We start from the raw sequence: 288,358 nt of genomic DNA on the forward strand, positions 1-288,358 counted from the left end.
CATGGGGTTCAGAATCTTCACAACAGTGGGACAATTTCTTTAGTGTTATTGTTCTCCAATCTGTGGGTCTCCAGTCTGTGGGTCACCCACCGGGTGGGTATGGGATTTGATTTTATCATGATTGCGCCCCACTTACCATCTCACTGTGGCTTCTTCTTTGTTTTCAGACATAGGGTATTTTTTTTTGTGGGTTCCAGCATCCTCCTGTCGATGGTTGTTCAATAGCTAGTTACAATTTTGGTGCTCTTGCAGGAGGAGATGAGCACATGTCCTTCTACTCCACCATCTTGAACTGGAAGCCAAAATGGGTCTTCTTGTAGCTCCATGTTTAGGCTATACTTAATAAGAAAGCTCCCAAAGCAGGGCTACACCATGTTTTAAAATCTTCTGTTTTTGGCAAAAGAGCTATCACTGGTTTTCATCTCATCACACACTTTTTAAAACTCAGGCTTGAGTGTCCCAAGACCTGGGACAAAGAGCAAACTAAGTGGTAGACACTGCAACTAATGTTCTATTCACTTTTACCTTTATCATGCTATCCATCCAACCTTGTCACCTTCCATTCTGTTTTTCCTTAGGCTGAATTATTTCCCACAGGTCTCAAACCCTCATCTAAATAGATCACTAAACACCCTAATCCACCACTCCTCTAGACATGTCTGAATTCTATGCTAAAGAGTAAGTGCTTAAATTGAGACCCTCTGTTCCATTCCATAACTGACACAACTTCCATTCAGTAATTCATACCTTATTTACTAAGCTCCTCTTATGTGTCAGGCTCTACTCTAGATACTAAGGATATAGAGGCGAACACAGTGTAATCTTTGCCAACATAGAGTGTCTGTCTTGAGAGGGACAGACAACAAATAAGACAGAATTTGTTATTTAATTGCAAGTATGTTCTATAGGAAAAGCATAGGCTGTAGTAACAAGATTTGATAGGGTGATACAACCAACATTAAGGCAGCAGGAAATCTTACTTGAGGAAGTGATACTTCTGCTGCATTCAGAGGTTGTGGAGGAGGTTGAGACATATAGATGAGATTTTTCATACAGAGGGAGCAACAGTCATCATTCAATCATTCATTCATCCCTTCCTTTGTTCAATAAATAATTATTGCAGACTCACAGACATAGAGAACAGACCTGTGGTTGCCAAAGCGGGTGGGGGAAGGGTGGATTGGGAGTTTGGGGTTAGAAGATACAAACTATTATTCACAAGATGGATAAACAAGGTCCTACTGTATAGCAGAGGGAACTATATTCAATATCCTATGATAAGCCATAATGGAGAAGAATGTATACATAAACTGAACCGCTTTGCTATACAGCATAAACTAACACAGCATTATAAATCAACTATGTGTCAATAAAAAATAAATAAGTAAAGGTAACCATCATACACAAAAAATAGTTATTGAACACCTATATATATCAGGCAAGATGTTCCAGGCTCTGGGATACAACAGTGAAATCAAACAAACAAACTTCATTATCATGTTGCTTACATTCTAAAGAGAGAGGGACCAAAAAACCCCATAAATATGTAAAACAACAATTAGTATTAGTAAGTGCTATGGAAGTAAAAAAACAACAAGGCATGATAAGGAGTGCTCATGATAGGTATTGGGGTGGAGGGTAGAGTACAGCTTACAAAGATCAAAGGTAGGGAAGCCCCTACAGAAACTGAAAGTAAGCAAGAGTGGCTGTGGGGCCAAGAGTTGATGCTTCTACTGCTTTTACTACTAATACTATCTTCTATTTATATATCACTTTGTTTTCATGTACATCATTTCACACACTGCCCAGTCTTGCCCAGTCCTAGGCAACACAGCACAGTTGACCCTTCTTCACCAAGAGCTTTGATTCAGTGTGTTATGAGGACAGTTTCCATGGAAACATGCTGTTAACTTTATAATGGAAGTCAATAGAGAATTAGAATTTTCTTTACATAAATGTTTCTACCAACTTCGCTGGGTTATAAGTGTGTTTGTGGAAATTAATATTTTAGAGCTTTAGATTCTGGCTGATTAGGTCAGACAAAAGTGAAAGCAAGTTGGCAGGATGACCAAACGTACAAAGAAAGAGAATTCTGATTTCTGGAGGAAGACAATATTCAACAACTTCTGCAGAGCAGTAAGTGGTAGATCTAGCTTTCATAGAAGGTGATAGATATGTAGGTGAATGTTCAGAAGTCATGTCTCTTCTAACAAGTAGGCTCAAAGCCCATCAGCATGTCTGTAGAGAATGAATCTATACTGCATTTCCAGAATGAGTTTCTGGCACACCTGAAACATTGTATGGCATTCAATGAAAAGCACTGAGAAACAGTGTAGGTATTAGGGTTTAAAGTGGAGGAGAAGAGGGACACATTAAAGCTACTAAGAAAACACCTTTTAGTCTAGGCTCTGTCATTTACTACCTATAGGAGTCTGAAGAAGCCTGAGCCTCAGTTTTCTTAACTGTAAAATGAGAATGGAATACATGTTTCACAGGATGCTGTGAGAAATAAATGATATGGTAAGTGCATAAAGTATTTTAGGATAACAATAGGTAACTTTTTTTGAGATCTTAGTATCTACCAGAAACAATTTTAAGCATCTAACATAAATTAACTCAATTAATCCTCACAACAACCCTAGGAAATTGGTACTATTTTTATTCCTCCCACTTTTGAAATGGGGAAAGTAGGGCTCTGAAATGTTAGGTTACACAATAAACCAGGTTTAAAACTCCAGAGACCATGCTTCTGTCTCTTATATTGTACCTCGTAGGTAGCAATTCAAAGGGTGACAGAGTTAATTCTCAGAAGGAGGATGTGAAATCCAGCTGGTAATGGCAGAAATAGGATTCAAACCTTGATCTGTCTCTGAAGTCTGTGTTTTTTCACTATGCAGCCTCCTGAAAGCACATAATAATAGTAGCTATCATTTGTTGACCTCCTATTTACCAAGCACTTCATGTATAGTACCACTAATCTTTGTAAGGTAGATAATCTTTCAAAGTAGATATTATTCCCATCTTAAATATGAGGAAAAGGAGCCTCAGAGAGTTGTTCTATGCCCAAAGTCACACAGCTCAGGGCTTGAATATAGATCTGCCTCACACCAAGAGCCTATGTCAACTGTACCTTGCTACTATTCTTGCAAAGTGTAAAGGGCACAGGTGTTCATTGTTAGTCAGAGTGCATGACTAGAATTCAATGGGTATTATTTTACATGAGGATGGCACAATTAGCTAATACCTAAAACATCCATCATCTGATTTAAGGTGGCGCATCTGCTTATTTCTGTTACCCCTCCTTCCTAGCTCTTTCTACCCCCACCCCATCTTTCCCTCCTTGTCTCCTTTCTCTTTCCTTCCCTATTGTCCTTTTTGCTCTTCCTACTTCCTCTTCTAAACTCCCCTCCCTCTGTATTGCCATTTGACTTCAGGCAAGGAGACATGAGGGCATCTTCTATGGGATGGGTTATCTTTAGGGTCACACCAACCCTGGAATTGAACCTCTTGTAGAGACAGTGGTCCTGGTCAGGGTGACCTCATGTTGAATGAGGAGCCGGCAATTAGCTCAGTCTCATCTGGTTGTTGATACACATGTTGACCAAACTAGGCTCAAAAGAGAATCAACTGTTCTTTGGAAGAATCCATTAGGAGCACTCATCTGTGTGGCCATGGTTGGTATAAAAGTATTCATAAAGTCTTCAGCTCATTCACTTATTTAAGTATTTTATTCCACAAATATATGCCTGAAGAATGGGAAGACAAAGAGAAGGAAGCAAGTTTCCTGCCCTTTAGGAGATAGGAATTCTCAGTTCAGTGTGAGAGTGGACACATGCCAAAATATTTGTAATACACATTTTTCATGGGAGCAAGGTAATGCTCCAAATCCTTCAAGCTAGGCTTCAACAGTACATGAACTGAGAACTTCCAGATGTACAAGCTGGATTTACAAAAGGCAGAGAAACCAGAGATCAAATTGCCAACATCTGTTGTATCATAGAAAAAGCAGGGAAATTCCAGAAAAATATCTACTTCTGCTTCATTGACTACACTTAAGCCGTTGACTGTGTGGATCACAACAAACCGTGAAAAATTCTTAAAGAGATGGGAATACCAAACCACCTTACCTGTCTCCTGAGAAACGCATATGCAGGCCAAGAAGCAACAGTTAGAACTGGACATGGGACAATGAATTGGCTCACAGTCAGGAAAGGTGTATGTCAAGGCTGTATATTGTCACCCTGGTAATTTAATGTATATGCAGAGTACATCATGCTGAATGCCAGGCTGGATGAATCGCAAGCTGGAATCAAGATTGCTGGGAGAAACATCAACAATCTCAGATATGCAGATGACACCACCCTAATGGTAGAAAGCAAAGAGGAACTAAAGAGACTCTTGATAAGGGTGAAAGAGAAGAGTGAAAAAGCTGGCTTGAAACTCAACATTCAAAAAATGAAGCTATGGCATCCAGTCCCATCAACTCATGGAAAACAGATGGGAGAAAAGTGGAAACAGTGACAGATTTTATTTTCTTGGAATTCAAAATCACTGCAGATGGTGACTGCAGTCATGAAATTAAAAAATACTTGCTCCTTGGAAGAAAAGCTATGACAAACCTAGACAGCATATTAAAAAGCAGAGACATCACTTTGCTACAAAGATCCATATAGTCAAAGCTATGGTTTTTTCCAGTAGTCTTGTACAGGTGTGAGACTTGGGTCATAAAGACCACTGAGATCCAAAGAATTGATGCCTTCAAACTGTGGTGTTAGAGAAGACTCTTGAGAGTACCTTGGACAGCAAGGAGGTCAAACCAGTCAATCCTAAAGAAAATTGACCCTGAATATTCACTGGAAGGACTGATGCTGAAGCTCCAATACTTTGGCCATCTGATGCAAAGAGCCAACTTGCTGGAAAAGGCCCTGATGCTGGGAAAGATTGAGGGCATGGGGAGAACAGAGAGACAGTGAGATGGCTGGATGGCATCACTAACTTCAGTTCAGTTCAGGTCAGTCGCTCAGCTGTGTCCGACCATTTGTGATCCCATGAACATGCCAGGCCTCCCTGTCTATCACCAACTCCAAGAGTCCACCCAAACCCATGTCCATTGAGTCAGTGATGCCATCCAACCATCTCATCCTCTGTTGTCCCCTTCTCCTCCTGCCCTCAATCTTTCCCAGCATCAGGGTCTTTTCCAATGACTCAGCTCTTTGCATTAGGTGGCCAAAGTATTGGAGTTTCAGCTTCAGCATCAGTCCTTCCAATGAACACCCAGGAACACTCAAGAGTCTTCTCCAACACCACAGTTCAAAAGCATCAATTCTTTGGCACTCAGTTTTCTTTATAGTCCAACTCTCACATCCACACATGACCACTGGAAAAACCATAGCCTTGACTAGATGGACCTTTGTTGGCAAAGTAATGTCTCTGCTTTTTAATATGCTGTCTTGGTTGGTCATAACTTTCCTACCAAGGAGTAAGCATCTTTTAATTTCATGGCTGCAATCACCATCTGCAGTGAATTTGGAGCCCAGAAAAATAAAGTCAGCCACTGTTTCCCCATCTATTTCCCATGAAGTGATGAGACCAGATGCCATGATCTTAGTTTTCTGAAAGTTGAGCTTTAAGCCAACTTTTTCATTCTCCTCTTTCATTTTCATGAAGAGGCTCTTTAGTTCTTCTTCACTTTCTGCCATAAGGGTGGTGTCATCTGCATATCTGAAGTTATTGATATTTCTCCCAGCTTGTGCTTCTGATTCCAGCTTGTGCTTCTTCCAGCCCAGGGTTTCTCATGATGTACTCTGTATATAAGTTAAATAAGCAGGGTTGCAATATACAGCCTTGATGTACTCCTTTTCCTATTTGGAATCAGTCTGTTGTTCCATGTCCAGTTCTAACTGTTGCTTCCTGACCTACATACAGGTTTCTCAAGAGGCAGGTCAGGTGGTCTGGTATTCCCATCTCTTTCAGAATTTTCCACAGTTGATTGTGATCCACACAGTCAAAGGCTTTGGCATAGTCAATAAAGCAGAAATAGATGTTTTTTCTTGCTTTTAATGGACATGAATTTGAGCAAACTCCGGGAGATAGTGAAGGACAGGGAAACCTGGTGTGCTGTAGTCCATGAGGGTGCAGGGAGTTGGATACAACTGAGCAACTGAACAACAACAACAAAATGACTCTCTCACTTATCTTTGGCAGTAGTCCCTCAGTCACACCTATCTGCAGGTGCTTGTATCTGACCTCATAAATGTCATATGTGTATATGTTTCCTTTCTGTATAGACACTAAGCTCATAAAGGGAAATATCTATATCTTGTGGATTTATGTATCTCTGTGTCATGCCTAGCATAACATTTGGCACATAGTCAGTTAAATATGCTAAAGGAGAAAGTATAGTTTGAATTGGTAATTCTAAAGAAATTCTTGCTGCTTGAATTATAATACTGCAAGGAGTAACAAATGCTTCCTGGACATGGGGGGGAGCCAATACTTTTCTAGAGGCACTTACTCTACATCATAACTCTGATAAATAGTACTTTATTGCTCCAGCCTGCCTTCCATAGCTGCTTCCCTCAATTCCAGAAGTAAAATGTTGACCATTTAAAAATGTTGACAATAACCAATTGAACATCAACTATATATCAGGCATTGGGATAAGTAATGACTTACACAGAGATGAATAAGACATAGTCACTGGAATTGCAGAATTTGCCCCCAGGTCAGACAGAATTGTATTCACAAACCTCTAATATATATTACAGAATATGCTGTATAAGGTCAAAAGAAAGGGATGTTGATTTAGTCTTGGAGGATGTAGTTGGTTGAATGGTAACCTCCTAAAAAAGACATACCCAAGTCATAACCCCCTCAAACCCATAGATGTGAATTTATGTGGAAAAGGGTCTTAATTAAGTGATGACATATCTCTCAATGACATCATCCTGGATTGACTAGATAAGATCTAAATCCAATGACAGGTGTCTATATAAGAAGATGAGCAATACAGAGATACAGGCAAGAAGGTCACATGAAGATGAAGGCAGAAATTATGGTCATGCTGCCACAAAGTAAGGAATACCAGGAATGCCAGAAATTGGAAGAAGCAAGAAAAGATACTCCCTTAGACCTTTGGAGGGAGCATGGCCCTGCTGACAACTTGATTTTGGAATTCTGGCCTCTACTGTGAAACAATGAATTTATGTCATTTTAAACCACCAAGTTTGTGGTAATGTGTTGCAGCAGTCCCAGGAAAATAACACAAGGGGATTTAAGAAAGACATTAGATAGGACATGACACTTCAAGGACCCTAAAGGAAAAGAAGGATTTTGATGTACAGAAGTGCAGAAAGGGCATTCCAGGCTGAGAGAAAAGCACGAACAAAGATATGGACATATTAAATGGAGGATGTTCTTGTAATTGCAGCACCAGCTACATAGAACTAGAAAGATATTGGAACTGTTTCATGGTTATCAGCCTAGGGATTTTGACATTTTATTATTCAAACTTTGGGAAGAAATTGAAGATTTTGAAGGTTTAAAGTAACAAGAGAGAATACCCTGTTTTTTTTAACAAAGGTGAAGACACTCACTGATTGCTCTGGGTGCGTACTGACTCCACATTTCCTAGATGCCAATAGATTGGTTTGTATTTAGCCAAAGAGAGTGCTCAGGGAGCATTTGTGTTAGATGGGTGGGAACATCTCTTTTCTTGCATTATTCTGCACTTACTCTTTTGAAACACATCTTCCATTCTGGGCAGGATCTACTTAGACCACACATTTTGCTGCATAATCCCCAGTGCAATGTCCTTGGGGATTTGACATGATTGCTTATATGGATGGACCTGGATAGGTTAGTTCAGGGAAGGTCAGGATTCAATCTCAACCAGAGCTAGTTTCCTTCCTGGCTTCTCTCACTCTCCCTTTATCTGTATTATTTGTCCCATGATCTGAGACAGTCATTATTTACCACATTGTCCTATCACCATCATCATCTCACCATCATCACCACCATTATCAACATCAACAACAAGAGTATCAGCTAATAACAGAGTAAAAGGAAGATATAATAGGAACTACTAGTGTAGACAGAAGGAAACTCATAATTTCATCAATGACTTAGGAAAGATTTACTGCAGAAAGGGAGATTTCAGGAACTTCTAGATTACAAGCACAAGCAGACACATTTATTTTATTCTTGTATGTGCCAAGCCTTACTCATAAACTTCTTTCTGTGAGGTAGAGATTATAATTGTTATCTCCTTTTTACAAATGAAGAGACTGTGGCTTTGAGAAGATTCTGTAAACTGTCCAGGATTATATTAGTAAGGGTCAGAACTCGAGGTCATTTGTTTCAAGTTTAGTGTTTTTCTACTACAACACAGCTTACCTTGCTTTCTTCTGCCTGGGTTGGTGGCAGTTGGGGAATGAGGCAAACTCTGGAGTACTGGATATTATATGAAGAGGAGTTCTTCAGGGTCCTTTCTTTAAAGGAGAAAAGGGAACCATGTCCAAGAAGCCCTGAATCAGATGTTTCTAGGGTTTGTTGAGCTCAGTCTGGCTCGTCTCCTTACTCTAAGACTACTGTTCAAAACACAAGACTACACTGAAGTTTCCGACAGTGTACAATTGACACTACTAATACCTCCCACACTAAATAAGGCCTGTGAGCCTATCCTGAGGGGGAAATCACACTGTACAGGGCACTCTGATGGTGCCCAACCCAAGGAAGCCCAAAACCCACATCACACATTCCATATATTATCCACAGAACACAGAATGTACAGCCACATGATGGAGGGCTGCATTTCACTATGGGATCTGGTTAAAGATGCCTGCTGATCTCTGTCCATGGTCCTGTTCTAAGTCTGGACACTTCCTCACCACCCACCCATACTCCTGTGCTGTGCTGTGCTGTGCTGTGCTAAGTCGTTTCAGTCGTGTCTGACTCTTTGTGACCCTATGGACAGTAGCCCGCCAGGCTCCTCTGTCTGTGAGATTCTCCAGGTGAGAATACTGGAGTGGGTTGCCATGCCCTCCTCCAGGAGATCTTCCCAACCGAGAGATCAGACCCGTCTCTTTCGTCTCCTGCATTGACAGGCAGGTTCTTTACCACTAGCATCATCTGGGAAGCCCCCACCTTACTTAGGGCCTATGGCTTCATCTAGGGCTTCTCCAATGGCCCATGGCAACTGAAGATGGAAATGGTTTTCTACAAACCTCTGCAAATGGTTTTCTCTAACTTTAAGTCACTCAGCCTGTCTTAGAATATTTCAGAGGCTTATCCTGAGAAAGTGCTCAGTGGGAGAAGTTGTCACTGCTTAGGCTGGCTTTGAATACAACAGCCAAGGCACCTGAGCATGCTTGGAAAATGGGGGCAGGACACCCTAGATACACTTGATTGGAATCAGTACTTCTCTCATTTGGCTTTGATTTGTGAGCCCAGATGTTACAACCCAGCTCTACCTTTGAAGAACCATGAACTCAATCAACAGGTTTTGTTTGTTCATTTTAAGGCTTCAAAGAGGGGAATGTCCACAGTGGGGCACTGTTTTTTTAATAGAGTGTCATGAAAGAATGACATGATATATGTCATTTTGATGAAAGTCCATCATAAATCACAAATGTTTACCATTGCTATAATCTGAACACTAAGGTTCAGTGCCTCATCTAGATAACTAATGTGTGACCATGATCTTTATTTTCCACATTTATTCAGTATAAAGTAGAGAACAAGAATTCAAGGGTAAAATGCTGTACAATTCCAAAGCCTCCCCAATTTGGACCCATTCAACACATCCAAATTTGGCTTCCTCCTTAGGGCAATCCCTGTCCATGATGGACATGTCACTGGCTCCCAAATATGCTGTTGACCATTCCTCCTTGGCACTTCCTCATGCTCTTCTCCTCACTGCCTAGCACAGTCCTTCTTCTCTCTCAGGGTCACCCCTACCTGGCACATGCCCAGGGACCTTCAAACCCCTTTGGTCTCCTGATCAAAAAGGCCCTGACTTATTCTCATCTCTCTCTCTCTCAACCCTCATTCTGCATTGTCTGGGCTGGATGAAGGACAAGCTGGAATCAAGATTGCCCAGAGAGATAACAACCTCAGATATGTAGATGATACCACTCTAATGGCAGAAAGTGAAGAGGAGTTAAAGATGAAGGTGAAAGAGGAGAGTGAAAGAGCTGGCTTGAAAGTCAACATTAAAAAAAACTAAGATCATGGGATTTAATCCCATCACTTCATGGCAAACAGAAGGGGACAAAGTGGCAACAGTGGTGGATTTTATTTCCTTGGGCTCCAAAATCACTGCAGACAGTGACTGCAGCCATGAAACTAAAAGATGCTTGCTCTTTGGAAGCAAAGTTATGACAAACCTTTGTTGTTCAGCCGCTCAGTAGTGTCCGGATCTTTGCAACCCCATGGACTGTAGCATGCCAGGCTTCCTTGTCCTTCACCATTTCCCGGAGCTTGCTCAAACTCATGTCCATTGAGTCAGTGATGCCATCTAACCATCTTGTCCTCTGATGTTTCTTTCTCCTCCTGCCTTCAATCTCTCCCAGCATCATGGCAATGAGTCAGTTCTTTGCATCAGGTGGCCAAAGTATTGGAGCTTCAGCTTCAGCATCAGTCTTTCTAATGAATATTCATGATTGATTTCCTTTAGGATTGACTGGTTTGATCTCCTTGCAGTCCAAGGGACTCTGAAGAACCCTTCTAGGGAAAGGAAAAAAAGGGACACATTTGTCTATTGTCAGGATGGAGAAAGCTATAGTTTCCTAATGCTGTTTAGGACAAAGGAATGAAGTACTGAGGAAATTTGTCAGTTCCATTATATTTAATGGGAGCCCTAAATGTGCTGGGTGTTGCCCCTCAAACAAGAGGAATAGCTAATGTTGGTTTCAACTCACTGCCCTCTCAAATTTGGACCCCCTGAGTTCCTTTGGGCCATTATTTGGAATTCGCCAGGGAAAGGTGCCATAAAGTCCCAGCCAGAGGCTGTTATTATGATTGTTACATAGTCTCTGGGCACAATGGTGATACATTATATGAAAAGTAATATGGTAGTTTCCACCCTTGTATATGCATGTAATACTATGATAATGTTATTCTGTCATTCACCTTATTTTATCCCTATGGCTAAGGTAGAACACAAATTTGAGTTGAAAAACATCCTATGTCTTTCCTCAGCATGATGGAAAGAAACTTTCTGGGTCCAACTCCAGCATAGAAACCCCTCTTATGTCTCCAAAGTTTCCAGGCACCATAGTTCCCTTCACTGCTTCACTGGGAATAGGCTGAATTGTGGAACTTTTAGGGAGTATGGCAGGCTGAAAAACCTTAACACTCATGGCACTTGCTTGGCATTGGAAGGGCTGTGGCCATTTTGAAACACCAGTTCCAGAGGTTAAGAGTCATCCAAGCATGCAACATGGAAATATTGGAAGAAGTAAATATTTTTCCCAAAGAGAAACTCCAGTAAATACTCTTTAATTTTTGTTATCAAGCTCTATTAGCTGGCGAATAAAGAGATTATGCTCTATATATTTCCCCCATGGAGATATTGAAGGTCAGAGAGGTTCAGTGATTTGCTGAATACCACGGTCTGTCAACAGCAAAATTAAAGTCAAAACCCAAGGTCTAGATCCTAGTCTCCTTCATTACTCCACTTTGTCCCAATGGACATGTTACAGTTGACTGTTAAATAGCAGGGGCTAGTTGTTCCCAAATGGCACCTTCCTGCATTGAAGTCTTATGGTGATTCTCTCTTTTAGATCTACCATACAGGGAGAACACTATGTAAGAAATCTTTTGTTACTTTTTCAGTCAATAAAACCCCAGAGAAAGGGGCAATGTGAGCTAAGACAAGATACCTACTTTGACCTGAGTTCCACTTCAGACAAAGCAAAGAATGGACTGAAAATCCAATGAATGCCTTTATATGCAGAACCTCTATTGCGCTGGGCACTGTGATAAGACATGGGCACCAAAGTTACAAGTATCTGATTTCAAGTGAAATTAGTATCTTGAAGATATCCATGTTCATTTCAAAGAAACAGCCTAAATATTTGCCGATGGATGATTGGCTAAATAAAAGATTACACACACACACCCATTCACAATGGAATATTATTTAACCTTACAAAAGAAAGAAATCCTGGCACTTGTAACAACATGGATAAATCTAAAGGACATTATCCTAAGTGAAATAAGCCAGAAACTGAAAGACAAATACTCCATGATCTCACTTATATGTGGAATCTAAAAACACTGAACTCAAAAATGTGTTTGGTAGGGGCTGAGTATGGTGGAAATAGGGAGCTGTTGATCAAAGGGTATAAAGTTTCAGTTATGCAGGATGAATAAGTTCTTAAAATTTAATGTACAGCACAGTAACTGTAGTTAATAATACTGTATTTTATACTTGAACTTTGCTAAGAGATTTGATATTGTGTTCTCACCATATAAAAAAAATCATAACTATGTGAGGTAATGGATGTGTTCACTCAGTTTAGTCGCTCAGTCATGTCTGACTCTTTGCAACCCCATGGACTGCAGCATGCCAGGCTTCCCTGTCCATCACCAACTCCCAGAGCGTGCTCAAACTCATGTCCATCAAGTAGGTGATGCCATCCAACCATCTCATCCTCTGTCGTCCCCTTCTGCTCCTGCCCTCAATCTTTCCAAGCATCAGGCTCTTTTCCAGTGAGTCAGTTCTTCGCATGAGGTGGCCAAAGTATTGGAGTTTCAGCTTTAGCATCAGTCCTTCCAATGAATATTCAGGACTGATTTCCTTTAGGATTGACTGGTATGATCATTGGTCAATGGATGTATTAATTAGCTTGATTGTGGTAATCACTTCAAAATTTATACATGTATCAAAATATCACATTGTACACTTAAATATATAGAATTTTTATTTGTAAATTTTTAAAAGTACCTACTCTCCCCTTTACAAGTGAACAGTATAGGAAGGGAAGAAGACACATAAGCAGATAGCATCAGTATCGTACTTTGAGTATAGTGATTAAGGTAAACATGGGTGCTGTAGGAGCATAGAGGAGGACACCCAGGCTAGACTACAGGTAAGAATGGGGCCTCTGAAGTTTTCTTGGAGTAACTACAGCTAACAATAGTGCCTGGCCCACTGAAAGCACACAATGAAAGTTATCTGTTATTACTACGGCAATAGACAGTATCCCTGTCCTCAGGGAAGTTATAGTCCAGTAAGAGAGAGTGTATCAACACATAATTACATGTAATTCATGCTAAATGGTATGTTGGAGAAGAGATAAATAGATAATAGCCCATATTCAATGAATGCTGCCTGTGTTGCAAGCCCTGTTCTAAGGACATTATGTATATTCCTCTGTTTATAGTTCCCACACTATTAGATGTTTAATTTCCCTCAAGTATAGGTAAGGCAACTGAGGCACAGAGAAGTAACTTGCCTAAGGCCAAGTTAGTTGCAACTAATGAATGGTGTTAAGTAGTTACATATGAGAAAGGAACAAAAGCAGCTCTTGACATCTGAAAGCTGGCCTAGCACTCACAGGTAGGCACAGGTAGGCCATGTTGTTCTCCTGCTGGATGTAATCTCACAAAATACCCACATCAGACAGTGTTAAGAACATGATATGGTGAGAGAAAGCAAAGCTGCTTCATAATTTAGTCTAAGCACAGACAAAGACAAGGTCACTGTGCCACCCACAAAAGATTAATTCTCATTTTAATCTCACTTTAATCACCTTCCCTATAGATAAGATACATTAAGATGTGCAATCATAGAATTGCCCTTGCTTTCCGATAGCATTCAATATAGAATGAACCCCTACTTTCTTAGACACTCTCCCAAATCACCCAGCCAAAGCCAAAATCCTATAATAAAACCTTTCTACCACTCTTTTACTAAGACATCTTGTAGTTTCATATTGTATTAGTCTGCTAGGTCAGTCATAACAAAATACCATAGACAGAGTGGTTTAAAATTTTTATCACAGTTCTATGGTGGCTAGAAGTCCAAGATCAAGGTGCTGGCATATTTGTTTTTTTCTGAGACTTCTCTCTTTGCCTTGCAGATGGCTGCCTTCTTCTTGTGTCTGCACATGATCTTTTCTCTGTACTCATGTGCTCCTAGTGTCTCTTTGTATGTCCAAATTTTCTCCTCTTATAAGTGCACCAGTCATATTGGATTTGGGCTCACCCTAGCCACTTCATTTTAACTTAATCACCTCTTTGAAGATCCAACTCCAAATACATTCTGAGGTATTTAGGAGTTAGGGCTCAACATATGAATTTGGAAGGGGGAACACTTCAGCCCATAACATCTATGGTGTGCATTCTCCTTCACCATAACAAGTAATAAACCTAACTTGTTCAACTTTGGGTGTGTTCCTGGTACTCTCTAGGTGAAGGTCACTGACACAAATTAGAACTGGTAACTAAAAAGTGACTGATTCTAAAAGGAAAACTAGCATATATGGTTAATATAGGTGAAAACAATGTGCTTTCCAACAATGGAAAAATAGCAATCCATTGTGGCCACTGAGATCCAGCCAATAGAGAGGTGGCATTTCACATGTTTAACCTTTTTGTTTGTTTTTGAGGGAATCTTATTTTTCTTCACATTTACCCCAGTGCCTGAAAGACACAAATATATTCTCACAGTGCCTGACAAATGCAAGATAAAGAAGATATTCTTTTTATTCTCAAGATACATATATGTACCTTCTTTGTGACTCAATTTTCTCATCTGTAAAATGGGAATAATAAAATTGTGTTTATTGTGAGGCTTAAATAAAATAATTCATGTAAATTGCTTAGCATAGAATCTGGCACATATTAGGGGCTCAATAATTATCAATTACTTGTAGATGAGCTATTATTTATGGATGAGTTTAACAGATATAAAATGATAGGCAGAAAGGACAAGAGTGTTCCAAGCAGGTGGAATGGCAGAACCCAAGGCATGGAGATGAGGAATTGTAAAAGGACTCCCTGTGCCCAGATTCTTTACTTCTCAGTGAAGAAAGACTCATGGAGAATGCCCCAGACTAGAAAAGGTAACCCAGACCTTGTTGGCAATGGGATATCTAGAACATTTGTCTTTCCTGCTTTGCCAGAAAAGGGAAACAGACCCTCCCAGTCTGTGCTTTTCTCAGGAAGCGTTGTGTGACAGGTCATAGAGGTTCTGCTGAGGGTGATGGTGATAGTTGCATATATAAGGTCTCAAAGTCTGAACCCTGGCAGCAAAATGACGTTGCAGCTGTGGCAGCAAATATATCTGAAATTGGGCCCTGCCAGATAGGAGAAACTGTGCTTTGGTAAAGGCTTGCTAGAACAAGTGCACAGAAAGTAGCTTAGTTTTGTACCTTCTGTTCTAGCACTTAACCTTTCCATCATTTGCCCTGGTTCTTAGTGGTGATGACTCAGGGGCTTAGGCCCCAACCTTACACTCAGGGTTCCAGGAGCGCTGAATGGTCCCTTCTAAGTTGCTCTCGAATCGCTCGCTTTTCCTGTAGGGTTCCCATGTATTCTGATAGTAAATGACCACCTAAGGGATTTCTCTAGGACAAGCAGTCAGGTACATCCCATTTCCTTCCAGGCATATTCATGTTCCCTCCTTCTCTTCTTCTTTATTACAAAAAACAAAAACAAAAACACCCAGCCATCTCCAGTTCTCTGGAAAATGGCCCTCCATCCAGCCCTTCCAACACAACCCACCCTCCTGAGGGCCTAGACTCTGAAGTTAAGGGTAGGTAGAGGTTGAATGGTTATTCGCTTGGTGGGAGAAGCGTCTCCTTTGAACATTGAAATATTCTTCCCCAAACTTCAGAGCGCCCTCTCTGTACACATAACTACCCTAAAAGGCGTGGGAGAGTGATGTCCAGCTGCGTGTCTGCCAGGGAAGAACGCGCCACTGGCGCGGTGGACTGGACTGGCTGCGAGAATGAAAGTGGGGGGCGGGGTGGGGGTGGGGAAGGGGGTGCGCGCCCTTTATGACAGGTGGCCGCGCAGTGCGCGCTCCCGGGCGCCTGAGGGGAGGGAGGGACAGACGGACAAAGTGGGAGGGGGCACATGGGAAGGGACTGTAGAGAGGGTAAAGAGCGCGGGAGGAAAAAGGAGGGCTGTGGTAGGGAAGGGAGGTAGAGGGGGGAACGGGTCCAGCAAGAACAGCCGTGTTGGAGGAAACAATGGCAGGGGCAATAGCGATGGTGGCAGCCGAGGCAATCCCACTCTGGGCACCTTTCTGAATGGGCAGAGGCAGCTCACGGAGAAGAGGAGACCAGGCAGCGCCCGCAGAGGCTCTGAGAAAAGCGGCGAGGGAGGAGAAGGGGGAGGAGGAGGAGGTGGAGAAAGTGAAGGGGGGGGTGGGAGGAGGAGTGGGGAAGAGGCAGGGGGAGAACCCGGGAAGGAAAACCAGTAGCATCAGCAGCAGCAGCAGCAGCAGCCGCCGCCACAGCAGTGGCAGTAGCGACAGTAGCAGCATTTAGCAATAGCTTTAACAGCGATAGCGGCAGTAGCAGCCGCCCTCCTCTCTCCCTCCTGCGGACGGCCGCAGCCACGGCGCTCAGCGGGCTCCAGCGCCGTGCGCGCAGCCCACTGGTGAGATAGCCCCGGCCGGAGCAGTCGGCGGTGCACTAGAAGAGCGGACCCCAGGAGCAGCCGGCGGCCACTGAGGCGCTGAGTTTTAGGGCCATAACCAGACAGCTCTGAAGCCATCCAGCACCGCCGCGGCGGCGGCGCCTGAGGGAGAGAGGCGCGTCCACCTGGCGGGCCCGGCGCATGGAGCTGAGGCAGAGGCGGCGGCGGCGGCGGCAGCACTAGCAACAGCGGCGGCGGGGACAGCTTGAGCAGCTGCGGCGACCGCAGCAGCCCAGCCCTGACTGCGGCCGCGCTAGCCCCAGCGCCAGCTGCCTGAGTCCGCCGGCGACGCGTGTCTCCGGAGTCGGCCTGGGAGGTGAGTACAAGCGCTGCCATCCAGCCCCCGGCCTTCTCGCCGGCTTCCCGGTTGACGCGGGGTGGCGGCGGCAGGGGGTGGAACGCGTTGGGGGAAGCCGAGCGAGAAGAGGAAGACGGGGAAACAGAAGGGAGGACGTCTGTGTGAGAATGGCGTGCGTGTGTCTGTCTGTATATGAGGGAGTGAGGCCGCGAGGGCGAGAGATCCCGGTTAGCCCCGACAGGCACTGTAATCTAGGAAAGGCCTGTGTGCTTGCGCCGGGGGAGGGGGTGGCGGCGAGGGGGAGGGGAAGCGAGCGGGCCGGAGCCACAGCGCTCAGAGCTGGGCGGCGGGGACCAGCTGAGTGCCGCCTCCTTGCGGGCCGGCGCCGGGGAGATCCTGGCTGGGGAACGGGCACTAACACTGCACTCTCCGGTGTCAGTGGGCAAACCCACGAGGCGGCTGCGAGCAGGAGTCAGGGCCAAAGGTGCGAAGCCCGGTCGCCGACACCTTCCGTGCCCGCTGGGCTGCACTGGCGACCACAGAGCACCACTGAACACTCACCACCGAACCAGGGCCGTGGGCAGGTCTAAGTTGGGAGCCCTATAGAGCCCCACGCGGCATGTCACCTTTGCGTAATTGGCCCATTGCCCCTTCCCGCTCTCGGTGGCAGTCGAATTGACGCTTTCCTGCGTGGCTTCTGGCGCTTCACTCTGCCGCGCCCGGCAGCACACGGCCGCTCCGCTCTCTCACACCCGGTGGGGCCGGGAGGCCTCGAGCCCACACGGGGAGCCGGGCCAGGCTCTGGGAAAGTGTGGAAAACGCGCCGCTGAGTTGGCGCCGTTCTGCTGAGGAATCCAATGGTTTCAGCATGACTGCTTCTGTCTGATCCATGAGGGACCGAATAACCCACCCAAGGTTTTCTGTCTTTTTTCTAAGTGAAAAAAAAAAAAAAAAATGGCATCCCCGTTTCGACACCAACACATTTGATTTTCTTCGAGCTCCTGTTTGCAGTTTGGAATAAGTGGGTTTGGTATTTTGCTTCTGGGTTTCGGCTCCCAGCATATTGTTGAATTCCGTGCACAGCAATATACTTAGCTCTGTGGCCTTTTCCTAGCGTTCCATTTTCTACACGGTTATCTGCAAAGACATGATTTGTGTGTAGGCCTCCCAGGGCTGTTTTTAAAAAGCATCTAAAACACTTTACCCTGGGATTTGAATATCTCTTCTGTTGTTTTTGATCGTGGAGAAGAGTGTGCTGATAGTTGCTGAGATATTTTGCTTGGTGAGAAAATGTGCTCCAATGGTCTTCTCTGAACTATAGAGACAATTTGGGTTTCAAGGGATGAATCTCTCTTACATCTTTTACACATAGGTTAACATGACCAAACGTTTTACTTACAGCCATGAAATTCTCATGGCTGAGGGGAATTTATACTTATTTAAAATATATTTTTAGAAGGTAACAAAAAAGCCCTATGTAACTGTCATTTTACATATTAACTGGGAAACCGGCTAATCAAATAAAACTGGCTGAGTGTCTGAAACTCTATCCCAGTGAAATATGTGGCTGTGAATATAATTAACCATCTGTCTAGTGAGCAATTTAAATTTGGGCTGGTACATTTTTATTACAGTGTCTAATTTCTGGAAGACTTGTACATTTTACCCAACAGTAACAACACAAACGTATTTGCTTACTAGGTCAGAGATTCACTTGTGTGATGGTGGGATTTCCCTTCCTCACTCCCACACCTCATCTTTACTAGTCCCCACACTTCTTGACCTGGGAGGTCAAAACAAGCCTCTTGCCTTTGCATTTGGCGTATTTATAGTAGAGGAACTCAAACTAGGCATGGCAGATAGTGATTAAACGTTTTTGTTTCTTGGAAATACCTTCTAATATTTTACCTCCCACAGAACCTAGATAAACTGAATGCATTTGAGTTGAAAAAATATAATTCTTTCTGCACGTGTATTCAGATGGAGAAGGGTGATTCAACAAAATTTGTTCTGAAATTTGATTCCATTTACTTTCTCTTATTCTAATTATCCACCTAGCTCTCCCATTGCTGTTCCAACTGCTTTTCCACACCCCACAGACACACACCCTCAACACACACACAATCATACTTTTGTCCTTATAGCCAGTTTTTTAGGTTATTAATATTCAGATCTGTGATTTTAGCAGGATGTTGAGAAACTGCATTTTTTCTGGAAATCAAAAGTGTAAAAGAGCATAACACGAAAAAGCATTATACATATTTTTAAAATGTTCCCTATGATGTGATTTTAACCAGAAATTTATTACAAAGGGAAAAAGAAATAAATTTAGGGTGGAGATGAAATGGCCCTGGAAGATGAGATTTCAGAGACTTCCACCAAATAGCTGTTGTTAACATAATATAGCATAACATTACATAATTAAAATGAACCATAGATTGATTGTGCAGTGGGCTAGAGAAAGTCATTTAAAGGAAAATGCTTTTAAAACAAATATTTGGCTAAATAACAGCTCTGATAAATGTGTAACAATTATGTAAGCACATGGTAGAATCTGACATATGTCAAGTCTGTTAAATAAATCAACCTGTTCAGTGAATAAATATTCGATGCATCAATGCTTTTTGAAACACACACACACACAAGCAAACCTATTACACCCTGTTGCCAAAGTCAAACAAGTACAGCACACTGCTGCTTTCTCTCCATTTTATTCAGTCTGACTCTCTTCCCTTTTTCTTCTTTTCACAATTGTATGATTACCTGTAAACTACTCAGTGAACAGAGACAGCTAAAGATGTGGCAGTGTTGCCTGTGTTTAGGAAGTGAGAGAAGAGAGATGAAAAAAGTGGTAAGGGCTGGATTTTAAACATACATGCTCATGACTTTCTGACACAATCACTGGTAGAGATCCCAGTTGCACAGAAGAATTTGCTTAGGAGAGGTACCAGCCTAACCAAAGAACCATTGATTTCAGTTTCTGTGTTCCTAAGTCCAGTTCTAGTGAATACTTTGTTTTTCTCCAAACCCTTAGTAAAGGGATAAAAGGAGATTCTAATTGGCCTTTGATTCTGTTATATTATCTTTAAACTTATTTATCTGGTGACACATATATGGTTTAGGTGTTCCTTCTTGCAGTAAGCAAAAGGAGAGAAGAACCAAAGTAGATGATAGGGAAGAGAAATGATATACTAAGGAATAGGTCATCTGGCTTTCCTACTTTTCCTATCATAAAAACTTCAGAGTTGGACATTTTCTTTTTTTCCCCCATTGCCTCCTCTGAAAAGTTGCCCATCAGCTAGCTCCCTAATTGACAGTTTCTCAACCAGAAAACCTTTTCAAACCCAATGTCATATGGTTAGACACAAAGAACTTGGTTGGGCTCTTCATGCCACTTCTCCAGGGCTGCTTGGAAACAAAACAAAGGGGACTGGACAAAACGGTATCACTCGAGGCTACCTTTAACCTCAGACCTTTTCTCTCTCCCAGAAAATTTCATTTTAGACAGAGGTGAGCTTTCCTCTCTTCTCAAACAACATTGTCCTTGTGCCACAGTAGCACATTATACATTGGGGAATGTGGTCTGGGGTGGGGTCAACCAGGAAAGTGGAGTGTGGGAGGAAGCTGCCTTTTACTGATGGTAAGGCCTTTTCTGGGCCAGCTACAGATGAGGGTGAGGCCAGTCCCTCATGGGACTGCCTACTGTGGTTTGCAGGCCTCTGCTAAGGAATGTGTTCCTTTTGGTCTCATTTTCTATAGATAAGCACTGTGGCTCAATGTCTTTCCCTCTCTTGTTCTCCAGTAGAAAAAGGACTGATGTCTTCAGGATCAGCTACTATGAACATAATTTTAATTTTTCTAAAAGGAACTTCAATAAGTCATTTCTCCATCTTCAGTAGGGTGATTTTGATATAGTTAATTATTTATGATTTTCTCAAACACCCCAAAATCCCATTTAAAATTTATACCTCTCTCCCTCAATAGCCCATCTTAAGTTTTATGTGGCTAGCCTAAGCAAGAGGTTGCTCCTAATGTTTAACCTGGGGAGGTTTAGAGGTTAGAGAACAAAATTATACTGTGGGCATGACTACTGGAGTGGTGTTAAGCCATCCTCCATTGACAACAAGGAATAGAGATTCATTTTGTTGAGGGTAAGTTAAAGCATTTCTTCTATGGAAGACTGTAAGTAGGGTGGCCATATGTTGTGGATTATACCTGGTTGTCCCAGCATACTTATTTTACTCTCAAGTGTCCCATTTTTGATAAAAAGTTTCTATGGTCACCCTAACTGTAGGTCACTTTTAAAGCAAATGTGTTTCTTGATTTGGGGAGGTGGCTTTATTTGTAAAATCTGAATGAGCTTTGAAATGTCATAATCCCTTAACTAGTTCAGTCTGTCTTTTTCCTAGCTAAGAAGTCTTTCTGGAGGATAAGAATACAAGAAATAATTCAAGCTTTGGGCTTGATGGAATTAGATTATTGGGTCTAAAGATATCCCTCCAAAATGCATTTGCGCGTGTACATACACACACCTGCACACACAAACAGGTGTTGTCTGCTCGCTAGAGAGTGGCTGTTCTTTCATGAAAGACTGGTAATAGTTTGTAGGCTTAAAGCATATCAGAAGGCATTCAGGTTTAGAAAGATCATCCTGACCATAGTATGAATAGTTGTAAGACAAAAAAGGGTGGTAGCAACTGAGGTGTGAATTCTTCTTTTCTAAATATTTATTTAGCCCTCCCTGTAGCATGTATCATCTTAGTTCCCTGACCAGGGGTTGAATCCAAGGCCCTACAGTGAAATCATGAAATTCCCTGAATTCTTCTTTTAAAAAAAATTTTTTTTAAATTGGAGTATAGTTGATTTACAGTGTTGTGTTAGTTTGTTTTTAGAACATGTTTTGAGAAGTTCACAGGTACTTCTGTGTCCAGAATAGTTTGCCAAATATTGGTCTTGCCAAATATACAAATATATGAATTATATATACATATATATATATATATAACCTATATTATGTATATTTCTATTTGTTTTTTCTGTAATGGACAAGATGACTTTTTAAACTGCCTTCCAGTCTTAAGTATCTGTGATTGGTTTTCATTGATCTAGGGCCAGAGTCAAAAGAGACTATAGCCCACAGGCCAAATCTGGCTTGCTATGGAAAAAGAAATAATGTAGACAAGAAGAAAATGTGAAGCCATTTAGAGTTGCTTTTGTAAATGTTTCCAAGCTTCCCCTTCATAATTGAGCTTTACTTAGGCCACTGTGAAAATGAGTCCACATTTCCTGAACATATACATGTCAGCTGATATCTAGGGCTTGGGAGACAGTCCAGAACCTGGTGAGGTGGCAGGAGGATGATCCCAAAGGTGAAATCCACATGTGAATTTGAGTTGAAATATCAATAATGATCTTTTCTTTCCTGCCTATTGCAGTAACTTAAATTTTGTGGTGCTAATGAATTCTTCCCATCTTCCTTTCCAATATTTGCCATGTCATTCTAGGCATCCATGTGATTTATTAACCCAGAGACCAGGTCTCTGCAACTTGCTTGAACAGAGACCCTCTGTCTCTTTATTTACTAAGTCACTAGAACGTATTCTAAAGAAGAGTTTTACTAAGTAAGGAATAGAAAAAATGGGCCATCACTGTCTAGCTCAGTGGTTCCTAACCTTTTATTAGCATGAACCCTTTTGAAAATTTGATGAATGCCAAGGATACCCTCTTCAGAATTGTGCTAATTTAAAGATATGACACTTTCATGCATTTTCAGGGAGTTCAACCATACATTGTGAGTTAAAAACCTCTACACTAGCCTTTGCCCAGTTGTTACAAGAATTCCTGTTGCATGACTGTCATCGTCAAGGTAACTTGAAAGGGGAGACATGAAGACGACTTTTTCAAAAAAGCCTGTTATTAGTATACTTGTGGTTCACAACTCTCAGCTACCGTTATAAGCATTTTTCTGATTAGCCTTCACAGGCATTCTTTTTATTATGAAAAAGAATCACTTATTACTCATTCTGCCATTACTGTTTTCACCAAAGCCAAGTCAGGGCTAGTTCCTCCAAATCTTTGACTTGTTAACTTTCAGATTTTGTTCAACATTCAACCTCTGCAAGTTCATTATTAATATATAAAATACATTACATAAAAGCTCACTCACACCTGCCTCCATTGCTCTCTCTTCAGTTCTCTCTCTATATATATGTATTTCTCTTGGCCAAAGAGAAATTTTGTCTTGACAAAAATAGGAAACTCTTGCTAGCACTGATTGTTAAGTATGTTGATGGAGCCAGAGAGGGAGGTGGTGTCCAGATATCTTCATAAGGACCCTTGGGACTCATGGGCCTTTTGCAATGTTAGCCATCCTGGAAATCTAACACTATATATTAAAGGCAATGCTCCTTAACCTCTGCAAGCATGCCACATATATGCTATGCAATTGCAATGGTAAGAATACGTGGTATTCCTATCTATGAATAAATGTTTCTTGCCTGTCCCTTTGTTTCTATTCTTAGCAGTTTGGAGTATGGCAGAGTATGAGGACTACTGGAATTCTAAATCTGAAAGGCTCCATTAATGATCATTTCTAATTCGATTCAGCAAACATTTATTGAGCATCTACTACATGCTAAGCACTAGGATACTGAAGAAGAGAAAAGAATGAAACAGATTCTCCTGTCATAAAAAATTAACTTTGTTTATGCTGAGATTTTTTTTTACCAACTTTATTAACCCCATTCTTTTTCTAATGTAATGCATTTTTTCTATGATTTCTACATTCGCCCTGTTAGAAAATAAGTATAAATGCCCTCTTTACTAACACAGGAGAAAATTCTCTGACAAATAGTTAATCTCTAGCTAAACTGAAACAAGATTTCCAGCCTCCATGGCACAAATGCTTCTATTCTTATGTTTGCATTGGCTTAGCATGCCCCACTTAATAAGGAGTAACATGTTTCTTTTCCCTGCAATTCTGAGACAAGATTTCTATTATTGATATCATTGGTGATGTGGAATTGCAGATTGCATTAGCCATAGTATATAGCCATGGTCAATATATATAATATATACAACTCAAGATTACAATATATATAACTCAAGATTACAGTCCTTAGTTATTGACTTCTGACTAATGAATTGAATGTACTCTGCAAAAAGCCATCTTTGAGTGGGTTAGTTTTTAACTCCTAGTTGGTGATTGTATTAGTTTTCTGTAGCTACTGTAACAAATTACCAAAAGCTCAGTGGTTTAGAACAACATAAATTTATTATCTTACAATTCTAGAGCTCAGGAATCTGAAATAGGTCTCACTGGGCTAAAATTAAGGTATGAGCAGGGCTGTATTCCTTTCTGGAGGCTGTAAGGGAGACTCCATTTCCTTGTCTTTTCCAGCTTCTAGATTTTGCCTACATTTCTTGGTTCATGGCTTCCCTACATTCTCAAAGTCAGCAATAATGGATTGATTCCTTACATTGCATCACTTCAATCTTGCTTCCATTGTCACGTCTCCTTCTCTGACAGCTCACTCTCCTGCCTCCCTCTTCTACTTTTTTTTTCTTTTTTTTATTTTTTATTATTATTATTTTTTTTTCCAGTGGGTTTTGTCATACATTGATATGAATCAGCCATGGATTTACATGTATTCCCAATCCCGATCCCCCCTCCCACCTCCCTCTCCACCCGATTCCTCTGGGTCTTCCCAGTGCACCAGGCCGTAGCACTTGTCTCATGCATCCCACCTGGGCTGGTGATCTGTTTCACCATAGATAGTATACATGCTGTTCTTTTGAAATATCCCACCCTCACATTCTCCCACAAAGTTCAAAAGTCTGTTCTGTATTTCTGTGTCTCTTTTTCTGTTTTGCATATAGGGTTATCGTTACCATCTTTCTAAATTCCATATATATGTGTTAGTATGCTGTAATGTTCTTTATCTTTCTGGCTTACTTCACTCTGTATAATGGGCTCCAGCTTCATCCATCTCATTAGGACTGGTTCAAATGAATTCTTTTTAATGGCTGGGTAATATTCCATGGTGTATATGTACCACAGCTTCCTTATCCATTCATCTGCTGATGGGCATCTAGGTTGCTTCCATGTCCTGGCTATTATAAACAGTGCTGCGATGAACATTGGGGTGCACGTGTCTCTTTCAGATCTGGTTTCCTCAGTGTGTATGCCCAGAAGTGGGATTGCTGGGTCATATGGCAGTTCTATTTCCAGTTTTTTAAGAAATCTCCACACTGTTTTCCATAGCGGCTGTACCCTCTTCTACTTTTAAAGACCTTGGTAATTACACTAAGTCTACTTGGATGAATGCTGCTGCTGCTGCTGCTAAGTCGCTTCAGTTGTGTCCAACTCTGTGCGACCCCATAGATGGCAGCCCACCAGGCTTCCCCGTCCCTGGGATTCTCCAGGCAAGAATACTGGAGTGGGTTGCCATTTCCTTCTCCAATGCATGAAAGTGAAAAGTGAAAGTGATGTCGCTCAGTCATGTCTGACTCCTAGCGACCCCCGGGACTGCAGCCTACCAGGCTCCTCCATCCATGGGATTTTCCAGGCAAGAGTACTGGAGTGGGGTGCCATTGCCTTCTCCGACTTGGATGAATAGTACAGGATTATTTCCCCATCTCAAGGTTAGTTGATTTGCAAACTTAATTCCATCTGCAACCTTAATTCCCCTGTGCCATATAACCTGACATATTCACAGGTTATAGTAGTGACAGTGACTTGATTGTTTTTCTTTCCATTTTGAAATAATAGATTCACAGGAAGTTTCAAGGACAGAGAGGTCCTATATACCTTTCACCTAGTTCTGCCAATAGTTAAATCTTACCTAACTATAGTATAAGACCAAAACCTTGAACTTGATGTTAGAACAGCAGGTTTGTTTAGTTCTATGTCATTTAATCACATGTGTAGATTTGTGTACCAGTAACACAATCAAGATAAAGTACTATTCTGTCACCAAAAAAGATCTGTCTTGTGCTACCTATTTTTTTTTTTTTTACAGTCACATTCACCCCATCACGCCCTCTATCTCCAAACCCTGGCAGTCACTAATATTTTTTAAAAAATGAATCTATAGTTTTGTCATTTCAAAAATTATCGATAGAGTCATGGAGTATGTGACCTTTTCAGGTTCACTTTTTTCACTCAGTATAATGCCCTTGAGATCTAATTTGTCTTGCATATAAATGGTACATTTCTTTATACTGCTGAGTAGTATTCCATGGTATGTATATATTGCTGTTTGTTTAACCATTTACCTGGTAGGCACATTTTGGTTGTGTCCAGTTTTTGGCTATTTCAAAGAAAGCTGTACAGGTTGCATGTGTGTGTACGCAGTCACTCAGTTGTGTCCAACTCTTTGTGACCCCATAGACTACAGCCCACCAGTCTCTCTGTCCATGGGATTCTTCATGCATAAATACTGGTAAATACTGGAATGGGTTGCCATTTCCTTCTCCAAGGGATCTTCCTGACCCAGGGATCAAATCTGGGTCTCCCTTGTTTCCTGCATCGGCAGGTGGATTCTTTACCACTGAGCTACCTTGAAACCTGTTTGTTTAACCATTTACCTGAGGAACATTTTGGTTGTGTCCAGTTTTTGGCTATTACAAAGAAAGCTGTACAGGTTAGTGTAAAGTTTTTTGTATGAACATGTTTTCATTTCTCTGGGGAAAATGCCCAAGTGTGTGATTACTAGGTCATATGGTAAGTGTATGTTTAGTTTTTTAAGAAACTTCAAAACTGTTTTCCAGAATTCCTGTACATAACTTATCACGGTCTGCTAGTATCAACATTTTACCTGCTTAAATAAACCTTACCTCTCTTTAAGTCCTTGTATCCTCCCTCATTGATAATATTATAGTCCTAGATATTTCCTTTATATATATTTAGAACTACACTAAACAGTATTGTGATTTTTGCTTCAACTGTCAAACATAATTGTGAGAACTCAACAGGAGATGCAAAGTCAATTGTATTTACTTCTTACTTTTACTCTTTCTGTTGTCCTATCTTCCTTCTTGAGGTTTCAAGATTCCTTCTTTTATATTTTTCTTTCTGTTTAGAGACATTCCTTTAGTCATTCTTTTAGTGCAGGTTTGTTAGCAACACATTCTCTTGGTTTTCCTTCATCTTAGATTTCTTGATTTCCCCTGTGTTCCTGAAGGATATTTCCCCTGCATATACTCTTAGCTTCCTGAATCTGTAGGTTTATGTCTTTTGCCAAGTTTGGGAAGTTTTCAGCCATTATTTCTTTGAACACTTTTTTCTGTCCTGCCTTCTTTATCCTATAGTTCCAGGCCTCCTCTAATGACAGGAAAGTTAGATATTTCTTTATAGCCTCACAGAGACCCTGTTCATTATTTTTCAATTTGAGTTTCTTTATTGTTCAGATTACATAATTTATATCATTTGGTCTTCAAGTTAGCTAATTCTTTCCTTAGTCCTCTTCATTATATTTTAGAGCCCATATATTGATATTTTTTAGAATTTTAGTTATTATATTTTTAATTTCTAAAAATTCTAATTGGTCCTTAAACATGTATCTTATATCTCTTTGCTGAGACTTTGTATTTTTCATTTGTTTTAAGAGCATTTGTAATTTATTACCAAAGCATTTTTATCATGGCTGTTTTAAAATCATTGCTAGTTAATTCTAATACCTCTTTCATCTTAGCTCTGACATCTATTTATTTCCTGTTTTCATTCACCTTGAAATATTTCTGGTTCTTGGTATGACGAGTGATTTTTAATAGAAACCTGGACATTTTTGTATTACATTATGAGACTCAGGATCTTATTCAAACCTTCTGTTTTACCTAGCTCTTTTCTACATTGCTTCAGCAGGGGAAGGGAGTGTGATGACTTTGTTACTGCCAGGTGGAAGTGGAAGTTCAGGTTCCCCCCTCAGCCTCTATTGACACTTGGAGGCAGGGCTTCTCATTACTTCTGGCGAGGGGTTGGAATTCAGTCACAGTTCAAGTGCTTAATAAGCATATGTGATTAGTGGCTACCAACCATAATGAACAATACCTACATAGATGGCTGTCATAGGAAGACCAGAGGTGAGGAAGGAAGGTTGGTCCTATAAAAATTGAGGTTTGGTGTGAGATACTGTGGAATAAGTAAAATACAAGGATCTAGTTATTGGATTTGAGGTCTGTGGCTGGGGTTTGTTTCCAAAGCATGTGGTACTATGAATACTACAAAGGTATGTGTACAAGGAACTCAGCTGGACATTATCAACATAGTAGAGTTGATAGATGGGGAAACAGTGGCTGACTTTATTTCTTGGGACTCCAAAATCCCTGCAGATGGTGACTGCAGCCATGAAATTAAAAGACGCTTACTCCTTGGAAGGAAAGTTATGACCAACCTAGATAGCATATTAAAAAGCAGAGACATTACTTTGTCAACAAAGGTCCATCTAGTCAAGGCTATGGTTTTTCCAGTAGTCATGTATGGATGTGAGAGTTGGACTATAAAGAAAGCTAAGCGCAGAAGAATCGATGCTTTTGAACTGTGGTGTTGGAGAAGACTCTTGAGAGTCCCTTGGACTGCAAGGAGATCCAACCAGTCCATCCTAAAGGAGATCAGTCCTGGGTGTTCATTGCAAGGACTGATGCTGAAGCTGAAACTCCAATACTTTGGTTACCTCATGCGAAGAACTGACTCATTTGAAAAGACCCTGATGCTGGGAAGGATTGAGGGCAGGAGAAGAAGGGGACAACAGAGGATGAGATGGTTGGATGGCATCACCGACTCAATGGACATGAGTTTGGGTAAACTCTGGGAGTTGGTGCTGGACAGGGATGCCTGGCGTGCTGTGGTTCATGGGGTCACAAAGAGTTGGACACGACTGAGCGACTGAACTGAACTGAGAGCTGATAGAAACTATACCAAGTATTAAATATGTTTCTTCCTCTCAATCTTTGTAAGAGAGGTGGAGTAACATGTTGCAGATTCCTGTCACACTTCATTTTGTTAAAGGGAAATTCTCTCCTATTGGGGAGAAGTTTGTTTATTCATAACAACAAACTCACCTCTATGACTGAAGTAACAGTTGATTGAGGAAACATTAACAGAAAAGAGTAGGTCATGAAGAGGGCAGTCTATTGATTTGTAGAATCTAGGGTTTATTTGGCATCTTGGTGGCCCCCTGTTATGTCATTTATCTCCAGCATGCTTAGCCAGTTTGCGTGGTGGCAGCATTTGTGAAAGAGCTCTGTCCTTTACAGAGCTGTGTTGACTTGTTGGCACTTCTTTGACCAAGGCCCAGAGAGTCAGTAGACCCTGTTACACAGCTTCTTTGTACACTGGCATAACTGTTGCCTTCTCAAATCTCTCTTTGCTTAGATTTGTAGGAGTTTCCTTAAAGTAGAGTCAGTATTCTCAATTTCCTCTTGGGGTAGTTCAGTAACATTTTCCCTTCTTGGATCTCTATATTTGTGAGTACATCTTCAGGTGTTTGCGTAGGGCTGCCTATGTACTTTACATCTCAGTAAGAGAAGAGGTTTACTCATTTTCTATTTAATGTATGTCATATGTATAGTCTATAAGTCACATTGCATTTTCCCATAACAAATCCTATATGTGTAAAGCTGTGGCCTTGGTATGTTAAGATGTTTCATAAATGACATAGTCAAATTCATTTGGCTAAATAAGTGAAAGAAAAGGGAATTATGCAGTGCTACCATGAGTTTTTTCAGATTTATGTGGCTTGACTTAAAGCTAAACAAAAAGACAGTCATCTGAGGAAGAAACAGTTTGAAAATTACACTGTGAAGACAGAGAGGTAGGCATACTTGATAACACAAGATCAAGTGTAGGTTGTAAATCCAAGCCCTTGGCTCACCTAGATCCTTCCATATGTGCATTTGTGGGGAAGAGGTAAGTATTCCTGGTCTGTTACTCAGACATATGGAAATAATACAGTAGGAGCAACCAGAATCCAAATTTGTCACTTTGTCTCTCAAGGAGGCTGCAAATACACCAGTTAATTTTGAAGACAGTGGTCACTGGTTAAGCAGAGGGGCCAGGATCAGAATATTGCTATATAGATCTGGGAAGAGAACCTAGATTTAGCCTTCCTTGTCATTTATCTCACCCTTTCCTATAAGCCACTGTTTTTTTTTTTTTTCTCTATTTCAATAGTGCTTTGGTTGCTACATGTACATATATTTAGCACTTGAATAAATGGAAAAAACCCATTTGTTTATTGACCAGATAAGGTGGTAATGTCATGATATTGCTGACCCTGAAAACTCATGATTCATAAGGCACAAGTCACTTTTAGCCAACTACTGAAAGATGCTGAAAAGCAGGTAGGTGGACTAATCTCTCCTTTTTGATTCTCACCTCTGACATTTGACTGTCAGATATGACTTTTATATCTTCCAGTACTGAGCACCATTGGTTAATTGAGGCCTAAAGTGGATGCAGCTAATGCCAGGAATGGGGTTCTTTTATTTTCTGAAAAATAAGCTTATTAGACTTAAGAATACAGAATTCTGAGTCACACAGCCAGGCCACATACTAGAGAGGAACACCCTCAAGTTACTCTTTTAGATGAAGAGCCATTTTGGCATAGTATGCACTGTAAAAGTGTGATCCTACGTATGCTTTTTATTTTGCCCTCTGTCCTTTTAGTTTTCTTCAGCCTTTCTCTGATTTGCATGGCTCTGTTCTCACTCCCAAGATCCCTCTAGCAGTCCCTTTATAATGAGCTTCTCCCTTCTTCATGTGTCCTTCTTATGGCACGGAAATGCTGGATGTCACACGATGTAAGTCAGTATTGGCTACAGTGAGTTCAGAGGAGGACTCTGGGGCTACCAGTTGTTTCCAGACTGTCAGATAGAAGGAATGCTCAAGCAGCTGGGATAGTTTGAGGTGGGAGAAGCAGCAGTGGATAATAGGGCAGAGAGCTGTTGTTTGCACTTGTTGCTGAGATGGCCAGCTGAGAGAGACAGCCATGTGTTCAGTGGTCCTGAGAAAGTTAAAACTAAGATTGGTGTGTCTTCATTCAGGAGACAGTTATGTTAAGGGAACAAAGGCACTAAGGCTGCCAAAAATAACACCTTAGAATTCTATAGCCCTTCTCTTCTAGAGGATTAAAAGGGCTCCTATGTTTTATTTCATGTGATCTCACAAACAACCTCATGGAGTTAAGAAAGGTAAATATTGAAGACCACACAGGACAAGTTGCTTCCCTTTCCTGGGCCTGAGTTTTCAAACCATGAAATGAGGGCTTGGTCTAGATCTAATCTATAAGGTCTTTTCCCACAGCAACAATTTCCATGATGGTAACATTTTCCAGATGGGGGAATTGAGTCTCTGGTACTTTAAAGTGAATTTCACAAAGCCATACTGTAAATCAGGGACAAAGTGATTACTATAGACCAAGCCCTGATCCCTTCCCTTAGATTGCTCTGTCAGTGGTCTCTGAATTGTGAGGTAAGAGGGACTATCACTTCTGAACACATGAAGCCTGTGTTCATCCATTTCATTTAACTCTTCCTCGCCTTCACAGCCTACCCTCTTCACTTATCAGCAGGGCCTTCAACCTTCCACTTGATGTTGCCCATGATCCATATCTCCTTTGACTATAGCTGCTTTCCTGGCATATTGTGTGGCTGGATGCAAGGTCACTGCTACCCTTAGAGAGTTACGTCTGGAACCAGCACTTCAGTTACATCAACTAAGAGCTATGGCTCCTACGTGTGGCAGAAGGTCAGGGTAGGAAGAGCCATTCAAAAATATCATACTGTGAGGTGCCCACAGAAAGCAAGGAGGCCTAGGGGAAAAGAGCTGACAAAGGAGCCATGGGAGAAATCAAGAGACAGTGAATTGATAAAGCAAATGGATCAAATTGTCAACCAGTATGCAGCAAAGAACCAAGATGACTGAAATTTCTTGAGTTGTAGGATAAAATGGCATTTCTGACTATGAGGGGGATTTAGCTTGGGAAGGACAATAGAGGAAAAAGGAAAAGCTTTTATCTTCAGCAGGTTCAACTTTTACAGTAAGACATTTAGTTTAAAAAATATTGTGAGCTGAGTACTGTGAGGGAATAAATTTAGAAAGTCATATTCCCCATATGATTTCTGGAAATCAGTAGGAGTTTGGCTCAAGAAAGGATGGCAGAAGGTGATTTGTGGTGTTGTAGCAGCCGCCTTGGAAGGCAAGATGGAAAATTTGTCCCTGAAAGGCTAGGTAATTGGAGGAGACTCACTGGAAGTTTCTGTCTGCAGAAAATCAATGAGACAGAGTGGGGTTTTAAATATGTATGGTAAAGGATGGGGGATGGAACACCCAAAAGCCCCCATCTTGCAATAGGTCCATTCGTTAAATCTTTGGCTTATGGAGTTTGTTGGTTACTTTTGGGCCAAAAGTTCTTGAGGCTCCCAGGGCTTCTCTGTATCTCATTCTGTGACCCCTTCTTTCATTTTTCTTTGTCCCACTACTTTTTTCTCTTTTCCATTTCCCTAGTTTTGAGATTAAATTCATTTACCATGTATCAAAATAATCCATGAACATTTAACAGATTTTGAAAAATACAGAAAAGAAATAATCAACCTTTTGCTTTTAAAAATGGCATGTTTTATTGTGATTAGAAAAATACTGAAAAGCATTGAGAATCAATAATATATCAAACACACCTGGATCTTGACTCAGAGTTGACAAACTTAATATTTTTTTGATTGTGGTAAGAACACTTAACATGTCTACCCACTTAACAAATCTTTAAGTGTACAGTATTGTTAACTCTAAGCACTATGTTGTATAGCTGATCTCCAGACCTTATTCATGTTGCACAACAACTGTTAGCATTTTCAACGTAAAGTTTGCTTTAGATCTTTTCCCAGTGGGAGAAATAACACCTTATAGACAAGTCAAATTCAATCCCTTATTCCTCTCCATTCATTCCCAGAGGCAAAGATTAATTTGGTATGTATTCTTCCGTATAATTTATATATCCATATGGACTTCCCTGGTAGCTCAGATGATAAAGAATCTGCCTGCAGTGCAAGAGACCCAGGTTCGATCCCTGAGTTGGGAAAATCATCTGGGAGAAGGGAATGGCTACCTACTCCAGTATTCTTGCCTGGAGAATTCCATGGACAAGGGAGCCTGGTGGGCTACAGTTCATGGGGTGACAAGGAGTCAGACATGACTGAGGGACTAAAAAGAGAGTGAGAAGCAATATATAGAATTGTCCTGTGTGTCTTTCTTAATTTACATAAATAACAATATCCTAATGAATGTGTTATTTTGCAGCTAGCTTTCTTTTCCTTCATTCAACATCTTGTTTAGGGATGTATTCCATTTTCTTTTTTACATTTCTTTTTCTTATTCTAGCTGTATTGTAGAGTCAATTACATGTACCTTATTTTTTCATGATATTTTTCATTATAAAGTAATACCTAATTACATTACAGGAAAATTGGAGAATCCAACTAATTGATAGCTTTTAGGACCAGAGAACAATTTGCAAAGGCTTTAGGCAGCTCAGCCAGCTCAGTGATTTTGGCTATAAAACATTGAAGAGCAAAATTGGAAGGGTCTCTAGGCATACTGCCTTGTCAGTCTCCTACCTCATTTTTTGAAGGAGTAATAGAAGCCCAGAGAAGGAAAATTACTTAACAAGGCCATATGTCCATCTAATTTATTTGAGACCCCTGACTCCATATCCTGTACATGAAACCTTTCCATGGTGAAAAAAGAGAAAAGGGAAACCTAAAACTGAAATCATTTGTTATAAAAATTCCATTTTAATAAAGTATGGGAAATATGGAAGAGTTTAAAAATGAAGAAATCAAGGACTGCCCACTTTAATATTTTTATCTTCTGAACTTTTTTCCTGTATGTTTTTAATGTTTCTGTGGTTGTACCTTGCTTTTTTCCCCACTTAACATTATAATGTCATAATGCACAATTTTCAAAAGACAGGTTTGTATATTGAAATCTTGCCAATGAATAATTTTTAAGGCACACTTTTGCTATATAACCATTAAAATATTGATATCTTAGGCTGGGACTTATGCAGAGAAGAAACAAGGACCATGCTATATTCCCCAGCAAGATGGTTCCTGTCCTTTGACTAGATCTTGTTCTTCTACACAACAACAACAACAAAGTCTAGATTGACATTTTCAGGGCTCCTGCTCCTGAATTATTCATATATAACAGTTGGATTGTGGTCAGAAATTTGGAGTGTGACCAAGAGATTCCCTGACACACCCCTCCACCTCCAAGGGTAGCAGTGCCCCTCAGGCCCACGAGGAGTGAATTCTCAGGCTTCCAGGCTCAGAGAAGCCACCTCAAGGAAGAGACAGTGATTGTTTTCCCTGTTCTATGAGGGTGAGGTCAGGTGTTCAATTTTTCCAAGCTGCAACCCAGACAGGACAATAGTGTTTAAAACTTCCTCAGCAATTATGTGAGAGGGGGCTCCATCCCTGACTAAGCCACATCACTTCTACGCACATGCACATACATGATTAGAGTTGTTGAGTACAATTTTGGTTGCACTCATTGTTGTACATGCCAAACTACATTCAACTATCAAGACCTGCAGGAAGAGAGGTGATGGTTTGTCACTCTAGACAGTTCAGTGTGTTTGAAACAATGAAGAACCGAAAGATTAAGCTACTCACTCAAGGTTACACAGCAAAAAAAAAAAAAAAAAAAAAAAGCAGAATGCTGAGATTACAAAATAAAATAAAGTTAAATGGAAGCACAGTTATTCCTGGTCGTCTTGGGTCTTAGAAAGTCAGACCTTAGCTCATTGAAGCTCACCATGCTTCTGCTTTAATCAGTTTAGTTCATTGCTAACTTGCCCTTGCTGCCTGTGATTTTCTTTAGGTGGGCCAAATGTCAATTCACAGTAGTTGTTCAGAAGCACTTGACAGGTTCAATTTTTCAGTTCCAGGCTCTATTCTTTCACACAGGGCTGGAAAGGCAGGAGTCATGCTAGTGGCTAACTGCATTTCTGCCTCAAGCTCACGCAGGGCTGGTGTGTGTGTGTGTAAGTGTCTGTGTGTGTTCATGAGTGAGTGTATGCTTGCAAATTAGTGAGGACTGTGGGATTAAAAATGTTCAAGATTTTAAATTGAAATAATTAATCAAATTCCTATAAAGAGAGCCCTTTCCCCTGCCAAAAGATTTTCTTTTTAAAGATACTTATTTCTGCAGTTGATTGAGGTTTAGAAATAGGCAGGACGAGACTCAGCAAATGTGTATTTTGCTAGGACATAGGGTACTCTTGTTTCCAGGTTATAGAAGCCAGTGTTGGACCAAATCCCAGCTGTGTTTACCCCCAGATTCAAGTTTCAATTCAAGGGAGCTTCTTTCCACACCTCTTTCCCCTCCCTCCAGCAAAAGCTGCAGAGCTAAAGCTGCCTTTATAACAAGGAGTGGCTTTAGGCACTGAGGAGCTTTTCTCCTTCAAACTGGGCAGACAACTTCTCTGTGGGAGTCTGAACCTGCTACACCTATCAAAAGCTTTGGGAAATGTGAAGTGGCACTTACAGCATTTAAACTGCAGCGAACTTGCCTGTGTGCTGGCCAGCTTGGCTATGGGAAATCTTGCCTTTTATTGCCCATGTAAAGCCCCCCACTTAACCAGTCATGTCTGAATGTGTGGGTGTAAGGGACATAGGAGGTTGCAGAAATGTCACAGCTGTCCTCAGACCCAAAGAGGGTCGCAGACCAAGAAGTCCATTATTAGTATGTTTCCAGTGTCTCAGTTAAGTGAAGACTGCAGTCTTCACTAGGAAAGACAAGAGAGGCAAGTAGATATGGGACCTGGAAGAGTTGAAAGGGACCTCAGCCACAAATCAGTGAGATCAGTACTTCCCAATATTTTCAAGCCCTCCCAAACCCTTTTCTGATAATTTTTCATAAGGCCTAGTGCTCCAAAGAGGTTATTTCTTCTGAAAAAGTTACATTTATTAAATAATAGTTTTCTGTGTTCATATACAACACATATGTGTATCTCAGAGCTTCTAATCAGCATAAATAAGCAATATTATTGTGCTTGGTTGCTATAATTCCAGGGAAAAGCAAAGAAATTTGGCATTTAGATAACTGGGGCAGCTGTATGACAGTTAAGTACTCTGTTTTCTTTAAAGGTTTGAAATATTAAAAATGACTTGAGGATCCTGATGATTACTGTTGTGGTCTGATTACCAGGGACCTCAGGTTGGGAACCACTGATCTAGTTAATTGCTACCTTCCCATTTTTGAGTTAGCAAGTAAGGCTCTGGCCAAATAGAAAGTTAATCTTTGACCTGAAATTAAAACTCACCCAATTGGGGATAGGTTTGTATCTGTATACTTGGCTTCCCTTATGAGTCTTCTGGCCTGTAACTTTGAATCATTATGATCAAATATTTTAAATGTCATGAAGGGGACTTTTGGTCAAAATCTGTATTAGTCAGGATTCTCCAGAGAGAAAGAATCAATAGTGTGTGCGTGTGTGTGTGTGTAATACACACACAAAATAAGTAATTGGCTCATGTGATTATAGAGGCTGAGAAGTCCCACAAAATTCTGTCTGCAAACTGGAGACCCAGTAAAGCCAACAGTGTACTTCCAGTCTAAATTCAAAGGCCTAAGAACCGAGAAAGCCAATTGTGTAAGTTCCAGTCTTAGGACTTGAGAAGACTAATATCCAAACTCACCAGTCAGGCAGAGAGAGACCTTAATATACATTAAAGGCACTTATGGTGGTTTGGAACTGCCTTGATATTTGAGACAGGCCCTTAACTTCTGGAAGGGTTATTAAAGGGGTTTCTCACTCCATTTATCTGAAGTTCAAAGTCATTCATAGATATTATGTACTTAAAGAATACCTACTACGTATAGGATACTATAACTGGGACAAGGGAGGTGGTAGGAGTAATAATGGAGTGGTAGGTGAGTAAAATATCCCCACATTTCAGGGAAATTGTGTTTTACTAGGGGAGAGCTATGTGTACAGGACTATTTCTAAGACTGGGTGTAAAATAGTTATGCTCTGGGGGTTATAAATTGCATATATAACATGTTCTTCAGCAGGATTCCCTGGGACTGAAAGGTGTATAATGGAATCAGGTAAACCAACAATTGCATACTTTCTAACTGCCTGCTAACAGAAGACAAGTATAAGTTGTGCCTCACTGGTGCTTTGTGCAGCAAATTATATTTAGAAGCACTACCACCCTGGACATTTGTATGTTTACTCATTAAACCTTACATTGACATCTTGGCCACAAATGTTTTTTGCCTCTTGGAGGTAACTAGGAAGTCATCTAAATAATTTTTACTTGCTACATTAATTATTTTTTCTAGATTACCTTGCCTAGATGTATCCACAGGCAGGTAACTGCTCCCAAAGGCAGTCCATTCCAGATGCTCATTCTTTTTATTTTATTATTTTTAATTGTGGCAAAATACACATTACAAAAATGTGCCATCTTAACCATTTTAAAGTGTACAGTTCTGTGGAGTTAAGTACATTCACATTGTTACACAACCATCACCACCATCCATCTCTAGACCTCTTTTCATCTTGTAAAACTAAAACTCTGTATCCATTAAATAATAACTCTCCATTTCTACCCTCTCCCCAGACCCTGGAAATCACCATTATACTTTTTGTCTCTATGAATTAGACTATTCAAAGTTTCTCACGAAAGTGGAGTCCTGTAGTATTCATTTATCCTTTTGTAACTGGCTTATTTCACTTAGCATGAAGTCCTCGAGATTCATCCATGTTGTACTATGTGTCAGAATTTACTTCCTTTTAAACGTTGAATAATATTCCATTGTATGTTTATATCACATTTTGTTTATCCATTTATCTGTCAATGGACATTTGACTTGCTTCACTTTTTGGCTATTTTGAATAATGTTGCTGTGAATAACTACTCCTTTGAGACCCTGCTTTCAATTTTCTTCAGTATATACCCAGAAATGAACTTGCTAGATTATATGGTAATTCTATTTTTAATTTTTTTAAAAACTGCAATACTGTTTTCCATAGCAGCTGAATCATTTTATATTCCCACAAACAGTAAGAGTTCCAAATTTTCTATATCTTTGTCAGCATTTATTATTCTCTATTTTTTTATAATAGCCATCTTAATGTTTGTGAGGTGGTATCTTGTAGTTTTAATGAGCATTTTTCTGATGATTAGTTACATTGAACATCTTTTCATGGGCTTATTGGCTAAATTGTAAGGGTTCTTAATTTATTCTGGATATGAATACTTCTTCACATTATATGATTAGCAAATATATGATTAGCAAAAAATTTTTACATTGTTGGTAGTTTCCTTTGATCCACAAAAGTTTTTAATTTTAATAGTCTAATTTTTTTCTTTTCTTACCTGCTTTTGATATCATATCCAAGAAATCATTGCCCAATCAAACATTATGACGCTTTCCTCCTGTGTCTTCTTCTAAATATTTTATAGTTTTAGCTCTTACAATGATTCATTTTGAGTTAATTTTTGTATATGGTATAAGGTAAGGGTGCAACTTCCTTTCTACGTGGATATCCAGTTTTCCCAACACGATCTGTTGTAAAGTCTGCCCTTTTCCCATTGAATGGTCTTGGAACCCTTCTTGAAAATCTTTTAACCATATAGTGACAGCTTATTTCTGGGCTCTCTGTTCTATTCCGTTGGTCTATATGTCTGTCCTCATCCCAGTACCATGTTTTTTTCAGTTACTATAGCTTCGTAGTAAGTTTTGAAACCAGTAAGTGTGATGCTGCCAGCTTTGTTATTCTTTTCGAGATTATTTTGGCTATCTGAAATTCCACATGAATTCTAGGATGAATTTTTCTGTTTCTGCAAAAGATGTTATTGGGTTTTTAAAAAATATAGATTGTATTGAGTCTATAGATTGCTTTGGGTGGCTTTGATATCTTAACAATATTAAGTCTTATAAGCCTTGAACATGAATGTCTTCTGTTTATCAGTGTCTTTAGTTTCCTTCAGCAACATTTTGTTCTTTTCAGTATGCAAGTTTTTCACCTCCTTGTTTAAGTTTATTCATAAACATTTTATTCTTCTTGATGCTAGTATAAATGGGATAATTTTCTTAATTTGTTTTTTGGCTTGTTCATTTTTAGTATATAGAAATGCAACTGAGTTTTGCATGTTGGTTTTGTGTCTTGAAACTTTGCTGAACTTGTTTATTAGTTCCAGCAGGTTTTTTGTGGAATCTTTAGGTTTTTCTATATATATAATCACATCATCCGTGTATGGAGATAAATTTATTTCTTCCTTTCCAATTTGGATGCCTTTTTTTTTTTTAGAAAGCCTATTCTTAAATTGAACTGAAATGTTTTCTTGTAGCTTTCCCTGTTTTTCTTCACAACAGTTTTAGAGCTACAGAATAATTGTGATGAGAGTAGAGAGTTCCCATATAGTGAACACCCAGTTTCACCTATTATTAATATCTTCCATGATTATGGCTCATTTGTCATAATTAACAAACTAATGTTCAGTTCAGTTCAGTTCAGTCGCTCAGTCGTGTCCGACTCTTTGCAACCCCATGAATCGCAGCACGCCAGGCCTCCCTGTCCATCACCAGCTCCCGGAGTTTACTCAAACTCATGCCCATTGAGTCGGTGATGCCATCCAGCCATCTTATCCTCTGTCGTCACCTTCTCCTCCTGCCCCCAATCCCTCCCAGCATCAGGGTCTTTTCCAATAAGTCAACTCTTCGCATGAGGTGGCCAAAGTACTGGAGTTTCAGCTTCAGTATCAGTCCTTCCAATGAACACCCAGAACTGATCTCCTTTAGGATGGACTTTACAAACCAATGTTACTACATTATTATTAACTAAAGTCTATGTTTGTATTTTCTTAGTATCCTCATATTATCCTTTTTCTGTTCCAGTATCCCATTCAGGATACCACATTACATTTAGTCATCATGTCTCCTTTGTTCCTCTTGACTGTGACAACTTCTCACACTTTCCCTTAACAGTTTTTAAAAAATTATTTATTTTAGTTGGAGGATAATTATAATACTGTGATGGTTTTTGCCATGCATCAATATGAATCTGCCATAGGTATACATTGTCCCCTCCATCCTGAACCCCCCTCACACCTCCCCCCCCCACCCCTTTTGGACTCAGTAAGAAAAGGAAAGCGTGGGATTATTTGAGAGAATAGCACTAAAACATATATATTGCCATATGTAAAATAGATGAACAGTGCGAGTTTGATGTATGATGCAGGGAACCCAAAGCTGGTGCTCCCTTAACAGTTTTGAGGATTCGTGGTTATGTATTCTATAGAATGTCCCTCAGTTGGGATTTGTCTGATGTTTTTATCATGGTTATATTGGGATACTGTGTTTTTGAGAGGAAGACCACAAAGGTAAAATAGTATTCTCATCACATCATATCAACATACTATCAACATGATTTATCACTGCTGATGCTGACCATGAGCACCTGACCAAGGCAGTGTTTGTTAGGTTTCTCCAGAGTTAATTTATTTTTTCCTTATTTCCATTATGTACTGTTTAGAAGGAATTACTTTGGGCTGTCTATACTTTAAGACTGGGGCATTATGCACCACTTCCATGAGGATGGAATGTCTACATAAATGATCTGGAATTTTTATGCACTGGAGATGTGCTATTCTCTCTCATTTATTTATTAATTTATTTATTCAGTCACTTATATGTACCAGTATTGGCTCATGAATATTTATTTTAAACTTTGGGTTATGATCCAATACTACCTTATTTGTTTCTCAAATTGTTCCAACTTTGGCCGTTGGGAGCTTTTTCAGTTGACTCCTGTGCCCTTTTGACATATTTCCATCATATGGGTTAATTTTTTAAATTTTGAGCCTGGTTGATTTTTGGTCTGCCTTCTGCCATGAAAAAACTTAATCTCTCTTGTGTGTGATAGGCCTTTAGATTTTTTTTAAAACAGTCATCATTAGCTCCTGTAGTCTGCTCCAGACTAAACATTTCCCACGCATTCCTTCAGACATTCTTCATGTGACAGATTTATTGACTCCTTTCTCTCCTAGTTGCTTTCTTCTGGAAACATTCCATTTTGTCAGTTACTTGAACTACCTCCTCCCACTCTTCTTACCCTTCAAAACTTTGCATTATAAAATTTGAGAGAGGGAGTTCCCTGGAGGTCCAGTGGTTAGGACTCGATGCTTTCACTTCCATGGCCACAGGTTCAATCCCTTGTCAGGAAACTGAGATTTCAGCTTGGCAAAAAATATTTGTATAAGAGAAAAAAAACCTTTTAGAGAAATCGAAAGTAGTTCCACTTCTGGAATCTATTTGTGATACTATATAGTACACAGACTTTATCACTGAATGAATAAATGACTCTGTATAAGAATGAAGACCCTTAGGGGAAATATAATGCTTCTGCTTTGAGCACAGCTTAATGTTTTTCAAAGTCATTTAGAAAGTAGTTTCTTTGACCCTTCTAATCCCTTTGTGAAGCAGGTAGGGCATGTAGTGGTATACCCAGAAAAGAAAGTCTCAAAGAGAGGGAGCCTTGTCCAAAGTTGCCATATGAGTTAGACCCAGTTCTCTTGACTCATACTCCAGTAACCTTTATGTTTTGTTTACATTTTGACTGTGTAGGCTAACATTTGTTTGTCAGATCTTCGTCCTTAATTGGAATTGTCTGTACATTTGCATATGGGCTGAACTTAGCTTCTTGATATAAAATGAAATACGAAAACTAAGTTGGAAAGGTGAACGTTTATGAAATACTTTTTTAAAAAATCATTTTTGTATGCTAGTACATGTCAATTAGGTGGTCAAGCCAAAACCTAGAAAGCATATGGTTGGTTTGGGAATAGAAGTGTGAACAGAGCAAAAATGAATGTTTTATAATTGTCCTTGCTTGCTGCAGATATTAGGCAGCTAGCTTTGTCTCTTTTTCACCAACTATCAAATTCTAATGGAAAGGTGCTGAAGTGCAGCTAATCCCAAATAGTATATAACCCCAAATAATTTATACAGCAATATTTTGTCACACATGCACACTCCAGTGCCCAGTTTCTGTTCTATTTTGGGGATTTCAGAGATTGTACCGGGAGACTTGGCAAAAGGCGCCAACTTTTATTCCTAGGATATCTGTTCATTCATGAACAAGGCAAGAAGATATTAATAGTAAGTCTTGTCATGCAGGCTAGAACTGATGTGGAGAAAAAAGAAAGCAAGAACACTTTTCTATGTTTCTACCTGATCACTCCCTTAATCTTAAAACCATTTGTACAAATCAGAAATTGTGCTTTTTACGGAGTATTTCAGATCACAACTCTCCAGAATCAACGGTTGCCATACCCAAAGAGCCTGCTGCCAAGGAGTTGAAAGAGTGAGCTAACTGTCTGCAGCGCCACCTAATGGCCATGATGGGCTGAAGAAAGTTGTTCAGTCACTAAGTTGTGTCAAACTGCTATCCTGTGAAATGTAGCACACCAGGCTCCTGTGTCCTCCGCTATCTCCCACAGTTCGCTCAAATTCATGTCCACTGAGTCAGTGATGCTATCTAACCATTTTATCCTCTGCCACCCCTTCTTTTGCCTTCAGTCTTTCCCAGCATCAGGGTCTTTTCCAGTGAGTCAGTTCTTCACATCAGATGGCCAAAGTATTGGATCTTCAGCTTCAGCATCAGTCCTTCTCATGCTGAAATCAATTCAGGGTTAGGATTGACTGGTTTGATCTCCTTGCAATCCAGGGGACTCTCAAGAGTTCTCCAGCACCACAATTTGAAAGCGTCATTTCTTTGGCACTCAGCCTTCTTTATGGTCCAACTCTCATATCCGTACATGAATACTGGAAAAACCATAGCTTTGACTATATGGACATTTGTCAGCAAAGTGATGTCTTGACTTTTTAAGACACTATTTAGCTTTGTCATAGCTTTCCTTCCAAGGAGCAAGTGTCTTTTAATTTCATGGCTGCAGTCACCATCCTCAGTTATTTTGGAGCCCAAGGAAAGAAAATCTGTCACTGCTTCCACTTTTTCCCCTTCTATTTGTCATGAAATGATGGGATCGGATGCCATCATCCTAGGTTTTTGAATGTTGAATTTCAAGCCTCCTCTTTCACTCTCTTTTACCTTCAACAAGAGACTCTTCAGTTTCTCTTCACTTTCTGCCATTAAAGTGGTATCTAATATCTGAGGTTGTTGATATTTCTCCCGGCAATATTGTTTCCAGCTTGTGATTGATCCAGCCCAGCATTTCACATGATGTATTCTGTGTAGAAGTTAAATAAACAGGGTGACAATATACAGCCTTGATGTACTCCCTTCTCAATTTTGAACCAGTCAGTTGTTCCATGTCCAGTTCTAACTGTTGCTTTTTGAGTTACATATAGGTTTTTTTCAGGAGACAGGTAAGGTGATCTGGTTTTCCCATCTCTTTAAGAATTTTCCACAGTTTGTTGTGATCCACACAGTCCAAGGCTTTAGTGTAGTCAATGAAGCAGAAGTAGATGATTTTCTAGAACTCCCTTGCTTTCTACATGATCCAACGAATGCTGGCAACTTGGTCTCTGGTTCCTCTGCCTTTTATAAACCCAGCTTGTACATCTGGTTCTTGGTTCACATACTGCTGAAGCCTAGCTTGAAGGATTTTAAGCATAACCTTGCTAGCATGTGAAATGAGCACAATTGTGCGGTGGTTTGAACATCCTTTGGCACTGCCCTTCTTTGGGATTGGAATTAAAATTGATCTTTCCAGTCCTGTGGCCACTGCTGAGTTTTCCAAATTGGCTGGCATATTGAGTGAAGCACTTTAACAGCATCATCTTTCAGGATTTGAAATAGCTCAGCTGGGATTCTATCACCTCCACTCGCTTTTTTCATAGTAATGCTTCCTAAGGGCTTCCCTGATAGCTCAGTTGGTAAAGAATCTGCCTGCAATGCCAGAGATCCCAGTTCAATTTCTGGTTTGGGAAGATCTGCTGGAGAAGGGATAGGCTACCCACTCCAGTAATATTGGGCTTACCTTGTGGCTCAGCTGGTAAAGAATCCACCTGCAATACAGGAGACCTGGGTTCGATCCCTGGGTTGGGAAGATCCCCTGGAAAAGGGAAAGGCTACCCACTCCAGTATTCTGGCCTGGAGAATTCCATAGTCCATGGTGTCACAAAGAGTCAGACATGACTGAGTGACTTTCACTTTCACTTTCAAGGCCCACTTGACTTCACACTCCAAGATGTTTGGCTGTAGGTGACATCATAGTTATCCAAGTCATTAAGACATTTCTTGTATAGTTCTGTGTATTCTTGCCACTTCTTCTTAATCTTTTCTGCTTCTGTTAGGTCCTTACTGTTTCTGTCCCTTATCATGACCATCCTTGCATGAAATATTCCCTTGGTATCTCCAATTTTATTGAAGAGATCTCTAGTCTTTTCCTTCTGTTGTTTTCCTCTACTTGTTTGCATTGTTCATTTAAGGTCTTCTTTTCTCTCCCTGCTATTCTCTGGAACTGTGCAGTCAGTTGTGTGTATCTTTCCCCTTCTCCCTTGCTTTTTGCTTCTCTTCTTTCCTCAACTATTTGTGAAGCCTCCTCAGAAAACCTTCTTGCCTTCTTGCTTTTCTTTTTCTTTGAGATGGTTTTGGTCACTGCCTCCTGTACAATGTTATGAACCTCTATCCATAGTTTTTCAGGCACTCTGTCTACCAGATCTAATCCATTGAATCTATTCATCACCTCCACTGTATAATCATAAAGGATTTGATTTGGGCTTCCCAAGTGGTGGTAGTTGTAAAGAACCTGCCTGCCAATGCAGGAGACGTAGGGGACGTGGTTTCGATCCTTGGGTCAGGAAGATCCCCTGCAGAAGGAAACGGCAACCCGCTCCAGTATTCTTGCCTGGACAGAGGGGCCTGGCAGGCTAAAGTCTATGGGGTTGCAAAGAGTAGGACACGACTTAGCACCTAAACATACCCGAATGCTCTAGTGGTTTTCCCTACTTTCTTAATTTAAGCCTGAATTTTGCAGTAAGGAGTATTTGGAAGGAAGTGGTTTTATGTTTGGCTGGCAAATGGGAAAGGCTGAGTTTCAGGACTGAGGGAGGGTGAGTACCCAGAGAAGGAGGAGGGTAGCAAAGGGACTGAGAACTAGACTTTTCAACTCTGGTGATAAAGGATGGGGCAGGGAGTAAGTGGACTTAGACACAAATACCTACTCCAAGTGTAGAGAGGTTGGTGAAAAAATTCTCTTAGCTTTAATATTTTATGGATCTTTGAGATGGATCTCTGAGGAGGGATGATGGAGGAACCTGGAAGCATGACTGAGTAGTTGAATCTGCTATAGTAAAAGGGGAGATGGGACTGGCTTTTAATTATTTGAACCTATGAACTTTACTTCTTTGCTATCTGCAAGAGGTTCTGAGGTGAATTGAGTGAGGATTATGAATTCTGCTGATTCTTTTTACTTAAAGAAAAGCTAAGTCTTTTGGAAACTTGAACTTTTTAATTCTCCTTTTCCACTCAAAGTATTAGTCAATGTAAATTTATTCAATATGCTCCTTCCCTAGATAAGGGTATCTAAGTTAATGACAGAGCCAGGTAATGACTCCAGGTCCACATGGCCCTGACTGACCCTGGTGGCTGGGCAACTTTGAATAAATGTAGGGGATAAGGATTTTTGCAAAGGGTCTGATGAGCCTAAGTTAAGACTTCGAGGAAAAGCTTCCACACCATCCATAGATGTTATCTGATTATGTGCTGGATAAATTTAAAATCTCCAACTTATCTGAACCCAGTGTTCCCACTTCCATCTTGGGTGCCATATCTCCTCATTCTCTCATTTCTTCTCTCTCCCACGTTTGTTGAATGTACAAGATTAAGTGTAATAATTTTGCTGCATAGAACAAAATGGCTTGCTTAGCTGTGACTTTAAGGCCACACATAAGATAGTCTGTGTAAGTCTTAGCTCCCTCATTACATGAGTGCTTTAAGTCTTTTAAAAAATGTGAGGGTGAGAAACAAGAAAACTTTTAGATTATTATTCTTTCATTTGTTTTGCAGCCTGAGGATTTAGAACTTAATGGCAAAGATAGATACTAAACTTCTAAAAAAAACCAAGTCCTTTTATTTGGACTCTTGTTTCTTCATCCTTCAACTGTTCACTGTCACTTCTCCCAAAATATACATACATGTGTATTAATGTTGCTGTTAGTCACTCAGTCATGTCTGACTCTTTGCGACCCCATGAACTATATAGCCTGCAGGGCTCCTCTGTCCATGTAATTTTCCAGGCAAGAATACTGGAGTGGGTTGACATTCCTTTCTCCAGGAGATCTTCCCAACCCAGGGATTGAACCTGGGTCACCTGCACTGCAGGCAGATTCTTTACCAGCTGAGCCACCGGGGAAGCTGTATATTAATAAATATATATGTGTGTGTATATATATATATATTTCTGATTCCAACAGAAGAGCAGTGCCAGGCTTAGACATGTAGGGGAAAAACAAAAATGTAGGGGCAAAAATCAGTCCACTTTCTAATACTTCCTTGACACCTAAATCACCATATATAAAAAATTATTTTATAATAAAATAATATATATATATATATATATTCTCTCCTTTTCCCTCTCCTCTTCTACCCTCCCTCCTCAGCAAATCTGGTGGACAGAATAGTCTGACACCTCAAAAATACTCTAATTCTAAAAAAGAAACTAAATTCTGTCTCTGAAATTCCATTTCCCCTATGATTTTAATTAGGTATAAATTCTCCTATGCTTGCTTTGAAACATGCCTCAGGATCTTAGTGAGATGGCAGGCAGATGGGGTATTAATTCAGGGTGATGTTTCTCACTTCATGGTGCCCATGCAACATTTATTGTCATTAAAGTAGTGCCATTCAAATGAGGTGGCTGATGTTGGAAAATATATGCAAAGTTGATCATTGTTCTGTGGATTTAAGCTTTGATGAAGCTGAATTAGAGGCAGCACTTCAATTCTGCTTATGCAGTATGCATCTGTATCACTCAGCAGTAAAACTCTGGAGACTCTGACAGGAGGACAAAGCCTCTAAGGTATATTAGTGTGGTGGAGAATACCTGCTTCTCCTATTTTACTAGGCTGTGAAGAGGATGAAGAATATACTATGTGCACAGTAACCTGAGTGCCTAGAAAGAAAAATGTAGATGTTTTAGATGTTTTGTTAGTCCTGTGTAAGATCTTTGGTTAATTCCGCAGAGCCCTGTAGAATCCTGAAAGCCGTGTAACCAATTTCTCTTTTCCCTCCTCAGGATTTTGTTTTCCCTTGGTGCCCAAGTTAAAAGAAAAATTGATTCCTTTCTATCTTGTGTTTCGCTTTTGTCCCTCTGCATTGAGGCTTTGAATTCTGAAAACCTCTTTGGTATGGCTGTCCACTGATAGTCAGGCTTAAACATTAAACAACCTTACAGAACTAATTAGGTTTTATGGCCTATGGCCCAGTCAACTAATTTTGCTTCATAGAATTTCTGAGAGAAAAAAAAATACATATTTAGGACTTAGTAAAACTTCCCTCAAAATAGCTCCTTGTACATGCAAGTGTTTCTGACCCTGGGGAAATGTTTTGTACTAGCCCAGCTTGTGAACATGCAGGTTTCTGTGCTATTCTTCACCATGTCACTCCAGTTTGGGCTTTGGAAGGTGAGGGGAACAGCAGCCATATTTGAGAATTAGAATAAATTAATCAAATTTCTAAAGAACACAGCTTGATAAATTCAAAATGGAAGCCCTAGACTCCCCAGTCTTATGCGTCACATTGATAATTTCTCTTTGGCCAGAGACCTAAGCATCTGTGTCTAAATCTCATACTCTTTCCTGGACAGATTCATCAAGTGAAACTTCGAATCGCTTGTTTTTTTGCCTGCATCATCCCCTATTTAAGTTAAGCTTAAGCTTTAAAATGAGAGCTATTAAATAGTAAAAACAAACAATCACACAACAATAACAGAACATTATGTCCTGGCCCTCAGAGGTCAATTTAATGTGATTAATGGCATAAAACTTCACAAAGGCTTTTGCTGTATGATTACCAGAAACAGCATCATTCAGTATGTGACCACACACTGCCATTCTTCCACTTTGGCATTATTTACTGATGTAGAAGAAGTACAATATTTGTACCTAATAAACCTTTTAGTTTCCTTTCAGCTTTTTCTGAGTAAAAGTGGAAATGCACCATTATTGTTAAAACCCTTCTAAAGGCCAAAAAACCTCCTGAATATTGTTTACATTCCTGGTTTCAGAGGCAAGTACTGAGGCAGAGCTGCTCTGTCTGCTTTGATTCATATCAAGGGCAACACTGTGTGTGCGTGTATGTGTGTGTGTGTGTGTATGTGTGTGTGTGTGTTCATGAAGGAGTGGGTAGTGAATGGAGCAAGAGTTTTAAGGAAGGAGGAGGAGGGGGCTGGAAGGAAAAAAACTCAATGAGTCGAAGCTGCATAATGAAAAGATTCTGAAATTTAATTTACAAAAATGGCTGTGTTTTTTCTCTCACCTCCTCCTCTCTCTCCTTTCTTCCTCCCCACTCTGCCCAAAAGCACTGAAGTAAAATGAGACTGTCGGATTGAAGCCACACACCCACTCTAGGTCTGTTTTGAGAAAGGGATTTTTTTCTCTCTCCTTATTTACTTTGTGGCTCTGGCAGAAAGGATACTGCAAGATTCAGTTTCGGTGTGTAGATTTGCCACTATTTGGCTTGTTCCCCTACCCTGTGCTGCTCTCTGGTCTGGCAAGCAGGGTCAAAGCTTAAAAAGCTGGCTGTGGCCATGTTTCTCACCATCTCTTGTGGTTTCACAGTTAGCCACTGAGTATTCAGTCACTGTCCCTCTGCCATATGGCTTGAAAGAGTTGAACATTTAGTTTCCAAATTTGGAAATCCTCAAATGTTGCAAAGGAGGATGAGTTTGTCCTTGTGGCTGGAGGTTCTGTTGAGAATTTTTGGAAAAGGAATAAAATGTCTTTCTAACCTAGTAATCAAGAATAAGTTTGCGAACATGTACATAATTCAAATGATGTGTTTTCAGGCACAGCCACATTATTTAATATTGGGGTTTCCCTTTTTAATTTTTGTCTGAGACTCTTTAGAGTTCCTGTATTTGACTCCACTCATGTTTTTCAGGCTAGTTGCCAATTTCCAACTGCTGTAAAATGTAGATTCTGGATTTTCTTGGTCTTGCTTGGCTTCTATTCTTCTGTAGTTTGTATTATTTCCTCAAAATAAAGTTGCACCTAATTAAAAAGGTAGATGGGTATTCACTTTTAATACTGTCCATGAAATCCTATATCCTACACCCACTCTGTTAGGAGTATCTTCCTCACATGCAACATATACCTCTCCTGTGAAGTACAGGAGAGACACATCGGTCTAGGATCTAATACCTAGGATTGGATCAAGTCATCTGGCATGCAACCAAAATGGGGGTAGGAAGCTATGGGACAAGAACTGGAATGTGTAGTATAGTGAGCTGAGGAGCAGAGGAGGAAACTGAGTATATCTTTGGTAGAAGAAGAGAAAAATTGAGTCAGAAAGGACCTGCAGCAAGCAGACAGTGAGAAGGAAACTAAAGCAGACTCAAGAGCAGTGTGTCTTTGGTTATAGCTGTGCATTGAACACTCCTTGTTGCTCCCTCGTTTCTTATTAAGTTATCCTTCTGCTGTCTCTAATTTGTACATAACATAGATCTTTCAACTCATTATTTTAATGAATTTTACCACTTTTATAGTCTTTTTTAGCTCTGTCTTTTTCATGGCCTTTGGGAGCTCAGAACTAGATATGCTACCTTAGGAAAAATTTGATCAGTGCTCTGGGAAGACGGATTCATCATTCTGGCTTGTATTTTTAAACATGCTATCACATGTATGCTCAGCAATCACCTTACTGACTCATTTTCTTTCTAGTCCATTTTGATTCTGAAATCCTTTGAGTGTTACATTTCTCAGTCTGATCTTGACAAAGAAACAGAAAGAAAGATAGATTTAGAGATAGGGTTCTCAGGTCAAATATGTTAAGGGATATAATGGGTTAGACAAAATAGAACAATTTCCCTACTACATATATTCCCAGTATTTCTGTTTATGTATTTTGTGACTCTATAGTTGAAACTTCTCCTAAACTCATTTGCTGAAAACATCTATTAGTATTCATGTTTTGAGAAATACTTGTGTTTCAAGGCACGCAGTTTGAGAGAGAATGTTTTTTGAAATTTAGAGGAAATTTACTTAAAGTTTTAAGTAAAATGATGTTTCCTTTATAATTTTGCTTCCCATGCCCATTTGATATTTAACATTTCTGTGCCCTAACTACAGGAAATCTTTTACCATCTGATGTTAGTACTTGGCATCCATCCATCTCACTGTGGATTTCATTTTCGAAGTCCAATAAGTTGTTTTCCCATCCCATTCTTTTCTACCCTTCCACTATGGCCCTGGGAATTAGAATATCCAATCCTGCCTCATGAGAGCTTATTTCTTCCTCTCAGTTTTGCAAACCTGGAAATTAGTGGAAATAATAAACATAATTGTATGGGGCTTGGTGGCTCAGAGGTTAAAGCATCTGCTTGCAACGCGGGAGACCCAGGTTTGATTCCTGGGTCAGGAAGATCCCCTGGAGACGGAAATGGCAACCCATTCCAGTATTCTTGCCTGGAGAATTCCATGGAGGGAGGAGCCTGGTAGGCTACAGTCCACGGGGTTGCAAAGAGTCGGACTGAGATACTTCACTTTCACTTTGTATTTTCAAGGTACTTTCACACTCATTATCTGATTTGATCCTCTTCACACCTCAGTAGATAAGCAGAGCATGGATTATTAGCCCATTCTAGTTCATGACCGAACAGATAGCTGAAGATAGAGCCAGTAAGGTTTTTTGGATATAAATGAGCTCCACTATACTTAACCCATCATCAGTTCTTTTTTTAAAAGGCTTCATTTAGATATAAAACACATACCATACCAGCCAGTCATTTAAAGTATACAGTGGCTTTCAGTATATTTACAGAGAAGTGCAACTATCAGCTCAGTCCATTTTAATAGTTAGAAATTTCTTATTAATAATCTTTTTTTGTGAAATTTGAACAAAACCTGTACTTTAGTTAATAATACTGTATCACGTGTTAATTTCCTAGTTTTTTAAAGCATAGTATTTCTTTATATTCTCAGAATTAGAAGTTTCAAGTCTCATTCAATTTTTTTAAATCACTAAGATGAAATTTTCTAGACTTTAGCAGTAATACTAAATGCCAAAATACATAGAACTATATCAAACTTTTGAGTGAATATAAATTAGAAATCTAGCATTCTATTCATTCTAAGTCAAACAAGTGGAATCAAAATGTCATGAATTTTATTGCTAGGCAAAAACTCATAACTTTCTAAAATACACATATTATATTATACATAATACATATGTGTATGCAAAAGCTTTTCTATTATGCTTGATAAAGGCTTGAGAAAGAACAAAAACAACAAAAAAGATAAATTGGAAAACATAAACTAGATGAAATGGGAGCACTGAATATGAAATAGAAAAAGTGAAACAAACCAGATGAAAGTAAAACATCATCATATAGTCCAATTGTTTTAAAACATGATTGCTCATTAGAAACACATCTGGAGCTTTGGAGAAAAAAAGCAATACTTGGGTATTTATTTGCATTATTCAAAAAATTCCAAGATAATTCTCTTATGCATCTGGATTTTAAAAAGTGATTACAAATTTTTCTATTAAATAATTGTTTTTTTAGTGATATAGAATTATATTATCTTCTGTTGACCAATCATGATACAATGGTATTAAGTGCATAAGAGTTAAATAATCACAATAGTAAGAGATGTTTATCAGTTTTCACAATCAATAGCTAGACCAAAAAAAAAATAGATAATTATAATTGCAAGCCATAATGGAAACATGTTAATTTGGGGGGTTAAGTAGAGTGATGTGGTAAGTGGAAGTGCATACATACAACCATTCTCATCCACCCAGCCAATTTATGTCTTTTGGTTGGTGCATTTAATGCATTTACAGTTAAGGTAATTATCCATATATATGATCCTATTGCCATCTTCTTAATTGTTTGGGGTTTATTTTGTGTAAGATCATTTCCTTGTCTTGATTCCTGCCTAGAGAAGTTCTTTTAGCATTTGTTGTAAAGCTGGTTTAGTGGTGCTGAATTCTCTTAACTTTTTATTGTCTGGAAAGCTTTTGGCTTCTCTGTCAAATCTGAACAAGAGTTTTGCTGGGTAGAGTATTCTTGGTTGTAGGTTTTTCCCTTTCATCACTTTAAATATAGCATGCCATTCATTCCCTTTGGCTTGTAGAGTTTCTGTTGAAAAATCAGCTGATAACATTATGGGAGTTCACTTGTATGTTATTTGTCATTTTTCCCTTGTTGCTTTTAGTATTTTATCTCTGTCTTTAATTTTTGTCAGTTTGATTACTATGTGTCCTTGGTGTGTTCCTGCCTGGGACTCTCTGTGCTTCCTGGATTTGGATGACTATTTCTTTTCCCATGTTAGGTAAGTTTTCAGCTATTATCTCTTCAAACATTTTCTCAGATCCTTTTTCTCTCTATTCTCCTTCTGGGACCCCTATAATGTGAATGTTGGTGCATTTAATGTTGTCCTAGAGGTCTCTCAGACTGTCTTAATTTTTTTTTCATTCTTTTGTCTATATTCTATTTTGTGGCAGTGATTTCCACCATTCTCTCCTCCCAGGTACTTGTTGATTCTTCTGCCTCAATTATTCTGCTATTGATTCCTTCTAGTGTATTGTTCATCTCTGTTTGTTTGTTCTTTAGTTCCTCTAGGTCTTTGGCAAACATTTCTTGCATCTTCTCAATGTTTGCCTCCATTCTTTTTCTGAGACCCTGGATCATCTTCATTATCATTATTATGAATTCTTTTTCTGGAAGGTTGCTTATCTCCACTTCACTTGGTTGTTTTTCTGGGGTTTTATCTTGTCCTTTCATCTGGATATAACTCTCTGCTTTTTCATTCTGATTAACTTTCTGTGATGTGGTTTTCATTCTAGCTGCTGTTGGGCTGTGTTTCTTCTTGCTTCTGTCTGCCTTCTGGTGGATGAAGCTAAGAGCCTTCTGTAAGCTTTCTGATGGGAGGGACTGATGGTGGGAAAAACTGGGTCTTGATGTCGTGGGCAGGGCTCAATAAAGCTCTAATCCAATTATCTGCTGATGGGTGGGGTTGTGCTCCCTCCCTGTTAGTTGTTTGACCTGAGGTAACCCAACCCTGGAGTCTACCAGCTCTATAGAAAGGTTAATGGTGACCTGCAAGAGGACTTACACCAAGGGGCCCCTTCCAGGACTGCTGATGCCAGTTCCTCCATCCCGTGGGGAGCCACTGCCGACCCATGCCTCCACAAGAGACCCTTCAAAACTATCAGGTAGGTCTGGTTCAGTGTCCTGTGGGTCACTGCTTCTTTCTCCTGGTCTTGGTCCACTCATGATTTTGTTTGTGCCTCCTAGAGTGGAGTTTCTTTTCCCCCCAGTCCTGTAGAAGTCCTGAAATCAAATCCCACTGGCCTGCAAAGTCAGATTCCCTGGGGGGTTCTCAGTCCCTTTGCTGGTTCCCCAGGCTGGGAAGCCTGATGTGGGGCTCAGAACCTTCACAATAGTGGGAGAACTTTCTTGATATTATTGTTCTCTAGCTTGTGCATCACCCACCTGGTGTGTATGGGATGTGATTTAATTATGATTGCACCCCTCATACCATCTCGTTGTAGCTTCTTTGTCTTTGGACGTGGGATATATTTTTTTGGTGGGTTCCAGTGTCCTCCTGTTTATGGTTATTCAATAGCTAGTTGTGATTTTGGTTGCTCTCACAGGAGGAGCATGTCCTTCTACTCCACCATCTTGAACCAGAAGCCCATCAGTTCTCTAGTCTAATTCCTTTCCTGTTATTTTTGGAAATGGAAAAATATATATATTCACATCTATATGAATTTGCTTGACAAATATGAAAATTTGCTGACAGAGCTATTGTGGAAAACTATTTGGCAGGAAATCACATGTGGAGAGGCCCACTGGGTCACTTGGTGCTTGAACACTATGTGGGAAGTTGTCAGAAGAAAGTCAAGACAATCTTAGAATAGGCTGTCATAGAGGAGGCTCATTACTAGGTGGCAGGGATACTTTCTTTTTGTTGAAAGGGACTTCTGGTTATGAAAATCCCTGACTCTCTGCTAAAAGGATTGACTAGTTAATCTTGCATATATTTTTGTAATGTGGCAATTTGTGCACTGGTTGGAGCCATGCTGGGCAGACCCTTTTGGTCTAAGTTGGTGATCTTCAAGGGGAAAGAGGAAAAATTTGCCATTTCGGACATTTAGCAATGTCTCAAGACATTTCTGGTCATAACTAGGTGGAGGCGTTGCTACTGGCATCTAATGGGAACAGGGCAGGGATGCTTCTAAACCTTATACAATTGACGGGAGAGCCTTGCCACTGCCACCCACTCCTCCTGCCCATGACAAAAGATTATCTGGCTCATGATATTAGCAGTGGCCATCTTGAGAAACTCTAATCTAGGTGGAGAGCCTGGGTCTGATAGAAGTTGTTTTGATTTGGTCTCTGCTTTTTTCCACCATACTTGCTGTTTTTCTTTCTCTTTGTGTATGTGCATGCAGACACACATGTACTATACATGTGTGTATGTTGGGGATTAACCATGGAAGTAAATATAGGAAAGACTCTCAAAGCACCTGAATAGTATTACTATACTGTGAAGAAATGAGTGTGCATCATGTTGAACTTAAAGGGATATTCACTCGAGGTACTGGGTTCCTCTGGATTTGTAGATACAGTGCACACCTGAGGACCAGAATTACCTGCCAGCGCTTGCCTGGGTATGTCTCTTTGTCTCTGTATCACTTCTGACTCTAGTGATTCCCAGACTTCATATGCCTCAATTCCTACTTGTAGAGCAGGCATCAGGGGCTGCTGTCAGTTTTAGGATACAAATCTGGCTGGAAGTGCCTAGAAGCTGTCTTAAGAGGTGCTCCTGGGATTTTAGGACAGATTGGGTTCTTTCTCTTAGATTGAACTGAGAGGAAAAGTGGGGGGTGGCACTTGTGATGATTGCCTAGGCTTTCCCCCAACAATCTTACACATAAAAAGATACTGTGATGAACCCAGGCACTGCAGTTGTGCACATGCAGGATCCAAGGAGAGAGCAGTGCACATTGGAGGAAGGAATGCAGCCGTTTGGTGTACAGAAGGGATGCCAGAGCATCTGGGTATATGTTTGTCATTTTGTATGTGGGCTTCAATTCAGAGCCCTTTCATTTGTGTGATAGATAAGTTCCTATATGCTCCTTATTTCCATGGACTAATGGTGATTAACCTTTTCGATTTTGACATTATAGGTAATGAATGAAGCTCATTCTTTTAGGCTTTACCACAGTGCTGGTGTTTGAGTAGAAACAAAGACTGGAGTAAGAATTCCTTTGGTGTAGCCCTGAAGGAATTGCAAACTCTTGTAAAACCTCCACCTACAGTGTGCAAAAGGCTAAAGTTTGTAACACAGTGGTGGGGCTCTGTGAATGACCAAATATTGTACCAATAGCTAGTGTTGGTAAAGTCCTGGAAACTTGGCCCTTTTCAGAGTCCCTCCTTTCCTCTTCTCTTAGGCCATCCTCATTATGTCAGATGAGATTCATGGATGGCACAATGCTGAATTCTGAGTTCTGCTGATGGAAGAGGGAGTTTAGTCTGTGGACTTCCTTGGGAGGTTATGTTTGATTTCCATTCCTCCTCCTTTGCTGCCCCTCTGAGTTTGTGTGGGGTTTCTGCATTGGGAGGGCACTTAAGTTCCTGAAGGTCAGGAGTTGTAGTTGAGCCTTCAGCCATTAACATATATGATACAGTTCAACGGTGATGCATAATGTTGAAGATATTTCCTTGGTTTGATAAAAGAGAGTCCATTTGAATATCAATATATGATTGTTTCTCTATTATCTATGACAAAGGAGAAAAGTGATGGTACAAGTAATCCCAAGTATCACATGATTTACATGTTTTTTCTGTTGAGTTTTATAGTATATTATTGTGATTTTTTAAAAATAAGCTTCACCTACATGTTATTAGATTATGAGAAGTCAGAGTGGGATTAAAAAGAAGATGAAATATCCAATAATTGTGCAAGGGAAACAACTATGGACGACCCATATTTCAATTATGTAGTTTATAGATATTATGGCCAATGTTCAGCAATGGCTCAATATCAGACCACTGTTCTAAATGCCACTACATTCTTGAAATGGGAGTGTTCTTTACTGTATATTCTTTATATGGCTTTCCTGAAATTTACTTCCCTGATTTTTTCACATACTAAATACTACAGCCCTGATCTTTGAGTGATAAACAATCATCTAAAATTCTAACTTTTTTCCCCTGGATTTTCTCTTCCTTTTCTTCTCACTGGCCTTTTCCCTCCCATTTCTATACCAACATCTAAATAAAATAATCCTGATGAACTTATCATAGGTGTATAATATGTCTAGATGCAGAGCTCTTTGAATCTATCCTACTTGGAATTTGTGAGCTTTTTGGATGTGTTGATTAATGTTTCTCTTCAAATTTGGAAAGATTTTGGCCAGTATTTCTTCAAATATTCTCTCTGCCCTCTTTGTACTGTCTTCTCTTCTGGGGCTCCCGTCATGTGTATGTTGGTGTCTCTCAGGTCTGTAAGGCTCTGTTCATTTTTCTTCATTTTTTGATCTTTCTTTTCCTTAGATTTGTTAATCAAAAAATAACCTATTTTCAAATTCATTGTGGAGAAGGCAATGGCACCCCACTCCAGTACTCTTGCCTGGAAAATCCCAGGTACGGGGGAGCCTGGTGGGTTGCCATCTATGGGGTTGCACAGAGTCATACACGACTGAAGTGACTTAGCAGCAGCAGCAGCAGTAAGTTCATTGATTCTTTCTTCTGCTTGCTCAAATGTGCAATCTTGCTCTTCTAGTGAACTTTACACTTCATTTTTAGTTTTCAGTTTCAGAATTTCTGTTTGGTTCATTTCATAATTTTTATGTCTATAGTAACATTCTCTATTTGGTGAGATATTGTTCTCATACTTTCCTTTAGTTGTTTAGATATTATTTACTTTAGTTCATGAAAAATACTTTTAATAACCAATTTAAAGTCTAGTAAATTCAACATTTGAGCTGCCTCAGGAACAGTTTCTATTGATTGCTCTACTTTTTATCCCCTGTATGGGTCATACTTTCTTGGCTTTTGGTAATGATTTTGTTGTTGTTGTTGTTGTTGTTGTTGTTGAAACTGAATGTTTTAAGTTATACAGTGGTGTATCTGGAAATCAGATCCTCTACTACCATCTCAGGGTTTTTTGTAGTTGCTTATTTTCTGAATTAATCTGTAGAGTCTGTATTCTTTTTCATACTTGGCCACTTAAGTCTCTGATTGGCTAGCTTAATGCTGAGCTAATGATTGGACTGAGATTTCCTTTTTAAAAAATTTTTATTGGAATAAAATTGCTTTACAATGTTGTGTTAATTTCTGCTGTACAACAGTGTGAACCAGCCATATGTATACACACATCCTCTCTATCTTGAGTCTCCCTCCCATCCCTGCCATTCCATCCCTCTAGGTCATCACAGGGCCCTGAGCTGAGCTCCCTGTGCTTTCCAGCAGCTTCCCACTAGCTATCTATTTTATACATTGTAGTATAATATGTCAGTGCTGCTTTTTCAGTTTGTCCCACCCTCTTTTTACCCCAATATGTCCACAAGTTCATTCTCTGTATCTGTGTCTCTATTATTCCCTTGCAAATAGGTTCATCAGTACCATTTTTCTAGATTTTATATATATGCATTAATATACGACATTTGTTTTTCTCTTTCTGACATACTTCACTCTGTATGACAGGCTCTAGGTTCATCCACATCACTATAACTGACTCCATTTCATTCCTTTTTATGACTGAGTAATATTCCATTGTATATATGTACCACCACTTCTTTATCCATTCATTTGTTGATGGATGTCTAGGTTGCTACTTGGAACCAGTAAATCTCCCAGTCTTTGCTAAGGGGCTCTTTGTGTATGTTGGGGGCATGTCTTCAACACTTAAGCAGGTAGTTGACATCTTTACTTTAGCTCTCACTCCCTGCTTGTATAGAGGCTCAAGGTCAGCCAGATGTGAGAGTTGAGACCCTTCTCAGGTATTCCTGAGCATGCACATAGCCCTGGGCATGATCACAGCTCTACACATGAACATGGCCATTGAGATTCCAAGGAATATGTCAGAGTTGTTCAACCCCCCATAGATATTTCCCCAGCTTTTCCTTTTAAGCTTTTTCATTAGCCTGTCTGCCCCATCTGTTATCCACTGCCTTAGACAACTATGATGTTAAACAACTGCCACAGATTGTTTTCAACAAATGCCCCTGGGGAAAAGAATGTTTGTACTTGGAGAGATCTCAGTCAGCTTAAATAAAAACAAGGCTTGTGAGTGGGATATTCCAGGGAACCAATAAGTCAAATAATGGCAATTATCTGAAAATGGAGTTTGAGAAAGCTCCAGTCCCATTCTACATTCTCCTGTGTCTGCTGGTTTTCAGGGTAATGGTGGGCTCTTAGTTTTTAAAACTGGAGAAGGCAGTGGCAACCCACTCCAATACTCTTGCCTGGAAAATCCCATGGACAGAGGAGCCTGGTAGGCTGAGGTCCATGGGGTCGCTAAGAGTCAGACACGACTGAGCAATGTCACTTTCACTTTTCACTTTCCTGCATTGGAGAAGGAAATGGCAACCTGCTCCAGTGTTCTTGCCTGGAGAATCCCAGGGACGGGGGAGCCTGGTGGGCTGCCGTCTATGGGGTCGCACAGAGTTGGACACGACTGAAGCGACTCAGCAGCAGCAGCAGTTTTTAAGACTAGTTTGGAGTTGGGGATGGGGATGGGAATAGGGAAAATTTAAAAACTACCAAATCTCAGTCTTACTGAGATACAACCATTTTTCTTGAATAAATGTTTGCTGGATTTTCATTTCTACCTCTTTTTTAAAAAAATTGAAGTATAGTTGATTTACAATGTTATGTTAGTTTCAGGTATACAGCACAGTGATATATATATATATAATTATTTTTCAGATTATTTTCCCTTATAGGTTATTACAAAGTATTAAGTATGGTTCCCTGTCCTTGTTGCTTATCTATTTTATATATAGTACTATGTATATGTTATTCCCAACCTCCTAATTTATCCCTTCCCCCTTTCCCCTTTGGTAGCCAGAAGATTGTTTTCTGTGCCTGTGTGTCTATTTCTGTTTTGTAAATAAGTTCATTTGTATCTTTTTCTTAGGTTCCACATATAAGCAATATCATATTTGTCTCCCTTTGCTGTCCACGTGAAACTATCACAACACTGTTAATCAGCTATATTCCAACACAAAATGAAAAATGTAATTAAAAAAAGATATTTGTCTTTCTATGTATGGCTTACTTCACTTAGTATGATAATCTCTAGATCATCCATGTTACTGCAAATGACGTTATTTCATTCTTTTTTATGGCTGAGTAATATTCCATTATATATATATGTGTGTGTATGTATATGTATGTGTGTATATATATATATATATATACCACATTTTTGCCCATTCATCTTTTGATGAACGTTTAGTTTGCTTCCATGTCTTGGCTATTGTAAATAGTGCTGCAGTGAACACTGGGGTGCATGTTTCTTTTCAAATTATAGTTTTCTCTGGATATATACCCAGGAGTGGGATTTAAGGATCGCATGGTAACTCTATTTTTAGTTTTTAAAATAACACTTCCTGGATTGCTGCAAGCCTTTGGTTAATTTTCCAAGTTCCAAAAATCTTAATTAATAACAGTGTTTGCCAGTGATCTCATTGGTTGAATGAAGGAAGGGATTTTTCTGAGATCTTTATCATTCCTGCTGATGTCACTCTGAATTCCTAAATATATATGACTTTTCTGTTGTTGATGGAAAAGTGAATAGTCCTTTTAAACAATTTCAAATTTATAGAAATTTTGCAAAAAATAATACAAAGAATACCTGTATACCCTTTATCCAGATTTGCCTATTGTTAATATTTAGCCTCACTTTATTTATCACTTTTTCTTGTGTATGTGCATAATCTTTTTCCATTTTAGAATAACTTGCATACATCATGTCTCCTTATCCTAGCTACTTTAGTGTATGTTTCCAAAGAATAAGAAAATTCTCTTAAATGATCACAGTTCAGTAAACTTAACATTGAGATAATTACTTTATCTTCTGTATTCCTATTTTGTCAATTGACCCAATAATATCCATTATATTTTTTTTTCTAATTCAGGATCCATTCTAGGTTCATGTACTACATTCAGTTGTGATATCTCTTTTGTCTCTTAAATGGATCCCCCTATTTGCTTGTAAGTTCATAAGAAAGAAGAGCCATAGTAATTTTTCTAGGAATAATATTTCAAAAGATCGACTTAAATGGTAGCCTAGAAAACTCTCTATTTCTTCATTCTGAAACCTCCCACCCCAGATCCAAAAGAGTCATCAGGTTAGCAAAAAGAGAGATATGTAGCCATCAGGATTCAGGTATATTCAGAGAATCCTCCTAGTCAATGGCATTGTCCTGTTTCTCTCTTTAGTTTAATATCTCAAACCTATCTCCTTCCTCTTCTGACTGCTATCCCTTTGGTACAAAACACATGACAGAAACCATTTGCTCAGGTTTAATTTGTCACAGCATACCTGAGAGAGGAGCTTCACAAAATAGCTGGGGACCACAGTGAGCTTTCCTTCTAAGAGATGTTAATTAAATTTTGTATGAAGGAGCCCAGGTGCACTAGCAAATATCTTTTCTTTCCAAGCCAAAATGTAGCAGACATTTCCCAAACAGACCTCATCTATGTACTTGTTTGTGAAAATCAATTAGTGTTATGAGTATCTGATAACTTCCCTAAAACAAAAATCTGTCTTGATGGCAAGGTCTATGAGAGAATTCTTTCTACTTTCATTCCTTTGGCCCTCAGTTATCTTCTTGAATATTCCACTCCCCAAACATTAATTTGAAGTGATTACTTTCTAGCACATTAGACCCTTTGCCAGTGCTGTAATCTAGCCCTCCCAATGTTTTTTCCACCCTTCATTGTCTTACCTGCCTCCCCCAAGTATGCACACACATTTATGGCCTGAAGCTTATGACTGCCTTGGGTATGGAGTCTTCCATAATCTACTTACCTATGGTACCATAACCTACCTGTCCCTTCGTAAATTATCTTAACCCAGTAAAAATCTGGTTATAATTGGTCCATTTTTTATTTGTGTAAAAATGCCTTTTAAAACTAATTTTAATCCTTATCTAATTTTAGTTTATTCAGTACATATTTGCTATCTTACAGAATTCTGTAGCTTTTTTTTCTTTAGCTTTAACTTAGTGTTTTTCAGCACTATAGCCATTGTACTTTAGAGATCTAACAGATTAGGTGTTTCAGTTTGAAGCCTTTCCATTTTATAACACTTCTAAATGGTCAAATGTCACATATCCTGCTTTTGGATGACTTGTTCTTCATTTGTTATGTTCTTGCCTTTTTCTGCCTCTTCCCCTCCCCCCAGGTCCATACTATTCTATCCACCTGTGAACTGCTCATCTTTCACCTCTGACTAATGAAATCTTTACCATTCTTATCCTCCTTAACCAAATTATACATGCTGAGAAGATAGAGACTTTGTTTTGTTTCTTTTGAAACCTTACATGGCACTAAGCAATGGTACCTTGATACTTACTGTAGGTGCTAAATGATACATGCCTAGATATTAACTGAATTGTATTGAAAAACTGAACTATACTTCCATGAAGCTTTCCTTGGTAATGTGAGCAATGATGTCCTTGTTTGTCTAAATGTCTAGTTCTCTTTTACCTCTCAAGGTACTATATCACAAGCTATTTTGAACTATATGTATACATGTATATACTTGAATTTTTTCCCTGAAACCCTAAATCCATAAGGTTAAAAGTCATCTGGAATGAATCTTCATTAAAATTATAAAACTTTTATAACAAATATATATAAATGAAATGGATAGTACCTTTTTAATTAGTTGACATGCCTATAGATAGGTATTAATTATTGCCAGAGTATGACAGGCTTAGCATCAGTTTTTCTTTCTTTCTTTCTTTTTCACACAGAAAAAGAAACTTTTATTATCTTGAATGCTGGTGCATAACCAAAAAACAAACTTAATTAGAGTAGGAGACAGAGGGAAACTTCACATACTGAGGTGGACTTCTGGGCAGATTAAAAACTTTTAAGGGTTGTTCATAGTGTCTTTTTTAGATGTAGGGCTTTCCTTTTACTGGAAAGTTTTCACTTAACAGTTTTTACATTATGAAGTTCAACCAGAGTCTTTTGCCTGTAAAGTTAAATGAAAAAAAAGAGCAAGTGAAACAGAAAATTCTCTAGTGTATACTGATGTTTGAAATAGTTTGTGTTCTTTGTACTTTCATGTACATTTTACTGTCTAAATTTGAAACTTTATTAATGGCATCTTAAGTTTTGACTTATAAAAATGTTCAAGGCAATGATTTTTCTTGAATTAAAGATTACAGTAACTTTAAAAATGATCAAGATACATGTACAAACAAAATCTCAGTTGTTCTTGGAAACATTTTAAGATATAGCACACATGACACACACTTCTTTTGGGACTTGATTATCCTTTGGGATACTGAAGAATACTCAGTAGAAGATTTATTTTACACTAAAAATTTACCCTTTGATAACCACAACTTGGATAGATCACAAAGTTGAATCTTTAAAGTTTTCTCAATATTCTTTCAGTCCAAATAACTCAAAGACATCTCATGTCCTAAGGTGGATAAATCAGTTACTTTTTCTTATATAATTAATATCAGTGGACTCTTGTACTGGAAGTCTGTCTTGGTCATAACTTATTCTTGCAAAGCCATTCCTTACAGTGAAACATAAAATATATTTTCCCCAATGCAAAGAAATTAATCTGAATAAACAACAACGTCAAAGCCATAAGTGTCTCAGGACATTCTTCAAAACAGGACTCAACAGAACTAAGATACTTTTCTTTAACAATTTTCTTCCTTTTTCTTAACTGTGCAGTCACTACCTTATTCTACTCTGCAAAATAAATAAATAAATAAATAAAATTCAAGGTTTTCATTGTCACAGAACTACTTGGAATGAACCCAAAAGACAGTGAAATGCTGAGTCTCTCCTCAAGCAGTGTCCTCCTCTCTTGACAGCATTTAACTATTCTCTCTCAATCAATAATCTCACTACAGCCGAGTTCTTTGGTCAGACGATTGACAACCGTAGGTGAAAGAAGCTCTTTGATAAAAACCAATTGATCAAACGGGGTCTTCTCATTATGCATCTGAAACCCGCCATCCAGAGCTGCTTCTATGGCTGTGGAGGTTCTCAGAAACATCTTGTTGGCTTCTTCAAGGGCCGCCGATACTTGATAGCCCGCACCACTGAGAGGCTTCTCTTCCTGATAGTCATCGCTCTCGAAATCAGAGCCCGCGATCTCGCCTGGCTGCTCCCCAGGGCTAGGCCGGCAAGCTAGGCCTCGGGGCCCCTGTGGCTCCCCCATTTGCTGGGCTGCCTCCTCTTGCATTGGGCCTTCCTCCATCTGGGCCCCGGCGTGGGAAGGGTTCGGGGATAGCTTCCGGCCCCCGCCGCCTGCCTCCATATGCGGAAGGTCCCTCTCGCCAGGCATCACATCCATCTGCAGGTCGTTGCTCTCCTCATAGAGCTCGGACAGCTTGTTCATTTCAGACATAGTGCAAGCAGCTCAACCTCCCCGCAAGGAGTTCCTTTTCCACCTCTTTATGTTTTTTTTTTTTTTTTTAAATATAAATGAGCATAATCTTGCTCGTGTAATGGAATGGGAATGGAAATTTTATCATTGTTACCCAATTCTTTAATCTCCTTTCAAGTTATTTGCCACAAATTGCAATGGTCTATTATAAAAAAGTATTTTAATGATTTATAAGCTGAACATCCTCCTTTAATTTTGATAAAAGAATTAGATGCTATCTCCCTTGCAAAACGATGTTTTGCCCAGTTAATAGAATAATTGACTTTTTTAGCATCTACACCAATATTTGGAATTATTCCTTTATTTAGTGCCTTGGAGATTTTTATACCATGGGACTCTGTGCACAGGTAAGAAGTATGCATTTCTTTAGTAAAGATGGGGAAGGAGACCTTTAGTAAAGACCTTTAGTAAAGATGGGGAAAGATAGTTCAAGGAGACCTTTTTTTTTTCAGATTCTCAGGCAGTTCAGATTTATGAAAGAATACAGATGGATGTTTAAGATCTTCCAGTGGATTCCCTTGAAACTATCATTGCTTCCTTATTCACTGAAAAATCTTCATGATACAGGCCACAGTTTTAAGACCACTGCTCTATAGCATTTAGCACATTCCTGTGTTTCCTGAATATTCAAAAAAAAGTAAATGAGTGCCAACACTGATTAGAACTATGGAATGGAAGTATTAGTACTAGTGAGTCATAATCATCAAGGTGGGTCAAAGGTACCCCACCTTAATCCCAAGTGAATGAGAGTATCACATGTTTTTAAAGATATCTCTGGATCAAAAATGGCTTGCCTTCTTCCTGTTTTCCATACTTATGCCTAGCATCTTTTATTCTCAAGATAATATCTCATTGAAAGTCTATAGTTTTATAGGCTTATCTTTATTGTTTTGAAATGGTGACACTCCTAGTTGTACTATCTTTATAGGCAGATGTAACTGAAGATACAATTTGTGCCTATTTGTATGTTCAACTAGTATCTCCATTGTCTTGGTAAGCATATTAACAACCACTACTATTTTTTACATATTCAGTTTTTCTAACAAAATCTTCCTTATTAGTTTTTTAGCTATTTTGAACTTTTAATGAGATGTTAATAAGTGTCTTTATTTTTTAATTATTGATCATTATAGTGGGTAAAATGGTAGCCCTCAAGAAGATAATTTATTAATAATACCCTAATCCCCAGAACCTGTTAAAGTTACCTTATTTGAAAAAAAGAGTCTTTGTAGATGTAATTAAGTTAAGGATCTCAAAATGAGGCAATCACCCTGGATTATCTGGGTGGGCCCTAAAGGCCGTTACATGTGTCCTTACAAGAAAGACGCAAGGGAAGATAGCACAAGCACACAGAAGAAAAGAGACACGTGGAGAAGTTAATGTGAAGATGGAGCAGAGAAAGATGCAGCCATAAGCCAAGGAATGGCATCAGCCTCCAGAAGCTGCAAGGAATGGACTCTCCCCTGGAGCCTCCAAAGGAGAGTGTGCCTTGGTGACACCTTGATTTTAGACTTCTTGAACTGTGAGGGAATGAATTGCTGTTGTTTTATGCCACTCCTTTTGTGGTAATTTGTTATAGCAGCTACATTAAACTAGTACAATTATTAATGTGGTTCAAGTCCATGGTACTTTGAGGACATGGGACCGATATTAAACATCTGACTTCTTTGCTGACTTGGATTTGGTTTGTTTATCATGGGGGAGTAGGTCATTTGTATTAATTACATTCCAAACCAGTAGTTTCCCTAAAGGTAATTATCAATTTTTAGATAAATAATGACACTTTTTTTTTTACCACAGGAGAAAAATAAGACATAGAGACTAATCATAACCTTTGAATGTTATTCAGAAGTAAGGGCTTCTGTCTATGGGAATGCAGAGTAACATTGGTAAATAAGCAGTCCAGACTTGACATGAGCTGTTATCATTGACTAAAGGCAAAGAAATCATTCAGCCTTAAAACCGAGCAGTTCAGGTAGAGGAATGGGGAGGTGTTAGTTAAGTCTCTGAGTTGCCTGACCATTCAGTTCACTAAAGAGGCATTTAATGCATAGGATGAATATATATGCTCAGCAAGTGTCTTATACAAAATATGTACTCTAATTTTAATTTTATATTGTGTTATTTATTACTATTATTATTGTTACTATTACTATTTAACTCATAAACTGCAGTTCACATGGATGTCTTTTAAGATCTATGAAGAAGGTGTGCACGCTGCCACCTTGAAAAGTGTCCTTGCCAAGAAGCACTTGTAATTGAGGTCAAGAGACAAGATATATGGGCTGTGATTATAAAGTAATCAAGGGGCTTCCTTGGTGATCCAGTGGTTAAGAATCTGCCTTGTGGAGTAGGAGGATGTGCACTCATCTTCTCCTGCAAGAGCACCAAAATCACAACTAGCTGTGAAACAACCATCGACAGGAGGATGCAGGAATCCACCAAAAAAAGATACCCCATGTCCAAAGACAAAGAAGAATCTGCAGCAATATGGCTGGAGAGGTGCAAAGACGATAAAATCAAATCCCATACCCACCAAGTGAGTGACCCACAATCTAGAGAACAATAATACCAAAGAAGTTCCCCCACTCCCCCACTGTTGTGAAGATTCTGGGCCTCACATCAGGCTTCCCAGCCTGAGGATCTGGCAAAGGTACTGGGAATTCCCAGAGAATCTGACTTTGCAGGCCAGTGGGATTTGATTTCAGGACTTCCACAGGACTGGGGGAAACAGAGATTCCACTCTAGGAGGACACAAACAAAACCTTGTGTGCACCAATATGTAGGGGAAAGGAGCAGTGACCCCATAGGAGACTGAATGAGACATACCTGCTAGTTTTGGAGGGTCTCCTATGGAGGTGTGGGTTGGCAGTGGCTCCCCACAGGGATGGAGGCCCTGGCAGCAGCAATCCTGGAAGGGGCCCCTGGCACAAGTCCCCTTGGAGGTCTACTGTACAGCCTGTAGACCCCAGGGTGGGGACACCTCAGACCAAACAACTAACAGGGAGAGAGCACAACCCCATCATCAGCAAATAATTGGATTAAAGTTTTATTGAACAGGGTCTTGCCCACCAGAGCAAGACCCAGTTTTCCCCACTATCAGTCCCTCCAATTAGGAAGCTTATAGAAGCCCTTTAGCCTCATGAACTAGAGATCAGACAGAAGAAGCAAGAAGAAACACAATCCAACAGCAGCTAGAAGGAAAACCACATCACAGAAAGTTAATCAGAATGAAAAAGCAGAGGGTTTTGTCCCAGATGAAGGGACAAGATAAAACTCTAGAAAAAGAACCAAATGAAATGGAGATAAGCAACCTTCCAGAAAAAGAATTCATAATAATGATAGTGAAGATGATCCAGGGTCTCAGAAAAAGAATGGAGGCAAACATTGAGAAGATGCAAGAAATGTTTGCCAAAAGACCTAGAGGAACTAAAGGACAAACAAACAGAGATGAGCAATACACTAGAAGGAATCAATAGCAGAATAATTGAGGCAGAAGAATGGACAAGTAACTGGGAGGACAGAATGGTGGAAATCACTGCCGCAGAACAGAATATAGATAAAAGAATTTAAAAAAATGAAGACAGCCTGAGAGACCTCTAGGACAACATTAAATGCACCAACATTCACATTATAGGGGTCCCAGAAGAAGAAGAGAGAGAGAAAGGACCCAAGAAAATGTTTGAAGAGGTAATAGCTGAAAACTTCCCTAACATGGGAAAGGAAATAGTCAACTAAGTGCAGAAAGTGCAGAGAGTCCCAGGCAGGATAAACCCAAGGAGGAACATACCGAGACACATAGTAATCAAAATGACAAAAGTTAAAAACCAACATAAAATATTAAAAGCAACAAAGAAAAATGACAAATAACATACAAGAGAACTCCCATAATGTTATCAGCTGATTTCTACAAGAAACACTACAAGCCAGAAGGGAATGGCAGGATATATTTAAAGAGATGAAAGGGAAGAACTTACAAGCAAGAATACTATTCTCAGCAAGACTCTCATTCAGATTTGACAGAGAAATCAAAAGCTTTAATAGACAAGCAAAAGTTAACAGAATTCAGCACCACCAAACCAGCTTTACAACATGTACTCAAGAAACTTCTCCAGGCAGGAAACACAAGAGAAAGAAAAGACCTACACAAAATAAACCCAAAAGAACTAAGAAAATGGTAACAGGAACATATATATGAATAATTACCTTAACTGTAGATGGATTAAATGCACCAACCAAAAGACATAGACTGGCTGGATGAACAGATGTATGTGCATGTATGCCCATCCACTTACCACATCACTCTACTTAACCCCCCAAATTGTATGTAAGTATTCTATATTGTTAGGTTAAACATATTTCCATTATTGCTTGCAATTGTAATTATCTTTTTTTCTTGGTCTGGCTATTGATTGTGAAAACTGATAAACGTATTTTACTATTGTGATTATGTGATTTTACATATTTTATGTGATTTTACTATTGTGATTATGTAGTTATTAATCACCATTAATTAAGTGAATACACTTAATACCACTGTATCATGATTGGTCAACAGAGGATAATAGAATTCTATATCACTAAAATTACCATTTAATAGAAAAACTTGTAATCACTTTTTAAAATCCAGATGCATAAGAGAATTTTTATGCATCTTGGAATTTTTTGAAAAATGCAAATAAATGCCCAAGTATTGCTTTCTTCTTCCAAAGCTCCAGATGTGTTTCTAATCATGTTTAAAAACAACTATGCTATATGATGATGTTTTACTTTTATCTAGCTTGTTTCACTTTTTCTATTTCATATTTAGTGCTCCCATTTCATTTAATTTATGTTTTCCAATTTCTCTGTTTTTGTTGTTGTTTTTTCTCAAGCCTTTATCGAGCAGAGTAGAAAAGCTTTTGTGTGTATATGTATGTGTGTATATATATATATATATATATATGGGTATATATATATATATAATGTATATTATATTTTAGAAAATCTATGAATCTTTCTCTAGTGAAAAATTTTATGACATTTTGATTCCATTTGTTTGACTTAGTATGAAAAGAATGTTAGATTTCTAATTTATATTCACTCAACTTTGATATAGTTCCATGTATTTGGGCACCTTGTATTACTGATAAAAGTCTAGGAAATTGGGCTTCCCTGGTGGCTTAGTGGAGAGGAGTCTGCCTGCCAATGCAGGAGACACAGGTTCGATCCCTGATCTGGGAGGATCCCATGTGCCCTGGAGTGACTGAGCCCATGGGCCACAACAATTGAGCCTATATTCTAGATCCCACAAGCCACAACTACTGAGCCCACTGGCCACAACAATTGAGCCTATATTCTAGAGCCCACAAGCCACAACTACTGAGCCCACTGGCCACAACTACTGAAGCCCATGAACTTAGAGCCTGTGCTCCACAACAAGAGAAGCCACAGTGCTGAGAAGCCTTCACACCTCAGCTAGAGAGTAGCTCCTACACAGAAAGAACTACAGAAAGCCCATGCACAGCAATGAAGACCCAGAGCAGCCAATTAATTAATTAAAATTGTATAAAAATAAATTAAAAATAACAAAGTATCAGATTGTCATTAAAATATTTTAAAAATAATCAATATTTTCTGTTTTGCATATAGGGTTATCATTACCATCTTTCTAAATTCCATATATATGTATTAGTGTACTGTAATGGTCTTTATCTTTCTGGCTTACTTCACTCTGTATAATGGGCTCCAGTTTCATCCATCTCATTACAACTGATTCAAATGAATTCTTTTTAATGGCTGAGTAATATTCCATAGTGTATATGTACCACAGCTTCCTTATCCATTCATCTGCTGATGGGCATCTAGGTTACTTCCATGTCCTGGCTATTATAAACATTGCTTCGATGAACACTGGGGTGCATGTGTCTCTTTCAGATCTGGTTTCCTCAGTGTGTATGCCCAGAAGTGGTATTGCTGGGTCATATGGCAGTTCTATTTCCAGTTTTTTTAAGGAATCTCCACACTGTTCTCCATAGCGGCTGTGCTAGTTTGCATTCCCACCAACAGTGTAAGAGGGTTCCCTTTTCTCCACACCCTCTCCAGCATTTATTGCTTGTAGACTTTGGCTGATTCATGTCAATGTATGACAAAAACCACTACAATATTGTAAAATAATTAGCCTCCAACTAATAAAAATAAATGAAAAAAAAACAGCAATAATAATAATAATAATATTTTCTTTAAAAAGTCAACAGTTACATGTGTAAATACATATTTCCACTTTCAAATTGGTCACTTTAGGAAACATTATTCTCAAAAAACTGCCATTACTTAAGTGTTTTGGGCACTTCTCCCTAGAGATTGTCTCCAGAGCCTGCAGCATGTTGCTTAGAATCTACCCTAAGGTGACAGGCCCTCATCCTTTGACAGTGGAGCAGCTTCATCATTTGGAACCAAGTTCAAGTTTTCTAGGGTGATTTATTTGAAAGTCATGGTGACTACAGCCATGAAATTAAAAGATGCTTGCTCCTTGGAAGGAAAGCTATGACAAATCTAGAAAGTACACTAAAAAGCAAAGACTTCTCTTTGCCAACCAAGGTCTGTGTTGTCAAAGCTATGGTTTTTCCAGTAGTCATGTATAGATGTGAGAGTTGTACCATAAAGAAAGCTGAGTGCTGAAGAATTGATGCTTTCAAATTGTAGTGCTGGAGGACTTTTGAGAGTCCCCTGGACTGCAAGGAGATCAAACCAGTCAATTCTACAGGAAGTCAACCCTGAATATTCATTGGAAGGACTGATGCTGAAGGTGAAGCTCCAATGCTTTGGCCACCTGATGCAAAGAGCTAACTCTTTAGAAACAACCCTGATGCTGGGCAAGATTGAAGACAAAAGGAGACGGGAATGACAGAGGATGAGATGGTTGAATGGTATCATTGACACAATTCACATGAATTTGAGCAAACTTCTGGGGATAGTGAAGGACAGGGAAGACTGGCATGCTATAATCTGTGGGTTTGCAAAGGGTTGGACATGATTTAGCGACTGAACAACAATGACAATCATGCTATACACATGAAACCAAGTATATCAACTTGTCTTCCATTAAAAAAAAGAAAAAATGAAGATGGTTTTCCCCTATAAAGCTAGGAGCATAAAGCTAGCAGTTGAAGCAATTGAGGGTGGCTGGGAAAATCTATGGTTTTGGTAAAGTAGAGCCTTTAGCTTTGGGAAAGAAGATGCTAATTACAATGGGTGCTAATTGTTTCTATTTGAAAATTCTCAAAGCAGGATTTCTGAAAACACATTAAGTAAGCCTTAGGTGGATAACTAAATTGCTGTCAGGAAAGAATCTTCTCTACAACTTGTGCAGAAAGATTCAGTTGTGAAATGAAATAAGCTTGATGCCTCCTCTTCTGTTACACTGTTCTTGTTTGTTTAGTCGCTAAGTTGTGTCTGATCCTTTTTGCGACACCTTGGACTATAGCCCGCCAGGATCCTCTGTCCATGGAATTTTCCATGCAAGTATACTGGAGTGGGTTGCCATTTCCTTCTCCAGGGAATCTTCCTGTCCTAGGAATTGTACCCCTGTCTCCTGCACTGGCAGGCAGATTCTTTACCACTGAGCCACGTGGGAAGCCCTGTACTGTTCTTGGGAGCTGCTAATTGAAAATGTTTTGAGAAAGAAGGGTTTAGGGGATTTTGTATATAGGTTTTTTTCCCCTTTGAATTGTTATTGTTTATTTTTAAAGCATATTATGAGTCAGGTTTAAGTAGAAACTCAGTTTTTGTCAGTGGTCAAATATATTGTCCACTTGAATTCAAGAATTTAAATTGTTGAATTACATCACAAGTGAGTTTGTATAATGTTGGAATGGCTCTGTGTATATTGGAAACAGTAGAACTTGATTCATTTGTTAGCTAGCTAGCCATGTAGTCCCATATGCTTAGCATCTTCACTTTCCTTCCTCTCTTGCTGACTATCTCCTTCATTCCTCCACTCCTTCAATATACCTTGAGCTCTTGATCTATATTTGTTGTATACTATAATGTTTGAATCTTTATTGGGGTTTCTAGCACTTACCCCAAACAAGGGGGAGAATGTGAATTATTTGAACAGTGTCTCAATTGAGAATTTGCCTTTTTTTGGGGGGGGGATGCAGCAATTTTATTTTTTACTTTGATCCTTGTGTATCCTCACAGAGATTCCTGAAGGAGGGAAAAAAGGCATAGTATATTCATGGTAGAGCAAGGGGGTATGGCCTCTATTTTATAGCATAGGGAAAATTATGATTGGGTCATCCTTATTTATCATGGCATCTACCTCTCTTAGTAATTCCTCCCCTTCAGCACCAATTACCAAGTCATGCACATAGGAGATATTAATAAGTTAATAAATAAGATCTAATTAAGATCTGATTCAGAGATTCTATTTCCTGTAGTCAGGGGGCACTTAATTACTTGATAGTTAACAATAGTTAATAATAGATTATCATTAATTATCTTTACAAATAATTACCCTGCTGGGGTTTATTTATTTATTTAGCTACCCCAGTTGTTATATCTGTAAATCTCTAACCAATCAGGGCAACCCCTGGCCCATTTAAAGCATTCATATCCAACTGTTTTTTTCTGAAAAAATGCTGCAGGATGTAATACTAGATACAGTTAAGATGGTATCCTAGTCTATTGTATTTGTATTCCTTCTTATCTCACCTTGTACATAGAAGGCATTCTGAAAATGCTTGTTGACTTATTGAGTTGAATCACAGATCTAATAACTCTCAAATTATTCTCTTCCAAAATATTTTGGAACTTTGATATAGTTACAGCCAGAAGTATAGAGAAGCTATTTTGGTTTAGATGAGTAACCAAGCTTTGTTAGTTCACTTAAAGAGAGATCAGGCAATCATCTGTGAATGAGAAATTTCCTCAGTCTCTCCTCTCTAGCCCCCCTGTATTAGGTGTTCATGAGGCTCGCCAGGGGAGTTGAGGAGGTTTACTGCAAGCCACTATTCTTTGTTCTCTTGAGGTAAGTGGTGTAGGGAGGAAGGAGACTTAGGAGATGGGGGAAAGTATTGAAAACCCAAAACAGGACCCATAAGTTTTGAGAGCTTTCATTAATACTGATGATTTAAAATCCTAGATAGAGCAATTAAAAATGCTAGAGTTACAGTTAGAACTGTACTCTGTGGTACTGCCTCAATGGTACTGCCCAAAGAAGAGTCTGGGACTCGGACTGTTCTCACAGATGCCTAGGAGAAGACCCAAAGGGTTATTCTTAACTGGCATTGAATACTTAGTATGTGAAAAGCTCTGTGGGGAATGCAAGATAAATTGCCACCAGGTTGCATCTTGCCACCACCTAGTTTTTAGTCGAATTAGGTTAAGAGAAATAAAGAACAATGCGAGGTAAATTATGTTAACAGTTTTAATGGCACAAAGTGCTGAGAAGAGATGAATGATCTATAATAACTCAGTGAGTGAGATTATCACAGGGTGGGGAATATGTATTTACTTTTCCCAGATAATTATTTTTAATGACAACTGGACTAGGGGGAGAGTGAAAAAGTTGGCTTAAAGCTCAACATTCAGAAAACTAAATCATGGCATCTGGTCGCATCACTTCATGGAAAATAGATGGGGAAACAGTGGAAACAGTGTCAGATTTTATTTTGGGGGGCTCCAAAATCACTGCAGATGGTGATTGCAGCCATGAAATTAAAAGACACTTGCTCTTTGGAAGGAAAGTTATGACAAACCTGGATAGCATATTTAAAAGCAGAGACATTACTTTGCCAGCAAAGGTCCGTCTAGTCAAGGCTATGGTTTTTCCAGTAGTCATGTATGGATGTGAGAGTTGGACTGTGAAGAAAGCTGAGCGCTGAAGAATTGATGCTTTTGAACTGTGGTGTTGGAGGAGACTCTTGAGAGTCCCTCAGACTGCAAGGAGATCCAACGAGTCCATCCTAAAGGAGATCAGTCCTGGGTGTTCATTGAAAGGACTGATGCTGAAGCTGAAACTCCAGTACTTTGGCCACCTCATGCAAAGAGTAGACTCATTGGAAAAGACCCTGATGCTGGGAGGGACTGGGGGCAGGAGGAGAGGGGATGACAGAGGATGAGATGGCTGGATGGCATCACTGACTCAATGGACATGAGTTTGAGTGAACTCCGGAAGTTGGTGATGGACAGGGAGGCCTGGCGTGCTGCGATTCATGGGGTCGCAAAGAGTCGGACACGACTGAGTGACTGAACTGAACTGATCTGAAGTGATGGTAGGTCAGCTGGTAAAGAATCCACCTGCAATGCCAGAGACCCTGGTTCGATACCTGGGTTGGGAAGATCCCCTGGAGAAGGGGATAGGCAACCCACTCCAATATTCTTGGGCTTCCCTGGTGGCTTAGACAGTAAAGAATCTGCCTGCAGTGTGGGAGACCTGGGTTTGATCCCTGGGTTGGGAAGATCCCCTGGAGGAGGACATGGCAACCCACTCCAGTATTCTTGCCTAGAGAATCCCCATGGACAGAGGAGCCTGACGGGCTACAGTCCATGGGATCTCAGAGAGTCAGACATGACTGAGCGACTGAGCACAGCCCAGCACAGCATGGTAGGATGCAGTTTATTGGTGAGAACTCTTCAATTTCAGCACAACTGAGAGCTTAAGGCAGAGCTTAAAAATCCAACAATTTAAAGAAAACAGTTTAAAGGATCCTGAAGCAGAACAAAAGTTGTGCACACTGTCTAGAGCATTCAAAGTACACCCACGCATTGTTGCCATGTGTGGTTAATAGCACCTATCCAAGAAACAGCCTATTGACAAATTGGCTGTTGGGCATGACCATTTCAGATATAGAGAAAGCATCATTGGGAGCATAGTAATATGTTAATCAAAAGATATTATTACATGTTTTCAAAACATACTTTGGAAAACAAATTTAAGGTAAAATTACTCCACTTTGATTCTGTTGTTTTAAACAAATTTTATATTTAAATTAATATATCTAGTGTCATAAGGGTTTCCTTTATAAAATTGCTTTTAAATTAAAAAATTATTGATTAATTAATTAATTTAATTATTTATTTCTTTGCTTTTCCCATGTCTAATCTGGTTAGTTATCACTCAGTTTGTAGGGACTGTGTTCCTCCATATACAGGTTTTAACACATTGTGCATACACATGCATCTATATCAAAACATCAGGGCTTTCTGGCTTCCACTTTTCATTATTTTTAATTAAAATTTATACTTACTCATATTCCAGTTTATTCTGGACTGAAACTAGTTTTTTATAGGGCCGAGGCTTGTAAGTCCATGGTATTTGCTACTTGGGATCTGCTTTGATTACTTCTTCCATCTACAGTGATTACTACTCTCTTCTTTTTCACCAGTTATTTGGAAACACACACACATATACATATACATACACATACATATTTATAGACTATATCTGTGTGCTATGCCATTTAAATAAGAAATCATTGTGGCTTTCCATAAGCTCAGAATTTATTTTTTCCTTTCAGTGTCTCACTTAAGCGTTTTATTATGTTCCCAATGAAGATTTCCCTTCCACTTATAAAATATTAAGTGGATAGTCACATATAATCCTTGTCCTCATGGATGACTACTCTGGTAACCTGACCCTTTCATTTTCAGACCTGCACTGTTACTCTTGGTTTGTTTTCTTCACAGTGGTTCACAGCCCTTCTCTGGTGTTTGCATTTTTACCTTTATAGATGGAAGAGTACTTTTTAAAAAAATGCACAGGTGGTATGAAGAAAGAGGGCAGGAAAAGACAGTGAAGAAATTCTTCTTCTGTTCATTATCTTTCTGATGCATTGGCTGAACTGTGCAATGTGAGAAAAGCAGGAAACAGAACAATTATAATTATATAGTCTGTTTGTGTAAGGATGTAATTAATATGTATTAATACTTCCCTCTTAGGTAGCCAAAATGAGAATCTGGTTAGTGTAAGGGAGATTAAAAAGACAGTTCTTGTGTTTGCTGGCATATAGGACTATTGGAATGTGTAGAAGATTGGGCAGAAATTAATTTCTGTCCTGTCTAAAACTATCATGTGTGCCTTTTCTAGATAATTGTGCAAGGTGGATTCTCAGTATGTGTAGGTGTGGTAAATCATGAGCTGTTTTAATTTTAGATACATGGGAGAAATCATGGCCCCTAATGGGGATTGTTGGCTATTAACTCCATTAGCACTGATAAGAAAAGAGAAGATTAGAAGGGGGAAAATTTCAGGGGCTGTGGTAAAGATGAGATTTTCCACTTCTTTGTAAGGCTAAGATGACAAGAACCTTAATGTAACACTGTTTTCCTACAGTGGTTTGTTGCCCTAAGTGACTTCAGCTTAATTTATCATGTCTTGCCTGGTAGGCAAGAAAATCACTAAAATCAGGAGTAATAATAACCCATTTTATCTGTGAGATGGAGGGTATTACTATAATTTAAAGTCTGCTCTTTTGGAGAAGAAATCAGATGTCAATAAATGAGAAACTGACCTGAAATTGCACAGCAAGTTAGTAGCATTAATTTTATAATAATACCAATCTAGACTTCCATTTCCTTTCCTACTCTTTCTTTAAGCATATTTTTTTGGCTATGCTATGCTGCTTATGGGATCTTAGTTCCCCAACCAGGGATTGAATCTGGGCCATTGGAGTGAAAGTATGGAGTCCTAACCCCTTGAGTGCCAGGGAATTGCCTCCTGTCCTACTCTTGAAAGCCTAGAGTAGGTTAGTTACATGATCAATTATGTGGTTATCAGCATAACTGCTTTAACTTCTACTGGATACCTGGAGCACAGCAACAGAATAGGAGTCTTTGAAATGATGTAGTACTTGGAAATTTACATGGTGCATACTGTATTCCTACAATTCTGTCGTCTCTTTCAACATAGTACCTCAAATACCTTCCACTGCAGTTTAAGCTCCATTTTCTTTTTCTGCCATCATTGGAGATTACTAGATAGTCACACTTCTCCTCCTCCTTTTATCTCCTCCAAAACAGATTAAAAACCTTTTCTATTAAAGAATGATTTTCCTTTCTACAAACACACCCCCCTTCTTTCTCTACTCTACAACATTCTCTTTTGCAAGCTGAAAGATGCAAGTAATTTAAACCTGTCTCCAACCCTTGTTTTCATCATTTTCTTTGTGTTTTTTTTTTTTTCTGTAATCTTGTCTTCTCACTAAAAATGTAGTAGGGGACATACTATTTTCATCCCTATGTAATTAAGAAACTACATGCATCAATTGTATGGGATATCTCTTTGTTTTAATCTGCCTTTTGTGTTGTCTACCTATGAAGGAAACAAGACAAAATGTCTTGGGAATGATTTTCTTTCCCTTGGGGGTGGAGTGGGGTGGAGAGGAATCTGTTTTAATTTATTTCAAGCCAGTATCCAGTGGTGTGTTGCAACTGGCTTGAATCAGCTCTTGACAACCAGTTGTGCACATTGCTTCCTAGTTCCAAGCTTATGTTCAGTGACAAGTTCTTGTATAGTGATTGGTAGCTTGAAATTAGCTAGAGTGGAGGTTTTTGTCCCATGGAAATCAGCAAAGGCAACAAATTAGTCCTCCTCACACCTAAAAATGGTAGTTAAACATTTACCAGTGTATGACTACCTGTTTCATAATCATTCTTTTTTTTTTAATTTTTAAAATTTTTTGGAGGCTAATTACTTTACAATATTGTATTGGTTTTGCCATACATTGACATGAATCCACCACGGGTGTACATGTGTTCCCCATCCTGAACCCCCCTCCCACCTCCCTCCCCATCCCATCCCTCTGGGTCATCCCAGTGCACCAGCCCGGAGCACCCTGTCTCATGCATCGAACCTAGACTGGCGATCCATTTCACATATGATAATATACATGTTTCAATGCCATTCTCCCAAACCATCCCATCCTCACCCTCTCCCACAGAGTCCAAAAGACTGTTCTATACATCTGTGTTCCTTTTGCTGTCTCGCATACAGGGTTATTGTTACCATCTTTCTAAATTCCATATATATGCATTAGTATACTGTATTGATGTTTTCCTTTCTGGCTTACTTCACTCTGTATAATGGGCTCCAGTTTCATCCACCTCATTAGAACTGATTCAAATGAATTCTTTTTAATGGCTGGGTAATATTCCATTGTGTATATGTACCACCACTTTCTTATCCATTCGTCTGCTGATGGGTATCTAGGTTGCTTCCATGTCCTGGCTATTATAAACAGTGCTGTGATGAACATTGGTGTACACATGTCTCTTTCAATTCTGGTTTCCTCGGTGTGTATGCCCAGCAGTGGGATTGCTGGGTCATATGGCTGTTCTATTTCCAGTTTTTTAAGGAATCACCACATTGTGCTCCATAGTGGCTGTACTGGTTTGCATACCCACCAACAGTGTAAGAGGGTTCCCTTTTCTCCATACCCTCTCCAGCATTTATTGCTTATAGACTTTGGATAGCAGCCATTCTGACTGGTGTCAAATGGTACCTCATTGTGGTTTTGATTTGCATTTCTCTAATAATGAGTGCTGTTGAGCATCTTTTCATGTGTTTGTTAACCATCTGTATGTCTTCTTTGAAGAAATGTCTGTTTAATTCTTTGGCTCATTTTTTGGTTGGGTGGTTTATTTTTCTGGAATTGAGCTGCAGGAGTTGCATGTGTATTTTTGAGTTAATTCTTTGTCAGTTGCTGCATTTGCTATTATTTTCTCCCATTCTGAAGGCTGTCTTTTCACCTTGCTTATAGTTTCCTTTGTTGTGCAAAAGCTTTTAATTTTAGTTATCTCCCATTTATTTTTGTTTTTATTTCCAATATTCTGGGAGGTGGGTCATAGAGGATCCTGCTGTGATTTATGTTGGAGAGTGTTTTGCCTATGTTTTCCTCTAGGAGTTTTATAGTTTCTGGCCTTACATTTAGATCTTTAATCCATTTTGAGTTTATTTTTGTGTATGGTGTTACAAAGTGTTCTAGTTTCATTTTTTACAAGTGGTTGACCAGTTTTCCCAGCACCACTTGTTAAAGAGATTGTCTTTTTTCCATTGTATATTCTTGCTTCCTTTGTCAAAGATAAGGTGACCATGGATGTGTGGATTTATCTGTGGGCTTTCTATTTTGTTCCATTGATCTATACTTCTGTCTTTGTGCCAGTACCATACTGTCTTGATGACTGTGGCTTTGTAGTAGAGCCTGAAGTCAGGCAGGTTGATTCCTCCAGTTCCATTCTTCTTTCTCAAGATTGCTTTGTCTATTCAAGGTTTTCTGTATTTCCATACAAATTGTAAAATTATTTGTTCTAGTTCTGTGAAAAATACCATTGGTAGCTTGATAGGGATTGCATTGAATCTATAGATTGCTTTGGATAGTATACTCATTTTCACTATATTGATTCTTTCAATCCATGAACACGGTATATTCCTCCATCTATTTGTGTCCTCTTTGATTTCTTTCACCAGTGTTTTATAGTTTTCTATATATAGGTCTTTTGTTTCTTTAGGTAGATATATTCCTAAGCATTTTATTCTTTTCATTGCAATGGTGAATGGAATTGTTTGCTTAATTTCTCTTTCTGTTTTCTCATTGTTAGTGTATTGGAATGCAAGGGATTTCTGTGTGTTTATTTCATATCCTGCAACTTCACTATTTTCATTAATTAGCTCTAGTAATTTTCCAGTGGAGTCTTTAGGGTTTTCTATGTAGAGGATCATGTCATCTGTGAACAATAAGAGTTTTACTTCTTCTTTCCCAATCTGGATTCCTTTTATTTCTTTTTCTGCTCTGATTGCTCTGGCCAAAACTTCCAAAACTATGTTGAATAGTAGTGGTGAGAGTGTGCACTCTTGTCTTGTTCCTAACTTTAGGTGAAATGCTTTCAATTTTTCACCACTGAGGATAATGTTTGCTGTGGGTTTGTTGTATTTAGCTTTCATTATGTTGAGGTATGTTCCTTCTATTCCTGCTTTCTGGAGGGTTTTTATCATAAATGAATGTTGAATTTTGTCAAAAGCTTTCTCTGGATCTATTGAGATAATTATATGGTTTTTATTTTTCAATTTTTTAATGTTGTGTATTACATTGATTGATTTGTGGATATTAAAGAATCCTTGCATCCCTGGGATAAAGCCCACTTGGTCATGATGTATGATTTTTTAATATGTTGTTGGATTCTGTTTGCTAGAATTTTGTTAAGGATTTTTGCATCTATGTTCATCAGTGATATTGGCCTGTAGTTTTCTTTTTTTGTGGCACCTTTTCAGGTTTTGGTATTAGGGTGATGGTGGCCTCATAGAATGAGTTTGAAAGTTTACCTTCCTCTGCAATTCCTGGAAGAGTTTGAGTAGGATAGGTGTTAACTCTTCTCTAAATTTTTGGCAGAATTCAGCTGTGAAGCCGTCTGGTCCTGGGCTTTTGTTTGCTGGAAGATTTCTGATTACAGTTTCAATTTCCATGCTTGTGATGGGTCTGTTAAGATTTTCCATTTCTTCCTGGTTCAGTTTTGGAAAGTTGTATTTTTATAAGACTTTGTCCATTTCTTCCAAGTTGTCCATTATTGGCATATAGTTGCTGATAGTAGTCTCTTATGAGCCTTTGTATTTCTGTGTTGTCTGTTGTGATCTCTCCATTTTCATTTCTAATTTTGTTGGTTTGATTTTTCTCCCTTTGTTTCTTAATGAGTCTGACTAATGGTTTGTCAATTTTATTTAACTTCTCAAAGAACCAGCTTTTGGCTTTGTTGATTTTTGCTATGGTCTCTTTAGTTTCTTTTGCATTTATTTCTGCCCTGATTTTTAAGATTTCTTTCCTTCTACTAACCCTGGGGTTCTTCATTTATTCCTTTTCTAGTTGCTTTAGGTGTAGAGTTAGGTTATTTATTTGATTTTTTTTCTTGTTTCTTGAGGTAAGCCTGTATTGCTATGAACGTTCCCCTTAGCACTGCTTTTACAGTTTCCCATAGGTTTTGGGTTGTTGTCTTTTCGTTTTCATTCATTTCTATGCATATTTTGATTTCTTTTTTGATTTCTTCTGTGACTTGTTGGTTATTCAGCAGCGTGTTGTTCAGCCTCCATATGTTGGAATTTTTAGTAGTTTTTCTCCTGTAATTGACATCTAATCTTATTGCATTGTGGTCAGAAAAAATGCTTGGAATGATTTTTAAAATTTACCAAGGCTAGATTTATGGCCCAGGATGTGCTCTATCCTGGAGAAGGTTCCATGTGCACTTGAGAAAAAGGTGAAATTCATTGTTCTGGGCTGAAATGTCCTATAGATATCAATTAGGTCTAAGCTGGTCTATTGTATCATTTAAAGTTTATGTTTCCTTGTTAATTCTCTGCTTGGTTGATCTATCCATAGGTGTGAGTGGGGTATTAAAGTCTCTCATTGTTATTGTGTTATTATTAATTTCCTCTTTCATACTCATTAGTGTTTGCCGTACATATTGCGGTGCTCCTATGTTGGGCGCATATATATTTATAATTGCTATATCTTCTTCTTGGATTGATCCTTTGATCATTATGTAGTGTCCTTCTTTGTGTCTTTTCACAGCCTTTATTTCAAAGTCTATTTTATCTGATATGAGCATTGTGACTCCTGCTTTGTTTTGGTCTCTATTTGTGTGGAATATGTTTTTCCAGCCCTTCACTTTCAGTCTGTATGTGTCCTTTGTTTCAAGGTGGGTCTCTTGTAGACAACATATATAGGGGTCTTATTTTTTTATCCATTCAGCCAGTCTTTGTCTTTTGGTTGTGGCATTCAACCCATTTACATTTGAGGTAATTATTGATAAGTATGATCCCATTGCCATTTACTTTATTGCTTTGGGTTTGAGTTCATACAACCTTTCTGTGTTTCCTGTCTAGAGAAGATCCTTTAGTATTTGTTGGAGAGCTGGTTTGGTGGTGCTGAATTCTCTCAGCTTTTGCTTGTCTGTAAAGCTTTTGATTTCTCCTTCATATCTGAGTGAGATCCTTGCTGGGTACAGTAATCTGGGCTGTAGGTTATTTTATTTCATCACTTTAAGTATGTCTTGCCATTCCCTTCTGGCCTGAAGAGTTTCTATTGAAAGATCAGCTGTTATCCTTGTGGAAATCCCCTTGTGTATTATTTGCTGTTTTTCCCTTGCTGCTTTTAATATTTGTTCTTTGTGCTTGATCTTTTAATTTGATTAATATATGTCTTGGGGTGTTTCGCCTTGGGTTTATCCTGTTTGGGACTCTCTGGGTATCTTGGACTTGAGTGACTATTTCCTTCCCCATTTTAGGAACGTTTTCAGCTATTATCTCCTTGAGTATTTTCTCATGGCCTTTCTTTTTGTCTTCTTCTTCTGGGACTCCTAAGATTCGAATGTTAGGAAGTTTAACATTGTCCGAGAGGTCTCTGCGGTTGTCCTCACTTCTTTTACGTCTTCATTTTTCCTCTGTGCTTCATTTATTTCCACCATTCTATCTTCTACCTCACTTATCCTATCTTCTGCCTCCATTATTCTACTGTTGGTTCTCTCCAGAGTGTTTTTGATCTCATTTATTTCATTATTCATTATATATTGACTCTTTTTTATTTCTTCTAGGTCCTTGTTAAACATTTCTTGCATCTTCTCGATCTTTGTCTCCAGGCTATTTATCTGTAACTCTATTTTGTTTTCAAGATTTTGGATCATTTTCACTACCAATATTCTGAATTCTTTATCAGGTAGATTCCCTATCTCTTCCTCTTTGGTTTGGTTTGGTGGGCATTTATCCTGTTCCTTTACCTGCTGAGTATTTCTCTGCCTTCTCACCTTGTTTATATTGCTGTGTTTGGGGTGGCCTTTTCATGTTCTGGCAGTTTGTGGTTCTGCTTTATTGTGGAGGTTCCTCAGTGTGGGTGGGGTTGGACGGGTAGCTTGTCGAGGTTTCCTGGTTAGGGGAACTTGTGTCAGTGTTCTGGTGGATGGAGCTGGATTTCCTTTCTCTGGAGTGCACTGAAGTGTCCAGTCATGAGTTTTGAGATGTCAGTGGGTTTAGTGTGACTTTGGGCAGCCTGTGGATTGAAGCTCAGGGCTGTGTTCCTGTGTTACTGGAGAATTTGCACGGTATGTCTTTCTCTGGAACTTGTTGGCCCTTAGGTGGTGCTTTGTTTCAGTGTAGGTATGGAGGCGTTTGATGAGCTCCTATCAATTAATGTTCCCTGGAGTCAGGAGTTCTCTGGTGTTCTCAGGATTTGGATTTAAGCCTCTTGCCTCTGGTTTTGAGTCTTATTTTTACAGTAGCCTCAAGACTTCTCCATCTATGCAGCACTGATGATAAAGCATCTAGGTTAATAATGTATAGTTTCTCCACAGTGAGGGACACCCAGAGAGGTATACAGAATTACATGGAGAAGAGAAGAGGAAGGAGGGAGATAGAGGTGATCAGGAGGAGAAGAGGGGGAATCAAAAGGGGAGAGAGCAATCTAGCCAGTAATCACTTCCCTATGTGCTCTCCACAGTCTGGATCCCTCAGAGATGTTCACAGAGTTACACAGAGAAGAGAAGAGGGAGGAAAGAGACAGAGGTGGCCAGGAGGATAAAAGGGGAAATCAAAAGGAGAGAGACTGATCCAGCCAATAATCAGTTCCCTAAGTGTTCTCCACAGCCCAGAACACACAAAGAGATTTACAGAGTTGGGTAGAAAAGAGAAGGGGGAGGGAGGAGATAGAGGCGACCTAGTGGATAAAAAGGAGATTCCAAAGGGGGAGAGAGCAATCCAGCCAGTAATCTCACTCCCAGGTAAAAATGGGTACTGAAGATTGGGTTCTTAAAGGTACAAAATTGATAAAAAATATCAAAAATCAAAGATTAAAAATCTAGAGTAGAGGTTAGATTCTCAAAAATACAATATTAAAGAAAAAAAACAGAGTCACGAAAAAAAATATATATGAAGTTTGCTTTAAAAATAGGGTCTTTTTGTGAAGTAATAGGTTATAAAAATGAAAATTAAAGGAGTAATAGAGGACTTAAAAATTAAGAAAAAATTAAAAAATGATAATAGTAAAAATGTATCTAGGACTTTTTCTGGTTTTATTGTGAACAGTGTGGGGTCAGTTCATTTTCAGATAATAACTTGATCCAGCTTACACTTCTCGGGATCTATAGGCCCATTCCTATGTAGTTGATGCTAACTGCAGGGTTTTAATCTATTGCACCTGTCACTTCCAAAGCTGTTGCTTCTGTTTATTTTAGCTTCTGTTTGCTGGCTTCTTCGGTGTCTAATTTCCGCCCTGACACAAGGGGGCGGTGGTGGTCACTTTTTTTTAGGCTCACTTGTTCAGCCGTGCTGTGGGGAGGGAGGAACACTGCAAACAAATATCACTGGCGTCTGTGGGTAGTGCTCCCAGTGTCTCCACCACACTGGGTTTGCCCCTGCTCATGGCGTGTGTGCTTTCCCAGTCTACACTGCTCTGGCTCTAGGTTGCTCTGCCGGGAACTGTTTGAGTCGGGCTCTGGATTGAGTGCACTTCCCAGGTCTAAGCCACTCAGGTTCAGGTTCTCGGGTACTCCACAAAGGCACAGACTTGATTGGGTCTGCGTTTTGTGCCCTTCCCGGGTCCGAGAAGCTCAGGTAACCAGGTGCTTGGTGAGCATAGTCTCCCCCAGTTGGGGCTGCGACTTATCACCTCCCCCATCCCTGCTGCTTGGTTTTCTGGGTGTACAACAAGCACGCCTTCTCAGGTGTGCCGTATGTCTCCTCTGGGGAGCTGATCTCTGGCTGTGACCCTCCCAGCAGATGTCGACCATCCAGAATCCCAGGGAGTCTTGGTTAGCAATGAAGCCTGCTTGCGGTTTGGTAGATGATGCCTCTCTGGGGCCGCGGTTGCCCACTTCTGGCTCTGGCTGCCCTTGCCTACCTGTCTCTGGTGGGGGATGGGCCGGTCCACAGCTGGCTAGCTCTGATCAGTCCTTTGTTCTGTGAGCGGGCCTGGCAGTGTCTTGAAAGTTAAAGTGAAGTTGCTCAGTCATGTCTGACTCTTTGCCACCCCATGGACTGTAGCATACCAGGCTCCTCTGTCCATGGGATTTTCCAGGCAAGGGTACTGTAGTGGGTTGCCATTTCCTTCTCCAGAGGATCTTCCCAACCCAGGGATCGAACCGGGGTCTCCCACATTGCAGGGAGACACTTTACTGTCTGAGCCACCAGGGAAGGGCTTTTCACAGGATAGCAAACTGACAGTCTGGGTTGCTATCTCTAGTTAGTTCCCTCAGATTGCCCTCGGGGCATTCAGGCCCGGTCCTTACCCTAAGCAATGCAGCCCACGCCTCCCTGTCCAGTCCCCTCTTGCTAGTGGTGGATCCAAGCGCCTGTGCTGCTTCTCCGCTGGGAGTTGCCTTTAAGCAAGTAATCTGTGGGTTTTAATTATTATTTCTTTTTCTTCCCAGTTATGTTGCCCTCTGAGGTTCCAAGGCTCACCACAGATTCGTTGGTGAGAGTGTTTCCTGATGTTTGGAAACCTCTCTCTTTTTTAAGACTCCTTTCCTGGGACAGATCTCCATCCCTCCCTCTTTTGTCACTCTTTTTATATTTTATATTTTTCCTGCCTCCTTTTGAAGACAATGGGCTACTTTTCTGGGTGCCTGATGTCCTCTGCCAGCATTCAGAAGTTGTTTTGTGGAATTTGCTCAGCGTTCAGATGTTCTTGCGATGAATTTGTGGGGGAGAAAGTGGTCTCCCCATCCTATTCCTCCGCCATCTTAGGACCGCCCCCTCATAATCATTCTTGATTAAAAAGTTTATCAAAGTACCTGTCTGCCTCTAGTACTTTGTGAACATGGTTAAAAAAAGTAGTTACTGGAAGCCACATATCATTATCTGCATATCTGCCTATCTATTTGCATATTTGAGTCTGGAAGATATAAAACCAGGCCTAAGAAATCAGGCACGTAAGAATTATAATGTGAGTGGGAAAGATCATCTACAACTCTGACACTATATCTTTAAAACTACATTAGTAGTTTCGGTGGACCTAGGATAGCTACTGTTTAATTGAGCAGATAGGTATTAGATACTAAGAATGAGTTAGATGTTTATAAGAGCCTTTTTAAGGTAAATGATCCATTTGAGGTGCTCCATATTTGGATACAAAAGATAATATTGGAAAGAATGAAACTGATTCTATTTTGACAGCATTTGTCTTCAAATTACAAATTATATATGACAGGCAAACATGTCCAGAACACATTCTTATTCTGATGTTTGTATTATTGTGTCTCTAACATAAACAGCTCCTCTGCAAGCAATTTCAGGTTGCAACAGTATTCTTCAGAACAAATATATTTTTCTTCCAGTTTTATTGAGATATAATTGACATTTAACTCAACATTCAAAAAACTAAGAACATGGCATGCAATCCCATCACTTCATGGCAACTAGATGGGAAAACAATGGAAACAGTGTGAGGCTTTATTTTCTTGGGTTCCAAAATCACTTCAGATGGTGACTGCAGCCATGAAATTAAAAGACGCTTACTCCTTGGAAGAAAAGCTATGACCAACCTAGGCAGCATATTAAAAAGAAGAGACATTACTTTGCCAACAAAGGTGTGTCCAGTCAAAACTGTGGTTTTTCCAGTGGTCATGTATGGATGTGAGAGTTGGACTATAAAGAAAGCTGAGTGCTGAAAAATTGATGCTTTTGAACTGTGGTGTTGGAGAAGACTCTTGAGAGTCCCTTGGACAGCAAGGAGATCCAACCAGTCCATCCTAAAGGAAATCAGTCCTGAATATTCATTGGAAGGACTTATGCTGAAGCTGAAACTCCAATACTTTGGCCACCTGATGTAAAGAGCTGACTCATTGGAAAAGACCCTGATGCTGGGAAAGATTGAAGGCAGGAGGAGAGGGGATAACAGAGAATGAGATGGTTGGATGGCATCACTGATTCGATGGACATGAGTTTGAGCAATCTCCAGGAGTTGGTGAGGGACAGGGAAGCCAAGCCTGGCATGCTGCAGTCCATGGGATTGCAAGGAGTCAGACACGACTGAGCGACTGATCTGCACTGAATGTTATATAAGTTTGAGGTGTACCATGTGATGATTTGATAGATAGATGTATATATTGCAAAATGATTGCTGCCATAAGGTTAATTAACACATCCATCACCTCACATAATTATCATTTCTTTTATGTGATGAGAACATTTAAGATCTGCTTTTTTAGCAACTTTCAAGTGTATAATACAGTATCATTAACTATAATCACTATGCTGTACATTAGATCTTTAGAAGTTTTCATCTTATAACATTAAGTTTGTAACTTTGATCAACATCTCCCCGTTTTCTCTACCCAGATTCCTGACAACCATCATTCTACTCTCTAATTCTATGAGTTTGACTTTTTCAGTTTCCAGATATAAGTGCCTCATGAAACCTACAAAAGGACAAACTCAGTTTAAAATTTAGAACCAGTCAAGGTAAATATCACAAATAATTTAAATGTTCTTCATGTTGCATGATGGCCAGTTAAAAAATAAAGAAGAAAGGAGAGGGAGAGAAAGAAGATAATGTTGGATAAGGAATGATGGAAGTATTTGAAGAAAAAGCAGAATAGGGTTCTTAAAAGAAGCTGTTGTTTTCTACCAAAGCATAGAGATTAAAGTTGCCTTTTCAACTGTATACTGGACTTCCCTAGTGGCTCAGACGGTAAAGTGTCTGTCTACAATGTGGGAGACCTGGGTTTGATCCCTGGGTCAGGAAGATTCCCTGGAGAAGGAAACGGCAACCCACTCCAGTACCCTTGCCTAGAAAATCCCATGGATGAAGGAGCCTGGTGCCCATGGGGTTGCAAAGAATCAGACACGACTGAGCGACTAACATACATACATTTCTACTGTGTAACATCACCTAAGACTAAAGAAATCAGGGCTATTATTATTAAGAAAGTGGAGTTATAGAAAAGACTAAAGGAGTAAGGTTGTTTACCTTAAAAAAAGAGAAGACTGGGAAGAGGTGGCATGATTTCTGTATTTATATATATCAAAGGCTTGGAAGACAGAGAAATTAGATGTCTATGATATGGCCGAAGCTATGGGAAAAGAAAGTTTATCTCAACATACATGAGCATGGAATTTGATAACTACTTTCAGAAGATAGTGAGCATACTCTTCAATGGAAGTACTTGAGCATCAGATAGGGCTGTAAGTCAGGTAGACTTTTAAGGTTTACCTGACCAGCAGTATGTGGACTGTTAAAGCAATCTGGTGTATTTTCTTTCACTATTCATAAAAGATGGTGTGGGAAGTTTTTTATTGTCTTGCTTTAGTCTTCTGGAATGTGGACCATGATATATAAACTGTGTGATGAGTAGTGTAATGTGGGGCTTCTTTAGTAGGAACTGATAGTTTAAGACCAACCATAGCCTTGATGGCACATTAATCTTCCATTCTTTTGAGTCCGTTTGTAATGGCTAAAGACTAAGAATAAAAATATCAAATTGATGTATTGAATTACTGTTTAGCTTTATATTCCAAACAGCAATTATTTGTTTCACTGAGGGCTTTGCCTAGATTAGAAACCTAACTAAAGAAAATGTCTCTGAATCTCTCAAGTTCTTTTATTTCACAACAGTGAATAAAATATACTTTCATATTCTAATGGTACAAGTGAAGACAGAATAGGGTGAATAAGAATAATTTAGGTGGATAAATCAGATTTCAAATTGGGCTCTAAAGTGTATTAAAATGCATCGTGTAAGAGGTCTACATACAAAAATATATTTTAATATCTTAATGCTTACAGATTTAATTATATTATCATTTAAGTTGTTGGGAGAGTTTAATAGGTCACAGCAGATGCTATGCTATGTCAAATTCATTTTCTTATCAAGTCCTCAACTGCTGGAGAAAAGGAGTTACTTGGATATTTTGCTGTCACCCCTTCATATAAAAGTAAGCAATTTCAGGGTTAGGGATTTATGTTTACTGATGAGGTTTTAAAGAAAGTCATACCAAGTGGAGAGGAGCACACTTAAAGCAGGAGGAGTATCAAAAGCCATTAAAATGTTAATCTAGCTTTTAAAAATAGTGCTTTTATCTTTAAGTGTAGAGTGTTTGCTTATTCATTATATATTAATTATAAATGGAATAAATCATTTGGGAATTAAAAAGCAGGAATTCATATTTTCCAATCTATAAAGGAAGAGGCTGAAGAATTAGCTACAAAAGCCAATATTTTAATTTCCTCTAATATTGATGGTACTTGAATTTCTTAAAAAAAACCTTACCTTAGATTATTAAGATTCAAAAATATGTTCACTTAATTTAGCACATAGATAACTTTACTCTAAGTAAAGATAGCATAAATGCTTATTGTTTTGGTGAGAAACAACAAAATGAAAAGGCAACCTATAGAAGGAGAGAAGATATTTGCAAATCATATATCTGATAAGGGGTTAATCCCCAAAATATACAATGTACTGACAGAACTCAATAGTAAAAAAATAAAATCCAATTTAAAAATGAGCAAAAAAACCTGACTAGATATTTTCCCAGAGATGTTCAAATGACCAATAGATACATGAAAATACGCTCAACATAATTAATCATCAGGGACATGCAAATCAAAGCCACAGTGAGATGCCACCCAACACCCGTTAGAATCAGTTCAGTTTAGTTCAGTCACTCAGTCGTGTCTGACTCTTTGTGACTCCATGAACTGTGGCACGCTAGGCCTCCCTTTCCATCACCAACTCCCGGAGCCTACCCAAACTCATGTCCATTGAGTCAGTGATGCCATCCAACCATCTCATCCTCTTTCATCCCCTTCTCCTCCTGCCCTCAACCCTTCCCAGCATCAGGGTCTTTTCCAGTGAGTCAGCTCTTCACATCAGGTGGCCAAAGTATTGGAGTTTCAGCTTCAGCATCAGTCCTTCCAATGAACACTCAGGACTGATCTCCTTTAGGATGTACTGGTTGGATCTCCTTGTGGCCCAAGGGACTCTCAAGAGTCTCCTCCAACACCACAGTTCAAAAGCATCAATTCTTCTGCGCTCAGCTTTCTTTATAGTCCAACTCTCACATCCATACATGACCACTGGAAAAACCATAGCCTTGACTAGATGAACCTTTGTTGGCAAAGTAATGTCTCTCTTTTTTTAATATGCTGCCTAGGTTGGTCATAACTTTCCTTCCAAAGAGTAAGTGTCTTTTAATTTCATGGCTGCAGCCACAATCTGCAGTGATTTTGGAGCCCCCCAAAATGTAAAAAACACAAGAAGTAACAATTCTTGGTGAAGCTGTGGAAGTAAGGGAACCAGTGTGCACTGTTGGTGGGAGAGTAAATTCGTTCAACCACTATGAAAAACAGTATGGAAGTTCCTAAAAGAATTAAAAATATAACTACCCTTTGATCCAGCAGTCACACTTCTGGGTATATAGCCAAAGGAAATAAAATCAGATAAAATCTGAAGTGAAATCAGAGTCTTGAAGAGGTATCTATCTGCATTCCAATGGTCATTGAAGCATTATTCACAATAGCCAAGATATGGGAACAATGTGTGTCTGTTAACACTGATAGATAAAGATGTTATGTGTGTGTATGTGTGTATGTGTGTGTGTGTGTGTGTGTGTGTGTGTGTGCTGTGACCAGCTGTGACTGACTCTTTGTGACACTATGGACTGTAGCCCACCAGGCTTCTCTGTCCATGGGATTCTCCAGGCAAGGATATTGGAGTAGGTTGCCATTCCCTCCTCCAGGGAGTTTCCCCAACCCAGGGATCAAACCCATGTCCCCTATATCTCCTGCATTGCAGGTAGATTATTTACCCACTGAGCCATGTGGGATTCCTGCCATTTGGAACAACATGGGTAGACTTGAGGGTGTTATGCTAAGTGAAGTAAGTCACACAAAGGCAAATATTGTATGATCTCACTTATATGTAGAATTTGAACAAGATAAACTCATAAAACAGAGAATAGGATGGTGGTTTTGAGGGGCTGGGTTGGGGACAAGGGGTGGGGAGAATGGAAGATGTTGGTCAAAGAATAAAAAAATTCCAGTTATAAGATGAATAAGCTCTGGAGATCTAATGTAAAGCACGGTGATTATAGTTAATGATATTGTATTATACACTTGAACTTTGCTAGGAAAGTAGATCTTTAATGTTCTCACTACAAAAAGAAATGGTAGGATGGCAGAGTAGAAGGATGTGTGCTCACCTCCTCCTGCAAGAGCAGTAAAACCGCAAGTAAGCTATTGAACAACCATCGACAGGAGGACACTGGAACCCACCAAGAAAAGATACCCCACGTCCAAAGACAAAGGAGAAGCCACAGTGAGACAAGTAGGAGGGGTGCAATCATGATAAAATCAAATCCCATACCTGTTGCATTGGTGGCCCACAAACTGGAGAACAATAATACCAAAGAAGTTCTTCCATGCTTGTGAAAGTTCTGAGCCCCACATCAGGCTTCCCAGCCTGGGGATCCAGCCAAGGGACTAGGAATCCCCAAGCAATCTGACTATGAAAGACAGTGGAATTTGATTACAGGACTTCCATAGGACTGGGGGAAACAGAGGCTCCAGTCTTGGAGGGCATAAACAAAACCTTGTGCACACCAAGACATAAGGTAAAGAATCCGTGACCCCACAGGAGACTGAACCAGACCTACCTGCTAGTGTCAGAGGGTCCCCTGTGGAGGCATGGAGCAGCAGTGGCTTGTCATGGGGATGGGGATGGGGACCCTGGCAGCAGCAGTCCTGGAAGGTCTCCCTTGGTGTAAACCCTCTTGGAGGTCATAATTAACTCTACCATAGAGCCTGTAGACTCCAGAGCTGGGTTGTTTCAGCCCAACAAACTAAAACGGAGGGAGCACAACCACACCCATCAGCAGAGATTAAAGTTTTACTGAGCATGGCCCTGCCCTCCAGAGCAAGACCCAGTTTTTCCCACTGCCAGTCCCTCCCATCAGGAAGCTTACCCACAAGAGGGCAGACAGAAGGAAGCAAGATGAACTACAGTCTCACAGGGGCCAGAACAAAAACCACATTACAGAAAGTTAATCAAAATAAAAAGGCAGAGGATTATTTCCCAGATAAAGGGACAAGATAAAGCACCAGAAAAACAACTAAATGAAGTGAAGATAGGCAATTTTTCAGGAAAAGAATTCAAATAATGGTAGTGAATATAATCTAGGATCTTGGAAAAAGAATGGAGGAAATGCAAGAAATGTTTACCAAAGACCTAGAAGAACTAAAGAACAAACAGAAATGAACAATATACTAGAAGGAATCAATAGCAGAATAACCTAGGCAGAAGAATGGATAACTGACCTGGTAAACAGAATGTTGGAAATCACTGCCGCAAACCAGAACATAGTAAAAAGAATGAAAAAAATTAAGACAACCTAAGAGACCTCTGGGACAACATTAAACACACCAATAGTCACATTATAGGAGTCCCAGAAGGACAAGAAAGGAAGGACCCTAGAAAACATTTGAAGAGATAATAGGTGAAAACGTGCCTAACATGGGAAAGGAAATAGTCAACCAAGTCCAGGAAGCGCAGAGTCCCAGGCAGGATAAACCCAAGGAGAAACACACTGAGACACATAGTAATCAAACTGGCAAAATTTAAAGACAGATAAAATATTAATAGCAGCAAGGGAAAAATGACAAATAATATACAAGACAACTCCCATAAGATTATCAGCTGATTTCTCACAGAAACTAAAAGCCAAAAGGGAATGGCATGACATATTTAAAGTGATGAAAGGGAAGAACCTACAACCAAGAATACTCTACCCAGGAAGACTCTCATTCAAATTTGACAGAGAAATCAAAAGCTTTTCAGACAAGCAAAAGTTAAGAGAATTCAGCACCACCAAACCAGCTTTACAACAGATACTCAAGGAACTTCTCTAGGCAGGAAACACAAGAGAAGGAAAAGACCTAACCAAAATAGACCCAAAACAATGAAGAAAATGGTAATAGGATCATAATAGTTAAAGCGTTAGTCCCTCAGTCATGTCCGACACTTTGCGACCCCATGGACTGTAGCCTGCCTGGCTCCTCCTTCCATGGAATTCTCCAGGCAAGAATACTGGAGTGGGTTGCCATTATCTTCTCCAGGGGATCTTCCTGACCCAGGGATCAATCTCCTGTCTCCCGCATTGCAGGCAAATTATTTACTGTCTGAGCCACCAGGGAAGCCCAAAGTGTTAGTCGCTCAGTTGTGTCCAACTCTTTGTGACCCCATGGACTGTAGCCTGCCAGGATCCTCTGTCCATGCCTCAGGCAAGAATACTGGAGTGGATTACCGTTTCCTTCTCCAGGGGATCTTCCTGACCCAGGGATCAAACACCTGTCTCCTGCACTGTGACCAATTCTTTACCATCTGATATATATGAATAATTCCCTTAACTGTAAATGGATTAAATGCACCTACCAAAAGACACAAACTGACAGTGAATGACAGTATCTATATGTATCCACCTACTATATCACTCTATTTAACCCCCCAAATTGTATGTAGTTACTTTATCAGTTCAGTTCAGTCGCTCAGTCATGTCCGACTCTTTGTGACCCCATGAATTGCAGCACAAGACTTCCCTGTCCATCACCAACTCCCAGAGGTTACTCAAACTCATGTCCATTGAGTTGGTGATGCCATACAACTGTCTCATCCTTTGTTGTCCACTTCTCCTCCTGCCTTCAATCTTTGCCAGCATCAGGGTCGAAGAATCAGTTCTTCGCATCAGGTGGTCAAAATATTGGAGTTTCAGCTTCAGCATCAGTCCTTCCAATGAATATTCAGAACTGATTTCCTTTAGGATGGACTGGTTGGATCTCCAAAATAAAAATTGCTTTATACTGTTAGGTTAAACATATTTCCATTATGGCTTGCAGTTGTAATTATCTTTTATTTTCTGTCTGGCTATTGATTGTGAAAACTGATAAACATCTTTTACTGCTGTGATTATGTAACTATTATTTGCTTAATACTGTTGTATCATGATTGGTCAACAGAAGATAATAGAATTCTATAACACTAAAACTATCATTTAATAGAAAAACCTGTAATCACTTTTCAAAATCCAGATGTGCGTTAGAATTTTCTTGGAGTTTTTTTGAAAAATAAAAATGCCCAGGTATTGTTTTTTTCTCCAAAGCTGCAGATGTGATTCTAATGAGCAGCCATGTATAAAAAAACTGCACTCTATGATATCTTTTACATTTATCTAGTTTGTTTCACCTTTTCTATTTCATATTAGGTGCTCCCATCTGATTTACTTTATGTTTTCCAATTTCTCCATCCTTTTTTGTTGTTGTTCTTTCTCAAGTGTTTATCTATAGAAAAGCTTTTATATACATACATACATATATAGTATGTATAATATCATATATGCATTTAGAAAACATGAATTTTTGGTTAGCCAAAAAATTTATGGCATTGTGGTTCCACTTGTTTTACTAAGTATGAATAGAATGCTAGATTTATAATTTATATTCACTCAAACCTTTGATATAGTTCCATTTATTCTGGCACCTACTATTACTGCTAAAAGTCTAGAAAGCTGGTTATATAACTGATTTTTCAAAAAAGTTTGAATGAGACTTGAAACTTTTAATAAAATTCTGAGAATATAAAGAAATACTATGCTATAAATAGTATTTACAGGGTGGTAAATCATAGCAAACACCCTCTTCCAACAAAACAAGAGATGACTCTACACATTGACATCACCAGATGGTCAATACCAAAATCAGATTGATTATATTCTTTGCAGCTGAAGATGGAGAAGCTCTATACAGTCAACAAAAACAAGACTGGGAGCTGACTGTGGCTCAGAGCATGAACTCCTTATTGCCAAATTCAGACTGAAATTGAAGAAAGTAGCGAAAATCACTAGGCCATTCAGGTATGACCTAAATCAAATCCCTTACGACTGTACATTGGAAGTGACAAATAGACTCATGGGATTAGATCTGATAGACTGAGTGCCTGAAGACCTATGGATGGAGGTTCATTACATTGTATAGGAGGCTGTGATCAAAACCATCCCAAAGAAAAAGAAATGCAAAAAGGCAAAATGATTGTCTCAGGAGGCCTTACAAAAGACTGAAAGAGAAGGGAAAGGCAAAGGAGAAAAGGAAAGATAAATCCATCTGAATGCAGAGTTCCAAAGAATAGCAAGGAGAGATAAGAAAGCCTTCCTAAGTGGTCAATGCAAAGAAATAGAGGAAAACAATAGAATGGGAAAGACAAGAGATCTCATCAAGAAAATTAGAGACACCAAGGGAACACTTCATGCAAAGATGGGCACAATAAAGGACAGAAACAGTATGGACCCAGCAGAAACAGAAGATATTAAGAAGAGGTGGCAAGAATACACAGAAGATCTATACAAAAAAGATCTTCATCCCCCATATAATCATGATGGTGTGATCACTCACCTAGAGCCAGACATCCTGGAATATGAAGTCAAGTGGGCTTTAGGAAGCATCACTATGAACAAAGCTAGTGGAGGTGATGGAACTCCAGCTGAGCTATTTCAAATCCTAAAAGACGGTGCTGTGAAAGTGCTGCACTCAATATGCTAGCAAATTTGGAAAACTCAGCAGTGGCCACAGGACTGGAGAAGGTCGGTTTTTATTCCAATCCCAAAGAAAGGCAATGCCAAAGAATGTTCAGACTACTGCACAGTTGCACTCATCTCAGATGCTAGCAAAGTAATGCTCAAAATTCTCCAAGCTAGGCTTCAACAGTACATAAACCGAGAACTCTCAGATGTTCAAGCTGCCAACATCAGTTGGATCATCAAAGCAAGAGAGTTACATAAAAACATCTATTTCTGCTTCATTGACTACACCAAAGCCTTTGACTGTGTGGATCACAACAGACTGGAAAAATCTTAAAGAGATGGGAATACCAGACCACCTTACCTGCCTCCTGAGGAATCTGTATGTAGGTCAAGAAGCAACAGTTAGAACCAGGCATAGAACAATGGACTGGTTCAAAATTGAGAAGGGAGCACGTGAAGGCTGTATATTGTCACCCTGCTTATTTAACTTATATGCAGAGTACATCATGTGAAATGCCAGGCTGAATGAAGTACAAGCTGGAATCAAGATTGCCAGGAGAAATATCAATAACCTCAGATATGCAGATGACACCACCCTTATGGCAGAAAGCAAAGAGGAATTGCAGAGCCTCTTGATGAAAGTGAAAAGGAGAGGGAAAAAGTTGGCTTAAAGCTCAGCATTTAAAAAACTTAGATCATGGCATCTGGTCCCATCACTTCATGGCAAATAGATGGAGAAACAATGGAAACAGTGACAGACTTTATTTTTGGGGGGCTCCAAAATCACTGCAGATGGTGACTGCAGCTATGAAATTAAAAGAGCTTGCTCCTTGGAAGAAAAGCTATGACCAACCTAGACAGCATATTAAAAAGCATAGACATTACTTTCCTGACAAAGGTCCGTCTAGTCAAAGCTATGATTTTTCCAGTAGTCATGTATGGATGTGAGAGTTGGACCATAAAGAAAGCTGAATGCCAAATAATTGATGCTTTTTGAACTGTGGTGTTGGAGAAGACTCTTGAGAGTCCCTTGGACTGCAAGGAGATCCAACCAGTCCATCTTAAAGGAAATCAGTCCTGAATATTCATTGGAAGGACTGATGCTAAAACTGAAGCTCCAATACTTTGGCCACCTGATGTGAAGAGCCGACTCATTGGAAAAGACCCTAATGCTGGAAAAGATTGAAAGCAGGAGGAGAGGTGGACAACAGAGGATGAGATGGTTGGATGGCATCACCGACTCAATGGACATGAGTTTGAGCAAGCTCTGGGAGTTGGTGATGGACAGGGAAGCCTGGCGTGCTGCAGTCCATGGGTTCACAAAGAGTTGGACATCTGAGTGGCTGAGCTGAACCAATGTTGTAAATAAATAGGAAATTAACAAATGTTGTAGTATTACTAACTAAAACACAGGTTTTGTTCATTTTTCACAAAATTTTATGCATATATATATTGTTTGTTTTTATGCCTTATTCAAGATTCCACATTGTATTTAGTTGCATTGAGCAGCTTCAGCTGCGTGCAACAAACTCTGATAAATTCTCTTTTCATTTTATTCTGATACAAATAGTTTCTAATTTTCCTTGTTATGGCTTCTTAGATACACCCATCATTTTAATTACCAAATACATTGATTTTTTAATGTATCCTTAATATTAATTTCTCATTAATGTGCTTTCTTCTCTGCAGTCACCCTCTGTGTTTTTTCAGTCTTTTAATTTTATTGAGGCTTTCAATGGCTAAGTCAAATATCGCTCTTGATAAATGTCACATTGCATTTGAAAATATATGGGTTATTTTCAAATGTCTTTTGATGCTGATTCATAACATAATTCCACAGTGATAAGAGAATAGATTCTGTATTATTTCAGTGGCTTTAGACCATGAAATTTTTGCACCTTGTTTTATGTCCCAGGATATGTTCCAGTGTCTCCTAGTTTATAGGCTATGGGAACTGGAATAGAATTTGTATCCTGCTGTTGAGTGAAAAATGTAATTTTTTGTGTGTGTAATGTAATTTTTCAACATAATTCTTAATTATGTTGAATTGGTCCTTAGTGCTTTTCATGTATAGTATATCTGTCTACTTTTCTGTCTATTCATACTATTCATTATTGAGAGTTTGATATTGAAACTACAACTGAAAATCTTAATTTATCTACTTAAAAGTAACTAATTTGTAGTAGAACTATATGTAACTTTCTCCTGTATGTTTCAAGTCTCCTATAAATGTGTTATCATACTTTCATAATTAAAGAAACAAACAAAAAAAGAATGGTAGTTATGTGAGGTTTTCAAAGTGTTAACTAATGCTACTATGGTAATCATTTCAAAATATATTATAAATTAAGTGAATTAAATCAACACATTGAACACCTCAAACTTCCACAATGGTATATGTCAGTTATGTCTCAATAAATCTGGGGGAAAGTTTTAAATAGATAAATTTTAAAAGTAAGAAAAATGTAATTGTGAGCTAAAGTATTGAAGAAAACTTTTTGAAAAAGACAAGACTTGAACATGATGGGCTTTCTGGGTGGCGCTAGTGGTAAATATCCTGCCTGCCAATGCAGGAGACATAAGAGATGCGGGTTCAATTCCTCGATCAGGAAGATTCCATAGAGGAGGGCATGGCAATCCACTCCACTATTCTTGCCTTGAAAATCCTATGGACAGTGGAGCCTCGTGGGCTACAGTCTGTAGGGTCACAAAGAGTCAGACACAACTGAAGCGACTCAGCAAGCACACACAAGACTTGAACATGATAGTGAAGGACATCTGGAATTCAAGGAAAAGAATGGAATTCTCTGTATTGTCAATGAATAAGTGTTAAGGTGCAGAGACAGAAATGGAAATACTGTCACATGGGGGGAGGTAGTAAGTGCGATGATTGTTTTGGGGGTGAGAATTTCATATTAGGGTGTAGTGGTTGAGGATGTTGAAATACACTAGGATCATAAAGCTCCTTAATACCAAGCTAATGTCACAGTGAGAACTGGGGAACCATTAACTGTTTTTGAGTGGGGAGATGAGGACATGTGCAAAGGGATATTTTTCAAGAAAATGTTTTGCTAGCAGTGTAGAAAATGTTTTAAAGGCAAAGAGGGCATCTAGAAAGCTGTTGCCTTAACCCAACTTTGAGGAAACAAGGTCTTACTATTGGGCACTATTAGCACTGATAAAGCATGATAGAGATTAGATTTGGTGACTCTGATAGATTTTAGGGCATAGGAATGGCTCCAAGTCCCTCAGATTTGAAACCCTGAGAGGATCATGCCTTCGACACTAATAAGATAGTGACCTTCAGTTCAGTTCAGTCGCTCAGTTGTGTCTGACTCTTTGCGACCCCATGAATCACAGCACGCCAGGCCTCCCTGTCCATCACCAATTCCTGAAGTCCACCCAAACCCATGCCCATTGAGTCAGTGATGCCATCCAACCATCTCATCCTCTGTCGTCCCCTCTCCTCCTGCCCTCAATCTTTCCCAGCATCAGGGTCTTTTCCAATGAGTCAGCTCTTCATATCAGGTGGCCAAAGTATTGGAGTTTCAGCTTCAACATCAGTCTCTCCAATGAACACCCAGGACTGATCTCCTTTAGGATGGACTGGTTGGATCTCCTTGCAGTCCAAGGAACTCTCAAGAGTCTCCTCCAACACCACAGTTCAAAAGCATCAATTCTTCAGTGCTCAGCTTTCTTCACTGTCCAACTCTCACATCCATACATGACCACTGGAAAAACCATAGCCTTGACTAGATGAACCTTTGTTGGCAAAGTAATATCTCTGCTTTTTAATATGCTATCTAGGTTGGTTATAGCTCCTTCCAAGGAGTAAGCATCTTTGAATTTCATGGCTGCAATCACCATCTGCAGTAATTTTGGAGCCCTCAAAAAATAAAGTCAGCCACTCTTTCCATTATTTCCCCATCTATTTGCCATGAAGTGATGGGACTGGATGCCATGATCTTAGTTTTCTGAATGTTGAGCTTTCAGCCAACTTTTTCAGTCTCCTCTTTCACTTTCATCAAGAGGCTCTTTAGTTCTTCTTCACTTTCTGCCATAAGGGTAGTGTCATCTGCATATCTGAGGTTATTTCTCCCGGCAATCTTGATTCCAGCTTACGCTTCCTTCAGCCCAGCAATTCTCATGATGTACTCTGCATGTAAGTTAAATAAGCAGGGTAATAACATACAGCCTTGATGTACTCCTTTTCCTATTTGGAACCAGTCTGTTGTTCCATGTCCAGTTCTAGCTGTTGCTTCCTGATCATGGCCTTAATTTCAGGTATTTCCAAATGATCATGAAAGAATTTATGTCGGTTACCTTTGATGCATAAAATAAAAAGTTCATCATTTAGTTTCATGATGAAGCTGAAAATTAATCTTAAAAATATAACATATAAATCACTGCTTTAATTGTATACCTACATATCTTCTGAAAATAAATCCTGCATCTGAATTGTAAAGAAATATGTATTAGGATTAAAGAAGTATGCATTCTTTATAGAAATATTGATTAAACTGACTCTTCCTGATTAGTGATTTAAATTGACACAATTCATACCATTGATCTAAAGATTCTGTGCCCTCTAGGGGCCTCTCTGGAAATGTGAAGAAACTCACTAACAGTAGGAACTGGAACATTGCCAAACCAGTCCCAGAGCTCAGCCCATTTTATCTAGAAACTAAAGCAAATAGAAAGTTTCCTTAGGTTCCATTAGAACACGAAAATGTATGGGGTGTCATTTATGAACCAACATAGAGCTAAAAGCAGGAAGTTAATTATATATTTAGTCTTAATGTTCTGTAATTGTCTCATGCCAGTTATATATTCAGTCATGTAATGTTGGCTTTGTGTCAGTTATACAGTCTACCTTGTATTGTTGTCAAATCATTTGTTTCACGTGCATCAGACACAGCCTTCCTAGATAAATTAGAGGCTCCCCAGGGACAGGGACTATGCTTCTCTTTTGTCTGTTCCCAAACTCCAACCCACTCTTATTCTTATCCATTAGAGGGCAGACAGAATGAAAACCACAATCACAGAAAACTAATCAAATTGATCACATGGACCACAACCTTGTTTAATTCAATGAAACTATAAGCCATGCTATGTAGGGCCACCCAAGACAGATGGGTCATGGTGGATAGTTCTGACAAAACGTGGTCCACTGGAGAAAGGAATGATAAACCACTTCAGTATTCTTGCCTTGAGAACCCTATGAACAGTATGAAAAGGCAAAAAGATAAGACACTGAAAGATGAACTCCCCAGGTCAGTAGGTGCCCAATATGCTACTGGAAAACACTGGAGAAATAACTCCAGAAGAATGAAAAGACAGAGCCAAAGCAAAAACAACACCCAGTTGTGGATATAACTGGTGATGGAAGTGAAGTTCGATGCTGTAAAGAATAATATTGAATAGGAACCTGGAATGTTATGTCTATGAATCAAGGTAAATTGGAAGTGGTCAAACAGGAGAAAGCAAGAGTGAACATTGACATTTTAGGAATTAGTGAACTAAAATGGATTGGAATGGTGAATTTAATTCAGATGACCATTATATCTACTACTGTGGGCAAGAATCCCTTTAAAGAAATGGAGTAGCCCTCACTGTCAACAAGAGTCCGAAATGTAGTACTTGGGTGTCTCAAAAATGACAGAATGATCTCTATTCATTTCCAAGGCAAACCATTCAATATCACAGTAATCCAAGTCTATGCCCCAACCAGTAATGCTGAAAAAGCTGAAGTTGAACAGTCCTATGAAGACATACAAGCTCTTCTAGAACTAACACCTAAAAAAGATGTCCTTTTCATTATAGGGAACTGAAATGCAAAAGCAGGAAGTCAAGAGATACCTGGAGTACCAGGCAAACTTGGACTTGGAGTACAAAATAAAGCAGGGCAAAGGCTAACAGAGTTTTGCCAAGAGAAAACACTAGTCATAGAAAACACCCTCTTCCAACAACACAAGAGAAGACTACACATGGACATCACCAGATGGTCAATACCAAAATCAGATTGATTATATTCTTTGCAGCCAAAGATGGAGAAGCTCTATACAGTCAGCAAAAAACAAGACCAGGAGCTGATTGTGGCTCAGATCATGAACTCCTTATTGCCAAATTCAGACTGAAATTGAAGAAAGTAGGGGAAACCACTAGACCATTCGGGCATGACCTAAATCAAATCCCTTACAATTATACAGTGGAAGTGACAAACAGATTCAAGGGATTAGATCTGATAGACATCATGCCTGAAGAACTATGATTAGAGGTTCATGCCATTGTACAGGAAGCAGTGATCAAGACCATCCCCAAGAAAAAGAAATGCAAAAAGGCAAAATGCTTGTCTGAGAAAGCCTTACAAATAGATGAGAGAAGAGAAGCTAAAGGCAAAGGAGAAAAGGAAAGAAATGCCCATTTTAATGCTGAGTTCCAAAGAACAGCAAGGAGAGATAAGAAAGCCTTCCTAAGTGATCAATGCAAAGAAATAGAGGAAAACAATAGAATGAGAAAGACTAGAGATCTGTTTAAGAAAATTAGAGACACCAAGGGAATATTTCATGCAAAGATGGGCACAATAAAGGACAGAAACAGTGTAGACCTAACAGAAGCAGAAGACATTAGGAAGGGGTGGCAAGAATACATAGAACAACTATACAAAAAAAAAAAAATCTTCATGACCCAGATAACCACGATTGTGTGATCACTAGCCTAGAGCCAGACATCCTGGAATGCGAAGTCAAGTGGGCCTTAGGAAGCATCACTATGAACAAAGCTAGTGGAGGTGATGGAAAACCCTAAAAGATGATGCTGTGAAAGTGTTGCACTCAATATTCCAGCAAATTTGGTAAACTCAGCAGTGGGCACAGAACTGGAAAAGGTCAGTTTTCATTCCAATCCCAAAGAAAGTCAATGCCAAAGAATGTTCAAAGTACCACACAATTGCACTCATCTCACATGCTAGCAAAGTAATGAAAGAAGTTCTCCAAGCCAGGCTTCAACAGTACATGAACTATGAAATTCCAGATGTTCAAGCTGGATTTAGAAAAGGCAGAGGAACCAGAGATCAAATTGTTGGATCATAGAAAAAGCAAGAGAGTCCCAGAAAAACATCTATTTCTGCTTTATTGACTGTGCCAAAGCCTTTGACTATGTGGATCACAAGAAACTGTGGAAAATTCTTAAAGAGAAGGGAATACCAGGACACCTTACCTGCCTCCTGAGAAATCTATATGCAAGTCAAGAAGCAATAGTTGGAACTTGAGATGGAACAACAGACTGGTTCCAAATCGGGAAAGGAGTACTTTAAGGCTGTATATCATCACCCTGCTTATTTAACTTATATGCAGATTACATCATGCGAAATGTCTGGCTGGAGGAAGCACAAGCTGGAATCAACATTGCTGGGGGAAATATCATTAACCTCAGATATGCAGATGACACCATCGTTATGGTAGAAAGTGAAGAATGGAAGAGACTCTTGATGAAAGTGAAAGAAGAGAGTGAAAAGGTTGGCTTAAAACTCAACATTCAGTAAACTAACATCATGGCAACTGGTCCCATCACTTCATGGCAAATACATGGGGAAACAATGGAAACAGTGACAGACTTTATTTTGGGGGGGCTCCAAAATCACTGCAGATGGTGACTAAATCCATGAAATTAAAAGATGCTTTCTTCTTGGAAGAAAAGCTATGACTAACCTAGGCAGTATATTAAAAAGCAGAGACATTACTTTGCTGACAAAGGTCCATCCAGTCAAAGCTATGGTTTTTCCAGTAGTAATGTATGGATGTGAGAGTTGGACTATAAAGAAAGCTGAGTGCTGAAGAATTGATGCTTTTGAACTGTGGTGTTGGAGAAGACTCTTGAGAGTCCCTTGGACTGCAAGGAGATCCAACCAGTCCAGCCTAAAGGAAATCAGTCCTGAGTATTCATTGGAAGGACTGATGATGAAGCTGAAACTCCAATACTTTAGCCACCTGATGCAAAGAACTGACTCATTGGAAAAGACCCTGATGCTGGGAAAGATTAAAGGCAATAAGAGAAGGGGATGACAGAGGATAAGATGGTTGGATGGTATCACCGACTTGATGGACCTGTGTTTGAGTAAGCTCTGGGAGTTGGTGATGGACAGAGAAAACTGGCATGCTGCCGTCTATGGGGTCACAAAGAGTCAGACACAACTGAGCGACCGAACTGAAGTGAACTCCCACGCAGTAACTAACATGAGACCTGCCACATGGCTGAGTTGAAGTGTAATAAGTGTTTCAGAATATTTAATCCTGGATCTGTATACTACTGTGAGCCTCTATAATTTTTTGGATTCCACAACAGTACTGTGAATGTAGACTTAACACCAGCAAGATGACTATATGCCTTTTAGAGTTGTTCCCAGAGCTACTGTTCATGTGCATGCAGGATACAAAGTACAAAGTTGAAATGCATACTTATCTGTAAAATGAAGGGATCTGACTGATTAATGGTTGGTTCTTGGCTTTTCCCTTTGGGTCTACCAATTAAACTTGCTGAGCTCGGAGTTTTCCTACCTGCAAAATAGGACAATAATTTCTGCCTTGGCAACTGGTTGTGATGATTAAACACAATAATATATCAATATCCTGGCAGCACCATTTCTTTGGAGTATGAATGGGCAGCCCATTGTCCATCTTGTTGAGATGTGCTACAGGGATGACAATAAATCTCTCTTTATAACAAATCAACTCAGAAATTCTGATTCTGAGTAGCAGTGTCCACGACCAATGCTACTGTTAAGCTCTGAAATGCTGTGATTATAATAATCCCAGTTCTGATATAGCTTCTAATTCTGATGTAGCTACTAGCTATGTGAAAAAAATACATATGTATATTTATATTCATGTATGTACATATTCTTACCTAGATGCTTTCACAAGAACCTATTTTCTTGAACAGAATACTGGTTTAATCTCACCCATTGTCAGAATTCACAGAACTCGCTTTTAGATTGCATAGAGTTTCTCTAGTCTCTGGTGGCATCTGTGGACAGTACTTGGTTAAAAAGTGCTTTGTCTCAAGGAGGGACCTTGGAACAGTTATTTACAGTATGAGTTTTTTCAGCATGTTATTTTAGCCATCTACCTTTCATTTTGCTTTCTGTTTTGTTTTAATTTTGGATTTAATGCAGAGTAATGTGTAGACTGAATTGTCTGCTTTATGTCTCTAATTATTGAAGCTCCTTAAAGAATCTCAATTGAATGAAATAATTCTTTCCTAAGTGCTTTCACACTTCTATTCTTTAGCCTCACATCCTCCATGAGAATTTTGGGCCTGTTGTTATGATTGCTGTTTGACAGTAGGAGGAACTAAAGTATAAAGAACATAAATAGGTAGACCAGTATTCTCTGGGAGTAAAAAACAGTGTTACTCTTAGACTTGTGTCTGTTCGTTAGAGTAGATTCTCCTAACTCAGCTTCCAGAGATCAGCCACACCAGCAGAGAAATCTACAGTTGTGATGCACCTGGAGTCAAAATACTTGGCCTCTGGTCCTAGTTTTGCCTCTTTTATGACCTTGGGCAAGCAGTTAAACTCTCTGTGTTTCTGAAAAAAGGAAGGAAATAATGATAGGCTTTTCTTGAATCTTTACCTTTAGATATCTTTCTCTAATCTTATCTTCTTTCCTTTGATTTTCTTTTACTCTCAACTTTTTGTAATTCTATTTCTTGTCCTCCTGAGAGTTGTTCTGTCTCTTGTAGCCCTGACTCTGATCTTTAGCCTTCCTCTCCTCCTCTTAGTGTCATATTGCCCTATTTAATGTTTAGCTGATCAATTTCTTTAATGAAGAGAAAATGAGCTTAATTTGGCATCTTTATGAAGGATATGATATATTAACTCATTACTTGTCAAAAGAATATGAAATATTAAACACAGTGAAGATTAAAGATTCTAAATAATTTGATAAATATCTGTTTTAAGAAGTTAACAAAGAAGTTTGTTTAAATATATTTTTAAAAAGAAGCTATTGAGCTAGTGAAACTATATATTAATTTGGTGTGAGGGGATGCATGTATATGGTGCACAATTTTACTTAAGTTTGGAAGTTGTTTGGAGCCTATGTGTCAATTATATGTACCAAATGAATTATTGTTAGTGATTATTAATAATAGTGAGTAGAATAGCTTCTGAGATATGTTAGTCACTATTTATTGAGGCAGAATGCTAGAAATACTGACAGCATGAAATTCTACCTCCTAATTATTTCCCAGGTCCAATTCTGAACTCTAATCTTCACTAAATCATTGCAGCATGGTTTTCAGCAAATTATGATTAGTTATATAGTTGAAAGGGGAGGGATTAATTGAATCACATAAATATTTTCTTTGAAGCTAAAATTTTCCTTCTCTTATGTTCAGATGAGTATTTATCATACCAACCCAACCCCCTTACTTACAGATTTTTCTTAATTCCTGGAAAGCAAGGGCAAGCAACACAGAGGCTTTATTCCTACATAACTCAAGAGTTTGGTATCCTGGAACCCTATGAGGAAACTGATAATCCTGTTACTGTGCTGTGGGTAGCCAACAAAGTGGGAAACTTTATGATACTGCTCATTCCCCCTCCAAGTTTGTGGAGGGGGGCAGAGGTGGGTTCAAAGACTCTAACTAGCTTACAGGCTCAGAGTGATGGCTAGGTGACTCTAACTACCTTGCTGAGAGAAGTAGATGACTTTTGCTGACAGCATGTAATTGCAAACATTCTTACCTCTGACTGCTTGTCTCCTCAATCTAGGCTATGTTAAAACTGCTACTAGCTAAGGAACAGAGCTGTAAGTGAATATATGAAACCGGTGGAGTGTTTGGATTTGTCTATAAGTTTACTATGCTAAATATGTAAATTTCAGTTTTTAATACTAGACATAGGAGAATGTTATTAACGATGAGAACCTGACATGAAGACAACTTCTATTTCAAGTAGAATACTGTTTTATGCACTAATGGGAAGGAACCCATCCCATGGCACATGAACTACCTGTGATATATGGAAGGAAAGAGAAAATGAAAGGGGAAGTCATATTGGGAGATGACACTGGAAAGGTAAACTGTGTAAGCCATATCTTGGAAGACCATGGGGGCCAGGGTGAGGGATCTTAAATGTACTGTTTATATATACAATTATAGCAAGCCTTTTTGTGGTCTGGACTATATGGAGGTAGGAGAGTATATACTAAGCTTTTGAACATAAGTTGCTTTGAATTCCTCTTTGTTACACTTACTATGGGACCATAGCTATGTTGCTGCCTCTTTAATGTGCCTCACTATTTTGCTTTGTAAAATATGGATAATGGTAATTTCTCTTGCAGAGTTGATTATATTTTTATTCCTAATACACTTTATTTATAAGAAAATGCAATATAGAATTGTTGGCTTCAATTTGTATATGTATCAATTTTTATGCATATTTAATTTATATTTGTTACTTCTACATGACATTTGGAACTTTTTTTTTTTGCACTTTGTTTTATGGTTTTTTTTTATTTTATTTATTGATTTATTTTTATTAGTTGGAGGCTAATTACTTCACAACATTTCAGTGGGTTTTGTCATACATTGATATGAATCAGCCATAGATTTACACGTATTCCCCATCCCGATCCCCCCCCCACATCCCTCTCCACCCGATTCCTCTGGGTCGTCCCAGTGCACCAGGCCCGAGCACTTGTCTCATGCATCCCACCTGGGCTGGTGATCTGTTTCACCATAGATAGTATACATGCTGTTCTTTTGAAACATCCCACCCTCACTTTTTCCGACAGAGTTCAAAAGTCTGTTCTGTATGTCTGTGTCTCTTTTTCTGTTTTGCATATAGGGTTATCGTTACCCTCTTTCTATATTCCATATATATGTGTTAGTATGCTGTAATGTTCTTTATCTTTCTGGCTTACTTCACTCTGTATAATGGGCTCCAGTTTCATCCATCTCATTAGGACTGGTTCAAATGAATTCTTTTTAACCGCTGAGTAATATTCCATGGTGTATATGTACCACAGCTTCTTTATCCATTCATCTGCTGATGGGCATCTAGGTTGCTTCCATGTCCTGGCTATTATAAACAGTGCTGTGATGAACATTGGGGTGCACGTGTCTCTTTCAGATCTGGTTTCCTCAGTGTGTATGCCCAGAAGTGGGATTGCTGGGTCATATGGCAGTTCTAATTCCAGTTTTTTAAGAAATCTCCACACTGTTTTCCATAGTGGCTGTATTAGTTTGCATTCCCACCAACAGTGTAAGAGGGTTCCCTTTTCTCCACACCCTCTCCAGCATTTATTGCTTGTAGACTTTTGGATAGCAGCCATCCTGACTGGCGTGTAATGGTACTTCATTGTGGTTTTGATTTGCATTTCTCTGATAATGAGTGATGTTGAGCATGTTTTCATGTGTTTGTTAGCCATCTGTATGTCTTCTTTGGAGAAATGTCTGTTTAGTTCTTTGTCCCATTTTTTGATTGGGTCATTTATTTTTCTGGAATTGAGCTGCAGGAGTTGCTTGTATATTTTTGAGATTAATCCTTTGTCTGTTGCTTCATTTGCTATTATTTTCTCCCAATCTGAGGGCTGTCTTTTCACCTTACTTATAGTTTCCTTTGTAGTGCAAAAGCTTTTAAGTTTCATTAGGTCCCATTTGTTTAGTTTTGCTTTTACTTCCAATATTCTGGGAGGTGGGTGATAGAGGATCTTGCTGTGATTTATGTCGGAGAGTGTTTTCCCTATGTTCTCCTCTAGGAGTTTTATAGTTTCTGGTCTTACATTTAGATCTTTAATCCATTTTGAGTTTATTTTTGTGTATGGTGTTAGAAAGTGTTCTAGTTTCATTCTTTTACAAGTGGTTGACCAGCTTTCCCAGCACCACTTGTTAAAGAGGTTGTCTTTTTTCCATTGTATATCCTTGCCTCCTTTGTCAAAGATAAGGTGTCCATAGGTTCGTGGATTTATCTCTGGGCTTTCTGTTCTGTTCCATTGATCTATATTTCTGTCTTTGTGCCAGTACCATACTGTCTTGATGACTGTGGCTTTGTAGTAGAGTCTGAAGTCAGGCAGGTTGATTCCTCCAGTTCCATTCTTCTTTCTCAAGATTGCTTTGGCTATTCGAGGTCTTTTGTATTTCCATACAAATTGTGAAATTATTTGTTCTAGTTCAGTGAAGAATATCATTGGTAGCTTGATAGGGATTGCATTGAATGTATAGATTGCTTTGGGTCATATACTCATTTTGACAATATTGATTCTTCCAATCCATGAACACGGTATGTTTCTCCATCTGTTTGTGTCCTCTTTGATTCCTTTCATCAGTGTTTTATAGTTTTCTATGTGTAGGTCTTTTGTTTCTTTAGGTAGATATACTCCTAAGTATTTTATTCTTTTTGTTGCAATGGTGAATGGTATTGTTTCCTTAATTTCTCTTTCTGTTTTCTCATTGTTAGTGTATAGCAATGCAAGGGATTTCTGGGTGTTAATTTTATATCCTGCAACTTTACTATATACATTGATTAGCTCTAGTAATTTTCTGGAAGAGTCTTTAGGGTTTTCTATGTAGAGGATCATGTCATCTGCAAAGAGTGAGAGTTTCACTTCTTCTTTTCCTATCTGGATTCCTTTTACTTCTTTTTCTGCTCTGATTGCTGTGGCCAAAACTTCCAACACTATGTTGAATAGTAGTGGTGAGAGTGGGCACCCTTGTCTTGTTCCTGATTTCAGCGGAAATGCTTTCAATTTTTCACCATTGAGGGTGATGCTTGCTGTGGGTTTGTCATATATAGCTTTTATTATGTTGAGGCATGTTCCTTCTATTCCTGCTTTCTGGAGAGTTTTAATCATAAATGAGTGTTGAATTTTGTCAAAGGCTTTCTCTGCATCTATTGAGATAATCGTATGGTTTTTATCTTTCAACTTGTTAATGTGGTGTATTACATTGATTGATTTGTGGATATTAAAGAATCATTGCATTCCTGGGATAAAGCCCACTTGGTCATGGTGTATGATTTTTTTAATATGTTGTTGGATTCTGTTTGCTAGAATTTTGTTAAGAATTTTTGCATCTATGTTCATCAGTGATATTGACCTGTAGTTTTCTTTTTTTGTGGCACCTTTGTCTGGTTTTGGAATTAGGGTGATGGTGGCCTCATAGAATGAGTTTGGAAGCTTACCTTCATCTGCAATTTTCTGGAAGAGTTTGAGTAAGATAGGTGTTAGCTCTTCTCTAAATTTTTGGTAGAATTCAGCTGTGAAGCCATCTGGTCCTGGCCTTTTGTTTGCTGGAAGATTTTTGATTACAGTTTCGATTTCCTTGCCTGTGATGGGTCTGTTAAGATCTTCTATTTCTTCCTGGTTCAGTTTTGGAAAGTTATACTTTTCTAAGAATTTGTCGATTTCTTCCAAGTTGTCCATTTTAGTGGCATAGAGCTGCTGGTAGTAGTCTCTTATGATCCTTTGTATTTCAGTGTTGTCTGTTGTGATCTCTCCATTTTCATTTCTAATTTTGTTAATTTGGTTCTTCTCCCTTTGTTTCTTAATGAGTCCTGCTAATGGTTTGTCAATTTTGTTTATTTTTTTAAAAAACCAGCTTTTAGCTTTGTTGATTTTTGCTATGGTCTCTTTAGTTTCTATTGCATTTATTTCTGCCCTGATTTTTAACATTTCTTTCCTTCTGCTAACCCTGGGGTTCTTCATTTCTTCCTTCTCTAGTTGCTTTAGGTGTAGAGTTAGGTTATTTATTTGGCTTTTTTCTTGTTTCTTGATGTAAGCCTGTAATGCTATGAACCTTCCCCTTACCACTACTTTTACAGTGTCCCATAGGTTTTGGGTTGTTGTGTTTTCATTTTCATTCATTTCTATACATATTTTGATTTCTTTTTTGATTTCTTCTATGATTTGTTGGTTATTCAGAAGCGTGTTATTTAGCCTCCATATGTTTGAATTTTTAACAATTTTTTTCCTGTAATTGAGATCTAATCTTACTGCACTGTGGTCAGAAAAGATGACTGGAATGATTTCAATTTTTTTGAATTTTCCAAGGCCAGATTTATGGCCCAGGATGTGATCTATTCTGGAGAAGGTTCCGTGTGCACTTGAGAAAAAGGTGAAGTTGATTGTTTTGGGGTGAAATGTCCTATAGATATCAATTAGGTCTAGCTGGTCCATTGTGTCATTTAAGATTTGTGTTTCCTTGTTAATTTTCTGTTTAGTTGATCTATCCATAGTTGTGAGTGGGGTATTAAAGTCTCCCACTATTATTGTGTTACTATTAATTTCCTCTTTCATACTCGTTAGTGTTTACCGTACATATTGCGGTGCTTCTATGTTGGGTGCATATATATTTATAATTGTTAAATCTTCTTCTTGGATTGATCCTTTGATCATTATGTAGTGTCCTTCTTTGTCTCTTTTCACAGCTTTTATTTGAAAGTCTATTTTATCTGATATGAGTATTGCAACTCCTGCTTTCTTTTGGTCTCTGTTTGCGTGAAATATGTTTTTCCAGCCCTTCACTTTTAGTCTGTATGTGTCTCTTGTTTTGAGGTGGGTCTCTTGTAGACAGCATATATAGGGGTCTTGTTTTTGTATCCATTCAGCCAATCTTTGTCTTTTGGTTGGGGCATTCAACCCATTTACATTTAAGGTAATTATTGATAGGTGTGGTCCCATTGCCATTTACTTTGTTGTTTTGGGTTCACGTTTATACAACCTTTCTGCATTTCCTGTCTAGAGAAGATCCTTTAGCATTTGTTGAAGAGCTGGTTTGGTGGTGCTGAATTCTCTCAGCTTTTGCTTGTCTGTAAAGCTTTTGAATTCTCCTTCATATCTGAATGAGATCCTTGCTGGGTACAGTAATCTAGGTTGTAGGTTATTCTCTTTCATTACTTTAAGTATGTCCTGCTATTCCCTTCTGGCCTGAAGGGTTTCTATTGATAGATCAGCTGTTATCCTTATGGGAATCCCTTTGTGTGTTATTTGTTGTTTCTCCCTTGCTGCTTTTAATATTTGTTCTTTGTGTTTGATCTTTGTTAATTTGGTTAATATGTGTCTTGGGGTGTTTCGCCTTAGGTTTATGCTGTTTGGGACTCTCTGGGTTTATTGGACTTGGGTGGCTATTTCCTTCCCCATTTTAGGGAAGTTTTCAGCTATTATCTCCTCGAGTATTTTCTCATGGCCTTTCTTTTTGTCTTCTTCTTCTGGGACTCCTATGATTCGAATGTTGGGGCATTTCACATTGTCCCAGAGGTCCCTGAGGTTGTCCTCATTTCTTTTGATCCTTTTTTCTTTTTTCCTCTGTGCTTCATTTATTTCCACCATTCTATCTTCTACCTCACTTATCCTATCTTCTGCCTCCGTTATTCTACTGTTGGTTCTCTCCAGAGGGTTTGTGATCTCATTTATTGCATTATTCACTTTTAATTGACTCTTTTTTATTTCTTCTAGGTCTTTATTAAACATTTCTTGCATCTTTTCAATCTTTGTCTCCAGGCTATTTATCTGTAACTCCATTTTGTTTTCAAGATTTTGGGTCATTTCTATTATCATTATTCTAACTTCTTTTTCAGGTAGATTCCCTATCTCCTCCTCTTTTGTTTGACTTGGTGGGCATTTTTCATGTTCCTTTACCTGTTGGGTATTTCTTTGCCTTTTCATCTTGTTTAGATTGCTGTGTCTGGAGTGGGATTTCTGTATTCTGGAGGTCTGTGGTTCCTTTTTATTGTGGAGGATTTACCCAGTGGGTGGGGTTAGACGATTGGCTTGTCAAGGTTTCCTGGTTAGGGAAGCTTGCATCAGTGTTCTGGTGCATGGAACTTGATTTCTTCTCTTTGGAGAGCAATGGAGTGCCCAGTAATGAGTTTTGTGATGGGTCTATGTGTTAGGTGTTACCTTGGGCAGCCTGTATGTTGACGTTCAGGGCTATGTTCCTGCATTGCTGGAGAATTTGCGTGGTATGTCTTGCTCTAAAACTTACTGGCTCTTGGGTGGTGGTTGGTTTCAGTGTAGGTATGGAGGCTTTTGGACGGTCACTTATTACTTAAAGTTCCATGTAGTCAGGAGTTTTCTGGTATTCTCAGGTTTTGGGCTTAAGTCTCCTGCCTCTGGATTTCAGTTTTATTCTTCCTGTAGTCTCAGGACTTCTCCAACTATACAGCACTGATAATAAAACTTCTAGGTTAATGACGAAAAGATTCTCCCCCGTTAGGGACACCCAGAGAGGTTCACAGAGTTACATGAAGAAGAGGAGAGAGAGGAGGGAGATAGAGATGAGCAGGAGGAGAAAAAGGGGGACTCAAGAGGAGAGAGACAGATCTACGCAGTTGTCTGTTCCCAGAGTGTTCTCCGTAGCCCAGACACCTACAAAGATTCACAGAATTGGATTGGGAAGAGAAGGGGAAAGGAGGAAATAGAGGTGTTCTGAGGTAGAAAACAGAGAGTCAAGATTGGGAGAGAATAATCAACACACTCCTGAATAAAAATGGGAACTGAATTTCGGTTTAAAAATAGGGCTTCTCTTCTTTTCTTTTTTTTGTAAGGTTATAGTGTATTGCAAATGAAAATTAAGGAGTAGTAGAGGAGTACTAGAGGACTTTAAAAGAAATAAGAGAAAAAGAAAAGTAGAAAATAGAATAGAAAAAGGAAAGAAAAAAAAAGAAAAAAGAAAGAAAAAAAATTTTTTTTCCTAATTAAAAAAATCGTAAAAACCTATGAAAATGAAAGTTAAGGAGTAATGGGGGAGTAATAGGGAATTTTAAAGGAAAATAAAAGAGAAAAAATAAAAAAATAAAAAAAATTTTTTTTTTTCTTACTTAAAAAAAAAAAAAAAGTAAAAATATATCTAGGAATTTCTCTGGAGCTGTTGTGGTCAGTGTGGGTTCGGCTCAGTTTCAGATAGCTCCTCGTTCCAGCTTACACTTCTCGATATCTACAGGCCCCTTCCAGTGTAGTCCGTGTTTTCTACAGGGATTTTAATCTGTTGCACCGGTCCCTTCTGAAGCGGTTCCCTTTGTTTATTTGGCTTCTGTTTGCCGGTCTCTTCAGAGCCTCATTTCCGCCCTGACACAGGCGGGCGGAGGTGGACTCTTATTCAGGTAACTATTTCCGTCGCTCTGCGGGGAGGGGCTGGCACTGCGGGGAGGGGCTGGCGCTGCTTTCTCCGTCTGCGCTGCTCAGGCTCCTGGCTGCTCCATATGGAGCGCCCCCGCGCTGCGCTAGGTTCCAGCCCTCGGCTGTTCCACAAAAGCGCGGAGCAAAAAGCTGCGCCTGCTCTCTGTGCCTTCCCTGTCAGAGCGGTCCAGGCAGCCAGGGGCTTGATGGGCGCACTCTCCCCAGGTGTGGCGTGCCCACTCCCTTCCGCCGACCCAGTCTCAGTTTCCGCTGGCGCCAGTTGGGTGTGTGCGCCTTCTGCCCTCCGCGTCCCCAGCCCCAGTCCCCGCCGGCACCGGTCGGGTGCCTGCGCCCTGTGTCTCGCCGTGACCTTCCCCTCCCCCCTGCCTCCTGCCTCTGGCGAGGCTGAGCCGGTCCGCAGCCTGCGAGCTCTTCTCTGGACTTTCTCGGTCCCTTTGTTCTGCGAACGGCCGGCAGTGTGTTCGGGCCGGTTAATTTTCTCTCTCTCTCTTTTGCTCTCCCACAGTTCAAGTTGGCAACTCACAGAAGCTCCCTCCGATTGTCCTCAGGGCACTCACGCCCGGACCCTACCCCAAGCAATGCTGCCTAAGACTCCCGTCCCGGGACGGATCTCCATCCTTAGCTCTTTTGTCTCACTTTTTATCTTTTATATTTTGTCCTACCTCCTTTCGAAGACAATGGGCTGCTTTTCTGGGCGCCTGATGACCTCAGCTAGCAATCAGTTGTTTTGTGAAGTTTGCTCTGCGTTCAGTTATTCTTTTGATGAATTTGTAGGAGAGAATGTGGTCTCCCCGTCCTACTCCTCTGCCATCTTGGCTCCCATTTGGAACTTTTGACAATGTATTTCTTTTGAAAATTCCCCTCTCCTTTCTTTTACATGAATTTGTTTTCCTTTCCTAGGCTCTTTTCTTCTGGAGCATTATCTTTTATAAAGTTTATTTATGTTAATTGGAGGATAATTGTTTTACAATATTGTGTTGGTTTCTGCCATACATCAACATGAATCAGCCATAGGTATATATATGTCCCCTCCCTCCTGAATCTCTCTCCCACCTGCTGCCCAAAGCCATCCCTCTAGGCTGTCACAAAGCACTGGGTGTGGGTTCCCTGTGTCATACAGGAAATTTCCACTGGCTAACTATTTTACATATGGTAATGTATATGATTCAGTGCTACTCTCTCAATTAGTCCCACACTCTCCTTCCCTGACCATGTCCAAAAATCTGTTTTCTATGTCAGTGTCTCCATTGCTGCCCAGCAAATAGTTTCATTCGTGCCATTTTCTAGATTCTGTATATATGTGTTAATACATGATGTTTATTTTTCTCATTCTGACTTAGGTTCATTCACCTCATTAGAGCTTACTCAAGTGTATTCCCTTTTATGGTTGAGTATTATTCCATTGTATATATGTATCACAACTTCTTTATCCATTCATCTGTCGGTGGACACCTAGGTTGCTTCCATGTCCTAGCTATTGTAAATAATGCTGCAGTGAACATTGGGGTACACATGCTTTTTCAATTATGGTTTCCTCAGCATATACCTAGAGCCAGACATCCTGGAATGTGAAGTCAAGTGGGCCTTAGAAAGCATCACTACAAACAAAGCTAGTGGAGGTGATGGAATTACAGTTGAGCTATTTCAAATCCTGAAAGATGATGCTGTGAAAGCGCTGCACTCAATATGCCAGCAAGTTTGGAAAATCAGCAGTGGCCACAGGACTGGAAAAGGTCAGTTTTCATTCAAATCCCAAAGAAAGTCTATCCCAAAAAATGCTCAAACTACTACACAACTGCATTCATCTCACATGCTAGTAAGTAATGCTCAAAATTCTCCAAGCCTGGCTTCAGCAATACCTGAACCATGAACTTCCAGATGTTCGAGCTGGTTTTAGAAAAGGCAGAGGAACCAGAGATCAAATTACCAACATCTGCTGAATCATTGAAAAAGCAAGAGAGTTCCAGAAAAACATCTATTTCTGCTTTATTGACTATGCCAAAGTCTTTGACTGTGTGGATCACAATAAACTGAGGAAAATTCTTCAAGAGATGGGAATAGCAGACCACCTGACCTGCTTCTTGAGAAACCTGTATGCAGGTCAAGAAGCAACACTTGGAACTGGACATGGAACAACAGACTGGTTCCAAATAGGAAAAGGTGTACATCAAGGTTGTATATTGTCACCCTGCTTATTTAACTTATATGCAGAGTACATCATGAGAAACGCTGGGCTGGAGGAAGCACAAGGTGGATCAAGATTGCCGGGAGAAATATCAATAACCTCAGATATGCAGATGACACCAACCTTATGGCAGAAAGTGAAGAGGAACTAAAAAGCCTCTTGATGAAAGTGAAAGACGAGAGTGAAAAAGTTGGCTTAACGCTCAACATTCAGGAGAGTAGCTAAGATGACGGAGGAATAGGATGGGGAGACCACTTTCTCCCCTACAAATTCATCAAAAGAACATTTGAACGCTGAGCAAACTGCACAAAACAACATCTGATCACTAACAGAGGACATCAGGCACCCAGAAAAGCAGCCCATTGTCTTCAAAAGGAGTGCTGTATAGTTGGAGAAGCCTTGAGGCTACTGGAAGATTTAGACTGAAAGCCAGAGGCACGAGACTTAAGCCCAAAACCTGAGAACACCAGAGAACTCCTGATTACAGGGAACATTAAGTAATAAGAGATCATCCAAAAGCCTCCATACCTGCATTGAAACCAACCACCACCCAAGAGCCAATAAGTTCCAGAGCAAGACATACCACGCAAATTCTCCAGAAACGCAGGAACATAGCCCTGAGCGTCAACATACAGGCTGCCCAAAGTCACACCAAACACATAGACCCATCTCAAAACTCACTACTGGACACTCCATTGCACTCCAGAGAGAAGAAATCCAGTTCCACGCACCAGAACACTGATGCAAGCTTCCCTAACCAAGAAAGCTTGACAAGCCAATTGTCCAACACCACCTACTGGGAGAAAGCTCCACAGTAAAAAGGAACCACAGACCACCAGAATACAGAAAGGCCACTCCAAACACAGCAATCTAAACAAGATGAAAAGGCAGAGAAATACCCAGCAGGTAAAGGAACATGAAAAATGCCCACCAAGCCAAAGAAAAGAGAAGGAGATAGGGAATCTACCTGAAAAAGAAGTTAGAATAATGATAATAAAAATGATCCAAAATCTTGAAAACAAAATGGAGTTACAGATAAATAGCCTGGAGACAAGGATTGAGAAAATGCAAGAAATGTTTAACAAGGACCTAGAAGAAATAAAAAACAGTCAATTAAAAATGAACAATGCAATAAATGAGATCAAAAACACTCTGGAGAGAACCAACAGTAGAATAACTGAGGCAGAAGATAGGATAAGAGAGGTAGAAGATAGAATGGTAGAAATAAATGAAGCACAGAGGAAAAAAGAAAAAAGGATCAAAAGAAATGAGGACAACCTCAGGGACCTCTGGGACAATGTGAAATGCCCCAACATTCGAATCATAGGAGTCCCAGAAGAAGAAGACAAAAAGAAAGGCCATGAGAAAATACTCAAGGAGATAATAGCTGAAAACTTCCCTAAAATGGGGAAGGAAATAGTTACACAGGTCCAAGAAACCCAGAGAGTCCCAAACAGGATAAACCCAAGGCGAAACACCCCAAGACACATATTAACCAAATTAACAAAGATCAAACACAAAGAACAAATATTAAAAGCAGCAAGGGAGAAACAACAAATAACACACAAAGGGATTCCCATAAGGATAACAGCTGATCTATCAATAGAAACCCTTCAGGCCAGAAGGGAATAGCAGGACATACTTAAAGTAATGAAACAGAGTAATCTACAACCCAGATTATTGTACCCAGCAAGGATCTCATTCAGATATGAAGGAGAATTTAAAAGCTTTACAGACAAGCAAAAGCTGAGAGAATTCAGCACCACCAAACCAGCTCTTCAACAAATGCTAAAGGATCTTCTCTAGACAGGAAACACGGAAAGGTTGTATAAACACAAACCCAAAACAACCAAGTAAATGGCAATGGGACCATACCTATCAATAATTACCTTAAATGTAAATGGGTTGAATGCCCCAACCAAAAGACAAAGACTGGCTGAATGGATACAAAACCAGACCCCTATATATGCTATCTACAAGAGACCCACCTCAAAACAAGGGACACATACAGACTAAAAGTGAAGGACTGGAAAAACATATTCCACGCAAATAGAGACCAAAAGAAAGCAGGAGTCACAATACTCATATCAGATAAAATAGACTTTAAAATAAAGGCTGTGAAAAGACACAAAGAAGGACACTACATAATGATCAAAGGATCAATCCAAGAAGAAGATATAGCAATTATAAATATATATGCGCCCAACATATGTACGGCATATGCAAGGCATATGCTGGTATGCCAACATACATACGGCAATATGTAAGGCAAATGCTAACGAGTATGAAAGGGGAAATTAAAATAACACAATAATAGTGGGAGACTTTAATACCCCACTCACAACTATGGATAGATCAACTAAACAGAAAATTAACAAGGAAACACAAACCTTAAATGACACAATAGACCAGCTAGACCTAATTGATATCTATAGGACATTTCACCCCAAAACAATCAATTTCACCTTTTTCTCAAGTGCACACGGAACTTTCTCCAGAATAGATTACATCCTGGGCCATAAATCTAGCCTTGGTAAATTCAAAAAAATTGAAATCATTCCAGTCATCTTTTCTGACCACAATGCAGTAAGACTAGATCTCAAATGCAGGAAAAAATAAAACTATTAAAAACTCAAACATATGGAGGCTAAATAACACACTTCTGAATAACCAAGAAATCATAGAAGAAATAAAAAAAGAAATTAAAATATGCATAGAAACGAATAAAAATGAAAACACAACAACCCAAAACCTATGGGACACTGTGAAAGCAGTGCTAAGGGCAAGGTTCATAGTGTTACAGGCTTACCTCAAGAAACAGGAAAAAAGTCAAATAAATAACCTAACTCTACACCTAAAGCAACTAGAGAAGGAAGAAATGAAGAAGCCTAGGGTTAGTAGAAGGAAAGAAATCTTAAAAACTAGGGCAGAAATGAATGCAAAAGAAACTAAAGAGACCACAGCAAAAATCAACAAAGCTAAAAGCTGGTTTTTTGAAAAGATAAACAAAATTGACGAACCATTAGCCAGACTCATTAAGAAACAAAGAGAGAAGAGCCAAATCAACAAAATTAGAAATGAAAACGGAGAGATCACAACAGACAACACTGAAATACAAAGGATCATAAGAGACTACTACCAGCAGCTCTATGCCACTAAAATGGACAACTTGGAAAAAATGGACAACTTCCTAGAAAAGTATAACTTTCCAAAACTGAACCAGGAAGAAATAGAAGATCTTAACAGACCCATCACAAGCACAGAAATCGAAACTGTAATCAGAAATCTTCCAGCAAACAGAAGCCCAGGACCAGATGGCTTCACAGCTGAATTCTACCAAAAATTTAGAGAAGAGCTAACACCTATCTCACTCAAAATCTTCCAGAAAATTCCAGAAGAAGGTAAACCTCCAAACTCATTCTATGAGGCCACCATCACCCTAATTCCAAAACCAGACAAAGGTGCCACAAAAAAAGAAAATTACAGGCCAATATCACTGATGAACATAGATGCAAAAATCCTTAACAAAATTCTAGCAAACAGAATCCAACAACATATTAAAAAATCATACATCCTGACCAAGTGGGCTTTATCCCAGGAATGGGAGGATTGTTTAATATCCGCAAATCAATCAATGTAATACACAACATTAACAAATTGAAAGATAAAAACCATATGATTATCTCAATAGATGCAGAAAAAGCCTTTTACAAAATTCAACATCCATTTATGATAAAAAAAAAAAAAAACTCTCCAGAAAGCAGGAATAGAAGGAACATACCTCAAGATAATGAAAGCTAAATACAACAAACCCACAGCAAGCATTATCCTCAATGGTGAAAAATTGAAAGCATTTCCCCTAAAATCAGGAACAAGACAAGGGTGCCCATTCTCACCACTACTATTCAACATAGTTTTGGAAGTGTTGGCCACAGCATTCAGAGCAGAAAAAGAAATAAAAGGAATCCAGATAGGAAAAGAAGTGAAACTCGCACTGCTTGCAGATGACATGATCCTCTATAAAGAAAACCCTAAAGACTTTACCAGAAAATTACTAGAGCTAGTCAATGAATATAGTAAAGTTGCAGGATATAAAATTAACACCCAGAAATCCCTTGCATTGCTATACACTAACAATGAGAAAACAGAAAGAGAAATTAAGGAAACAATACCATTCACCATTGCAACAAAAAGAATAAAATACTTAGGTGTATATCTACCTAAAGAAACAAAAGACCTACACATAGAAAACTATAAAACACTGATGAAATAAATCAAAGAGGACACAAATAGATGGAGGAATATACCGTGTTCATGGATTGGAAGAATCAATATTGTCAAAATGAGTATATGACCTAAAGCAATCTATACATTCAATGCAATCCCTATCAAGCTGCTGACGGTATTCTTCACGGAACTAGAACAAATAATTTCACAACTTGTATGGAAATACAAAAAACCTCGAATAGCCAAAGTAATCTTGAGAAAGAAGAATGGAACTGGAGGAATCAACCTGCCTGACTTCAGGCTCTACTACAAAGCCACAGTCATCAAGACAGTATGGTACTGGCACAAAGACAGAAATATAGATCAATGGAACAAAATAGAAAGCCCAGAGATAAATCCACATACCTATGGACACCTTATCTTCAACAAAGGAGGCAAGAATATACAATGGAAAAAAGACAACCTCTTTAACAAGTGGTGCTGGGAAAACTGGTCAACCACTTGTAAAAGAATGAAACTAGAACACTTCTAACACCATACACAAAAATAAACTCTAAATGGATTAAAGATCTAAATGTAAGACCAGAAACTATAAAACTCCTAGAGGAGAACATAGGCAAAACACTCTCTGACATAAATCACATCAAGATCCTCTATGACCCACCTCCCAGAATATTGGAAATAAAAGCAAAAATAAACAAATGGGATCTAATGAAACTTGAAAGCTTTTGCACAGCAAAGGAAACTAACAGCAAGGTGAAAAGGCAGCCTTCAGAATGGGAGAAAATAAAAGCAAATGAAGCAACAGACAAAGGATTAATCTGAAAAATATACAAGCAAATCCTGCAGCTGAATTCCAGAGAAATAAATGACCCAATCAAAAAATGGGCCAAAGAACTAAACAGACATTTCTCCAAAGAGAACATACAGATGGCTAACAAACACATGAAAACATGCTCAACATCACTCATTATCAGAGAAATGCAAATCAAAACCTCAATGAGGTACCATTACACGCCAGTCAGAATGGCTGCTATCCAAAAGTCTACAAGCAATAAATGCTGGAGAGGGTGTGGAGAAAAGGGAACCCTCTTACACTGTTGGTGGGAATGCAAACTAATACAGCCACTATGGGGAACAGTGTGGAGATTCCTTAAAAAACTGGAAATAGAACTGCCATATGACCCAGCAATCCCACTTCTGGGCATACACACTGAGGAAACCAGATCTGAAAGAGACACGTGCACCCCAATGTTCATCACAGCACTGTTTATAATAGCCGGGGCATGGAAGCAACCTAGATACCCATCAGCAGACGAATGGATAAGGAAGCGGTGGTACATATACACAATGGAATATTACCCAGCCATTAAAAAGAATTCATTTGAACCTGTCCTAATGAGATGGATGAAACTGGAGCCCATTATCCAGAGTGAAGTAAGCCAGAAAGATAAAGACCAATACAGTATACTAATGCATATATATGGAATTTAAAAAAATGGTAATGATAACCCCATATGCAAAACAGAAAAAGCGACACAGATGTACAGAACAGACTTTTAGACTCTGTGGGAGAAGGCGAGAGTGGGATGTCCTGAGAGAATAAGATTGAAACAAGTATACTATAAAGGGTGAAACAGATCAGCAGCCTAGGTTGGATGCATGAGACAAGTGCTCAGGGCTGGTGCACTGGGAAGACCCAGAGGGATTGGATAGGGAGAGAGCTGGGAGGGGGGATCGGGATGGGGAACACATGTAAATCCATGGGTGATTCATGTCAATGTATGGCAAAAATCACTACAATATTGTAAAGTAATTAGCCTCCAACTAATAAAAATAAATGGAAAAAATAAAAAAAATAAAAAAATAAAGCTCAATATTCAGAAACCTAAGATCATGGCATCTGGTCCCATCACTTCATGGGAAATAGATGGGGAGACAGTGGAAACACTGTCAGACGTTATTTTGGGGGGCTCCAAAATCACTGCAGATGGTGATTGCAGCCATGAAATTAAAAGACACTTACTCCTTGGAAGGAACGTTAATGACCAACCTAGATAGAATATTAAAAAATAGAGACATTAGTTTGCTAACAAAGGTCATTCTAGTCAAGTCTATGGTTTTTCCAGTGGTCATGTATGGTGTGTGGATGTGAGTGTTGGACTGTGAAGAAAGCTGAGTGCCGAAGAGTTGATGCTTTTGAACTGTGGTGTTGGAGAAGACTCTTGAGAGTCCCTTGGACTGCAAGGAGATCCAACCAGTCCATCCTGAAGGAGATCAGTCCTGGGTGTTCATTGGAAGGACTGATGCTGAAGCTGAAACTCCAGTACTTTGGCCACCTCATGCGAAGAGTTGACTCATTGGAAAATACCCTGCTGCTGGGAGGGATTGGGGGCAGGAAGACAAGGGGACGACAGAGGATGAGATGGCTGGATGGCATCACTGACTCAATGGACATGAGTTTGAGTAAATTCTGGGAGTTGTTGATGGACAGGGAGGCCCAGCGTGCTGCGATTCATGGGGTCGCAAGGAGTTGGACACAACTGAGCGACTGAACTGAACTGAAAGGAACGTCATATATGCCCAATAGTGTGATTGTTGGGTTATGTAGTAGTTTGATTTCTAGTTTTTAAGGAATCTCCATTCTGTCCTCCACAGTGACTGTACCAATGTACATTCCTACCAACAGTGCAAGAGGGTTCCCTTTTCTCCACACCCTTTTCAGCACTTATTATTTCTAGATTTTTTGATGATGGCCATTTTGATCAGTGTGAAGTGACGCTTCATTGTAGTTTTGGTCCACATTTCTCTACTAATGAGTGATACTGAGCATGTTTTCATGTGTTTATTAGCCGTCTGTATGTCTTAGAACAATATCTGTTTAGATCTTCTTCCCATTTTTTTTTTCTAAGCCCAATTTTTGATTGGGTTGTTTGTTTTTCTGATATTGAGCTGGTTGTATATTTTGGAGATTAAGCCTTTGTCACTTGTTTCATTTCCTATAATATTCTCCCATTCTGAGGGTTGTCTTTTCACCTTTTCTATAGTTTCCTTTGCTGTGCAAAAGCTTATAAGTTTCATTAAGTCCCATTTGTTTATTTTTGTTTTTACTTCTATTACTCTAGGAGATGGATCATAGAGGATCTTGCTGTGATTTATGTCAAGGAGTGTACTGACTATGTTTTCCTCTAAGAGGTTTATTATTTCAAAAAGGCTTACATTTAAAATTTAATCCATTTTGAATTTATTTTTGTGTATGCTGTTTGAAGGTGTTCTAGTTTCATTCTTTTACCAGTAGCTGTCCACTTTCCCCAGCACCGTTTATTGAAGAGACAGTCTTTTCTCCATTGTTTATTCTTGCCTCCTTTGTGAAAGATAAGGTGCCCATAGGTGCCTGGGTTTATCTCTGGGCTTTCTATGTTGTTCCATTGATCAATATTTCTATTTTTATGCCAGTACCAACCTGTCTTGATGACTGTAACTTTGTAGTATAATCTGAAGTCATGAAAGTTGATTCGTTCAGCTCTGTTTTTCTTTTTCTTTCTCAAGATTGCTTTGGCTCTTTGAGGTCTTTTGTGTTTTCATACAAATTGTGAAACTTTTTGTTTTAGTTTTGTGAAAAATACCATTGGCAGTTTCATAGAGATTGCATTGAACCTGTAGATTGCTTTCGGTACCATAGTCATTTTCACAATATTGATTCTTCCAATCCACAAACATGGTATATCTCTTCAACTGTTTATGTCGTCTCTGATTTCCTTCATCAGTGTCTTATACTCTTCTGCCTACAGGTTTTTTTGTCTCTAGGTAGGTTTATTCTTAGGTATTTTGTTCTTTTTATTGCAACAGTGAATGTTTCCTTAATTTCTCTTTCCAATTTTTCATTATTAGTGTATAAGCATGAAGGATTTCTCTGTATTGATTTTATATGCTGCGACTTTCCTATATTCATTGATTAGTTCTAGTAATTTTCTGGTGGCATCTTTAGGGTTTTCTATGTCATGTCATCTGCAAACAGTGAGTTTTACTTCTTTTCCAATGTGGATTCCTTTCATTTTTCTTTTCTGATTGCTATGACTAGGACTTCCAAAACTATGTTGAGTAATAGTGGTGAGAGTGGGCACCCTTGTCTTTTTCCTGATCTTAGAAGAAATACTTTCAGTTTTTCACTGTTGAGAATAATGTTTGCAGTAGTTTTGTCATATGTGGCCTTTAATATGTGGAGGCATATTCCTCTATGCCTACCTTCTGGAGAATTTTTATCATAAATGGATGTTAAATTTTGTCAAAGCTTTCTCTACATCTGTTGGTTTTTATTTTATAAAAACCATCATATGGTTTTATTTTTCATTTTGTTAATATGGTGAATCACATTGATGGATTTGTGTATAGTGAAGAATGCTTGCATCCCTGAGATAAAGCCTACTTGATCATGATGTGTGATCTTTTTAATGTGTTGTTGGATTCTGTTTGCTAGAATTTATTGAGAATTTTTGCATGCATTGGCATCAGTGATATTGGCCTGTAATTTTCTTTTTTGTGGCATCTTTGTCTGTTTTTGGTATCAGGGTGATGGTGGTCTTATACAAGGAGTTTGGGTTTTTTTTCTTCCTCTGAAATTTTCTGGAAGAGTTTTACCAGGATAGGTGTTAGTTCTTCTCTAAACTTGTCATAAAATTCAATTGTGAAGCCATCTGGCCTTGAGCATTTGTTTGTTGGGAGATTCTTTATTACATTTTCAGATTCTCTGCTTGTGATTAGACTGTTCATATTTTCTGTTTCTTGAGGTGGCCAAAGTACTGGAGTTTCAGCTTCAGCATCAGTCCTTCCAATGAACACCCAGGACTGATCTCCTTCAGGATGGACTGGTTGGATCTCCTTGCAGTCCAAGGGACTCTCAAGAGTCTTCTCCAACACCACAGTTCAAAAGCATCAATTCTTCGGCACTCAGCTTTCTTCACAGTCCAACACTCACATCCATACATGACCACTGGAAAAACCATAGACTTGACTAGAATGACCTTTGTTAGCAAACTAATGTCTCTATTTTTTAATATTCTATCTAGGTTGGTCATTAACGTTCCTTCCAAGGAGTAAGTGTCTTTTAATTTCATGGCTGCAATCACCATCTGCAGTGATTTTGGAGCCCCCCAAAATAACGTCTGACAGTGTTTCCACTGTCTCCCCATCTATTTCCCATGAAGTGATGGGACCAGATGCCATGATCTTAGTTTTCTGAATGTTGAGCTTTAAGCCAATTTTTTCACTCTCCTCTTTCACTTTCATCAAGAGGCTCTTTAGTTCCTCTTCACTTTCTACCATAAGGGTGGTGTCATCTGCATATCTGAGGTTATTGATATTTCACCCGGCAATCTTGATTCCAGCTTGTGCTTCTTCCAGACCAGCGTTTCTCATGATGTACCCTGCACATAAGTTAAATAAGCAGGGTGGCAATGTACAGCCTTGACATACTCCTTTTCCTATTTGGAACCAGTCTGTTGTTCCATGCCCAGTTCTAACTGTTGCTTCCTGACCTGCATATAGATTTCTCAAGAGGCAGGTCAGGTGGTGTGGTATGCCCATCTCTTTCAGAATTTCCCAGTTTCTTGTGATCCACACAGTCAAAGGCTTTGGCATAGTCAATAAAGCATAAATAGATGTTTTCTGAATTTCTCTTGCTTTTTTGATGATCCAGCAGATGTTGGCAATTTGATCTCTGGTTCCTCTGCCTTTTCTAAAACCAGCTTGAACATCTGGAATTTCACGGTTCACGTTTTGCCAAAGCCTGGCTTGGAGAATTTTGAGCATTACTTTACTAGCGTGTGAGATGATTGCAATTGTTTGGTATTTTGAGCATTCTTTGGGATTGCTTTTCCTTGGGATTGGATTCTTTGCAGCCACATATGGAGAAGCTCTATACAGTCAGCAAAAACAAGACCATGAGCTGACTGTGGCTCAAATCATGAACTCATTGCCAAATTCAGACTTAAATTGAAGAAAGTGGGGAAAACCACTAGACCATTCAGGTATGACCTAAATCAAATCCCTTATGATTATACAGTGGAAGTGAGAAATAGATTCAAGGGATTAGATCTGGTAGACAGAGTGCCTGATGAGCTATGGACGGAAGTTCATGACATTGTAAAGGAGACAGGGCTCAAGACCATCCCCATGGAAAAGAAATGCAAGAAAGCAAAATAGCTGTGTAAAGAAGAGAAGCGAAAAGCAAAGGAGAAAAGGAAAGATATTCCCATTTGAATGCAGAGTTCCAAAGAATAGCAAGGAGAGATAAGAAAACCTTCTTCAGCAATCATTGCAAAGAAATAGAGGAGAACAATAGAATGGGAAAGACTAGAGATCTCTTCAAGAAATTTAGAGATACCAAGGGAACATTTCATACAAAGATGGGCTCAATAAAGGACAGAGATGGTATGGACCTAACAGAAACAGAAAATATTAAGAAGAGTTGGCAAGAATACACAGAAGAACTGTACAAAAAGATCATGACCCAGATAATCATGATGGTGTGATCACTCACGTAGAGCCAGATATCCTGGAATGTGAAGTCAAGTGGGCTTTAGAAAGCATCACTACAAACAAAGCTAGTGGAGGTGATGGAATTCCAGTTGAGGCATTTCAAATCCTGAAAGATAATGCTGTGAAAGTGCTGCACTCAATATGTCAGCAAATTTGGAAAACTCAGCAGTAGCCACAGGACTGGAAAAGTTGCAGGTAGTAGTCTCTTATGATTCTATTTCTTTGTTGTCTTTTGTGACTTTTCCTTTTTCATTTTCAATTTTATTGATTTGAGTCTTTTCCCTTTTGCTTTCTTGATGAGTCTAGCTAATGATTTGTCTATTTTGTTTATCTTCTGAAAGAACCAGCTTTTAGATTTATTGATCATTGGTATTGTCTCCTTCATTTCTTTTTCATTTCTTTCTGCTCTGGTCTTTATGATATCTTAAAAACATCTACTTTTGCCTCATTGACTATGCTAAAGTCTTCGTTTGTGTGGATCACAGCAAACTGTGGAAATTTTTTAAAGAGATGGGAATACCAGACCACCTTACCTGTCTCCTGAGAAACCTGTATGCAGGTCAAAAAGCAACAGTTGGAACCAAACGTGGAACAATAGACTGCTTCAAAATTGGGAAAGGAGTACAATAAGGCTGTATATAGTTACTCTGCTTATTTAACTAACATGCAGAGTACATCATGCAAAATGCTAGGCTGGATGAATCACAAGCTGGAATCAAGATTGCTGGGCAAAATATCAACAACCTTAGATATGCAGATGACACCACTCTAATAGCAAAAAGTGAAGAGGAACTAAAGAGCCTTTTGACAAGGGTGAAATAGAGTGAAAAAGCAGGCTTGAAACTCAACATTCAAAAAATTAAGATCACAACATCTGGTTCTATCACTTCATGGCAAATAGATGGAGAAACAGTGGCAGATTTTCTTTTCTTGGGCTCCAGAATAACTGCAGATGGTGACTGCAGCCATGAAATTAAAAGATGCTTGCTCCTTGGAAGAAAAGCTTTGACAAACCTAGACAGCATACTAAAAAACCGAGATATCACTTTGCCAACAAACGTCCGTGTAGTCAAAGCTATAGTTTTCCCAGTAGTCATGTATGGATGTGAGAGTTGGACCACAGAGCAGGCCGAGCACCAAAGAATTGATACTTTTGAACTGTGGTGCTGGAGAAGACTCTTGAGAGTTCCTTGAACAGACAGCAAGGAGATCAAACCAGTCAATCCTAAAGGAAATCAACTGTGAGTATTCATTGGAATGAGTGATGCTGAAGGTGAGGCTTCAATATTTTGGCCACCTGATGTGAGGAGCTCACTCATTGGAAAAGACCCTGATGCTGGGAAAGATTGAAGGCAGGAGGAGAAGGTGGTGACAGAGGATAAGGTGATTTGATGGCATCACCAACTCAATTGACATGAGTTTGGGCAAACTCCGGGTGATGGTGAAGAACAGGGAAGCCTTGGCGTGCTGCAGTCCATGGCGTCGCAAATAGTCAGACACAACTTAGCAACTGAACAACAGCTAACTTTGGGGTTTTTGGCTCTTCTTTTTCTAGGTGCTTTAGGTGTGGGGTTAGGTTGCTTATTTGATGTTTCTCTTGTTTCTTGAGGTAGGCTTGTATTGTTATATACTTCCCTCTTAGCACTGCTTTTACAGCACCCCATAGGTTTTGAGTAGTCATATTTTCATTCTCATTTGTTTCTAGGTATTTTTTTTTAATTTCTTCTTTGATTTCTTCGTTGACCTTTTGGTTATTCAGAAGCATATTGTTTAGCCTCCATGTGTTTGTGGGCTTTTTTTTTTAATATAGTTTGTTTCCTATAGCTGGTATCTAATCTTATATTGTTGTGGTCAGAAAAGATCCTTGAAATGATTTCAATTTTTCTGAATTTACCAAGGCTTAATTTGTGGCTCAAGATATGATCTATCCTGGAGAATGTTCCTGTGCACTGGAGAAAAAAGTGAAATCTACTGTTTTGGGTTGAAATATGCTCTAGATGTCAATTAGGTCCAAGTGGTCCAATGTATCATTTAAAGCTTGTGTTTCCTTATTAACTTTCTGTCTGAATGATTTGTCCATTGGTGTGAGTGGGGTGTTAAAGTTTCCCTCTATTATTGTGTTACTGTCAATTTCCCCTTTCATAGTTGTTAGCCTTAGGTACTGAGGTGCTCCTATGTTGGGTGCATATATATTTATAGTTGTTATATCTTCTTGGATTGATCTTTTTATCATTATATAGTGTCCTTCCTTGTCTCTTGTAATGTTCTTTATTTTAAGGTCTATTTTATTTGATATAAGCATTTGTTCCTCTGACTTTTTTTGATTTCTGTTTGCATGGAATATCTTTTCCCGCCCTTCACTTTCAGTCTTTGTATGTCCCTACATCTGAGAGTCTCTTGTAGGCAACAATATAGGGGTCTTGTTTATATATCCACTCTCTAGTGTTTCCTGTCTAAAGCAATTCCTTTAGCATTTGCTGTAAAGCTAGTTTGGTACAGCTGAATTGTCTTAGCTTTTGCTTGTCTGTAAAACCTTTGTTTTCTCCTTCAAATCTGAATGAGATCCTTGTTGAATAGAGTAATCTTGATTGTACCTTCTTTCCTTTCATTATTTTAAGTATACAATACCACTCCCTTCTGGCCTGCAAATCTTCTGTTGAAAGATCAACTGTTTGCCTTATGGGGATCCTCTTGTATGTTATTTGTTGCTTTTCCCTCACTGCTTTTAATGTTTTTCACTGTGTTTAATTTGCATTAGTTTGAATAATATCTGTCTTGGCATGTTTCTCCTTGGATTTATCCTTTGTGAGACTCTATGGGCTTCCTGGACTTGGGTGGTTATTTCTTTTTCCATGTTAGGGAAGTTTTTGACTGTAATTACCTCAAATATTTTCTCATACCCTTTCTTTTGTTCTTCTCTTGAACCCCTATAATTCAATTGTTGGGTGCTTTATGTTGTCCCAGGAGTCTCTGAGACTGTCCCTTTTTCTTTTTATTCTTTTTCCTTTATTCTTCTCTGCTTCAGTTATTTTCACCATTCTATCTTCCAGCTCACTTATTGATTCTTCTGCCCCAGTTATTGTGCTATTGATTCCCTGTAGTATATTTTTAATCTCAGTTACTGTGTTGATCATCAGTGATTTTCTATTCTTTATTTCTTCTAGGTCCTTATTAAACATTTCTTGTATCCTCTTTATCTGTGGCTCCAGTCTATTTACCTGTGTCTCCATGTTATTTACAAGATTTTGAATCATCTTTACTATCATTATTCTGAATTCTTTTTCAGTTATACTACCTATTTGCTCTTCATTTATTTGGTCTTGTGGGTGTTTACCATGTTCCTTCATCTGATGCATGTTTCTCTGTCTTTTCATTTTGTTTAATTTTCTGTGTTTGGGTGTTCCTTTCTGTAGACGTGAAGGTCATAGTTCCTCTTATTTGTGGAGTCTGCCCCCCATGGGTGGGGTTAGATCAGTGCCTTGTGATGGTTTCCTGGTTGGGAGGACTTGTGCTTGTGTTTTGGTGGATGGAGCTGGATCTTGTATCTTTAAATGGCAGTTCTGTGTCCAATACTGTGTTTTGTGGTTTTTATGGGCTTGATATGGCTTTGGGCAGCCTGTCTGCTAATGGGAAAGTTTGTGTTCCTGCTTTACTGAAGGCTTCATATGAGGCATCTGGCATTGGAGCTTGCTGGCCTTTGGGTGGGGCTTGGTTTTAATGTTGAGATGGGAGCGTTTGGGAGAGCTCTCTCTGATTAATGTTCCGTGGGTTTGGGAGATCTCTGGTGGTTCAAAGTCCTGAATTCAGGTCTCCCACCTCAGGAGTTCAAGCTTTACCCCTGACTGTAGCACTGAGACTTCACAGGCACAGAAGACAAAACCCCAAGACTAATGGTGAAAGTAATGCTCAACAGCCCAGAACAGCCAAATAAACTCACCCACTTATAAGGAGAAAAGAAGAGATAAAAAAGAGGAAAAAAGATAAAAACAGGAATGAAAAGAGAAGAGAGAAATCAAACCAATGAACAAACTCAAAAGTGAAAATGAATACTAAAAACTAAACTAGCAAGAAAACAATATCAAAAACATGAGAAAAAATACACTATAACTAAAGAGTACTATAAAAATAGGAAACAAAATGAATTTATTTAAAAATAAGATATTTTTTAAAAGGGAAAAAATTATAAAAATTAAAGTAAAAATACAAAAAGAACAACATTAGAATAATGTGAAAAAGAAAAAAAAAAAACAGAGCCATAGTAAGACAGTGTCCTTACTACAGCTTGCTCCAGTCAATCTGCCTACACAGCAAGTTCTCCAGTTATTTCTACGAAGGTCTCTGGACCTGTTGTGGGCAGTGTGGTGTCAGCTCAGTCTCAGATCTTGCCTTACTCCAGCTTGTACTTGCTCCCAAAGTCCACAATTGCCCCAAAGCCCATAGTCTCAGGCTAATTGTGGGGATTTAATCCACTGTACCTGCAATTGCCATCTCTTCTTTGCTCACACAGCCTCCCTGTTGGTCCACTTTGGTTTTGGCCCTGCCTCTGCTTGTAGGCCACCCTCCTGTGTCTGTTGCCTGCCCAGGCAGGAGGGGGTGAAAGTAGCAGCTTATTGGGGTTCACTTACTTAGTTGAGTTGGGGAGAGGGAAAGGCACAGCAGACACAGTTGGGATATGTGGGGAATGCCTGCCACAGCCGAGACCTGCAGGAAGTCACCACAGTCTGAGGCAGGTTGTGTGTTTCCCCAGGGGTTGTTGACCTTGGGTTGTGGGTTCCTTGGCAGAACTAAGCTGCTCAGGCTCCCAGGAAGGTATGGACAGTGACCCATGCCTCTCATAGGTTGGTGGCAGCTGAGACCCCTGGGGTTGGGACCATAGCGGCCTCCTGTCCTCCACCCCTGGCACCCATGCCAGCTCTGGCACTCAAGCAGCTTGTGTTTCCCTCTCTGGTATCGCAAACTGCAGTTGTGCTAGCTTTTCTACCTCTGGAGTCGCAGACCACAACCAGGTCATCCCACCTTTGGCACTCAGGAAGGCGGGGTCCTGCCATCTGTGAGTGTGGAAAGTTAGAGGGTCCCCATGACAATGATCTCTTGCTTCTCAGGTGGGCCCAGGCTTTTCTCTGGACTCCCTCAGCTGTGTTGTACTAGCCCCCTGAGAATATCTTCACAGTAGTCAACTCTGGTTCTATCCCGGGGGTCTAACCCCCCACCTCAATGCTTGAACCTCAGTGCCTAGCCCCCACTGGCTGCAGTGGGCACATAACTGCTTATTGGCTGAGAGGTGCTGTTAACTTCTCTGTGATGAGTTATCTCCATTTTGCCTTCCAAGCACCTGTTGTTGCATTCCCCTCTGTGGTTCTGAAACTCTCCCCATCCTTGCCTGTGAGCGGTTTTCTGAGTGTGTGGAAACTTTTCCTCCTTCATGACTCCCTCCCTGAGGCATAGGTCCCCATACCAAATCGTTCGTCTCTTATTTTATCTTTATCTTTTCCCCTACCTCATTCTGAGGAGATTGGCTTGCCTTTTTAGAAGTCTGGGGTCTTCTGCCAGTGTCCAGAAGTTGTTCTGTAAGAGTTGTTCCACTTGCAGATGAATTTTCGATGTATTTGTGCAAGGAAGGGGGGGAGGTGCTCTCCCTGTCTTATTCCTCCACCATCTTGAATGTCTCAGTTGTTAATATTAAATGTTGTAAATAGTATGTGAGATAATGTATATAAAGTTCAGTGCTTGGCATAAGTACTTAATAAATATTAGCTGTTATGAGTAATCCTTGGACTTTGTATTACAGTCCTTTGATTCCAGTTTGATCATTGGAAGAACAATCCATTTTGAGTTTTGGAAGAAGTAAATGAGGTTGCTCTGCTGAGCCATTATGTCACTTCTGATTCGTAGAGCAGTTGATAAATTTTATTTGTGTTATTTCATTTGATCCTTACATTGACCCTTAGAAGTTGTTAGGACCATTTTACACATGAGAAAACTAAGGCCTAGAGGAGAAATGAATTGCCTAAGGTGACATAATAATGTCCTAGATAGGACTACAACCCAGAGCTGCTAATGCTCAATTTAGTGCTCTTTTATTGTGCCATACTCCACCAAACTAGAGCTTAGGTTACTTTTACTTTGATCTGTTTCTGCCCAGGCTATGGTAGACCATATTGCGTAGGTTTTAAAGTTAGAGCTGTATGATTGGCACAAGATTAAGCAAGAACAGTAATTTACATACTAATGTATGGTATTTAATGTAAACCCACTAGAAAGCCTCCACCCCCACATCTCTCCCCATTTTATCCTTGAAGTCTAGCATTTATTAAAAATTAAAATAAATTAAAAGGACTCTTATCCTTGAGACAAGCTTTCTGTAATTGTAATTTTCTTTAAAATCCTAATTACAAAGGAATGCAGTTTTCAAGTAGTACAAGGATGATTCAGTTTATAAATTGCTCTCATTATCTTTCTCTGTCTAGAGAAGAAAGCACACTGAAATTTTCTTCTTTTCAAAATACCAAAGTGATGTCGATATGTTTTCTTTCTTCCCCTTGAGAGAGCCTCCTCTCGTAGAATTATTTTGTAATCCTGTTTAGAAACCAATTCCCCCAAACTGGCTTTGATTTTCCTGGGTTCCACTCTGATTTCTGCTCCTTCAGTAGTAAATTGAACACCCTCATCATTCAGCCAAACAGTGAGTACCTACTGTGTGATAAACTCTGCATGAGATGCAAGTGTGATTGGAAAGTCTTGAAACTTAGGCACTGTGGGTATGGATATTGAGGAGGGCTGCAAAAGCAGTGTGTATTATACTACAGTAGAAAGAACAATGGATTTGGCATCAGGAAACCTGAGTTCAAGCTCCAGCATGTTATATGAATCATCTGCTAAATGAGGCCACTGAACTAAGGTCTCTGCTTAGTGTTCAATGTTGACCCAAAATTTCTGGTTGGATATTTTAGGCTGTTGAACTATTAAGCTGGGAGTGACTAGCTCCTCTGACGTTTCCACAAATAAAGAAAAAACAATGTAAATTCAGTTATGTGACTTTTCTGGTGATTTTGTTCAGATTTCTCATGTAACAGAGTTCCATGTTTCATAGGTTCCAAATCATACACCCTGAAGTGAACAGTTGCCTTTGCCCCATCTGAGCACAGGAAAGGTCCTACAATTTTAATTATATTATGACTTTTATTTTTGCTTTTTATTCCTACTAGAAATAATGTTACAGATGTGACAGAAAAGTGTTAGAACTTTTTTTAGAAGGCAGAAATGTACTCCCTCCTCCAACAACAAGAAAGCTCCTTTCCATTTCATTTGAAGGGGTCATCTTTGTTTAGAGATTAGAGAGCCAGGGAATGCCATATGTAAAAGGTAATAGAGCCCATATAGCTATTGAAGAAATAGAAGCAGTAATTTACCTTCCTAAACAGAAAGCACCAGGACCATATTGGTTCACTGGTGAATATAACCAAGCATTTAAGGAAGAAACTGTACAATCTCTTCCAGAAAATTGAAGTAGGAGGAACACTTCCTAAGCCATTTTATAAGGCCAGCATTATCCTAATACCAAAACCAGACAAAGACCAAGAAAGGAAAGCTATATACAAGTATGTCTCATGGACATAGATGCAGAAATCCTCAAAAATATTAGCAAATCAATCCAATAATGTATACAAAGAATTATACAACACAGCCAAGTAGGTTTTATTCCAAGTATACAAGGCTTTTTCAACATTTGAAATACAATTAATGTACTCCACCACAGGCTAGAACATCTATGAACAGGCTAGAGAAGAGAAATCATATGATCACACCAATAGGTGATGAAAAAGCATTTAGCAAAATCTAACACTGTTTTTTGATTTAAAAAAACTTTTAGTAAATTAAGAATAGAGGGGAATTCCTTAATTTGATAAACAGCAACTACTGAAAATCTACAGCTAACATCACTGCTAATGGTGACAAACTAGATGTTTTCCTGCTAAAATGGAGAACAAGAGAAGCCACAGGTCCCTCTCACTGGTTCTATTAAACTTTTTACCGAAAAGTTCTAGATAATACAGTAAGACAAGAAAAGGAAACAAAAGGCATTAGGTAGGAAGAAATAAAACTATCTTTGTTCACAGATGACTTGATTGTTTATGTAGAAACCCCCAAAGAATCAACAATGACAAAAAACCTCCTTGGAAATAATGAGTGGTTATAGCATGGCTATAGTATACAAGGCTAATATACAAAAGTTAACTGCTTCCTTATATACCAGCAATAAAAAAACTAGAACTTGAAATTTAAAATACAATTTAAATTAGCACCAAAAAATGAAATACTTATGTATAAACCTAACAAAATATGTACAATATATAAAAATATGATCTATATGAAGTGAAGTGAAAGTCACTCAGTCGTGTCCCACTCTTTGTGACCCATGGACTGTACAGTCCATGGAATTCTCCATGGCAGAATACTGAAGTGTGTAACCGTTCTCTTCTCCAGGGGATCTTCCCAACCCAGGGATGGAACCCAGGTCTCCTGCATTGCAGGCGGATTCTTTACCAGGTGAACTATTAGGGAACCCTGATCTATATGAGGAAAATAACAAAGATACAATGAAAGAAATCAAATATCTAAATAAATGGAGAGATATTCCATGTGTATGGACAGAAAGCCTCAATAATATCAAAAGGTTGATTCTTCCTAACTTATGTATAGAGTTAACCCAATCTCAGTCAAATCTCAGTAAGTTATTTGGTGATATCAACAAACACTCTAAAGTTTATATGGGAAGGTAAAAGACATACCAAAAGAATACACAAATAGATGAGTAGAACAGAATACACACACACAAATACAGATCTTTTACAAAGGAGCAAAGGCAATTCAATGGAGAAAGGATAGTCTTTTCAACAACTGCTGGTGGAACAATTGGACATCCATGTGCAAAAAAGTAAATCTAGACACAGACATTAACTCTTTTTCAAAAATTAACTCAAAATGCATCATAGACCAAATTGTAAAATGCAAACTATTAAACTTCTAGATGATGACAAAGGAGAAAATCTAGGTGACATTGTGTTTGGTGATGACTTTTTAGATACAACATCAAAAGCATGAACCATTAAAGAAAAGTTAGTAAGTTGGGCTTTATTAAAACTTAGAACTTCTGCTTTGTGGAAGACACTATTAAGAAAATAAAAAGACAAACCATGGACTGGGAAGAAATGTTCTCTTTTAAAGGACCAGTGTCCAAAATATATAAAGAACTTTAAAAACTAAACAATAAGAAAGCAAACAACTTAATTTAAAAAACAGGTAAAAGATCTGAAAAGAATATATACCAATGGCAGGTAAGCATATAAAAAGATGCCAAATATCTATATCATGAAGGAATTGCAAAATAAAACATCAGTGTGCACATCCATGTTCAGAACAGTACTATTCACAATAGCCAAGAGGTAGAAGCAACCCAAATGTCCATCGATGGATGAATGAATAAGCAAAATCTGGTATATACATGCAATGTAATACTATGCATCATATATAAAGGAAGGAAATTCCATCACATGCTACAACATTGATGAATCTTGACAGCAAAGTGAAATAAGCCAGTCACAAAAAGACAATACTGTATAAGTACAATTATACAAAATATCCACAGTAGTCAAATTCATAGATATAGAAAATAGAATGATAGTTGCCAGGGGCTGGAGGAACGGAGCAAAGAAGAGTTGTTGTTTAATGAGTATAGTTTCAGTTCTGCAAGGGTCTGGAGATCAGTTTCACAGCAGTGTAAATATACTTGACACTATTGAAATGCACTTAAAATGGTTTATATGGTAACTTTTTGGGTATGTGTTTCTTACTACAAAAAAAGATCAGCTTTTAAAAAACAACAATGAAATAGCAGTATATAATATAATAGATACACCTATTGGAATGGCAAAAATCCAAAACACTAACAACACCAAATGCTGGATAGGATGTGGAGCAACAGGAGTTCATTGCTTATCGGATTGAAAAATAGCACAACCACTTTGGAAGACAGTTTGACAGTTTAAACTAAACATATTCTTACCGTATGATCCAGTAATTATGCTACTTTGTATTTATCAAAGTGAGCTGAAAACTTGTGTTCATACAAAAACTTGCACACAAGTGTTTATAGCAGATTTATTTATAATTGCCAAAACTTAGAAGCAACCAAGGTGTCCCTCAATAGGTGAAGAATAAACACACCATGGTACATCCACACAATAAAATATTGTTCGGCAATAAAAATAAATGAGCTATCAAGTCATGAAAATTGATGAATACCAAATTAAAAAATAAAAGGAACTCCTATGGAAAATACTAGAGGGAGGAAAGTAAGACATTATTTGAAGATTTGGTGCTCTCAAAAGAAGAAACCTTTTATATGACACTTATGCAAGCCAGTTGCTTGAGATTTGCACATCGGTCTATGAGGAAGACTCATAAATGCCTCAGAAACCCATTAAATGTCTATTTCTAGGTGAAAGAAGTCAACTTGAGAAGAATATGTGCTCTAGTATTCTAAATATATGACATTCTGGAAAAGTAAAAACTATGGAAATAGTAAAAAAGGTCAGTGATTGCCAGAAATTTGAGGTGAGGGAGGGAAGAATGAACAGGTGGAGCACAGGGAATTTTTAGGGCAGTGAAACTATTCTGTATGATACTGTAATGGTGGATCCATATTGTTATACATTTGCCAAAACCCATAGAATGTACAACAAAGAGTGAACCCTAATGTAAACTATAAACTTCAGTTAATAATGTATCAACACTGATTCATAAAAAAGAAGATAATCTATGTTAAAATATTATTTGTCTTCAAAGAATGATAGTACTGGCCTTATTTATGTGTCAGAATGTGGGGAGGTACTAATGAGATTGAGGAGAGTGTCTTATATTTGAGTTTGAACTCTTCCTTTGCTGTGATAATTATTGTGCTGTGTCTCAGTTGCTTCGGTCATGTCCAACTCTTTAAGACCCTATGGACTGTAGTCTGCCAGGCTATTCTGTCCATGGGATACTCCAGGCAAGAATACTGGTCAGTAATTTTCATGACTTGATAGCTTATTTATTTTTATTGCTGAATAATATTCTATGTTGAAGCTGAAACTCCAATACTTTGGCCACCTGATGTGAAGAGCTGACTCATTTGAAAAGACCCTGATGCTGGGAAAGATTGAGGGCAGGAGGAGAAGGGGATGACAGAGGATGAGATGGTTGGATGGCATCACCGACTCAATGGACATGGGTTTGGGTGGACTCCGGGAGTTGGTGAGGCCTGGTGTGCTGTGGTTCATGGGGTCACAAAGAGTCGGACACGACTGAGTGACTGAACTGAACTGAACTGAATATTCTATTGTGTAGATGTACCATGGTGTGTTTATTCTTCACCTATTGAGGGACATCTTGGTTGCTTCTAAGTTTTGGCAATTATAAATAAACCTGCTATAAACACTTGTGTGCAAGTTTTGTATGCACATAAGTTTTCAGCTCACTTTGATAAATGCAAAGTAGCATAATTACTGGATCATATGGTAAGAATATGTTCAATTTAAACTGTCTTCCAAAGTGGTTTGATCTTCCTGACCCAGGGATCAAACCCAGGTCTCCTGTGTCTTCTGCATTGTAGATGGATTCTTTACTACTGAGCCACTGGGCAAGCCCATAATAATTATTGGCTGTGTGATTTGGACAAGTTATTTAACTTCTGGTTAGATGGGTTTGTGTTTTTTGGTTGTTTGTTTTAGAAAAGCAGAGTTAATTCTGGGTACCTTGCAACATTATGGGGATGATTATAAACAAATGGATAAAGGAAATATATTTATAGCATGGGGCGTGGCACAGAATAAGTGCTCAATATCTGAAAGCCTTTGAAGCAAAATATTGGAAACAATTGAAATGTCCGTTAGCAGAGGATCAGCTAAATAAATTCTACTATATGATCTATTTTTGCAATAAGTATTTTGTAACTGTAAAAAGGATAAGACATTCTGAAAAAGACAAATCCATAGGGACAGAAAACAGATCTGTTGTTACCAGGGATTAGGGAAGGATTGCCTCCAAAGGGAGAGCACAAGGCAATTTCTTGGGTGATGGAACTGTTCAGTATCTTAATTGTTGTGGTAGTGGGTATATCACTGTGTGTGTTTATCAAAACTCATTGAACTGTAGAAGAAAAGTGATTTTCACTGTTTATAATTTTTAATTAATTAATTTTAATCAACATACATCAACATGAATCAACCACAGCTATACATGTGTCCCCCCCATCCTGAATCCCCCTCCCATCTCCCTCCCCATCATATCCCTGTGGGTTGTCCCAGAGTACCGGCTGCTTCATGTATCAAACTTGCAATGGCTATCTGTTTTACATATGGTAATATACATGTTTCAGTGCTATTCTCTCAAATCATCCCACCCTGGCATTTTCCCCACTGAGTCCAATTTTAAAAAGTAAATAGGAACAGGATGAGGAATTTTTTTTCAAGTTTTTAGAAAAGCTAATAGTAGCTTTACAATTGTGAAAGTTCTCAGAGCACTGATGGTATTGCTTTCAGTGAACCAATATTTCACTTACGATCAAATTTTCCATGATAAAAGGGTCCTTAAAGAATTAAGCGACCCCTCTCCACATACGCTGTTATTTTACAGAAGAAACTGGGGGCCAGAAAGATGGGATTTTATCAAGGTCACCTGCAAATTAGTGGCAAGCTAGGTTGAGAACTAGGTTGAGTCCCAATTCAGGACTTTTTCTCCTACATTTTTATCTGTAACAGTTTGCCTAATTGGTTTTGAGTCTGTTAAGCAATGTAAGCAGGGGGAGTTTCATCCCAAACTCTTTCCTGAAATTCAGTAAGCTGTGAAAATTTTAAAAGCTGAATTTTTCACTGTTTTAAAAAATTGAGGTAAAATTAATAAAGCATAAAATTCACCATTTTATTTTTTTTTCACTTATTTTTATTAGTTGGAGGCTAATTACTTTACAATATTGTAGTGGTTTTTGCCATACACTGACATGAATCAGCCATGGATTTACATGTATTCCCCATCCTGATCCCCCCTCCCACCTCCCTCTCCACCCGATCCCTCTGGGTCTTCCCAGTGCACCAGCCCTGAGCACTTGTCTCATGCATCCAACCTGGGCTGGTGATCTGTTTCACCCTTGATAATATACATGTTTCGATGCTGTTCTCTAAAAATTCACCATTTTAAAGTATATGGTTCAGTGGTATTTAATATGAACATTCACAGTGTTGTGCAACCTTCACCACTTTCTAGTTCTAGACATTTTTATCACCCCAGAATGAAACATCATATCCATTAAGCAGTCACTCCTTATTTCCCCTTCTCCTCAGCCCCTGGTAACCACTAATCTGCTTTCTGTCTCTGTGGATTTCCCTATTCTGGATATTTTATGTTGGTAGAATCATACAACAAATGGCCTTTTGTGGCTGACCTCTTTCACTTAGGGGCTTCCCTAGTGGCACCGTGATAAAGAATCTGTCTGCCAGTGCAAGAGACACATGTTCACCCTGGGTCAGGAAGATTCCTTGGAGTAGGAAATGACAACCCACTCCAGTATTCTTGCCTGGGAAACCCCTTGGACAGAGGATCCTGGTGGGCTACAGTCCACAGTGCTGCAAAGAGTTGGACACAACTTAATGACTAAACAACAACAAATCTTTCACTTAGAATATTTTCAGGGTTTATTCATGTTAAAGCTTGTATGAGTACTTCATCCCTTTTTGTGGTTAAATGATATCCCACTGAATGGATAAACCACACAGTGTATTCATTCATTCATTGATTACATTGGGGTTATTTTCACCTTTTGGCTACTGTGAATAGTGCTGCTATGAATATTCCTGTACACATTTTTATTTGAACACTGCTTTTGATTCTTTTGGGAATTACAGGATTGTTTGGTAATTCTATGTCTAACTTTTTGAGGAACTGCCAAACTGTTTTCTATAGAGACTGCAGTGTTTTACATTCCCACCAGCACTGTGTCAGTATTCCAATTTCTCTATCCTCAACAACACTTGTTATTTTCCTTTTAAAAATTATAGCCATCCTAGTGGGTGTGAAGTGGTATCTCATTGTAGTTTCATTTGCATTCCTCTGATGACTAATGACATAGAGCATCTTTTCATTTGCTTGTTGACCATTTGTAGCTCTTCTTTGGAAAAATATCTGTTTGGGTCCTTCGGCCAAGATTGTTTGTCTTTTTGTTGTTTAGTTGTAAGAGTTCTTTATATATTCTGGATACTAGACTTGATACATGATTTTCATATATTTCTTTCCATTTTTTGGATTGTATTTTCACTTTCTTGATAGTGCCCATTGAGGCACAAAAGTCTTTAATTTTGATGAAATCCAATTCATGTATTTTTTTCTTCTGTTACTTATACTTTTGGTGTTATCTAAGAAACCAGTGTCAAACCCAAGGTCATGAAGATTTATGCCTTTGGTTTTCATCTAAGAGTTTTATAGATTTGGCTCTTACATTTAGGTTTTTGATTGATTTTCATTACAATTTTTATATGGTGTGGAGGTAAGGGTACATCTTCATTCTTTTGCATGTGACTCTCCAGTTGCCCCAGCAGCATTTGTTGAAGAGACTATTTCCTCATTGAATGGCCTCAACACCCCTGTTGAGCTCTAATCATACATCTATGGGCTTATTTCTGAAAACTAAATTATATTCCTTTAATCTATATTTCTTTCCCCATGCCAGCATCACATTTTTTCATTTACTGTTGCTTTGCAGTAAGTTTAGAAATTGCAAAGTGTGAGTCCTCCAAATTTGTCATTCTTTTAAAATATTATTTTGGCTATTCTGAGTCCCTTACTATTACATATGAATTTTAAAATTAACCTCTATTTCTGCAAAAAGGTCACTGGGATTTTTACGAAGGTTGCGCTGATTCTTTAGATCCTTTCAATATTGCTATTTTAACAATATTAAGTCTTCCCATACAGGAACACAGGATGTCTTTCTATTTACTTAGTTCTTATTTCTTTCAATGTTGTTTTGTAGTTTTCAGTGTACAATTCTTGCACTTCCTTAGTTAAATTCATTCATAAGTATTTTATTCTTCTTGATATTATTGTAAATGAAATTGTTTCTTTTTTGTTCATCACAGTATCCTGATTTTTAAAATTGGCAAGTTAACTTATGTTATAAAGAAACATGTATATTATCTAGGGTGAAACAGATCACCAGCCCAGGTTGGATGCATGAGACAAGTGCTCGGGCCTGGTGCACTGGGAAGACCCAAAGGGATCAGGTAGAGAGGGAGGTGGGAGGGGGGATCGGGATGGGAAATACATGTAAATCCATGGCTAATTCATGTCAATGTATGACAAAAACCACTACAATATTGTAAAGTAATTAGCCTCCAACTAATAAAAATAAATGAAAAAAAAAAAGATAGCATTAAAACAATGACCAAAGTTAAAAAAAAAAAAAGAAAGAAAGAAACATGCCATAGTCTATTCAAAGGATATAATTTTTTCTATGTAACAATGACAGGAGAAAAATCTCTTGAAACATTAATAAGTTCAAAATGTTAGGTACACTAAAATAATTTTACGATGCATGTGTGCATTCAAAAATACAATTAATTAACATGAAAATTTTTTTAATTTCCTTTTAGAATTGCTCATTAAGAACATAGCTGGAAGGGAGGTTCAGGAAGGAGGGGACATAGGTGTACCTATGGCTGATTCTTACTGATGTATGACAGAAAACTACAAAATTCTGTAAAACAAATATCCTTCAATTAAAAAAATAAAGTGGAAAAAAGAATACAGCTGATTTTTGTGTGTTTATTTTATATCCTGCAACTTTCCTGAATTTGCTTATTAACTCTAATGGTGTTTTGGAAGATTTTTTAGGATTTTCTATATAAACGGTCTTGTCTTCTATCAATGGAGATAGTTTCCTCCTTTGCAACTTGGCCGCCTTTTTTTATTTTTCCTTACCTAATTTTTCAGGCTAATGCTTTTAGTACAATGTTGAATAGAAGCTGTGAAAGTGAACATTCTCATCTTATTCCTAATCTTAGGGGGACAGCTTTTTGTCTCTCACCATTGAGTTTGGTACTCTATGGATTTTTCATAAAAGTCCTTTACTATAGAAGAAATTCTCTGCTGTTCCTAGTTTGTTGAGTGTCTTTTTTTTTTAATCACAAAACTTGTTGGATTTTGCCAAATAATTTTTGGCATCCATTGAAATGATGTTTTTTCCTTCATTCTATTAATGTGGTATATTGATGAATTTTTGTATATTGAACCACACTTTCATTCCTGGGATAAATCCCACTTGGTCATGATGTTTAATCCTTTTAATATGCAGCTGGATTCTGTTTGCTTGAAGATTTTTGCAGCTATATTTCTAAGCAATATTGTTCTGCAGTTTTCCTGTCATACCTTTGGCTTTTGTATCAGAGTAATGCTGACCTCATAGAATGAGTTGGGAAATGTTCCCTCCTCTTCCACTTTTGGAAGAGTTTGAGGATCAGTTCAGTTCAGTCGCTCAGTCGTGTCTGACTCTTTGCGACCCCATGAATTGCAGCATGCCAGGCCTCCCTGTCCATCACAAACTCCCGGAGTTTAATTGAACTCATTTCCATTGAGTCGGTGATGCCATCAAGCCATCTCATCCTCTGTCATCCCCTTGTCCTCCTGCCCCCAATCCCTCCCATCATCAGGGTCTTTTCCAATGAGTCAACTCTTCGCATGAGGTGGCCAAAGTATTGGAGTTTCAGCTTCATCATCAGTCCTTCCAATGAACACCCAGGACTTATCTCCTTTAGGATGGACTGGTTGGATCTCCTTGCAGTCCAAGGGACTCTCAAGAGTCTTCTCCAACACCACAGTTCAAAAGCATCAATTCTTCAATGCTCAGCTTTCTTCACAGTCCAACTCTCACATCCATACATGACCACTGGAAAAACCATAGATTTGACTAGACGGACCTTTGTTGGCAAAGTAATGTCTCTGCTTTTTAATATGCTATCTAGGTTGGTCATAACTTTCCTTCCAAGGAGTAAGCATCTTTTAATTTCATGGCTGCAGTCACCATCTGCAGTGATTTTGGAGCCCCGCAAAATAAAGTCTGGCACTGTTTCCCCATCTATTTCCCATGAAGTGAAGTTTGAGGATAATTGGTGTTAAATAACTCTTCTCTAAATGTTTGCTAGAATTCAGCAGTGAAGCTGAATTCTCTTTTAGGAGTGTTTTGATTAATGATCCATTCTCTTTACTTATGAAATTAAAAGATGCTTGCTCCTTGGAAAAAAAGCAGTGACAAACCTAGACAGCATATTAAAAAGCAGAGACATTACTTTGCCTACAAAGATCCATGTAGTCAAAGCTATGGTTTTTCCAGTAGTCATGTACGGACATGAGAGATGGACAATGAAAAAGGCTGAGCGCTGAAGAATTGATGCCTTCAAACTGTGGTGCTTGAGAAGACTCTTGAACAGCAAGGAGATCAAACCAGCCCGTTCTAAAGGTAATCAACCCTGAATATTCATTGGAAGGACTAACGCTGAAGCTGAAGCTCCAATACTTTCGCCACCTGATGCAAAGGGCAGATTGATTAGAAAAGACCCTGATGCTGGGAAAGATTGAAGGCAGGAGGAGAAGGGGATGACAGAGGATGAGATGGTTGGATGGCATCACCGACTTGATGGACATGAGTTTGAGCAAACTCCGGGAGTTGGTGAAGGACAGGGAAACCTGGCATACAGCAGTCCATGGGGTTGCAGAGTTGGACATGACTGAGCAACTGAACAACAATTTTGGTAGTTTTGTATGTTTCTAGGAATTTGTCCTTTTTATATAGCTTATCTACTCTGTTGGGATACAATTATTCATAATATTTCTTATGATGATTTTCATTTCTGTTAAGGCTGGTAGTAATGTCTCTACTCTCATTTCTGATTTTAGTAATTTGAGTCTTATCTTCTTTTTTTCCTTATCAGTCTAGCTAATGATCTGTAAATATAGTTGATCTTTTCAAAGAACCAACTTACAATTTTGTTGATTCTCCTTCTCTATTCTCTCTTTAACTTACTTGTACTCTAATGTTTATTATTTCTTTCACTCTACTCTCTTTGGGCTCAGTTTGCTATTCTTTTTCTAGCTCTTTAAGTTATTGATTTTAGATCTTTCTCCTTTTTACATATAAGCATATATAGCTATAAACTACCCTGTAAGCATTGTTTTCACCGCATCACATAATTTTTGGTATGTTATGTATTTTTTTATCTTAATTTCTAATTTTTTTGGTGATTTCTTTTTGTCTTGTTTGTTTTTAAAGCATGTGTTGTTTAATATCTACTTTTGTGAATTTCTTGTTTTCTATTTTTGATTTCTATTTCAGAAAAGATACTTTGTATGATTTTAATCTTTTTGAGTTTATCAAGACTTGTTTTATGGCATGACATATAGCCTAGTTGGAGAGTGTTCCATGTGCACTTGAGAAAAATGTGTTCTGCTGTCGTTGGGTCTAGTGTTCTTTATATTTCTGTTAGGCCTTAAGGGTTTATGGCTTTGTTCAAGTTTTCTATATCTTCATTGATCTTCTATTTAGTTGCTATATCTGTTATTGAAAGTGGGATACTGAATTCTCCAAATATTATTATAGAAATGTGTAGTTCTCCCTTCAATTGTCTAGTTTTGCTTCATATATTTTGGGATTCTGATGTTATGTGTGTACATATTTATAATTAGTATATTTTCTTGGTAGATTCTTTTATCAATATATAATGTTCTTTTATGGGTTTTATGAGTTCATTATTGTTTTGGGCCCCCTAAATCCCCAAATGTAAGGAAGTGTGTGTGTGTGTGTGTGTGTGTGTGTGTGTGTGTGTGTGTGTGTGCGCGCGCATGCACGTGTGCTACTGGCCAGTGGGGTAAATAGCAGTGGGGAGAGGGGGCCACTTGACCTTTAATTCTGTGAGAGATAGAAAGCATTCTCTTTTGGGAGTTATGAAACCAGCTTGAATTTGTATCATTAACTACCTGCTCTGATAAAATCCTATAGCTGGGTTGAAAATGAGTCAGTGGACTTATTGTGAAGGAGAGCCAGGCCTTCATCTGGCCTTTGTGAAAATCTCCCTCTGTGCAAAAATAGCAGTTGGAATCCAATCTGTCTCACACCCAGCAACAAACATTCTTAGGTCTACAGTATAACTACTCAATAAAATTAAAAAGCAGTGGCAAGTTGAGGCTTTTCTTCATTGCTCTATTATCTCACTATCATCTTTTCCCTTTACTTCTTTTTTCTTCTGTTTTTCTTCAACTATTTTATTTCCCTTTTTTCTTTCCATCTTTCTTTGTTTTTCTTCTCCACTTTCCCTTTTCTTTGCCCTTCTCTCCCATGTAACTTTCTCTCTGATTTCTCCTTTTCTCTATTATTCAATTTATCCTGAGAATGTTCCATTATTGAACACTGGCCATGAGACTATGTATTTTAAGTTAGCTTCAATAGGGATATGTTAATAGAAGAAATAACCATAATTTTGTTTCTTTGTGGGGAAAATTGTAGAAATTAAGATTAAAAAACCTGTACTCTATTGTCATCTAACTGGAGCTTCTGTGTTGGCAGCAAATGTACTGGGGTAAAAAGGGTTTAAAAAGTTTTTTTACCTGGTAAGAAAATTATAGTAACTGGGCCCAAATATTCCCCTTGCTCTTTATAGAAATTCTCTAAATACAAAGAAGGAAGCAAGATGCTACTCTAAGAACACCTGCAGAAAGCCCTTTTCACTTCAAATCCATGAATTTCAGACAAAACCCAGTGTTTCTCAGGTTGTCTGTCAGACTGGCTATTGGGCTTCTTGAAAGTGCTGATTAAGGGGAGAATGAAATATAAAAGCAGCTATTATGTTTGAGCACAGCTGAATGTGGTGGTGGCAGAATAACCTTGTGTTCCTTTCCAACTGAGGCACTCCTTACTTCTCTTGCAGGTTGATAAGATTTGGATATCTACATTGAATTTTAGGTTTATTTTCCACCTCTAATATTTTTAATCTTCCCTCAGGCTGTAGTCGGTCTAGCATGGGCTAGGAAGACTTTTGGCAGTTTAAATCTTTTATAAGATGGTGATATGGCCCTTTAGTTTTGAGGTTGGTGTACTCTGTGTGAATATATATGTGTATATATTCATATTTACTTATATATATGGCATAAAAATATGACATAAAAAGAGACAAAGGATTTCAGGATGGGAACTTGTGCCTCAAATGAGGGAGGGAGTTGTGAAGGAGTTGTGAAGGTGTACAGTATGTGAATATATATATATATGAAAATATATATATATATGAAAATATATATATTTATCACACAGAGTCACTATCTTTGAAAGTCACTATCTTTGCACCCTCAGGTGCACAGCTTTTTCAGCCATCTCTTTCCTAAGGTATGAAGCTAGCACATTCTGGTTCTTGGGAATTAACTGTTATTTCCATGAAGAGTCAAGCCTGACAAATGGCCTTCAAGAGCAGGGATAATAGTTTTATGATTGCCCTGAGTGACTCCAACTCTCCTTGGGAGGTAGACATTACTCGCTTTCAAATATTACCTCTCCATATCTAGTGAGCAGGAAGAGTGATATTTTGAAGGCACTTTGGTTTGCTGGCAACGTGTTCTTCTTAGCCAGTGCGATTGAGTGGCTATGGCTTAACAAGAAGCAACATGTATTTTAACCATAGAAATATAAGTTTTGGTTCATTCTCCCTTTTTAAAAACACTACATATAGATGGATTTCACACTACTTTCATTTCTTGTAGAACATAGAACTCTACCCAGGAAGGAGGCTTATGCGGTTTCATCCTGCTTCTTACTGAACCCATCTCTCTGGGATTTCTGGTGATTGGAACTCACATGGAACATTTTGCTTTGAGCTTGTGTTTGGTAAAACAGCTGGTATTGTAAAGCAAACCCAAGAGAAGCTCTTAGGCTCTGTTCCTGCCTTTCATGCAACTAAAAAGGAGCTCAGAATGGGTAGATCTGAAAGGACATTTGGAGACCATCTTGTTCAACCCTTCATGGTACAGATGGCAAATTCAAGCCCCGAGTTGAAGAAAGGAACTTCCTTAAGGTCACACAGTAAGATAATGGTGGACCTCTGCCTTCAGAAGGCTGTTATTCCTCCCTAGTCGTATGTTAAGGAGGAATCTGACTGGTATATCTACTTAAACTAATTCTCTGTGTGAGAACATTTTCACATACTCTATGTGGCTTAACTTTAAAATTTTTATTTTAAATTAAATTTATATTTGCAGAAAAGTTGCAATAATAGTACAGGGAGTTTCCATACACTCACTGTTTCTGATAATGTTATTATCTTATATTACTATGGTATATTTACCAAAACTTACATTGACGAGGTGGAAGAAGATGGCACAGGAGTAAGTTGGGGATATCACCTGCCTCCTACAAGTATATCAAAAATTCATCAGAACTTGGAACAACTCCTACAGAACAACTTCTGAACAACAGCAGAACACCTGAAACCTCCAAAAAGGCAAGTCAGTGCCTTAGAACAAGATAGGACAAAGGATAAAGACATAAAAAGAGACAAAGGATTTCAGGATGGGAACTTGTGCCTCAACTGGGGGAGGGAGTTGTGAAGGAGGAAAAGTTTCCATGCATTAGGAAACCCCTTCACAGGTGGGGCCAAGGGGGAGCTACCAAACCTCAGAGTGCCATGCAGCCTTGCCAGCTCAGAGGGCAAAACACAGAGAAAATTCACAGAAATCACTGCTGCTGCCAAACACCTTTTCTCAGCTGATAAGCAGCTCACAAGACTCAGCCCGGACCAGAGGCTGAGGGCAAGAAGCCAACAGAAGTGGCTAGCAAGACTCAGCCTGCATCAGAGGGTGGGGGCAGGGGGCAGAGGATCCAGCAAAGGTTCCAGAGAGAGGTCGGGGGCTGGTGGCCATGAGGATATTCTGAGAAGACTACTTCCACACAGTTGGGGAATTAGATGTGACTGCCAATGCCAAAGCCTGAGGCAGAAAGTAAAACATTGCTGACGCAGTCCTGACCCCAAAGTTGTCAGCTACCACCAGGCTGTGAGCAGGCACAGGTTATTGCCTGCACCTTAATGGGAGTTTAAACAGCTGAGCTCTTTCTAGGGACCACCAGCCTGGGCCCTTTTCCTCTGGGGAACTCACAACCTGCCTCATACTGTAATAGCATCCAACAGGTCTCTATGACCCCAGGCACTCCCCAGTACATTCCAGTTGTGGCTGCTATATCCTCCCTTCTCCCCAGCCCCAGAAAGCAAGAGCCCTGATGAGCCTCAGCTTTCACCCCCTCATGCCCAGGAGGAAACAGACTGTGGACTTTAGGGGCAACTGTGAACTTTAAGAGCAAGTACAAGCTGGAATAAGGCCAGATCTGAGACTGAACTAACACCATGGTGCCCACAACAGGTCCAGAGACCTTCTTAGAAATATTAGAGGATTTTGATGTAAGTCTTGCTGGATGTTCTTGGCTGCTGAATGTTGGGGACTTGTCTTCTGTGCTGTGTGGCTTGTGAGATATTGGACTACAGAGGGGGTAGAGCCTAAAACCCTGAGGTGGGAGACCCAAGCCCAAGACTTTGCTCCCCCAGATAAATGATAACACCAGGGAACATTAATAGGTGATAGCCTTCCCAAAGGCCCCCATCTCCACACCATAACCAAGCCCACCACCCAAGGACCAGCAAGCTCAGTGCCTGGATGCCCCACAACAGTGCTTCAACAAAACAGAAACACAATGCTGCACATTAGCAGACAGGCTGCCAAAGCCATACCAAGCATACCAAACACATAGACACCCTAAAACTCATTACAGGACATGCCACTGCCTTTCAGAGAGACAAGATCCAGCTCCATCCACCAGAACACAAGCACAAGCCTCCCCCAACCAGGAAACCATCACTACACACTGGTCCAACCCCACCCATGGGGGGCAGACTTCACAATTAATAGGAACTATGACCTCCCAGCCTGCAGAAAGGAGACCCCCAAGCACAGTAAACTAAACAAAATGAAAAGACAGAGAAATATGCAGCAAGTGAAGGAACAAGGTAAAAACCCACCAGACCAAACAAGTGAGGAGGAAATAAGGGGTCTACCTGAAAGAGAATTCAGAATAATGATAGTAAAGATGATCCAAAACCTTGAAAACCAAGTGGAAGCACGGTTAAATAGACTGGAGGCATGGATCAAGAAGATGCAAGAAATGTTTAGCAAAGACCTAGAGGAATTAAATAATAATCAACAACAAAAAATGCAATAACTGAGATTAGAAATACACTAGAGGGAAACAACAGTGGAGTAACTGAGGCAGAAGAATGGATAAATGAGCTGGAAGACAGAGTGGTGGAAATAAATGAAGCAGAGCAGAATAAAGAGAAAAGAATAAAAAGAAATGAGGACAGCCTCAGAGACTCCTGGGACAACATTAAGTGTCCCAACATTTGAATCATAGGTGTCCCAGAAGAAGACAGAAGGAAAGGGCATGAGAAAATATTTGAGGAGATTATAGTTGAAAACTTCCCTAATGTGGGGAAGGAAATTGCCACCCAAGTCCAGGAAGCCCAGAGAGTCCAATACAAGATAAACCCAAGAAGAAACATGCTAAGACACATATTAATCAAACTAACAAATATTAAACACAAAGGACAAATATTAAAAGCAGCAAGGGAAAAGCAACAAATAATATACAAAGGGATCCCCATAAGCATAACAGCTTATCTTTCAACAGAAACTCTGCAGGACAGAAGGGAAAGGCAGATATATTTAAAGTAATGAGAAGGGAAAACCTACAACCAAGATTACGCTATGCAGCAAGGATCTTATTCAGATTCTAAGGAGAATTCAAAAGCTTTACAGACAAGCAACAGCTAAGAAAATCCAGAATCACCAAACAAGCTCTTCAACAAATGTTAAGGGAACTTCTCTAGATAGGAAACACAGAAAAGGCCTATAAAAACAGACCCAAAACAATAAAGTAAATGGTAACAGGATCATACATATCAATAATTACCTTAAATGTAAGTGGGCTAAATGCTCCAACCAGAAGACATAGACTGGGTGAATGGATACAAAAACAAGACCCCTACATATGCTGTCTACAAGAGACCCACCTCAAACCTAAGGACACATACAGACTGAAAGTGAGGGGCTAGAAAAATATATTCCATGCAAATAGATATCAGAAGAAAATGGGAGTAACAATACTCATATCAGATAAAATAGACTTTAAATAAAAACCACTACAAGAGACAAAGAACGACACTACATAATGATTAATCCGAGAAGACATAACAATTATAAATATATATGCACCCAACATAGGACCAGCTCAATACATAAGGCAAATGCTAACAACTAATAGAAGGGAAATTGATAGGAACACAATAATATTGAGGGACTTTCATACCCCACTCACACAATGGACAGATCATTCAGACAGAAAATTGATAAGGAAACACGAACTTCAAACAACACAATGGACCAGTTGAATCTAATTGATATTTATAGGGCACTTTACCAAAAAAACAATAGACTTCAATTTTTTCTCAACTGCACATGGAACATTCTCCAGGATAGATCATATCCTGGGCCACAAATCTAGCCTTGGTAATTTTAAAAAATTGAAATCATTTCAAGCATCTTTTCTGATCAAAACGCTGTAAGATTAGATATTAACTACAGGGGAAAAAACTATAAAAAACATAAACACATGAAGGTTAAACAATACATTTCTGAATAACCAACAGATCACTGATGAAATCAAAAGGGAAGTCAAAATATGCCTAGAAACAACTGACTGAAAACATGACAAGTCAGAACCTATGGGATGCAGTAAAAGCAGTGCTAAGAGGGAAAGTTATTGCAATATAAACCTACCTCAAGAAACAAGAGAGATGTCAAATAAATAACCTAACCTTACACATAAAGCAACTAGAAAAAGAAGAACAAACAAACAAACAGGAAAACCCAGAGCTAGTAGAAAGAAATAAATCATAAAGATCAGAGCAGAAATAAATGAAAAAGAAATGGAGACTATAGCACTGATCAATAAAACTAAAAGCTGGTTCTTTGAGAAGATAAACAAAATTGACAAACCATTAGGCAGAATCATCAAGAAATCAAGGGAGAAGACTCAAATCAATAAAATTAGAAATGAAAAAGGAGAAGTTACAACAGACAACAAATAAATACAAAGGATCATAAGAGACTACTATGAGCAACCATATGCCAATAAAATGGACAACTTGGAAGAAACTGACAAATTTCTAGAAAAGTAAAACCTTTTAAAACTGAACCAGTAAGAAATAGAAAATATGAACAGACTAATCACAAGAACAGAAATTCAAACTGTAATAAAAAATCTTCCAACAAACAAAATCCCAGGGCCAGATGGCTTCACAGGCAAATTATATCAGAAGTTTAGAGAAGACCTGACATCTATCTTGCTCAAACTCCTCCAGAATATTGCAGAGGAAGGAAAAATCCAAAACTCATTCTACAAGGCCACCATAACTATGATACCAAAAGCAGACAAAGATGCCACACACAAAAAAGAAAGAAAATTACAGGCCAATATCACTGATGAACATACATGCAAAAATTCTCAATAAATTCTACCAAACAGAACCCAACAACACATTAAAAAGGTCATACATCATGATCAAGTAGGCTTTATCCCAGGGATGCGAGTATTTTTCAGTATACACAAATCCATCAATATGATTCACCATATTAACAAACTAAAAGACAAAAACCACATGATCATCTCAATAGATGGAGAGAAAGCCTTTGATAAAATTCAGCACCCATTTATGATAAAAACTCTCCAGAAAGTAGGCACAGAAGAAACATACCTCAATATAATAAAGGCCACATACAAAGAACCCACAGCAAACCTTATCCTCAATGGTGAAAGAGTGAAAGCATTTCCTCTAAATTCAGGAATAAGTCAGGGGTGCCCACTTTCACCACTGTTATTCAACATAGTTTTGGAAGTCCTAGTGACAGCAATCATAGGAGAAAAAGAAACAAAAGGAATCCAGATTGGAAAAGAAAAACAAAAACTCTCACTGTTTGCAAATAATGTGATTATCTACATAGAAAATCCTAAAGATACCATCAGAAAATTACTAGTGCTAATCAATGAATATAGGAAAGTTGTGGTATATGAAATGAATACATAGAACTCCCTTGCATTTCTATACACTAACAATGAAAAATCGAAAGAGAAATTAAGGAAGCAATCTTATTCACCATTGTGACAAAAATAATAAAATACTTAGGAATAAATTTATCTAAAGAGACAAAAGACCTATATGCAGATACTTATATATATGCAGACACTGATGAAAGAAATAAAAGATGACACAAAAAGATGGAGAGATATACCATGTTCATGGATAGGAAGAATCAATATAGTGAAAATGACTATACTACTCAAAGCAATATATAGATTCAATGCAATCCTTATCAAACTACCAACAGTACTTTTCACAGAACTCAGTTCAGTTCATTCACTCAGTCGTGTTTGACTCTTTGTGACCCCATGGACTGCAGCACACCAGGCTTCCCTGTCCATCACCAACTCCCGGAGCTTGCTCAAACTCATGTCCACCAAGTCAGTGATGCCATCCAACTATCTTATCCTCTGTCATCCCTTTCGCCTCCTGTCTTCAATCTTTCCCAGCATCAGGGTCTTTGCCATTGAGTCAGTTCTTCACATCAGGTGGCCAAAGTCTTGGAGTTTCAGCTTCATCATCAGTCCTTCCAATGAATATTCAGGACTGATTTCCTTTTGAATTGACTGGTTTGATCTCATTGCAGTCCAAGGGACTCTCAAGAGCCTTCTCCAACACCACAGTTTAAAAGCATTAACTCTTTGTCATTCAGCTTTCTTTATAGTCCAACTCTCACATCCATACATTACTACTGGAAAAACCATAGCTTTGACTAGATGGACCTTTGTCAACAAAGTAATGTCTCTGCTTTTTAATATGCTGTCTAGGTTGGTCATAGCTTTTCTTCCAAGAAGCAAGCATCTTGTAATTTTGTGGCTGCAGTCACCATCTTCAGTGATTTTGGAGCCCAGGAAAATAAAGTCTGTCACTGTTTCCATTGTTTCCCCATCTATTTGCCGTGAAGTGATGGGGCCAGATGCCATGATCTTCATTTTCTGAATGTTGAGTTTTAAGCCAGCTTTTTCACTTTCCTCTTTCACTTTCATCAAGAGGCTCTTTAGTTCTTTGTTTTCTGCTATAAGGGTGGCATCACCTATGTATCTGAGGTTATTGAAATTTCTCCTAGAAATCTTGATTCCAGCTTGTGCTTCATCCAGCCCAGCATTTTGCATGATGTACTCTGCATATAAATTAAATAAGCAGGATGACAATATAAAGCCTTGACATACTCCTTTCCCAATTTGGAACCAGTCTGTTGTTCCACATGTGGTTCTAACTGTTGCTTCTTGACCTGCATACAGAACTAGAACAAATAACTTCACAATTTGTAGGGAAACACAAATGACCCTGAATAGCCAAAGCAATCTTGAGAAAGTAGAATGGATCTGGAGGAGTTAACCTTCCTGACCTCAGACTATACTACAAAGCTACAGTTATCATGACAGTGTGGTAAAAGAACAAAAACAGAAGTATAGACCAGTGGAACAAGATTGAAAGCCCAGAGATAAATCCATGCAGCTATGGATCCAAAAGTCTACAAGCAATAAATGCTGGAGAGGGTGTGGAGAAAAGGGAACCCTCTTACACTGTTGGTGGGAATGCAAACTAGCACAGCCATTATGGAGAACAGTGTGGAGATTCCTTAAAAAACTGGAAATAGAACTGCCATATGACCCAGCAATCCCATTCCTGGGCATACACACCGAGGAAACCAGATCTGAAAGAGACACGTGTACCCCAATGTTCATCACAGCACTGTTTATAATAGCCAGGACATGGAAGCAACCTAGATGCCCATCAGCAGAAGAATGGATAAGAAAGCAATGGTACATATATGCAATGGAATATTATTCAGCCATTAAAAAGAATACATTTGAATCAGTTCTAATGAGGTAGATGAAACTGGAGCCCATTATACAGAGTGAAGTAAGCCAGAAAGAAAAACACCAATACAGTATACTAACGCATATATATTGAATTTAGAAAGATGATAATGATAACCCTATATACAAGACAGAAAAAGAGTCACAGATGTATAGAACAGACTTTTGGACTCTATGGGAGAAGTCAAGGGTGGGATGACCTGAAAGAATATCATTGAAACATGTATATTATCAATTGTGAAACAGATTGCCAGTCCAGGTTTGATGCATGAGACAAGTGCTCAGGGCTGGTGCACTAGGATGACCCAGAGGGATGGGATAGGGAAGGAGGTGGGAGGGGGGTTCAGGATGGGGAACACATGTAAATCCATGGCTGATTCATATCAATGAATCAATGTATGGCATCATCAATGTATACATCAATCAATGTATGGTATCAATGTATGGCAAAAACCACTACAATATTGTAAAGTAATTAGCCTCCAACTAATATAAATAAATGGGGGAAAAAATCCATGCAGCTATGGGCACAATATCTTTGATAAAGGAGGCAAAAATATACAATGGAGAAAAGACAATTTCTTCAACAAGTGGTGGTAGGAAAACTGGTCAACTATGTGGAAAAGAATGAAGTTAGAACACCTCCTAACACCATACACAAAAATAAACTCAAAATGGATTAAATTTTAAATGTAAGGCCAGAAACAATAAAGCTCTTAGAGGAAAACATAGGCAGAACACTCTCTTACATAAACCACAGCAAGATCCTCTGTAACCCACATCCTAGAATAATGGAAATAACAAGAATAAGAAAATGGGACCTAATTAAACTCCAAGGCTTTTGTGAAACAAAGGAAACTATAAGCAAGGTGAAAAGACAACCCTAAGAGTGGTAGAAATTAACAGCAAATGAAACAACTGACAAAGAATTAATCACCAAAATATACAAGCAGGTCATATAGCTCAATACCATTTAAACAAACAACCCTATCAAAAACTGCCAGAAGACCTAAACATACATTTCTCCAAAGAATTCATACAGATGCTTAATAAACACATGAAAAGATGCTCAACACCACTCATTATTCAGTTCAGTCACTCAGTCTTGTCTGACTCTTTGTAACCCCATGGACTGCAGCATGCCAGGCTTCCCTGTCCATCACCAGCTCCTGGAGCTTGCTCAAACTCATGTCCATCGAGTTGGTGATGCCATCCAACCATCTCATTCTCTGTTGTCCCCTCTCCTCCTGCCTTCAATCTTTCCCAACATCAGCATCTTTTCCAATGAGCCAGTTCTTCACATCACTCGGTATTAGAAAAATGCAAATCAAAACCACAGTGAGGTATTATCTCACACTGGTCAGAATGGCCATCATCAAAAAATATACAAACAGTAAATGCTGGAGAGTGTGGAGAAAAGGGAACCCTCTTACACTTTTAGTGGGAATGCAAATTGATACAGCTACTATGGAGAACAGAACTTTTAAAAAACCTAGGAATAAAGATACTATACAACCCAGCAATCCCACTACTGGGCATATACCCTGAGAAAACCATAATTGAAAAAGACCCATGTACTCCAATGTTCATTGCAGCAGTATTTACAATAGCTAAGACATAGAAGCAGCCTAGATATCCATTGTCAGATGAATGAATAAGGAGGTTGTGGTACATATACACAACGGAATATTACTCAACTATAGAAAGGAATGCATTTGAGTCAGTTCTAGTGAGGTGGATAAACCTAGAACCTATTATACAAAGTGAAGTAAATCAGAAAGTCAAATACTGTACATGAATGCAGATATATAGAATCTAGAAAGATAGTACTGATGATACTATTTTCAGGGCAGCAAAGGAGACACAAACATTTTGGATACAGTTAGGGAAGGAGAGGGTGGGATGAGATGAGAGAGTAGCATTGAAACATACACATTACCATACGTAAAATAGATATCCTTTGGGAGTTAGATGTATGACAGAGGGAACCCAAAGCCACATAGAGGGGTGACCACCTAGAGTTGTGGGATGGGGAGGGAGTGGGATGGGAGTTCAAGAGGGAGGGGGCATGTGTATACCTAATGATGATTCGTGTTGATGTATGGCAAAACCATCACAGTATTTAATGTAATTATCCTCTAATTTAAAAAAAACTTACATTGGTATATTACTACTAACTAAACTCCAGACTTCATTCAGATATCACCAGTTTTCCTATTAATGTCCTTTTTTTAAAGTACTAGAATCCAGTCCAAGGTTTAATCAGTCCATTGTATTTAATCATCATGTGTCGTTACTCATCTCTGATCTCTGGCAGTTTCTCAGTTTTTCCTTTTTTTTTTCATAACTAACATTTTTATAGAATACTAGTTAGAATTTTTGTAGAAGGCCTCTCAATTTCTGTTAGTCTGGTGTTTTTTTCATGAGCACACTGGGATTATTGGTTTTGGAGAGGACTATTGTTATCGTTGTTTAGTCACTAAGTCATGTCCAACCCTTTTGTGACCCCATGGACTATAGCCCAACAGGCTGCTCTGTCCATGGTATTTCCTAGGCAAAAATACTGTAGTGGGTTGCCATTTCCTTCTCCAGGAGATGTTCCTGACCCAGGGATGAACCTGTGTTGCCTGCATTGGCAGGCAGAGTCTTTACCAGCAAGCCCCCAAGGAAGACCTTTTGAAGAAGACTACCACAGAAGTAAAGTGCCATTTTCATCACATTATATCAAGGAGGGTACGTTATATGCCCTTCATGGATCACAGCCTTGTTGTGACTAAGAGGCTTGTGTAACTCAATGAACCTATGAGCAATGCCACGCAGGGCCATCCAAGACAGATGGGTCATAATGAAGAGTTCTGACAAAACGTGGTCCACTGGAGGATAAAATGGCAAACCACTCCAGTATTCTTGCTGTGAGAATCCCATGAGCAATATGAAAAGGCAGAAAGATTTGACATTGGAAGATGAGCCTCCCAGGTCAGAAGGTATTCAAATGCTACTGGGGAAGAGTTCAGGCAATTACTAATAGCTCCAAAAAGAATGAAGCAACTAGGCCAAAACAAAAATGATGCTCAGTTGTGGATGTGTCTGGTGGTGAAAGTAAAGTCCAGTGCTGTAAAAAACAACATTGGATAGGAACCTGGAATTAGGTCCACCGACCAAGGAAAATTGAACATCATCAAGCAGGAGATGTTAAGATTGAACATCAACATCTTAGGAATCAGTGAACTAAAATGGATGGGAATGGGCAAATTTAATTCAGATGACCATTATGTCTAATATTGTGGGCAAGAATCCCTTCAAAGAATGAAGTAGCCCTCATATTCAACAAAGGAGTCTGAAATGCAGTGTTTGGGTGCAGTCTCAAAACACGACAGAATGATCTCAGTTCATTTCCAAGGCAAACCATTCAACATCACAGTAATCCAAGTCTATGCCCCGATCAGTAATGCCAAAGAAGCTGAAGTTGACAGGTTCTATGAAGACCTATAAGAACTTCTAGAACTAACACCCCCCCCCCCCCGCAAATGTCCATTTCATCACAGGGGATTGGAATGCAAAGGTAGGAAGTCAAGAGATACCTGAAGTAACAGACAAGTTTGGCCTTGAAGTACAAAATGAAGTAGGGCAAAGGTTAACAGAGTTTTGTCAAGAGAACACACTGATCATAGCAAACACCCTTTTCCAACAACACAATAGAAGATTCTACACACGGACATCACCAAATGATCAACACAGAAATTAGATTGCTTATATTCTTTGCTGCTAAAAATGGAGAAGCTCTATACAGTCAGCAAAAACAATACCTGGAGCTGACTGTAGTGCAGATCACCAATTTTCTATTGCAAAATTCAGGCTTAAATAGAAGTATGTAGGAAAAATCACCAGATGATTTAGGTATGACCTCAATCAAATCCCTTACACTTATACAGTGGAGGTGATGAATAGAATAAAGGGATTAGATCTGGTTAACAGAGTGCCTGAAGAACTATGGACAGAGGTTCCTAATATTGTGCAGGAGGCAGTAACCAAAATCATCTCAAGCAAAAAGAAATGCAAGAGACAAAATGGTTGTCTGAGGAGGCTTTACAAATAGCTGAGGAAAGAAGAGAAGTAAAAGACAAGGGAGAAAGGGACAGATATACCTAACTGAATGCAGAGTTCCAGAGAATAGCAAGGAAAGATAAGAAAGCCTTCTTATATGAACAATGCAAAGAAATAGAGGAAAACAATACAATGGGAAAGACTAGAGATCTCTTTTTAAAAAGTTGGAGATATCAAGGGAATATTTCATGCAGAGATGGGCACAATAAGGTACAGAAATGGTAAGGACTTAACAGAAGCAAAAGAGACTAGGAAGAGGGGGCAAGAATACAGAGATGAACTACAGAAAAACAATCTTAATGACCCAGATTACCACAATGGTGTGGTCACTCACCTAGAGCTGGACATCCTGGAATGGGAAGTCAGGTGGGCTTTAGGAGGCATTGCTACAAACAAAGGTAGCAGAGGTAATGGAATTCCAGCTGAGCTGTTTCAAATCCTAAAAGATGCTGTTGTTAAAGTGCTGCACTCAATATGTCATCAAACTTGGAAAACTTAACAGTGGCCACGGGATTGGAAAGGTCAATTTTCATTCCAATCCCAAAGAAAGGCAATGCCAAAGAATGCTCAAACTACCATATAATTGCACTCATTTCACATGCTAGTAAGATTATGTCAAAAGGCTTCAAGCTCGGCTTCATCAGTACGTGAACCAAGAACATCCAGATGTACAAGCTAGATTTTGAAAAGGCAGAAGAACTAGAGATCAAGTTTCTAACACTCATTGAATCATGGAGAAAGCAAAGGAGTTCCAGAAAGACATCTACTTCTTTTCCATTGATTACACTATTCATTGACTGTTTCAATGGCTATGCTGTTGACTACACTTTTCATACACTGCTTCATTGACTACATTAAAGCCTTTGACCATGTGGATCAAAACAAACTGGAAAATTCTTAAAGTGATGGGAATGCCAGACCACCGTACCTGTCTCCTGAGAAACCTGTATGCTGGTTAAGAAGCAACAGTTAGAACTGGACATGGAACAACTGACTGGTTCAAAATTTGGAAAGGAGTAGGATAAGGCTGTATATTGTCACCATCCGTATTTAACTTCTGTGCAGAGTACATCATGTGAAACACTGAGCTGGATGAATCACAAGCTGGAATCAAGATTGCCAGGAGAAATATCATCAACCTCAGGTATGCAGATGATACCACTTTAATGGCAGAAAGTGAAAAGGAACTAAAGAGCCTCTTGTTGAGGGTGAAAGAGGAGAGTGAAAAAGCTGGCTTAAAACTCAACATTCAGAAAACGAAGATCATGGTATCTGGTCCCATCACTTCATGGCAAACAGAAGGGGAAAAATTGAAAGTCACTGTGGATGGTGACTGCAGCAATGGAATTAAGACACTTGCTCCTTAGAAGGAAAGCTATGACAAACCTAGACATTGTATTAAAAAGCAAAGACATCACTTTGCTGACAAAGTTCCATCTAGTCAAACCTATGGTTTTTCTAGTAGTCATATATGGATGTGACATTTGGACCATAAAGAAGGCTGAGTGCTGAAGAAGTGATGCTTTCAAGTTGTGGTGCTGGAGAAGACTATTTAGAGTCCCTTGGACTGCAAGGAGATCAAACCGGTCAATCCTAAAGAAAATCAACCCTGAATATTCATTGGAAGGACTGATCTGTAGCTCCAGGACTTTGGCCACATAATGTGAAGAACTGACTCATTGGAAAAGACCCTGATGCTGGGAAGGATTGAAGGCAAAACGAGAAGGGGGCAGAAGAGAATGAGATGTTAGATAGCATCACAGACTTAATGGAGATGAATTCGAGCAAACTCCAGGGGATAGTGAAGGACAGGGAAGCCTGAAATGCTACAGTCCATGAGTGCACAAAGAATCAGACACAACTTAGTGACTGAACAACAGCAATAACATAATAACAAGATGTATCACTAATATCACTACTTAACTTTGATCACTTTGTTAATCTAATATTTGCCATTTTTATCCAAAGTAAAGTTTCTTTTTTTGCCTTTCCATTCTCTATTCTTTGGAAGTAGCTCACTAAGTGTAGGCCCCACTGAAGCTTGTCCTTCAGGAAGGGAGAGTATCTACACATATTATTTGGAATCATCCATAAGGAATATCTGTATCTTTTATACCTTAATTTATTCTTACATTTATATGTGTATGAACTCACATATATTTGTTTTATACTTTGAGCATTAATCCAATACTACCTCATTTATTTATTTTGTTGCTCAAAGTTCTCACAGCTTTGTCCATCAGGAATTCTTTGAGTTTGGCTCCTGCGGCCCGTTGAAATGCCCCCTTCATGTTATCTTTTCAGTACTGCCTTATTTTCTAGTACTACAAGATACTTCAGGCTTATTTGATTTTCCTTTCCCTAGTCCTAGAATTTACCAATTCTCCAAAGAACCCTAGTTCCTTTTACTGGAAAATTGTATTTAAAAATGAAGGTATGGGAGCCAAAGAAATCTTAAGAAAGAACAAAGCTGAAAGTGTTATGACCTCTGACTTTATACTGCAAATCTACAGGAATCAAAAAAGAATGTTACTCATACAAAAACAGATACATAAATCAATGGAATAGAATAGAGAAGGCAGCAATAAACTCAAGCTTAAATGGTCAACTAATATACAATGAAAGAGGCAAGAATATATAATTATATACAGATATGTGTATATATGATACAATTATATTCAATAAATGGTATTGGGAAAACCTGACAGCTATATTAAAAAGAATCAAAGTGGACTACTTTCTCACATTACACAAAATAAATTCAAAATGGATTGAAGACGTAAATGTAAGGCTTGAAACCATAAATCTACAAGAAATATAGACAGTACATTTTTTAACATTAATCTTAGTGATTTTTTTTTTTAATCTGTCTCCTCAGGCAAAGGCAACAAAAGCAAACCTAAATAAATGGGACTACATCAAACTAAAAATCTTTTGTACAGTGAAGGAGACAATCAACAAAATGGAACAGCAGCCTACTGAATGGGAGAAGATAGTTGCAAATTATATATCTCATAAAGGGTTAATATCTAGACTATACAAGGAACTCATTCAACTCAGCCAAAAATAAAACAAACCACTTAATGTAAAAAATGAGCAGAGGTCCTTAACAGACATTTTTCCAAAGAAGACATACAGATGGCCAAGAGTCATAAGAAAAAATGTTCAACATGACTAAACATAAGGGAAATGTACATCAAAACCACAATGAAATATCACTGCACACCTGTTAGATTGGCTACTATCAAAAACACAATAAATAACAAATATTTTTCAGAATATGGAGAAAATACTACCCTTTGTGCACTATTCACAGGATTGTAAATTGTTGCACCCATGTTGGAAAACAGTATGGGAGTTCCTCAAAACATAGAAAATAGAACAGTCATAGATCCAGGGATTTCACTTCTGGGTATTTACCTCAAGAAAAAAAAAAAAAACACAAATTAAGAAAACTACAAGTACACCAGTGTTCATGGCAGCATTACTTACAATAGCCAGAGTATGGAAGCAACCCAAGTATTAATCAATAGATGAATGAATGAAGAATGTGTAACATGTATATCTATTGTTATTGTTGTTCAGTTGCTAAGTCATGTCCAACTCTTTGCAATCCCATGAACTTCAGCACGCTAAGCTTCCCTGTCCTTCACCATCTCCTGGAGCTTACTCAAACTCATGTCCACTGAGTCGATGATGCCACACAACCATCTCATCCTCTGTTGTCCCCTCATCCTCCAGTCTTCAAGCTTTCCCAGCATCAGGGTCTTTTCCAATGAGTTAGTTCTTCCCGTCAGGTAGCCAAAGTACTGGAGCTTCAGCACCAGTCCTTCCAATGAATATTCAGGACTGATTTCCTTTAGGATTGACTGGTTTGATCTCTTTGCAGTCCAAGGGACTCACAAGAGTCTTCTCCAGCACCACAGTTCGAAAGCATCAATTCTTTGTCACTCAGCCTTCTTTATGGTCCATCTCTCACATCTGTACATGACTACTGGATAAACTATAGCTTTGACTATACGGATCTTTATCAGAAAAGTGATGTCTCTGCTTTTTAATATACTGTCTAGGTTTGTCATAGCTTTTCTTCCAAAAAGCAAGCATCTTTTACATGGCTGCAGTCACACTCCACAGTGATTTTGGAACCCAAGAAAATAAAATAGGTCACTGTTTCCACTTTTTCCCCATCTGTCTGCCATGAAGTGATGGGACCAGATGCCATGATCTTCATTTTTTGAATGTTGACTTTTAAACCCGCTTTATCACTCACCTCTTTCACCTTTATCAAGAGGTGATTTAGTTCCTCTTTGTTTTCTGCCATTAGAGTGGTATCATTTGCTTATCTGAGATTATTGATATTTCTCCTGGCAGTCTTGATTCCAGCTTGAGATTCATCCTGCCTGGCATTTTGTATGATGTACTCTGCATAGAAGTTAAATAGGCAGTGTGACAATATACAACATTGATGTATACCTTTCCCAATTTTGAACCAGTCAGTTGTTCCATGTCCGATTCTAACTGTTGATTCTCGTCCTGCATACAGGTTTCTCAGGAGACAGGTAAGGTGGTCTGATATTCCCATCTCTAAGAATTTTCCACAGTCTGTTGTTATCCACGTGGTCAAAGACCTTAGCGTAGGCAATGAAGCAGAAGCAGATGTTTTTCTGGAATTCCCTTGCTTTTTATGTGATCCAGCAGATATTGACAGTTTGATCTCTGGATTCTCTGCTTTTTCTTAATCCAGCTTGTACATCTGGAATCTCTTGGTTCGTATACTGCTGAAGCCTAGCTTGAATGATTTTGAGCATAATCTTGCTAGCATGGCGACTGAACTGAACTGAACTTGCTAGCATGTGAAATGAGCACAATTGTATGGCAACTTGAACATTTTTGGCATTGCCTTTCTTTGGGATTGGAATGGAAACTGACTTTTTCAGTTCTATGACCACATGGGAATGCCAGACCACCTGACCTGCCTCTTGAGAAACCTGTATGCAGGTCAGTTAGTCAGTTCAGTCGCTCAGTCGTGTCCGACTCTGTGACCCATGAACCGCAGCACGCCAGGCCTCCCTATCCATCACCAACTCCCAGAGCCTACCCAAACTCATGTCCACTGAGTCGGTGATGCCATCCAACCATCTTGTCCTCTGTCATCCCTTCTCCTCCTGCCTGCAATCTTTCCCAGCATCAGGGTCTTTTCCAGTGAGTCAGCTCTTCGCTTCAGGTGGCCAAAGTATTGGAGTTTCGACTTCAACATCAGTCCCTCCAATGAACACCCAGGACTGATCTCCTTTAGGATGGACTGGTTGGATCTCCTTGCAGTCCAAGGGACTCTCAAGAGTCTTCTCCAACACCACAGTTCAAAAGCATCAATTCTTCGGCGCTCAGCTTTCTTCACAGTCCAGCTCTCACATCCATACATGACTACTGGAAAAACCATAGCCTTGGCTATATGGACCTTTGTTGACAAAGTAATGTCTCTGCTTTTTAATATGCTATCTATGTTGATCATAACTTTCCTTCCAAGGAGTAAGCATCTTTTAATTTCATGCCTGCAATCACCATCTACAGTGATTTTGGAGCCCAAAAAAATAAAGTCAGCCACTGTTTCCACTGTTTCCCCATCTATTTGCCATGAAGTGATGGGACTGGATGCCATGATCTTAGTTTTCTGAGTGTTGGGTTTAAGCCAACTTTTCACTCTCCTCTTTCACGTTCATCAAGAGGCTCTTTCATTCTTCTTCACTTTCTGCCATAAGGGTGGTATCATCTGCATATCTGAGGTTATTGATATTTCTCCCAGAAATCTTGATTCCACCTTGTACTTCTTCCAGCCCAGCGTTTCTCATGATGTACTCTGCATATAAGTTAAATAAGCAGGGTGACAATATACAGACTTTATGTACTCCTTTACCTATTTGGAACCAGACTGTTCTTCCATGTCCAGTGCTAACTGTTGCTTCTTGACCTGCATACAAGTTTCTTAAGAGGCAGGTCAGGTGGTCTGGTATTCCCATCTGTTTCAGAATTTTCTACACTTTATTGTGATCCACACAGTCGAAGGCTTTGGCGTAGTCAATAAAGCAGAAATAGATGTTTTTCTGGAACTCTCTTGCTTTTTTGATGATCCGGCAGGTGTTGGCAATTTGATCTCTGGTTCCTCTGCCTTTTCTAAAACCAGCTTGAACATCTGGAATTTCATGGTTCATGTATTGCTGAAGCCAGGCTTGGAGAATTTTGAGCATTACTTTACTAACATGTGAGTTGAGTGCAATTGTGTGATATATTGAGCATTCTTTGGCATTGCCTTTCTTTGGGATTAGAATGAAAACGGGCCTTTTCCAGTCCTGTGGCCACTGCTGAGTTTTCCAAATTTGCTAGCATATTGAGTGCAGTACTTACACAGCAACATCTTTCAGAATTTGAAATAGCTCAGCTGGAATTCCATCACCTCCACTAGCTTTGTTCCTAGTGATGCTTCCTAAGGCCCACCTGACTTCCCATTCCAGGATGTCCGGCTCTAGGTGAGTGTGAGTGATCACAGCATCATGATTATCTGGGTCGTGAAGATCTTTTTTGTACTGTTATTCTGTGTATTCTTGCCACCTCTTCTTAATATTTTCTGTTTCTGTTAGGTCCATACCATCTCTGTCCTTTATTGAGCCCATCTTTGCATGAAATGTGCCCTTGGTATCTCTAATTTTCTTGAAGAGATCTCTAGTCTTTCCCATTCTATTGTTTTCCTCTATTTCTTTGCATTGATTGCTGAGGAAGGCTTTCCTATCTCTCCTTGCTATTCTTTGGAACTCTGCATTCAAATGGGTATATCTTTCCTTTTCTCCTTTGCTTTTCACTTCTCTTCTTTTCATAGCTATTTGTAAGGCTTCCTCAGACAGCCATTTTGCTTTTTTGCATTTCTTTTTCTTGGGGATGGTCTTGATTCCTGTCTCCTGTACAATGTTAGGAAGCAATAGTTAGCACTGGACATGGAACAACAGACTGGTTCCAAATAGGAAAAGGAGTACATAAAGGCTGTATATTGTCACCCTGCTTATTTAACTTATATGCAGAGTACATCATGAAAAATGCTGGACTGGATGAAGCACAAGCTGGAATCAAGATTGCCAGGAGAAATATCAATAACCTCAGATATGCAGATGATACCACCCTTATGGCAGAAAGTGAAGAAGAATGAAAGAGCCTCTTGATGAACGTGAAAGAGGAGAGTGAAAAAGTTGGCTTAAACTCAACGTTCAGAAAACTAAGATCATGGCATCCAGTCTCATCACTTCTCGGCACATAGATGGGGAAACAGTGGCTGGCTTTATTTTCTGGGCTCCAAAGCCACTGCAGATGGTGATTGCAGCCATGAAATTAAAAGATTCCTACTCCTTGGAAGGAAAGTTACGACCAACTTAGACAGCATACTAAAAAGCAGAGACATTACTGTGCCAACAAAGTCCGTATAGCCAAGGCTATGGTTTTTCCGGTAGTCATGTATGGATGTGAGATTTGGACTATAAAGAAAGCTGAGCACTGAAGAATTAATGCTTTTGAACTGTGGTGTTGGAGAAGACTCTTGAGAGTTCCTTGGACTGCAAGGAGATCCAACCCGTCCATCCTAAAGATCAGTCCTGGGTGTTCATTGGATAGACTGATATTGAAGCTGAAACTCCAATACTTTGGCCACCTGATGTGAAGAACTGACTCATTTGAAAAGACCATGATTCTGGGAAATATTGAGAGCAGGAGGAGAAGGGGACGCCAGAGGACTAGATGGTTGAATGGCATCACTGATTCAATGCACATGAGTTTGGGTAGGCTCTGGGAGTTGGTGATGGAGAGGGAGGCCTGGGGTGCTGCACTTCATGGGGTCGCAAAGAGTTGGACACGACTGAGCGACTGAACGAAACTGAACTGACCACTGCTGAGTTTTCCAAATTTGCTGGCATATTGAGTGCAGTATATATATACACACTATATACACATATACAATGGAACTTTACTCAGCTGTAACAAAGAATGAAAGCTAAGCATCCCATAGTTAAAGCAGCCTATCATGCATTGAAACCAATGTGAGTTAAAATGAATTTTTAAAAAGCTCTAAAGAACACCTTTTCCCTTATATTATTGATGCCACAAATTGCATATTTTAAATCTTGTAGATAATATTAATAAAAAGTAGAGTTAGAAATAAAAATTTCAAAAATACTGGCTTATACATTTGCTCACTAGTTTAACTTTGCTAAAGGTCTTTATGTCTTCATATGGCTCTGAGTTACTTTGAGTTTTGGCCTTTATTTTCAACCTGAGAAACTCCCCTTGGGATTTCCTGTAGGGTAGGTTTAGTGGTAATGAATGTCCTCAGCTTTTGTCTTCCTGCTCTTGTAGTTTCCAGTCAAAACACGATTTTCCAAAGTTAAGTCACATATCCTCACCTAGTGCAGTTATTTAGCACATTTGTAACACAGATTCCTTTGTCACAGTCTTCATTCCATCCTTTATCTCTTGACATCATGGTTGATCTTTTAATGTGCATACCCTAAGGCTCATTATCTATGAATTATGGTTTTATAGATTTTGAAAAATGCATGGTATCATGTATTCATCACCCCAGAACCACTAAGAAGAGTTTTGTCATTCTCAAAATTCTTCTGTGTATCCCCTTTGTTATCAACTACCCTCCTTTTTCCCAACACCCAGAATCTACTGATGAGAATCCCCTCCCCAAAGTGTCATATGAATATAATTATACAATATGTAGCCTTTATGTGTGCTTTCTGTCTCTTAGCAAAATGCATTTAAGGGTTATCCATGTTGTTGCACATGACAGTAGTTCTTTCAAATAGTTCTTTTAAATAGTTCCTCTTTATCATTAAATAATATTCCATTGTAAAGATGTTTATCCATTATCTTATTGAAAGAAATCTTGATTGTTTATAGGTTTTAGAAATTATGAATAAAGTTTCTATAAACATCACATGCAGGTTTTTTTGTGGACAGAAGTTCACTTGGGTATATACCTTGGAGTGCATTTGCTGCTGTGATTAAACTATATTTAATTCAATCTCTTCCCAAGAAGTCTGACTGGAGAATGTGTGTATGGTGCAGTAGGGTATCTGCTGCTGAGCTTGACTGGAATAGTGATCACTTTCATACCATATTCCCTATGGAAGGAAAATGGAATATCCAAAGGATGTTCTGTTCCTCTCACGGGCACCAGAAAGATGAAATTTCTATAAATGACCACTAGATGGCAGGGTACTTGCTAGCCCCATGGGAGTCAGAAATCTTTGGAAGTTTCTGGGAGACTGTTAAAATTGTATCATCTTCTCCTCTTTTCTTAGTAAAGGGATATTTGAGTCAAAATCAGGAAATATAATCAATATTTATGTGTCATAGTATGTACCTCACTACTAATTCAGGAAACTAGGCTTGGGTTTCATGTTGGCTAGTATTTCCAACATAAATCACAGCAAGATCCTCTATGACCCACCTCCCAGAATATTGGAAATAAAAACAAAAATAAACAAATGGGACCTAATTAAACTTAAAAGCTTTTGCACAACAAAGGAAACTATAAGCAAAGTGAAAAGACAACCTTCAGAATGGAAGAAAATAATAGCAAATGATGAAACAGAAAAAGGATTAATCTCAAAAATATACAAGCAACTCCTGCAGCTCAATTCCAGAAAAATAAAAGACCCAATCAAAAAATGGGCCAAAGATCTAAACAGACATTTCTCCAAAGAATACATACAGATGGCTAACAAACACATGAAAAGATGCTCAACATCACTCATTATCAGAGAAATGCAAATCAAAACCACAATGAGGTACCACTACACGCCAGTCAGAATGGCTGCTATCCAAAAGTCTACAAGCAATAAATGTTGGAGAGGGTGTGGAGAAAAGGGAACCCTCTTACACTGTTGGTGGGAATGCAAACTAGTACAGCCACTATGGATAACAGTGTGGAGATTCCTTAAAAAACTGGAAATAGAACTGCCATATGACCCAGCAATCCCACTTCTGGGCATACACACCGAGGAAATCAGATCTGAAAGAGACACATGTACCCCAATGTTCATCACAGCACTGTTTACAATAGCCAGGACATGGAAGCAACCTAGATGCCCATCAGCAGAAGAATGACTATGAAAGCTGTGGTGCATATACACAATGGAATATTACTCAGCCATTAAAAAGAATACATATGAATCAGTTCTAATGAGGTGGATGAAACTGGAGCCCATTATACAGAGTGAAGTAAGCCAGGAAAAAAAAAAACACCAATACAGTGTACTAACGCATATATATGGAATTTAAAAAGATGGTAATTATAACCCTATATGCAAGGCAGAAAAAAAGACACAGATGTATAGAACAGACTTTTGGACTCTATGGGAGAAGGCGAGGGTGGGATGATCTGAGAGAATAGCACTGAAACATGTATATTATCAAGTGTGAAACAGATCACCAGCCCAGGTTGGATGCATGAGACAAGTGCTCAGGGCTGGTGCACTGGGAAGACCCAGAGGGATGGGATGGGGAGGGAGGTGGGAGGGGGGTTCAGGATGGGGAACACAAGTAAATCCATGGCTGGTTTATGTCAATGTATGGCAAAAAACCACTACAATATTGTAAAGTAATTAGCCTCCAACTAATAAAAATAAATGAAAAAAATTTTTTAATCAAAATTTAAAAAATACCCAAAAAACAAATAAACTTGTGTAATTATAAACTTTGGGTTAGATAATGAGTTTTGACCTGGAATGGGGTATGCAGCATCTCATCATGTTTGTGTCCCTTGCTGTATGTGTGTGAGCTCAGTCGTCTGACTCTGCGAACCTGTGGACTGTAGCCCACCAGGCTCTTCTGTCCATGGAATTTACCAAGCAAGAATACTGGAGTGGGTTGTTATTTCCTACTCCAGAGGATCTTCCTGATCCAGGGATCAAAGCCATGTCTTTTGTGTCTGCTGAATTAGCAAGCAGATTCTTTACCACTAGTGCCACTGGCCTATCTACAAAGCAGAGGAAGCTTGGAACATTGATACCGGTATTCTAATGCCAGCTATCTAGTGCTTAGCCTCTCCTAGCCTTCTATCCATGATATCTGTATAGTGAGGATAACACCTACCCATTCACATGTAGGATTATTGCTAGGGATCAACATAAGGTGAAAAATATGAAATATATAAGTACATTATGAATGTATCACACAAATGTGAATTATTAAATTTTAATAATATTAGACAGAATATAAAAAGATACATATATTAGGTGGTATCATACATTTAAAAATTAGTCTTGGGGACTTCCCTGGTGGTCCAGTGGCTAGGGCTTCACGCTCCCAATGCAGGGACCTGGGTTCAATCTCTGGTCAGGAAACTAGATCCCATATGCTGTAACTGAGTTCACATGCTGCAACTAAATATCAGGTGCAATCAAACAAATAAATAGGAGACTTCCCTGGTGGTCCAGTGGTTAAGAGTCTGCCTTGCAATGCAAGGGACATGGGATTGATCCCTGGTCAGGGAACTAAGATCCCACATGCTACAGAGCAACTAAACCCGCACACTGCAACTGGAGAGACAGTGTGCTGCAACTACTGAGCCTGCATGCCACAACTAGAGAGTCATGTACTCTGGAACAAAAGATCCCACATGATGCAATGAAGATTTCGTGTACTGCAACTAAAACCAAAACATCCAAATAAATAACAAATGAATAAAATACAAAAATAAGTAAATATTCTTAAAAAGAAAACAAAGTAAAACTCAGTCTTGAAGACATGATCCATTTTTCCTGCATCAGGACAGGTAGATATTTAGTTATTAAAGTGACCCAGTATTTTAAAATTTTTCTTTTTGCTTTAGCAGTTGTTGAAAATACATCAACTTGAAAAAAAAGAAAGAAAAGAAACTACATCAGCTTCATTCCAAATGGAGCTAATTTTATAGCTTCCTTACCCTCACAAAATCAATACTACTTCAGTTTACGAAGTAAACATTGGCATATTCAGTAGATATCACTGTTTGGGGTTTCATATGGAATTCTTGATTGACTTTGATACTCTGGGCTAGGTTGTTCCCTTATAACCTGGAGTATCAGTATTGGCCTTGGAGTACAAAATGAAGCAGGGCAAAGACTAACAGAGTTTTACTAAGAGAACATACTGGTCATAGCAAAGACCCTCTTCTAACAACACAAGAAACGATTCTACACATGCACATCACCAGATGGTCAATGCCAAAATCAGATTGATTATATTCGTTGCAGCCAAAGATGGAGAAGTGCTATACAGTCAGCAAAAACAATACTGAGAGCTGACTGTGGCTCATAGCATCAACTATTGCCAAATTCAGACTGAAATTGAAGAAAGTAGGGAAAAACCACTCGACCATGCAGGTATGACCTAAATAAAATCCCTTATGATTATACAGTGGAAGTGACAAATAGATTCATGGGATTAGATCTGATAGAGTGACTGAAGAACTATGGACAGAGGTTCATGACATTGTATGGGAAGCTGTGATCAAAACCATCCCAGAGAAAAAGAAATGCAAAAAGGCAAAATGGTTGTCTGAGGAGGCCTTACAAATAGATGAGAGAAGAAGAGAAGCAAAAAGCAAAGGAGAAAAGGAAAGGTATATCCATCTGAATGCAGAGTTCCAAAGAATAGCAAGGAGAGATTTTAAAAAAAGCCTTCCTCAGTGATCAATGCAAAGAAATAGAGGAAAACAATATGTGGGAAAAACTAGAGATCTCTTCAAGAAAATTATACATACCAAGGGAACACTTCATGCAAAGATGGGCACAATAAAGGACAGAAACAGTATGGACCTAAAATAAGCAGAAAATGTTAAGACGAGGTGGTGAGAATACATAGAAGAACTATAGAAAAAAGATCTTTATGACCCAGATAGCCAGGATGGTGTGATCACTCACATAGAGCCAGAAATCCTGGAGTGCAAGGTCAAGTGGGCCTTACAAAGCATCACTACAAACAAGGCTAGTAGAGCTGATGGAATTCCAGCTAAGCTATTTCAAATCCTAAAAGATGATGCTGTGAAACTGCTGCACTCAATATGCCAGCGAATTTGGAAAACAGCAGTGGCCACGGGACTGGAAAAGGTCAGTTTTCATTCCAATCCCAAAGAAGGCAGTGCCAAAGAATGATCAAACTACTGCACAATTGTACTCATTTCACACACTAGCAAGGTAATGCTCCAAATTCTTTGAGCTTGGCTTCAACAGTACCTGAACCAAAAACTTCCAGATGTTCAAGGTGGATTTAGAAAAAGCAGAGGAACAAGAGATCAAATTGCCAACATCTGTTGGATCATAGAAAAAGCATGAGAATTCCAGGAAAACATCTACTTCTTCTTCATTGACTATGCTATAAGCCTTTGACTGTTTGGATCACAACAAACTGTGGAAAATTCTTAAAGATATGGGAAAACTAGACCACCTTACCTGCCTCCTGAGAAACCTGTATGCAGGTCAAGAAGCAACAGTTAGAACCGGACATGGGACAATGGACTGGCTCAAAGTTAGGAAAGGAGGTTCCCTGCTTATTTAACTTATATGGAGAGTACCTCATGAGAAATGCCAGGCTGGATGAAGCACAAGCTCGAATCAAGATTGCTAGGAGAAATATCAATAACCTCAGATATGCAGATGACACCACCCTTATGACAGAAAGTGAAAAAGAACTAAAGAGCCTCTTGAGGAAAGTGAAACAGGAGAGTGAAAAAGTTGGCTTGATGGACATGAGTTTGAGTAAACTCTCGGAGTTGGTGATGTACAGGGGAGCCTGGTGGGCTGCAGTCACATGGGGTCACAAAGAGTTGGACACGACTGAGTGACTGAACTGAACTGATGCAGATGATGCCACCTTTATGGCAGAAAGCAAGGAGGAACTAAAGAGCCTCTTGATGAAGGTAAAAGAGGAGAGTGAAAAAAAGCTGGCTTAAAATTCAACATTCAAAAAATGTAGATAATGGCATCTGGTCCCATCACTTCTTGGCAAATAGATGCGGAAATAATGGAAACTGTGACAGACTTTATTTTCTTGGGCTCAAAATCACTGCAGATGGTGACTGCAGCTGTGAAATGGAAAGACACTTGCTCCTTGGAAGAAAAGCTATGACCAAACTAGACAGCATATTAAAAAGCAGAGACATTACTTTGCCAATGAAAGTCCATGTAGTCAAAGTTATGGTTTTACCTGTAGTTGTGTATGGATGTGAAAGTTGGACCATAACGAAGGCTGAGTGCTGAAGAATTGATGCTTTTGAACTGTGCTGTTGGAGAAGGCTCTTGAGAGTCCCTTGGACTGGAAGGAGATCAAACAAGTCAATCCTAAAGGAAATCAACCCTGAGTATTCATTGGAAGGACTGATGCTGAAGCTGAAGCTCCAATACTTTGGCCACCTGATGCGAAGAGCCAACTCTTTGGAAAAGACCCTGATGCTGGGAAAGATTGAAGGCAGGAGGAGAAGGGGACGACAGAGGGTGAGATGGTTGGGTAGCATCACCAATTCAATGGACATGAGTTTGAGCAAGCTCCAGGAATTGGTGGTGGACAGGGAAGCCTGGCGTGCTGCAGTTCATGGGTCACAGAGTCAATCTGGGAAAATTTAAATTACATAGAGTCAATTAGTTATTACTCAGCTGTGGGATATTACTCAGCTATTAAAAAGAATGCATTTGATTTACACGTATTCCCCATCCCGATCCCCCCTCCCACCTCCCTCTCCACCCGATTCCTCTGGGTCTTCACAGTGCACCAGGCCCGAGCACTTGTCTCATGCATCCCACCTGGGCTGGTGATCTGTTTCACCATAGATAGTATACATGGGGATTCATATCAATGTATGACAAAACCCACTGAAATGTTGTGAAGTAATTAGCCTCCAACTAAAAAAAAAAAAAAAAAAGAAGTCTATTAGCAGATAATAAAAAAGAAATAATATAAAATAAACTCATTCAATAAAAAAAAAGAATGCATTTGAATCAATTCTAATGAGGTGGATTAAACTGGAGCCCATTATACAGAATGAAGTAAGTCAGAAAGAAAAACACCAATACAGTATATTAACACATACATATGGAATTTAGAAAGATGGTAACGATGACCCTATATGTGAGACAGCGAAAGAGACACAGATATAAAGAACAGGCTTTTGGACTCTGTGGGAGAAAGCAAGCGTGGGATGTTTTGAGAGAATAGCATTGAAACATGTATATTACCATATGTGAAATAGATGACCAGTTTGATGCATGAAACAGGGCACTCAAAGCTGGTGCACTGGGACAATTCTGAAGGATGGGATGGGGAGGGAGCTTCAGGATGGGAGACACATGTACACCCATGGCTGATTCATATCAATGTATGGCAAAACCCACCACAATATTGTAATTATCCTCCAATTAAAATAAATTAATTAATTTTTTTAAAGTTGTACTTCGTTTTTTATGTAGGCTTCTGGATATACAGTTATGGTCTGTCAGAGCTGAAAAATACCTGATACCATTTTATCTACTCCTTCAAGCTCAACAAAATTTACTTAGGGAAGAGTTTAATGTCATAGGAAAAGAATGAGATTTGGAGAGAATTGTTTTCTAGTTTCAGCTCATGCACTAACTCCACTCTTGAAGTCTTTTGATTTCTCTGAAACTCAGTTTCCTTACATGTAAAATGGAAGTGATAATCCTCATGACATTGTAAGATTGTATTGTTGAATCCCAAGTTCACCCCTAGATTCGCTGGTGTGAGTGATAGAAGGATTTGCAGGACTCAGAAGTCATTATAGTCAGGCTACAGTTCCTTTCAGCAAAGGGATTAAAAGAAGGATCAGTAAAGGAAAATGGTAGACCAGACACAAGTTGGAGCATACCAGGTAGAAGCTTCCAAGAGTCCTCTCCTAGTGGAGTCACACAGGACATACTAAATCCCCCAGCAATGAACTTCAGAAACACATGCAAAATGTTTTCTGCCAGGGAAGTTTTATTTTGCCTAATAGTCCAGGGTTTTTATTTGGGTAACTCTAGTGCTGACTGTAGTTACCAAAACTTCAGAACAACCTCCCCCGCCCCCACTCCAAAGAAAGAAAACAGATGTTCAGCATAAATTACATTTTTTACACAAACTATCCACACAAGTTGGTATAATGTGGTTCAAGACTTCAGGCATGCACAGTGCCCTAATCAGTAGCATAGGGAACATTCTAAGACCTCAGTTCCTAGGAGCCAGCCAAAGTCTAGTCATACAAGTAGGCCCTTCTGAGAATGTATACAATTTGAGTAATGCAGGCCTGCTGGGTTAATTCTTTACTTCACAGATAGGTATTAAATTATTGTGAATGTAATGTACTGTGTATACATGTATGATAAAGCAGTATGTTATAAAATACATACATTAAATTATAATTAAATATAAATAAATATATCATATAAGGGCTTCCTTTGTGCTCAGATGGTAAAGAATCTGCCTACAATGAAGGCAGACCTGGGTTCGATCCCTGGGTCAGGAAGATCCCATGGAGACGGGAATGGCACCCATTCCAGTATTTTTGCCTGGAGAGTTCCATGGACAGAGGAGCCTGATGGGCTACAGTCCATTGGATTGCAAAGAGTCAGACATGACTGTGTAACTGATTTCACTTCACATATGTTATATGATACACATGATAGGCAGTACCTTAAATGCAAGGTATTATTACTACAAATAAGTAATGAAGGCTAGAGCTGTCCCTAGGGTATGTCTGAGGAGAGTAATAATGGACATTTGCAAGGTAATTCCTCAGAGCAGTGAATGGGAGGCTGTGAAAAAAATTCCAAATCGAGGAGTTTTTGTCTGTAATAGAGATAATTTTGTCACCAGAACCATTTTGTCCCTCTTCAGTTTGACACCGTATGTTCTCATCATTAGCTATATATTTCTTGAGGAGGGGTGCACAAGCCAAATTGTTCCACCCATGAAGGAGTTTTGGCAAGTATCTAACCCTTCCAAGGAAGATACAGAATCGAACATTTGAAAAAAGGCATAGGCAGGTGCTTCCTATGAGCACAGCCCAGTAAAAAACTATAATTAATAATAAAACTAATACCAGTGGTGAATTTGTGTCTGAATTGAATTTAATTTAGATGAGTTTATATGAACCTGGATACTGTTGGAATATCATTTTGAGCTAAATATTGGACTAGATGGCCAGCCAAACCTTGTTCCCCCCCGCCCAAAATGTCCTCTAAGGTTGAAGAAAAAGACTATGGAAATGAAATTTAGCATTGTACATTAGAATGATTTCTTTGTGTAGAGGGGGAGAAGGAGGGTCATCCTGAGGAGGCACACACATACTCATACCTAAAACTGCTGAAAGCATTTACCAAAGGATGGTCTGTGTTATCTGAACCCAGCTGGTGGTTGCAATGAGTAGATTGGAGAACCTCTTGGAGGAGGGAGGATCTTACCGATGGACAACAAGCCTCTTGCTGGAACTTTGGTGAGAGAGTACATGTTATATTTCAGCTGCTGTCAGATTCCTCCTCTGCTTTATACCTATGTAGCTGCTGTAGTGCCCCACCACCACCACCACCAACTGCTTAACAGTGGGACCTGAGACAGTTGCCCTTATCCTGAATATAAGATAAAAACCAGCTCATTCATATTGCTGGTATGTTCTTTTACCCTTTGTCTTGGAAGTATGTGAGACATAGCAGTGCTTCTCAAATTGGCCGTCTGCTGCCAGAGTTACTGAGCATTATTTGAGGCTCTTTCTGAGTCCCCTGCTGCAAGTGGCTCTGGAAAGTTTTCATGGAGTTCAATGTAATGTAGGCTCTTTTGTGTGCTGGCAGAAAAGGGCAACTCTGACATCAAGGGAGCCCATTGCTTCTTCTGAAGAAAAGTATTTGGCAGGTTGTAATTAGGGACTGAAGCACTCATTGCTCCACTTTATCATTCCTTGGAACAACTTCTCCTACCACTCACCCCAGTTAAAATACTACTGGCCCTTGCATTTGTATGGCATTTTCCTATGTATTGTTTCCTAACACTTCCCTATATATTTTTTGATCCATAGAATACTTTTGTTCATGCTCCAAGGGCAAGTTCCAATGCTATTTTCTACATAGGGAAATGCAAACTTCCTCTAACCTCTTGAGGAACTTTCTATGATGCTCTCTTAACATTTAACCATTTTTCCTATTTTTACTTCTAATTGTTTATATATACATCTCATTTAGTAGACTGTAAAATCCTTAATGGAAAGACTTAGATAGGATTCAACACTAAGCATAGGGTAGACAAGTAATGAATAATGGAGTAGAAATATAATAAAACACAAATAATTGAAGTTTAGATAACATTGCCAAAGTCATTTACTCTATTTACTGGCAGACCTGGAACTTGAATTCAAAATTTCTCCTAATCTTCTAGTACTATTTTAAATTCTCCACCACACTGCTTCCATTATCCTTACTACAGATCACATTTACTCTTCAGATATGAGGGAGATCAGCGAAATATCTAATAGTCAGGAAAGACTTTAAGGAGGAGATGGACTTTGACATATGGGTATAATTTCACTGGGTGAGATGCAGAGGAGAGGGTGTTCCAGATAGAGCTATCAATGACAGCACATAGGAAGATAGAAGGAAGAGCATGTCTGTTGAGTAATAAAGCCAAGCCTAATAACCAGGGTAGCAGGAGTTGTTTGGAGGTAGGTCTTGAAAGCCATGTAGAAATGCTGGGACGTGAAATGGTAGGAAATAAGGCCCATGTAGGTGGCCTCATACTGGGGAATGGTCTATAGTAGGGGGACTTAGGGTTTTCTGGTTTCTGTAGACACTTTTGGATTTAGAAATGATGGCCCCTTCTGCCTCCTGGCTTGTTCAACTCTGAATATGAAATTTATTTTATTAAAATATTCTAAATTACTAAGTAGTATAATATGTTAGCTGCCAAATTTCCAAACCTAAGCTCAGAAGGAGTCCTCTTGCTAGTTTGAAAGAGTTTCAGAATTCTTTGTCATGGTAATAAGGATTTTGCCTTCCTAGGAGATGCTGCCAGCTCCTAGAGACCTCTCTCTGGCATAGTAAATTAGAAGAATTTAAAGTAAATGAAGCTACTGAGGGAGAGATGCATCCTTAAGCCACTTTCCCTTCCCTTGACCTTTTTAATCTCTGGATTTAGCAGAGAATGGGGTTCCCTGGTGGCTAAATAGTAAAAAATCCACCTGCCAATGCAGGAGATGCAGGTTTGATCCCTGAGTCAAGAAGATACCCCAGAGAAGGAAAAGGCAACCCACTCCAGTGTTCTTGCCTGAGAATCCCATGGACAGAGTGGTGTGGTAGGCTATAGTCCTTAGGGCCGCAAAAGAGTTGGACATGACTTAGCAACTAAACAATAGCAGCACTGTCATTTAGCCACCATTTTGATTCAGAGCACTCAAGTTCTTACCTACTGTTACACTTTACAGACTTTCAGATATTCATGTCATTTGGTTGGTTCCCTATATTGCAAAGACTTACCAAATTCTAAATTAGTCCATCCCTGCCTTGTCCTCAAGGACAAGCATCAATAAACCACTGGCCTCCATTAACAGAGCTGTACTATATCCTGGTAAGAGAGTAGATCTTTGTATAAATTTCATATACACCAAACCTAAGATTTCTCTCTTGTTCTCTTTCCCTCTTTTCCTCCTCTACCTCTTTCTCCATGTACTCTTCCTTTGACTCTGTCTTCCAAACATACTTCTTATAGTTTGTTATTTGGTAATTTGGTAATGGACCAAAATACAAAGTTCCTGCTCTCATATGTTCACACCACTAACTTCCTGATTTGGTTGTCTCTGCATGAGACCCTAGCATCCTCTCCCAATATTCCTTTCCAACTAATGTGCTCTTATTCTTTCTCTGGAGCCATAGGGCTTCAGCAGAGTCTCTTTTGTAGCTATTTCAGAAGGTGGCCTCTGAGCACCAAAAAGAGAAGAGACAGAAGGTGGTAAGTGGGAACTGGATCCTTGCAACAGAATTGTAGGAAAAGGAACATTAGGTGTGAAGACATTGGGACTTAGTTTTCTTTTAACTAACAGTTGTCTAGCCTTTATATATATATATTTCTCACACATTTATGTGCCTGTAGGGTAGGACTATGGTTCATATTTGTGTCATCTGACAGTACCTAGCACACAGTTGATGTTTGGCTAAGTTACCAGGCCCCTTTTGTGCTTTACTGTCCCTTCCCCACCCAATTTCTCTGTACCTAGGTTTAGGCCTTGTTTCTTTCTTCTCCTGGCTCGAGGCTTTGGGTATGTTTCTTAACTTTTCTGACTCTGAATTTGTTTCACCTTACACAAAAGAGAGATAATATCTGTTTTATAGTTTTATTACAGAGATCAAACAAAATAACAGATATGAAATATTTTATAACCTATAAACTACTGTGGAAATGTAAGACAGTTTTATCAGATTGGTCAAGAAATGTTGAAAGCACACAATTTTATCACATATGTGAAATCATTCTTCCAACTACATTATGTTATAGAATGCCAGGCCTCATTGTATACCCAGGTTTGCTTAGGTTTAGCTCATTTGTACACTTTGATTAAAGTTAACATTAAGAAAGAAAGAAATTCAACCTTTATCTGTGTTTGATACAACGGCCAATGGCAATTACATCATTTAAATGTAGTTAGATTTCATTTTCCTTTGGTATCTTGGTGGAATTCCCTAAAGAATGCTCAGGAATAATTAAAGGAGACTGACTCTGGTGGAGGAAGTACATTAAAGGCAATTAGTAAAATGTAACAAGCAGATCAAAACTGAGTCTATCTTCTCCCAGACATTTCCAAGTATAAACTATATAAATCTGTGTTCTGAATTCATGCATGAGACAAGTGCTCAGGGCTGGTGCACTGGGAAGACCCAGAGGGATGGGATGGGGAGGGAGGCAGGAGGGGATCGGGATGGGGAACACATGTAAATCCATGGCTGATTCATGTCAATATATGGCAAAAACCACTACAATATTGTAAAGTAATTAGCCTCCAACTAATAAAAATAAATGAAAAAAAAAATTTCCCAAAGGAAGTATTTTTTTGGAATCAAGCAGCAAGGATCTAGTGATTCCTTGTTGCATACCCAGAACTGTGTACAGGTATGGTACGGCAGTAGATGTAAAATCCTGAAAGCCTGCTTTCAGGAGCACAAATTCTGGTTGGGTCCACAAAACATAAGGGGAAAAAAAGGTTTTATTGTTAGTGGTCTGGGCCTTGGAAGGTTGAATTTAGAGAGGCAGAAAGGAAAAATGCAAGGAAATCTTGTGTATATTGGGACAGTAAGCATGTCAAGAGAAGGCAATGGCACCCCACTCCAGTACTCTTGCCTGGAAAATCCCATGGACAGAGGATCCTGGTAGGCTGCAGTCCATGGGGTCGCTAAGAGTCGGACACTACTGACCGACTTCACTTTCACTTTTCACTTTCATGCACTGTAGAAGGAAATGGCAACCCACCGCACTGTTCTTGCCTGGAGAATCCCAGGGACGGGGGAGCCTGGTGGGCTGCCGTCTATGGGGTCGCACAGAGTCAGACACGACTGAAGTGACTTAGCAGCAGCAGCAGCATATCGAGTGCTGTGCATAGTGCTAGGTGTGGCTGCTGAGGTATGGTGGAGCCAGATTATGGAAATCCTTGAAAGCCTTGTAGAGGAGACTGGATTTGATATGATAAGAGGTGATGATTCATTTTGAGTAATTGAGCCAGGATATTGATGTATAGTGTGATTGGAAACAATGTGCAGGGTGAATTAAAGTAGAGATAGGCACCTACTATCAAAAACCCATTTGTTAGTTCCCCTTGTAGGATGATGATGATAGACATGAAGAATGACTATTGAAAACAAGATATTGGCTAAAAAAGAAAATAACAAGAACAAGAACAATGGGTCATAAAAAAAAGTCAGGTTGTGTCTCAGTTAACAGAACTCTGACATCATAGGTGACTTTTGTGGGGAAAAAAGTGTCTGTTCCTTTATAAATACATTTTAACAATAAATGGTTATTTCACCTATAGGCTGAAACTATAGTGCATTCCCAGAGTTGAATCAATGAGTGGTTTCTGCAACTGACCTGTTTCCAGCAGCAAGCGTGGGCAAGAATCTTTTCTAGGCTTTCTTAGAGCTGGAAGACTCTGCATTTATGTTTGTGTGCCTGGATTAAAATGAAGGACTCTTTCATCTCTGAAAAGAAATTAGGAAAGTTCCAAAGACAGACTGAACACAGGCACAAAAAGACTGCAAATGGAGGGGAAATTACATGAAGATAAGAGAAAAATATTGAAGTAGCAATGTTCTTAGTTACTTAGGAAAGTACTGTTCACTTTTACACACACACACACACACACACACACACACACACACATCTCTCCCTGCTATTAAAATTTCTGTATGTGGCCTGAACATATTATCTTAGCACCATGGTAATAGGCTGTGTGCATTTGAGCAAATTACCTTAAACTCTCTTAGAAGCTTCAGTTTTCTAATTTATAAAATAACAATGTTAATACCTTCTTACTTCACAGGGCTTTTGTAAGAGTTAAATGCAAATAATATCAACCTTCTAGTATACAGTAAGTGATGGATAAATGTTAATACCCTTATCATTAGACATCATGAGGTGATAAGTCATCTTAGGTTTTTGGACTCACTTGCATTCATCTGAAGGCAGTCAAAGTATTCTCCAGCTTGCTTTTTAAGCAGTTGCAAATATGTGGAATTTAACTCAGTCCTATCAGCAGCTGCTTACATAGCAGCCTGGGTTTCAGTTCATATAATTTCCTGCAGTTGGGTTGGGATTATGTTGGGGGAGTGGTCAGCAGCTAATAAATCTGATGTATAACTTGTCCAGGGTAAATACTATATTTTTAACCTTAAAAAGTTGACTTGTTCATCATATATAAGTTAATCTTGAAGAAAAAAAGTGTTAGTTGCTCAGTTGTATCTGACTCTTTGTGATCCCATGAACTGTAGCCCATCAGACTCCTCTGTCCATGGGATTCTCCAGGTAAGAATACTGGATTGGGTTGCCATTTCCTTCTCCGGGGGATCTTCCTGACCCAGGGATGGAACCTGGGTCTCCCACATTGCAGGCAGACTCTTTACCGTATGAGCCACCAAGGAAGCTGGGTTCACAAGGAAGAGTAAGTTAATCATACTCCCTATGAATAAAGTGAGGCCACTCCTAAGGGTAATGTGATTCCAGTTTAACTGGTTCAAAATCTACATCCCTGTATTTCCTCATGAACCTTGACTGTGGTGTAGCCTCACTTGGAAGAGCTCAAGAAAAAAATGAAAGATAGCATATGAGAGATGTTGGCAGCAAGAGCTGCTTGTTGCCATTTACCTGTGAGTGCTGTCTGTACCACCCAGTCAGGCATACTAGAATAAGAACACCCTCTATTTATCTGCAGTACATGTTGAAATTTTTTGCATGTTCATATTTTTGGAGAAATTCCCCTTCTATTTGAATGGGTTTCCTTCTCTGTTCAAGAGGGCCAGGATTTTATCTAAGATAGTACAAATGCTTCCAGGCCATTTCCAGGTAAAGTACCCTGTACATCTTGTCCCCTGGTCCTTGATCACTTTTATGGTTAAATAAATAAATAAGCCAAATAAGTGCATGCAAGCATGCTGAGTTGCTTCAGTCATGTCTGACTCTGCAGTGCTATGGACCATAGCCCATCAAGCTCCTCTGTCCATGGGATTCTTCAGGCAAGAATACTGGAGTGAGGAAAAAAAAAAGAATACTGGAGTGGAAGCAACCTAGATGCCCATCAGCAGACGAATGGATAAGAAAGCTGTGGTACATATACACAATGGAATATTACCCAGCCATTAAAAAGAATACATTTGAATCAGTTCTAATGAGGTGAATGAAACTGGAGTCCATTATACAGAGTGAAGTAAGCCAGAAAGATAAACACCAATACAGTATACTAATGCATATATATGGAATTTAAAAAGATGGTAACAATAACCCTATATGCAAGACAGAAAAAGAGACACAGATGTATAGAACAGACTTTTGGACTCTATGGTAGAAGGCGAGGGTGGGATGATCTGAGAGAATGGCATTGAAACATATATATTATCAAGTGTGAAACAGATCACCAGTCCAGGTTAGATGCATGAGACATGTGCTCAGGTCTGGTACACTGGGATGACCCAGAGGGATGGGATGGGGAGAGAGGTGGGAGGGGGGTTCAGGATGGGGAACACATGTAAATCCATGGCTGATTCATGTCAATGTATGGCAAAAACCACTACAATTGTAAAGTAATTAGTCTCCAACTAATAAAAATAAATGAAAAAAAAAAAAGAATACTGGAATGGGTTGCTATCCTCTCCTCCAGGGGTCTTCCTGACCTAGGGATGGAAGTCGCATCTCTTAACGTCTTCTGAATTGACAGATGTGTTCTTTACCATTAGCACCACCTGTAAGTAAATAAATATTTAAAGTATGTTTTCAGTATAAATCTACAGAAAAATACCAAAGAAATCACTTAGCTGTAATTAAATATTTGGAAATCATCGGCTCTAAAGTATTACATAATTCTCCATAGTAATTTAGCAGATATTGCAATTCTGAGGCCACTGTGGCTTCTCAATCGAAATAGAATAAAATCACAAATTGCCTTATCACTCCAAAGCTTCTTGATGACAAATGGATTACAGCAGAGGTTTAGATAGTATCAGCAGCTAGATCTGCCACCATGAGGTAACAGGATTGAGCCCTAGTATATTCAAGCTGGGGGCAGAGGTAAGAAGTAGCAACAGACTTTGTCATGTTAACCTACTGAAAAAATTTTCAACTCTCCATACCCATTGAATGGAAAACTCCAACTCCTTGTCTCAATTCTTTATATTTCAAGAACCCAAGCATACCTCTCTGGCAGAGCAAGCTCAGTAATGAGCAAGGCATGAGCAAAATGACAGACTCTAAACTGATTCTGTGTTGTATTTGCAAACAGCAAAGTGCCTTTTATTAGGTAGTATCAGTGGGAGTTCTGAATTGTTAATAACTTGAACACATTTCAGACACTGTCTTTATAATACTGGCATTCACCTTTTCAAGTCCCAGCATTCTGGCAGAAAAGAACCCACAAATTCAGACAAATTGTAAGGGACAATGGGTATGGGATTACCCTATCTGAATGTGAACAAATATTTTAGAACTATTATAAATATTTTGGAACATTTTGTGACCAGAAGAGGTGAATGATAGCACAAAACTAGTTGAATCAAGAAAATTGGGAAGACAGACCAAAAGTGAAAGGGAGCCAGTAAGAGGTGGAGCAAGAAGAGGGGAATAAAGAAAACATGGATTAAGATAACAATCTCCTTTCTCTCCCCCAAAACCTTGTCATAGATGTCAAGATGCTGCTGCTTGTCTATAGCCCACAGGCAAGCCTAATATTGGACTCATTGGTCTAAGAATTTTATCTAGGTATATTATGAAAATTAATTAAGCTGTCTGAGCATTGGGAAAAAATTAAAATGTGAATGTGGAGATTTTCTTTCTCTTCATCCTGCACCCCATGATGGCAGATGTTAGGAGGCATTATGCTATCTTGCTCTCTCCTATGATTCATAAGCTTGCTCTGCCTGCCTTCTTGCATATACCTTGATCTTTAAATGAGGCTGCTTCCTTTGGGTCCTAGCGAGTTCTGAGGAAACTCAGGTTAGGTAAAGAGGTAGCCAGATGAGAGTCAGCAATTCTATCACATTCATCGTATTCTTAATTCAATAAAGGTACCTAATTCAAAACAACAATGAGATATCACCTCATACCTGCCAGAATGGCTATTATCAAAAAGAACACAAATAAAAATGTTGGTGAGGATGTGGAGAAAAGGGAACCCTTATACACTATTGGTGTGAATGGAAATTGGTACAGCCACTATGGAAAACAGTATAGAGGTTTCTCAAAGAACTAAAAATAAAGCTACCATATGATATGTTAGTTCTACTCCTGGTTATATATCCAGAAAATAATGAAAACACTAATTAAAAAAGATACATGCACCCAACTATTCATCGAAGAATTATATATAATTACCAAGATAAGGTAGCAACCCAAATGGCTCATCAAGAGATGAATGGGTAAAGAAGATGTGGTACATATATGCAATGGAATACTACTCAGCCACAAAAAAGAACAGAATTTTTCCATTTGCAGCAACATGTATAGACTTGGAGGATATTGTGTGAAGTGAAACAAAGTGTTTCACTTTTGAAAGTGTCTCTTTCTCAGACAGAAAGACAAATAATGTAGGATATCACTTATATGTGGAATCTAAAAAAATAATACAAATGAATGTATATAGCCAAACAGAAACAGACTCACAGATGTAGAAAACAAACTGATGCTTACCAAAGGGGAGAGAGAAGAGGGGAGGGACAAAGGAGAGGTGTAAGATTAACAGTTACAGACTACAATGTGTAAAATAGATAAGCAATTAGGATATATTGTATAGCACAGAGAATTATAGCCCCTGTCTTGTAATAAGCTATTAGGTGTGCATGGATGCTCAGTCATGTCTGACTTTTTGCAACCCCATGGACTGTAGCCTGCCAGGCTTCTCTGTCCATAAGATTTTAAAAGCAAGATTACTGAAGCAGGTTGCCATTTCCTCCTCCAGGGGACCTTGCCGACCCAGGGATCAAGCCCATGTCTCCTGCATTAGCAGGCGTATTCTTTACCACCTGGGAAAGCCTGTAATAGGCTATAATGGAATGTAATCTGTAAAAATACTGAAATGCTATGCTGTACACCTGAAGCTAATATAATATCGTAAATCAACTTTGTTGTTGTTGTTCAGTCGTTAAGTCATCCATGAGCCATAGCACGCCAGGCTCCTCTGTCCTCCATTTTCTCCCAGAGTTTGCTCAATTTCGTGTCCATTGAGTCAGTGATGCTATCTAACCATGTCATTCTCTGCTGCCCTTTTCTCCTATTGTCTTCAGTCTTTCCCGGGATCAGGGTCTTTTCCAGTGAATCAGCTCTTCACATCTGGTGGCCAAAGTATTAGAGTTTTAGCTTCAGCATCAGTCCTTCCAATGAATATTCAGGACTGATTTTGTTTAGGATTGACTGACCTCCTTGCAGTCCAAGGGATTCTCAAGAGTCTTCTCCAGCACCACAATTCAAAGGGATCAGTTCTTTGGTGCTCAGCCTTCTTTATGATCCAACTCTCACATCCATCCATACCTGACTACTAGAAAAAAACATAGCTTTGACTATATGAACATTTGTCAGCAAAAGTGATGTCTTTGCTTTTTAATATGCTGTCTAGGTTTGTCATAGCTTTTCTTTCAAGGAGCAAGCATCTTTTAATTTTGTGGATGTAGTCACCATCTGCAGTGATTCTGGAGCCCAAGAATATGAAATCTGTCGCTGCTTCCACTTTTTCCCCTTCTGTTTGCCATGAAGTGATGGGACCAGATGCCATGATCTTAGTTTTCTGAATGTTGAGTTTTAAGCCAGCTTTTTCACTCTCCTCTTTCACCCATTTTCATCAAGAAGCTCTTTAGTTCCTCTTCACTTTCTGCCATTAGAATGGTATCATCTGCATATGTGATGTTGATATTTCTCCCGACAATCTTGATTCCAGCTTGTGCTTCATCCAGCCGGGCATTTCACATGATATATTCTGTGTTAAATATGCAAGGTGACAATATACAGCCTTGTTGTACTCCTTTCCCAATTTTTAACTGTCAGTTGATCCCTGTCTGGTTCTAACTGTTGCTTCTTGACCAGCATACAGGTTTCTCAGGAGACAGGTAAGGTGGTCTGGTACTCCCAAGTGTATCAACTATCCTTCAATTTTAAAAAGTACCTAAAGTATCCAAAAGCTTAGAGCATTTTTTCAGGTCTTATTTCTTCACTAAGAATGTTTTAGATTGTCATGACTGTGTACTTAGGTGACAACAGAATGAATGATCCTCCAGGATATTTATTAAAAACTGACTAATTTCTCTAGTCACCAAGGATCTGATGACATATTCAGCATATTTATATCCATTATTTCTCTCATTTGAGTCCCCAGGAGTCCTGTTAAAGAGAAATGGCAGGGATATTTATCTTCCTTTGGCAGTTTCACAGGTTAATAAAGGTGATAAAACTATGACTAGAACCCAGAGCCCCTAGCTTCTAGTCCAACATTCCTCTCTGCTACAGCTCTAACTCTCATGATTCATCCTGAGTTGACTACTATTAAAATATGATTTTGATCATGTCACTCCCCTACTTAAAACTATACTGAAGAAACAATAGCATTCATGACTTCAGGGCCCATCCTGCCCCATCTCAACAACTTTATGTCATTACTTCCTTGGTCCTTAGTTTTCTCATCTGTAAATAGAGATGATGCTTATTTTCCTGACTCACTGGGTGGTAGTTTTCAGGATATATCAGGATGAATGTAATAATTGTACTAAACTGTCAAGTCCTGTATAGCCCCATCATCATATTCACTTAATTCCTTCAGTTTAATTAGGACTGGTCATGGAAAAATAGTATATATTACTTTCTTAGCTGTGAAAAAGTCTGTTCTTGGATAAGACACTATTGTGTTGGGTGTCTTTTGGTAAGTTTGACCTTAAAAAAACCTTCAAATAAGTGCTGTTTCTTGATTTCAGGTATTTTTCAGATTGGGAACCTGTTGCAACCTCTTCTCTCCTTTCCTTCTTTATTTCCTTTCAAGGGATGTTTTATATGTAAAAAAGTTCAAGTGGATTGTTTATAGCAGCATGTTACTGAATTAAAGTTGTCTTATCAGTCTCGGGGTGAGTTAGTCCACTTTTATGGTCCCACCAAAGACTGAACCCTGGCCCTCAGCCCAGGCATCTTGGAAGAAGCCTGTGATGAGTGGAAGTACTGTCAGCTTTGGAGAAACTCAGTGCTAGGTTTGAATCCTGATTCCCTTCCTGCTAGATAGGTGAGCCTGAAAGAGTTAACTTTCTTCTGCATCTCAATTTTCTTATATATTAAAGAGATTATAATATATATCTCACAAGACCATTTAAATTAGGATAATAAATATATTTAAAGTACTTGGTAGAATTTCACTCAATAAATGTTAGTTTCTTTCCCTTCCCATACTGTGGATATAGAGTAACCAAGTGAGATTGTAGATGGATCAGTGTAGAATCTCCCAGTCTTGGAGAAAGTCCTTCTGAGTGCATATCTTAGAGATGGGGACAGTTCTCAGCATCATATCTGAATACTAATAACAGCATTATTATAGATACACATGCACAACAAAGACATCATCTTTAACAGCTGTGTTTAGTTAAGTAACAGATTTAGAAAGTAAAGACTTTAATCTATGTTTTCTCCTTGGATTTGATTACCATCTGATTTGTTTTTTTCTGACTAAAAAGTGTAATTGTAACTTGACTCCTCCCATTACCCTCCCCCACCACACACATACCAGTCATCCTCTCAAGAACTAGCTGCCTTTAAAAAAAAAACTCAATTAGCATTTGGAAAACAGGAGGTAGTCGATACCTGAGGAAATAAGGAGTTAAGGACTTTGGAATGAAAGCTTTAATGGCATATTTGTTTGTTTTCCCCAGAAGGTCCTGTTTCCTTCATATCTGTTGGGAACAGATGAATATAGGGATACTACATTAAAGCTTGATGCATAACTAGGTGAGGCAATAAGCAAGATAGACATTGTCATTGAATGTAAGAAGTTCAGTAGAGGTGTGAGTGTGCGCTAAGTCACCTCAGTCATATTGAACTCTTTGCCACCCTATGGAATGTAGCGCACCAGGCTCCTCTGTCCATGGGGATTCTCCAGGCAAGAATACTGGAGTGGGTTGCCATTTCCTCCTCGAGGCGGTGTTCATATCCAGGAATTGATCCCACTTCTCTTAAGTCTCCTTCTCAGCAGAGGCAGGTAGTGTAAACAGAGGGTTTTCTTTTTCCCCCAGGAGAGGTTGGAAGAGAAAGGTAACAGAGGCTTTTGTCATCAACTTTCTGGGGCAAAACCCTCTTTCCTCCCTCCACCTAAATTCCCAAATGGTTTCTGGATTCGACCTCAGGCTGTTTTGAGATTAACAGCATCATCTTCTCAGGACATGGGGGAAAGGCAAGATTCAGTCACCAGGATAGCACTAGTGGGGAGGGGAAGGGGGGAATAAAAAGTAGAATTATACTAAAGCCGTGTAAAACCATCCAGTCTACAGCCATGGGGGAGCTCAGTTGCATGGCAGAGAGCAAAGTTTTTTAATTTATCTTAAACCATGTCACATCAGGTTCTAAAGCACCCCCCCCCCAAATTAGGAATACTTTTCAGGCACCAAATAGATCGATCATAGGAACTTTATCTTTCCCATTGCTATAAGTACCACAAAATATCTTACAGATCAACAGGAAAGATTAAGAAAGGACCAGACTGCCCCATTTAGGTAGTTCTCTTCCAACCTGTTGAGTTGCTTCAAAGCTGGTTTCTGTGCCTCCTGCCTTGAACTACCCCCAAAGATCCTGGGGATTTCACCTATCAACTTAAGAGTATACTGCCAGAATTTTTTAAAATAGTACTCTGGGCTGGGGAGGGAGAAGATAACTACTACTTTTGAGGACCCTCTGTGAACCACGTGCTGTGCTACTTTATGTATATTCATAAACCAGTTAACTCTCACATTAACCCTATGAGGTAACTATTACATGTATCCCCCACTTTTTGAAAATTTTCTTTCCACCACTTCACTTTTATGAGAGACCTACATTAGTACCTGTTTCCACAAACTGAAGTAAATCAGAAGACGATTTTCACTTTTACTGAAAAAAAAAAATGAAAATCAAAAATAGTGTTCAGTGTTTGTTTGCAGAGAGCTGTTACAAGAGGCAGTGTGCACCCAGATCAGTGAGAGTGGCACTACCAAGCTCCTTTCCAGGAACTACACTCAGTATTTCAACATCACACCACCATTGTGTTGAACTGTGTCTGTGAGCATCTGTGCTTTATCTTTATTCTGTGTATCAATTAGCAAGATGTGTCCTAAGGTAATTGCTTCTTCATTTACACCATTTTGACTTACAAAAGTTTCTCTAGGAGTACTCTTCTTTCAGATAACAGGGGAAACCTGTACTCTTGTTTCACAGATGAGTAAACTGGAGCTTGGCAGGTTTAAATGATGTCCCCAGAATCACATAGCTGAGACTAGCAGCCAGCCTACTAACTTCATTCAATACTGATTAATTTATTTTCCCCAACCTTACCTTTATCCATCTCTGAAGGAAGATAGCACTACTTAAGTATTAGCTATTATTATTATCATGTACCACCTGCCTCTGGAACTGAAATAGGTGTAGACAGAAAAGGGGAGAAAAAGAAACTGATATTTACTAAGCCCTAACCTAGGCTTACTAGGCACTGAGGGGATGTATAACAGTAACTGGTAACTACTTTCGGACTGTAGCCTTAAGGTTGATTTGGGATCTTTGATTCCACAGACCAGATTTATTGAAATAAATCTGATCTGTGTAATCAGGGATTTCAAAATAATCAATTCTGATGCTAGAAACTACCGCCATACTGGAGCAATTCCCTAGGCCATAAAGTGTCTTTTGTCCTGTCAACACACAGGTGAGACCTGAAGATTGTGAATAGTCATGTTTACTGGGTGGCTGGGGCAAAGTATGTTTGTTGTTTTGGAAAACTAGAGCAACCATGTATCACTAAATAAAATTTATGAAAGCAACATTGATGCCTTCATTATAAATGTGCTAAAACAAAAAATTTGATAAATATATAAACTATACAGATGTGGGAGATGATGGAATATTATATAACAGGACTGGGACTGAATTGCTAAGCTAAAAGCACGTTCATGTCTCCGTCTTTATTCAACATTTCTGAAGAAGCTGTGAGTTTCTTTTCATTGTATTGACATTTCATTTTCATTTTCAGAATACGTTTGTACTTAACTGGCAATGTGACAGGTTTCCTGCATGTTGTATGCCTTCTGCAAACCTTGATTATAATCAAGTCTGGGCTAGAAGGAAAACTGAAAAGTACAGCAGGCAATAAAATCCAGCCAAGTGGAGTGTCATGTCATTGAGCTTTCAAACTCTGGGCAGAGCCCTGGAAAAATGTGTCAAGGCCTTCCTGGAGAAAACACGTTTGTTGTTGTTGTTGTTGTTGTTTTTTAGGTTGGGAAAGGAGGTAGTGCCAATGTATTGAAGGCATGAATCCTTATCTACCTAGGCCAATTTGCATGTATCCTAATTGCTTTGGAAAAACTGTCATGACTTTGGCTGAGAAAAAAAACTAAAGGTTGGTTCTTTAAGATTTCATGTTTTAATAGCATTTCTCCAGTGCCCAAAGCTCCTTGTTCCTGAGAGAGTCTCTCTGTGCTTTATAAAAACTTGACTCAATATGGCTTGAGTCCATGGACAGGCCATGCTCCTTACTGCTATGGGCCCATATCCAAGGTGGTATTGGTGTCAGTGTGGAAATGTCTTCTGTTATTCTCTTTCTCACACATATTATGGAGTAGCTTGAGTAGGACCCAATTTTATTGGCTTTGCTGTATTTTTTTATATATCTTTAACAGCTCCTTGAATTTGTTTCAGATTTGTGCAAATGATTTTCTTGCTATCACATTGAATTATGAGGTATCTGAATCATCTAGTCCAGCTTCTCCATCCAATACTCAAATCTCTTCTTTAATGTTGCTGAACTTTTGCCCAGCCTCTGCTTGAATAGAGCCACTGAGCTCCCTCTTTCTCCTGTGCTCCTCCCTCAACACCCATTTTGTCTCTGGACATTTCTGTTGATTCATATGTTGAACTACAGTCTTCCTCCCTCAAGTTACTTCCCAGTGTGGTCTGACTAAATGAAACTAGCAGATGCAAACTATTATACATAGGGTAGATAAACAACAAGGTCCTACTGTATAGCACAGGAGACTTTATTCGATATCTTGTGATAAACCGTAGTGAAAAAGAATATATATAGAATCCACCAGCATTGTGAGAGACCTGGGTTTGATACTTGGGTTGGGAAGATCCCCTGGAGGAGGAAATGGCAACCACTCCAGTATTCTTGTCTGGAGAATCCCCTTGGACAAAGGAGCCTGGCAGGCTGCAGTCCATAGGGTCGCAAAGAGTAGGACACAACTGAGCGACTAAGCACACACAGCACGTGTATGTAAAACTGAGTCACTTCGGTGTACAGCAGAATTTAAACACAACATTGTAAATCAACAATGTTTCAATCAAAATTTTAAAAAGACATCTGAATGCCACTGGGTAGGAAATAGGAAAAAATCACAAATTTAGTTTCACTTTTTTGTGATTGGTCTTCAAGCATTGGAAGACAGAAAACACATCTTGAAACTTCTTCTCTGAGTTCCATCAGTTTTCTTCCATCAGTTTTGGATCCCCTTGTCCTGGACTTTTTCCTCTAAATGAGTTCCAATTTGTTTCATCCCTTATCAAAGATGATTAGAACATATTTTTGTTCCCTTTCTGCCACCATAATGACACAGGTACCCCCTGTTCAATTCCTTCTTTGTATCTCTATAGATTAATCATTTTTTAAATGTTAAGTCATTAATACTGAAAGGTGATTTTAATTAAAGCACATACCTACAACCTCTCCTTCCCACCAATCCTCCTTCCTACCCAGGAGACAAACATTCTAATTTGGCACGACATTATCTGGCCTAATAATGCCTGGTATATGAAGTGTCTGAAATGTCATCTTGCATTGTTTTAGCCTTCTGGAGTAGTTGAATTAAGTTCAAACTCAGGATGATTTTGAAATCTTAAGTCTCTCTGGAGATGTTTTCCATAATATCTTCAAACTGGATAACACTACAATAAATGAAGTATGCTGCATTGAATTAAAAGGTTATTTCCCTAGTGTGTCAAGCTAACACAAAGCATGAACCCTCCCACTAGTTGCTGACTGTCTCTGGCTATCAGTGCAGCAATCCTGTCTCCTGTTAGGTTTCTAACCCCCACTGCTCAGTGAAAACTTTAGCCAGGAAACTGCCTATTGAACTGAATCTTGAGTGGCAGCAAGGCAAAGAAAAGGAGTTACAGGAAGACTCAGAAATAAACAGAAGAGATAAGGAACATAACCTGAGTCCAGGTAATAGGAACCAAAGACTAATGAAAAAAACATTATTTTGAATCAAGAATAGAGAAGAAACCTCCTATAAGACAAGAGCCAAGCAAAAAATGGACAGTGATCATTAACAGGCAAAAAGGAATACCAGTAAATTACACTATTGAAGGGTAGGACAAGAGTGTGTTCCAGAGAGTGAAGTGAAGTGAAGTGAAGTCGCTCAGTCGTGTCCGACTCTTTGCGACCCCATGGACTGTAGCCTACAAGGCTCCTCCATCCATGGGATTTTCCAGGCAAGAGTACTGGAGTGGGGTGCCATTTCCTTCTCCAGGGGATTTTCCCAACCCAGGGATCGAACTTGGGTCTCCCACATTGCAGGCAGAGGCTTTACTGTCTGAGTTACCAAGGAAGCCCCCAGAGAGTGAAGATACCCACAATTAGAAGTGAGGTCATATATTCAAATTACAAGTATTCTTAATATGATTTTCTTTGAAGATGTTCTGTGAGCCAGGAATTTCTGCCACGAGTTCTATAAAATGCTAACACAGGCATCCTGCCATGCCATGCTAAGTTGCTTCAGTCATGTCCGACTCTCTGCCACCCTATGAACTGTAGCCCGCCAGTCCATGGGATTCTCCAGGCAAGAATTTTACCACTAGTGCCACCTAGGAAGCCCAAGCCAGGAATCTTAGGTTTTATAATTATAATGAGAGCAAATAGGTTAAATGTGGTGGGTGAATACCATAAAGCATTATGCAGCAGATAAAAACAACAGATTAGATATGCACATAGAAGTATGGATGAATCTTAAAAACATGATTCATAGTAAAATTAAAATAATGAGATCTATAGCATGGTATCAGAGAAGGCAATGGCACCCCAATCCAGTACTCTTGCCTGGAAAATCCCATGGATGGAGGAGCCTGGTAGGCTGCGGTCCATGGGGTCGCTAAGAGTCGGACACGACTGAGCAACTAACTTTCACTTTTCACTTTCGCACATTGGAGAAAGAAATGGCAACCCACTCGTGTTCTTGCCTGGAGAATCCCAGGGATGGGGGAGCCTGGTGGGCTGCCATCTATGGGATCACACGGAGTTGGACACGACTGAAGTGACTTAGTGGCAGCAGCAGCAGCATAGCATGGTATCATTTTCGTAAAATTTTATAATATACACATAAAACAGTATGTTCTTTAAAAAGAACATGTACAAAAATAGACATTTACCACACTGCAGTGATTAACTATGGAAGAGTGTAGGAATAAATGAAGAATGACAAAAAAGAAGCTTTATTTTGATTACTGATGAATTGAGGAATATGATGAGATCAATTCTCTTTTGTGAAACCAATAAGATAAATAAAGTGCTAAAAATGCAGAGAAGGTGACTAGATGATTGGGGAGTAAGAATAACAGTTCTATCTTGTAGAACTTTCTTTGATAATGAAAATGTTCTGTATTTGTGCTGTCCAATATGGTAACCAGTAGCCACATGTGATTACTTAGCACTTGAAATATGACTCATGTGACTAAGAGACTGAAATTTTAATTTTATTTAATTTTAATTTGTATTTAGATTTAAATAACTACATGTGACTAGTAGCTACTGTATTGGACGGCTCAGGTTAGAAGTTGCACGTGAGCCCAGATATTGGCATAGAAAAGATAAATACTTGCTGTCATTGAAGACAACAGTCCTTCTGAAAAACACTTGATCCTGCCAGTAGATGAGGAGATAGCAAAGGAACCTAGGAAAGGATCACTAGGAAAGAACAGCACTTATTCTTGCCTTTTCCAGGACCTGGGTTTCTCATCAGTAGGTGAACCTCCAGAACGTCTGGCCCTGAGGGTTCTTCCCTGCTGTTGACTTGGCTGCTGGAATTGGGACAAGTCTTACAGAGCTGACTGCTGCTGCTCAGCAAATGTAGGCTTTGGAATTGCACATGCAATGTGGTGCTTCCTATTTAGACTTTAATGAGCACAGTGTCCCAGAATGCCATCTTTACGGCTTTATCCAGGATTGGCTTGAGCTGAGTGCTATTTCACAGATTCTGTTGCTATGAGGGCTTTTTTGCTGCCTTGGCTATTGGTTACAGTAATGAATTTCCAGAGGCCAAACTAGAGAGATAGTAGTGATAGATGATTGCTAGGCTGTTGTTGCAGAACTCCAACTAGAATGGCAACATATATATTCTTAGATTCAACCCCTCTTCTTTTCTGATGTATCCCCACTTTGTACACCTATCCTTTCTCTTCTTCCCTTGGATAACCTTTCCTGGCCCCATGTAGAAAATTAAAACAATATGACAAAAATCCTTCTGATTGGAAAGAGGTATGTAGTCTGTGAATATATGGCATTGGATTGCTGGGTGCTTTTCTGGGGTTATTGGAATTTTTCCTTCCTGTGCTGAGTAAAACTTCTATAGCAGTTATAAAACTACTATTGTAAATGGTCAGATTCATCTTAAAGTATTTTTCTCTATATATAAGTAACTATACAAAGAGACAATCTGGTGGAGTCTACTTACTGGTGAAGGATGTCTGGGACCTCTGACCCTTGGTGATGACAGATCTGGTTGTGAAAAAATCCAGCCATTTACCAGCCTATCAGTTTGAGAGTGAATGTCAAGTTCTGCCTACTACAAGCATATGTGCAAAAGGACTGTAAGGAGGGTGGGGTGGGGTTTGAAACAGTAGTCTCACCACTTGCTAAGGGTTGCCTAGCAGCTGTGTATTTAACAAGAGCAAGTCCAGAGTCAAGTGGGAAACTGCACTTATCTTCATGGAGTGATCCAAGATGGATCATTTTTCTAAGCCTTGGGCCTATGGATCAGGGGGAAATTTTCCCCCTTAGTGAAGAAAATATTAGTTGGACCAGTATCTGAAATACCTATCATGGAGATTAATAAGGCTAGCAGAATTGTTTGAAAGTAAAGTCAACACAGAAAAGTAAATATTTGAGCCAATCTAGAAAAACATCTATTTCTGCTTTATTGACTATGCCAAAGCCTTCGACTGTGTGGATCACAATAAACTGTGGAAAATTCTGAAAGAGATGGGAATACCAGACCACCTGACCTGCCTCCTGAGAAACCTGTATGCAGGTCAAGAAGCAACAGTTAGAACTGGACATGGAACAACAGACTGGTTCCAAATAGGAAAAGGAGTATGTCAAGGCTGTACATTGCCACCCTGCTTATTTAACTTATGTGCAGGGTACATCATGAGAAATGCTGGTCTGGAAGAAGCACAAGCTGGAATCAAGATTGCCGGGTGAAATATCAATAACCTCAGATATGCAGATGACACCACCCTTATGGTAGAAAGTGAAGAGGAACTAAAGAGCCTCTTGATAAAAGTGAAAGAGGAGAGTGAAAAAGTTGGCTTAAAGCTTAACATTCAGAAAACTAAGATCATGGCATCCAGTCCCATCACCTCATGGGAAATAGATGGGGAGACAGTGGAAACGGTGTCTTTTTTTTTTGGGCTCCAAAATCACTGCGGATGGTGACTGCAGCCATGAAATTAAAAGACGCTTACTCCTTGGAAGGAAAGTTATGACCAACCTAGATAGCATATTAAAAAGCAGAAACATTACTTTGCCAACAAAGGTCCATCTGGTCAAGGCTATGGTTTTTCCAGTGGTCATGTATGGATGTGAGAGTTGGACTGTGAAGAAAGCTGAGCACTGAAAAATTGATGCTTTTGAACTGTGGTGTTGGAGAAGACTCTTGAGAGTCCCTTGGACTGGAAGGAGATCCAACCAGTCCATCCTAAAGGAGATCAGTCCTAGGTGTTCATTGGAAGAACTGACACTGAAACCGAAACTCCAATACTTTGGCCACCTCATGTGAAGAGTTGACTCATTGGAAAAGACCCTGATGCTGGGAGGGATTGGGGGCAGGAGGAGAAGGGGGCGACAGAGGATGAGATGGCTTGATGGCATCACCGACTCAATGGGCATGAGTTTGAGTAAACTCCAGGAGTTAGTGATGGACAGGGAGGCCTGGCGTGCTGCGATTCATGGGGTCGCAAAGAGTCGGACACGACTGAGAGGCTGAACTGAACTGAACTGAAGAGTTATCATGTCTCCTGCATGGCTAAGATGGTAAAGAATTTGCCTGCAATGTGGGGACCTGGGTTCAATCCCCGGGTCAGGAAAATCCCCTGGAGAAAGGAATAGCAATCCACTCCAGTATTCTAACCTGGAGAATTCCATGGAAGAGGAACCTGGCGGGCTACAGTCCATGGGGTTACAAAGAGTCATACACGACTGAGTGACTGACACTTTCACTTTTCAATATTTATCACACTGAGAGATATCTGCTATACCAAGTGTACTCCTACATCTCCTAGACTATAAGTGGCTTGGCAGTAGAGTTTTTGCTTCTCACTTCTCTTTTTCTCTTGGTATAGTCTAACATATAAAACAGGTATTTAATAGTTGTGTAAGTAGTTAGCATATGTTCACACTAGTGACAGTCCCAGTCTTCCAACCAGCTGTTTGTTCTAGTTTCCACATAGCCAAAAGACACAAGGAAGTAGGTACTCAATGAAGCCCCAGATTCATAGATCTTCATCAATGCTGAACTATACTGTTCTTCACTGCTTAGAATAGAGGACAGGTACCCCTCTTGCAAGTACACATACTGGGAAAGCCTTAGAACTATCTCTGAAATTAGGAAGGAAGGCCAGAGATTTTATCAGTGGTAAAAGTGAAGAACCCAGTTAGCTATAACAGCTAGCTCATCTCACGGGATGACTCCAGTAGGACCATGATTGATTCCAAATTCCTGGGCCAGGTTAGTGGTATCACTTTAGCTTATGGGATGTTTTGTATTTGGTTATGTGTTGTCCTCAACTTACTTGGAACCATTTATAGATGAGTGACTGAGCACACATACTTGTCTACTTACTAAAAATTGCTATCTATCCGGAAATGAGTAATTTTGCAATCCAGAAATTGTAATTATTTAGGGGTTCTAAATAAATATAATAGTTGATTTGATGTTTATATTTTTGTTATCTGCTTTAGGGATTAAGATGAAGTAAAAGATAAGTAAAAGATTATAAAAGGAATCTACTATGATCACTTGGGACTTTTTCAAAAGCCTTTTTAGTTGTCATGGTATCTCTGGTCCCTCAAATCCACATATAAAATTTCAACTGGTGTTTTGACTAGGCATTATTAAGTAGTTGAGTTTATCTCAGCACTTCCAGATCAAATGAATTCCCACCTCTGCATATCTTCCAACTTTAGTTTAATATGCCGCATTCTACTTCTACAATGAGAAAAGACACTATGATTTTTTTCTGAGTATACATGAACATCATGCATGTGTGTGTGTGTGTGTGTGTGAGAGAGAGAGAGAGAGAGACAGAGACAGAGAGAGAGAGAAATGTTTCTGGAAATGTTATATCTATACAAAGCCCTAGAATTCAGAGGTTGGAATACCAGTGCTTCCTTCCCAGATGGGTTTGGGGTTTAGCTTTTTCTCCACTCCCTTCCACTTCCCACCTTGGGATAAACAAAGACATTTTTCTTATTTGTGACAGTATTCCCACCAGTAAAGACAAAAGGTTGGTAGTCCTCTCATTAGTGGTTATTTTTATTTATAAGGTATATCTTACCTCATATGTAACTTGGTGCCATGGGGGTTTTTCAAAGAATGTTTTGTGTTACCAACTCACTGTGTGACACTGACTGAGAAGCTTCTCCTTTGTGAGACTTGGTTACCCCATTGTAAAATGGGGATTTAGGGATTTGACTGTCTTCTAAGATCTTTTCAGTCCTGTGTTTTGATGATTATATTTCTTAAAATAATTTAATAATAGTTTTAAAATTCATTTAACAGTCTAGATTAGTAATAACAAAAGATATTAGAAACCATACAGAGAAAGTTAAAAGATAATTCAGCCTACAATTATTGTACTCAAACTTTAAATGTAACTTAATGCTGCCTGGCAATGAAGGCACTCTGTGATTAAGACACAATTCTTGTATAAACACAGTTCTTGCATAAACACAATTCTTCTATTCTCACAAACTGCCAAGCTACAGTAGAACAGTTCTTACAAATACTCACCATCTTTTACACATAAATGGGTGTAATTAATGTGTCATTATACTTCCCATATGGGTCTGACAACAAGAAGAAAGGGACTCTTTGAAAATAAGAGTAAAGAGTAAATAAATATGCATTCTCTACCTGACAAACAGTGCCTGGGCTTCTCTACTACTTGTTCCTTGGACTTGAGAGAGACATCAGGCAGAAGTCTTGAAAATATAATTATTTCACAAAAGTAAAGGAACTCTGAGATGTGCCAGTAGAGTTGAGCTACCTATGGCCTAAAAGTTTATGAGTTAAGAGGACTCAAGACGGCAGGGGTGTAGGAGGTCATGGAGTTTACCTCTTCTCACAAATGCATCAAGGATACATCTACATAAGAAAATGGCAATAGGAATAATTACTTTAAATGTAAATGGATTAAATGCTTCAACCAAAAGACACAGACTGGCTGAATGGATACAAAAACAAGACCCATAAATATGCTGTCTACAAGAAACCCACTTCAAACCTAAAGACACGTATAGACTGAAAGTGAAAAGATGGAAAATATATTCCATGCAAATGGGAAGAAAAGAAAACTGGAGTAGCAATCCTCATATCAGACAAAATAGATCTTAAAGAAGATTACAAGAGATAAGGAAGGACACTACATAATGATCAAGGGATCAATCCAAGAGGAAGACATAACAATTGTAAACATCTATGCACCCAACATAGGAGCACCTCAATACATAACACAAACACTAACAGACATAAAAGGAGACATTGACAGTAACACAATAGTAGGAGACTTTAACACCCCACTCACACCAAAGGACAGATCATCAAAACAGAAAATTAATAAGGAAACACAAGTCCTAAATGATGCATTAGATGAAATGGATCTCATTGGTATCTTCAGAACATTCCATCCAAATGCAGAAGAATACACCTTCTTCTCAAGTGCACATGGAACATTCCCCAGGACAGACCACATCTTGGGTCACAAATCAAACCTCAGTAAATTTAAGAAAACTGAAATTATATCAAGCATATTCCCCAACCACAACACTATGAGACTAGATATCAATTACAAGAAAAAAAACTGTTAGAAACACAAACACATGGAGATTAAGCAACAAATTTCCAAATAACCAACAGGCTACTGAAGAAATCAAAAGGGAAATAAAAAAATTTCTAGTAACGAATGGCAATGAAAACATGACAACTCAAAACAACCTATGGGATGCAGCAAAAGCAGTCCTAAGAGGGAATTTTATACCAATACAATCTTACCTCAAGAAACAAGAAAAACGTTGAATAGACAACCAAACTTTACACCTAAAACAACTGGGAAAATAATAAAAAAAAGAACCCAAAATTAGTAGAAGGAAAGAAATCGTAAAGATCCAAGCAGAAATAAATGAAAATGAAATGAAAGAAACAATAGTAAAGATTAATAAAACTAAAAGCTGATTCTTTGAGAAGATAAACAAATTGACAAACCTTTAATGAGACTCATCAAGAAAAAAAGGGAGAAGAATCAAATGAACAAAATTAGAAATGATAAAGGAGAGGTTACAACAGACAGTACAGAAATACAAAGAATTATAAGAGACTATTATGAACAACTATATGGCAATAAAATGGGTAACCTGGAAGAAATGGACAGACTCTTAGAAAAGTTCAATCTTCCAAGGCTGAACCAGGAAGAAATAGAAATTATGAACAACCCAATTACAAGTACTGAAACTGAAGCTGTGATAAAAATATCTCCCAAAAAACAAAAGCCCAGAACCAGATGGCTTCCCAGGAGAATTCTATCAAACATTTAGAGAAGAGCTAATGCCTATCCTTCTAAAACTCCATCAAAAAATTGCAGAGGAAGGAACACTTCCAAACTCATTCTATGAGGCCACCATCACCCTGATACCAAAACCAGACAAAGACAACACACAAAAAGAAAACTATAGGCCAATATCACTGATAAACATAGATGCAAAAATCCTCAACAAAATTTTATCAAACAGAATTCAGCAACACATCAACAAGCTCATACACCATTATCAAGTTGGGTTTATTCCAGGAATGCAAGGATTCTTCAATATATGCAAATCAATCAATGTGATATACCATATTAACAAATTGAAAGATAAAAACCATATGATAATCTCAATAGATGCAGAAAAGGCTTTGACAAAATTCAGTACCCATTTGTGATTAAAATTCTTCAAAAGATGGGCATAGAAGGAACCTACCTCAACATAATAAAGGCCATATGTGATAAGCCCACAGCAAACATTATTCTCAATGGTGAAAAACTGAAAGCATTCCCCCTAAGATCAGGAACAAGACAAGGTCATCCACTTTCACCACTATTATTCAACATAGTTCTGGAATTCCTAGCTATAGCAATCAGAGAAGAAAAGGAAACAAAAGGAATCTAGGTCAGAAAAAATCTTAAAGATAGTATCAGGAAATTACTAATCAGTGAATTTAGCAAAGTTGCAGGATACAAAATCAATACACAGAAATCATTTGCATTTCTATATACTAACAATGAAGAGTCAGAAAGAGAAATTAAAGAATCAATCCCATTCACCATTGCAACAAAAAGAATTAAATATCTAAGAATAAACTTACTTAAAGAAACAAAAGAACTGTACACAGAAAATTATAAGACACTGATGAAAGAAATCAAAGATGACATAAACAGATGGAAAGATATTCCATGTTCCTGGGTATAAAAAATCAATATTGTGAAAGTGACTATACTACCAAATGCAATCTAGAGATTCAATGCAATCCCTATCAAATTACCAATGGCATTTCTCACAGAACTAGAACAAAAAATTTCATGATTTATATGGAAATACAAAAGAACCTGAATAGCCAAAGCGGTCTTGAGAAAGAAGAATGGAGCTGGAGGAATCAACCTTCCTGACTTCAGGTTATACTGCAAAGTCACAGTCATCAAGACAGTATGGTACTCGCACAAAAACAGAAATATAGATCAATGGAACAAGACAGAAAGCCCAGAAATACACCCATGCACCTATGGGTATCTTATCTTTGACAAAGGAGGCAAGAATATACAATGGGACAAAGACAGCCTCTTTAATAAATGGTGCTGGGAAAACTGGACAGCTACATGTAAGAGAATGAAATTAGAACACTTCCTAATACCATGCACAAAGATAGACTCAAAATGGATTAAAGACCTAAATGTAAGACCAGAAACTATACAACTCTTAGAGGAAAACATAGGCAGAACACTCAATGACATAAATCAAAGCAAGATCCTCTCCTCCTATGACCCACCTCCTAGAGTAACGGAAATAAAAACAAAAGTAAACAAGTGGGACCTGATTAAACTTAAAAGCTTTTGCACATCAAAAGAAATTATAAGCAAGGTGAAAAGACAACCCTCAGAATGGGAGAAAATAATAGCAAGTGAAACAACTGACAAAGGGTTTAATTTCCAAAATATACAAGCAACTCATACAACTCAATGCCAGAAAAACAAACAGCCCAATCAAAAAGTAGGGAAAGACCTAAACAGACATTTCTCAAAGAAGACATACAGATGGCTAACAAACACATGAAAAGATGGTCAACATCACTCATTATTAGAGAAATGCAAATCAAAACCACAATGAGCTATCACCTCACACAGGTCAGAATGGCCATCATCAAAAAGTCTACAAACAGTAAATGCTGGAAAGGGTGTGGAGAAAAGGGAACACTGTTGCACTGTTACTGGGAATGTAAATTGATACAGCCACTATGGAAGGCAGTATGGAGATTCCTTAAAAATCTAGGAATAAAACCACCATATGACCCAGCAATTCCACTCCTAGGCATATACCCTGAGGAAACCAAAATTTAAAAAGACACATGTATCCAATTATTCATTGCAGCATCATTTATAATAGCTAGCACATGAAAGCAACCTAGATGTCCATCAACATATGAATGGATAAAGAAGCTGTGGTACATATACACAATGGAACATTACTCAGCCATTTGACTCAGGAATGCATTTGAGTCAGTTCTGATGAGGTGGATGAGCCTAGAACCTATTATACAGCATGAAGTGAGTCAGAAAGAGAAAGATAAATTTTGTATTCTACTGCACATATACCGAATCTAGAAAAAATGGTACTGAAGAATTTATTTACAGGGCAGTAATGGAGAAACAGACATAGAATAGACTTATGGACATGGAGAGAGGGGAGGAGAGGGTGAGATGTATGGAAAGAGTAACATGGAAACTTACATTACCATATGTAAAGTAGATAGCTAACAGGAATTTGCTGTATGGCTCAGGAGTCTCAAACAGGGGCTCTGTATCTACCTAGAGGGGTGGGGTGGGGAGGGAGATGGGAGGGACATTCAAAAGGGAGGGGATATATGTACACCTATGGCTGATTCATGTTGAGGTTTGACAGAAAACAACAAAATTCTGTAAAGCAATTGTCCTTCAGTAAAAAAAAATAAATAAATAAAAAGAAAAAAACAATACATCTACAAATGGAACAACTCTCTGTAATCACCTGCTAAACACTAGCAGAGGACCTCAGACATCTAAAAGCAAGACAGATCCCTGTGTAACCAGGTAGAGTGAAGGAAACCAGAAGGGAAAAGGAAGAGGAGAGGAAGTGGGATGGAACCTGTGCCCCTGGGGGGTTGCTGAGGAAGAGGATAGGTTCCTGCATCTGGGGAAACCCCCTCACTGATGGGGAGATTGTTGCAACAGAAGGGGAGATTCAGGGGCTCAGAGGAGAGCCCAACTACTGGTCTGAGGCAGGCAGGACAGAGTGAGACCTATGCAGATGGTCTGTGCCACAGCCATGTGCTCCCCAGCCTAACATGTGTGTCTGCCAGTGCAGATGGGGAATAGGTACTAGAAAATGGGGTTTGGAGAGAAGACCTGGGGAGGGGACTACTGTTGGCTATGAGAAGGCAGCCTTAGGGGATGGTAGTGAGGAGCTCTGTAATGAGCATTGCTCGTGGAAGAAGCCTGGACCACCGTGAAAGTGAAGCACCGTTGAGTGACATGCAAAAGGCAGGGCCACCATTGCAGCCTCTCTCCTTGTGTGCTAGCCCCTGCATACCCAGGCAGTAAGAAGCACTCCTGCTGGGGCAGGCTCTCATGCCCCTAACCATCATGTCCTTCTCTGTGCTCAATCCCCAAAAGGATGGGCTCTTGTACCCCCAGTCACCACCTTCTCCTCTACACCTGCTCCTGCCCAGATGGGCTCTCGTGCTCTTGGCTGCCACCTCCTCCTTCACGTCCCCTCCTCATGTGCTCCAGGGCAGCCTCAGGAGCAGATACCTGTGGGTAGCCCACAGAAAGAAGTGGGGCTTAATAGTTAATTAAGCTGAACCCCAAGAACCATGAAACTAAGGAAAGAGAGCTGCACAAACTGCAAATTTATACCTTCACAATCTGCAAATTTATACCCTTGCAACTGACTTTGTAAACTCAGTGCCTGAAGAACATTTGAATGGACGATGAGTGCTCCCACAGCCAAGACAAGTCTGGCTTTAGCAACTGTGAATTTTATGGGCACGTGCATATGGGGGTTAGCCAAGCCAGAGTGTGAGCCCAATAGTGCCCACAGCAGGTCCTGTTCCACACTTAATGCAATCCTGGGACCTGAATTCAGTGGATCAACGCTGGTGGCCTGGTGAAAACAACACCTGAGAGACATCAAGGCCAGTTGCCAGCATATACACTGTTAAAGTGGGGCTGAGAGCAGTGCTACCTACCTTGTAATCTGAGAGCTCACACAGTGGGTGAAAGGTGACACAACAGAGCATACTCACAGGTGAACAGCTCTACAGAAGGAATACTCAGTGACTTCTTTTACAGTGGGAGTGCTCCACTGCCACCTACCTCACACTGAAGATGAGAAACACAGCTAAGAAACAGACCTTGGGGCCTCTAACTCCAATAGCCAGGAAGCAGATACCCTGCCACTGAAGGGCAGTGACAACCACAGCACAGCAGAGATGCCATGCTCAATACCCAGTGCAGGCTGTGGTCACCACATCAGTCACACCTCCTATCAAGGGAATAATGATCAGAATACATCAAGGAAAGAGGTGGCAGATATCTAAAAACAGTTCTTGCACCAAAAAATATCAAACCCACACAGAACAGAGGTGTTTCCACATAAAAAATAATCCTCCAAGGGAGCCTGAGGGTCTGGCATCAAGAAGGAAAACCCTGAAAGCATTTGGCTTTGAGGCAAGTGGGGCTTGAGTGTAGGAGCTCCACAAGGTTGGGGAAAACAGAGACTCCACTCTTGGAGGGTGCACCACAAGGTCTCACATGCACTGGGACCCAGCACAAAGCAGTGTCTTCATATGAACCTGAGCTACACCAAACTAGAGGTTTTGGAAGATCTCTTGGGAAGGCAAGGGTTGGCTATAGCTCACTTGTGGGGGCAAGGACACTGATAGCAGAGGCCCCAACAAATAGTGACTGGTGTGAGGTCCCCATTTCAGCAAAAAGACCCAGGCACACCCAACAACCTACAGGCTCCAGTGCTGTAAAGCTTCAGGCCAAACAGGAAATAAGATAGGAACACTGTTTCAACTATCAGAAGATAGGCTGCCTAAAGTCATACTGAGCTCATAGCCACCTCAAAACTTACTTCTTGATGTGGCCCTGCCCACCAGAGGGAAAAGACTCAGCCTCATCCATCAGAAGGCAGGCACCAGTCCCTCCAACCAAGAAGCCTACACAAGCTCCTGGTCCAACCAAGCTCCTGCCCCCACTGGAGGAAGACACCAGAAGCAAGAGAAAATACAAGCGTGCAGACTACAGAAAGGAGACCACAAGAACAGAAAGTTAGACAAAATGAGACAACAGAGAAATATGTTACAGTTGAAGGAACAAGGCAAAAAACCCACAAGAACAGTAAGTGAATAGGAGATAGAAATTCTACCTGGAAAATAATTCAGAGTAATTATAGTAGTGAAAGTGAAGTCGCTCAGTCGTGTCCAACTCTTTGCGACCCCATGGACTGTAGCCTACCAGGATCCTCAGTCCATGGGATTTTCCAGGCAAGAATACTGGAGTGGGTTGCCATTTCCTTCTCCAGGGGATCTTCCCAACCCAGGGATCGAACCCAGGTCTCCTGCATTGTAAGCAGACGCTTTACCGTCTGAGCTACCAGGGAAGCCATGACTCAAAATCTCAGAAAACTAATGGAGGCACAGTCTGAGAATGTACAAGAAATGCTTAACAAAGAGACAGAAGATTTAAAGAACAAGCAAACAGAGGTACAGAGATGAGCAACACAATCACTGAAATGCAAAATACCCTAGAAGGAATCAGTAGCAGAGTAACTGAGGCAGAAGAAAGAATAAGTGAACTGGAAGGCAGAGTGCTGGAAATTACTACCATGGAACACAATAAAGAAAAACAGAATGAAAAGAAAAGACAATTTCAGAGACCTCTATGACAACATTAAATGCACCAACATTCACATTATAGGGGGCCCCAGAAGAAGAACAGAAAGGGAGAGAAAATATTTGAAGATATTATAGCCAAAAATTTCCCTGACATGGAAAGGAAACAGCCACCCAAGCTCAGGAAGTACTGAGAGTTCCCAGGAGTGCTGGAGTGGGTAGCCCATTCCTTCTCCAGCAGATCTTCCCAACCCAGGAATCAAACAAGGGTCTCCTGCATTGCAGGTGGATTCTTTAACAACTGAGCTATCAGGAAAGCCCATGAGAGTTCCAGGCAGGATAAACCCAAGGAGGAACATGCTGAGACACATATTAATCAAACTGACAAAAATGAAATACAAAGAAAAATATTAAAAGTAACAAGGGGAAAGCAAATATAATATACAAGCAATCCTCATAAGGTTATCAGCTGATTTTTCAGCAGAAACCATGCAGGCCAGAAGACAGTGGTATGATATATTTAAAGTGATGAAAGGGAAAAACCTATAACCAAGAATATTCTACCTGAAAAAAAAACACTCTACCCAGCAAAACTGTCATTCAGATTTGATGGAGAAATCAAAAGCTTTACAGACAAGCAAAAGCTAAGAGAATTCAGCACCACAAAACCAGCCTTACAACAAATGCTAAAGGAACTTCTCTAGGCAGAGGGGAAAAGAGGCCACAACTAGAAACAAGAAAATCACAAATGGGAAAACTCATTAGTCAAAGCAAACATGAAAAAGTAATAGTAAGAAATCATCAGTGCATAAATATGATATCAAAACCAGCAACCATGAGATGAGAAGAATACAAATGTAAGAAATGGACATTTCATTTGAAATTAAGAGACCAGCAAATTAAAACAACCCTGTACATATATAGACTGCTATATCAAAACATCATAGAACCTGCAAACCAAAAAAACTAAAATAGATATACACACAAAAAAGAAAGTGCAGCCCAAATGTAACACTAAAGATAGTTATCAAACAGATAGACAAGAGAACAAAAGAAGGGAAGAAAGAAGACCAACAAAAACAAATCCAAAAAATTAAGAAAATGGTCATAGAAGTATACATATTGATAATTACCTGGCATGTAAATAATGTTTACATTATTAAATGTTCCAACCAAAAGATGTAGACTGGCTGAATGGATGCAAAAACAAGACCCAGATATATACTGTCTACAAGAGACCAACACCAGACCTAGGGACACATACAGACTGAAAGTAAGGGAATAGAAAAAGATATTCCATGCAAATGGAAATCGAAAGAAAACTGGAGTAGCAATATTCATATCAAACAGAACAGACTTTAAAGACTGTTACAGGAGGCAAGGAAGTACACTACATAATGATCAAGGCATCAACCCAAGAAGAAGATATAGCAATTGTGAACATATATGCACCAAACATAGGACACCCCAACATATAAGGCACATACTAACAGCCATAAAAGGGGAAATCAACAGTAACACAATAACAGTAGGGGACTTTAACACCCTACCTTCATCAATGGACAGATCATCCAGACAGAAAATCAATGAAGAAACACAGACTTAAATGACACAGTAAACTGGATGGACATAACTGATATCTCTAGGGCATTCCATCTTAAAGAAGCAGAATACATTTTTTTCTCACATGCACGTGGAAAATTCTCCAGGACAGATCACATCACAAACCTCTGTAAGTTTAAGAAAATCGATCCAACCAAAACACTGTGAGAATAGGAGTAAATTACAGGGGAATAAAACTAAAAAAATAAATAAATAAAACAAAACAAAACACAGAAACATGTAGAGGCTAAACAATATGTTAATGAATAGCCAATGGATCATTGAATAAATCAAAGAGGACATTAAAAAAAGTACCTAGAGACAAATGATAATGAAAGCACAATGGTCCAAAACCTGAGATACAGCAAAAGCAATTCTAAGAGGGAAGTTTATAACAAAACAGCCTTACATCAAGAAACAAGAAAAACCTTTAATAAACAACATAACCTTACACCTAAAACAACTGGAGAAAGAAGAACAAACAAAAGCCAAAGCTAGTAGAAGGAAAGAAATAATAAAGATTAGAGCAGAAATGAATAAAATTGAGATGAAGAAAACAATAGCAAAGATCAATGAAACTAAAAGCTTGTTCTTTGTGAAGATAAAATTAATAAAACTTAGACACATTAAGACAAAAGGTAGAGAACTTAAATCAATAAAAATAGGGGAAAAAACAGTTACAACAGACACCACAGAAATATGAAGTATCATAAAAGAATACTGCAAGCAACCAATAAATGGACAATGCCAATAAAATGGACAAACTAGAAGAAATGGACAAATTATTTGAAAGGTACAACCTTCTGAGACTGAACCAGGAATAAATAGAAAATATGAACAGACCAATCACAAGTTTCGGGGCTTCCCTGGTAGCTCAGCTGGTAAAGAATCCACCTATAATACAGGAGACCCCAGTTCAATTCCTGGGTCGGAAAGATCTGCTGGAGAAGGGATAGGCTACCCACTCCAGTATTCTTTGGCTTCCCTGGCTCAGCTGGTAAAGACTCCGCCTGCAATGCAGGAGACCTGGGTTCAATCCCTGGGTTGGGAAGATCCCTTGGAGAAGGGAACATCTACCCACTTCAGTATTCTGGCCTGGAGAATTCCATGGACTCAGTCCATGGGGTCATAAAGAGTTGGAGACAACTGAGGGACTTTCAATTTCACAATCACAAGTACTGAAATGGAAACTGACTAAAATCTTTCAATGAACAAAAGTCCAGGACTAGATGGCTTCACAGGCAAATTCTATCAAACATTTAAAGGAGTTAACACCTACTCTTCTGAAACTCTTCCAAAAATTGCAGAGGAAGGCCTAAGCTCATTCTATGAGGCCAACATCATCCTGATACCAAAAACAAAGATATCACACAGAAAAAGAGAATTGCAGGCCAGTATCATTGATGAACATAGACACAAAATACTCAACAAAATATGAGCAGACTGAATCCAAAAATACATTAAAAGGATCACACACCATGATCAAGTTGAAGTTATCCCAGGAATGCAAGATTTTTTCCATATCCGCAAATCAATCAGTATGGTATACCACATCAACAAATTGAAGAATAAAAACCATATGATCATCTCAATAGATGCATAAAATGTCCACTTATGATTTTTAAAAAAAACTCTCCAGTAAGTGGGCATAGAGGGAACCTACCTCAACATAATAAGAGCCATATACCACAAATCCACAGTAAACGTCATTCTTAATGGTGAAAAACTGAAAGCATTTTCTCTAAGATCAGGAACAAATCAATGATGTCTTTGCCACTATCATTCAATATAATTTTGGAAGACCTCACCATGGCAATCAGAGAAGAGAAAGAAATAAAAGGAATCCCAATTGGAAAAGAAGTAAAACTGTCATTGTTTGCAGATGATATGATACTATACACAGAAAATCCTAAAGATGCTATTAGAAAACTACTAGAACTCTTCAATGAATTAAGTAAAGTCGCAGGATACAAAATAAACACACAGAAATCTCTTGTATTCCTATACACTAACAATGAAAAATCAGAAAGAGAAATCAAGGGGAAAAAATCACATTTACCACTGCATCAAAAAGAATAAATTACCTGGGACTAAATCTACCTAAGGAGGCAAAAGACCTATATTCAGAAAACTATAAGACAACTGATGAAAGGAATAAAAGATGATACAAACAGATGGAGAGACATACTATGTTCTTGGATTGGGAGAATTAATACTGTGAAAATAACAATACCACCCAAAGCAATCTACAGATTCAATGAAATCCTTGTCAAATAACCAAGGGCATTTTCTCAGAACAAGAACAAAAAGTTTTACAATTAGTATGGAAACAAAAAGAACCTCAAATAGTCAAAGCAATCTTGAGAAAAGAAAGACAGAATTGGAAGAATAAGGCTGCCTGACTTCAGACTGTACTACAAAGTTACAGTAATCAAAACAGTATGGTACTAGCACAGAAAGAGAAATATATATCAATGGAACAGGATAAAGTCTGGAGATACAGCTATGCACCTATGGTCACCTAATCTATGACAAAAGAGGCAAAAATATACAATGGAGAAGAGACAATATCATCAATAAGTGGTGCTGTAAAAACTGGAGAGCTACATGTAAAAGAATGAAATTAGATCACTCTCTAAAATCATACACAAAAATCAACTCAAAATGAATTAAAGAGCTGAGTATAAAGCTGGATACTATAAAATTCTTAGACAAAAATATGGACAAAACACTCTGACATAAATCACAGCAATATATCTTTTTGATCCACTTCCTAGAGTAATGAAAATAAAACCAAAGTAAACAAATAGGACCTAATCAAACTGACAAGCTTCTGCAGAGCAAAGGAAACCATAAACAGAATGAACAGATGACCCACAGAGTGGGAGAAAACATTGGCAAATGAAGTACCTGACAAGGGATTAATCTCCAAAGTATACAAACAGCTCATGCAACTCAATATAAAAAAAGCAAACAAACCAGTCAAAAAATGGGCAGAAGATCTAAACAGATATTTTTCCAGAGAAGAAATACAGATGGCCAAAAAGCACATGAAGAGATGCTCAACATCACTAACTAATAGAGAAATGCAAATGAAAACTACAGTGAGGTATCACCTCACACTGGTCAGAGTGGCCATCATCAAAAAGTCTACAAACAATAAATGCTGGAAAGGGTATGGAGAGAAGGGGACCCTCCAGCATTGTTGGTGGGAATGTAAATTGATAAAACCACTGTGGAGAACAGTATGAATGTATTTTATACATTCATATATACAGAATGAACTGTATATACATGTATATATACATGTATATACATGTATACTGTATATACATATATACAGAAAGAACTGTATTTTAAAAATACAGTTACCATATGATCCAGTAATCCCATTCCTAGGAATGTATCTAGAGAAAACCATAGTCTGAAAGGATATATGCACCCCGATGTTCACTGCAGCACTATTTACAATAACCAACACATGGAAGCAACCTAAATGTCCATTGATAGAGGAATGGATAAAGGTGTGGTACATATATACAATGGAATATAACTCAACCATAAAAAGGAATGAAATAATGTTCTTCGCAGCAACATGAATGGACCTAGAGAGTGTCATACTGAGTGAAGTAAGTCAGGCAGAGAAAGGTAAATATCATATGATATTGCTTATATATGGAATCTGAAAAAATGATACAATTGAACTTATTTACAAAACAGAAATAGATTCACAGACATAGAAAACAATCTTAAAGTTTACAAAGTGGAAATGAGGGGAGGGATAAATTAGGATTTGGGGATTCAAATGTACATACTACTATATATAAAACAGATAATTAACCTACTGTATAGCACAGGGAACTCAACTCAAAGGAACTCTACTCAATACTTTGTAATGGGAAAAGAACCTAAAAAAGAGTGGATATAAGTATATATATATGTGACTAATTCACTTTGCTGTACACCTGAAACTAGCACACATTGTAAATCAACAGTACTCCAATATAAATTTTTAAATTTTTATTTATTTATTTATTTATTTTTGGCTGTGCTGGGTCTTTGTTGCTGCATGTGGGCTTTCTCCAGTTGGGGCAAGTGGGGGCTACTCTTTAGTTGCAGTGCATGGGCTTCTCACTGAGATGGCTCCTCTGTTGCAGAGTATGGGCTCTAGGGTCAGCAGGCTCAGTAGTTGTGGCACATGGGCTTAGCTGCCCCATGGCATGTGGAATCTTCCTGGACCAGGGAGTGAACCTGTGTCCCCTGCATTGGCAGGTTCATCCCAAACTACTGAACATCCAGGGAAGTCCCATTAAATTTTTTTTAAAGTTAAAAATAAAATAATAAAGTTTATAAGTCTAGTGGGGAGGCTGGCTACTCCCAACTTGAGCCCATGAATGCCTCTGCTTGTTTCTGTCCACTTCTATTTCACATCTTATTGCATATAAGGTTTTCTAGTGTCTTTGTAGTGCTTTAACATGGACAATGCATTTTCACATACTTTCACATTGATTTATGATCCTATGAACTTGTTCTTCTTCGGAATTTCTTTACCGTGCTATCAGAAAGGATGGTGCAGATAATAGTGAGGGAGGAAAAAATAAGAGGAATGGAGATCCAAATATTGAACCACTGAGCTTTGCCAAAATGCAGCCACTATCGCTGCTGCCCAGGTACCTAACAGCAAAGAGGACCCCTCCCTGAGACTTATGTCTGCCAAAAATCAAGGCAGATGGAACATGCAGAGCCTTGTTACCCAGCTAGTTAGTGGTTGTACTTCATCCATCCTATGGTATCAGTTCTTAAATGAGTTTTTGTGCATATCTTTTGAATTTTGGACTATTAATCATGAAAGATGACATAGAATTATACCATACTTCTGAGATATATAGAATTTTTTAGTGTTTTACTGTGATCATCTTTTTTTGATGTCTTTCTTATCCTTAATATTTAAAAAACTTGTATGAGTTCTCATTTAAGCATGTTTTCTGTACTTAAAAACATCACATTTCCATATATCTAATCTAGTATCTTGAAATCCTGGTAGATGTTAGAAAGTTGAATTAGCCAAGCAGCATTATGGATAACTATGTACTCTCTGTACTAACGCTGATTCTGTCATCCATCAGCTGACTGAAGTTGAACTGGGAAGATTTAGATTAGATAGATCTTGGCTAGGGTAACCTGGAGAACTTCTGTGGACCTGTGTGCTACAACAGTCTCATTTCATTGATCCATTCCAGTCCCTAACCAAACCTGTAGTTTCTCCATCCATATCAGGTTGCTGGTCAGTTGCCTCCTTCCCAGCTAAGACCTTTTTCAGCTTCATTATAGATGTTGGACCTGATGATCAGGCTTATTATTCATCTTGCTTTGTTCTCATAAACATCCTGGAACTTGTGTTTCTGGGGTTACTCTGGTCTGGAATCCAACCACTCCTAATGCTCCTTTTACAATCATTTAATAACTCTTTGAGAGCTTCCCTGGTGGCTCAGTGGTAAAGAATCTGCCTGCCAATAGAAGAGATGCAGGTTCAATCCCTGGTCCAGGAAGATCCCTTGGAGGAGGGCATGGAAACCCACTCCAGTATTCTTGCCTAGAGAACCCCATGAACAGAAGAGCCTGGCAGGTTACAGTCTATGGGATTGCAAAGAGTCAGACATAACTTAGTGACTAAACAACAATAAATTAACTCTTTGACCTCTCTCGTCTCCATATGCCAACTCCTGCTCCCTCACCTGCCACATCTAAATCATTTTCCAAATCTCTACAGCATACCTCTGCAATTTACTCAAATCTAAAATCTTTCCATTTTTATTTCCTCCTCCCTAATTCTAATCTTCTTGACCGCTCACACTTGAACATTGTCTCCTAACATATTTTCTTACCTCTGATTCTCCCTCTCTCACAGGTCCTAATGTTCTAATCATAGTATTTCTCTGCTTAAAACCCTTCAGTGCCTTCTTTAACTAAGATTTGGGTGGCCTCCACAGTATAGTTCTCATCTTTTCAACCATAGCTTCTTATATATACCTGATGTTTTAGGGGGAAAAAACTACTGTTCCCCCAAATTCTCCCCCATCATTTTCTATCATTCAACATCATCTTCTAGTCAACTTTTACAGAGTATATACCATATTCTAAACACTATTTGAGCTAAGCCCTGTGGAGGTGAGGGGTGCTTAGTCTTTTGAGGGTATCAGATATAAAGAAGTAATGTTTATATAAGATGATAAACATGGAGAAGAGCAAAGTTCTTTGGGAACACAGAGAAGGGAAAAAATTAATTTTGTTTGTGATAGGGAGAATCAAGGAAAGTGTCAGGAAATTTTGAGAAGGGAATAGGAGAGGGAAATGAAACAAAAGCTGGAAAGGGAGGAAGGGAAGAATAGAGGAAGGAGAAAGAGTAGGGAGAGATATTCCAGGCACAGAGAATATCAAGCAAGATACCTGGAAGCAAAAAGTGGTCTAGAAAATTAAGTTAAAATATTTTGGAGTATAGGTAGAGGTGAAGAGAATGAAAGTGAGTATTGATTGAAAAGGGTATTGTCAATGGTCAGAATGGCCGTCATCAAAAAATCTGCAAACAATAAATGCTGGAGAGTAGTGGAGAAAAGGGAACCTTCTTACACTGTTGGTGGAAATGCAAACTGTTACAAGCATTATGGAGAACAGTGTGGAGGTTACTTTTAAAAACTGGGAATAGAACTGCTGTATGACCCAGCAGTCCCACTTCTGGGACTATACTCCGAGAAAATCAGAATTGAAAGAGACACATATACCCCGATGTTCATTGTGGCACTATGTACATTAGCTAGGACATGGAAGCCAAATTCAGACTTAAATTGAAGAAAGTGGGGAAAACCACTAGACCATTTAGGTAAGTCCTAAATCAAATCCTTTATGACTATACAGTGGAAGTGAGAAATAGATTTAAGGGACTAGATCTGATAGACAGAGTGCCTGATGAGCTGTGGATGGAGGTTCGTGACATTTTACAGGAGACAGGGAGCAAGACCATCCCCAAGAAAAAGAAATGCAAAAACGCAAAGTGGCTGTCTGAGGAGGCCTTACAAATATCTGTGAAAAGAAGAGAGTCAAAAAGCAAAGGAGAAAAGGAAAGATATACCCATTTGAATGCAGAGTTCTAAAGAATAGCAAGGAGAGATAAGAAAACCTTCCTCAGCAATCAATGCAAAGAAATAGAGGAAAACAATAGAATGGGAAAGACTAGAGATCTCTTCAAGAAAATTAGAGATACCAAGGGCACATTTCATGCAAAGATGGGCTCAATAAAGGACAGAAATGGTATGGACCTAACAGAAGCAGAAGATATTAAGAAGAGTTGGCAAGAATACACAGAAGAACAGTACAAAAAAGATCTTCACGACCCAGATAATCATGAAGGTGTGATCACTCACACTCACCTAGAGCCAGACATCCTGGAATGTGAAGTCAGGTGGGCCTTAGGAAGCGTCACTACGAACAAATCTAGTGGAGGTGATGGAATTCCAGTTGAGCTATTTCAGATCCTACAAGATGATACTGTGAAAGTGCTGGACTCAATATGCCAGCAAATTTGGAAAACTCAGCAGTGGCCACAGGACTGGAAAAGGTCCGTTTTCATTCTAATCCCAAAGAAAGGCAATTTCAAAGAAAGCTCAAACTACCACACAATTTCACTCATCTCACACGCTAGTAAAGTAATGCTCAAAATTCTCCAAGCCTGGCTTCAGCAATTCATGAACTGTGAACTTCCAGATGCTCAAGCTGGTTTTAGAAAAGGCAGAGGAACCAGAGATCATTGAAAAAGCTGGATCATCGAAAAAGCAAGAGAGTTCAAAGAAAAAAATCTCTTTCTGCTTTATTGACTATGCCAAAACCTCTGACTGTGTGGATCACAAGAAACTGAGGAAAATTCTTAAAGAGAAAGGGATACCAGACCACCTGACCTTCCTCTTGAGAAACCTGTATGCAGGTCAGGAAGCAACAGTTAGAACTGGACATGGAAGAACAGACTGGTTCCAAATAAGAAAAGGAGTGTGTCAAGGCTGTATATTGTCACCCTGCTTATTTAACTTATACACAGAGTACATCATGAGAAACGCTGGGTTGGATGAAGCACAAGCTGCAATCAAGATTGCTGGGAGAAATATCAATAACCTCAGATATGCAGATGATACCACCCTTATGGCAGAAAGTGAAGAAGAACGAAAGAGCCTCTTGATGAAAGTGAAAGAGGAGAGTGAAAAGGTTGGCTTAAAGCTCAACATTCAGAAAACTAAGATCACAGCATCTGGTCCCATCACTTCATGGTAAATAGATGGGGAAACAGTGACTGACTTTCTTTTTGGGGGCTCCAAAATCACTGCAGATGGTGATTGCAGCCATGAAATTAAAAGACACTTACTCTTTGGAAGGAAAGTTCTGACCAACCTAGATAGCATATTAAAAAGCAGAGACATTACTTTGCCAACAAAGTTCCGTCTAGTCAAGGCTATTGTTTTTAGTAGTCATGTATGGATGTGAGAGTTGGACTATAAAGAAAGCTGAGCACCGAAGAATTGATGCTTTTGAACTGTGGTGTTGGAGAAGACTCTTGAGAGTCCCTTGGACTGCAAGGAGATCCAACCAGTCCATCCTAAAGGAGATCAGTCCTGGGTGTTCATTGGAAGGACTGATGTTGAAGTCGAAACTCCAATACTTTGGCCACCTGAAGCGAAGAGCTGACTCATTGGGAAAGACCCTGATGCTGGGAAAGATTGAGGGCAGGAGGAGAAGGGGACGACAGAGGATGAGATGGCTTGATGGCATCTCCAACACAATGGACATGGTTTTGGGCGGACTCCAGGAGTTGGTGTTGGACAGGGAGGCCTGGCGTGCTGCAGTTCATGGGGTCACAAAGAGTCAGACACGACTGAGTGACTGAACTGAACTGAACTGAGGACATGGATGCAACTTAGATGTACATCGTTAGATGAATGGATAAGGAAGTTGTGGTACGTATACACAATAGAATATTCCTCAGCTATAAAAAAAATGAATTTGAGTCAGTTCTAATGAGATGGAACCTATTATACGGAGTGAAGTAAGTCAGAAAGAGAAAGACAAATATTATATATTAACAGGTATATATGAAATTTAGAAATGTGGTGCCAATGATCCTACATGCAGGGCAGCAAAGGGAACACAGATATAAAGAACAGACTTTTGGAATCAGTGGGAGAAGACAAGTGTGGGATGATTTGAAAGAATACCATTGAAACATGTACAGTACCATATGTAAAATAGATGACCAGTGCAAGTTCGAGGCATGAAGCAGGGCATTGATGCTCTGGGAAAACCTAGAGGGATAGGGTGTGGAGGGGTGTGGGAGGGGATTCAGGATGGGGGGATACGTGTTTACCTATGGGCAATTAATGTTGATGTATGGCCAAAAAAACCCATCACAATCTTGTAAAGTAATTATCTTCCAATTAAAATACATTAATTTATAATAAAAAAGAGGCTTCCAGTTCAAGATGGTGGAGTAGAAGAATGTGCACTCACCTCCTCCTGCAAGAGCACCAAAATCACAGCTAGCTGTTGAACAACCACCAACAGGAGGATGCTTGAACCTATCAAAAAAAAAAAGAAAAGATATGCCACATCCAAAGACAAAGACGAAGCTCCAGAAAGATGGTAGGAGGGACACAATTGCAATAAAATCAAATCCCATACCCACTTGGTGGGTCATCCACAAACTGGAGAACAATAATACCAAAGAAGTTCTCCCACTGTTGTGAGGGTTCAGAACCCTACATCAGGCTCCCCACCCTGGAGACCCGACAAATGGACTGGGAATCCCCAGAGAATCTGACCTTGAAGGCCAGGTGGATTTGATTATAAGACTTCAACGGGACTGGGGGAAACAGAGACTCCAGTCTTGGAGGGCACAAATAAACCCTTGCACACACCAAGACTCAGAGGAAAAGAGCAATGACTCCACTGAAACCAAACCAAAACTACCTGCTAGTGTTAGAGGGTCTCCTGTGGAGGCATGGGTTGGCACGGGCTCACCACAGGGATGGGGAGGACTGGCAGTAACTGTCTGGAAAGGTCCCCTTTGGGGTAAACCTTCTTGGTGGGAGGAGAAGGGGACAACAGAGGATGAGATGGTTGGATGGCATCACCAACTTGATGGACATGAGTTTGAGTAAGCTCCAGGAGTTGGTGATGGGCAGGGGAGCCTGGCGTGCTGCAGTTCATGGGGTTACAAAGAGTCGGACATGACTGAGCAACTGAACTGAACTGAACTGAGCAGAGCCCTACCCACCAGAGCAAGACCCAGTTTTTCCCACCAGTAGTCCCTCCCATCAGGAAGCTTACACAGCCTCTTAGCCTCCTCCATCAGAGGGCAGGCAGAAGAAGCAAGAAGAACCAAAACCCAGCAGAGACTAAACAAAGGCACATTACAGAACGTTACTCAGCATGAAAAAGGAGAAAGTTATATCCCAGATGAAGGGACAAGATAAACCCCAGAAAAACAACTAAAGAAGTGGAGATAGGCAACCTTTCAGAAAAAGAATTCAAGCTAATGATAGTGAAGATGATTCAGGATCTCAGAAAAAGAATGGAGGCAAAGGTTGAGAAGATACAAGAAATGTTTACCAAAGACCTAAAAGAACTAAAGAACAAACAAACAGATGAATAATACACTAGAAGGAATCCATAGCAGAATAACTGAGGCAGAAGAACGGATAAATGGCCTGGAGGACAGAAATGTTGGAAATCATTGCCACAGAACAGAACATAGAAAAAAGTATGAAAAGAAATGAAGAGAGCCTAAGAGACCTCTGGGACAACATTAAACACACCAATATTCGCATTATAGGGACCCGGAAGGAGAAGAGAGAGAGAAAGGAGCTGAGAAAATGCTTGAAGAGATCATAGCTGAATACTTCCCTAACATGGGAAAGGAAATAACCAACCAAGTCCCAGAGAGTCCCAGGCACAGAGAGTCCCAGGCAGGATAAACCAAAGGAGGAACATACCAAGATACATAATAATCAAACTGACAAAAATTAAAAACAGAGATAAAATGTTAAAAGCAACAAGGGAAAAATGACAATATACAAGGGAACTCCCATCAGGCTATCAGCTGATTTCTCAACAGAAACTCTACAAGCCAGGAGGGAATGGCATGATATATTTAAAGTGATGAAAGGGAAGAACCTACAACCAAGAATATTCTACCCAGGAAGACTCTCCTTCAGATTTGATGGACAAATCAAAAGCTTTCCAGACAAGCAAAGGTTAAGAGAATTCAGCACCACCAAACCAGCTTTACAATAAATGCTAAAGGAACTTCTCTAGGCAGAAAACAAGAGAAGGAAAAGCCCTACCTACAGAAAATAAACCCAAAACAGTGGTAATAGGATCATGAAAGTGAAAGTGTTAGTCACTCAGTCATATCTGACTCTTTGCTACCCCATGGACTTTAGCCTGCCAGGCTCCTCTGTCCATGGAATTCTCCAGGCAAGAATACTGGAGTGGGTTGCCATTCCCTTCTCCAGGGGAATAGGGCCATACATATCAATTATTACCTTAACTGTAAATGGATTAAATGCACCTACCAAAAGACATAGATTGACTGAGCAGGTGAAAACATGTGCATGTATGCACTTCCACTTACCACATTACTCTGACCCCCCAAATTATTTTATATTGTTAGATTAATCATGTTCCCATTATGGCTTGCAATTGTAACCATCTTTTATTCTTTGTCTGACTATTGATTGTGAAAACTGATAAACATCTTTTACTATTGTGATTATGTAAGTATTACTCACTTAATATCATTGTATCATGATTGAGCAACAGAAAAATTATAGAATTCTATATCACCTAAACTAGCATTTAATAGAAAAACCTGTAATCACTGTTTAAAATCTAGATGCATATCATAATTATCTTGGAATTTTTTGAAAAATACAAATGCCCATGTATTTTTTTTTACCAGAGCTCCAGATATGTTTCTATGGAGCAGCCATGTTTAACAACAACTGGACTATATGAGGATCTTTTACCTTTATCTAGTTTGTTTCATTTTTCTATTTCATAGTCAGTGCTCCCATTTCATTTAGTTTATGTTTTCCAATTTCTCCATCTCTTCTTTTTTCTTTGATGTTCTTTCTCAAGCCTTTATCAATCATAGTAGAAAATCTTTCGTATACATATATATATGTATAACTTACAAATATATATATGTAAACATGAATTTTTGTCTAAAAAATTTATGCAATTTTGATTCCACTTGTTTGACTTAGTATAAATAGAATGCTATATTTCTAATTTTTAAAAAATAGATATGCAACAAGCAACAGAGGTTTACTACATAGCACAAGGAACCACAGTCAATGTCTTGTAATAACCTACAACAGAAAATAATTTCAGAAACAATGTATGTGCTTATATATAAAACTGAATCACACACGAAAAAGAATTCTATTTTTTGAAATTTAGTAATGTTTATCTTTTTACCAGTTTTTCTAACTGTCCTATAAACATCTAATAACAACTTATGAAATACAAAATTTTGAATATATTTATGTAGCATATGATTAATATAAATTAATTAAATGTAAATCTATTATATTTAGATTATTAATGACATCATTCAAGATGCTTCTATTCTTGTTTTTTCTGCACTTGATAACATAGTCTCTGAGCAATGTTAATATGTCTCATTATGATTATATATTTTTTCTTTTCACTTATATTTCTTCTGATTTTTGCTTTTGTATCTTTGTTTCTTTGTTGTTAAGGTTTTGCTGTTAATGGTTTATGATGTCTATCTTCTTGGTGAATTGTATATTTTATTATAAAAAAATTCATCTTTGTTTCATTTAAAATAAAATAATTTTTTAAAAGGAGCAATGAAAAAAATAAGGAAAAGGGTGTTATATGCAAGGAAAGTGTCAGACCTATGATTCTGTAGCAGTTGTTTAGGTTGACTGGAGTAGGGAGAGATTCATGGCAACTCATGAAATTCCTGAAGCCTAGAATGCCTTTCTCTCCTCTATTATCCCCCATTCCTACTCCCTGGAACACCATCCTTCAAGGTCCAAATCAAATGCTGCTATTAGTGAATTCTTCACTGATTTCCCTCCTTTCTAAAAGTGGAATAATTTCTATTTTGAACTCCTATAGAAACTTTTTCCTTTTATTTCAGTGAATAAAATATATTTATTAGCATTTGTCTATGACTTGTTTTCTCCCATAAATTCTGAGCACCTTTAGAGCAAGGATCTAGTCTCAGTCAACTATCTTTTCCACTGCAGTTTCTGGTACACCACCATGACCACAGGTAGTACATAGTAAATTTGTTGAATTAATTTAAACTCGTATCCCAGAGATTAGCACTACTCACCCCAAAGGCTATGTTGTCCCAGATCCATAGGCAGAAACATGAATTACTTTCTTGCCTTATTTTTTCCCAGTTGGGAAAGGCCAAGGACAGCCCCCAACATAATTGTAGGCATGGGTCATCTAGACTCTGAGACCTGAGCCCTAAAGGCCTTTGGGGAAGAGTAGAGCAACCTACTAGGACAAGATCTGTGAGCCTTCTTCAGACCCAACTGAGGGAAAGTCAAGTAGGAGAGGTTGCTTTTCTACTTTAACTGAGCATTTTCTTGCTTCAAAATACCTGTCTCCATGCTAATGTTATATCAGTGCCATTACACTGCATGATTTACTATGATCAGCAAAGCAGCTTGTACATTATTTCAAACATGCTAATCAATTTTAGCTCAAAATAGATTTTAATAACCCTGTGAAATTTGTTATCCTAAAATGCTGATCGATAGGGAAGAGCTAAAACAAGTGCAGAGATGTTTGTATTGCAAGCATAAAAAATTATAATCCTTCTCCCAAATCTTTTTTTATAAACAGCCAAGGTATAAATTAAAATGTGTGAAAATACATACCTTTAAGTTGTGTCATTTAGAGCTGAGATTTAAAAAGTCATAGGAAAGGACTAAAGGATTTTCTGCTCAGGGTTTAGCCTTCTGATTCTGTAGGGGGAAAAAAAGGCCCAAATAATTAATAATCATTGTTAGTATCTATGATAGTATCTCTATTAGTATCTAAGCCAGTATCTATGATACTCAGTTTGCCCTTTTGAAAAAAATTAAGGGAATACGGGAGCTCCCTGGTGGTCTAGAGGTTAGGATTCAGTGCTTTCACTGCCATGGTCCAGATTCAATCCCTGGTGGGGAAACTGAGGTCCCAGAAGCTGCGTGGCATGGCCCAGAAAAAGAAAACAAATAAGAACCTAGTAGAGCCAAAATTACAAGGTGATTATAAGTACAAAATGAGAGAACTTCTGTAACTGTATCCAGCCTAGAACCTAGTGCTCCCTTCCTCTCCCCTTCCCAACTTATCAAACTCCCATACCAGTCTCCACCTCTTCGCTTTTGCCAAAGCATATTATCTCTATTCTCAACACTTTTTTGCATTTAATTCAAAGCAATGAATCCTGGGTGCTTGGTCAGATTTTTTTCTGAGGAGAAATTTATGTTCTCAGGAAAACAGCATCCCAGAGTAAAGTTACAGTGGCACTTATATGTTCCATGACACAGTATTCTTGTTGTATCTGACAAGATTAGACAATTCTTGATAATTAAGTGCATTGCTCATGTATATATTTCATGATACATTAATTTTTGCTAGTAATATTTGTCTGAAGCAGCTGTTCTTTATTTCATTACCTGAAAGGGGAATATAAGTATAGATCAGTAATCTGTGGAAACATTTTTATAGCCTTGTTTTAGCCAGGGGTTGGAAGTGGTTAAATGTGTTACTATCTGAAAGAAGATGTAAGTTTGCCTGCTTCCTCAGACTTCTGTTTTAATAGTATGATAGCCAAGAGGGGATAGAAGGATCTAGAATGTATGAATGAAGTGTGAATTTCCAAACTGACTTATATGGCATGTATAAGCTATGAAACAAAAAACAAGACTGTCTATGAAGCCAGTCTGGAAACAGGTAAATTCCAGTAAAGCTTTTAAGACCTCTCTAGCTGAAATAACCTTAAAACAGAGAAAAAATTTAGTGACTGATATTATTATGTATTTGAAATGTGCAGGTTGAACAGCATTTGGACTTGGAATGAAACAATAAGAGGTTCCATTCATGGATAACCAACAAGATAAGGCTATTGTTGCCTCAACCAACGGAGAAAACACTATGATTAATGGGGTCAAGGAAAATGGTAAGGGAATTTAATTATAGTATGCAATAGCTCTCCCAGTAGTCCTTTGTTATTGCTATAGATTTTCAGTATCAACAGAGCAGGGGCAAGTTAAGTCTAGGATACTTCTGAGATAGGTATTAATCCTAAACTTTATCCCACCAAATCTGTAACTGGACTAGAAGGGTCTCTAGGAGGTATCTAATCCAACCCCTTTGCTCTCTGAAATTATCTCTATCAAATGATCTGAAATTATCTCTATCAAATGAATACTTAGGTTCCCCTAAATTCGTAGTGAATTAGAAATCTACTTTGATATGAAGTTTGAAATGTCTAGATTCCATAGAAGCTTCCAAAACAGAGGTAAGTCTGAAGGATAGGAATATGCCTTAGAGTTTAAAAATCATGAATATATCCCATCTGAGCATTTTCCCACCCTGAAAGCTTTAACTTTCCAATTGATCAAGCAATCCATTTTTCCCTCATTTCTGAGGAGGGTGTTGTGTGTGTCTGAAGAAAAAGCTGAACCTAAAGAAATAATTACTTTTCACTCACATAAATGTTCAGTACAAAATCAGGGTCATTCTTTAACTTTGTAGTTTCTAGTTCTAAAGTTAGAGAAGCTGAAGCTTACCTTTTATACATTAAGATCAAGTACCAGAAACTGATCAAGGGAAAGAGTTAATGAGTCTGGTCTAAGATCTTTAACTTTATTTCTGTCATTTCCCCCCTTTTCTCTAGATTCAGAGGACCAGGATGTGGCAATGAAGTCATTTGCAGCTCTAGAGGCTGCTGCACCAATCCAGTCTATACCGGTGGCTCAAAAAGAGAACCTGATGTACCCCAGAGGTCTCCTGCCTCTGCCCTCTAAGAAGCCCTGTATGCAGAGCCCTCCCTCTCCTTTGGGCCTGATTGAAGCACCTGAGCATACTGCTAATAGTGCTTCTGTGAATGCCATCTCCCTTACATCTGGTGTTGCAAAGGGCCTGAACACATGGTCATTGCCCAATGAGTGTGAGAAAGCTCCATTTGCCATAATGGAGCCTGCAGGCATGTCAGCTCTGAATGGGGACTGCCTCATGCAGCCAAGCCGGACTTGCTTGGGCTGCTTCATGGAATCCAAGGATGCAGTAGATCCTGAGCCAGGGATCAGTCTAAAAGTCAGTGATCTAAACAGGGATTATGAAACCTGTGCAGTCTCTGATATAGGGATTCAGTGTATTAATGCTGGAGAAAACATGAAATACGGAGAACAGCTTCTCTCAGATCAGCTCCTAGGCTTCCCCTTGCACAAATCAAGGGCAGGAGATAGACGAGAAGCTGAGAAACCTGACATTGACTTGGAGGACCCAGGTCAGAAAAGTTATTATGAGGCATTACTGTTAGATAAGTGCAATACAGAAGAGGCTTTGCTGGCAAATTCCAATCAGGATTGGGGTTACTTTGAGACTTTCATTAGTGAGAGTAAGATCGAACTACTTGACCTCTGTTCCAAGAATGAGCTGTCTGTCAACCTGTTCTCTGAAGAAGATGTGGATAACTACATGTTTGATGATGATGAGTCAACACTGGGCAGTGATGTCTGCTCCCTGAAAATTCGATATGAGTCCTTCCAGGACAATGTTCGAGACAAGACCACCCTTTTGATGCAGGAGGATGCCCAGTTCAACTTTTTTCCCAGTGTCTTTACTACCTGCCCCAAGCGGGAGTCTAAGACTGGGGCCCTGAAGCAAAGTAGCGATTTTTCCCAATTCAAGGTCCCTGATGTGAGCATTATCTGGGGGGAGGAAGATAAAAACCTGGACAAGAAGAAAGGCAAAGAAGAAGGCCAGGAAGAAAAAGGTGCAGAGAAAAAAGATGGGAAGGATAATGAAGAAAAATCTGCCTTAAATAAACCATGCAGTGGAACTGAAGTAGAGCAATTTAAGAATCTAAAGCAAGGCCATCTTGCCAATTCCTTGGAAGCATCAGGGAATTTCAGTGATGGTAGTTCCTTCATTGAGGTCTCATTTGATACCATGGGGGAGATCAAGGACTGTAGCCGCTATATGGCTCGGGACACTAATTCTGGCAGCTCCTCCTCCCAGCAGAACTATGGGCTACGAGCCAAGAGAAAAGTCAGGTATAGTGAAGATTATCTGTATGATGTTGACTCACTAGAGGGTGAAAAAGTAAATGAGAGGAAGGAATGGCTGCCAGGTGGTTCTATAGAAGAAGATGATGATGAATGGTGTCCCAAAAAGAGAAGAAAAGTAACCCGTAAGGAGCCCCCTGTTATTATCAAATATATTATCATCAACCGTTTTAAAGGTGAGAAAAACATGCTGGTGAAGTTGGGTAGAGTGGATGCCAGTGAAACAACAGTTAATTTGAGTGAAAATCAGCTCAACAAATATGCCAAGCTGGCTCCCTTGAAGGGCTTCTGGCAAAAGAAGAAAAAGCAGAGAAACAGCAATGCAGACTCCAGCAAAACATCCTTATGCCAAAAGCAAAGCTTTGAACCAGGTAGCTTTGAGATGTCATTTCTGCCACCTGCTCGTAAACGAAAATCTAAACTTGGCAACAGGCACAGGATTCAAAGAATCCCATCCATAGAGACGTCAGCAAGTGGTAAGCAGGTTTCATTCTGCAATGATGAGAGGCAAACTAATAATTGTAAAGAAGATGGAGGCCTGAAAGGCACACTGAAGTCAGCACCTCTGGCTTCCCCCAGTTGTGCAAATGGATCACATTTAAATGACATCACAGGTCCTGACTCAGAGAAAGTCAAAGCCCAAGATGGTCAATTTAAGGGACCAGAGAGGAAAGTGCTTAACAAAATCAAATTTAAAAGTGAAGCCAGGTTAAAATCCAAGAAAATCAAAGCTGGGCAAGAAAGCAAGCCAGTTGTTCAAATGAGTCCTATTTTGGAAAACCAATCCTCCAAGGCTAATTCAAAGAATGAAGCCATTCCTGGGACCTCAAACAGTTCGCATCTATCTGAATTTCATGAGACAAAGGTTGCTAAGAATTCTACTTTCCTACCAACCAGCTGCTCTTCTGAAATGCCTCTATCATCTGCTCATGTTGCCAACAATATACCTGTTATTCCTGGAGGGTATCTACAGACATTGTTAGATGCTTCTGACTTGTCAAATAATACTGGTATCTCATACTTCAATCATCATTCTCCAGAGCAAAACGAAGACAGGCTCACTCAAACAGAAAAATCATTTGTACCTCTCCAACCTGCCCAGGACTGTGTGCTTTCCTCACCTGCTGAGTCTCAGCTGCTTCAGTCATCCCAAAACTTCAAAATGGAATCAAACAGCTATGGAGATGTGTGGCACAACAAACCTGCTTCTGGCTCCCAGGAATTCATTGCTGAAGTCTCAAGGGAGATAGCTCCAACCCAGTCCAGTGAATATGGAGTCTCCCAAGTAGTCTCCATGGAAAATAGCCTCACAGCTACAACATACAATCCAATCTGTCTCAATAGTGGTGGAAGTAGTTGCAACAAGGTCATATATACCTCTGTGCAAGACACCCAGCTCTCATCTGATGACTCTTACCAATTATGTCACTTTAATAATGGAGAGGTCTGCTTTCCTTTCCAGCACGGTCCAGTCAATATGGACGATGTGCGGCTCTTTAGCTTTGATTCCATTGCCCCACTCTCTGTCAACTCAAGCAATTATTGCTCCTTAAGCTTGAAATCCTGTGAAAAGGATGGTGATGATGATATTGCTGATGACTTCTTGGCCCACTGCAGCCCCAAGCTGGTGATCCAGCAGAGCATTGATGAGATAGCACCACTAAAGGAGTCCACTGACCTTTTGGATATCTCCAACTTCACTCCTGACAAATTCCGCCACTCTTCTCTCTCAGAGATATCTCCACCTGATACTCCCAGTCTTTCCCCTCAAATTACCAGATGTGAGAATATCAAGACACTAGGAACACTAAAAGGATTCCAAGAGGGTGTCCCAGGAACACTGGGCAATATGGAGAAAATCAAGTGGGACTGCAGTACCCTTTCACGGCAGGTTCAAGTGGATGATGGATTTACTTTAAATAACCATCAGTTTCAATTCCATATGTTCAATGATGAGGATTCTGTCAGCCTGCTCCAGAAAGCCCCTTGCTTATCAACATTTAATGATCCATCTAGTCAAATGAGTACCAGCAGCAAGGTGCCAAAATCAAGAAAGAAAAGTTCACCCAGCAAGAGTGGGGCTATGAACCAAAGCTCTTCTCAGAAAAACAACAGGAAAAAATCCCCCAAAGGCAACAACAAAGGGATTGAAAAACCACCTGGCAAAACCTCCCGCCAGGTCCCTAAGTCAGCAAAGAAAGGGAAATTCATGGCTGCAATCAATGGAGAGAAAATGCAAATTGGCATCAGTCGTGGAGGAGGCCAAATCAACAGCATATCCTCCACGGGGAAGACATTGGCTGAATGTATCCAACATGGCCCTGTGGCCTCTATGAAGATGCCAAGTCAGAAGGGACTTTCGGGAGACTGGTCTTTAAGTCAGAAGGGACTTTCTGGAGACTGGTCTTTGGGGAAGGAGAGCAGCCCAGGTTGGAATGACATGAACATGGGCACCAACACCAACAACCTTTTGGATGATGACCAACGGGAATTTCAGGAGCCTTCATATATCTTGTCCAACATTGCCTCTGGTATGGCAGATGTGCAGAGGTTCATGATGGCCTCCATAGAACCCCTTTGGGAACCCATGGAGCACCATGGGGACCCCAATATATTCTACTCCCCTGAGTCCAATAGTCTAAAATTAAAAACCCTCAAAATATTGGCTGGGACACCACAGGAATCTAAGAAAAAGGTCAACAATGGCTCTCCAGGAGCCACTAAGAATCACAGGTCTATCAAGGGTGTGAGTAAAAGCAATGGGAAAGCAGTGATAGGTGATCCTGGTCGTGCAAGCATGTCTGGTTATAATGAGGACTCTCGCTCTGCCTTCTTTGATAAAAAGCTTAATAACCTGAGCACTTTAGGCAATAATGTACCGACACACAAAAAGTTATATCGTCACAAAACCAGCTCCAAGGCCCTGAGAGAAGAGAAGTGTAAGGGAAAGCGCATGGAGCGAGAACAGGTCCACAAGGATGAGGCTGGGACAGCTTCTTTTGAAAAACTGAGGTAATACTGCACCAAAATGGCTGAAATGATGCACCTTAGCTTTCCTACTCTGCTAAGCCCACAGTCCCTCATTTTTTCCCTCTTAAAAGCAAAAGTTTGCATGAAAGAAACTGTCCCATTCCTTTCTTTTTCAAATTAAAACAAAAAGAAAAAAGTGCATGAAAATCCCTATACCTCTAAGCCAACCAAAAGATTGGGCAATTTTGTTGTGGCTTGACTAGGGATAAATTTTGACAAGGCTACTTTTTCTGCTAGTCAGCGTTGATTTTTACTTACTGAGAAAATACAACTAAAATATGCTTTTGAATGATTTGGGGAAGGGAAGGGCTTTGCAGTAAGAAAAATTTTGACCAACAGAATTTAAAAGTTATATAGACCAAAAAACCAAGAAGATTTAAACAAAAGGAGCATAATTTGGAAAACAAAATCTCATCATAAGGCAATTAGGAGTGCTTTCTAGTGCCCCCTGCTATTGGTATCTTTTTCTGCATCATACGGCATCTAGTATGATGTAAAAAAATTTAGATTGTATGATCCCTTTGTGGGACATACACTAAATCTAACTAAGATGGCATAAATTGTTTGGTTTTTCTGCAGGGATTCCGACTACAATCTCCTAAAAGCAGAAACAACATTTTGGGTTTTACCTGTGTTTGAAGAAGAGACTCGCATTTTCCAGAAAGACATTTGATGTTTGTGTTTTATTTCTTTCAAAATATGCCTTGTGGTATGTATGTTGACATGTAAGTGCTTAAAGAAAAGAATTTTAAAGTGTGGGAATAAGTCTTTAGAAGCAAACTTTAATCTGATGTTCTATGTAAAAGACTTTAGAAGTCATACAGTTGCACAAGTAGTTTATGCACTATTTATCCAAGGGGAAATAAAGGAAAACATTGTGCCAAACTACAAACAAGTGACTGTATTGTATATATTTTTACTTCTATATCAACATTTGGTTGTGAGTATTTGGGGAACTTGTCCCTGTTAATTTACTAGAAACATTCCAGTGATTATTGCTATTAACCACCCCCACTTATGTGGATAGCACCTGTAGATCACAGTGGAAAAATATGTTGTGTTACACAATTTACCAAAACTTAAAGGATACTGTTTGAAATGTGCCAAATTTCCTTACCTCATCTTACATATTCACCCCCACAGTTTAAAGCTCATTAATTAATTTAAAATATAAGAATACATACCTTATTTTTAAAATTAAAATTCTACTGTCCTGTGTGGAAACATGAACCATTAAATAAGGCACAAAAAGGTTTGTTTGTTCCATTGTCTAAGGGTTAAAGTGTTGGAAAAGTCTGAAAGTCACAACAGCTAAGTCCATCAGGGACCCAAGTATATGCATTTACAGAAACTTTTACAAGGAAACAAAGCAGCTGCTTTAAAGTTTGTTTTCTAAAAGGAAAATCTGTATCTGAAAATTATTTAAAGTGCAAAGTTATATTGCTGATACTTTATATCTCAGTTTTATATATTTTATAATAGTCTGGGATAAATTATAAAATAGCTATAAAATCAAGACTAAGATAAATGAAATACATAGATTGCTTTTAAGTAGTTTCATAAATGTTTTATTCCAGTTTTGTCAGAAGTGCACTCATATCATGGCTTTAGTGTTAAGTGTTTAATCTTGCAATGCCAATGTCATTTAAAGAAAATGTTAAGGTATCTCAGTTAGATGCCTACGAATCACATACATATATTTGATAAACTGAATAATTTGTAACAACTAATTGGGGCCATATATACTTAGTCTGAGGATGACTAGAGTATCTGATGCCACACACTAAACTTAAATCTCAATCTTTTATATAAATTTTTGAAATCACATTTTTTATTTAGCCCTTTCCCTTTTTAAAAAATTTCACAGCCCCAACATCCCTCACAACTAGCTTTTTCTTCCCTTTTATTCACCACTTGACTTCTAACATTTGATCTCTTTTCCTTGCACAGTTGAAGGCCTGTGTGTCTGATGACTGATGCATTATGGCACAGATGAGATAATGGATGTGAAAGCGCTTTGTAGATCGTAAAGTGCTATACAGATATAGGGGATTAATATTATTAATGTTGTTGGTTGTTGTTGTTGTTACTCTTACTATTCTTACTAATATTGTTACTAACCTATTAACTTGTGGATATATAGGCTGTGGGTGGGAGGGTGGAGAATAGGTGGGTGGGGGAAAAGGGGATTTTAAAAAAGGGAATATATTTCAAAAGGAAAATTTTAAGCAAAATATGAACCTACCTAGTCATTGCCACCTAAATATATTCACAAACAGAGAAGCAACATTTGAAAGTAGTCAGAGAGAAGTGGAAGGAAGCCTGTCACATATATAAGTATACACACTTCCCAGTCCATGATTCCTTTTACCAGCCAGCTCTACTACTTACAACTAGGTAGTAAAATGAACAAACATTTCTTCTTGATGGTGTGATTGTGTATGTCTGTGGGGATGAGTGGGTGAAGAGTATTTTGTGAGGCTGCTTCAGGCCTATTCCAAGGTTTTGACACTAGTGTGTGGTGAGTCCTGGAAAATTACTTAATGGAAAAGTACCAGATATGACATGTCTCCTGCTCTTCAGCAGCCATTCAAAAGGAAAAACAATCAAATGGGAACATTTTCTTCTATTTCTCCACTCTGATAGCTAGCTGTTTTTACTAAATGCTATGGCTGGTTCCTAGGAACTGGTCTTTGTTTTGTTTTTATTTTTCTATTTTCCAGCTGAATTTAGTTTGGAATCAACTCTGCCTGTATTCAGATCCCCAAGACTCCAAATCCCAAAGTCACCAGCTTACAGGAATGGAGTGCTTTCTATGTAATCAAATGGTGGCAATGAAAGAAGGAATAAAGAAAATGTTCCATGAGTACAGTGTGTTTTATAAAAATAAATATGGGAGTGGTTGTCCCACTTTTCCTCAGTATCAGTTCAGCTTTAGCAAATGGGGTGAGGTGGGATAGACGGACAGCCTAAAACTGTTGGAAACAAACAATTTCCTTGTCAGAACTTGCTATCATGAATCCTTTGGAATGGATACTCTTTCAGTCGCTCCTATGGAGCCCATTAGGAGCCTAATCTAGGACGTGGTTTATCCCTTTCTCCAAAGAGAACTGCCATTTTAAAGTACCTTTTTTCTTGGCCTACAGTTAATTTTATGTTTTTAAGGTTAAATTAGTGGCTTATAACCAATTATTTTGTACTGAAACATAACAAGGAACCGAGTTTGAGAAATGAACAACAGGATTAGGCAGAAGATGATTGTTCTCTAAATTGCATTCTATATCCCTCTCAGTATATCATGTTCTGAGGTCTTCAGTTTGGGAAGCTTTGTTGGTCTTGTCTCTGCTCTCTCAATCCTTTGCTCCCTCTAACAACATAATAGGCCTGACTTTTGGAGATTCCTTATTCAACCATCTGCCTTAGTGGAGTGAGGACCAGTGACAGAAAGGTAGTGTTTTAACCCTATCATAGATATCTGAAATCAGCTGTTGGAATTTTCCTTGGTCTGAATTTCCTGATTGCCACTCCCTACTCTCTTCTCTCTAAGAAGCTTCTTCCTATAATTCCTTCCCCAACAGAATCCCCTTTAATCTTTTCTTTCCTGGGAGCGTTATTCTCTATTATTCTCCTTACTTAATTTCAGTTCTTGATCTTAAAAATGTTCTTCTTTTCTTTTGAAACATCCCACCCTCACCTTCTCCCACAGAGTTCAAAAGTCTGTTCTGTACTTCTGTGTCTCTTTTTCTGTTTTGCATATAGGGTTATCGTTACCATCTTTCTAAATTCCATATATATGTGTTAGTATGCTGTAATGTTCTTTATCTTTCTGGCTTACTTCACTCTGTATAATGGGCTCCAGTTTCATCCATCTCATTAGAACTGATTCATTTTTTATAATCTTATATTCCACCTCCCCAAAGTGTCAGACTATAAGAACTTTAGCCAGGCTACTTTCTTATGGAAGTTCAAAGGGAAACTCTCATACTCTTAATTACTTTTCATTGCCTTGGCTACTTTCAAATCTAATTTTAAATGCAGATACACATGCACACATATGCAGAATTATATTACATGACTAAGGAAAGTTGGAAACTCCTTTTCCTTGAAGATCTAGAAGGAAAGATCTGATCCCTTTCTGCCCTGGTGAGTTGTTGGACTATAAGGAGCAGGGTGCTGAAATAGTGGCCTTGACCAATGTTCTTTGAGACTCTCAGTGTTATGTTTGGTCTTTGATAACTGACTTGAACCCATGGCCTCTCCAGTGTCTCATATACCAGCTTCCTCACAGATCTCTCTTCTGACTTGTTACTTTGTGTAGTTATGTGTTAAGGCCTTACCTTTTTCTCAATGTTTTCAAACCTCCGGCACTACCTTGACCATCACTTCTTTAGCCATCTTCCTGAAGTCCTTGGTGCTAGATGGACTTTTGTGACAACTTTCACCTTCTCTGACCTTTTTCCTTGCTTCTTAAGAAGCATCTGCATGTGTGCAGGCAGGATAGGGAGGGGGCAAGTGTGCATAAAAGAGAGAGAGGCATAAAGGATGCTCACAAGCTGTGAACAACTCTGGCTAGCATCCTTTGTCCTGTTATGTGAGATTCTGCAGTTCTAGTAAATTTCCATTTTAGTGAGTTCTAATTAGCAGTTACTGCCTAAAGGAGAAAACCCATATCCAAGAACCTCTTAACCAAGCTTGGTCTTACCAAGCTGAACCAGTCTGATGCAGATCTGCCACATCTTCAATTCACAGATGCTCTCAGAACAGTTCCAAGAATGAAAGAGAGCTAAGTTTCTGTGCTGAAGAGAATGAAGCATTAGCTAGTCCTAACTGGTGCTAGAACTAGAAGTATTGGTTTTCTCCTGTATTATTGAGAAATTGTCCAATTTAAGGAGTTTTTGTTTTCATTTAGAGATTTTTAAGTGACTACCCATCACTACAGGAATATGTTCTTTTTATGAAATAAAACTAACATGAGATTGACTTTCTAATAATAAAATTCACTAAGCCCATCATTGTGTTTGGAAGACTTAGTACCAAAATCAAGTATTTTTAGTAACAAATAGGGATCTTGTCAACAAAGTGTAGCCCAGGAATTTTGAAAAGGTTTCTCAAGGAACAAAATAAGATAGAAAAAACTTTAGGTGGGCTGTTTAACTTGGGAAACAGTATCAGCTTGAAGGTCCTCAGCCAGCATGGGCTTATTTTGATGGCAGTACTCAGGCTACCCTTTAAGGTACATTTTTTTTCTCAGAATACTAAACAGTAGCTATAGTCATGAAGCAGAGCTCCCTATGCAGCTACATGATACTTGAGATGTACTTTTGATTTCAGAGTAATAACTAAGAGATAAAGCATTGGAGAAGGACAATGTAAAAGAAAGAGGTTTAGTTCAAAGTTTACGGTGTGAATGAGGCTTTTAAAATTGGTATCTGAGTAAATAGATATTAAAGATACTAAAGAAACACTCATCAACATGATATGGAAAGGACGTCTGTCCATCTAACAAGCTCGGTGATTTCTGAATCTGAGAAAGACACCCCCTTCACAAAGAAGAAAGGAGATATTTAAATCATTTTGCCTCTTTGAGCGATGCCTAGTTTTACAGCACAAAAGAAAAGGCTTAGAATGAAAAATATAAGAGGCATTTTGTTTTTGACTCCCAGTGAGAATGAGAGAAAGCTTGAGATGCTCTACTGGGATTCCTGTAGCATTGATTAGAGTTTGCTGCCTACAGAGTTTTGAATGTACTAGTCCTTAATTTAATTTCCATAAAACTGAATGCACCTCTTTAGTAAGTTACTGATTTATGGTGCTAAATAAAATGATTATCCCCATTTTTTCTCCTCTCCCAAACCCCTTAAGCATTTAAGAAAATTTAAAAGTGTTAAAGGCCCTTTTTATGAATGTAACCTAAGTTTCTGTTTGACATATGACACTGCAACTTTAAAATGTTAGGAAATTATTTGCCTTTTTCTTTTAGAGTTAAACTTTATAAATAATCTGTAGAGTCAATCGAAGAATAAAGCTTAGGGATCACTCTTAAGACGCCTACAAAATCTTGTATATTTTTAAGTGTGCCAATTTGTAACATATTTTGTAAGTGTATATTTTTCTTAGAAAAGTGCTGTGAAGTGTCTGTATGTGAGAATTTTCCTTTTTCTGCACCACTAGGTGCTAATAAAAGGATATTTACTTCAAAGTTTCTGGTTTTAGAAACCACAATACAAAGAAAAAAATACACTTTTGTTGAGAATTTTGTAACACAAAACATGTTGTGAACGAGTGTAGTGATATTGTGCAAAAGAAAATGAACATTTGTGAGCTTCTTGCTGTTTTATAGATTTTCTTGTAAATTATTCTTGTAACACCTCTGGTTTTGTTGTTCTTGTTGCAAAGGTTTTAAATATTTGTGATTGAGTGTATGGTGAAACTGTCATAATGTTACTTAGCTGAGTTTTGTTATTGTTTATGGAATAAATAAAAAAGAAAAGTTTAAAATACTGCTTTAGAATCATATGTAACAGAAACCAACCATTTCTAATTAAATTCTATGTCCCAAATAAAAAGTTCTTCATTGTCTAGATCAATGTTTCTCAAACTGTCTATGATGAAAGACCAATGTTTTCCTCCAATCCATTACAAACTAATACTATCATAAAACACAATAGAGTGAATTTTTAAAAGTAAAATTTAAAGCGATATACAAAATAAAAGCTCTAATATATTCAATTCAATATGTAAAATTACATTTCAAAACAAACGTAACATAGGAAAAAAGGAAAGAATTGCAAAAAATTGGTACCATATTTGAGACAAGTCCACTGTGTGAGAAAGTTGCTTAGTCATGTCCAACTCTTTGTGACCCCATGGACTATACACACAGTCCATGGAATTCTCTCAGCCAGAATATTGGAGTGTGTAGCCTTTCCCTTCTCCAGAGGATCTTCCCAACCCAGGGATCGAACCCAGGTCTCCTGCATTGTAGGCGGATTCTTTACTAGCTGACCCATGAGGGAAGCCTAAGAATACTGGAGTGGGTAGCTTATCCCTTCTCCAGTGGATCTTCCCAACCCAGGAATCAAACAGTGATCTCCTACATTGCAGGCGGATTCTTTGTCAACTGAGCTATCAGGGAAGCCCGACTGATCAATGTCAAATTGCCATCAAAGATTCTAACCATGCTTTGAGTAACACTTTGAATAGGAATAGGAGTATTACCATCATCTGAGAACTCACCAGGAATGTTGAATTCCAGGCTCTACAACAATTCTACTGAATCAGAATCTCAATTTTAACAAGATTCCTAGGTGATTTGTGTTCATGTTAAAATTTGAGGAGCACTGGGTAAGTTTTGTTCAGAGGGTTTTTTCTACCCCTTGAGTTGGAGAATCGTTTTCTAGTGTGTCTAGTCTTCAAAGGACTTAGAACAAATGATGTCCTTATTTTCTGATCCAGATGGATTTTACAGAGATACAGTCATCTCAAAGTGTCAAAGCTGTTTATTAGAAAGTAATACATGTTAATTTGTCTGGTACCCAAAAGATATCAGATTTTTCATAATTCTTTTTAACTGAGACTTTCTTAAGTTCTCGTCCCACGGTGCTCAGTATTTTAATATTGACTATGTCTAGAAAATGACTTTGCTTCCAAGTGCCCAGTCCATGTGAGCCACCTATGAGAGCCTAGAGCTCCGGATAACCACAAGGTCATTGTGGCACACACAGCCAACAGCCACTTCATTGGTTTTAAATATACACAAGGAAATTGAAAAAAAAAAATGTGTATGAGAAAGTGACCCTCTTATTCTCACTTGAGGATCTCATCCACTTCCACCACTTGAACTATCACTTAGATTTCCACAAATCTCTCCTGCATTTCCATCCTATATTTCCAGTTATAGGTTGGTTATATCCACTTGGACATTCTACAAGTTCTTCAGACTTGTATTCAAGATCATTTCATTATTCGTATATCCCCTGAGTATGTTCTTGCTCAGTGAATGATACTGCCATTCATCCAGTTAGTGACCGAAGCCAGAGAGCAAGGTTCACTAGCAATTCTTTTCTCTTCTATCCTCATATCCAATTCTCCTGCCTTTCTATCCCCCTGCTCATTGACACTGCATTAATTCAAGCTTTCATGATATTTCACCTGGATTATTGCAGCATTGTCTTAATTCAGTGGTTTCCAGGCTTAAATTTCAGATTTGGGAAATTTTTAAATAAGGAAAAAGAGATGGAGGGGGCGTCTTTATAGTTACCAACTTTTTATTTTGGTAAGTAAAGACACTTAAAATAAAACTAGTCATTATCAATTCACAGAAGATCATTTTAACACCAAAAGACAATCAGGCAATCCTCTATTTAAATGCACTATACTGTCTTTTTTCTCTTTACCAGGACTATGAAAGACTGAAACCAAGCTCCCAAGCCATTGCTTTAAAGAATAAAAAGAGATTTTGAGTTTCCAGACCAAGGAAGTGGGGGAGGATAGAGAATGAGGGACAGAGCATGTAAAGCCCTTACCATTGGGTCCCTCTAATATTCTGAGTCTTTGCTTTTCCCAATTTCTATGAGTTTCTTATGCGATGAATATCACAAATGTATATTCTTCACTCTGTGCAGGATTCAGAGGTGTATTCTGGTGAATATGGCCCTAGAGAAAGATTACTCTTGAACTAAACTAATGGCATGGTTGTAGTGAATAAGTGGTTCTATTTTCCCAGTGATTTCACATCCTTTTCTTCCTGACTCCTGATCAAAGTTGAGACAGTACCAGAGCTCATGGGGAAGATGGCAAGTCCTTTGTCTAAAGACATTTGATACATCTTGGAGTTGAGCTTTTAATGGACTTAATTTGGGGGAGAGTGATTATCACACTCCTTTTATACAGTGTTCTATTTAAAATAATTGGAGCTGTAGTTAATAAATATTTCAGGCCACATACCACTTTAAGAATCTAATGAAATCAATGGGCCTTTGCCCCCTGAAAATGAACATACTCAAAAGTTTTCATAGAATTTCAGAGGATTCACAGATTAGGAACTCCCATATTAAGGGCATGAATTCTCCAAGATATCTTCCCCACAGTATAATGGAGTTTTTAGTCTATCTCCTCCTCTCCACTGATGCAAGATAATAGCTATTATTTATTGTCTATTATGTGCCAGGCACTTTAATGAATTACTATTTCTCACAACAACTCTGCAAAAGAGGCATTTTCTCCACTTTACATTTAAGAAAACTGGAACACAGAGAGGTATAGTAAACTTCCTCAAGATCATGCAATGAATAGTCTTTAAAGATTTTTCACCCAAGCTGACAACGCACTCTGTGCTTGTCCCATCCAAGCCCATGTTTCTAACTAAAGACATTTATTTCTAGCATAAACTATATTGCCTGTACCACTTCAAAAATATGATTATAAGTGCTAACACTGATAACTATTATTCAATAAATATTCATCTATGCCAGATATTGTGCTAGATGGTAAAAAAACAAAAGTTTAAATACATTCGACCCTTGAACAACATGAATTTGAACTGTGCAGGTCCACTTACATGCAGACCTTTTCCAGTAGGAGGTACTACAGTCCTATAGGGTCTGAGGTTGGTTGAGTCCACAAATGCAGAACTGCAGATCCAGAGTGCCTGCTGTCAAGTTACATGTGGCTTTTCAACTGGGCAGAGGGTCAGTGCCTCAAGCCCTGTGTCAACTGTATAAAGCACATGCCTTGCCTTCTAGGAGCTCACATATACAGCAGAGAGGTATAATTTAATAAGAAAAACACCCACTGGTCAGTTTAATAATGTCACATAAAGTTACTACAGGTATATACTTCAGAGATATTGCAGGCTTAGTTCCAGACCACTACAATAAAGCAAATATTACACTAAAGCAAGTCACATGAATGTTTTGTCTTCTCAGTGCATATAAAAGTTATGTTTAATTATATTGCAGTCTATTTAAAGTGTGCAATAGCATTATGTCTACCAAAAAAGTACATATCTTAATTTTAAAATATTTCACTGCTGGAAAAAAAAGTGCTAACCATCACCTGAGCCTTCAGTGAGTCATAAGAGTAACAATAAGTGATCACAGATCACCATAACAAATATAATAATGAAAAGGGTTGAAATATTGCAAGAATTACCAAAATGTGACACAGAGACATGAAGTGAACAAATGCTGTCGGAAAAGTTGTGCCGATAGACTTACTCTATGCAGGGTTGCCCCAACCCTTCAATTTGTAAAAAATGCAGTATCTTCCAAGTGCAATAAAGCAAAGCTGAATAAAACGAAATCTACCTATAGTGATTTGCTGCGCTTAAGGACCTGAGCAGGGGGTGTGGGGAACCTTCCATTCATTGTTACGGAGGAAATAATGTCACAAAACGCCACTCCCAGTAATCAATATCTAATCTTCCACTCTACCCCCTATTTTGGAATCAGTTGAGAATGAGCCTAGATCCATTTAATAACTGCAAAATTTGTGATGTTGCTTTGATAGTTCTGTATCCGAGTTTCTGCTTAAACAAAAAACAAACTAGTATAACAAGATTATTGTTCCCATAAACTTATTGTGGATTAAAGATCACACTTGTGAAGTCTTTGAACCAAGTGGGCAGCCAGGTAATACTTAACACTTGCTATTGTTTAACAGGTATGTATAGGTGTTTTCTTAAAAGTACTTATTTTGGTTTCTTAGAAATCATTCCAGCATATTACCCTCAAGTATTTGTCTTTTTATTAGGCTAAAAACTACAAAAATTAGTAAACTCCTAGCTCAAAAAACTTTTGATCTTTATTTGGAGAAAGATGCCATCTTTAAAGATGAAATTGGAAGTCATTATATTAAACATAATAATATGTCTTGTAATTGCATATGTGTAATAGTTCTGTCAGAGTTAATTTATTATCAGTAGCAGAATGAAGTAGTTAAATGTTATAAATTACTAATCAAGATACCTTGGTTCTCTTCCTGGTTTTGCCACTAAATTCATTTTAAGAACTTAGACAAGTCAGTTCCCTTCTTGGCCTCCATTTTTCCATCTGGGAAATGAAGAGGTTGGGTTAGATGCATTTAAGAGCATGGAGTGTGAAGTAGAATGCCTAGAATTGAATTCAATATTCCCCTCTTGTTAACAGTAAGGCTTACCTCAATTTCTCTATCAGTAAAATGGGAATAATTATGGTGCCAATCTCACAGAATTTGGGAAGTGAGATAGCTATTAAAAAGAGCACATTTGAATCACTTCTAATGAGGTGGATGAAACTGGAGCCTATTATACAGAGTGAAGTAAGTCAGAAAGAAAAACACATATATTAATGCATATTAATGCATATATATGGAATTTAGAAAGATGGTAATGATGACCCTATATGCAAGACAGAAAAAGAGACACAGATATAAAGAACAGATTTTTGGACTCTGTGGGAGAAGGCGAGCATGGGATGATTTGAGAGAATAGCATCGAAACATGTATATTATCATATGTAAAATAGATGACCGATACATGTTCAATGCATGAAACAGGGCACTCAAAGCTGGTGCATTGGAACAACCCAGAGGGATGGGATGGGGAGGGAGGTGGGAGAGGGGTTCAGGATGGGGGACACATGTACGTGGCTGATTCATGTCAATGTATGGCAAAAACCACCACCATATTGTAAATTAATTAGCCTCCAATTAAAAAAATTAATTAATTTTTAAAAAGGAATTTAAAATAGTGGCTTGTACATGTATAAGATACTCCATATATATCAGCTATTATTATATTGAGCTGCTGTGGCAAAATTAGAAATTACTGAAGCAACTATGGACACTTGTTCAGTAATCAATTAAACAAATTCTTTTGAGCACCTACTATGCCCTAGGAACTATGCTAGGTACTGAGAATACTGATGGTGAGCAAAATTGGACTTTGACTTTCTCCTCATAAAACTTATGTTAGTTTAAAAAACCACTTTAATTATGAACATATGATTTAAAACTGATATAAGAGCTCTGAAGGAAAGGAACATAGTTTTATGAGAACCACTAATAAAGAAACCTGACCTGATACTTGGACTGGCACACTCAGGATGAGTAGGATTGGCCTAGGTGAAGAGGAATATGGAAATGAGAATAGGGAACTTCCCAGAAATACCACATACAAAGATCCTTTGGCAGAGAGAAATGTGCAGTACTTAAGGAGCTAGAAGACAGCTAGTATGGCTGGAAAGGAGTAGAGAGATGAGATCAGAGAGCAACGCTTCATGTTTTCCAATTTGATAAGATTTTATAGGAATTTTAATTATGAAAATTTGAGATAGTACAATACAAAATATTGAGAGTTTGACGATGTGCAGCTTTTGAAATAGTTCAAATTAAAAAATTATCAGAAAGACCATAATTAGTTTCAAAATGGGCAAGTATGTGAAATAATCTGTTATGCTACTGCAACATTTTTATATTATTATTAGCCATTAAATAGAAATTCCTTCCATCTTTTGTCAGAATTATACCAACTTTGAATTAACCACCCTTTCATGAACACATACACATAAAATGAAGACATACCTCACTTTGTCTTTGGGTTTGATTTTTTTTTTTTAGATCCCACATATAAGTGATAACAGAATATTTGTTTTTCTGACTTATTTCACTTGGCATAATACCCTCCAGGTTCACCCACATTGTTGTAAATGGCAGATTTTCGTTCTTTTTTATGGTTGATCCATATTCTATTGTGTGTAAAATATCTATATAACTATTATGTGTGTGTGTGTGTGTGTATCCCACATCTTTACCCATTCATCTGTTGGTGAACACTTCAGTTGCTTCCATATCCTAAAGTGAGTGAAGTGGCTCAGTCATGTCCAACTCTTTGTGACCCCATGGACTGTAGTCTGCCAGCTCCGTCCATGGGATTTCCCAGGCAAGAATACTGGAGTGAGTTGCCATTTCCTTCTCTAGGGGATCTTCCCAACCCAGGAATCAAACCCAGGTCTCCCACATTGCAGGTAGACTCTACTGTCTGAGTCACCAGGGAAGCCCACTGGCTATTGTAAATAACACTGCCATGAACATTGAGGTGCATGTATATTTCCAAATTAGCACTTTAAAAAAAATATATACCCAGGAATGGAATTGGTAAATCAAATGGTCATTCTATTTTTAGATTTTGAAGAACTTCCATACTCTTCTCCACAATGGCCACAACAATTCATAATCCCACCAACAGTGTACAAGGGTTCTCTTTTCTCCATATTCTTGAAGACATTTCTTGCTTGTGGCTTTATGATGATAGCCATTCTGACAGGTGTGAGGTATTAGCTCATTATGGCTTGAATCTGTATTTCTCTGATGGTTAACAAAGTTGAGCATCTTTCCATATGGCTGTTGACCATCTGTATATCTCCTTTGGAAAAATGTCTATTCAGGTCTTCTACCCATTTTTTAACCTTAGAGTTGGCATTCTAATATATTTTTAGGGTTTTTTTTAATTGGAGGATAATTGCTTAACAGTGCTCTGTTGGTTTCTGCCATATGACAATGTGAATCAGCCATAAGTATATGCCTCCCTCCCACTCTCCCCTAATCCCACCCCTCTAGGTGATCACAGAGCACAGGACAGGGCTGCCTGTGTTATACAGCCTCTTTGCATTGGCTATTTTACACATGGTAGTATGTACATATGTCAGTGCTACTCTCCTGACTCGTCCCACTCTTTCCTTCTGCTGCTGTGTCTGCAAGACTGTCCTCTACATCTGCATCTCCATTTCTCCCTGCAAATATGTTCATCAGTACCATTTTTCTAGATTCCATATATATATACATTAATATACAGTGTTTGTTTTTCTCTTTCTGATTTACTTCACTCTGTGTAATATGCTCTAGGTTCATCCCCCTCATTTCAACTTACTCAAATTCGTTCATTTTTACAGCTGAGTAAATATTCCATTGTATATGTGTACATTGTATATGTAAACGTTTTTATCCATTCATCTGTCGATGGACATCTAGGTTGCTTCCATGTCCTGGTGATTGCAAATAATGGTACAATGGACATTGGGATATATATGTCTTTTTGAATTATGATTTTCTCCAGGGTATATACCCAGTAGTGGGCTTTCAGGGTCATATGATAGTTTTATTCCTAGTTTTTGCCCATTTTTTCATTGGGTTGTTCAATTTTTTTGATATTGAGCTGTATGAACTGTTTATATTTGTTGTATTAATATATTAACCCCTTATAGGGGTTAATTTACATATATTTTATATGTAATTTACATATAATTTACAAATATTTTCTCCCACTCAGTAGATTGTCTTTTTGTTTTGTCAACAGTTTCCTTTGCTGTGCAAAAGCTTTTAAGTGTAATTAGGTCCCATTTGTTATTTTTGCTTTTATTTCTCTTGCTTTAGGAGACAGATCAAAAAATTATTGCAATGATTTATGTCAAAGAGTGATCCACCTATGTTTTTTTCTAAGAGATTTATGATTTCAGGATTTCAGTTCAGTTTAGTCACTCAGTCGTGTCTGACTCTGCGACCCCATGAACCGCAGCACACCAGGCCTCCCTGTCCATCACCAACTCCCAGAGTTTACCCAAACTCATGTCCATTGAATTGGTGATGCCATCCAACCATCTCATCCTCTGTCATCCCCTTCTCCTCCTGCCTTCAATCTTTCCCAGCATCAGGGTCTTTTCCAGTGGGTCAGCACTTCACATAAGGTGGCCAAAATATTGGAGTTTCAGCTTCAGCATCAGTCCTTCCAATGAACACCCGGGACTGATCTCCTTTAGGATGGACTGGTTGGATCTCCTTGCAGTCCAAGGGACTCTGAAGACAAGTGCTTGGGGCTGATGCACTGGGAAGACCCAGAGGGACGGGGTGGGGAGGGAGGTGGGAGGGGGGATCGGGATGGGGAATACATGTAAATCCATGGCTGATTCATGTCAATGTATGGCAAAACCCACTACAATATTGTAAAGTAATTAGCCTCCAACTTATAAAAATAAATGGGGGAAAAAAAGAGTCTTCTCCAGCACCACAGTTCAAAAGCATCAATTCTTCGGTGCTCAGCTTTCTTTATAGTACAACTCTCACATCCATACATGACTACTGGAAAAACCATAGCCTTGACTAGATGGACCTTTGTTGACAAAGCAATGTCTCTGCTTTTTAATATCTGTTTAGGTTGGCCATAACTTTCCTTCCAAGGATTAAGTGTCTCTTAATTTCATGGCTGCAATCACCATCTGTAGTGATTTTGGAGTCCAAAAAAATAAAGTCAGCCACTGTTTCCACTGTTTCCCCATCTATTCGCCATGAAGTGATGGGACCAGATGCCATGATCTTAGTTTTCTGAGTGTTGAGCTTTAAGCCAACTTTTTAACTCTCTTCTTTCACTTTCATCAAGAGGCTCTTAATTTCAGGTTTTACATTTAGTTATTTAATCCATTTTTAGTTTATTTTTGTATATAGTGTGAGGAAATATTCTAATTTCATTTTTTTTACATGTAACTGTCCAATTTTCTCACTACCATGTACCAAAGAGACTGTCTTTTCTCCATTGTATATTCTTGCATCCTTTGTCATAGACTAATTGATTGTAGTTTGTGGGTTTATTTCTGGGCTGTCAAGTCTGTCCCATTAATCTATGTGTTTGTTTTTGTGCCAGTACTATGTGGTTTGATTACAGTAGCTTTGTAGTATGATCTGACTTCTGGGAACATAATACTTCTAACCTAGTTCTTTTTTCTCAAGATTACTTTGGCAATTGGGGGTTTTTGTGGTTCTATATGAATTTCAGGATTATTTGTTCTAGTTCTGTGAAAAATGTCATGGATATTTTGATAGAATTGCATTAAATCTGTAGGTTGCCCTGGGTAGTATGGACATTTTAGCAATATTAATTTTTCTGATTCAAGGGATACCTTTCCATTTCTTTGCATCAACTTCATTTTCCTTCATCAGTATTTTATAGTTTTGAGAGTGTAGGTCTCTCCTTGATGCAATTATAAATGGGATTGTTTTCTTGCTTTCTCTTTCTGAGAGTTCATTATTGGTGTATAGAAAAGCAACAGATTTCTCTGTGTTAATTGCATCTTGCAACTTTACTAAATTCATTTATTAGTTCTAGTAGTTTTCTGATGGAGTCTTTGGGGTTTTCTGTATGTAGTATCATGTCATCTGCAAATGGTGTCAGTTTTTCTTCTTCTTTTGCAATTTTGATACCTTTTATTTCTATTACTTGTCTAGTTCCTTTCCACTTAGCAGTTCATTCCACAGTTTATTTCTCTATGCATTAATCATAAACAGAAAGGAGAAACCAGGCCCTGTCTTCTGTACTTTGCTTGGAAATCTCAACTAAATATCCAAGTTCACTACTTGCAAGTTTACTTTCTGTCCAAAGTCAGAACATGATTCAGACAAGCTTTTTGACACTTTATAACAACAATCACCTTTCCTTCGGTGTTCAATAACTGGTTCATTATTTCCTTCTGATTCTGATACAAGAAGTACCTTTAATGTTCATATTACTACCAACTGTCTCTTCAATGCAATCTACATTTTTTTTAAAATCAAGCACCTCAAAATTCTTCCAACCTCTATCTATTACCCAATTTCAAAGCCATTTCTACATATTTAGGTAATTTTTACTGCAGCACCTCACTTCCCACTACCAAAATCTGTATCAGTTTCCTAAGGCTATTATAACAAAGTACCACAAATTGTGTGGCTTGTGAAAACAAAAATTTATTATTTAACAGTTCTGAAAGCAGGGACATGCTCCAAAATCAAAGTGCTGGCAGGGAGATGCTCCTTCTGAAACCTAAGGGGGAGAATCCTTCCTTTCCTCTCCCTAGTTATTGATGATGTGTTGACAATCTTTGGCAATACTTGGCTTGTAGCTGTAGTGCTTCAATCCCTGCTGTCATCATTATGTGGAGCTTTCCTTGTGTATGTCTCTGTTTCTCTGTCTCTCCTATTTTTATAAGGACACCAGTCAGATTGGATTAAGGGTCCAGCCTACTCTGGTATGGTCTCATCTGCAATGACCCTATAGGGTCACATTTTGAGGAGCTAAGTGTTGTTATTTTAACATATCTTTTGAGGAAGCACAATTCAACCCCTATCAGACATGAAGATTGAAACAAAGAATTAAAACTCCATCTGATACTCAAAACAATAATATTTTAAAATTAGGAGGCTACAAGAACCTAAATGGAAGTAAGATTTCCATATCACAATTGAGATGTGATATCATCAGACTATAATAATTCATGTATGGATATTGTAATACCCAGAGCAACCACTAAGAAGGCTATAGAAAATAATATACCCCAAAGAACTACACATAAATAAATATAAAATTGTAAAAATTGGTCAAATAACTCACAAGAAGGCAATAAGAGAAAGACAGTGGAATAAGAAACAGTGGAAATGAACAGGAAATAAACAATAAAATGATAAACTTAAGCATTAACAAATTAATGATCATCTTAAATTTAAATGGTCTAAACACATTTAAAATGGTCTAAACCATTCAAAAGGCAAAGATTGGACAAGTAAATTAAAAAAAAAACAAAACCAAAAATACAGCCCAACTATGTACTGGTTATAAGAAACTCACTTCAACTTTAATGATATAGATGAGTTGGGGGAAAAGAGATGGAGAGAGATATACCATGTAAACATAAATTCAAAAGAGCAGAAGTGCCTACATAGTGTCAGATAAAGTAGACTTCAGAGAAAAGACTATTACTAGATACAAATAAAACCTTTAAATAGAATAAAAAGGTAAATCCCCCCAGAAGAGTTAGTAATCCTAAATGTGTACACATCAAAAACCTAAGCCCAAGAATTCACAAAGCAAAACTTTATAGAGTCAAAATAGGAAATAGACAAATCAACCATTAGAAACTCCCATTTTTCACTCTCAGCAACTGATAGGTCTACTTACTACACAGAAAATCAGTAAGGATATAGAAGTACCCATCAACCAACAGTATTAATTAGCATATATAAGACACCCCACCCAAAAATAGCAGAATTTTTTTAAGAGCTTATGGAACATTCATCAGGCTTCCCTGATAGCTCAGTTGGTCGAGAATCTGCCTGCAATGCAGAAGACCCCCGTTCGATTCCTGGGTCAGGAAGGTCTGCTGGAGAAGGGATAGGCTACCCACTGCAGTATTCTTTGGCTTCCCTGGCTCAGATGGTAAAGACTCCGCCTGCAATGCAGGAGACCTGGGTTCGATCCCTGGGTTGGGAAGATCCCCTAGAGAAGGGAAAGGCTACCCACTCCAGTATTCTGGCCTGGAGAATTCTATGGACTGTATAGTCCATGGTGTCACAAAGAGCCAGACAGGACCGAGCAACTTACACTTCACTATGGAATATTCATCAAGGTAGACCATACCATAAAACAAACTTCAACAAGTTTAAAAGAATTGAAATCCTACAGAATGTGTTCTCTGACCACAATGGAGTCAAACTTGGAGTCAATAATAGAAAGATAGAGGAAAATCATGAAATGTGGAAATTAGACTTCTAAACAATTCATCAGTCAAAAAGGAAGTCTTGAAAGGAAAAAAAATAGCTAAATGTAAATGGAAATACAAAATACCAAAATATATGGGATGGCAGTTAAAGTGCTAAGAGGGAAATTTATAGCACTAACTGCTTACATTGGAAAACAGGAAAGGTCTCAGAGAAGTAATCCTACTTCTAACTCAAGAAACTAGAAAAAGAAAAGCAAAACAAAGCCAGAGTAAGAAAGAAGGAAATAATAAAGAGCCAAAATCAACAACATCGAAAACCAGAGCAAAATCTAGGTAAAAGAAAAGGTCAATAAAACGGAATCTATATTACACTTGAAAATATGCGGGTTATTTTCAAATATCTATTTTTAATTAAATTTATTTTTAAAGGAAACAAATATAAATATATTTTTAATGATAAAAGGTACAATTCACAAAAGAGATGGACATCATAAGCCATTAGACACCTAACAACAAAGAAACAAAGATACATAAAGCAAAAATCAGAAGAAATATCAGGGAAAAGAAAAAAATGTATAATCATAGTGAGACATACTAACATTTCTCTGAGAATATTTTATCAAGTGCAGAAAAATAAGAATAGGAGGATCTAAAATTATGTCACTAATACTTTAAAAATAATAGATTTCTATTTAATTAATTTATATTAATCATATGCTACACAAATATGTTTAAAATTTTGTATCTCATACATTGTTATTAGATTTCCATAGGACATTTAAAAAACTGGCAAAAAGATAAACATTACTAGATTTCAAAAAATAGAATTATTTTTTGGTGTGTGATACAGTTTTATATATAAGCACGTATATTATTTTTGAAATTACTTTTCATTATAGGTTAATACAAGTTGTTGACTATAGTTCCATGTGTTAGACAGCAAACCTTTGTTGCTTGTTGCACGTCTGTTTTCTTAATTAGAAATCTGGCATTGTATTTATATTAAGTCAAACAAGTGGAATCAAAATGTCATAAAATTTTTAGCTAGGCAAAACTTCATAATCTGAAATACATATATTGTACACATTATGTATATATGTATACAAGAGCCTTTCTACTATGCGTGATAAAGTCTTGAGAAAGAACATAAAAAAAAGATATGGAGAAATTGGAAAACATAAACTAAATGAAATGGGAGCACTGAATGTGAAATAGAAAAAGTGAAACAAACTAGATAAAAGTAAAAGATCCTCATAGAGTCCAGTTGTTTTTAAACATGACTGCTCATTAGGAACGTATCTGGAGTGCTGGTGAATAAAATGCAATTCCTGGGCATTTGTATTTTTCAAAAAATTCCGGAGGGAGGAGCCAAGATGGCGGAGGAGTAGGACGGGGAGACCACTTTCTCTCCTACAAATTCATCAAAAGAATAACTGAATGCAGAGCAAACTTCACAAAACAACTTCGGATCGCTAGCTGAGGTCATCAGGCGCCCAGTAAAGCAGACCATTGTCTTCGAAAGGAGGTAGGACAAAATATAAAAGATAAAAAGTGAGACAAAAGAGCTAAGGACGGAGACCCGTCCCGGGAAGGGAGTCTTAGGCGGCCTTGCTTGGGCTAGGGTCCGGGCCTGAGTGCCCTGAGGACAATCGGAGGGAGCTTCTGTGAGGTGCCAACTTGAACTGTGGGAGACCAAAAGAGAGAGAGAAAATTAACCGGCCGGAACACACTGCCGGCCGTTCGCAGAACAAAGGGACGGAGAAAGTCCCGAGAAGAGCTCGCAGGCTGCGGACCGGCCCAGCACCGCCGGAGGCAGGAGGCAGGGGGGAGGGGAAGGTCGCGGCGAGACACAGGGCGCAGGCACCCGACCGGCGCGGGCGGGGACTGGGGCTGGGGACGCGGAGGGCGGAAGGCGCGCGCACCCGACTGGCGCCAGCGGAAACTGAGACTGGGTCCGCGGAAGGGCTTGAGTGCGCCACACCTGGGGATAGTGCGCCCATCAAGCCCCTCGCTGCCTGGACCGCTCTGACGGGGAAGGCACAGAGAGCAGGCGCAGCTTTTCCTTCCGCGCTTTTGTGTAACACCCAAGGGCTGGAACCTAGCGCAGCGCGGGGCGTGCTCCATATAGAACAGCCGGGAGCCTGCGCAGCGCAGCGTCAGCCCCTCCCGGCAGCGCCAGCCCGCCCCCGCAGGGCCAGCCCCTCCCTGCAGCGTCAGCCCCGCCCCGCAGCGCCAGCCCATCCCCGCAGCGTCAGCCCCTCCCAGCAGCGCAACGGAACTAGCTACCTGAATAAGAGTCCACCTCCGCCCGCCTGTGTCAGGGCGGAAATGAGGCTCTGAAGAGACCGGCAAACAGAAGCCAAATAAACAAAGGGAACCGCTTCAGAAGGGACTGGTGCAACAGATTAAAATCCCTGTAGAAAACACCGACTTCACCGGAAGGGCCCTGTAGATATCGAGAAGTGTAAGCTGGAACGAGGAGCTATCTGAAACTGAGCCGAACCCACACTGACCGCAACAGCTCCAGAGAAACTCCTAGATATATTTTGACTTTTTTTTTCTAAGTAAGGAAAAAAAAAAAATTTTTTTTTTCTTTTTATATTTTTTCCTTTTTATTTTTTCTCTTTTATTTTCCTTTAAAATTCCCTATTACTCCCCCATCACTCCTTAACTTTCATTTTCATAGATTTTTACGATTTTTTTAATTAGGGGAAAAAAAATTTTTTTTTTCTTTCTTTCTTTTTTTTTTTTTGTTTTTTTTTCTTTTTTTTCTTTTTCTTTTTTTTCCTTTCCGTTTTCTCTTTTATTTTCTATTTTTCTTTTTCTCTTATTTCTTTTAAAGTCCTCTAGTACTCCTCTACTACTCTTCATTTTCATTTTCACTACACTATAACCTTACCAAAAAAAAAAAAAAGAGAAGCCCTATCTTTAAACCGAAGATTATTCTCTCCCAATCTTGACTCTCTGTTTTCTACCTCAGAACACCTCTATTTCCTCCTTTCCCCTTCTCTTCCCAATCCAATTCTGTGAATCCTTGTAGGTGTCTGAGATACAGAGAACACTCTGGGAACAGACAGCTGCGTAGATCTGTCTCTCTCCTCTTGAGTCCCCCTTTTTCTCCTCCTGCTCATCTCTATCTCCCTCCTCCCTTTTCTCCTGATCATGTAACTCTGTGAACCTCTCTGGGTGTCCCTAACGGGGGAGAATCTTTTCGCCATTACCCTAGAAGTTTTATTATCAGTGCTGTATAGTTGGACAAGTCCTGAGACTACAGGAAGAATAAAACTGAAATCCAGAGGCAGGAAACTTAAGCCCAAAACCTGAGAACACCAGAAAACTCCTGACTACATGGAACTTTAAGTAATAAGTGACCGTCCAAAAGCCTCCATACCTACACTGAAACCAACCACCACCCAAGAGCCAATAAGTTTTAGAGCAAGACATACCACGCAAAGTCTCCAGCAACACAGGAACATAGCCCCGAATGTCAACATACAGGCTGCCCAAGGTCACACCTAACACATAGACCCATCTCAAAACTCATTACTGGGCACTCCATTGCTCTCCAAAAAGAAGAAATCAAGTTCCATGCACCAGTACACTGACGCAAGCTTCCCTAACCGGGAAACCTTGACAAGCCAATCGTCTAACCCCACCCACTGGGTAAATCCTCCACAATAAAAAGGAACCACAGACCTCCAGAATACAGAAAGTCCACTCCAGACACAGCAATCTAAACAAGATGAAAAGGCAAAGAAATACCCAACAGGTAAAGGAACATGAAAAATGCCCACCAAGTCAAACAAAAGAGGAGGAGATAGGGAATCTACCTGAAAAAGAATTTAGAATAATGATAATAAAAATGATCCAAAATCTTGAAAACAAAATGGAGTTACAGATAAATAGCCTGGAGACAAAGATTGAAAAGATACAAGAACTGTTTAATAAAGACCTAGAAGAAATAAAAAAGAGTCAATTAAAAATGAACAATGCAATGAATGAGATCAAAAACACTTTGGAGGGAACCAAGAGTAGAATAACGGAGGCAGAAGATAGGATAAGTGAGGTAGAAGATAGAATGGTGGAAATAAATGAAGCAGAGAGGAAAAAAGAAAAAAGGATCAAAAGAAATGAGGACAACCTCAGGGACCTCTGGGACAATGTGAAACGCCCCAACATTCGAATCATAGGAGTTCCAGAAGAAGAAGACAAAAAGAAAGGCCATGAGAAAATACTCGAGGAGATAATAGCTGAAAACTTCCCTAAAATGGGGAAGGAAATAGCCACTCAAGTCCAAGAAACCCAGAGAGTCCCAAACAGGATAAACCCAAGGCGAAACACCCCAAGACACATATTAATCAAACTAACAAAGATCAAACACAAAGAACAAATATTAAAAGCAGCAAGGGAAAAACAACAAATAACACACAAAGGAATTCCCATAAGGATAACAGCTGACCTATCAATAGAAACCCTCCAGGCCAGAAGGGAATGGCAGGACGTCCTGAAAGTAATGAAAGAGAATAACCTACAACCTAGATTACTGTATCCAGCAAGGATCTCATTCAGATATGAAGGAGAACTCAACAGCTTTACAGATAAGCAAAAGCTGAGAGAATTCAGCACCACCAAACCAGCTCTTCAACAAATGCTAAAGGATCTTCTCTAGACAGGAAATGCAGAAAGGTTGTATAAACGTCAACCCAAAACAACAAAGTAAATGGCAACGGGACCACACCTATCAATAATTACCTTAAATGTAAATGGGTTGAAGGCCCCAACCAAAAGACAAAGATTGGCTGAATGGATACAAAAACAAGACCCGCATATATGCTGTCTACAAGAGACCCACCTCAAAACAAGAGATACATACAGACTAAAAGTGAAGGGCTGGAAAAAAATATTTCATGCAAATGGAGACCAAAAGAAAGCAGGAGTCGCAATACTCATATCAGATAAAATAGACTTTCAAATAAAAGCTGTGAAAAGAGACAAAGAAGGACACTGCATAATGATCAAAGGATCAATCCAAGAAGAAGATATAACAATTATAAATATATATGCACCCAACATAGGAGCACCGCAATATGTACGGCAAACACTAACGAGTATGAAAGAGGAAATTAATAGTAACACAATAATAGTGGGAGACTTTAATACCCCACTCACAACTATGGATAGATCAACTAAACAGAAAATTAACAAGGAAACACAAACTTTAAATGACACAATGGACCAGCTAGACCTAATTGATATCTATAGGACATTTCACCCCAAAACAAGCAACTTCACCTTTTTCTCAAGTGCACACGGAACCTTCTCCAGAATAGATCACATCCTGGGCCATAAATCTAGTCTTGGAAAATTCAAAAAAATTGAAATCATTCCAGTCATCTTTTCTGACCACAGTGCAGTAAGATTAGATCTCAATTACAGGAAAAAAATTGTTAAAAATTCAAACACCTGGAGGCTAAATAACACGCTTCTGAATAACCAACAAATCGTAGAAGAAATCAAAAAAGAAATCAAAATATGTATAGAAATGAATGAAAATGAAAACACAACAACCCAAAACCTATGGGACACTGTAAAAGCAGTGCTAAGGGGAAGGTTCATAGCATTACAGGCTTACATCAAGAAACAAGAAAAAAGCCAAATAAATAACCTAACTCTACACCTAAAGCAATTAGAGAAGGAAGAAATGAAGAACCCCAGGGTTAGCAGAAGGAAAGAAATCTTAAAAATTAAGGCAGAAATAAATGCAATAGAAACTAAAGAGACCATAGCAAAAATCAACAAAGCTAAAAGCTGGTTTTTTGAAAAAATAAACAAAATTGACAAACCATTAGCAAGACTCATTAAGAAACAAAGAGAGAAGAACCAAATTAACAAAATTAGAAATGAAAATGGAGAGATCACAACAGACAACACTGAAATACAAAGGATCATAAGAGACTACTACCAGCAGCTCTATGCCACTAAAATGGACAACTTGGATGAAATGGACAAATTCTTAGAAAAGTATAACTTTCCAAAACTGAACCAGGAAGAAATAGAAGATCTTAACAGACCCATCACAGGCAAGGAAATCGAAACTGTAATCAAAAATCTTCCAGCAAACAAAAGGCCAGGACCAGATGGCTTCACAGCTGAATTCTACCAAAAATTTAGAGAAGAGCTAACACCTACCTTACTCAAACTCTTCCAGAAAATTGCAGAAGAAGGTAAACTTCCAAACTCATTCTATGAGGCCACCATCACCCTAATTCCAAAACCTGACAAAGATGCCACAAAAAAAGAAAACTACAGGCCAATATCACTGATGAACATAGATGCAAAAATCCTTAACAAAATTCTAGCAAACAGAATCCAACAACATATTAAAAAAATCATACACCACGACCAAGTGGGCTTTATCCCAGGAATGCAAGGATTCTTCAATATCCGCAAATCAATCAATGTAATACACCACATTAACAAATTGAAAGATAAAAACCATATGATTATCTCAATAGATGCAGAGAAAGCCTTTGACAAAATTCAACACTCATTTATGATTAAAACTCTCCAAAAAGCAGGAATAGAAGGAACATACCTCAATATAATAAAAGCTATATATGACAAACCCACAGCAAGCATCACCCTCAATGGTGAAAAATTGAAAGCATTTCCCCTGAAATCAGGAACAAGACAAGGGTGCCCACTCTCACCACTACTGTTCAACATAGTGTTGGAAGTTTTGGCCACAGCAATCAGAGCAGAAAAAGAAAGAAAAGGAATCCAGATAGGAAAAGAAGAAGTGAAACTCTCACTGTTTGCAGATGACATGATCCTCTACATAGAAAACCCTAAAGACTCTACCAGAAAATTACTAGAACTAATCAATGAATATAGTAAAGTTGCAGGATATAAAATTAACACACAGAAATCCCTTGCATTCCTATATACTAACAATGAAAAAACAGAAAGAGAAATTAAGGAAACAATACCATTCACCATTGCAACAAAAAGAATAAAATACTTAGGAGTATATCTACCTAAAGAAACAAAAGACCTATACATAGAAAACTATAAAACACTGATGAAAGAAATCAAAGAGGACACAAACAGATGGAGAAACATACCGTGTTCATGGATTGGAAGAATCAATATTGTCAAAATGGCTATTCTACCCAAAGCAATCTATAGATTCAATGCAATCCCTATCAAGCTACCAACGGTATTTTTCACAGAACTAGACCAAAGAATTTCACAATTTGTATGGAAATACAAAAAACCTCGAATAGCCAAAGTAATCTTGAGAAAGAAGAATGGAGCTGGAGGAATCAACCTGCCTGACTTCAGACTCTACTACAAAGCCACAGTCATCAAGACAGTGTGGTACTGGCACAAAGACAGAAATATAGACCAATGGAACAGAATAGAAAGCCCAGAGATAAATCCACGAACCTATGGACACCTTATCTTTGACAAAGGAGGCAAGGATATACAATGGAAAAAAGACAACCTCTTTAACAAGTGGTGCTGGGAAAACTGGTCAACCACTTGCAAAAGAATGAAACTAGAACACTTTCTAACACCATACACAAAAATAAACTCAAAATGGATTAAAGATCTAAATGTAAGACCAGAAACTATAAAACTCCTAGAGGAGAACATAGGCAAAACACTCTCCGACATAAATCACAGCAAGATCCTCTATGACCCACCTCCCAGAATATTGGAAATAAAAGCAAAACTAAACAAATGGGATCTAATGAAACTTAAAAGCTTTTGCACTACAAAGGAAACTATAAGTAAGGTGAAAAGACAGCCGTCAGATTGGGAGAAAATAATAGCAAATGAAGAAACAGACAAAGGATTAATCTCAAAAATATACAAGCAACTCCTGCAGCTCAATTCCAGAAAAATAAATGACCCAATCAAAAAATGGGCCAAAGAACTAAACAGATATTTCTCCAAAGAAGACATACAGATGGCTAACAAACACATGAAAAGGTGCTCAACATCACTCATTATCAGAGAAATGCAAATCAAAACCACAATGAGGTACCATTACACACCAGTCAGGATGGCTGCTATCCAAAAGTCTACAAGCAATAAATGCTGGAGAGGGTGTGGAGAAAAGGGAACCCTCTTACACTGTTGGTGGGAATGCAAACTAGTACAGCCGCTATGGAGAACAGTGTGGAGATTCCTTAAAAAACTGGAAATAGAACTGCCATATGACCCAGCAATCCCACTTCTGGGCATACACACTGAGGAAACCAGATCTGAAAGAGACACGTGCACCCCAATGTTCATCGCAGCACTGTTTATAATAGCCAGGATATGGAAGCAACCTAGATGCCCATCAGCAGATGAATGGATAAGGAAGCTGTGGTACATATACACCATGGAATATTACTCAGCCGTCAAAAAGAATTCATTTGAACCAGTCCTAATGAGATGGATGAAACTGGAGCCCCTTATACAGAGTGAAGTAAACCAGAAAGATAAAGAACATTACAGCATACTAAGACATATATATGGAATTTAGAAAGATGGTAACGATAACCCTATATGCAAAACAGAAAAAGAGACACAGAAATACAGAACAGACTTTTGAACTCTGTGGGAGAAGGTGAGGGTGGGATGTTTCAAAAGAACAGCATGTATACTATCTATGGTGAAACAGATCACCAGCCCAGGTTGGATGCATGAGACAAGTGCTCGGGCCTGGTACACTGGGAAGACCCAGAGGAATCGGGTGGAGAGGGAGGTGGGAGGGGGGATCGGGATGGGGAATAAGTGTAAATCTATGGCTGATTCATATCAATGTATGACAAAACCCACTGAAATGTTGTGAAGTAATTAGCCTCCAACTAATAAAAAAATTAAAAAAAAAATTCCAAGATGATTCTGATATACATCTAGATTTTAAAAAGTGATTATAGGTTTTTCTATTAAATGGTAGTTTTGGTCATATAGAGTTCTATTATTTTTCTGTTAACCAATACAATGGTATTAAGTGAGTAATAGTTACCTAATCACAATAGTAAATGATGTTTATCAGTTTTCACAATCAATAACCAGGCAAAAAATAAAAGACGATTATAGTTGAAAGCCATAATGGGAACATGACTAACCTAACAATATAAAATTACTTACAATTTGGGGGGTCAAGCAGAGTGATGTGGAAGTGGAAGTGCATACATGCACATGTTTTCATCTGCTCAGACAGTCTATGTCTTTTGGTGAGTTCATTTAGTTCATTTACATTTAAGGTTATTATCCATATATCCTATTATCATTTTCTTAATTGTTTTGGGTTTATTTTCTGTAGGTAGGGCTTTTCCTTCTCTTGTTTTAGAGAAGTTCCTTTAGCATTTATTGTAAAGCTGGTTTGGTGGTGCTGAATTCTCTTAACCTTTGCTTGTCTGGAAAGCTTTTGATTTGTCCATCAAATCTGAAGGAGAATCTTGCTGGGTAGAGTATCCTTGGTTGTAGGTTTTTCCCTTTCATCACTTTAAATATATCATGCCATTCCCTCCTGGCTTGTAAAGTTTCTGTTGAGAAATCAGCTGATAGCCTGATGGGAGTTCCCTTGTATATTATTTCTTGTTTTCCCCTTGTTGCTTTTAATATTTTATCTCTGTCTTTAATTTTTGTCAGTTTGATTACTATGTGTCTTGGTGTGTTCCTCCTTGGGTTTATCCTGCCTGGGACTCTCTGTGCTTCCTGGACTTGGTTGGTTATTTCCTTTCCCATGTTAGGAAGTATTCAGCTATGATCTCTTCAAGTATTTTCTCAGGTCCTTTCTCTCTTTCTTCTCCTTCTGGGACCCCTATAATGTAGGGGACAGCACTTAATGTTTGCCCCAGAGGTCTCTTAGGCTGTCTTAATTTTTTTTCATCATTTTTTCTACTTTCTGTTCTGCGGCAGTGATTTCTACCATCTGTCCTCCAGGTCATTTATCGGTGCTTCTGCTTCAGTTATTCTGCTATGGATTCCATCTAATGTACTATTCATCTGTTTGTTTGTTCTTTAGTTCTTATAGGTCTTTGGTAAACATTTCTTGCATCTTCCCCAATGTTTTTCTGAGATCCTGAATCTTCACTATCATTATTCTGAATTCTTTTTCAGGAAGGTTGCCTATCTCCACTTCAATTAGTTGTTTTTCTGGGGTTTTAACTTGTCCCTTCATCTGAGACATAACTTTCTGCTTTTTCATGCTGATTAACTTTCTGTAACGTGATTTTTGTTTAGTTGCTGTGAGACTGTGGTTGTTCTTGTTTCTTCTGTCTGCTCTCTGATGGAGAAGGCTAAGAGGCTTGTGTAAGCTTCCTGATGGGAGGGACTGCTGGTGGGAAAAACTGGGTCTTGCCTTAGTAAAGTTTTAATCCAATTATCTGCTGATGTGTGAGGTTACACTCCTTCCCTGATAGTTTTTTGACCAGAAGTGACCCAGACCTCGGGTCTACTGGCTCTGTGGTTGGGTTAATGGTGACCTCCAAGAGGGTTTACACCAAGGGGGATATTTCAGGACTGATGCTGCCAGTGCCCCCATCCCTGTGGTGAGCCCCTGCCCACCCACACTTTCACAGGAGACCCTCCAACACTAGCAGGTAGTTTTGGTTCATTCTCCTGTGGGGTCACTGTTCCTTTCCTCTGAGTCTGAGTGCATGCAAGGTTTTGTTTGTGCCCTCCAAGACTGAAATGTCTGTTTCCCCAGTCCTATGGAAGTCTTGTAATCAAATCCCACTGGCCTTCAAGGTCAGATTCCCTGTGGATTCTCAGTCCTTTTGTCAGATCCCCAGGTGCAGAAGCCTTACATGGGGTTCAGAACCTTCACAATAGTGGGAGAACTTCTTTGGTATTATTGTTCTCCAGTTTGTGGGTCACCCACCTGGTGGGTATGGGATTTGATTTTATTGTGATTGTGCCCCTCCAACCATCTTGCCTCAATTTCTTTGTCTTTGGACATGGGGTATACTTTTTTGGTGAGTTCCAGTGTTGATGGTTGTTCAACAGCTAGTTGTGATTTTGGTGCTCTTGCAGGAGATGAGTGCATATCCTTCTACTCTGCCATCTTGAACCAGAATGGTTATTTTCAAATATCTTTTGTTTTTGATTCCTAACATAACTCCACAGTGATGAGAGAACAGACTCTCTATAGTTTCAATACCTTTAGACCATGAAACTTTTGCACCTTGTTTCATGTTCCTGGATATGTTCCAGTGTTTCCTGGTTTATAATCTATGGGGACTTGAATAGAATTTGTATCCTGTGGTTGTGCGAAAATTGTATAAATCTTAATTATGTTGAATTGGTTCATAGTGCTTTTCAGACCTGTATCTTCCTACTTTTCTGTCTATTCATTCTATTAATTGAGTTTGATATTGAAACTCCAATGAAAAATCTTATCTACTTAAAAAATAATTGTAATATATAATGGAACTATAAAGAAACTGTGAATCTATACTATCTAAAAATGAAAGTTTAATAAATAAAAATAATAAAGAAATAATTTTTAAACAGTAAAAATACATAAACTATTATTGGAAACATAAATGGTACTCAAATGCCACCTTCCCTGAACATCTTATTTAAAATTGCACCTGCACAATTACATCAGTCAGGGTTCTCTAGAGAAACATCATATATATATTTATATATATAATTTTATCTTAAGGAATTAGAACATGTGATCATGTGATTGTGGTTGTGGGGCCTGGCACATCTGAAATCTGTAGACCAGGCCAGCAGGCTGCAAACTCAAGAAGAGTTGATGCTGCAGTCTTGAGTGGGACCTAGGGCAAACCCTGCAGGATGGAAATTAGGCAGAATGTGACACCTCAGCCTTGAGGCAGAATTTCTTCCTCCAGGAAATCTCAGTTTTTTCTCTTATATTCTACAACTAATTGATGAAGCTCACTCACATTATCAAATGTAATCTTTACTTCAAGTCAACTGATTGCATATTTTAACTACATCTAGCATACACCATCACCTATGTAAGTGCTTGATTAAATAACTGGATACAATAAACTAGCCAAGTTGATACATAAAATGAACCATCGCAGTCCCACTCTTGTCCAATTGGTATCCATACACATATCTCTAAGTAAATACAATAACAAAGTCATTTACATCTGAAAAATGTGCTAACTTTTTCACCATAAGAGTATGTAAAGTCTTTGAGTCACTCCTCTCCTTGATATCCTGTAACTCAAATGCTATGATGTAAATTTAATTATCATTAATGCATCTTATGTTCTATGAGGAGATAATGGAGGGAGAAAGGCATTTGACATAAATATACACCCAAACATATTCATAAAAAATAAGGATTGTGTATTCATAACAATTATAGCCATTTTTTTCTGCAACTGGTCACATGGTCGTAACTGGTGTTCATAACTACCTTATTCCACTTCTTAGTCCATATGCCTTTTGACCTTGGCAAACACCTTAGCTGATTGTGGTTCTATGCCTGATGAAGCCATTCAAACCTTTGTTCCTGAAAGGTTTGAGCCATTAGTACCCCCACCAAGTTGAGTTATTATAGTTTTACATTGATTTTAATCACAAGGATAATAGTATTAAGAGACACCTTAAGGAATCTAGTGTATTCCATACAAGCTCTTCCTTATCTCCACTGTGTTGTAGAGTTCAGTTTCTCTCCCTTCATTGTCTGTTGATTCAAAGCCATGAGGAGCCCAAAGTGGCAAGGTGACACTCTTAACTACAAGTACAATGAAGTTACTGTTATGTCTCCTGGTGGAAGCATTCCAGTCTTTGGAACTAAGACCTGTAGATCTGCAGAGCATAAGGTTGCAGAAACAGAAAGCAAAATTTATGCTATTGGATAACTATGGTAATAGTAGTGGTGTCACTCACATTTCCACCCTTTGGTTCCTAGACCCATAAATCTTGGCTATAGGAGGAACAGTACCATGTATTGGATGCTGATTTAGGGTATGTACAATTTCCTGGAGAACATGCCTCAACCCTGCAAATATTGTCACCCAGATGGTATTGTAGTTGAGCCTTCATACAGCCATTCCATGGTTCTATTAACCCAGCTGCTTCAGGATGGTGGGAAACATGGTAAGACTAGTGAATTCCATGAGTATGGCCCCATTGCCACACTTCAAGTACTATAAAATGAGATACATGATCAGAAGCAATGCTGTTTGGAATACATAGTAGTGGGTAAGGTATTCTGTAAGTCCACAGAATGTATTTTGGGCAGAAGAACTGAATGGTGGGAAGACAAGTCCATATCTAATGCATTTGTTTCAGTGAAACTAAAGGGCTGTCCCCTCTATGATAGAGGTGGTCAAATATATTAATAAGTCACCTGCCACCAAATAACTGGCTTGATCACCCCTGGAAATTGTGTCTGATCAGAGACAAAGCAATGGTTTCTGCTGCTAACAGACTGAGCACTGAGCAGTGGGTGGAGACAAGTTGTCCTTGATGAGTGGAACTTGATGTTTCTAAGTCCATGCATAAATTCCATCCCTACCACCATGGCCACTTTGTTCATGTCACTTGAGCAATGACAGGAGTGGCTGAGGAACGTGGCTCATGGCTATCCAGAGAACAGATCATCTTATCCACTTGATTATAAAAATCCTCCTCTGCTGATGTCACTCTTTGGTGAGCATTCACATTGGATGCAAATATCCAGTTTTGTGAAGGGTTTTGCCCATTCAAAGAAGCTTACCCACATATAACTTCCCTGGACCTTTTCATCACCAATTTCCCAATCATGTTCCTTCCAAGCCCCTGCTTACCCATCTAAATCATTGACTACAGTCTATGAATTGGTATATACACACTCATACCTCTGACCATCTCTGCTTCAAAGTAAAAATGAACAAGCATGTTCACAGCTCAAAGTTCTGTACAATGGAAAGTTTTCACTTCATCACTGTCCTTCAGCAATGTCCCACAAAGAGGTTGTAGTGGTGAACAGTCTACTTTTAAGTGTTGTATGCATATCAAGCAGAACCATCTTGATATGCATGTATATCACATGCAGGCCCAAGTTTTCTCTTCTTCAGTCAACTAATTGTAGAGAACTCCCCATGAGGCAGTAGACATAGGTTGAGAGAAAGGAGGTAATATAGAAGTAGTAGGGGCCATAAGTATTTGAGACATTTCTTTATTTAATTTACCTGTGCCTTCAGAGCCTGCTAAAGCATAATCTTTTGTTTTTAAAGCATAATCTTATATACCACTTCTATTTGCTAGCGGAGTGCCAGTGTGCATAGCCAACATTATGGGTTTGTGGGGGAATCAATATCCATTTCATGATGAGCATCGCGGGTCTCATAGTAATTTTGTGGCTCATGGTTAAGTGTTCAGTCTCTACTAAAGCCCAATAGCAAGCAGCTAAAAGCTATTTCTCCAGAGTGATTACCTGCAGAGGCTGGCAGGGTTTTGCTTCAAAATCCTAAGGGTATACACTATGATTGACTTATAAGGTCCTACCAAAGGCCCCAAGTAGAATCCCTATCTGCCACTGACAAATGCCACTTCAAGTGACACTGGATCTGCTAGATCATATGGTCCAATGGAAGAGCTGTTTGTACAGCAGCCTGAACTTGTTGCAAAGCCTTCTCTTCTTCTGGGATCCATGCAGAACTAGTGGGTTTTTTAGATCACTTGGTAAATGGATCAGAGTAGCACATCCAAATGAGAAACATAACTTCAAAATCCAAAAAGTCCCACCTGGCATTGGGTCTATATTTTGGTTGTAGGAGGGGTCAGATGCAGCAACTTAGCCATCCTAGGTATATCTTCAAATAACACCATTAAGCCCCTAGAAGTTTCACTGAGATAGAAGGCCTCTGAATTTTGTAGGATTTATATCCTACCCTCTGACACGTAAATGTCTTTCCAGTAAGTTTAGAGTAGTTTCCACTTCTGGCTCACCAGGTCCAAAATCAGCACAATGTCATCAATGTAATGAACTAGTGTAGTGTCTTATAGACGGAGAAGGCAATGGCACCCCACTCCAGTACTCTCGCCTGGAAAATCCCATGGACAGAGGAGCCTGGTAGGCTGCAGTCTATGGGTTGCTAAGAGTCGGACACGACTGAGAGACTTCACTTTCACTTTTCACTTTCATGCATTGGAGAAGGAAATGGCAACCCACTCCAATGTTCTTGCCTGGAGAATCCCAGGGACAGGGAGCCTGGTGGACTGCCGTCTATGGGGTCGCACAGAGTGGGACACGACTGAAGCAACTTAGCAGCAGCAGTGTCTTATAGAAGTAAAAGGCAATAAAGATCTCTATAAAGTATGAAAATTAGGAGTGGAGCAATTGATATACTTGCAACAAGACAGTATTGCTGCTTTGGAAGTTGAAAGCAAACTGCTTCTGGTGGTGTTTACTAAGAGGCATTGATAAAAGGCATTTGCCAGATCAACAACTGCAATACCCCCAGATACCAAGGGATATATTAATTTTCTCAAGCAAAGAAACCACATCTGGAATAGCAACAGCAATTGGACTCAACATCTGGTTAAAGTTATGGTAATCCATTGTCATTTTCTAAGGTCCGCCTGTCTTTTACATAAGCCAAATAGGCAAACTAAATGTGAGTGTGGTGGTAATTAACACCCCTTCATCTTTCAAGTCATTAATGGTGGCACTAATCTCTGCAGTCCCTCTAGGAATGTGGTATTGCTTTTGGTTTCCTATTTTTCTGGTAGAAGCAGTTCTAGTGGCTTCCTCTTGGCCTTTCCTACCATAATAGACCTCATTACATAGGTTAGGGAACCAATGAAAGGATTATGCCAATTACTGACTATATCTATTCCAACTATGCATTCCAGATCAGAAAAATAACCACAAGACAGATTTGAGGACCCACTGTGTTCACTGTGAGATGGGCCTGAGCTATCCATTATCACTTGACAGGCATGAGCCTTACTCTGACTACTGTTCTTTTGGGTCTCCTAGAATTAATGTCATTTCAGAGCTCATGATCAATAATTCCTGAAAGTCTGATTATTTATTTTTCCCCAGTGCCCTCTTTACCACTGTAAATAGAGTAATTCATGTATTTAAACCTAATAGATTAGAGAAGCAATTCCAGAAACTCCAGAACCAATTCATAAAACTTATCCTTGGGACTTCCCTGGTGATCCAGTGGTTAAGACTCTATGCTTCCACTGCAGGGGGCACAGGTTCCATCCCTGGTCAGGGAACTGAGATCCCATGTGCTGTGTGGCATGGCCAAAACAACAACAACAATAATAAAAATGAAAACTTATCCTTAAGATTCTGTCCTCTCAAGCCAAACTGTACATTTGTCATGGTTCTTCAGATAAACAGAACAAATAGGACATAATTTATATATGTATAAAATTATATACAATGTATTAATATATTTATAATAAGATATTTATCTTAAGAAACTGGCTCACACAATTTCAGGGACTGTCAATCATAAATCCATAGAGTAGGCCATCAGGCAGGACACTGCAAGAAGTGATGCTGCAAGCTTGAGGTAGAATTCTTTCTCTTCCAAGAAATGTCAGGTTTTCTCTTAAGACTTTCAACTGATTGGTGAGGTCCACCCACATTATTTACGGCTTTCCAGGTGGCTCAGTGGTAAAGAATCCACCTGTCAATGAAGGAGACACAAGTTCAATCCCTGGGTCAGGAAGATCCCCTAGAGAAGGAAATGACAACCAGCTCCAGTATTCTTGCCTGGAAAATGTCACGGACAGAGGAACCTGGCAGGCTAGAATTTCTGTTATTGCATCTTTGCTCAGACAGAACTGAGCAACTGAGCATACACGCAAGCCCCCACATTAATTAGGGTGATCTTTAAGTCAACTAATTGTAGATGTTAACCACATCTGTAAAATACCTTCACAGCAACATCTAGATTAGTATTCTATTTAAAAACTGGGTAGTATAGCCTAGCCAAGTTAACAATTAAGATTAACTACCATTGCACTCTATATTCACTTTCCCAGTCATTTTTTCTAATTTATCTGATATAACACATTCTATATTTTCTTTAGATATTTTGAGTTTTGTCTATCTCCCCCAATTTCAATGTACTCTTCAGAATGCAGGAAATTTTGTCTTCTTTGTTCACTCTTGTCAAACAGCTCCTAGAGTAGTGTCTGGCACATATTGTGGAGTAAATAAATATTTGTGCACTGAACTAACTGCTATTCAGAAAGTGAGTCAATATTCAGTAAAATTGAAGATATGTGCAAACCAGTGGTTATCAGTGGGGGAAGTAAGCAGTGAGGGGGAGGCAATATAGGGATAAAGGATTAAGAGGTACAAACTATTGGGCATAAAATAAGCTACATGGATATAATGAACAACACCAGGAATATAACCAATTTTTTTCATTTATTTTTATTAGTTGGAAGCTAATTACTTTACAATATTGTAGTGGTTTTTGTCATACATTGACATGAATCAGCCATGGATTTACATGTATTCCCCATCCTGATCCCCCCTCCCACCTCCTTCTCCACCCGATTCCTCAGGGTCTTCTCAGTGCACCAGGCCTGAACACTTGTCTCATGCATCCAGCCTGGGCTGGTGATCTGTTTCACCCTAGATAATATACATGTTTCGATGCTGTTCTCTCAAAACATCCCACCCTCGCCTTCTCCCACAGAGTCCAAAAGTCTGTTCTACACGTCTGTGTCTCTTTTTCTGTTTTGCATATTGGGTTATCGTTACCATCTTTCTAAATTCCATATATATGCATTAGTATACTGTATTGGTCTTTATCTTTCTGGCTTACTTCACTGTGTATAATGGGCTCCAGTTTCATCCATCTCATTACAACTGATTCAAATGAATCCTTTTTAATGGCTGAGTAATATTCCATGGTGTATATGTACCACAGCTTCCTTATCCATTCGTCTGCTGATGGGCATCTAGGTTGCTTCCATGTCCTGGCTATTATAAACAGTGCTGCGATGAACATTGGGGTGCACGCGTCTCTTTCAGATCTGGTTTCCTTGGTGTGTATGCCCAGAAGTGGGATTGCTGGGTCATATGGCAGTTCTAATTCCAGTTTTTTAAGAAATCTCCACACTGTTCTCCATAGCAGCTGTGCTAGTTTGCATTCCCACCAACAGTGTAAGAGGGTTCCCTTTTCTCCACACCCTCTCCAGCATTTATTGCTTGTAGACTTTTGGATATTTTATAATAACTATAAATAGAATATAGCCTTTAAAATTGTGAATCACTATATTGTCCATCTGTAACATATAACATTATAATCAATAATACTTCAATTTTAAAATAAGGTTAAAATGATCTGAAGCAAGTATGAAAAATGTCAACATTTAGTTAAGTCTAGATAATAAAAACATGGATGTCTGATTTTTTGTCCTTTTGTGTATTTGAGATAATAACTGGTAATAAAAATATAATGGTAGAGAATGTCCAGTTTCAAATAGCAACAATAAAACCCCTCAAGACTTAAAAATATGAAACTTAAAAGATCTGTATGAGGAAATCCTTTATATACTTTTGACAATCACAGTCTTCAATGTTCTGTTACCAGATGGGACTACTCATAGTACAAAGATATTCTTTCTTGTATGTATTACTATATAAGTTTAATTTGATCTTTTAAAGACAACAATAGAATTTTTTGAAACTGAACAAACTGATTCTTAAGCTAATATAAAGAAACGCTCATATCAAGAAAAGTAAGAAAAATTCTGGAAAAAATACTAATGAGGAGGAAATTGGTCTTATGAGATATTAAAGTATATTATATAGATATAGAAATTAAAAGAGCTGTGTGGTACTGATATATGAATTAAATGCCCAAATCTTACCTCATCTATGACCACTTTTCTCTATTCTGTAACTTCCTATTCTAAGTCACTGTTGTCTCTCACCTAGATTACTACAATATCCTTGTAAATATTCTCCCTACTTGCACCCTGCACACTACCCCACCATTCAGTCCATTCTCCACACAGCAGCCAAAATGATCTTTTGAAAGCATAGACTATGTCATTCCTCTGCTAGAAACCATGAAGAGATAGTCACATCAGTGGAAAAAAGAGTTTAGAAATAGGTTCAAATACATAAAAGAGATTGACATATGATAAAGGTAAAATTTCATATCAGTGGAGAAAAGGTTTATTATTTATTTATTATTTAATAAATGGTGTTGGGACAACTAACTAGTCATTTAAAAAAATAAAATGGGTTCCTGGATTCACTCTTTTCCCTAAAAAGGAGTTTTTGAATGTTATATTAAAAAATGAAAACTTATAAAACTAATTTACTACCTTGTGTGGGAAGGAACAGGTAGTGACTGTGTGGGAGTACCATGGATACTGTTCATGTTCTATTTATTGATCTGGATGCTGGTTACAGGGAAATATTCAGTTTACAAAAATTCATTGAACTACATTTATGACATGTGATAATAATCACTTTTATGTACATTATATTTTAATAAAAAAACTTTTAAAATAAGCAAAATAATGAAGTTACTAGAGAAAAGATTGATAAATTTGACTACATAAAAATCATGGGCTTTTTTTCCTGCATGGGAAAAATGCTATAAATAAAATCAAAAGGCACATGAGAAACTGGGGAATAGTTTGTAACACATATAACAAAAAATTAATTTCCTTAATATATAGTTAGTAAGGGAAATTACCAAAATCACTTAATAGAAAAATGGGCAAGGGAATTCCCCAATACTCCAGTAGTTAGGACTTAGCACATTCACTGTCAAGAGCCTAGAACTGGGTTTGGTAATTAGAATCCCAAAGTCTCCAACAAAAAGAAAGAAAGAAAAATGGACAAAATATACGTTAACACTCATAGTAAAATATACAAACAAGTTTTCTTTAAAACTTTTTATTTTGTATTGGAGTATAGCCCATTAACAATGCTGTGATAGTTTCAGATGAACAACAAAGAGACTCAGTCATGCATATGCATGTATCCATTCTCCCTCAAACTCCCCACCCATCCAGCCTGCCACGTAGCATTGAGCAGAGTGCCCTATGTTATACAGTAGGCCCTTGTTGGTCACCCATTTTAAATGTAGCAGTGTGTACGTGTCCATCCCAAACTCCCTAGCTACCCCTTTCCCTCTTTTCCTTGTGTGGGAAAGGAAGTTTGTTCCTTTCCCACACAGCAACCACAAGTTTGTTCTCTAAGCCTGTGAGTCTGTTTCTGTTTCATAAATGGTTTGTTTGTATTAATATTTTAGATTCCACACATAAGCCATGTCATATAACGTTTGTCTTTCTCTGTCTGGCTTACTTCACTCAGTATAACACTTCCTAGGTCTATCCATTTGCTGCAAATGGTATTATTTCATTCTTTTAATGGCTGAGTTATATTTCTCTAACTCTGTTTTTCTTTCTCAAGATTGCTTTGGCCATTCAGGGTCTGTTGTGTCACCAAACAAATTTTAAAATTTTTTGTTCCAGTTCTGTGAAAAATGCCATTAGTAATTTGATAGGCATTGCATTGACTCTCTGTATTTCCTTGGGTAGTATAGTCATTTTGAAAATATTCATTCTTCCAATCCATGAATATGATATATCTTTCCACCTGTTTGTGTCTTATTCGATTACTTTCATTAGCATCTTACAGTTTTCAGAGTATGGGTCTTTTGTATTCTTAAGCAGGTTTAGTCCTAGGTATTTTATTCTTTTTGATGATTAAATGGTTTTTATTTTTCAACTTGTTGATGTAGTGTACCACATTGATTGATTTGTGGATATTGAAAAATCCTTGCATCCCTGGGACAAATCCCACTTGATCATGCTATATGATCTTTTTAACGTATGGTTGGATTCAAAACACCAGTAATGTGCAAAGTATTTTTGCATCTATGTTCATCAGGGATATTGGCCTGTAATTTTCTTTTTTTTTTTTTTTTTTTAATTTTTTTATTAGTTGGAGGCTAATTACTTCACAACATTTCAGTGGGTTTTGTCATACATTGATATGAATCAGCCATAGATTTACACTTATTCCCCATCCCGATCCCCCCTCCCACCTCCCTCTTCACCCGACTCCTCTGGGTCTTCCCAGTGCACCAGGCCCGAGCACTTGTCTCATGCATCCCACCTGGGCTGGTGATCTGTTTCACCATAGATAGTATACATGCTGTTCTTTTGAAACATCCCACCCTCACATTCTCCCACAGAGTTCAAAAGTCTGTTCTGTATTTCTGTGTCTCTTTTTCTGTTTTGCATATAGGGTTATCATTACCATCTTTCTAAATTCCATATATATGTGTTAGTATGCTGTAATGTTCTTTATCTTTCTGGCTTACTTCACTCTGTATAATGGGCTCCAGTTTCATCCATCTCATTAGGACTGATTCAAATGAATTCTTTTTGACAGCTGAGTAATATTCCATGGTGTATATGTACCACAGCTTCCTTATCCATTCATCTGCTGATGGGCATCTAGGTTGCTTCCATGTCCTGGCTATTATAAACAGTGCTGCAATGAACATTGGGGTGCACGTGTCTCTTTCAGATCTGGTTTCCTCAGTGTGTATGCTTATCTTTGGCTAGTTTTGGTATCAGCATGATGGTGGCCTCATAGAATAAATTTGGAAGTTTGCCTTCTCTGCAATATTTTGGAACAGTTCCAGAAGGATAGGTATTAATTCTCTAAATGCTTGATAGAATTCACCTGTGAAGCCATCCGGTCCTGGACTTAGGTTTTGGGGGAATTTTTCATCACAGCTTCAATTCAGTGCTTGTGATTGGTCTTTTCATATTTTCTATTTCTTCCTGGTTCAGTCTTGGGAGACTGTATCTTTCTAAGAATTTGTCCATTTCTTCCAGGTTGTCCATTTTATTGGCACACAGTTGCTTTGTTATGTTGTTTTGTATTTCTGTGGTGCAAGTTGTAACTTCTGCTTTTTCGTTTATAATTTTATTGATTTGGGCCCTCTCCCTTTTTTCCCTGATGAGTCTGGCTAAAGGTTTATAAATTATGTTTATCTTTTCAATGAAGCAACTTTTAGTTTCATTGATCTTTGAGATTGTTTTCCATGCCTCTATTACATTTATTTCTGCTCTGATCTTTATGATTTCTTTTCTTTCACTATCTTTAGGTTTTGTTTGTTCTTCTTTGTCTAGTTGTTTTAGGTGTAAGGTTAGATTATCTATATGAGATTTTTCTTGTTTCTTGAGGTAAGACTGTATTGTAAACTTTCCTCTTAGAATTGCTTTTGCTGAATCCCATAGATTTTAGACTGTTGTGCTTTCATTTACAAATATAAATGAAAATTGCATTTTCATTTCCATTTGTCTATAGGTGTTTTCAGATTTTCTCTTTGATTTCATCACTGATCCATTGCTAGTTTAGTAGTGTATTGTTTACTTGCCACATATTTGTGTGCGGATGTGTGTGTGTGTGTGTCACCCCATGAACTGTAGCCTCTGACCTCCTCTGTCCCTGGGATTTCCCAGGCAGGAATACTTGAGTGGGATGTCATTTTATTCTCCAGGGGGTCCTCCCAACCCAGAGATTGAATCTGAGTCTCTCACATTGACAGGCAGGTTCTTTACCACTGAACCGCTTCATGAATCATAGCCTTATCATATCAAAGGGGCTTGTGTAACTCAAAAAAGCTGTGAACCATGCTGCTCAGGGCCACCCAAGATGGATGGTTGAAAATGAAGAGTTCTGACAAAACATGGCCCACTGGAGAAGGAAACCACTCCAGTATTCTTGCCTGGAGAACACTTTGGACAGCATGAAAAGCAAAAAGATAGTACACTGGAAGGTGAGACCTCCAGATCAGAAGATGTCCAATATGCCACTGGGGAAGAGAGAAGGACAATTGCTAATAGCTCCAGTAAGACTGCAGCAGCTGGGCCAAAGTGGGAAAAACGCTCAGCTGTGGATGTGTCTGGTGGTGAAAGTAAAGTTTGATGCTGTAAAGAACAATATTGCTTAGGAAACTGAATTGTTATATCCATGAATCAAGGTAAGTTGGATGTAGTCAACCAGGAGATGGTAGGGTTGAGTATCAACATCTTAGAAATCAGTGAACTAAAATGGACAGGAATGGGTTCAATTCCTGGGTTGGGAAGATCTCCTGGAGAAGGGCACAGGTAACCCATTCCAGTATTCTCACCTGGAGAATGCTGGACAGAAGAGCTTGCCGAGCTACAATCCATGGGGTTGCAAAGAGTTGGACTACCATTGAGTGACTAACACTTACTTACCGCTCTAATGGCAGAAAGTGAATAGGAACTAAAGAGTCTCTTTTAATTTATTTTTAATTGAAGGGTACTTGGTTAACAATATTGTGTTGGTTTCTGCCATACACCAACATGAATCAGTCATAGGTATACATATGTGCCCTTTCTCTTAAAACTTCCTCCCACTTTCCACCCCATCCCACCACTCTTAGGTTGTCACAGAGCCCTGGTTTGAGTTTCCTGAGTCATATATCAAATTCCCACTGACCTATTTTACATATGGCAGTAGATATTTTTCCATGCTACTCTCTCCATTCATCCTACCCTTTCCTTCCCCCATGCTGTGTCCACAAGTCTGTTCTCTATGTCTAAAAGTATGGAATGCTTCAGAAATTTGTGTGCTTGCACAGAGGCCATGCTAATCTTCTCTGTACGTTCCAAATTTAGTATATATGCTGTCAAAGTGACCACTAAAGACCCTCTTGATGAGGGTGAAAGAGGAGAGTGAAAAGCTGGCTTGAAAATCAACATTTAAAAAATTAAAATCATGGCATCCATCCTATCATGTCATGGCAAACAGAAGGGGAAAACTTGGAAACAGTGACAGATTTTATTTTCTTGGGCTCCAAAATCACTGCAGATGTTGATTGCAGCTATGAAATTAAAAGATGCTTGCTCCTTGGAAGGAAAGCTATGACAAACCAGACATCCGTACATGACTACTGGAAAAACTATAGCTTTGACTATGCAGACCTTTTTTATTTATTTTGTTTTTATTTTCATTATTCTAGGAGGTGCTTCAAAGCAGATCTTACTGTGATTTATGTCAAAGAATGTTTTTCCTATGTTTTCCTCCAAGAGTTTTATAGTGTCTGGTCTTACATTTGTTGTTGTTGCTGTTGTTCAATCACTAAGTTGTGTCTGACTCTTTGTAACCCCATGGACCGCAGCATGCCAGGCTTCCCTGTTCTTCCCTATCTCCTGGGGTTTGCTCACACTCATGTCCATTGAGTCAGTGATACCATCCAACCATCTCATCCTATGTTGCCCACTTCTCCTGTCCTCAATCTTTCTCAGCATCAGGGTCTTTTCCAAAGAGTCGGCTCTTCCCATCAGGTAGCCAAAGTATTGGAGCTTCAGCTTCAGCATAAGTCCCTTCAATGAATATTCAGGGTTGATTTCCTTTAGGATTGACTGGTTTGATCTCCTTGATGTCTAAGGGACTCTCAAGAGTCTTCTCCAGAGCCATAGTTTGAAAGTATCAATTCTTGGGAAAGCATCAATTCCTTGGCACTCACCCTTCTTTATGGTCCAGCTCTCACATCTATACATGACTACTGGAAAAACCATAGCTTTGACTATGCAGACCTTTTTAGGTCTTTAATCCATTTTGAGTTTATTTTTATGTATGGTGCTAAGTAGTGTTCTAATTTCATTCTTTTACATGTAGCTATCCAGATTTACCAGCCCCACTCATTGAAGATACTCTTTTTTCCATTGTTTATTCTTGCCTCCTTTGTCATAGATTAGGTGACCATAGGTACATGGGTTTATCTCTGGGTTTTCTATCCTGTACTATTGATTTATATTTCTGTTTTTGTGCCAGTACCATACTGTTTTGATTACTATAGCTTTTTAGTATAATTTGAAGTATAAATGGAGCCTGCTCCTCCTGCTCCATTTTTCTTTCTCAAGAGTACTTTGACTCTTGGAGTCTTTTGTGTTTCCATACAAATTGTAAAAAAAATTTGTTCTAATTCTGTAAAGAATGCCATTGGTAATTTGATAGGAATTACATTTAATCTGTAGATTTCTTTGGGTTATATATTCATTTTCACTATATTGATTCTTCCAATCCAAGAACATGGTTTATTTCTCCATCCATTTGTGTCCTTATTGATTTCTTTCATCAGAGTATTATAATTTTATAAGTATAGATCTTTTGCTTCCTTAGGTAGATTTATTCCTAGGCATTTTTTTGTTGTGATGGTAAATGGGATTGTTTCCTTAATTTCTCTTTCTGCCTTTTTGTTAGTGTATAGGAATGCAAGAGATTTCATGCATTAGTTTTGTATCCTGCAAGTTTACCAAATTCACTGATTAGATCCAATAGTTTTCTGGTGGAATCTTTAGGATTTTCTATGTATAGTAACAGGTCATCTGCAAACAGTGACAGTTTATGTGTCTTTTCTTTGGACATATCCTTTCTCTTTAATACAATGGAATTATTTTGGATACCATAGTTTGTTTCCCCCTTTTTTCATTCTGTCCCTCTGTCATGACTGTAAACTGGACTTTGGTGGGAGACAATTAGGCCTTTAAGTGTTTATAGTTGGTGCCACCTGCCCATATTATGTTGCTGCTTACTTTATTCTGTGTGACTTGTATGCCATACTCCTAAGGCTCCCTTTCTTGTTTCATAAGTTTGTGAATCGGTTCTAGCTATCCCTTAGGTATACCATGATCCTAGTTGTTGATTTCAAAGACCCAAAGGATGGTACATTTTGTTAGAAACCAGATTAAGAAGTGTGAAAGCCTTAAATACATGGAATAATATGGCGGCTTTTACAATTAAGGTTGCAGGGGGAGAGGGGGTGGACAGTGGAATAAATTGCCAAGAATTCAAAAGAAAAAGTCAGAACAAAAAAGCAATACACTAAAAGAGACTTTGGAAGTAATGCCTTAGCTTCGAGAATCTGGTTGGCACAGCAACAGCTTAAAGACATTGGCAGCAGGCAGAGAAAGTACAGCGTGTTGTAAATGAACAGAGAATCACAGCCTAGGAGACCATTTTAGATTTAGAAATGTCAGAAAGCAAGCCAGAGGTTTATCAGGAAATGAAGATTGAGAAGGCTTAAGATCTTAGTGGTCAAATTTGGCTTATATGAAAAGGAAAAGAAAGATAACTCTGCCCCCCAAATGTCCCCAGGCCTAAAAGCTTTTTGGTATAGAGTAGCAAAAGGGAGGGTATATGCTCTATTATTAGGTCAAGGAAGATAAGTCAAAGAGATTTAACAGAAAAAGAAAGATGAGAGTAAACTGGAATGACCTATCATTGCCCCTTCTCTTCCCACAAACTAACCCAGGTCCAGAAAACTATTGAGGAGCCCTCTGAGTATTACAGACAAAGTGTCATTAATAAGAGCAGATTACAGTCCTTTTCATGACAGATTACAAAATATTCAGGAAAAAAAATCAAGAGCAAAAGACCACAATGAGTAGCATAGGATACTTCAGGCATTATTTAGTGAGTTTCAGGAGACACCACTTGTGATTGGGGAAGCAGGTATAGTTTGGAGCAAGGAGGAAGATGCCCATAACACTTAGGGAGCTAGAGGAGAAAAGATGAAATCACTAAACTAGGATTTTAATATGCATGGATCTGGTGTAGATTAGATAATGGAATGATGCAAAGATAGCACCTGAAAGAAATTCTTCTATTCAGGGATGTGAAGATGGATAAGGTAGTTTTATTTGAACTGTGAATGCTTTTTGCAGACCTAGAACTTCTTTTCTTCTTTTTAATATTTATTTATTTATTTTTAGCTGTGCTGGGTCTTCATTGCTGCACCCAGGCTTTGTCTAGTTGCAGTGAGTGGGGACTACTCTTAGTTGCAGTTCATGGGCTTCTCACTGTAGTGGCTTCTCTTATTGCAGAGTATGGGCTCTAGGGTGCCTGGGCTCAGTAGTTGTGGCTCGCAGGCTCAAGAGTGCTGGCTCGGTAGTTGTGGCATATGGGCTTATGCCCATGCTCTATGGCATATGGGCTCTTCCTGGAGCAGGGATCGAACCTGTATCCCCTGCACTGGGAGGCGCATTCTTAACCACTCCATTAGGGAAGCCCCTAGAACTTCTTTTCTTTACAGTTCTTACTATGGGAGGAATCCCCTAAGGTAAAGCCTAGAGTATGTTAAGAAAACAAAGGTCTAAAACACAGAACAAAGAGAAGCAAAGATAAAAGACAATATGGTCCAACAAATAGTGTTAGCATTATGCATGGTAGGGAATGTACAGAACCTTAAGAAATAAATTGGGGAGAAATAGAAAGAAATAGAAATAGAAGCATATGCTACTACTTCTGGGAGGAGAGTGCAAAAGAAGGTTATACTACAGGTTATTAAAAACCAAACGGAATGCAAGGTTTCAGGAAAAAAGACATGACAACAGATACACTGGTACTCACTGAGTGGGTGAATGCCTTTGGAAGTTATCAACAGCAGCCCCTTTGGTTTAGGAATTTGTCAAGGGTGCTTTCCTTATTGGGTCATTTGTGAGAACAAGGGATGAACCTTCCTTAAAAGGCAGGTTTTGTAGTCTGAAGGAACTTGGAGCAGAGAGTGATAACAGCAGTCACTGTGACATAGAGCAAAATCCTTGGTATCTTGCTGGGGACAGAGATGTACATATAGATGAGCAAGAGACTGATACTGTGAAGACTGTTAGGCCATAAATTTCACTCAGAGAGCTATCTTTTATAAATGTAAGGTACCTTCTCATAACTGGAGAAGGGTATGGCAATCCACTCCAGTATTCTTGCACAGAGAATTCCATGGACAGAGGAGACTGGGATCATAAAGTGTCAGACATGACTAAAGCAACTTAGCATGCACCTTCTCAAACAGGAAATAGATGAGACTGTAAAGAATACAAGAGTCAAAGGGAAATGAAAATGAAAATACAGTTGACCCTTGAACAACACGATGTTTAGGGGCACCACCACTCCCTTAAGTCAAAAATACAGATATAAATTTACAGCTGGAACCAGTTCCTTATCCATAGTTCTACATCTTTGGATTCAACCACCCTTGGATTGTATCATGTACTATATGCATGCGTGCATGCTAAGTTGCTTCAGTTGTGTGCGACTCTTTGCAACCCCATGGACTGTAGCATGCCAGGCTCCTCTGTCCATGGGATTCTTCAGTCAAGAATACTAAAGTGGCTTACTTCACTCTGTATAATGGGCTCCAGTTTCGTCCATCTCATTAGAACTGTTTCAAATGAATTCTTTTTAATGGCTGAGTAATATTCCATGGTGTATATGTACCACAGCTTCCTTATCCATTCGTCTGCTGATGGGCATCTAGGTTGCTTCCATGTCCTGGCTATTATAAACAGTGCTGCGATGAACATTGGGGTGCACGTGTCTCTTTCAATTCTGGTTTCCTCAGTGTGTATGCCCAGAAGTGGGATTGCTGGGTCATATGGCAGTTCTATTTCCAGTTTTTTAAGAAATCTCCACACTGTTTTCCATAGTGGCTGTACTAGTTTGCATTCCCACCAACAGTGTAAGAGGGTTCCCTTTTCTCCACACCCTCTCCAGCATTTATTGCTTGTAGACTTTTGGATAGCAGCCATCCTGACTGGAGTGTAATGGTACCTCATTGTGGTTTTGATTTGCATTTCTCTGATAATGAGTGATGTTGAGCATCTTTTCATGTGTTTGTTAGCCATCTGTATGTCCTCTTTGGAGAAATGTCTGTTTAGTTCTTTGGCCCATTTTTTGATTGGGTCATTTATTTTTCTGGAATTGAGCTGCAGGAGTTGCTTGTATATTTTTGAGATTAATCCTTTGTCTGTTGCTTTGTTTGCTATTATTTTCTCTCAATCTGAGGGCTGTCTTTTCACCTTGCTTATAGTTTCCTTTGTTGTGCAAAAGCTTTTAAGTTTAATTAGGTCCCATTTGTTTAGTTTTGCTTTTATTTCCAATATTCTGGGAGGTGGGTCATAGAGGATCCTGCTGTGATTTATGTTGGAGAGTGTTTTGCCTATGTTCTCCTCTAGGAGCTTTATAGTTTCTGGTCTTACATTTAGATCTTTAATCCATTTTGAGTTTATTTTTGTGTATGGTGTTAGAAAGTGTTCTAGTTTCATATAAAGACCAATGCAACATACTAATGCATATATATGGAATTTAGAAAGATGGTGACAATAACCCTATATGCAAAACAGAAAAAGAGACACAGATGTACAGAACAGAATTTTGGACTCTGTGGGAGAAGGCGAGGGTGGGATGTTTCGAGAGAACAGCATCAAAACATGTATATTATCTAGGGTGAAACAGATCACCAGCCCAGGCTGGATGCATGAGACAAGTGCTCGGGCCTGGTGCACTGAGAAGACCCAGAGGAATCGGGTGGAGAGGGAGGTGGGAGGGGGGATCAGGATGGGGAATATATGTAAGTCCATGGCTGAATCATGTCAATGTATGACAAAAACCACTACAATATTGTAAAGTAATTAGCCTCCAACTAATAAAAATAAATGGAAAAAAAAAAGAATACTGAAGTGGGTTGCCATGCCCTCCTCTGGGGAACTTCCCAACTCAGGGATCGAATCCCCATCTCTTGCATCTCTTGCATTGGCAGGTGGGTTCTTTGCCCAGTAAGCCACCTGTGAAGCCCATCAGGTACTATATAGTACATGATAAATATTTATTTAAAAAAACATACATAAGTGAACTCATGCAATTCAAATCCGTTATTCAAAAGTTAACTGTATTTTAAATATGTAGGATGGATAATGAAGAAAAAGGGGGGCTTAGGAAGGATGAAGAGGCTTGAGGGACCACTACAATGAGTGTAATACTAAAAGAAGACTGTGAATGTGAGCCTGTCTATCCCAGCTATCTGAAGACAAAACTTGTGTCCTTAAGATCCAATTAGAGAAAATTCCCATCTATAAAAGAATTATGACCATCTGATTCCCAATTTTATGGGGGCATCCATATATTGTACAGTTTCTTCTCTCAGAGTGACAGTTAAGCACAAAGTGAGAATAAAGAGAGGGATCACAGCTTCCTCACCTCTACTACCTCCCTCACAGTTCAGTTCAGTCGCTCAGTCGTGTCCAACTCTTTGCGACCCCATGAACTGCAGCACGCCAGGCCTCCCTGTCCATCATCAACTTCCAGAGTTCACCCAAACCCATGTCCATCGAGTCAGTGATGCCATCCAACCATCTCATCTTCTGTTTTCCCCTTCTCCTCCTGCCCTCAATCTTTCCCAGCATCAGGGTCTTTTCAATTGACTCAGCACTTCACATCAGGTGGCCAAAGTATTGGAGCTTCAGCTTCAACATCAGTCCTTCCAATGAACACCCAGGACTGATCTCCTTTAGGATGGACTGGTTGGATCTCCTTGCAGTCCAAAGGACTCTCAAGAGTCTTCTCCAACACCACAGTTCAAAAGCACCAATTATTCAGTGCTCAGCTTTCTTTACAGTCCAACTCTCACATCCACACATGACCACTGGAAAAACCACAGCCTTGACTAGACGGACCTTTGTTGGCAAAGTAATGTCTCTGCTTTGTAATATGTTGTCTAGGTTGGTCGTAACTTTCCTTCCAAGGAGCAAGTGTCTTTTAATTTCATGGCTGCAGTCACCATCTGCAGTGATTTTGGAGCCCCCAAAAAGAAAGTCAGTCACTGTTTCCACTGTTTCCCCATCTATTTGCCATGAAGTGATGGGGACCAGATGCCATGATCTTAGTTTTCTGAGTGTTGAGCTTTAAGCCAACTTTTTCACTCTCCTCTTTCACTTTCAAGATGCTCTTTAGTTTTTCTTCACTTTCTGCCATAAGGGCGGTGTCATCTGCATATCTGAGGTTATTGATATTTCTCCTGGCAATCTTGATTGCAGCTTGTGCTTCTTCCAGCCCAGCATTTCTCATGATGTACTCTGCATATAAGTTAAATAAGCAGGGTGACAATATACAGCCTTGACATACTCCTTTCCCGATTTGGAACTAGTCTGTTGTTCCAAGTCCAGTTCTAACTGTTGCTTCCTGACCTGCATACAGGTTTCTCAAGAGGTAGGTCAGGTGGTCTGGTATTCCCATCTCTTTCAGACCTAGTAATTTGATTGGATCCCTTGAACCATGTTTGCTAGTGTGTTTGGGCTGTTCACTATGGATTAAAAGATCTTTCTCTTTAGTGCTTTTTTGTTTGCCATTCAGAGATATTAAAACACTAAGCCAGAGTCTCCTGTGTGGCCAACCATCTTGCTTTCCTGTGTCTTTCACTTGGTATTTCATGTAGTTAAGAGTTCTTATCAATTCAGTAGTCAATTACTAAGACTGGGACTTGGCAGGAGAATGTGAAGTCCTTTTTGGACCTTGAGCTGAGGTTATTTACTGAAACCTAGCTTTGCAGAGAGCCCTGTACCAAAGTACTGGGCACTAACTCCACTAATCACAAAGTAATATTTTAATTTCTATTTATCTTTGCCCCTTGTGTATATCTTTCCTTTATGACCTTTGCATGGGTTAAGTCAAAACAATTATCCATGAGTCCCTGCCTATAACACCAAGTTACTATCATCAAAAATCTTATGTTAGTACCTAGCAGGCAGGACTTATGGGATTGGGACTTACAGGACTGACCACATCCATCAGGATATGATCAAGAAACAGACTAGAAGTGAAATGAGGTTGGTCCCTGGAACCATCATCGCTAATACTTTATTTTATGATTTCTAGTTAAAACTTGTCATAGAATCCTTTTCATCTGTAGTTCACCCTTTTTATGACCAGCTCCATCTAAAAGCCCGTGTATCAATGAAATCCTGGTGGAAATGAAGTTAGCTTATTTTCATTAAGCTGGTCAATCATTTGGGGGTGGATGGACAAAGCTAATTTCTCAGTAACTGGAAATAATGTTGCTTTTCTTTTGTATGTCTACTATTTCTTGTGGCTTCTTGCTGTAGAGATGACAAGTGACTTATTTCTTTTTATATATTTCTCCATACTTCCCATATTTTCCAAATTGTATGCTTACCACTTTGATAATCAGGGAAACGGAAAAAAAAAAGAAAGACAATTCCATAAATTTAAGAAATTTAATCAGAAGAGAGAAAGAAAGTTTCCTTTACCCATAATTCCAGTCTGGTCTTAGAAATAAAACTCATTACTGTATACCTAAAACTAACACAATGCTGTAAATCAACTAAATCAAACGAAGTAGCACTAAAAAAGAAAGAAAGAAAGAAAGAAAACTCATATCCCTCAGGGGAGAATGTCAATATTGAAATTCTATGATAAGGGATGATGCTCATCATAACAAATGATAAATAATATACTATTTGCTCATTTAATTCTCATTTTGTCTTTAAATCTCAATATGTCTTTAAATAATTTTTTATTCCTCCTAAAACAACCATTTTCTGTCTCAAAGGGTAAATATTCTCTGAAAAACAAAACCAGTTATTAAATTATATCTTAGTATCACTCAGTCTTGATTGCCCTTTTTATAGGTGATTGAGTTAGGGAAAAAGTATTTTCAAATATCTTGTATGCCCTTAAGGCAAAACATGGCCATTAAAAGGTTGGTGAAAGATCTCAGATACTGATAGGGTACAGGGCCCTGATAATGTCAGAGTATAAAATAGGAATACTAACATTTTTGGAGGATAGTTGCTTTACAATGTTGTGCCAGTTTCTGCTGTATGATAAAGTGAATCAGCTATAGGTATACATGTATACCCTCCAGTTGTGCCTCCCTCCCTCTAACCCTAGCATCTTAATAGAGCAAGACTGAATCATTTTCAAAAAAGAGATTTGATGTCTAGGAGTAAAAAGTTAAGCTTTTTAGAATCTGTTCTTATGAACATGGGCAGTATATATATTTAGATGACATCAGAGTAAACAATACCCAATATAAATTTGAAGGGCTTTGTTAGTCTGGCTAAGAATTGGTTAGTCTACATTGCATCCCTATAAGACAGAGTCTCTGAGGTGGCCTCCAAATTCTTCAACTGAGTTTTTGTCTTACACCAAGTAGAGATGAAGCAGCCCTGGTTCCCATCACTGAAGGCAAAATGGGCTCTCTGATTTTTATGAGGGTCTGGGATGTGGGCCACCCTGTTTTTTCAATCACCTAAAATTTTGTTTTATGTCTACAGTTCAATCAGCATTGACATATAATCACCAACCCCAAACAAGATACAGAATTCCCATAAATTGCTGCAGGCCTCATGATGGTCAATTTCCTTCCCTAATCCCCAGCCCTAGGAAGCTATTGCTGTTTTCTGTCACTGTTGGTTAGTTTAATCTTTTCTAGAATTTCAGTATGTGAAATCATACAGTATATACTATTTTGTTTGACTTCTTTAAATCAACAGAAAGCTTTTGAGATTCAGCCAAACTGTTAAATGCATTTGTGTTCATACGTTTTTAAAGCAGCTTTATTGGAGTATTATTTACATATCATGAAATAAATAAACAGTGGTATATCCATTCAGTGGAATACTATAAAGCAATAAAAAATAGTGAATTAAAAGGAGAGGTAATGTGCCAAGTCCCTCATGTCACAATTCTGAAAATCTAGCTTTATCTTGCTGCACATTTCATTTTTGTGTGTGTATGATGTGAAGTAGAGGTCATGGTTTGCCTTCCCATACAGATATCCAATTGCTCCAGCACTATTCATTGAAAATCCTATCAGTTCTCCATTGAATTGCCTTTGTACTTTTGTAAAAAAAATCATTTGAGAGAAGATATTGGCAAATCACATATTCAGTAAAGAATATATAACTAATTTTCTAAACTTAATAATAAACAAAGAACTCAGTTTTTTTAAATAGGCCAAAGACTTGAACAGATTCTTCACCAAAGAAGATATACAGTTGGCAGCACATACAATAAAATCTACTAAATATTGGTTTAAAAAAACAGTGAGAATCTCAAGTTCAGTGACAGAAGCTCTACTGCAGACAGATGCATCCAAGAAGATGAAGATTTTCCCCAGGTGGGGGTGGGCAACCAGCATTTCTTATTGTCCCCAGACCTATTTTGAAGCTCTGTTTCATCTAAGCTTGGTTGAGAGGATTGTGGCTCCCTTCCTCTAGCCAGCTTTAAATCATAGCATGGAAACTCTAACCTAGGCATGTCAGGTCAAAAACACTTGTCCCCAGTCACCCTCACTCCAGCTGACATATAGGCTATTTTCCACAGCAAAAGAGGCCAAGACACACTGTGCATGTAAAGTAGGTGTGTCATTCTGAAACAGACCACTGATCCCAGTTCCAGCTCTGGAGCAGTGATACAGAGATTTTCCCCAGGGAGAAAGGTGATCCATAAGAACAGCGAATTCTGATGCTCTCCCCAGGGGAAATGAATTTATTGAAACATAGTATGGGGAAGTTCAAGCCAAAGGGTGCTTTTGAAATGCTGGAGATTTTGGTAGTAAGCAATTAAGAAGAGGCTAGTAGCTTCATGAGAATAAGCAAAACTAACCATAGACCAACTTACTAGAGAGAATGGGGAAAAAATAAGAAAAGTCCTCCTGGAGTCAGAACAAAACTCAAAGGCTGGCCTCAAAACCTACCTCTACAAAGGGGCACAAATTTAATTGGATTGGACTGAGGAGCAATATATGACACAGGGCAATCTCAAAAGCAGCAGGGTAATTACTTGGCAATTAGTGATTCCTAATAGCTCTGTGTGTTACCAGCAGAGGTAGATAGCTTAACAGAGACATCAGAGAAAGAGAAAAAAAGATCTCTGCTAAAACCACTGTCATCTCAGGGTGACTGCATGCATGCCCAAAGCTGTGCTTTTTGAGGAATGACATTAAGGGGGAACTGCACACTATAGGGGAAATAGAGTATAAAATAGTCTACCCATATCACTAAACAAAGAAGCAAACAACAACAATAAGCCCTAAGTAAGGGAGGGTCAGTATACAGAGCTGTTACAATTAGGCATGCAAAAAAGAAAAAACAGGAAATGTAACTCATACATGGGTTTTTCCCATACGTGGGAAAAAAAGGAAAAACTGAAACTGTCAGTGAGAGAGCCTAGATATCAGTTGAGAAGACGAATATTTCAGAATTGGTATTATAGTAAATATGTTCAAAGAATTATATAAAACTTTGCTTAAAAAATTGAAGAAAGGTATGATGACAATGTTTCAATAAAAATAAAATATCATTAAAAATATAAATTAGTTTTAAAAATCAAAATTCTGGAGTTTAGAAGTATAATAACAAAATTTAAAATTCACTATAAGAGATCTAGTAGGCTTCAAAGAGTGGACTTGAACTGGCAGAATAAAAAAATGGTGAACTTGAAAATAGATCAATAGAGATTATGCAATCTTCATGATAAAGAGAAAAAAGAATGAAGAAATATTAGCTGAGCCTCAGAGATGTGTACAACAACATTAAATGCACCAAAATATGCACAAAAAGAATATCAGAAGAAGGAAAAGAGAGAAGAAAAGGAGCAGAAAAATATTCAAATAAATAATGGCTGAAAATTTCTGAGTTTTGACAGAAAACATGAATCTAAAATCTAAGAAGCTCAAAGAACTGCAAGTAGAATAAATGCAGAAATCAATACCTAGACACATCATGGTGAAAATATTAAAAGAAAAAGACAAAATCTTGAAAGCAGCAAGGGAAAAATGACTCCCCACATGTAGGGAACCCCAGTAAGATGAACAGGTGACTACTAATCAAAAAGCATCAAAAATAAATAAATTCAAAGAGCTGAAAGAAAAAACTCTGTCAATCAGTAATCATATATCCAGTAAAGCTGTCTTATAAGAATGAAAGCTAAATAAAAACATTCCCAAATAAACAAGAGTTGAGAGAATTTGTTGCTAGCAGACCTACCTTAAAAGAAATACTCAGAAAAATTCTTCAGACAGGAAGCAAGTGACTTCAGGAAAAAATAACTGGTCTGAATATCTCTTCTGACTATAGATACAAAATCCTCAAAAACAAAACAAAACAAAACCCCTAGCAACAGAAAATTGGAATCCAGTAATATGTAGAAAGGATTATTTACCACAACCAAGAACCAAGTAGGACTTACCCAAAGAAATGAAAGTTTGTTTTAAATATGAGAATTAATCAATGTAGAATACTGTATTAATAAAATGAAGGACAAAACTACATGATCCTTTGAACTGATATGGAAAAGCATTTGACAAAATCCAATATGCTTTCATGACCAAAAACAAAAAACAAAAAACACCCAACTCATTAGAAGCAGGAGATTCCTCAATCTGATAAGAGAATATCTACAAAAGTACCCATAGAACTATTGTACATGATAGTTGAAGACCAAAAGATATCCCCCTAAGATAAGGATCAAGACAAGGATATCCCTTTTGTCACTTCAATGGAACATTGTACTGGAATTTCTAGCCAGGACAATTAGGCAAGAGAATTAAATAATAGACCTGCAGACTGAAAAGGAAAAAGCAAAACTAACTCCATTTGCAGATGACACAATCTTGTATATAGAAAATACTAAAGAATCTCAAAAAAAGAGAGAAAAAGAAAAGAAAAACCTATTCAAACAAATAAATGAGTTAAGCAATGTTGCAGATCAATATACAAAACCACTGTGTTTCTCTACACTAGGAATGGACAATATGAAAATGAAGTTAAGAAAACAATTCTTGTTATAATAGCATCAAAATAAATAAAATATTTAGAAATAAGTTTAACAAGAAAATGCAAGACTTGTAAAATGAAAACTAGAAAATGTTGTTGAAAGGAATTAAAGAAGACCTAAACATAGTAAGACATCCAATATTTCTGAATTAAGACTTAAATATTAAGTGGCAGTGCTCAAATTGACCATATTGCAGAAATTGACAAGTGAATCCTAAAATGTACATGGCTGTTCAAGGGATTCAGAATAGTCAAAATAATCTTGAAAAAAGGACAAAGTTGGAACACTTACTCTTCCCTAATTTCAAAACCTACTACAAACCTACAGTAGAGTAATCAGGACAGTGTGGTACTAGCATAAAGTTAAACAGATAGATCAATTGAGTAGAATTGGATGTCCAGAAATAAACTCTCAAATTTATGGATAGATGCTTTTTGACAAGAAATCCAAGATAATTCAATGGGGGAAAATATGTATTTTCAACAAATAAACTTGGACTACTAGATATACACATGCAAAAGAATGAAGTTAGAGCCTTTCCTCACACCATACACAAAAGATAACTCAAAATATATGAAAGAGCTAGATGTGGGAGATAAACCAATAAAGCTCTTAAAGAAAAATAGGAGTAAATCTTTGTGACTGTGAGTTCAACAATGGTTTCTTAGTTGTGACACCAAAAGCACAAGCAACAAAGGAAAAAATAGATAATTAAGACAACAAAATTAAAAATTCCTCTGCTTCAAAGGGCATAATTTAGAAAATGAAAAGATCTACCTAAATAATGGGATTAAGTATTTGCAAATCACTTATCTGATAAGGACCTTATATACCCAGATATATAAAAGACTTTTTACAACTCAACAACAAATCAATTAAGAAACAGGCAAATAATCTGAATAGATATTTCTCCAAAAGAGACATACAAATAGGCGATACACACATGAAAAGTTGGTCGACATCTTTAGTTTTCAGGGAAATGCTAATAAATCCCACAGTGAGATACTACATCTCAACCACTAGGAAGGTTATAGCAAAAAAAAAAAAAAATGTGGACACTTTGGAAAATGATTTGGCAGTTTTACATAGAGAGCACATCATGCAAAATGCAGAGCTGGATGAATCACAAGCTGGAATCAAGATTTCCAGGAAAAATAACAATAATCTCAGATATGCAGATGGTGCCACTCTAATGGTAGAAGGTGAAGTTGAACTAAAGAGCCTCTTGATGAAGGTGAAAGAAGAGAGTGAAAAAACTGGCTTAAAACTCAACATTCAAAAAATTAAGATCGTGGCATCTGGTCTCATCACTTCATGGCAAATAGAAGGGCAAACAGTGGAAACAGTGGAAGATTTTATTTTCTTGGGGTACAAAACCACTGCAGACAGTGACTGCAGCCATGAAATTAAAAGATGCTTGCTCCTTGGAAGAAAAGCTATGACTAACCCAGACAGCATATTAAAAAGCAGAGACATCACTTTGCTGACAAAGATTCATATAGTCAAAGCTATGGTTTTTCCAGTAGTCATGTATAGATGTGAGAGTTGGACCATAAAGAAGGCTGAGCGCTGAAAAATGGATACTTTTGAATTGTGGTGCTGGGGAAGACTCTTGAGAGTCCCTTGGACAGCAAGGAGATCAAACCAGTCAATCTAAAGGAAACCAACTCTGAATATTCATTGTAAGGACTGATGCTGAAGCTGAAGCTCCAGTACTTTGGCCACATGATGCAAAGAGCTGACTCACTGGAAAAGACCCTGGTGCTGGGAAAGACTGAGGGCAAGAGGAGAAGGGAGCAACAGAGGATGAGATGGTTGGATGGCATCACCAACTCCGTGGACATGAGTTCAAGCAAACTTTGGGAGATAGAGAAGGACAGGGAAGCCTGGCATGCTGCAGTTCATGGGATCATAAAGAGTTGGACCTGGCAGTGACTGACCAACAACAACAAAAAGTAAAACAAAGGAATACCATCTGAACTGGCATTTCCAAGAGAAAGGAAATTTCAATAGAAACTAAGCATATGCCCACGAAAAATATCTACCCAATGTTCACAGTAGCATTATTCATAATAGTGGGAAAAAATGAAAACACCTATATTGTCTATCAACTGAAAAATGGATACACAATATGTAGCACATCTATACAATAGAATATTGTTCAGCTACAGAAATTGATAAAGTGCCATATAGTCTAAAGTCAGGGAGCCTGATTCCTCCAGCTCCGTTTTTCTTTTTCAATATTGCTTTGGCCGGCTTCCTTGGTGGCTCAGTAGTAAAGAATCCACCTGCCAATGCAGGAGATGCAAGAGACTTGGGTTCAATCCTTGATCCAGGAAGATCCCACATGCCACAGAGCAACTAAGCCTGTGTGCCACGACTATTGAGCCTGTGCCCTAAAGCTCTGGAACCACAACTACTGAAGCCCAAGCACCCTAGAGCCTGTGCTCTGCAACAAGAGAAGCCACTGAAATGAGAAGCCCTTGCACAACAGCTAGAGAGTAACACCCACTTGTCTCAACTAGAGAAAGCCTACACAGCAATGAAGAACCAGCACAGCCATAAAAAAATTAAAAATTTTTTAAAAAAAGATTGCTTTGGCTATTCGGGTTCTTTTGTGTCCCCATACAAATTTTGAAATTTTTTGTTCTATTTCTGTGAAAAATGTCATTGGTAATTTGATGGGGATTGCATTAAACAAACTTGTAGATTGCCTTGTGAAAGTGAAAGTTAGTCGCACAGTCCTGTCCAACTCTTTGCGATTCCATGGACTGCAGCCTGTCCTGCTCCTCTGTCCATGGAATTCTCCAGGCAAGGGTACTGGAGTGAGTTACCATTTCCTTCTCCAGGGGATCTTCCTGATCCAGGGATTGAACCCAGGTCTCCCGCATTGCAGGCGGATTCTTTACCAGCTGAGCCACAAGGGAAGACTGTCTTGGGTGCATCTATGCATGCTCTTTCGCTTCAGTTGTGCCCGACTCTTTGTGACCCTATGGAATGTAGCCTGCCAGGCTCCTCTGTCCATGGGATTCTCTAGGCAAGAATACTGGAGTGGGTTGCCAAGCCCTCCTCCAGGGGATCTTCCTGATCCAGGGATTGAACTCAAGTCTCCTGCATCTCCTGTATTGCAGGCAGATTCTTTACCACTGAGTCATGGGGTAGAAGTCCAGATTGCCTTGGGTAGTATAGTCATTTTGACAGTATTGATTCTTCCAATCCATGAACATGGTATATCTTTCCATCTGTTTATGTCTTCTTCGATTTCTTTCATTAGTATCTTATAATTTTCAGAGTAAAAGTCTTTTGTTTCCTTAGGTAGCTTTATTACTAGGTATTTTATTCTTTTTGATGCAATGGTAAATGGAATTACTTCTTGAATTTCTCTTTCTGAACTTTAGTTGTTAGTATATAGAAATGCAACACAGTCATCGAAACAGTATGGTACTGGCACAAAAACAGAAATATAGATCAGTGGAACAGGATAGAAAACCCAGAAATAAGCCCATGCACCTACAGTCAATTTTAATCTGTGACGAAGGAGGCAAGACTACGCAATGTTGGAAAGACAATCTCTTCAACAAATGGTGCTGGGAAAATTGGACAGCCACATGTAAAAAAAGAAAGAAAGAAAGAAAGAAATTAGATCACTCAACTCCATACACAAAAATGTTTAAAATGGATTAAAGACCTAAATGTTAGACCAGACATGATAAAACTCCTAGAGAAAAAAAGCTACTAGAGGAAAACATAGGCGAAACTCTCTCTGACATAAATGACAGCAACATATTTTTTAAACCACCTCCCAGAATAACGGAAGTAAGAGCAAAAGTATACAAATGGGACCTACTTACACTCAAAAGCTTTTGCACAGCAAAGGAAACAGTAAACAAAAGACAACCCACAAATTGGGGCAAAATATTTGCAAGTGATGTAACTGATAAGGGATTAGTCTCCAAAATTTACAAACAGCTTATGACAATTAATAGTATCAAAACAAACAACCCACTCAAAAAATGGGCAGAAGGCCTGAATAGACATTTCTCTAGAGGACATACACAAGAATAGGCCATTCTTTTTAATGACTGAGTAATATTCCTACATACACCACATTTTCTTTATCCACTGTTCACTGTTCACAGTCAATAGGCACATGAAAAAGTGTTCAAAATTGCTAGTTATTAGAGAAATGCAAATCAAAACTACAATGAGATATCACCTCACACAGCCAGAATGGCTATCAAAAAACCCACAAACAACAATGCTGGAGAGGGTATGGAGAGAAGGGAACCCTCCTGCACTGTTGGTGGGACTGTAAGTTGGTTCAGCCACTATGGAGAACAGTATGGAGGTTCCTCAAAAAACTAAAAATAGAGCTACCATATGACCCTGCAATCCCACTCCTGGGCATATATCCAGAGAACAACATGGCCCCAAAATATACATACACTCCAGTGTTCATTGCTGCACCGTTTACAATAGCCAAGACATGGAAACAACCTACATGTCCATCAACAGAGGAAGGGATAAATGGATAAAGAAGATATAATGTATGTTTGTATGTATGTGTATATATATATATATAATGTAATATTACTCAGCCATTAAAAAGGATGAAATAAGGCCTTTTGCAGCAACATGGATGAACCTAGAGAGTGTCATGCGGAGTGAAGTAAGTCAGATAGAGAAGGAGAAATATCATATGACATCTCTTATATATGGAATCTAAAAAGAAATGATACAAATGAACTTACAAAACAGACTCACAGACTTAGAAAATGAACTCATGGTTGCTGGAGGCAAGGGGTCATTAAGGACTTTTGGAAGGTCATGTACACACTGCTGTATTTTAAATGGTTAACCAACAAAAACCTACTGCATAGCACTTGAAACTCTGATCAATGTTCTATGCTAGTCTGGATGGGAGGGAAGTTTATGGGAGAATGGATACTGTATAATGTATGGCTGAGTCCTTC

General features: G+C 38.8%; 2 protein-coding genes and 1 non-coding gene across 4 annotated transcripts; 1 reads left to right on the plus strand and 2 right to left on the minus strand.

Annotated features, from left to right (window-relative positions):
* Window positions 1–16,430: 16,430 nt before the first annotated feature.
* NEXMIF (neurite extension and migration factor) lies at window positions 16,431–230,414 on the plus strand. Of its 2 annotated transcripts, none has more exons than XM_043896424.1 (4): window positions 16,431–16,969; window positions 223,016–223,141; window positions 223,862–228,266; window positions 228,864–230,414. In XM_043896424.1, exons 2-4 carry the CDS (start codon window positions 223,063–223,065, stop codon window positions 228,955–228,957), a joined length of 4,578 nt encoding a protein of 1,525 aa, XP_043752359.1. In that variant the 5' UTR covers window positions 16,431–16,969; window positions 223,016–223,062; the 3' UTR covers window positions 228,958–230,414. The 2 variants fall into 2 exon arrangements, with proteins under 2 accessions (XP_043752359.1, XP_043752361.1); XM_043896426.1 differs by having other exon boundaries at window positions 16,450–16,969; window positions 223,862–227,785.
* On the minus strand, window positions 63,258–63,779 carry LOC122689734 (EP300-interacting inhibitor of differentiation 1-like). Its single transcript, XM_043896427.1, has one exon. The coding sequence runs from the start codon at window positions 63,777–63,779 to the stop codon at window positions 63,258–63,260; it is 522 nt and encodes a 173-aa protein (XP_043752362.1).
* Window positions 230,415–270,350: 39,936 nt separating the features above from the next.
* On the minus strand, window positions 270,351–270,451 carry LOC122691061. Its single transcript, XR_006340305.1, has one exon. It is a non-coding gene; the product is annotated as a U6 spliceosomal RNA (small nuclear RNA).
* Window positions 270,452–288,358: the final 17,907 nt, after the last annotated feature.

The sequence above is a fragment of the Cervus elaphus genome, chromosome X (genome assembly GCF_910594005.1).
Source record: "Cervus elaphus chromosome X, mCerEla1.1, whole genome shotgun sequence".
Lineage (NCBI taxonomy): Eukaryota > Metazoa > Chordata > Mammalia > Artiodactyla > Cervidae > Cervus > Cervus elaphus.

Coding starts and splice junctions, on each gene's coding strand:
- LOC122689734 (XM_043896427.1), bottom strand. CDS start 63,779: ATGTCTGAAATGAACAAGCTGTCCGAGCTCTATGAGGAGAGCAACGAC.
- NEXMIF (XM_043896424.1), top strand. CDS start 223,063: ATGGATAACCAACAAGATAAGGCTATTGTTGCCTCAACCAACGGAGAA. Junction 223,142..223,861: donor TAATGGGGTCAAGGAAAATG/GTAAGGGAATTT, acceptor CCTTTTCTCTAG/ATTCAGAGGACCAGGATGTG. Junction 228,267..228,863: donor GCTTCTTTTGAAAAACTGAG/GTAATACTGCAC, acceptor GTTTTTCTGCAG/GGATTCCGACTACAATCTCC.